The sequence below is a fragment of the Leucopleurus acutus genome (genome assembly GCF_964270905.1).
Source record: "Leucopleurus acutus genome assembly, chromosome: 3".
NCBI lineage: Eukaryota > Metazoa > Chordata > Mammalia > Artiodactyla > Delphinidae > Leucopleurus > Leucopleurus acutus.
In genome coordinates, this window is record NC_139145.1 from 139,444,807 (window position 1) to 139,733,164 (window position 288,358).

At 36.3% G+C, this 288,358-nt stretch overlaps 2 protein-coding genes across 2 annotated transcripts; one reads left to right on the forward strand and one right to left on the reverse strand.

Moving 5' to 3' along the window:
* Nucleotides 1-115,442: 115,442 nt before the first annotated feature.
* On the forward strand, nucleotides 115,443-194,333 carry FGF10 (fibroblast growth factor 10; the record flags this gene model as incomplete). Its single annotated transcript, XM_082836093.1, has 3 exons — nucleotides 115,443-115,764; nucleotides 189,826-189,929; nucleotides 194,136-194,333. 3 exons carry the CDS (start codon nucleotides 115,443-115,445, stop codon nucleotides 194,331-194,333), a joined length of 624 nt encoding a protein of 207 aa, XP_082692219.1.
* Nucleotides 194,334-279,833: 85,500 nt separating this feature from the next.
* LOC309959300 (AP-1 complex subunit mu-1-like) lies at nucleotides 279,834-282,696 on the reverse strand. The gene is made up of 2 exons (XM_082835522.1): nucleotides 282,198-282,696; nucleotides 279,834-281,442 (listed from the first exon to the last, which is right to left on the reverse strand). The coding sequence occupies exons 1-2, from the start codon at nucleotides 282,593-282,595 to the stop codon at nucleotides 280,569-280,571; spliced, it is 1,272 nt and encodes a 423-aa protein (XP_082691648.1). The 5' UTR covers nucleotides 282,596-282,696; the 3' UTR covers nucleotides 279,834-280,568.
* Nucleotides 282,697-288,358: the final 5,662 nt, after the last annotated feature.

Genomic DNA, 288,358 nt, shown 5'->3' on the forward strand with positions numbered 1-288,358 from the left:
AGAAAATATTTGCAAAAGACATTATTATCCAAAATGTGCAAAGAACCCTTGACATGCAACAATAAGAAAAAAGACAACCTGATTAAAAAATAGGCCCCAAACCTTAACAGATACCTCACCAAAGAAGATATACCACTACACACCTATGCAAATGGCCAAAATCCAGGACACTGACAACACCAAGTGCTGACAAATATGTGGAGTACAGGAACTCTCATTCACTGCTGGTGAAAATGCAAAACAGTACAGCCACTCTGGATGAGAATTTGGTGGTTTCTTACAAAACTAAACCTACTCTTACCATATGATCCAGCAGTCACACTCTTTGGTACTTACCCAAAGGAGCTGAAAAATTATGTCCACAGAAAAACTTGCACACAGATATTTTTAGCAGCTTTATTTATAACTGCCAAAACTTGTCCTTCCAAGGTGAATGGATAAATAAACTGTGGTACCCCCAGCCAATGTAATATTATTCAGCACTAAAATGAAATGGGTTATCAAGCTATGAAAAGACATGGAGAAACCTTAAATGCATATTACTAAGCAAAAGATGTTAATCTGAAAAGGCTGCATATGGTATGATTTCAAGTATATGATATTCTGTAAAAGGCAAAACTATAGAGACAGTAAAAATACCAGTGGTTGCCAGGAATTGTAGGGGACAAGGGATGAACAGGCAAAGCACAGAGTACTTTTAGGGCACTGAAAATAAATAAAGTTGGTATAGCTATTTACCCAGAGTTAGCCAAACAACAAGATTTGAGGATACAGTCCTCTGGAGTATGAAGTCTGCCCAAGATTTCTAAACACTGCAAGTTTGAGGGTTCCCAAAACCACACTCAGTTTCCATAATTTGCTAGAAGAACTCATATGATTCACTGAGAGCTTTCATGCTCACATGTATGGTTTATTACAGGGAAAGGATATATCATAACCAGTCATAGGACAGAATTTGGGCACGTTCCAAATGTAAAGCTTTCATTGTCATCAGGGCATGTTAGCCTGCAGTATTCCTGTGTGACAATACACATGGAGTATTGCCAACCCAAGTTCACCCCATCTTCAGTGTCCAGAGTTTTTACTGGGGTTTCATTACCTAGGCATGATTAGTTGATTGAATTCACAAGTGCCTGAATTAATCTTGTCACCCCTGCCCCACTCCTCAGATCCAGCTAATACCACATGGCCCAAGGGACCCACCATAACTCACCTCATAAGCATAAACTATGAAGTACTGCTCAAGGGGCCCTCATTAACAACAAAGACACTGTTACTATTAGGGAAATTCCAAGGTTTTAGAGGTTTCCTTACAGGAGCTGGTGACAAAGGCCAGACTTCTCCTTGACCACAGCCAAATTCTTTACTATACACTATTATTATCAGGTAAAGTATTAAAAAGCATTATTAGGAGTAGAGAGGAGGTTCTTTCCATGTAAGTAAAGAACCAATCACCAGGAAGATAAAATAATTTTAAATGTGGCCACATAATAATATACCATCCAAATATGAAACAAAATTGATAGAATTATAATGAAAAACAAATACATTCATCTTCATAGTGCTGGGTTAAAAAAACTTTTCTTAATCATTTATGTGTCAAATGGATAAAGTCAACAAAGATATAGAATATTTGAATAATAAATTTTAAAATGATCTGCTGGTCATATAGAAAGTTCTACATCTAACAACTATAAAATATACATTAATCTCAAGCATATATAGAAGAGTTATAAAAATTTATTTGACAATGGACATTAAAGAAAGTTTCAAAAAAATTTAATGGAGGTAGCCTACAGATACTTTCTTCTAGTCACAATTCAATGAGGCTGATAAACACTCTTCTATACACCTACAGTTCAAAGAAGAAATTATATAGACATTTCAAAATATTAGAACTAAATAGTAATAAAAACCTGCATATGAAAATTATGAGATGTCTTAAAGATAAGTGCTTCAAGAAAATCATATGGCTTCAAATACGTATATTTGAAAATAAATTAAACTCCTGAAAATTAATAGGCTATAACAATAGATTTGAAAACATAGGAAGTGGATAAAACTGATTTAAAAAAAAAGTAGAAACCCTGAGTAGTCCTATACCTATAAAAGTATATAGGTATAATTATAACAGACTCACAAACATAATTATAAGTCTGCTTACAGAGCAAACATCATTTCCAGATGGTTTTACAATTGAGTGCTAGCAAACTTTCAAAAACAGATTATTCTAATCTAACATAACTGTCTATGGAAAATAAGAAGGAATCATCTCTATTCAATTATATAAAGTCAATATAATTCTGATAACAAAATTAGAATCTAAACTAAAATATGAAAAGAAAATTATGGATCCATTTTACTCATGAATAAATGTCATCAATATACTATTATCCAAAAAATTGTGTGTAGGGCTTCCCTGGTGGCACAGTGGTTGAGAGTCCGCCTGCTGATGCAGGGGACACGGGTTTGTGCCCTGGTCCGGGAAGATCCCACATGTCACGGAGCAGCTGGGCCGTTGAGCCATGGCCACTGAGCCTGCGCGTCCGGATCCTGTGCTCCACAACGGGAGAGGCCACAACAGTGAGAGCCCCGCGTACCGCAAAAAAAAAAATTGGGTGTAATAAAGCAATATATTGTAATCAAGTTGTGTTTATCCTCGAAATGCAAGGAAGGTTTAATATTAGAAAAATCTATAAATGTTGATCACTGCCTTAACTGATTGGGGGAAAAAAGTCATCTCAATAAAATCAGAACAGAAAAAAGAAAAAAACACTTGACAAAATGCAACACATTCATGAAAAAAAAATTAGTAAACTGACAATACAAGGGAATGTCCTTAACCTAAAAAAGATAATCTATAATAATTGTCCAATGAGTTCCTCAAGACTAGGAATTTTGTTCACAGTTGTATCCCAAGCACCTAAAATAGGGGCTAGCAAATAATTGGTGTTCAATAAATATTTATTAAAAGAATAAACAAATAAATTGAGAATTAGAAGACTTCTGCTGTTAGAAGTACTCCCCAATAAGAAGCATTAAACTGAGGAATAAGATGAAAATACTCACTACTATTTCTTCAGTTGTACATCGTATAGGAGGAGGTCTTAGCAAGTGCAATCTGAAAAGGAAAAGAAATTAAAACCATAAAACTTAGAAGAAAGGAAATAAAGCTCTCTTTATTTGCAGGTTATATATTCTTTCACATAGAAAACTCATAAAATATATGGATTAATCCAAAATAATGAGGAATAAATTAATATTTAACAAATGGTATTTAGATATCAAAACAAATTCAAAATGAATTAGAAAATTAAATGTGAAAACTGCAAACAAAATAGAAATACAACTTTATGTGCATATGAAAAGAGAACTGCTTGCTAAACATAATATCACCAATAGCATAGAGGAAATTAATATTCCTTTGTTTCATAAAAATGCAATTCTTCTGTAAATGAAAAATAACATAAAAATTAAAATGGGAAAAAGAATATAAGTGATTTTTTCACAAATCTATTGCAGAAGAACTGTAAGAAAATGGGCAAAGAACAAACAGTTTTCACAGAAATGTAAATGGAAATAAACATAAGAAAAAGATTTAGCTTCATTAATGAGAAAAAACAGAAGTTAAAAAAATTTATGTTTCTATTTTTTGTGTCAAATTATCACTGTTGATACATATATAGAATATATAAACTGGTTGCACCTTTCTGCAGAGTAATTTGGTACTGACCTAAAAATATTTTGCACATTCTTTAACACATTAATTTTATCAAGATGAAGAACACAGGCTTTGGAAAAAAAACCAGTTCTGTGTTCTTATTCTGACTTTACCTCTTACTAGCTTTTTGACCCTGAGAATGTAAAATTGGAAGTTAATACCTACCTCACATCTATCTTGTGAGAGATAAATGATCTGACGTTTACAAGCTCAGGGTCAGACCTATAGAAAGTGCTTTAAGTCACTATTGTTACCAATTCTAAATTGAGTTCATCTTAGGATCATCAAGGATGTGCCTTAAAATGCACTTTAACAGTGAACAGAGAATATATTTAAAATAGTAAAACTGCAAAGAGACTTAGATGTATCAAAAACCGGGAACAGTTAAATAACTTAGATGAGCTATTGTGTAATCATTAAGATAAGGAATACTTATGAATGCAGGAAAATATCACTGTTGGATTAATTTTAAAATACATTTGTAATTATAAGTCCAGATTTTAGGATATTTTACAAATCTGTGGCCAAGACATGGAAGCAACCTAAATGTCCATTGACAGAGGAGAGGAATGGATAAAGAAAGATGGACTATTACTCAGCCATTAAAAAGAATGAAATAATGCCATTTGTAGCAACATGGGTGGACCTGGAGATCATCATACTAAGTGAAGTAAGTCAGAGAAAGACAAATATCATATGATATCTCTTATATGCGGAATCTAAAAAAAAAATGATACAAATGAACTTCTTTACAAAACAGGAACAGACTCACAAACATAGAAAACAAACTATGGTTACCAAAGGGGAAAGTTGAGGGGGAGGGATAAATTGGGAGTTTGGGATGGACATATACACACTAAAGTAGATAACCAACAAGGACCTACTGTATAGCACAGGGAACTCTGCTCAATATTCTGTAATAACCTAAATGGGAAATGAATTTGAAAAAGAATAGACATATGTATATGTATAACTGAATCACCTTGCTGTACACCTGAAACTAACACAACATTGTAAATAAACTATAGTCCAATATAAAATTAAAATAAATTAAAATGTGTGTGTGTGTGTGTGTGTGTGTGTGTGTATCTGTGTGTGTGCAGACATACAAATACATTTGATGTATTTGTACATCAAGGTAGTGTGATGGGGGGATAGTTATCAGACTGTTAGCATTTGTATTGATTCTGGGTTGTGAGAGGATTTCTTATTCATACATTGGGTTTTTTTTCCCCCCAAACATTAATAAACGTGACTCATTTTATAAACAGAGAAAAACATATCTGCAACTATTGTACCTAAAAATAATGCTTTTAATAATCACAGGTATTAAAATATTTTCTTGCCTGTCATTACATTTCTTTGTACCTTTTGGCATAAATATTTTAACTGGTTGTGATTCATCACTTATTTTTCTTTCATAGTATCACCTTACAGGGATAAACTTTCTGCTTGTTCCTGCGATACCAGATACAGACAGAGAGTCATTAAGCAAGTAACTTTGTAAAGATACTGTATCCTGGATTTAACATTTACTCCCTTGACAGAATTATTCATGAGATTTAGCAGAGGAGGATCAATTTAGGTGGATTGATATTACTCAGAGAAAAGCTACAATATGTTTTAAGCCATTTCTCTGTAATTCTGGTATATAAACAAAGCTACCTACACATTCTTGCATTTACATTTTAAGATCCAATAGTAAAAATAGAAAATAAAATGATGAATAGAGGAGTATTTAATAACTATCATGACCCTTCAGAATTATCTCAAAGTATATTCTTTCTTTCTTTAAATTTTTTTACTTTATTTATTTATTTTTGGCTGCATTGGGTCTTTGTTGTTGTACACGGGCTTTCTCTAGTTGCAGTGAGCAGGGGCTACTCTTCCTTGTGGTGCACGAGCTTCTCATTGCTCATGGGCTCTAGGCACGTGGGCTTCAGTAGTTGTGGCACGTGGGTTCAGTAGTTGTGGCTCGCGGGCTCTAGAGCGCAGGTTCAGTAGTTGTGGCACACGGGCTTAGTTGCTCCACAGCATGTGGGATCTTCCCAGACCAGGGCTCAAACCAATGTCCCCTGTATTGGCAGGCAATTCTTAACCACTGTGCCACTAGGGAAGCCCTCAAAGTATATTCTTGCATGCAAAAGTTTTAAAGAAAAAATTATACGTTTTGGTTCATTGAATTTATTAGGACACTTTTTTTTTTTCTACCTTATGACTGGCACTGTGTTGAGCGTGCAATGGTGAGTGTGAGTCGACAGTTCCTGCCCATGGGGATCTTTCAGTATAGAAATCAAACCAATGTGACACTCAAGTTAGCCACTCAGAAAATGATGGTACCCTTCCCTCATGAGACCTAGGAGTACCTGCCTCATGTATTACTGATGTGATTCTCAATGTTTGGAGGGCATATAAATCAGAGCTTGTAATAATATGGAGATGCCCAGCCCTGCCTCCAAAGCCTTTGATAGGGTGGATCTGAAAAAAGAACCAGGAGTCTACATTTTAAATAAAAACCTAGGTATTTCTGACACAACTGATCTATATTCCACAGTTTAGAAAACATTTGCATTTGTCATAACCAGGATTTCTGAGTTTTGAATAAGTAGGAAGATATTAGACATGGTTTTGAATTCCTGGAAGCTCTTTCTATTTTTCTGGAATGATTATACAATGATTTTAAGATTTAGAAATAAGTAGAACATTCTATAACTTAATTTATAATTAAAACTATTATACCTGAGTTGTTGGTGTACCCTCTTGCTTGTGTACCTTGTTGGTGTACCCTCCGTTCATATGTTAAATCCTACCGCCCAATGAGATGGCATTTGGCTGTGGGGCCTTTGGGGGTGATTAAGTCATGGGTGGAGCTGTCACAAATGGTATTAGTGCCCTTGTAAAAGAGACCCCAGAGGGCTTCCTTGCGCCTTCTGTCATGTGAGGACACAGCAAGAAAATGGCTGTCTATAAACGAGGAAGCAGGCCTTCACCAGACACCGAATCTTCTGACACTTGGATCTTGGATGTTCTAGCCTTTGGAACTGTGAGAAATAAATGTTTGCTGTTTATAAGCCACCCAGTCTATGGTATTTTGTTATAGAAACCAGAAGAGACTGAGGCAGTATCTGACTCACCTTTTGAATGGGGTAGATATCCACAGTATCTGAGGTCAGAGTTGGTTGGTACTACCAATGAAACGCTGAAGAATCCATCTGTGCCTTGGGTTTGTCAACTTGAAATTTTGTTCTTAATTATTTTAAGATGTATTTGTGCTTCATTGCTCATGCAACACATAATGCAATGTGTTTTACAAGGCCCTTAAAACTGATTATTAAATAATTTTAAAGCACTAATTTTCTTGAAAGCCTGCTAAGTTATCACCTTAGCAGGTATTTTCAAAACTTTTGGATTCAGTAAAACTAAAAACTCATCTTGCCAAGCACTTTCACTGTTAATTTTTCAACCCATGTGTATTTTAATAGAAATTTAATCCATATGTTTCTGATTCATTTACACTTAAATCATCAAAATGTTGTTTTGTAAGAACCATTTGATTCCCAAGGTTTTCTGAGCTTTGTAAACCTCTTTTCTTAGAAACAGAATGTTATGTTTTGCCAGAGGTTTGAGTCCTGGTTGAAACGCCAAAACCAGGAGGTTTCAGTGGGTTCCATATTTGCCACAGAAAGCTTCCTCTTTCTCTCAACCAACACAAAACCAACCCAAATCCCAGAGACCAGAGGACACTATTCTCACTTTATCATGACATGCTTTTTCTCTTCAATTTAGGTTGTAGGAATGTACTGAAGGGTTTGAAGTTTTGCTTTGTGTTTATGAAGTTTCTCCAATAGGTTGATTATACAAGGTTTCTATAACCTTGGGGATTGTTCACTTAAAAGCTGTTCAATTATAATGCAAATCTAAAAACACAGATTTTTGAAATTTAAAACATATATTCTGACAGAAAAATAAGCAGTTTATATTTCAAGAAAGATCCAATTGTTTTCAAAAGGTGTCATTCTATTTTTCCATTTTTAACTTCTTAATCAATAACAGAAATATATTTAGAAAAGGAAATTGTTAACTACAGACTTCTCTATAATTTTTATTTACAAAAGAAACACATACTATCAATACTTACAAAATATTACATGTAAGAATTCAATAAAAATTTATTTTCAAAATTATTTCCACTCAGTGATTTAGAGGTAATAACTTAGCAGGCTTTCAAGAAAATTAGTGCTTTAAAATTATTTAGTAATCAGTTTTAAGGGCCCTATAAAACACATTGCATTATGTGTTGCATGAGCAATGAAACACAAATACATCTTAAAATAATTAAGAACAAAATTTTCTTCCAGTCATTTATTAATTGTTTTTTTGTTTTAAGTACTTATAAAATACACCATAAAGTGTTACCCAGATTTTCAACTTTTGGTTTACAGAACATCCTGCTTCTTGTTTTTGAGACACTTGACAAGGAAAAACCAAGGTCACTTAATTGCGGTTTGGAGTCCTACAGGTTTTTCAATTTTCCTTCCCTCTTTGGCTGAACTTTTGATAAAAATGAGACACTGGAGATTGTGAAACCTGAATAGATTTTTGTCCTTAAATTTTGCATTTTAGTTACCCTTGTAACCTTGACTTTCAAAAAGCTTAATGGATACTGTCAAGGTTTGAACCAATTTTAAGTGTTTGGTTTTATGATTTTTCTTTAATTGCTATGTAACCTACAGCTTTCTACTATTCATTAAAATGGTTTTACAAATGACATAAGGCCTGTTGCTTTGACAAATAAAAACCAGGCTTATTATTCCGCCTATAATTGAACAATAATTACAATGTTGATTATCTTTTGTTGGCCTTGCTTAATAAAGCCCTAAGTAGTTTAGTGGGATTTATAGCTTCCAGGATTTGAACAAGAGGTCAGAGAGGTCTTTACTTTTTGCCAGCTGACCTTTTGTTTGAGTTTAAATTAACCCAGTTTGTGCTGCTTTTTATATCTGCTCTCAAAAGTCAGGCCTGCACAGTACGCTATGTAGATCTCTACAGCTAACTAATGAAGTCATCTTTTTAAATTTTATTTAAATATCTAGGTGATTTAAAGATGACACTAACTGCAAACACAGGAATGTAATCACTGCAAACACAGGAATGTAAATGACAGAACAGCTAGATTAACCATATACTTTAATGAATATCAAACTGCTTTCTGCAAAGTCTTAGAAATACTGTTTACTGAAGATGAGAAGGCATTTTTTTTTTCTATGCACCTTTCTGATACTCTTAAATAAAACTGTAATTAAGTTTGTTTGTTTGTTTCTACCAAGGATATTTTCATAATAATCATTAAATCTGATAATTACAAGCCAAGACTAAATTTTTTTTTAACCTTTGTCCATCTGATATACTTTTACCCAGTTATAACTTTACCCACTTAGCCTGTAGAACAGGAAGAGAGGACATAGAAACTTATATTATTATCTTTACCATTTTTACAATTAGTTTCAGATTCAGCCACCAACATGTTGAACATCTGTCATGTATCTGGTTTTATAGTGATAAAGGAAACTCGGTCCCTGCTGTCCAGGAGTTCAGGGTCAAGACAAGAATACCATTTTATCCTTTCAGCATTATATAATTCCTTAGACATTGACCTGAGTGTTTTTTGTTATATTATGTATCTTGGTCCTCCTAGGACGGGGCTTTATAAATATCTATGGCTTTTCATAAGGAAAAAACAATGTTTTATCTTGTTGCTGTCTTAAAAACTCTATGGCTCTTCCCTGACTGAACAGTACCACCTCCGAGTGAGGGGCAATACTTGTTTAGATGCTTAGGTCTAGGGTGTCTGTTCAAAAATCAGCTCTTAGTCTTGTTATCATCATCAAGTCACCTCCAGCTGAGACGTTCAGAACACTGCTTACATTGTAATGAATACTCAATAGTCTGATAAATGGTATGTTTGCTCAGACAGCTTCAGATACAAATGTTTTTAAGAGACAGTGTGAGAGAAAGAGAAGTATGGCTTAAAGAGCTCTAGACTTGGAATCAAGTGTTTTAGCATCAGTTTTACTAATTATAGGTTTTGGGAGAATTACCATTTCTAAACTTGTGTCCTCATTTGTAAAATGGGGATGATACTTATCTCGCAAGCTTTTTTTTTTTTTAATTTAAGTATAGTTGCTTTGCGATATTAGTTTCATGTATACAGGATAATGATTCAATATTTTTATAGATTATATTCCATTTACAGTTATTACAGAATAATGGCTATATTTCCCTGTGCTGGACATATATCCTTGTTGTTTATTTATTTTATACATAGTAGTTTGTATCTCTTAATCCCCTACTCCTATCTTGCCCCTCTCCCCTTCTCTCTGTTTTTGGTGAGGATTAAGTGAGATTAATATAGGTGAAAGCTCAAGGCACAATGTCTAACACACAGAAAGCAATCATTAAATATTAATTGGAGCAGAAGCAGAAGGAAAGCATCTACCATTCCTTTCAGCTACAAGTATTATGCATTCAGCTATTTCCTGGAAAGTCAAAACAGGCAAGATGGAATTCCTGGTCTTGAAGAGCTAAGTTATATTTATTAGAGTCTAGGAGCTAGACAGTTTCTGCATTATTTGATTATCTGCTACAAGCTTCATCTACAGTAATTTCTTCCATCCAGCTGGCTCAGATCAATATCGAGGACAACTGCTATCAATCAGGATAAGGAATTAGCTGTTGACAATTCATTTGCATTTGTTCTCTGTCAATCAGTAGATGAGATCCAAGCACTCTTATATAGGTTATTGAAATTTTAAAAATTTATTTTCTATGAAGAAAACAGCACTGGTTTTACTATTTTCTAGGTAGGATACAAGTGCATACATCCCTTCCTGGGTCTATATTCCTCATTTGCTAATGAATAGGTTAGACAGTTTCTAAAATCCCTTCTAATTCCAACATTCTATTTTTTATGACTCAAGCTGTTAGCTTTTGATGGAATGTATTAATCTTTCCATGATAGATAGCTGGAGAAGACAGAGCATTTTATTATTTAAAAAGTTGAGAATAGCTATAGTGTTGGTGTCAGTTCTCTGAATAAGAAATATTTATTAGTATCTACAGTTCTCTGAGATGGAAACTTGCAACACATGTATTTAAATTCTTTTCATGCTACTATTTGCTGAGTTGTGGATGATTACTCTCCTGGTTCGGAGCACTTTTATTTTTTTGGTTACATATTTCACACCCACGTTGATGCCTATTATGAGTGCTTTTAATATTAAAGTACATACCAGCTCTGCAACTTATAATGTACGTGACTAGGACAAAATATTTGCTTTGTAAAACCTCAAGGTTTTGGGTTTTTGTTTTTTGTTTTTTTTGCTTCTATAAAATAGAGCCAATAATACTCAACTAATAAGATTTTTAAGCACTTAACACAGTGCCTAGCAAGCACCCAACATAGTTTTTACATTTTAATTAAGAAATTAAATATCTAGTTATATTTTGGCATAGAGTTATTGACTTTGAACATACTCATCCAAATGTTTAATAAGTCTATCTTGTACATATTTCAATTAATTATTAGTCACTAGAAGAGACAAAGAGAAAAGTCTATCTATTCCTTTTCCTAAAAAAGCTTATAATGTATCTTGGGAAACAAGACATAAGATTCAAGAAAAGCTGAATGATAAAGTAGTTGTTATAAGAGATTCCATAAAATAGTATTTGCTAAATTACAGCTTAGTGATATAAATGTATCACTATGAAACATATGAAAATTTACATGAAAACATATGTAAATCAATTCAGAAATAGGAGATCACTGTTACAGAAGTCTGTGTGGAGCAGGTAAGAATTAAACCAGGTCATTGCAAATTGCTCAAATTGAAAAATAAGAATCATTGCCTAAGCCAAGGGAAGAGTTTTCAGGGAAATATATAGTAACATCCTACATGCATGGATGCATGGACGCATGGATACACACATACACACAAACAGAAAAGACATTTTTTAAGATAAGGTATGTAAACCACTGAGCACTGTACTTGACCTGTCATCAGACATAATAATTGTTACTTCTTATTGCAGAGGCCACAAGTTTGGAGCCCACTGGGCAAATTAAGGGCTTAGACATATTTTCTTTAGCCACATCTTTTTCTTTACATAACACATGAAACAGTTTTTAAAAAGTGGAGGATTTCATAATTTAAAAAAAAAAAATCTGCATCTCTGGTTCCTCCTGAAAAATCCCACAGATTTTCTATAACTGAGCCTGCATTTCCTTACCACAAATCTACTGGGACTGAATAGTTGCTGCCGCTTCCTTTAAACTTGACCTCAATCACTAAGGTCTCCACCAAACTCATTCAGTGCTTTCAGATGTACTTATACCCATGCATGCATGCTACCATCTTGCAGAGTATGGCATTTGCAACCCCAAAACCCTGAAAAAAGCCTCCATTTGCTCCAGTCTCCACGGGGAGGACAGGTGTCATTGGGGAGGACCCCTCAAGAGAACACCTGGGTCAGGCTGGGAGATGACTGATCAGGGGAAGATTTGCAGAAAAAAAATTTGTAAAAGGCAGCTTGCTTCCCTCATATCCTCCCCTCTAATCCCTTCTCTGAGTAGATAGATGAGACCCCTCAGGGTTTTTCTAAGTACTTTAAATTTAGATGGGCTACCTGTGTGGACTAGTGAAAAGATTAGCTGGTCTTAATCTAGGTTTTGAAGGAAAATGTTGCTTTCTGTTGCCATTTAGAATAGCTCACTAAAAGCAGTTAGAAATTTAGGACAGACATCCTAGTGAGAAAAAAAACGAGTGGACATTTAGAGGGAATGTACTCAGGTAGCTCTTTAAAATCAAATTGGAGTAATAAGCAGTTGAACAGCCTGCAAAGCCAGGATCAAGATAGCAGTTCCCATTCTCTTTCCTCTAGAGGATATACCTCAGGTGCACTGTAGGGATATTTATATATTTTTCCCAAATATCTAGAAAGTTCCATGGAACTTTCAAAACATCCAATGGCAGTCCAGAGCTGTCCTGTAAAAGATTCAACAGCAAGAGGAGAACCACAGTGAACTATGAAAAAGCACACTAGCAGCAGAATGAAACATTCAGATCTGGTATTAAGCCATTACGTAGTTGTTCATACATGTATTCTTGGGAGAAGGAAAAAAACCTAGCTACAGCAGATAATTAATGAACAGACAAGAATAGAGCTGGAATATTAGGCTGTCACAGCCTGCTGTGACGATATCTATGGAAGACAAAAGCTGTACATTTCTGATTTACCACTTATGTGACACAGTAAAACCCTCACTTAACCAAGACAAGTAAATGTTACGGCCCCTGTCTGGTTCAGCCAAGTTTCAGATATTTTCTATCTTATCCAAAAATGAGGCCACACAGTACATTTAGCATTAAGAATTGTCATAATAGTGTAATAGGAGGCATTTATGAGCACGTTCCTCAGCCTTTTATGTCCCAGTTCTGCCTCTAAAAAACAGAGATAATAGCCCCAATTCATGTGGTTAGTATCATGTGCTTAGTAGGGTATCTAATACATAATAAATGTGTAAATTGCAATTATTGTTGTTCATATACCATTCTACCCCGAAACAATATCTTTGAAATTTAAAAAAGAAGCTATGTAATTACATGCTAATTTATGGTATTACAGAGTGATCTCATTTTTTGCTTTCAAAAAGCAGAGCAAATGGTTTTATCTTTGTTTTTTATGTAGGAAATCTGAGACAGGAAAGTTTAAGTGACTTGTCCAAGGAAACCCCTACAGGAACATGGTGGAGTACAAATCAAAGCCCAATATTCCTCTCATAATCAGATTATGCCTTGTTTTTCACCCTTTTTAAAAATAAAGACCAAAAAGATAGTGTCCCAAGAAACTAACACAGAAAAATAAAACTCCCTGTGGTCATTTACATGCCATATTTATTCTTAGAAAGTGAACAGAAAACCGAAAAATTGCCTCTAAATGACTGAAATGCTCACTGACTAAAATTGCTAAATCTTAATAAAGCATTTGCTTATGTACAGGATGCTCTGAGGATCATCATATAAGTGACCAATTTTAGGCTGTGAATAATTTAATCACATTTCACAAATATCCTCTTTCCAGGCACCACAAGAGTTGAGATGAATTCCACCTTTGTGACAACTCATGAAGTTCAACTTTGTTTATTTGGTTTCTTTCTGGACATAATGAAAAAAATATTGGGGCCATTTTGGAATTTTCTGTGAAATGTGGCTGGATGAACGACTTCCCCTTCTCTAAGGAATATTCCCTTATATGGCCATCTATTAATAGGCATCAAATTCCATTCCTCTTTCCCCAACCTGTTTGACATGGAGCATATCCTTTCTAAATCTAGGCAAAGTTAATAACGTAGCTCCATTTAAAAAGTACTAAGAATGTTGAAATCCATGACATATGTTACTATAAAAAGGGCTTACATTTCCAAATTTCTCTTTTTAGCTACATAAAAAGCTCTTAAAATGTCCTACAGCTTAACATATTATCAAACACATTCTCAAATATTTCTATAAATACATTAAAAACCATTGCTTTAGAACAATGCACTGTAAATTAAAATGTTCAGTAAGCTCTTTGACATCGGTCTTAGAAATTATTTTTTTGGATGTCTCCTCAGGCAAGGGAAACAAAAGAAAAACTAAACAAATGGGACTACATCAAACTAAAAAGGTTCTTCACAGTGAAGGAAATCAACAAAACAAAATGGCCATCTACTGAATGGAAGAAGATATTTTCAAAGAATATATCTGACAAGGGATTAATATCCCAAATATACAAAGAATTCATACAACTCAACATCCAAAAAGCAAACAACCCAATTAAAAAATGGGCAGAGACACACAGATGGCCTACAGGCACATGAAAACATCCTCAACATCACTACTTATCAGGGAAATGAAAATCAAGACCACAATGAGATATAAATTCATACCTGTCAAAATGGCTATTATCAAAATGATAACAAAAAACAAGTGCTGGCGAAAATGTGGAGAAAAGGAAACCAACTGCACTATTGCTGAAAATGTAAAGTGGTGCATCTACTAAGGAAAACAGTACAGAGATTCCTCAAAAAATTAAAAATATAACTACTGGGCTTCCCTGGTGGCACAGTGGTTGAGAGTCCTCCTGCTGATGCAGGGGACGCGGGTTCATGACCCGGTCCGGGAAGATCCCATATGCCACGGAGCAGCTAGGCCCGTGAGCCATGGCTGCTTAGCCTGTGCGTCCAGAGCCTGTGCTCCACAATGGGACAGGCCACAACAGTGAGAGGCCTGCATGCCGCAAAAAATATATAACTACTGTATGATCCAGCAACTCCACTCCTGGGTATTTATTTGAAGAGAATAAAAACACTAATTCAAAAATATGTATGTTCATTGAAGCATTATTTACAATAGACAAGATATGGAAGCAACCTAAGTGCCCATTAATAAATGAATGAATAAAGATGTTGTATAAATGATAGAATACTACTCAGCCATCAAAAAGAATGAAATCTTGCCATTTGCAACAACATGGAAAGACCTAGAGGACATTATGCTAAGTGAAATTAGACATAAAAAGACAAATACTGTATGATTCCAATTATATGTGGAATCTAAACAACAAAAGGAACAAATAAACATAACAAAACAGTAACAGACTCATAGATATAGAAATCAAACCAGTAGTTGCTAAAGCAGAGGGATGTGAGGGAATGGGAGAAATAGGTGAATGGGGATTAAGAGGTACAAGCTTCCAGGTGCAAAATAAATGAGTCATAAGTATGCATAGTACAGTATGGGGAATATAGTCAATAACTATGTAATATCTTTGTATGGTGAAATATTGTAACTAGACTTACTGTGCTAATCATTTTGAAATATATAGAAATACCAAATCACTACGCTGAGTGATTATACTTCAAAAACAAACAAACAAACCCATAGAAAAAGTGGTCAGATTTGTCTTTACCAGAGACGGGGGATGGGGGGAGGGTGAATTGGATGAAGGCATCCAAAAGGTACAAACTCCCAGGTTTAAGATAAATAGGTACTAGGGATATGATGTACAACATGATAAATATAATTAACACTTCTGTATATTTTATGTGAAAGTTGTTAAGAGAGTAAATCTTGAGTTCTCATCACAAGGAAAAAATTGTTTTCTATTTCTTTAACTTTGTATCTATATAAGATGATGGATGTTCACTAAACATTGTGATAATCATTTCATGATGTAAGTCAAATCATTATGCTGTACACCTTAAACTTATACAGTACTGTGTGTCGATTATATCTTAATAAAACTAGAAGAAAAAAATATTCAGGTCCCCTAGATTTCTCCCTGCCTATTATTTCCAGACTGTTTTTTCTTTTATTTTCCTTAGAAACATGTGGTTTGGAGTTTTTACTGAAATCAATAATAATATCAGAAAGTAATTGCCACTGTTTTACAGCTACTGATTCTTGATTTTCTTTAAATTAGAATGAATTGGCTGAAAGTAGGTGCTAGTTTATTTTTTAAAGAAATTAAATATTCATTGTATCAGTTACTATATTATCAAAAGGAAATCCAGACTATAGTTTTTATATACCACTGTGAGTTAATTTTCAGTGGTGACTTGAAAAAACTTTGACTTCTTTTAGAAAATATGTTGAGGTTGTCCTAGAGCCTTAGGTAACATATAACTTCAGTTCCACTTAAATTCTTTTTTTTTCAGCTCTAGCTTAAATCATTTTATGACATTTTTATAACTTAGATTTAAAAAATAAATATATGAGAGATAATTTCAGACATTAAAATAAGTAAAATTCACTTTTTATATTTTAATTCAATTTGGTTGCAATTGCTACTTTTTTAAAAAAATAGTAGAGTGCTATACAGTTATATCTTCTTTAAAATACTTCTAAAATTACAAGCAGATCTATATTTCCTTTTCCATGCACTTGTTCTTTTTCCTGCCTCCGGCTCTTACCAGAATGTTTTTGTTATCCTCAATGATAGTCAACAGCTGTACTTTCTCACAGGACTTATTAGCAGCTGTGAAATGCTACTGTCTTAAGTAACAGCATTTGTTGGTGACTGTTGTGATGTGATTGCTGTGATAATGAAATTACTTCGCAGGCCTCAGCCAGTCTTCAGTCAACATTTATTGGAACCTACTGCTTGCAAAGTACTGGATTCACCACACAAACAAAACTTAATCTAACTGAAGAGAGAGAATCTAGGTGCTAAGTTACTTTTACTGCCTACCAATGGGAACAAATTAATGCCACATAAACTGAGTATTTAGGTCTGAAGTGTGGCCAAATAACAGAGTGAAATAATCCAAAGGAGGAAAATGAGACTCCCATTTGAGCCCAAGTGGAGGGAATGTTGGTAAACCAAGGGTATCTGGGGATGAATTAAGCTTGGGAAGGTAGTATAGGGAATATCAACAACAAGACAACAACAAGAGGAATAGCAATGAAGTGCACACAGTCGGATGCACTCACACCATATCTTGTTAGATATCTACTAACCGAGAGAGAATACATTCTAACAAGTCACCTTTTGAACAGAAGAATGTCTTAATGGAAATGAAAATACCACAGCATGATCTCATATTTGAAGGAAATTGAGCCATGAAATAATAATATTTAAAAATAACTAAAGGTTTCAGCTAACACTATAGTCAGCGGTGAAAGACTAAAAGCTTTTCCTCTAAGATCATGATCAAGGCAAGGATACCCACTTCTGTCATTTCCATTCAACATAGTATTAGAAGTCCTAGCAATTAGTCAAGATAAACAAGTAAAAGGCATCCAAATTGAAAAGGAAGAAGAGAAATTTTCACTGTTCCAGTGATATGTAGAAAACTCTCAAAATTCCACATGCAAAAAAACCATTAGAACTAAAATGAATTCAGCACAGTTGCAGCATACAAAATCCACACACAAAAATCATCTGCATTTCTATACACTAACAATGAACAACATAAAAATTAAGAAAACAATTCAATTTACAATAGCATCAAAAAGAATAAAGTATTAATACTTAGCAATAAACTTAACCAAGTAGGTACACTTTGTATACCTCAAGCGTAATTTGTGCACTTCAAACTACAAACCAATGGGTAAAGGACAATCTTTTCAAAAAATGATGTTGGGAAAACTGGATATCCATAGGTGAAAGAAAATAGTTGGACACTTACCTTATACCATATACAAAAATTAACTCAAAATGTATCAAAGACTTAAAACCAAGAACTAAAACTATACAAACTCTTAGAAGAAAACAAGGGGAAAACTTAATGGCTTCGGATATGGCAATGATTTCTTGGATATGACACCAAAAGCATGGGCAATAAAAGAAAAAAATTGATACATCTGACTTCATTAAAATTTAAAAAAACTTTGTGTATTAAAGAACACTACTGACAGAGTGAAAAGACAACCCATGGAATGGGAGAATATATTTGAAAATCATATACCTGATGAGGGGTTAATGTCCAGAATATATAAACTCCTACAACTCAACAACAAGAAGAAACAAGTAACCCAATTTAAAAATGGACAAAGGACTTGAATATACATTTCTTCATAAAAAGATATACAAATGGGCAATCAACGTGAAAAGATACTCAACATCACTAATAATTAGGAAAATATAAATCAAAACCATAAGAAGATACCACTTCCATTAGGATGGCTACAATAAAATTAACAAATATTGATGAAGTTGTGAAGAAACTGGAATATTTGTGGATTGCTAGTGGAATGCAAAATGGTGCAGCTGCTACAGAAACAGCATGGCAATTCCTGAAAAAATTTAAGAATAGAATTATCATAAGATCCAGCAATTCCACATTTGGGTATATATGTAAAAGAATTGAAAACAAGAATGTGAACAGGTATGTGTAAACCCATTTCATAGCAGCATCATTGACATTAGCCAAAAGATGCAAGCAACACAAGTGTCCATCAACTAATGAATGGAAAAACAAAATGTGGTATAGACCTCCAATGGAATATTATTCATCCTTTAAAAAGGAAGGAAATTCTGACACATGCTACAATATGGATGAACCTTAAAGATACTATGCTAGGGAATTCCCTGGTGGTCCAGTGGTTAAGACTCTGTGTGTCCACTGCAGGGAGTGCGGGATCCCCGGTCAGGGAACTGAGATCCCACGTGCCTCACAGCACAGCTAAAAAAAAAAAGAAAGATACTATGCTAAGTGAAATATCCATTCACAAAAAGACAAAAACTGTACAATTCCACTTATATCAGGTACCTAGAGAAGTCAAATTCATAGAAACAGAAAGAAGAATGGTGCTTGCCAGGGGCTGAAGGGAGGGCTGCATGGGAAGTTAGTGTTTAATCAGTACAGTGTTCCAGTTGGGAAGATAAAATAAGTTCTGGGGATGGATGGTGATGATGACTACACAACAAAGTGAATGCACTTAAATTCACTGAACTGTACCTTAAAATGTTAAAATGATTTATTTTATATAATGGGCTTACCTAAACTGAGTGAAAGAAATTAGGATTGTTTTGTTTTGATAACAGGAAGTGATGCTTGCCATCAAATAGAGTTTTTTTTTTAACATCTTTATTGAAGTATAATTGCTTTACAATGGTGTGTTAGTTTCTGCTTTATAACAAAGTGAAACAGCTATACATATTCATATATCCCCATATATTTTCCCTCTTGCATCTCCCTCCCACCCTCCCTATCCCACCCCTCTAGGAGGTCACAAAGCATCGAGCTGATCTCCCTGTGCTATGCGGCTGCTTCCCACTAGCTATCTATTTTACATTTGGTAGTGTATATATGTCCATGCCACTCTCTCACTTTGTCCCAGTTTACCCTTCCCCCTCCCCGTGTTCTCAAGTCCATTCTCTACTTCTGTGTCTTTATTCGTGTCCTGCCCATAGCTTCTACAGAACCTTTTTTATTTTTAAGATTCCATATATATGTGTCAGTATATGGCATTTGTTTTCCTCTTTCTGACTTACCTCACTCTATATGACAGACTCTAGGTCCATCCACCTCACTACAAATAACCCAATTTCATTTCTTTTTATGGATGAGTAATATTCCATTGTATATATGTGCCACATCTTCTTTATCCATTCATCTGTTGTTGGACACTTAGGTTGCTTTCATGTCCTGGCTACCGTAAATAGAGCTGCAATAAACATTGTGGTACATGTCTCTTTCTGAGATATTGTTTTCTCAGTATATATGCCCAGTAGTGGGATTGCTGGGTCATATTGTAGTTCTACTTTTAGTTTTTTAAGGAACATCCATACTGCCCTCCATAGTGGCTGTATCAATTTACATTCCCACCAACAGTGCAAGAGGGTTCCCTTTTCTCCACACTCTCTCCAGCATTTATTGTTTGTAGATTTTTTGATGATGGCCATTCTGACTGGTGTGAGGTGATACCTCATTGTAGTTTTGATTTGCAATTCTCTAATGATTAGTGATGTTGAGAACCCTTTCATGTGTTTGTTGCCAATCTGTATATCTTCTTTGGAGAAATGTCTATTTACATCTTCTGCCCATTTTTGGATTGGGTTGTTTGTTTTTTTGATGTTGAGCTGCATGAGCTGTTTGTAAATTTTGGAGATTAATCCTTTGTCAGTTACTTCATTTGCAAATATTTTCTCCCATTCTGAGGGTTGTCTTTTGGTCTTGTTTATGGTTTCCTTTGCTGTGCAAAAGCTTTTAAGATTCATTAGGTTCCATTTGTTTATTTTTGTTTTTATTTCCATTTCTGTAGGAGGTGGATCAAAAAGGATCTTGCTGTGATTTATGTCATAGAGTGTTCTGTCTATGTTTTCCTCTAAGAGTTTTGTAGTGTCTGGCCTTACATTTCGGTCTTTAATCCATTTTGAGTTTATTTTTGTGTATGGTGTTAAGGAGTGTTCTAATTTCATTCTTTTACATGTAGCTGCCCAGTATACCCAGCACCACTTATTGAAGAGGCTGTCTTTTCTCCATTGTATATTCTTGCCTCCTTTATCAAAAATAAGGTGACCATATGTGCGTGGGTTTATCTCTGGGCTTTCTATCCTGTTCCATTGATCTATATTTCTGTTTTTGTGCCAGTACCATACTGTCTCGATATTGTAACTTTGTAGTATAGCCTGAAGTCTGGGTGCCTGACTCCTCCAGTTCCATTTTTCTTTCTCAAGATTGCTTTGGTTGGGCTTCCCTGGTGGCACAGTGGTTGAGAGTCCACCTGCTGATGCAGGGGACACAGGCTCGTGCCCCGGTCCAGATCCCACATGCCACGGAGCAGCTAGGCCCATGAGCCATGGCCGCTGAGCCTGCGTGTCCGGAGCCTGTGCTCCACAATGGGAGAGGCCACAATAGTGAGAGGCCCGTGTACGGCAAAAAAAAAAAAAAAAGATTGCTTTGGCTATTTGGGGTCTTTTGTGTTTCTATACAAATTGTGAAATATTTTTGTTCTAGTTCTGTGACAAATTCCAGTGGTACTTTGATAAGGATTGCATTGAATCTGTAGATTGCTTTGGGTAGTAGAGTCATTTTCACAATGTTGATTCTTCCTATCCAAGACATTGTATATCTCTCCATCTGTTTTGATCATTCTTAATTTCTTTCATCAGTGTCTTATAATTTTCTGCATACAGGTCTTTTGTCTCCTTAGTAGGTTTATTCCTAGATATTTTATTCTTTTTGTTGCAACGGTAAATGGGAGTGTTTTCTTAATTTCACTTTCAGATTTTTCAGCATTAGTGTATAGGAATGCAAGAGATTTCTGTGCATTAATTTTGTATCCTGCTACTTTACCAAATTCATTGATTAGCTCTAGTAGTTTTCTGGTAGCATCTTTAGGATTCTCTATGTATAGTATCATGTCATCTGCAAACAGTGACAGCTTTACTTCTTTTCCAATTTGGATTCCTTTTATTTCTTCTTCTTCTCTGATCGCTGTGGCTAAAACTTCCAAAACTATGTTGAATAAGAGTGGTGAGAGTGGGCAACCTTGTCTTGTTCCTGATCTTGGAGGAAATGGTTTCAGTTTTTCACCATTTAGAATGACGTTGGCTGTGGGTTTGTCATATATGGCCTTTATTATGTTGAGGTAAGTTCCCTCTATGCCTACTTTCTGGAGGGTTTTTATCATAAATAGGTGTTGAATTTTGTCAAAAGATTTTGCTGCATCTATTGAGATGATCATATGGCTTTTCTCCTTCAGTTTGTTAATATGGTGTATCACATTTATTGATTTGCACATATTGAAAAATCCTTGCATTCCTGGGATAAACCCCACTTGATCATGGTGTACGATCACCTTCCTTTTACCGTGCTGTTGGATTCTGTTTGCTAGGATTTTGTTGAAGATTTTTGCATCTATATTCATCAGTGACACTGGCTTGTAGTTTTCTTTCTTTGTGACATCTTTGTCTGGTTTTGGTATCAGGGTGTTGGTGTCCTCGTAGAATGAGTTTGGGAGTATTCCTCCCTGTGCTCTATTTTGGAAGAGTTTGAGAAGGATAGGTGTTAGCTCTTCTCTGTTTGATAGAATTCGCCTGTGAAGCCATCTGGTCCTGGGCTTTTGTTTGTTGGAAGATTTTTAATCACAGTTTCAATTTCAGTGCTTGTGATTGGATGGTTCTTACTTTTTATTTCTTCCTGGTTCAGTATTGGCAGGCTGTGCTTTTCTAAGAATTTGTCCATTTCTCTAGTTTGTCCATTTTATTGGTATATAGTTGCTTGTAGTAACCTCTCATGATCCTTTGTATTTCTTCAGTGTTGGTTGTTACTTCTCCTTTTTTATTTCTAATTCTATTGAGTCTTCTCCCCCTTTTTTTTTTTTCTTGATGAGTCTGGCTAATGGTTTATCAATTTTGTTTATCTTCTCAAGGAACCAACTTTTAGTTTTATTGATCTTTGCTATTGTTTCCTGCATTTCTTTTTCATTTATTTCTGATCTGATGTTTATCATTTCTTTGCTTCTGCTAACTTTAGGGTTTTTTTGTTCTTCTTTCTCTAATTGCTTTAGGTGTAAGGTTAGGTTGTTTATTTGCGATATTTCTTGCTTCTTGAGGTAGGACTGTATTGTTATAAACTTCCCTCTTAGAACTGCTTTTGATGCATTCCATAGGTTTTGAGGCATGGTGTTTTCATTGTCATTTTTTTCTTGGTATTTTTTGATTTCCTCAGTGATCTCTTCATTATTAAGTAGTGTGTTGTTCAGCCTCCATGTGTTTGTATTTTTTACAGATTTCTTCCTGTAATTGATATCTAATCCCATAACATTGTGGTCGGAAAAGATACTTGATACAATTTCAATTTTCTTAAATTAACAAGGCTTGATTTGTGACCCAAGGTATGATCTATCCTGGAGAATGTTCCATGAGCACTTGAGAAGTGTATTCTGTTGTTTTTGGATGGAATGTCCTATAAATATCAATTAAGTCCATCTTGTTTAATGTATCATTTAAAGCTTGTGTTTCCTTATTTATTTTCATTTTGGATGATCTGTCCATTGGTCAAAGTGGGGTGTTAAAGTCCCCTACTATGAATGTGGTACTGTTGATTTCCCCTTTTATGGCTGTTAGCATTTGCCTTATGTATTGTGGTGCTTCTACGTTGGGTGCATAAATATTTACAAATGTTATATCTTCTTCTTAGATTGATCCCTTGATCATTATGTAGTGTCCTTCTTTGTGTCTTGTAATAGTCTTTATTTTAAAGTCTATTTTGTCTGATATGAGAATTGCTACTCAAGCTTTCTTTTGATTTCCATCTGCATGGAATATCTTTTTCCATCCCCTCCCTTTTAGTCTGTATGTGTCCCTAGGTCTGAAGTGGGTCTCCTGTAGACAGCATATGTATGGGTCTTGGTTTTGTATCCATTCAGCCAGTCTGTGTTTTTTGGTGCGAGCATTTAATCCATTTACATTTAAGGTAGTTATCAATAAGTATGTTCCTATTACCATTTTCTTAATTGTTTTGGGTTTATTATCATAGGTCTTTTCCTTCTCTTGTGTTTCTTGCCTAGGAAGGTTCCTTCAGCATTTGTTGTAGGCCTGGTTTGGTGGTGCTGAATTCTCTTAACTTTTGCTTGTCTGTAAAAGTTTTAATTTCTCTGTTGAATCTGAATGAGATCCTTGCTGGGTAGAGTAATCTTGGTTGTAGGTTTTTCCCTTATGTCCTACCTTTCCCTTTTGGCTTGCAGAGTTTCTGCTGAAAGATCAGCTGTTAACCTTATGGAGATTCCCTTGTGTGCTATTTGTTGTTTTTCCCTTGCTGCTTTTAATATTTTTTCTTTGCATTTAATTTTTGATAGTTTGATTAATATGTGTATTGGTATGTTTCTCCTTGGATTTATCCTGTATGGGACTCTCTGTGCTTCCTGGACTTGATTGACTATTTCCCTTCCCATATTAGGGAAGTTTTCAACTATAATCTCTTCAAATATTTTCTCAGTCCCTTTCTTTTTCTCTTCTTCTTCTGGGACCCCTATAATTAGAACGTTGGTATGATTAATGTTGTCCCGGATGTATCTAAGACTGTCCTCAATTCCTTTCATTCTTTTTTCTTTATTCTGCTCTACAGTAGTTATTTCCACTATTTTATCTTCCAGGTCACTTATTAGTTCTTCTGCCTCAGTTATTCTACTATTGACCCCTTCTAGAGAATTTTTAATTTCATTTATTGTGTTGTCCATCATTGTTTTCTTGCTCTTTAGTTCTTCTAGGTCCTTGTTAAATGTTTCTTGTATTTTCTCCATTCTATTTCCAAGATTTTGGATCATGTTTATTATCATTATTCTGAATTCTTTTTCAGGTAGACTGCTTATTTCTTCTTCATTTGTTTGGTCTTGTGGGTTTTTACCTTGCTCCTTCATCTGCTGTGTGTTCCTCCATCTTCTCATTTTGCTTAACTTACTCTGTTTGAGGTCTCCTTTTTGCTGGCTGCAGGTTCATAGTTCCTGTAGTTTTTGGTGTCTGCCCTCAGTGGCTACGGTCGGTTCAGTGGGTTGTGTAGCCTTCTTGGTGGAGGGGACTGGTGCCTGTGTTCTGGTGGATGAGGCTGGATCTTGTCTTTCTGGTGGGCAGGACCGCATCCGGTGGTGTGTTTTGGGGTGTATGTGACCTGATTATGATTTTAGGCAGCCTCTCTGCTAATGGGTGAGGTTGTCTTCCTGTCTTTGTAGTTATTTGGCATAGGGTATCCAGCACTGTAGCTTGCTGGTTGTTGAGTGGAGCTGGGTCTTAGCGTTGAGATGGAGATCACTGGGAGAGCTTTTGCCGTTTGATATTACATGGAGCCGGGAAGTCTCTGGTGGACCAGTGTCCTGAACTCAGCTCTCCCACCTCAGAGGCACAGGCCTGACACCTGGCTGGAGCACCAAGACCTTATCAGCTACATGGCTGCTGGCCTCTCCCAATTTGATGCTCCAGGAACATGAGGTACTCTATCCTCTTTTACATTTTGTGAATTTAGGGAGCCAACTCTTTTTTTATCAAGGATCATTTAAAAAGGGAGAAAGATAGATTGACCCTTCTTCCCTAAACTTATGTTTTTGTAGAGCCAACATTTTCACAAGACTGGATTAGGGCCAAATTGGCAAATAGCAAGGCAGATTTTTTTTCTTTAAGTCATTGTTATCAGTTGCAGTAACACACTAAAACAGTATGAACAATAATTCTCTAAGGTCCCAAATCTGCTATGGCAATGGAATTTCAGTAACAAACAGAGCATTTAATAATTTTTCTCTGCCTACACTTTGTTCTAGTTTCTCACTTAAAAGGATTGATTCAAATTGCTCATTTCCCATAAGTACTGCTTGAGATCATAATATATTGCATTCCATTGTGTGTGTGTGTGTGTGTGTGTGTATGTGTGTGTGTGTATACAAACCCAGTTTGGATGCTATTTCAGCTCTGGGCTATAAATGTAATTTAAATATAAATATATTGGGCTTCCCTGGTGGCTCAGTGGTTGTGAGTCCGCCTGCTGATGCAGGGGACACGGGTTCGTGCCCCGGTCCAGGAAGATCCCATGTGCCACGGAGTGGCTAGGCCCGTGAGCCATGGCTGCTGAGCTTGCACGTCTGGAGCCTGTGCTCCGCAATGGGATAGGCCACAACAGTGAGAGACCCGCGTACCGCAAAAAAAAAAAAAAGAAAAATAAGAAAAATAAATAAATAAACATAAAGTAAATAAAATGTAAAATATAATAGTAAATACTGCAGTACTACACAATTTGCATTGGTTGACTCTGAGGATGCAGAACCTCAGATACGGAGTAATCATGGAGACTGAGGGCGGACTATAAATTGTACAGGGATTTCCACAGCCTGGAGGGTCGGAACCCTAACTCCCAGGATATTTAAGGGTCAACTGTATTTTTATTAATACTCTAAATGCTTTATGAGAGAATAACTAAAAGTTCATTCCTCATATGCAATATTTAACATTCCTTCTATCTTTTTCTTCTGATTTATTTGTCCTTGGAATATATGGGGTATCAGCTATATTGCAGAAGCAGAAATTTGCTCTATTTCAGACTGCAAGGGAGAGCGCAATGCAGAAAATATATTCCTGCACATTCTCTTCCAGTGCTTTAAAAGCCGCACATTTTAAACTCCAAATTTAGGAAGGCAGATTATGGCTGAAAGAAGGGGCAGCCCAAATGACATGTTTTAGCACATGTCAGTTTGGGGATATCAGGCAACTGCATGGTGTTGTGATACCAACAATATCCTCTTCGCTAGTCTATTAAAGGAAGGAGGAAAGTTTCAGCAGCCCTGAGTTTATTTAGTTACAGAAAGTTTAGTGAACTTCAGTTCATGTTAAGGCCTGTTAACAGCAGGGAGAATCCAGATTTCTGCCACTGAGTATTGGGGAAGCCTGGTGACATTAATAAGATCCAGATCCCAGGCCAAACAACTGTGATCTTCCTTATCCACCATCCTACAGGGTGAATATGGTAAAGCTTTACATCTAGCAGTGTCTTCCCCTCCTCTTCCATCTCTGATTTGCAACAGGGGCAGGAGAAAGGGAAAATAAGAGTAGAAGCCACCAGAAATTACTGTTTTAATTTAGCATTAGCAGGAATTTGTAAACCACCACCAAGTAGATAAAGCTAAGAGCTACTAACTACAAACATAGCCAAACAATAACCTCTGTGACTGTTTAATGGAGGCCCTGATTAGAAACACAGAAGCTAGGAGCCTTAACTGGAAACCAGGGAGCAATAACGTATTCAGAGAGAAAGGCTAATAAGGGCCTGCACACAAAATAAGCATTCTGGAAAGAAAAGAGAGAGAAAAAAAAGAGAGGCAATCAAGTACAGGAGTTAGCATTAATACAGCAATTTGAAAACTGGCTGTAAAGTAATGACACTGAATTATTATTCTGAAGTTAGTGAATTAACACACCAGATTAAAGTCATAACACTTAGAAACACCTACTTTAATTTCACATGATTTTATACAGATATAAGTAGATTTCTGTTTTGTTTCTTCTTTTTCAAAACATAGTTTGTTGTTTAGAAGTGCATGAGTCACTGAATAATCTTCCTCTGGGTATCAGATTTCAAGTTACATAGTCAGCTCATAATAACCTATTTTGCATATTTATTTGTTTCCAAAGGCATTGCTCACATATTCAAAGTGCAAATTAAAGTGCACATGGCAATACCTTAGAGAAACACCATGGTAATTACAGATATCATTTTCTTCTTCAGGACTTACAATTTTGTCTTTGAGACAAAAAGACACAAAATGGCCAAAATAGTTGGTTGAAGAGTCTCTTACATTACCTAGACACAACTGTTTCCTCACACTTAATTTTTTGATTTCCAAAGGTTTCTTTGATTTGGAAAATAACTTAGAATCTCGCTTTTCCTGGTGATAATCAAAGTAAATGCTAAGGACATTATGCATTTCATTAAGCAAACACTTTATACTATAATGTCCAATAGGGTAGCCACTAGCCACATATCATTCAAATTTAAATTAATTAAAATAAAGAAATGAAAAATTCAGTTCCTCAGTTGAACTAGTCCTATTTGAAGTGCCCCAAAGCCACATGTGGCTAGTAGCTAATGTTTAGGGCCATGTAGACATGAAGCATTTCCATCACTGTAAAAAATTCTATTGGGCAATGCTGTATAGCAAGTCAAAACAGCTCAGAGAACTATATTTGTAGAAAAAAAATAATTCCAATAAATAGAAAAACACATTTCTTCTCTTTGTCATTATTTTCAAAGATTTTTTTTTAAACAATAAGTATTCTTTAAAGAGAGTATTCCCCAGATTAACATTGTATACTATGTTAATAATATTGTATACTATACTATCTGTGTAGCTTCTTCATTTTATATGCTTATGGTCCAAAGATTAAAATATAAAGTAATCAATTCATGTAAAATGACACATCCAGTACAGCTTTAAAGTAACATTTAAATTCAACAATGCAACAAAAGCTCAGACTCTTTAGCCAGACTATTCTAAAGTGTAATGTTTTTATAATAATAAGATTAAATTACCTATTCTATGTGTATAAAATAGAAGCAGCCACTTATTAATCACATGATTGATATTATGGAAAAATTGAATATGTACTAAAGTATTGTTTTGAGTATTTCAATTTTTTTAATATCAGTACTAAATTGAAGGCAGATGTCTCAAAAAACTAATTCTTACAATGTGTTCTTACATAGAAGAAGCCAAAGATAAACTAGTCAATTTGATCTCTAAGAATTAAGAGTTTTCAGTATCACTAACAAAAGTATTAGCAGTAATACATTTACTGAATCCTGGTTTCATGAATGATTTCAGTAAGCGCAACTTTTATTTGTCAAAGGCTAGTAGGTCTGATTTCTCTCTTAGGATAGCCTTATTAAAAGAAACTCTATGGAACTATATTCAATATCTTGTAATAATCTATAATGGAAAAGAATCTGTATATATATATATATATCTGAATCACTTTACTGTATACCTGAAACTAACACAATATAGTATAAATCAACTATATTTCAATTTAAAAAAGAGAAAATCTGTACATAAGTTTATATGCATACATATATACCTATACATAAAATCAGAGTTCTCATAAACACTGTTAAAAAAAACACTCTTTTTTTGAACATGTATGGTAGCATTTCAAGCAAAGCTTAACCTAAATGTATGAGGAGTTAATCTGATGCCTGTAATTTAGCACCTTTGTACTGTGATAGTGGAAAGGGACAGATCGCTTAGTGGTTTCAGATGTTACACTTTAATGAACCAGGATGGGTTTCCTTAGCATGACACCAGTTTATCTAGTTTATTAGCTTTGTAGTTTAAAAATTTATTATTCTTTTGTGCCTGCAAGCATTTTCATGACTTTTCTTCCCTTTGAAAAATGTTCCATTTGTTGTGCTATGTAGGAAATAGTCCATTAAATAACCACTTAATTGCTAGAATTAGCTCCTTCAATCATGATTCAATTTCTTTCAAATGTATTTCTTTAAGGAAATTAAAAGATCTAACCATGCAGGCCTATGTCAATATTCATTAGAAGCTCTTAGCAATTAATGAATAAGTACTTAACAGCACTCAGCTGATGAGAAGAGGCGGCTGACTATTTCAATTGCCTTTCAGTATGAAACCAGTTTAGCATTTCTTATATACTCTCATTTATTACATATCATTTCTCTTTCAAATAGCTCTTTTTTAAAGTTATCAGTTAATAAACTTATGTACTTTGAGCTACTCAAATAGTAAATTTTTAATAATATAAAACAAGCATTTCTTTTCTCTGGATACAAATGCATGGCCAGGCCACACCAATTATCTGCTAGTTATATAGCAGTCTTGCGAGAAGTCTCAGACTCACTGCCATGTTCATAACCCTAGTCTTATGTGTTTGTTATACTTGAATTGCTTTTTTTCTTTTTTTAATTTACCATGTGTGGCCTGCCTGGATGAGAGCTAATTGGAATGGACATGGGAAATAAAGCAATCATCCTGCAAGGAGGCTGTGAGGTAGACTCTGACCGATGTGTACCTACTCTGGAGGTGACTAGCCAGACCAACTGGAACCTTTTTTTTCCCATGTATAAAAGACAGAGAGAAAAAGAGAGACATATCAGTTAGTTGGCAATAGAGTGAACAGAATGAATAAAGATAGAAAAGTGACCCAGTGCTTGTGCAATAGCTACCAGAATTGCCACTGAGTCATTAGACCTGCTCCTAAGCTATGAAACCTAATTTTTTTAACTAAATGGCACAGAAAGATGTTTGTGATACCTCATTGAGATAGTTGAGACATTTTTCTCCATCTTCCCTTGCTAACTTTCCAACAAACCCTCCATTTCCTGAGGCAAATTGAATTTATTCTTACAACCTGAAAAACATCAAACAACACATAGGTTATTAACCCAAGCCCATTGGATATAAATATTTTCATCAATTAAAATTGCTTTTTTGTAACTCTGTGGTGATGGATGTTAACTAGACTTCTTGTGGTAATAATTTCATAATACATATATACAGATATCGAATCATTGTTATATTGTACACCTAAAACTAATAGCATAATGTTCTATGTCAATTATATCTCAATTAAATTTTTTAATTGTTTCAGTTAATGGTGAAGAAAATTGAGTAGAAGCAAAGGTGTAGTATAAAGTGTTGACTTCTTGAAAGTGTAATAATGGTACAACTTGGTTTATGAATTATCTTTCCCTTTTGGATTCAGACATAACTTGGTAAAGAGTAAAATGAAAGGTGGAGAGATTATAGTTGTCTCTAAATAAGTCCATTTCTCATTGTAATTATGTCTGTAGATTAACAATGCACACTGAGCCCATTACATATTTCATTTAATAAAAAGCAGCACCAAAATGTGCTCACCAAAACAGGAGTAAGATAAAAGCGAAGGGAATTTCCTTTTTTCACAACCTGTATAGTTGCTGGAAGAAAAAAATTATTACATTTTTAGGTTTTTCCTCGAACAACTTTGACAATTTTATCTAGTTGGTTGTTTTTCTATTTTCAATTCAGGTCATGGAGGAAATACCAGTAGTCATTGCAGATTAGCTCAAAATACACTCTTTATCACAATAGAAAAGGCATCAGTCCATGTGTCTCTATCTTCTATGTACAGTTGCCGATCTGACTCCCTGTCTGTCCTTGGAGAGCACAAAAATTGCTTCGAGCCCTCATTAGTACGTGGTTTTTTCCCCCCAATAAAAATAGTTGAACTCTTCACTTAGGCACACCTTAGAAAACAGTAATGACTTTAAACAAAATCATTCCTCACACTTTCATAATTAGTTTGAGGTCTAGGTGCAGAAAGGGACAAAAGTTTAGTGTTAAATATCGGAAGACTTCCGCAGTTTTATATGTAACATCAGAAAAAAAGGAACTCCTACACGAGGGCATTCTCATGGTTTTCATTATCACATACAGTTAATCAAAAACAGTGCAACCTCAGGCAAATATCACCCTGGGATGAAAGTATTAAAGAGGAATAAAATATTTTAGTCACTTGGATACTAATTAACCTTGAGAAAGCCCAAAGCAATACAAAATTAGACGTATTTATCTCTGAAATATTTTCCCCTAAATATCAATGAATGCAGAGCTGATAATACATGCATAATACATTATCAAAATTTTGATATATCAAAACCAAATTGGTAAGTACCTGTCCTCACTGTCCGTTGGTCACATGGGGAGTGTTAAATATATACCAGCATAATTTGAGGCACAGAACATTTATTTTATCATGAGACAACATGCTGAAATGCTACAGGGCTGTTGTTTAAAAATGTCTAGAGCTAAATCACTGAATACGGTATGCAATCCAGATGGCAAATTCTCAAGACACAGGACTGGAAAAGAAAATTTTTTAAAGAGTTGTTTGGGTTTCTCAGTCTTGCAGTTTCCTAGCTTGCTTTTACCTTTCAGCACTAGCAAGGATTTTAATGCAAAGAAAGCAATTAGTAGAGCTGAGAAACAGGATTTGTTACAGGACTGCTGCTCTTTTAAAAACATCTTTAATCTTGCTAAAATGGCCAGGGCTATTTAAGTTCTTGAGTTGCCCTGATTAATAATGAATAGAGCATATTAGTTTTATTTATTTGTTTGTTTGTTTGTTTGTTTATGGCTGCATTGGGTCTTTGTTCCTACGGGCAGGCTTTCTCTAGTTGCAGCAAGCGGGGGTTACCCTTAGTTGCAGTGGTGGGCTTCTCATTGCGGTGGCTTCCCCTGTTGTGAAACAGGGGCTCTAGGCGTGCAGGCTTCAGTAGTTGTGGCACACAGGCTCAGTAGTTGTGGCTCAAGGGCTCTAGAGTGCAGGCTCAGTAGTGGCACACGCTCTACGGAATGTGGGATCTTCCTGGACCAGGGCTCGAACCCGTGTCCCCTGCATTGGCAGGCGGATTCTTAACAACTGCGTCAACAGGGAAGCCCTAAAGTAGTTTTATTTACCTAACTTTCTATTGCATGCAAGCTAATACACACATATTATTTACATATTCTATATATCTTTCCACTATCTAAATTTCACAGGATATGGAATAACCAGTGAACTAATTTGCAAAATGTGTTTATATGTCATGTGTAACTGATAAAACAACTGGTTAGAGTACAGACAAATATCAAAAAAGCAAATGCAATTTCCTTAATTAAAATGTTAGATGTGTAACCATGCTAAATCACATGTTAATCAAATAAACCCAGACCTTATTATTAAAGACAAGTACCTCCATTGCAGAGTTTTAAATAACTTAATTGTATGTGGAAAATGTGGCTTGAAAATGTAAACACAAGACAATTTGTTTTAGTCTTTTGGTCAGCCTTAGGAAGATAAAAGCCTTGCATATATTGAGATTAGATATTAATTTGTGGCTCTTTGTCACAATATTCCATTAAGTGTGCTTGATTGTTCTTGCACAATAAACAACACTGTCTCCCTCCCAATGTTTTGGAAAGTTTTATTTATGTTAGTTCAAAATGCCTTTAGAAGTTGCCAAAATCTTCAGTATTTAATACAATATCACGCATTCCACCTATTTGTTCTAAACGCCTTAAATGAAGTAGCCGTTTTCCAGTAGCTTCCAGCACCAATTGACTCTCCTTGAACCAGGGTTTATATTAACAAAATGTAAATTGGATAACAGTTATTAGCGGTACAAAAACAACATTGGGGCAAGCTTCCTGACAGTGTTATGTCAGTGACATGAAAGATGCTGCATCGTTTTGGTTTGGAACTTATCTGCGTTTCAATCAGGCTCAGCAGATTTGACTAAGAAGTCCTTGTAGGCAGCTGTTATGGTTTTACTTGTTTGTTTGTTTGGCTTGCTTTTTTTTTTTCTTTTTTGATCACCAAGGCACATACAAACATTAGCCTCAAGCCTAAAGTCCTAAAAGAAGCCATTCTTTCGCTGGTGAAATTCTAATCTCATCTTATTACGTTGTCAATGAGCTGCAGAGATTTGCCTTGTCTTGTTAACATGATAGCAGACAGATGAGAAGAAATAAAAAGTACTGGCCTGTGAAAGCCAAATCAAAGAGCCAGATTGAAGGGATTCTCGAGTTACTCAGGTGAGGCCCTCAGCCCGTAACTAGTCACCCAGCTAATGGTCAGAATGCCGTAGGTTCCGTTTGGATGATCCAAACATTCAGACATGGTATTCAAATGTCTGCATAAATGGCTGAGAATTTGCCTTTTCTTTGTAAGCTTACTATACAATAAACAAAAGACTGGTATTTGATACTAACTAAACATAGAGAAGGAACAGACGATAACACTGGATGAATGTATTCAAGACACAAATCTTTATGTGGCATAGGAAAAACTTCAGGGTCCCACATTTCTTTAGCACAGATTTTTCATTGTCCTTGGTTGTAAACCTATCACCATTTACCAAAAATCATACTCATATACAGAAATATCTAACAATATAAGTTACCTGAAAACATGGTAATTCTTTCATACATGGAAATCTCAATAAAATAAGAGAAAGTTGCAGCTTTTATTACCAACTAAAGGATTTAGGAGAAAGGGTACTTGACAACACTCTTTTAAGAAATAATTTCAGTGTTGTTAAAATACTAGCAATACTAGCATTGTGTCTAAGAGCATTGAATTCTACAGACTAATAACTGCTTCCTGGACATTGAGGGTTTTTTTGTCAACTGCCAATCAAGTAAATGCACCTTAATTTTTAGATTGAATTATGAAACCCAAAATGTTTATTCTATTGCTCTTTTCCTCTTATTTTCTTTTACGTGTGACTTTGTGATTTCCTTCATTTGAAACACTTTTAACTTTAAAGGGAAATTTTACTCTGAAATTTTATCATAATATTTACTCATCAAATTTCAATATCATAATATTTACTCATTGAAATTTTATTTTGTATGCCTATTACAAGTTTTAGAATAAGAAAGTCAGCTTTCTTAAACAAAACAAAGTCTTGACTAGTAGTGCCATCTAGCATCACAAAGAAAAGTTGGTCAACTACTTTGCAAAATGTTGGGAAATTTATCAATTTCTAAATTGTAAATTTACTAAATTTCCAATTTAGTGTATCAGCTAATACACTATCTCCTTGATCCATTTTCCAAGGGAAAATAAGCAGACATGATCAACTGATAGAAATGTACACCTAACCTAGAGATAATATACCATATAATATGAATGACAGTGTTCTTCAGAAGATACAATAAAGAAGGCAACAGTGAGATATAATTTCTGGTTTGCTAGCTGTCACACCATCATTTTTTCCTCCAATTTAAGAAAACATATTGGAATTCAAATGAATAAAAATAATGTTGGTGTACTGAAATATTGACTATGTCCTAATTTATAAGATAAAAAGCAAGTTGTTCACAACCTTCAGTATCTTATTATGGGTAACAACTTGTGACACCTAAGAAATGATCAGGACCTGCTAGTGTTTTGGGTAATGATTTTAGAACTTTGGGATATATTATCATGGTAAGAAAGATGTCACAGATTCAGTCCAGGATAGAACTGAGGACAGTTATTCCAATCATCTCTGTTAAGATGCTTCTTACTGATGATAAGCTATATTAAGAAAGTACATGACTCATGGCAGATACATTTCTTTCACAATTAAGATGGACTCAGTTGTGAGATGTTATGAAACTTAAATGGTTATCTTAGAAAAGGGAAGAAACCATGGGACACAGGCCAGAATGTAGAGCTTGCTCCTATGGGAGTGGCATATGAGAAGAGGAGGCTAACTTGAGCTCCTTTCAGGCCAGTGCTCAGGAATGCAATGCCTACTGAGAGTGGGACTCCAAGGCAAATGGACAGTTAGTCTGGAATAGGTAGCTTTTCAGATCTCAAATATTAGTTTGAGGTTTAGAACAAAAAAGGAACTGTAAACACCTACCATGAAACTAAAGTGGGGATCCAGCTGTATGCACTGAGCAATAGTATATCTGAAGACAACCTATACTCTAGCAAAACTAATCTAAGACTCTTATCTCCTAGGAGGCAGGATAGTGTAATGGTTGGGAGCATGATTCTGAAAGCTCAGTGCCTCACCACCTGTTAGCTATGTGATGTTGAGCAAATTAGATCATTTATCTGAGATCCAATCTTCTCATCTGTAAAATGGACAATGGGCATAATGTCCAGGCCTAACCCAGGATGATAATGAAGACTGAATGAATGAAAAGCACTCAGCACAGTTCCTGTCACATAATAAACAAAATGTGTTGTTATTACTATTATTATTTTATTACTATTCCTTTCTTCTCTGGTTAGATTTATCTCAAGAACTGAATGGGGCTGGATCTTTAAGTACAGCATCTCAGCTCCATTTAAGCATGACTAGGGAAGTCAGTCACCCACTACTGATATGTAAACAAATAGTTCCTGACCTAATGAAATTGAGTAAGTAGCACTGCTATAATAAATACAGGAGTATTTTTCACGGATGGATAAAGTGAGGCTATTCTAACACATCTTTCTATGTAATATTCTTATCTATTAACAAGTTAAAATGCAATCAATCTATTTAATCTCTCCTCCAAACTATAGATTCCAGTTTAACACAAGAAAACATTAGATACCATGAATAATGTTTATCACTAATTTTAATTTTTCCCCTAAAATACAGGTTTAGATGTCAGAAAAATGAAATGCACCTCAAGTGTGTAATCCAAGCCTAAGCTAGTCTCAGGTAAGAACTACTACTGTTACTACAACTATTACTCTTCCTTCTTTTTATCTTTACTCAAAATATGAGTAATGGATAATTAGAAAGAATCTTGGTGAAGTTACATATAGAAAGAAGTTTTCAATTCTCAACTTCCAAGTAAAAATAAGCACTGAAGCATCATGAAAGGAAAAAGAATTCTGCCTTGGATGATAGTATAGAAGCTTAACTTCTTTTGCCTCTGTGGTTGCCTTTGTTTTCTCCTCCAGATGTTCAAGCATGTGATATATCAATAAAAACCCTTTATTTGCAAGCCAGATTAGTTCTGGTTTATTACACATATCCACAATTCTGATTTTCAGTGGCCAAAATAAGCAATTTTGGAGACTATGGGTGATTTTTTTCTGGGCTCCAGATTTAGACTGAACGAGTGACCGGTACAAGTTTTGGGGCCTTGAGAATGGGAGGAAGAGGCACCACCAGCAGATATTCCAGAATATGAGAAGAATCCTTGATCCCAGTTCTGCCCTTCTGTGATGGTAGTTACATGAATAGACCATAAACAGCAAGAGAATGCATTTTACCTTAATAACTGGCAGTTATTTGAAATATGAGATTTTTTTCTGGGCCCTTATAAAGGACAGGCCTGAGGGCAAGCACTTATAATTGGAAATAAGATCCTTAAAAGCTGATGTATTTAACTTTGTAAAGTTCTACTTGCCTACTACTCTTATTCTCCCTCTTCTTACTCCCCTGATGATAAGATATAAAGATAAGATACTCATTTCCAGATGAGTCCTCTGCTTGGATAAAATTTTGGAAAGTTTAGATACATTTCATCTAACAACAAGAAAGCTCAAGGATGTAAGTCTGCCATGGCAACCTACATAATCAAATATGACTTGGTCAGTTTACCTAATTCTCAGTAAATTTTTAAGAAATTTGTCTAGGATTAAGGGTTAGCTGAATTTGAACTCAGTTGCCCATGACGCTTTCTTCCCCAAGCTTTATAATCAGACTCCCAGTTAACATTTAATGGTAGATGAATTATTGGCCCCAATATTTCTGACCTCCCTAATTGACACACTTTGGCATGCAATTTTGCAGCTGCTCCCACTAAAGGCACAGTATTTTCATACTTTATGACTTTGAGCTCAGTCATATGACTTGCTTTGGCCAATGGAACGTGGGTAGAAGTGACAATTCTCTTTTACATGCTAAGCTTCTGGTGTCATCATGAGAACATACCTAAGCTAGGCAGCAAATCCAAAAAGTATGCGAAATACACAGAAGAGGAATGAACTTGCAATCAAGCCTCACTATAGCTTGCAATCAAGCCTCACTAACCCCAGACCAGATCAGCTCAACCTCAGCTGACTTACAAATACAGGAGTTAAAAAAATGGTTGCCATTTTATGTCATGGAGTTTTGGAGTTTGTTAAGTGGCACTAACTGATATACCTTTCTCATATTTACCATTTTCTTAACTTTTAACCTCTTTTTTTATGTCTCCTTTAACTCTTCTCCACTTTTCTCACGTTTAAGGTTCAACGTCAAAAAAAAAAAGATTCGTCATTATCTTACAGAGCTGAAACAATTCAAGCCAACAGTTCATTAAGGTTTCCTTTTTATTAGTTTGCTTCAGAGAACCACTAACATTATAAAAAATATTGCTCAGATAAATTAGACAATGTTTAAAATTATGGTATAATCATCTGTATCAATATTGACTATATGTATAAATTATACACTTTTCTAGTTTGATATACTTGTCTTTTTATATGATGCTCTCATCAATGAACACTACATGTTCATAAATGATATTACTAAGTTAAGAGATCTACTACAGTTTTTTTGGTGGTGGTGTGTTTGTTTGTTTGTTTGCCACACCATACAGCTTGTGGGATCTTAGTTCCCCAACCAGGAATTGAATCTGGGCCCTCCACAGTGAGAGTGTGGCATCTTAACCACTGGACTGCCAGAGAATTCCTTATTACAGTTTTTTAATTAATTAACTCAATCTTGGAATTATTCAATTTGAGTAATACTACACATTTTGATGATTGTAAAAAAGGTAATTAACTATCTGATAAAGAATTCATCCAAACACTTAATTTTTAAGGAAAAATAAGAAACTTAAAGCAAATAAGAAACCAAAGCAATTCTTAAGGAAAACCTATGATTACTGGTAATTCAGTTCTTTTTGATACAAGCCTTAAGTGATATAGTTTCACTATCTCATAAATTTTAAAAAAATTATAATCCTCATGAGTTTCCAAACTTCATTTATTCAATAAACTTTCACCGTAAGCTTACTATTTGTGCTAGATACTTTGTATTCCATATTTTAAATTTACTGATACTTTGCATAGATATTCATCTTTTTATATTATTTATTATATCATTGAACTCTAAACATATTTCTTACAGGATATTTTAATGGATAATTAGAAAGAAAACAGAGATATTACTGCTTGGTTCCAGTTCACGTGTACGCTTTTCTGAACTACTATTTTAAATCTACTAAATATTTTGTGAGCCTGCAGTCTTGTTATTTTCTGATACATGTTCCACATTACCAATAGAACTGTATTTCTAAAAAAAAATTTTCTAAACAATATTATTTTTCAAGTCATTTTCAGGCTTAAAATTTTAAAGGACTTCCCCCATTGTCTATGGGATAAAGTTAAAAAGTTTGACTTTTTAATTTAAAAAAAAGTTTTATTTCATTCCACTTAACTTTCCAACTTCATGCTTTTTCACTTTTCCCTCAGTGAAGCATTCAAATGACAGTTGAAAAAGTTTCAAAATGGAATGAAGTAGGCTTGAGGACAGTAGCTGAGTATCTTGTGATATTACATAATTAATGAAATGACCTACATCAGGTGAGAGGGAAATTTCTAGTTATATTCAGTAAGATTTCACTGCCAACTCTATTGCAAGTTACTTGAAAAATGATGTTGTTACAAAACAGGAGAATCTTAGTGACCATAATGAGTAATTAAAAGACAAATGTCAACTTAAAAACAAGGATATAATCTAATCTATATCAAACACCTATCAAGTATCAGCCTACCTATAGCTAGATTTTGAGGTAAAGTGTAGAATAAGTTATGACCCAGTGCTCAAGGAGCTTGAAGTCTTGAGAGCAAACAATTAGACAAAATGTGATATAATTTCTTAATAATCAAATGTATTCTTGGCTTACATTAAGGAATATATTAAAAATTTGAGAGGGTTATTTCATATGCCTCACACAAAGAATAATACAGATAAAGCAAAGTCAAATCAGAGAAGTACAATCAAGATTATAAGAATTAAAATTATACCATATGAAGAATTGGGCATGTCTAGTTTACAGAAGTGAAACTGGATGAGATTCTAAGAATTAATAATAATGATAATAATTTAATGAAATAAAATAATTGACACTGGGGCTTCCCTGGTGGTGCAGTGGTTAAGAATCCACCTGCCAACACAGGGTCATGGGTTCAAGCCCTGGTCCAGGAAGATCCCACATGCCATGGAGCAACTAAGCCCATGTGTCACAACTACTGAGCCTGCGCTCTAGAGCCCGTGAACCACAACTACTGAAGCCCATGTGCCACAACTACTGAAGCCCGCGCACCTGGAGCCAGTGCTTGGCAACAAGAGAAGCCACCGCAATGAGAAACCCGTGCACCACAATAAAGAGTAGCCCCCACTTGCCGCAACTAGAGAAAGCCCTCGTGCAGCAACGAAGACCCAACACAGCCAAAAATAAATTAATTAATTAATTTTAAAAAAATAATTGACTCTAACTGAACATTACCTATATACTAGGCATTCCTAGGCATTGTACTGTGTCAAAATTATGTAATTATACTTTAGAGATTTGTTCTATTTTTATTTCTATTTTATAGATGAAGAAACGAGGTTTAGCATATCTAGTAATTTGCCCAAGGTCACAAAGTTATGGATTGAAACTTTAAATCCAGGTCTGCTTACTCTAGGGCTTGAGTTACTAACCATGATACTGCCTGTGGATACTGATATGGATCAAGTGATATCAAAGGAAAATGTATGAAAGTATTTTGAAATGTACAAGGTACTTTAAACATGATTATTATTGTACTCATTAGGGCCAAGCAAGGATGAATGTGTAGAAGCCATAACTAATATTTTATGGAAAAACTTTTTAAAAGTTAGAAGTCTTCAATGCAAATGTGAGTTTCTGAACTTGTACCAGTGAAGGTATTCAAACATAGCATAAATGACCATTTGACTGGACTACTGCTGAAGATATGTAGGCATCAGGTGGGTGTCTACAAATTTTGAAAACATTTTACTTTTCATCTATCATCGTTTTTTGAAAACTCAATTTAAATGTATTTATATAGTATATGTTTTCTATTCTGTAAATAGATTTTTGTTTGGAGAAAGTCATTTTAGTTATCTTTATCTTTTTTTTTTTTTTTTTCTTTTTGCAGTAGGCGGGCCTCTCACTGTTGTGGCCTCTCCCGTTGCGGAGCACAGGCTCCGGACGCGCAGGCTCAGTGGCCATGGCTCACGGGCCTAGCCGCTCCACGGCATGTGGGATCTTCCCGGACCGGGGCACGAACCCGTGTCCCCTGCATCGGCAGGTGGACTCTCAACCACTGCGTCACCAGGGAAGCCCCTATCTTTATCTTTTTTAGAAGCAAAGAAGTTACATAAAAATCATTTCAGGGAAAAGAGCTCTAAGGAAGTTTTCTGGTTCTCCTTTCCCATTGTTGGATGCTCTTACAGATATAGTCTTAACACTAAAAATATTTTTTACCATACATCTCAGAATAAAATTATGCATATTTTATTTACAACCTTCATTATCTTTTTTCAAAAGATTGATTTTGAGCTCCATAATAAAGATGGCATCAATTTATATTCTCTGATGAGTTCTATTTTATTTTTTTGAAATGTTTGCTAGTTGTGTTTCACAGTACCAGAGAGTTTAGCATCTAATTCAACTTTTAAGCTACATATATTACTTTGGTCCTAAATAGTGAAAAACAGTCCATTGAGGGTATATTATTATGAACATTTTTGTTTTATCTTTCTTATTTCCCATATTTTTGGCCCACTGTAGAGAAACATTAGTCCACTAATGATAGATACAGATGGTGTCCATCTGGCATCCATCTCTAACTCTAAAAATGGAGGCAGAAGGATACTCTGAAACATTAGACTTTCAAAATCAGATGTGAGCTAACAGCTCAAAGAAAAAGTTATTTGATCCATTCTGATTTTTTTCCATAGTCCTCATCTTATATTACAACAAGATTAGAATAAATTTTTTTCTAAAAATAAGAGTTGTATCTTTAAGGTCACCACTTCGTCCTGTTCCAAGCCAGTTAACAAATATCAAAATCATTGATATCAACCAATCTTCCGGTTGGGGCTTATCTCAAAAACTTCTCAGTAATCACCAACATTTGAGACATCTTCCAAAGTTTTGTTCTTAGTGGATCAGTTCTTTGAATAAGAAAAATTCAAGTATCTCAGACAAGAATGAAACTAAATAAAATAGGATAATCACTGCTTCACAAAATCTCATCCTGCATTGGGTCCGAAAGGGGAAAAATGATCATGTTTCTCATCAGGGTCACCAGTAATCATAACTATCATTTAAATTCTATTTGGTTTATTTTCCCAAGATAGGATATACCATGACAATGCCCTTCAGGGATACTGTGAAGATATAAAAAAAGCTTCAAAAGAATTTTAGGTGTTCCCAGAGGAAGTGTTAACATAAATACAAAGATATGCCATGCATTTAACAAGAAAAACAGGCCTACACGTTTCAGAAAGAAAATAAAAAACAGGAACAAATTCTTGAAATAAACACTTTTGTGTAAACAATATGTAAGAAACAGAATATCAATAGCAATAATAACTTTAGTAAGCTTAATAGGGATGTTTTGAATAAATATCTAAAGGAAAAAAATAAATTATGCTGTTGCCAATGTAAAGTTTTTTTAATTGTCAGATTTTTATATATATTTTTCTCATGTATATGTGCTGGCTTCTATTAACAATTTTGCTACATTTAGAGATTTTATTGTATGTATGCATGTGTGCACTTTAGTTCTTCAACTTCAAAGAAGCTAAAAGTTATCTTTTTAACTAATATTCCCATATCTCAACAATATATAAAGGCATAATGTTTTCTAGGCCTGCATCATGTGTTTGTCACTGTGTATGACAGAAACAAATAAGCTAAGTCCAAACCATTTGCTAATGAATGAAAAGAAAGAAAGCAGAAACCCTGGATATTGTTCTCACCTTGGTCTAAAAGTCAATTTGGGGAGACATTGATTGGGTCCATCACATACCCTTTATAGATGAAGAAACTAAGATCCGAAGAGGTCATGTGACTTGCTCAATGCCACAGAAAAGGCATGCAGAACACTCTTTCACTCATGAACTTTGTATAACAGAAAAAAATGGAAATCTTGCAATATTCTGCTGAAAGAATTTTAAAAAACATGCACACAAATATTTCTTCATTAACTGGTATCCCTTGCATCTCTGTTGTGCTTAGGATAGTAACTGCCATGCATCACGGAGTTAGTAAATATTTACTGAAAACATAAAGAAAAATTTAAAAATAAGTACAGAAGCATTGGGTCCTTTAGTGAACACTTACCAATGAATCTTGAAAACCTCACTGTATGGTTGTTGTTAATATTGAAGAACTTGAATTACCAGGAAAAGATCTAGTTTTAGTCAGTATTTTTTTTTAAATTGGAGCATAACTTCTTTACAATGTTGTGTTAGTTTCTGCTGTACAATGAAATGAATCAGCTATATGTATACATATATCCCCTCCCTCTTGAACCTCCTTCCCACCCCCCACCCCATCCCACCCATCCAGGTCATCACAGAGCACTGAGCTGAGCTCCCTGTGCTATACAGCAGGTCCCCACTAGCTATCCATTTTACACATAGTAGTGTATTTATGTCAAACCTAATCTCCCAATTCATCCCACCCTCCTCCCCCCCACCATGCCCACACGTCCATTCTCTACATCTGCATCTCTATTCCTGCTCTGCAAATTGATTCATCTGTACTATTTTTCTAGATTCCACATATATGCATTAATATACAATATTTGTTTTTCTCTTTCTGACTTACTTCACTCTGTATGACAGACTCTAGGTCCATCCACATCTCCACAAATGACCCAATTTTGTGCCTTTTTATGGCTGAGTAATATTCCATTGTATATATGTGCCACATCTTCTTTATCCATTCATCTGTCAATGGACATTTCAGTTGTTTCCATGTCCTGACTATTGTACATAGTGCTGCAATGAACATTGGGGTATATGTGTCTTTTTGAATTATACTTTTCTCAGGGTATATGCCCAATAGTGGGATTGCTGGGTCATATGGTAATTCTATTTTTAGTTTTTTAAGGACCCTCCATACTGTTCTCCATAGTGGCTGTATCAATTTACATTCCCACCAACAGTGCAAGAGAGTTCCCATTTCTCCACACCCTCTCCAGCATTTATTCTTTGTAGATATTGTGATGATGGCCATTCTGACTGGTGTGATGTGATACCTCATTATAGTTTTGACTTGCATTTCTCTAATAATTAGTGATGTTGAGCAGCTTTTCATGTGTTTCTTGGCCATCTGTATGTCTTCTTTGGAAGGTCTTCCACCCATTTTTTGATTGGGTTGTTTGTTTTTTTAATATTGAGCTGCATGAGCTGCTTCTATATTTTGGATATTAATCCTTTGCCAGTTGGTTTGTTTGCAAATATTTTCTCCCATAATGAGGGTTTTCTTTTCATCTTGTTTATGGTTTCCTTTGCTATGGAAAAGCTTTTAAGTTTCATTAGGTCCCATTTGCTTATTTTTGTTTTTATTTCCATTTCTCTAGGAGGTGGTTCAAAAAGGATCTTGCTGTGATTTATGTCATACAGTGTTCTGCCTGCGTTTTCCTCTAAGAGTTTGATGGTGTCTGGCCTTACATTTATGTCTTTAATCCATTTTGAGTTTATTTTTGTGTATGGTATTAGGGAGTGTTCTAATTTCATTCTTTTACAGATAGCTGTCCAGTTTTCCCAGCACCACTTATTGAAGAGGCTGTCTTTCCTCCATTGTATACTCTTGCCTCCTTTGTCATAGATTAGATGACCATAGGGGCATGGGTTTATCTCTGGGTTTTCAATCCTGTACCATTAATCTATATTTCTGTTTTTGTGCCAGTACCATACTGTCTTGATTACTCTAGCTTTGTAGTATAGTCTGAAGTTGGGGAGCCTGATTCCTCTAGCTCCATTTTTCTTTCTCAAATTGCTTTGGCTATTCAGGGTCTTTTGTGTTTCTGTACAAATTTTTTGTTCTAATTCTGTGAAAAATGCCGTTGGTAATTTGATAGGGATTGCATTGAATCTGTAGATTGCTTTGGGTAGTAGAGTCACTTTCACAATATTGATTCTTCAAATCCAAGAACATGGTATATCTCTCCATCCATTTGTGTAATCTTTGATTTCTTTCATCAGGGTCTTATAGTTTTCTGAGTACAGGTCCTTTGCTTCATTATGTAGGTTTATTCCTAGGTATTTTATTCTTTTTGTTGCAATGGTAAATGGGATTATTTCCTCAATTTCTCTTTCTGATCTTTCGTTGTTAGTGTATAGGAATGCAAGAGATTTGTGTGCATTAATTTTGTATCCTACAACTTTTACTAAATTCATTGATTTGCTCTAGTAGTTTTCTGGTGACATCTTTAGGATTTTCTATGTATAGTATCATGTCATCTGCAAACAGTGACAGTGTTCCTTCTTCTTTGTCAATTTGGATTTCTTTTATTTCTTTTTCTTCTCTGCTTGTCATGGCTAGGACTTCCAAAACTATGTTTGAATAATACTGGTGAGAGTGGACATCCTTGTCTTGTTCCTGATCTTAGAGGAAATGGTTTCAATTTTTCACCATTGAGAATAATGTTTGCTGTGGTCTGTCATATATGGCCTTTATTATGTTGAGATAGGTTCCCTCCATGCCCACTTTCTGGAGAGTTTTTATTATAAATGGCTGTTGCATTTTGTCAAAAGGTTTTTCTGCATCTATTGAGATGATCATATGGTTTTTATTCTTTAATTTGTGAATATGGTGTATAACACTGATTGATTTACATATATTGAAGAATCCTTACCTCCCTGGGATAAATCCCATTTGATCATGATGTACGATCCTTTTAATGTGTTGCTCAATTCTGTTTGCTAGTATTTTGTTGAGGATTTTTGCGTCTATGTTTATCAGTGATATTGGCCTGTAGTTTTCTTTTTTTGCATTATCTTTGTCTGGTTTTGGTATCAGGGTGATGGTGGCCTCGTAGAATGAGTTTGGGAGTGTTCCTCCCTCTGCAATTTTTCAGAAGAATAGGTGTTAGCTCTTTTCTAAATGTTTGATAGAATTCGCTTGTGAAGCCACCTGGTCCTGGACTTTTGTTTGTTGGAAGATTTTTAATTACAGTTTCAATTTCATTACTTCTGATTGGTCTGTTTATATTTTCTAATTCTTCCTGGTTCAGTCTTGGAAAGTTGTACCTTTCTAAGAATTTGTCCATTTCTTCCAGGTTGTCCATTTTGTTGGCATGTAGCTGCTTGTAGTAGTCTCATGATCCTTTGTATTTGTGTGGTGTCAGTTGTAATTTCTCCTTTTTCATTTCTAATTGTATTTAATTGAGTTCTCTCCCTTTTTTTCTTGATGAATCTGGCTAAAGTTTTGTCAATTTTGTTTATCTTCTCAAAGGGCCAACTTTTAGTTTTATTGATCTTTGCTATTGCTTTCTTTGTTTCTATTTCATTTATTTCTGCTCCTTCTACTAACTTTGGGGTTTTGTTGTTGTTGTTGTTGTTCTTCTCCCTCTAGTTGCTTTAGGTGTAAGGTTAGATTGTTTATTTGAGATTTTTTCTTGTTTCTTGAGGTGCAATTGAATTGCTCTAAACTTCCCTCTTAGAACTGCTTTTGCTGCGTCCCATAGGTTTTGGGTCATTGTGTCTTTGTTGTCATTTGTTTCTATGTATTTTTTAATTTCTTCTTTGATTTCTTCAGTGACCTCTTGCTTATTTAGTAGCATACTGCTTAGCCTCCGTGTGTTTGTGTGTTTTCCAGTTTTTTCCTGTATTTGATTTCTAATCTCATAGTGTTGTGGTCAGAAAAGATGCCTTGATACAATTTCAATTTTCTTAAATTTTCCGAGGCTTGATTTGTGACCTGAGATGCAGTTTTATTTTTTTTAAATAGAGGAGATTTTATAGTATATTTTGGAAAGATTTTCATTTGAAAATGCTTGAAAACTTTATTTACTTAAATGTGTAAGAAAATTATCTTGGAAGCCTGTTACATTGTACATCTTCTGCAATGAAGCCAGAACAATGAAAAATTATGATAAATATGTTAAATAATATAAACAATAATTTAAGTAATTATTATGATAATGCAAACACTGAAAGTTTCTATTGACAACTGGCATTCTACATACCACAATGGGGCTGGAAAGTATTGTTTTGCTAATTCATTTTGTTTTTTTCGTTTGTTTGTTTTTGTTCCAATATACTACTGCACTTTATTTTTATTCAGTGACAGGAATGTCTACCTAGATAAGCATCATTTATTTTAAAATAAAGGAAGAAAGAAAGAGAGAAGAAAAACTAAAAGCATGAAAGTAAAAAGGATTTTTTTAAAAAAAAATATATGACCATAAGCACAAAATAAGCTAAAAAAAAAAAAAAAAAAGCAAGCTTTGTGCTGATGATTCCAGAAGTGTTTGAAAGCATGGGTCCTGGAGGGAGGCTGCCTAGTTCTATGTCCTGAAACTGGCTTCCTGGTTGCATGATGTTGACAAATGACAAGACCTCTCCATACTTGACTTTCCTTTGCCCTAAAATGGGTAATAACAATACCCAACTGTTAAGACAGATGTGAGGTTTAAATAAAGTGGTTAAAATACTTTGAAGATTAAATGTGTTTAAACAGAGCTTTAACAATGCCTAATAAATAATAAGCAGTGCATGTTGTCAGTATTACTATTATATAAATCTTTAGTCTCAAAGGAAGCATTACTACTATCACCATTTTGAGATAAAAGATTTTTAAAAAAAGTGTCACAAAGCAAAGATAGTGATTTTGCATCTTGTCCTCCTAACCCTAATATAATTCAGCCTGCCAGACACTGGAGAGAACAGAGGAGTTAACCCAGAGCTTGATAAAAGCAAAATGCCTACTTTATCCCTGATAAGTATTTGACAGATGTGATTGTGGATCTGACCAAATCCCTCTATATTTGGTACAATTTCTTTACTCCAATTATTATAGGATGACAGTGACATAACTTGAGTATAGATGTGTCAAAAATAAAGCTGATGATCTCCAAGTAGGATGAACCTCCTCTTGAGAAAAACCTTTATATGTAGACTGGACCACTATCTGCCAGGAATGCCTTAAGGAAGAGATATGTTGGGATGTTCTGAAAGATCCCTGGCAATTCTAAAATGTTCCAAAAATCCATTCAACTTGGGTTACATATAATCTCTGATTGAAAAAAAAAAAAAAGCAAATTAAATTAACACCATAAACAATATCGCAAAAGATTCCCCAGCTTTTAAAAGAGCCAACTCTTTTTAAAACTACAAACACATTAACTGTAAGAAAATATACAGGGAATTCCCTGGCAGTCCAGTTTTTAGGACTCTGCACTTTCACTATTGAGGGCCTGGGTTCAATCCCTGGTCTGAGAACTAAGATCCTACAAGCTGTGCGGCCAAAAAATATATATGTATACACAACTGCTTACAAGTTCATCTTATCTATTCCCTAAAGCATTTCTAATCTATGGTTGTGAAGAGTTAGCTAATAGGTCCTACACTGAGAACATAAAAATAAAATAAACAAGAACTAACTGTAGAGCTTTATGAAGACTTCTCAGACATTTTACAAATCCAGATGCCTTCTCCCTAAATTGAACTGAGTAAGATATTGCTGAAGAATCAAATCATTTTGATGGTGCATCTACTCAACAGACAGTTGTCTCTCTTCAGAAAATCACTTAATGATGTTTGGACTATTTCCACCTGTCAGCCCTGCTCCATGTGAGAGCTATTTCTCCTTGTCAGAGCTGAAAAATGCCAATATTTAAGGTCTATCATCCTGAAGTGGCTAAGTCCACAGTGAGAGAGTTTTACCATCTGCTGGCTCTCTTCCTTCCCTGATCACTGTGCTTAGGAAAAGAAAACATGTGTACATGTGTATGTTTTCCAAAGCAAATGAGAATGATCTTTCAAATTAAATGCCCTTCAGAAACAAATTTACCCACTTGAGCTTTGCTCACTGGCTGAGGCAACTGAAAACCAAAACAGGATGTTTTTCTGAAAGGAGTGGCTGGCTTACCTTACTTTCTCATTATAAAGAGCAACCACCCACATGTGTGTTACTGTTTTGCTCCAGAGGAAGGAGGGGATTGGGGGATATATGTATACATATAGCTGATTCACTTTGTTATACAGCAGAAACTAACACACCAATGTAAAGCAATTCTACGCCAATAAAGATGTAAAAAAAAAAAAAAATCAATGTAGGTCACTTAAATCTCAAAAATTAAAAGTCCTTCAAAAACCCTAACGTTTTTCAGGGATCTCTGACAACTGTTTGGTCCAATTTCTAATGTTTTTTCATGTCCTTCACAAGTGACTCCACCCCCAAAATTGTTTGTATTCTTTTGTCATCTTCTTAAGAATGAAGCTAGTGTTTCCCTTTAGTTCCAACAGTAATTCCAGAAATCTCTAACAAAAAATATCTACTGAACCTGTACAGTCTTCTCTGAGGTGGATGCTTTTATCTTCACTTTGTACAGTAAAAAAAAAAGGTAGCAAGCATTATTGGTTGGCTCCAAAACAAAGAAATTCAGGGAACCACATTTTCCTGGCATTTCTGAAAAAAATGCTGAAAAACTCAGAAGAAAAACGCCTTAAGATTTAGAATCTAGTTATAAGGCAGGATTCAGGATATACTCTGAGATAGAAAACTAGATGAATGTTCCATTCTTTCTAATTTTTATTTATAAGAATATTTTTATTATTATAAAAATATTCCAGCTATTGTAAGACTTAGGAGAGGGCCTTCAGGCTATGGCATGAAGAGGGTGGCAAACAAACCTGCTAGAGCTTTGGCTAAGAGGAGCAGAAGTCTGAATCCTTCTTGCCTGAGACACTGCCATCACCCCTCCCCCTCCCTCACCTCCCACCCCACTCCCACCCTCCCCATGCCCCGCTCCTGATCCAGCTCAGCTCAGTCTGCAAAACTGGTAGTTTTACCAGAGAGAGTCTGTCCATGGACACCAGCAGAAGGATTCAGGAGGGGATAGGCAAGGGATTGGGGTGGGAGTGTGAGTGGGGGGCAAGAGGGTGAATCCCACAGAAAACAAAAAGGGAAAATGTGTAGCTTTGCCAGTCTAAAGTTGAAATCTACTTAGGGATCAATACTGGATCAGCCAAAAGTTTAATCAGAGATCAGTTCGTGTATGTGAGAGAGCCATAGATGTACTAGATAAGACTTGGCTGACCAGAAAACTATGTACGTATGCAGAGAAAGCCAGAGTAGCCCTGCAGAAAGAAAAAGCCAAAGCAGACTTCAGAACTTGCTGAACATTGAATGTGCTCTTCAACCACACAGTTATATTAGTAGAGGGTAGAAGACTTATGGAATTGAAGCATTTGAACACAAGCTTAACCCAAAACACTAGGCTATGCAGACACAAGGGTGAGCCTTAGGAAGCCAAGCTAAAAAGAAAAATAAGAATAAAAAACTGACCAGACACATCAACAGTCATATACTAGAGGGGACACAAATTCTGCAACAACAAAAATTCAGAGACAAAGGTCAGGATCAATAGTTACTATATTATTTTAAATGTTCAGTTTTCAACAAAAATATTTTTAAAAAACATATAAGGTAATGGGAAAGTGTGACTCGGAAATAAAAGCAGTCAATAGACATTGACTTAGCGGGCCCAGATGTTGAATTTAGCAGATAAAGACTTCAACACAATTATTATAAATATGTTCAAATAATTAAAAGAAACTATGTTCAAAGAATGAAAGGAAAAAGTGATAACAATTATTCAACAGATAGGGTATCTCAGTAGATAAATAAAGGCTTTAAAACTGGAATTGCAGCATCCATTATTATTATTATTTTAAAACTTAAAATGCCATTGATAGTCTATTTATTTTATTTTCTTGCTTATCATACTTTTGTGAACGTAAAATAGTATTTACAAAAGGTCCCCTGAAACCTATTAACCTATTTTCCAAATAATTGGCTTGAATCAAACACAATTTCTTTTTTTGCCATGAAGACTTACAGGAACATATAATCCTTGTGGTTGAGGTGGGAAGGCAAGATTCCAAAATTTCATTTGAAAATTTAATCTCTTTTCCAAAGAAGCAATTTCAGGTTAACAAAAACTCTCAACTCATGATGTCACTAATATTGTATTAATAGTACATGCTATCAAAGACAGAAATGCATTCTGAAAACCACCCCAGTACACTAAGGAGACATCATCTACTACAGTCCCTTACTTTCTCATTATAAAATAAAACGTAAGTAGGTACCCACTCCTTCACTTTATAAATGATGCCAAGGTCCAGAAAGTTAAAAAAAAAAAGTGTTCAAGTTCACAAAAAGAATAGAAAAATCAAAACTAGAAGTTAGATTTCCTGATTTCTAATCTATTGCTTCTAAGGTTATTCTTGAAGTTCAAGATTTAAAATCTTTGGGATGCAGTAAACATATTTAAGTGATTTAAGAATAGCTTTAGATTACCAAGAACCCAGTTAGATTTTGATTAATATTATGATAAGCGTACAGGTCTCAATGTTTATTCGCTAACGTTTATTAAGCCAGGCATTATTCTGTAACATTTTATGTGTATTATCACACTTAATATTTTCATGAGGTACTTATCTCATTTACAAATGAGAAAACTAAAGTTCAGAGGTATTAAATAATTTATACAATGGTAGAAGTAAAAGAACTGAGTTTATAATAATAATCACAACTAATTATTTTGGGCATTTATTATGTGTTGGGCATTCTTCTAAGCACTTTATACACAGGAACACATTTAATTTCCATAATAAACCTGTAAGGTAGTTACTCTCAGTTTCCTCATTTTACAGATGAGAAAATGAATACACAGAGAGCTTGAGTAATTTTCCCAAGGTTATACAGGTAATAAGGAGTGATAGCAGGATTTGAACCCGTGCAGAATTTCAACCTAGCCAATATGGACTTGTGCTACATAGCCACGCTCTTACCTACTATCCTCATATTACTATTTGAAAGCCAGATTTTTAAATCACTACATTGAAAGGCCTATCATACCTCGGTATTTTTCTAGTAGTTGTTGGCTCTCTCATGGACCCTAAAAAGCAGTCTATGAATTAAATAGTTTAGGATAAAATTAACATGTTCTAACATTGGTTGCAATGATAAAAGATATTCTTGCTCTGAATTCCTCTAGCATCGGTGTCTATTGTAATCAGTGTCTTTTAAAACAGTTTTTACTGACTTGTTTACATAGACAAGTCTGGGATTCATTTCCATCTCTAATATGTCATGGTGCTGTGTTTAACATATATTTTTTTAGATAATTATTGAAGCATTAATTTTCAGTAGTTATATTAAAACAGAGAAAAAAATACTTTCATGGCTGATTTGATTATTTACAAATAGACATTAAGCACAAAAAAATGCAATTCTATTGTAAGGAATAACTCTATGTTTTCTATGGAGATAATAGTAAGATTGAAGTGTATTTGAATAAGATTTTTAAAGTTAAAATATGAAAGGAAACACGAGTCAGGGCAATATGAGTAATTTTGCTTATTATATTTCAGGCTACATTAACTAACACCCTTACCTCCAAAATTATTTTGGAGAATTAATAAAAACAACAACTGATATATAAAAGATGAATGACTTTTGGGCAATTAATTTAATTCTGAGGCAAGAGAATAGTTTTCAAATAGACTTAAGATACTATTTCTTACTAGTTTTGTGGATCTCAATCACTTACAACATATGTCAAACGGTCTTTTAAAGTATGCCATTCTTTTCTATTATAACTTTTCCATTCTAGTCTGTCAATATTTGTCATAAGAGTCCATATGTTTCCTACTCTACAGTTTTTCAATCCAAGAATTCTTCTCTTTTAATTTTTTATTTATGTTTTTATTCCTTTGTGTTTCTTTCCTTTGAAATTGCATCTTTCCCCCCTTCAATCTCCCTACTTACCAAAAATACTGCATCCTTCTTTATAAGATTTTTATCACCCCTTAGTTATTTAAAGTTTTCAGATAGCAACTAACATTGTCTACTGTGTTAATTTAAAAAAATGTTTGCACGTACATTATCTCATTCATTCTCATAACAACAATGTAAGGTATGTATTATTATTCCCAGTTAATAATAAGGGAAAAGATACTCTTTAAAGTTAATTGAACTGCCCAGAATCATTATGTTGAAGGTAACAGAAGTAGATTTTTAACCCAGATATATTAACTCCAAGCCACATTCTTTACTACACCAAGATGGCAGAGAAGAGGAGCTGATTATTTACTTGATTAAATATTAATCTACATGTTTAATGACAATCTGCTATATGCTCTGGACTTTAAACACAGTGAGAGAGCCAATTATTCAATCTAATAATTATTGAGAACCTACTAAACAAAGCTGTATATTGCACAGAGCTTGAAGCTGAAAGAGAAATTAAGAAATTAAAATCCATACTCCCTCTCTTAAAGAGATCACACACTAAATGATAAAGTTGGCTATGCATGCATGCAAAGAAAATAAATGCCTGATATTAAGTGCAGAATGATGCCTTTAGATAATTAAATGCCACAGGAATTTCACGAAAAAAATAAAAGATCACTTTGAGTTAGAAGGTAGGAGAAAATGTAACGCATGTGGATGGATCTAGGTGGACCCTAAATGATGGTGCTTTGCAGAAAAGTGGACAGCACAGAGAAAACATTCTAAGAAATGGAATGGGCCAGGATACAGAAGAAAGTACAAAGGCATGTCAAGGAAGTTTTAAAGATCCATGAAGACATAAGTAATGGCTACTACTAGGATGGGGACATAAAAATATTACCAAGTGCTAAGTTATCAGAAGAACTGTAGATCATATGGAAGACTGAAAATGTGAAACGCACCAACGGTTCCAAGCATATACAATAGCTAGCCAAAATGCAGCAAAATTATTTTTAATAAAGCTGAACTTTTAAACAGAAAAGAGCAAATTTTAGGTGTCAGAAATGAAGAGAAATTTCAAATCTGTAGCAAGTTGGTAATTGCATTATATTTGAGGCTTGGGACCTGGGATGGTTAGTAAAATCTTATAAAGTCTAGGCCACAATCATTGTGCAGGGCAGGGAGTTGGAACAGGTCTTCTGAATAACACTGAGAAGCAGAGAGCTGCTGTGCCATTAACAGGAGCCAGAAATACTGCATCACACAGTAATTTAGCCCAGAACTGAGTACTCCCCTCCCCACAACAGTAAGCTATGAGCAGGGATAGTGTCCCCCAGGAGAAATCAGATCCCCAAATCTGAGTGACACACAGATGTGTAGCCCAAATACATACCATATATATGATACAGAAACAACAGACTGAGAATATAACATAAAAACTGGTCCTGAGCTACTAAAACCCTTCCTGTCTGGGATAGGAAAGAGTTTGCTATAATTGAGAACAAGCAAGAAGGCAAAGGATGGAATAGAATCCATAAAACAAGAACAGGATATCATTAAAAAAAAAAAGGTCAACTGGGAAAAAATATGAAATGTCCAGGATTTAAGAAAGATGTGCTCCCTTATCTAGAAAAGGCATACAGGGAATTCCCTGGTCAGGACTCCTCTCTATCACTGCCGACGGCCTGGGTTCAATCCCTTCAATCCCTGGTGGGGGGAACTAAGATCCCACAAGCCATGTGGTGCGGCAAAAAAAAAAAAAAAAAAAAAAAAAAGGCACACAAAATCCAGTAGGGTAACATAAAGAAATTTACTCATAGATATATCAAGCCCGGAAAATACTTTGCCATTGTCTCTCTGTTCATTCTCAGTCTTCTCAGCTTCTGTAAAATTTTATTAGCAATACACAGGAGCTAATCCTATATGGAATGTGTTTTAAGTTTTCCTTAATAAACTGTATTCTGGGTGATAGCCTCAGTTTTATCTTCAAACTGACTATCTATTCAGATGTACTTAAGCTGATCCTTTAAACTATTTAGTATGTATTTTACAATTCAATTACTATATATATGTATATATACATATATATATATACACACATACATATATATTTCCCATTCACGAATAGTGTTAAAAAAAAGACATTGTAAGGTATAAAAGACTTTAAAAGTTTACTGGTAAAGACCCTTGCTGAAATAACTAGTAAAGGATGTATTTCAACAAAAAGAAAAAAAAAGAAATTAAACCCCCCAGAAAGGGAATAACAAGAAACAATAATGAACAACGGAATTAGTCAAATAAAAAGATAAATGGGACTGGGTGAGGGCATCACCAGAACCAAGAAGTGCTGTGAGGTACTGTAAATATTTGTTGTTAAATTAAACAAAATAAGTATTGAATTACATAAATAACTATATTTTTAGGATTTAAAAGCAAGGTGCAATAATGATAATACAATGGAAAAGATGGCAGGTTTGGAGGGAGATTAAAGCACTCAGGTTCTTATACTTGTTAAGGGACTGATCATCTTTAGACTTTTCTGAAAAATAGTAAAGTTGTGTGCATTTAGATATTTTAAATATTTTGGGAAGGCCATTAAAATGAATGTAATAGTATATATAACTTTGAAGCCAGAAGAAGAAATGAAGAAAACTCCATTAATCCAACACACTCAGAGAAAGAAAAAGCAGTCAATAAATAGATTAAAATAAAATGATCAAAGTAAGTCTAAATATATCAGTACTTATAAAAATAGAAGATGGGTGTGTGGGCAAGGAGGAGCATCCGAGGAAGATTTCCTTGGGAAAGTAGTGCTGAGATTCCCAATTCCTCCTTCCTAAGAGTGTATGTGTGCATGTAGTAGGAGGGTGGTGAAATGATGAATGATTACCCGCTTCCATCTAGAAGGGTTTGGCTTCAACAGGACACCAAGAGCGCTTCTTTTCCCAGGGACTGAGGCATGACTCCTGCTTGAGACAGTGCCAAGTTGCAATTAAGTCTAACTAACAGTGGTCCTGGAGGCAGGAATGTGCTGCTGCCCCAGGACTGGACCACCCTCCCAAGGGTCTGTACAGGTCTAGGTTTTATGGCTATTTCTCTCGGACCAGTTATAGACCACAAGGACAGAGAGCAGGGCTAGGGCCATTTTAAATACTACCCTAGAAAACTGCCTTGAGAGAGGAAGAATGAGGGGGATCAGTAGCATGAGCTGTGTGGTGCAGACCACCTGCAAAGTAAAGGCTGTAGGAGGACCCCTAAATGTGGGGAACAGAATGCTCTGCCTGATGCTTGACAGTTACAGGTGAAAGATCCAGAATCTCAGATCCCACAAGAGTATCAGCTTTAACCATCTGCCAGATGCAGAGAGCACAAAGCCACCCAACTAAGAAGGAACTGCCCTATCTCATCCTTCCTTCCTTCCTCACTGACAGCCCCCACGAAATGCTGGCAGACCAAGCAAGCAGCTATCAAAGAAAAAGTGGGTATCTTTTAATCAAAAGAAAATGCTTTTATTAGCATAAATACTGGGGAAAAACAGACTTTTGAATAAAAAGCATCAGTGGGGATTAAGGATATAACATAATGATAAATGGAACAAACCACTAAGAAGATATATTCATCGTGTAATTTTATGCACCTAACAATGTGATATTGAAATACTTCAAATAAAATTAACAGCATTATGGGCTTCCCTGGTGGCGCAGTGGTTGAGAGTCCGCCTGCCGATGCAGGGGACACGGGTTCGTGCCCCGGTCCGGGATGATCCCACATGACGCGGAGCGGCTGGGCCCGTGAGCCATGGCCGCTGAGCCTGCGCGTCCGGAGCCTGTGCTCCGCAACGGGAGAGGCCACAACAGTGAGAGGCCCGCGTACCGCAAAAAAAAAAAAAAAAAATTAATAGCGTTACAAGAACAATTCGAAAAAGAGTCTCACTAAATCTTTCTTAAAAAGTGATACATCAAAAAGCATAAAATAAGTACAAAAAATAATTGGATAATATATTCATCTATCAATCAAATAGTTGTATGAGGGAATTTTGTGTCTTAAACAATAAAGAATACACATTATTTTCAAGAATTGAATATTTATTTAAATTGCTGAAAGGCCAGAATAAGAAGGAAGTTTTAGCAAAATCCAGAGATAATATAATGTAGATCATATATTAATCTATGAAAGACAGCAAAAGAAAATTTTTTACTATATTACTCTTAAAAATTCTAATTGAGTTATGGATTAAAATGTATTTATGTTTTAAATATCTAGAGATATAAAATACTGGAAATGGTACAGATTAAAACTCATCTAAACTATTATTTAAAAGGAAATTTATAGCCTTCAATAAATACATTAGGGGAAAATGGAAAAATAACGAACCAACATTAAATTCAAGAAGCTAAAAAGGAAAACTGAGTAAATTCAGTGAAAATAGTAAGAAAATAATAGAATTGAAATTAGTGAAGTAGAAAGTAAAGTAACATTAGAGATCATTTTTTATGCTTAACCTTTGAAAAGATTAATAAAATGTATTTCTGGAAAAATTGATTAGAGGAAAAAAGGATAAGAGCAAATAAATATTACAAAGGAAAAAGAACATAACTACAGATAAGGCCATAATTTAAAAATATAAGGAAGTTCTACAAGCAATGTTATGCCAATAATTTTGAATTCTTAGATGAAAAAATAAGAAAGGCTATTCAATTTATTTTTAAGACTAGAACAAACTCAATATTTAGAGCAGAATTAAATGTCAGTTTTCCTTAAGCGCAAAAATCCTAAATAAAATGTTATCAAATCAAATTCAGAAATGTCCGTAAAAAAACATCATGACCAAGTGGGTTTTCCAAATAATGCAAGGATGATTCTGCTGGGGTTTAGGGAAGGCCACTCTGAGAGATGTACCACTCTGGCATGCAGATTATTTCAAGCTGAAAACAAGCAAGACCCAAAAGACTCAGGAAGAACCTTTGAACTTCCCCCTAACTGCTTAAAACAAACCTTAAGATAGAAGGCCCGTTCCAGGAAGGAGCTATCACCATAGATAACTGTCGTAAAGTATGAACTAGGTGTGGTAGATAGGAAGGAACCTAGCAAGGTCCTTTTAATCAAAGTTCTCTCTGTGTCCCATTGTCTCTAGATGGCCCAGCAAACATTCATTTAACAAACATTAATTCTTTCAGTCTTCCTGTAAATTATTTTACTTCCTTTTGAAGTTCCAGACCACTACCTCCTTATCCTTAGTCCCAAATGACATAGCTACCTCATCTTGCCTTACTATCTTTGGAATTCAAACTTACATGCATTCCCCATACATATGTAATAAATTTGATATTCTCCTGTTAATCTGTCTTACGTCATTTTAATTATTTGACCAGCCAAAAGAACTAAGAGAAGAGGGGGAGGGGTGGATATTCCCCTCCCCCACAAGTCTAAATGAGAAAATCCGTTATTCTAAGATCTTCATTGAATGGTTTAAGATGGAAAAATCCTATGACCTTGTAAATGTTTACCATATAGCATTCAATAAAATTACTCATTTGTGAGTAAAAAACAAAAAACAGTCTTAATCAACTAAGAACAGAAATACTTAGAGTAAACATTGCATTTAATAGTGAAACTTTAGAAGCATTCCCAATAAAGTCAGGAGGGATTCTTTGAGGTACTAATTAGACCAAAAAAAAAAAAAAAGTTAAGAAAACTGGCCTTAATGATGAAATAAAGGGGCATTTCCTTTTCTCAATAGCTCTGTGAATGGGCAGCCCACAAATTCCACACACAGACTTTCTATTGATAGCAATGGGATTAGTGTGAGGTTTAAGCACAAAACAAGCAATTAAGATCCACCCTTTGTTTAAAAGATTTCCTATGCAAGATGTTAAACAGAGGCAGGAGCTCTGTCATCCTGTTGGAGAGACAAGGCCTCACATTTAAAACCTTATGAACTCTTCAGGTGATCAAACTTGGTGCACTAATAAGTCAGGCGGAGTAACATAAGTCCCAAACATAAAAGTTTTTCAATTTTAAAAGCTTTCTTATGGTCATTAAACATTTCAGACAAATACTCATTATGAACTAATTGGTAGCAAATGTTCATTTGAAAATTTAAGCTGGTTTTGAGTTATAGTGGTTTGGTTTTGAGACTTGAAAACTAAAATAATGAGAAAAAAATTGTGTGAGCATCTTTCCACACTTCAAAATTTCAATCAGCAAAACCTATTGTTATTTAGATGCCAACTCTGAATAAAATGAGCCTTCTAATCCCAGAGTTAGGGAAGCTTCTCTAAATTCTTTATATCGTGAAGATAATTTCTTCTGCTGTGTCCCCTCCTTTTTCCCACTGTCATTCTCAAGATCTGTTGAGACACGTTTGTGAAATTCTCCTTAAATTTTGAAATCTTGAGGATTGGAAACGGGCATTTTCTGTAGAGATGCCTACCCATTCTTAGGATTCCTTTACCTTCTCCTGGTGTTCTATAGAAACAAAATTTCTGGAGCATCATGGTATGAACTAATCTAAGTATCTCAGTATCTCCACAAATAGTTTATCAGCATATTATTAAATCCCACTATAGCTTCTTTATCTCACTTATTTTATAAATATATATTTCATCTATTTCTCCAGTGAGTCTACTTTAAAGAGTAGCTGCTTTCATTGTGACCACAAAAGGTGATAAATGTTTATGCAGGATGGTTACAGAACATTAAGAAACTACCAGCATATATAAACTATCTGATTTTCTTTTCGTAATTACCTTTCCATGGTACTGGTCTGTGTTGAATTTAACTGCTATTGTATTATCAATTATTCTTTTTTATTTTCCTCTGGGATATTTTTCCTTTCCTCCTTGTTAGGCTAAATAGTTTGTCATCAACAAATTATTTCCCCTTGCTACTCCTATTGTTAATATATTTGACCCAATTATCCCCACAGAAACACACTTATAACACCTTTCTATATTCAGAATTAGCTATCCATTCTCATTCTTCATTCCTTATTTCATATCAAGTACAAAATTCGTAATTTGACCTCTATTTTTTGCTCCTGTGTACCAACCACCATTCAATTTCTCTTCTAAGGAAATTGAGTTAAAGTACCCTTTCTGCAACACAATAGATTCTATTCATGAATATTCAGAAGTCACCATTACTTATCCTTCTTGGAAAATTCTAACACCTCATAGAATCATGAAAGTGAAAAAAATTCCTCTGAGGTCAGCTAGTCCATGTTCTTACCTGTGAGATTAAACTATTCCAGAGTGATTAATTCTTAAATGATTTTAAAATAAAACAAAGAAACTAATTTTCAGTTCTTATTTTTGTCTTCAGATTCCAAGACTCTGGAAAGGTGTGGAAAAAGGTGTTTTTGGTGTTAGGGTGCTGAAATTGAACATTGGATACTATAAACATGATTCTGCCATAATATGAAACCCTTCTAAGTTTCCTAAAAAATGAGTGCTACTGGTGATGACAACACTTTCCTTCCATAAATAGCATTATCAGAAATAGTTGAAAGGCTAGGTTATTTTATTGAGTCAAGCAACCAACTCGATTTATATAAGCCAATTATTCTATTTGTTTCACTTCATTTTCACATTTTCCGTCTATTTTATTCCCATTTTTTTGCTCTCAGTGTCAGAGGTTGATTGGTTGTACCTCCTCTGACACTATCAATTAGTAAACATCACCATTTGTAAGTAAAATGGAGTTATAGAGAGAGATTAAGTTCTAAAATCATCACACAAGGTAAAAATCTCAGAGGCAAATTTTCTGCAAACCTGTTATGAGATCACCACATTGAAGACTGTTCTGCTGTCTCCATAAATCCATCTCATCCTGTTTTTCCCCCAATATTGAAAGAATTGGTAGTTTTGTTTTGTTTTAGCTGTTAAGTAGGTTACTTGTGGCTGAAGGCCAAGGGCCAAAGGAATTTAACAAAAGTGAAAATAACTCATGACCCTGGAATTATATAGCATGACAATGTTCTCAGGTTACAGAACCATATAAAACCCAAACTGATTGGGAGATCAGCAAAGTTATATATCTCCTGATGTTTATTCCTGGACGTTTATACATATTCTCATTGAGTGGGATGTCAGGCAGAATTGCCTACTGTATTTAAATAATAATAATAGTAATTGTTGTTATTATTATTGATAATAATGAGGGCATATAACTGAGTTAAAGTAGGTTAAAGGCACATGTGTTGTATCTTCACCATACTTCACTGAAATTGCCCATGCTAACCTCACCAATGGATTATTTTCAGTTGCTGGAACTCTGCTACAGTTAACATTACTACAAGTTTCCCTTTCTATTAACACTATCCTTTCTTGGTTTCTAGAATACTATTCTTTTCTGATTCTTCTGCTACCTCTATGGTACTTATACTGAGTCATTATGGGTTTCTTTTCCTGAAACCATGCTTAAATATTACCGTTTCTTTGATTCTTTTCTCTTACCTCCTCACAGTGTCAGTTACCATCTTGATTATCCCGATTTCCAAATGTATAATCTCTAACCCGAGCTTTTGACTCATATATCTTATTGTCCACTTAACATGTCCACCTGGATGTCCCATAGGCACCTTAAAACTAAGCTCATGATCTTTGCTCAAACCTTCTTTTACAACATTCCTTCACCTATTAATAATTCTACAGTTTGTTCAATTTCTAAGTCCAGGAAACTCAATCATTCCAGCTTTCTTTTATGCTATCAAATCCTATATAAAATTAGTCTCTGCATTCTGTCAATGCTAACTCTTGAATATTTCTAAAACCTGTTCCACTCTCTGTGGTTACCACCTTAGTTCAAGCCAATATTGTTTCTTTCTTGGATTATGACAAGAGGTTCCTCACTGATCTCCCTGATACCTATCTTGTTCCCAAAATGCCAGCTGCAATAATGCCACCAGGATAATCTTTTGAAAATGTTTAATAAAATATTATTGTTATGGTTTAAATTGTGTTTCCTCCAAAATCATATATTGACATTCTAACCCCCAGTACTTCAAATTGTGAATTTATTTGGAAATACAGTCATTGCAGATGTAATTACTTAAGGTGAGGTCATACTGGAGTAGGGTGGGCCATGATGCATTATGACTGGTGTTCTTATAAAAAGGGGAAATTTGGACTTAGACGTATGTCCACGGGGAGAACATTCTGTGAACTTATAGCGGTCGGGGTGACATATCTACAGCCAAGGAATGCCAAAAATTATTAGCAAACCATCAGAAACTAGGGGAAGGCATGGAATAGATTCTTCCTCATAGCTGTCAGAAGGAACCAGCCCTGCCAACACCTTGATCTCAGATTTCTAGCCCCCAGAACTGTAAGACAATAAATTCCCATTGCTTAATCCACCACCCAGTTTGTAGTACTTTGATAGAGCAGCTCTAACAAACTAATATAACAATCATATAATATTTCTACACTCTAGATCTTTACCCATTGTCTATGGTATCAAACACAAAGAGCATAATATGTAAGACCTAACATGCTTTCGGCTATTTACTCCTTCACTTTTGTTTCTCACTGCTTTCCTGTTTACTACAATTCATTTCTCTCATTGTGACATGCTAATATATTTTTGTGTTTGGTTGCCTTCTGCCTGATGCCTTTCCACCATCATTCACTGGGTAATTTCAACCTATCCATTATGACATGTGTATTGCATTCTCTGTGAAATATTTCAAGGCAGAGTTAGATTTCCATCCTCTGTTCTCCTGCCACCTCCTTTTTTGTGGTGCTTACCAGGACATTTTTCTACCTTCATTGAGTCTCCCTGCCCACCCATTCATCCCCTACAGATTGAATTCTTTAAGAGAAGAGATTTTGACATATTCATCTGGCACAGTGGAAACTAAACAAATATTTTGAATAGAGAAATGAGTCCAGACATTCTTCAACCCTTTCTCTACACATTAATCAACGCTTTCTCTTTCTCATCAGGGTGCCTAGATACTCCGTGCATCCGTTTTTAGTTATTCTACTTTATAGTTAAAAGGTTAAAATTATTCTTATTATTTTGTTTTAGGCAGATAATTTTTTTAAGTTGATAATTATTTACAAGCTAGAGAAAGAACATGTTATAAACATATTTTTAAAGTCCTATTGGCCAGGATTCATAAATTTTTTAACATTCAATGCAGAAAATCATTAGGCAGGGGAATAAAGTAAAATGGTTTTACCCTATCAAATGTCTTTCCAACTCAGACCTCTGGTTTAGATCCTAATACCAAACTGTACCTCACAGCAGTGGGCAATACTTGAAGTTTAAAATGAAATTCAATAATCACACAATGTTCTTGGCTAGAAGTGCATTGCTGTAGCAGCAATATCGTCAAATGGAAGGAGAAAGAGAGACAGATTATCCAATACAGCATTGCACTTAATACTTGTTTAGCAAATATTTGCTTTAGCAAATAGAAGTAAAACAGCTAATAGACACAATTCTGGACATAGGTAATAATATTTTTTCCTTAGAAAGAAATTTAATATAATCATAATATAATACGTATGCATTATTACTCTAGGGAGCCAAAGTGTGCAATCACTGGCAGAAAGATGTGTTAAAATTTTGCTCACTATGGTGCTTCACACTATGTCCTGCCAAATGATTCATCGCTCAAAGCTGAGTTTGCCTTTTGTTATTTGATTAATGTAATTCCCATAGACGATATCCTTTAAGAAATAAATTTTCAAAATAGTATTTTGGTTGGAGTTAGGATTTCTGGATTCTGGTCCCAACTCTGTCACCAACAAATTACATAAGCTATAACAAGCACATTGAACAATATACACCCTGTCGGGTACACTCAGTACAATTTTTTCCAACCTCTGCCTAGATCTTCATTCTGCATTGATTAATGAGATTTTGGTTGAGACCTCTTGGCTTCCTAGGTTTTTATGTGATATGAAGAGTCTCATCTTGGTCACTAAGACTCATTTTTCTACTATAAAACCTAGTCTAGTCCACTTTAAATGTCAATTCTCATCTAGTCTCCAAATAAAAGTCTCTATCTGCCTTGCAAGTTCAGGCTTGAACCATACTGCAGAGGAGAGAAGATGATCTTTTGCTCTTTTACTCTTTCTAGATCTTTTGTTATATTTTTCTGACTCACTCGCCTGCTTCTAGATATCCCATTTTTCACTGGTATTCTGGGGAAGAAAAAGAATATTGGAGGAAAAAGAACAAAAGTCTTATGTATATCCCTTCTTGACAGGTAGCCACAGATGACTCCAATGGGCTGGCACCCAAATTCATGCTCTTTTGTGGGATACCCATATGGTTTCTTTAGAAGCCTGCATAGAAAACATTCATATTATTCTCCCACTGATGCCCTTTCTGGGTGACTATATTTGTCATATTTTGCTAGGTTGTGCAGTGGCAACAAACAGGCTCATATCTTAGTGGCTTACAATAACAGAAGCTTATAACTAATTTACATTACATGTCCTCTGTTTGCTAGCATCATATTTTCTCCCAGCTTCTTTATTCTGGGACTCGGGGATTTGGAAAGAAGCAGCAGCCCTTATCTGCGACCTGCTGCTGCCATTACAGAAGAAACACAAGATGACCCTTAAGGTTTTAACTGAGAAGTATTACACGCCACTTCTGCTGGCACTCCTTTAGCAAAGCGAGTCAATGTAGAAGCATGGAGTCTATAGGGCAAGAAATATGACCCTTTTCCGAGGCAGGAGCACAAATAAAACAACCTTCCACCATGACCCCTTACACCCTGACCTCTTTCATTGTTAGTTCCAGAAAACACACTCCATAGCCTTCAACTATTGATTGCAGCAACTTCACTTTGTCATGTCATGCTCTTGCATGAAGTATTTTCAAGTTGGCTCCAAAATGACTACCTTTCACTACATCTACTTAATACCTGATATCTGTTCACAACATCTACTTGGCCCTGGATTCATACATTATTTTCATGCCAAATAATAGGAAGGCATGGTTTCTTTCTGCTACGATCTCTTCTCACCTTATTATTGGTAGCTGCTTTAACCTGACTCACACAGTTAAAATTAATCAGGAATAAGCAGGAACTAGAATATATGCTCATTCTGCCCCTGAACTCAAGATGTCAGTTTCTCCAAAGCACTTTCTTATCATGATCTACTCGGTGTACCAAGAAATAGGCCTAAAAGTTTCTGATGCATTGGATGCAAACATCCAATGAAATGCCAGTGTTCCCTTGTTTAGGAAACTCTCGGTTTACTATTTGGCATTTTTTTGAATCCTTTGTTTTGTGAGCAGGAGAGCAGCCCCTGTCCTTTCCTTAAAGAGAAGGTGAAATGCTTCCAGACTCCACACTAGGCAGAAAACTCATGAAATACATAAACCTATTCTTCAATAAGCTCCAGTCTTCTGTTCATATAGCCTGAGAGTCATCTTGAGGATAAGAGTTGAAGAACCCAGTTGGTCACCTCTTCTTTAGCTCTGGAGGTGGTGTCTGGCATCTCCTTGAAAGTCCTTAGAATATGGAGATTCTTAATGCCTATTATTCATAACTTTGGGAATTTAGCTAAAAACCAGACATACATGCACACATCCTTCAATATCCTTTTTACATATCTGTAAGCTAGAAAATTAACCTATTCAGGACTTAGTTTTCTCAAGTGGGAAAGAGTACTGTCAACTGTACAGCACTCTAAGTCATGTCAAAACCAATAAGAGAGCTGGGGACACACTTTGAACAGGAGATAAGACACTTTGATCCTGGACTTGTTTGCATGCTAGTAACTAAGGGTAGAATTCTTTTGCAAAGCAGTAAACACATTTTCTGAACTATTGCACTTTTTAGAATGGCAGTTTCTGACTAAATGAAACACGCTTCCAACTGTACCAATCAAACATGTTAAGTCCCTGTTAGGTCGATTTTAAAGCACTTCTAATTCTATGAAACCCATAATGCTTATGTACTTCAGAATTTTCCATCCTCAACTACTCCTTTCACATCATAAGAAATCTACTTCATTTAAAATAAATAAAAGATTTTAAATTAAGTCACAAAAGATTCAGAGACCTGGAAATTCAGTCCAGTTTTTTGAAACTACAACTGACGAAAAAAATAAAAAATTCTTTTGCCAACTTAAGTTGTGTTACATTCTTAATTTTATTTAAATGTAGGTATTTTGTAATTTCCTCTTCCTTTCATACGCAAAAAAGAGCTGTGTGATGGGGATTATGGACACAAAGCTTCCTGAATTAAATGTATCCTGCCAAAGTTGGTTTGTGCATCATGCTTACCATTTATGACCAGCACAAGGTACATCTAATCTGATGCAGACACCTTGGGCCTCTATCATCAGGTTGTGGGTATAGTATATAATTTAAAGGAATGCACAGCTTACATGTTACAAAGGCCATATAAAGAAAGAAGAATCAACTTCCCACTAGAAATGCATATAAAAATTTTCAGTTTATTTAATGCATTGGCAATCTTATTTCAGGTTTTATAGGGAATTATTTTCCTCTTTTGAAACAAAATATTACAGTAAAACTGGTCTCCCAGTAATTACACATTTGTTCATTTTAACATGCCCCCATGGTACCTTCAATACCATGTAAAATTCTCTTTAAAGTATCAGTCCTCAATTGAGAATATGTAATTTTCAACCACATAGTGGCTTAAGTGGTTCGTAAACAGCCACCATACATGAAAAATTAACACTTAAGAGTGGAAGGAATTTTAAGAGTCAAAGGAGCTCATGCAACAGGTACCAGCAAACTAGGAGAAATAAAACAGGAGGAAAAATTAGTATTTTTTAAAAAAGTTAATTAACTGCCTCTATTTGTTGACTGTATTTAACATTTGACAGTTTAAAAGCTGTCATACTAGTGATAGGTACTGATCAAAATCACACAGGAAGTTCAGAAAATGTGAAGGCACATAAAAAGACCAACTAAAAGAACTCCACATCCTATTTGTTTGCTCATATAGCTTTCCTAGGGGTGGGGGAGAGGAGAAATTGATATAAAGACTCTACTAGGCTTCTTTCTAGAAGAAATAAAAAATTATATTGGTAGCTGTAAGGAATTAAATTAATGAAATTTAAAAATTAATGAATTTTTATCCTTTGCTATATTGAAAGAAAAATGACTTCCTGGATAACATAAAGAAGCAGCCTAAGCATGAAATGGAAAGGGAAGAGGTTTTGAGAAGGCAGAGGGGAATTAAACTAGATCAAATACAATGGAAGAATTTTACACAAAGGAAGAAGAGAAGGAGAAGGAAATTTGATCCACTGGAGGGATCCTTTGGGAAGAGATGTATAATTTCTGGAAAGAAAGCAATATGCCTTACTTCTTTGAAATGACAAAAGGGTCTTCTAGAGTTCGAAGAACTTAGTTACTGGATCTACAAGGAAGAAACAGGAGAATGGAGATAGCAATTTGTATAACTTACATAGATAATCAGTAGTTGTTCTTGTTTCCTGAAATGAATACCATCATCTCCATGCAGAGTCCACTGGGACATACCAATTTACTGGCCTAGCACTGTACCTGGAACAATGATCACTCAATAACTGTAGTTTGAAGTAGAATAAATAAATGAATAAATCCTCTGACTCACCATCACTTACTTACAATGTTGAATAGGGATAAATGAAATTAACAGAAGAAATTTATGAAATAGTTCTAGGAATTAGAGCTCTAAGCAGAAAACTAAAGGATTTGTTGATAGGAAGGTCTCATCTATGTTCCCATTTTAGAAGAGTTGGGGATTTTGTAGCTAGAAAGAAGATTGGAAAAATAATGGTTAGCTAAATAAACAGAGGTACAGACAGGATCTGGTTGCTGCACCAGGGATTATTCTTCCAGATTGATGAACACCTGGCTATGGAATATATTGCACAGAATCATCTGCCAGGTTTACACTAACTTTAAAATCAAAGTCTAAGGGATTGGAGAATGTTGTCAAATAAAACTATAAAACTAGATATAATGAAGGGCATCAGCCATGACAAAAGAACAAGCTATGCCATTGGTACAGAAAAAAGAATTCATAATTAAAATGACTAAAAAGAGGGTCAGGAATTCTACTGGCTATTCAAAGCCCAGAGCATCAACAATATTTGGAGTATAATTCAAGATAGTAAACCACTAAGATTTAAAACATGATCATAACAAAGTTGTACTTTGTTCTAGTAAAGCCTTGGAAGAAGATGTAGATGAACTCCACATACGAAGATGTAAGCTTGTGTGGAACTCTTTAATTCTGCCTTTGAAAACATGAAAGAAAACATCTCAGTGAAGGTAAAAGAAGAGAGAGAACAAGGTAAAATGTTAGAGAGAGTGTTCTACAGCCTTTATTGAAAGAAGGTTTTGGTCCTACTCTCAGAACTAGAGTGAGCTTGGACCCTGGAATTGTGCCCAGGGATGGCCCCAAGGTAGGGGTCCAGGGCTAGTCATATCAGGAACAGTGTTTACCTAAGAAGTTAAAGGCCTTGTAACTGGAAGAAAAACTGGATCTTAGTTGAAAGGAAAAGAGTATTGAATGGCAGATTTAAAGATCAAGACAAGACAGAAAAGAGGAGCAGTCAGAAGCTGGAAGGATTAAGGGTGAGCTAGTATATTATGGAAAAGTTTGTGATAAGCAATTCACAATTAAAGCAACAGAGAGCAAGAGAGTGTTTGTATTACCATCACAGGGGATGTTTGGTGCATGAGAGGTGGGTGTGGGCAGGAATATTAACTGGTGGCAGAGGCAGCAGCTTGAAAGACTCAGAGAGCATGGGCCTGAAAAAGAAGACAAATAAAATTGTGTGGGGAATTTTCAGCTTCCCTGCAATCTGTTAAAAGTCTCATTCCATTATGAGAAAAGGCATTTTGACATCATCATGTGAAGCATACATTTTAGAATCAAATAGGCTTGATTGGAACCTGGCTCTGCAGGGCTCTGTGATGTTGGGTAAGAAATTAATCTCTACATTGGCCACAAATTTCTCATCTGTAAAACGGGAATTATAATAATGGTAAATATACCACTGTGATAACAGGAAGGTTAAATAAATCTTTAAATTTAAAGATTTCTACCATGTATATAGTAATCCCTCTATGAATATTAGTCTACTCTTATGATTAATATTCAGCTAAAAGGAAATGATCTGAAAAATTCTTTATTTGCCTTGAAGTAAATTTTTTTCTACCAGAAGTCCATCATTCTTAAGGAAGACTTGGTTAGAGGAGTGGAAATGTGAAGACCTTTGGAAAAAGTTATCTTGCCCTGTCATCTGAAAGCAGTGCTGTTCTAATTCCATGTACTTAGGAGGCACCTGAAGGTCTTTTTAACATGTCCATTGCGATTCAGCTGGCCTAGCATGGAGGCCTGGGAGTCTGCATTTCTAACAATCCCCACCATGATGCTAATGATGCTGGTCCATGTACCTCACTTTGAATAGAAAGACCATAGAATAACTTCAAATGAGTAAAGGAGACATGGCAGGATGTCAGACATGTAACATGGATTTCAGGAAAGCCAATGTCAGAGGCAGCAGAAACATTGGTAAGATTTCCTGGATCAGGGCCCGAAAAGAAGACAGCACAAGTTCAAAATCAATGGTATAAAATGTAGTTTTTAAGAATGAAATTCTGACTCTATAATCTCAATAATCCTGAAGGGGATTTCTATATAGCCACAAGCCTCAATTTCAAAAAATAACATACACAGAAAATCAAAGAAAGAAAAATAACTAAGGAATAAGAAGAGAGGTCTAGGCCTGAAAAAATAATATTGGTAAGCTGATGAATCCTAGAATTTACTGAGGTTTCTAAAGCCACCTAAAATTAATTTTTTTTGCAATACAATATTTTAATTTAGTAATGGATACATGCATAGAGGCACTACTCTATTTGAGACTTTATCATATATACTGCATTGTGCGACATGCTCTGGGGAATGTAGCTGATAGAGAGCAGCAACTATCAGGTGCCCCTTTTCTTTTTTCTTTGCAAAAAGAAAAATTGGAGTGGAAAGTCCAGTTCTGTCATAGAAAGGTAGCTTGTATTAGACTTAACCACTCATCCAAAAACAATAATAAAAATATGTAAACCATATAAAAGCAATTATTTTAAGGACTGGAGAGCAACCACAGGAAGAATCATGGCAAGAAAAGAAGCAGACTAGGAATAAAGGGCTGAATAATGTCCCCCCAAAATTCATATCCCCCTAGAATATCAGAATATGACCTTATTTGAAAATATTTTATAACCACACTAATCACCATAAAGATCTTCATATTGTTCTTTTATAGTCACACACATTCCTCTATACCCTATACCCTTCCTTAACCCTGGCAAACCCGAGATTTTTAATAATCTCTAAGTACACTTTAATATACCCCCAATCTAAATAACCAATGGTATGAAGATTTTGAAGATATCCATTGTAAGAGGAAAAGAGTAGCCTAGTCATACTATGTGTCTGTTCACAACTCGTATTTTAGACACGGTATATCATTCCTATAAAATTAATTTTTAGAGATATTTTTACAATAAGAAGAACACAATGAAATAGGCCCTCTATAAAAAGATTAACTTGTCAACACGTTATAGAAAGAATACCAAACTCCTCAGTTTTCAGCTTGCTTCTAACCATGATCTACACTCTAGAAAGTAAAGAATTAAAATTGGTACAATGGACAAGAAGCTAGTTAGTGGTGCGACTACTGCCTTATAGCACACAATTTCACTAAATGAGGTCAAGAGTTTCTGTTTCAACAGATTATATTTCATATTAATTAGAAATTGCTGAACAGAATCTTTGTGAAACCATGATGAACATAAAAGTTCTAGAAGACCCTAAATCACTAAAACTTGTGCTACTTGTTTTAATAGCAGTTTCCATGAAGCATTGTCTAAAAGACATAATGCTAATCCTTGGCTGGATTTAAGACATTTTTAAAAAGATAATTAATAAAGACAAAGTATTTTTTCCAATATTTTTCTTCTTTACTCAATGGACTCCTATTCATCCTTAAAGAACTTATCCAAATGTGACTTCCTAGAAGTAATTTCCCATTTTCTTAGAGTTGGTTATATTCTTTGTATTCTCATTAACCTTAGAATAAACTTCTTACTTTACTTAACAACTTAGCTGTATTTAACATTATATTTTAGTTTCTTATTCACATATCTATTTTCCAACCTGACAGAGAATGGCTTATTTTTATCCTTAAAATCCTTATGTTCTGCATAGTACACGATATATAGTAGATATTTAATAGAGGTTTCAAAATTGGAGTCTGAACACATAGAAACATACACATTTGATTCAATCGTAAATTGTACTCATCGAAATATAATGTCTAGAATAAGAGAGATGTTAAGTCCTAGTCAACCGAGTGTTGCACAAACTATATATCAAGTATAAGTTTTAGAAAACATAGTTTATCCCAGTAATTAAGAGCATGGACTCTGCTGCCCAGATTATTTGGATTCATGACATTACCAGCTACATCATGTACTTGGGCAAGTTGTTTAACCTCTCTTGTTCTCAGATTCCATGTGAACAATGATAGTACTGCTGCATAATTAAATGAGATAATATATATACGTATATTTAAAAACAGTGGCTAGCACATAACTACTAGGTATTAGTTATTGTTTACTACTATTATTATTACTATGATTCATTTTGGGTGCTGCATTTTAAGAGTGCCATTGATAAGTAGCCCAGTCCAGAGACAAATGATCAAGAGAGCAAAAGATTCAAAATCACTTCTTAAGGAAAATTAAAATATCTCAAGCTGTTAGGCTGGAACTGATATTTGAGAAGGGTGATGGGTACATGAGGCAGTATAGCTGTCTTCAAAAATAAGAAAATGAGTACCCTTGATCTAGGACACTCAAGAGAACAAAAATGGAACCAAAATTGGAAACGACAAAGAGAAAGATTTAGGTTCAAATTAAAAAACAAAATACAAGAACAAGAAAAACTCTTTCTCATACATACTGAGTAAGTAGAATGGGATGATGTCTCTAGAGGTATTTAAGCAGGATTTAGAGAACATACTGGTAGGGATGATAAACATGAGATTGAGTCACTGAATGGCCGGGAAGGCTAGGCTAGCTGTTTCATATGGTGCTTGAATTCTATCCCCTTCATTTTACAGCCGAGGAACTGAGGCCCAGAAAAATGAAGAAATTTGACCCTAGGTAGACACAGAATTAATTAACTGCCGATCCTGAGCTAGAATCCAGCTTGCCAAATTCCTCCTCTAGAGCTGTTTTTTTAAAGAAGTTCTCTCACTTACAAAAAGAAAGTATTTTCCAGAACGAGTAGGGGTGTGCTCACAAGTAGAAGTATAAAGTAGAGTACTTGAGAAAGAAGAAGTAGTGAAAACCATGTGGAGTAAAGTCACATCATCTTGAATATATAATGTCTGGGGCTTCTCGGTGACTTTTTTTATGCTATTCCCAGACAAGAGTTTATTTGCATATGTGTGTCTGCACAGAGCATTCTAAAATGTAAAGTTTAATGAGTATAGACTATATAAATCTGAGAATGTACTTGCCAATTTTGCACCATATGTCCCAAATTTTCATCTGAAATAAATGTATGCTAGGCTTCAGTTCAATGGTCCTATATCAGTAAATCGATTTATCTATCTATTTGCCTACATACATGTGATAGTTAAGCTTTTTGGGAAAATCATTTGGAAAAATACAAGCTTGTGGTACAAAGACCCTCACTAGGAGAGATGATAGGTCCTGGTGATTGATAGCCAGCACCTGTGGGTTCAGACCTCCTACATTCAGTTTCTGAATTTAGGAAAACTACTTAACTTCTAAAATCTCAGCTTTCACCTCTGTAAAATGGAGATAACAGTAATACCTATGGCACAAAAATGTGAGCATCACTTAAAATGATTCATGCTGGAGTACTATTTAATTTTCAGTTTTGTTTTATTCAGGGTTTTTTTTATGTTCAATTTTCATGTGGGAATTAATTGAAAGATTAGAACAAGCAACTAGAAAATGCGCACTTAACCTAGAATGAACACATAAATTTTATACCACCCTGATGAGGTTTTTTGGCATTGGGTTCAGGGGAATGCTGTGCAAATACGTTTTTCTCCTACAAAAGAGATTCATGGGCCATTCAGGACACTTGCCCATCTGATCGCTTCTATGACTCTTCCACCAGGGCATCAAAAAGCCTGTGCTTGAATATCTCAAGAGCTGTCACCCCACTTAAACCATACTGAGCAGTAATAACAACACTGGGCGAAGAAGAGAAATTTCCTTCACATAAAACCTAATTGGTTTATAGAAGAGTTTATTCTACTTTTTCAGGCATCGATTACATGAAGAATAAAATAAAATATTGATTAATGGGTTGATTGATAAAACATTAGATATTCCAAGTTTATTAGTAATTAACAAATCTTAAGTGAGCAATAAACTGTATATTCCAAGTAAGTTTTGTAATTAGAAGATATTTTGCTCACTGTGGGAAAGATAAGAATGTTTTAGAAATTATCCTTATCCTCTAATTTCTCAAAAGGTTCAGTATTATGAATCCTCTCTTTTGTCTTTCCTTTCATAAGAATATATGCCTCATGAGAGCGAAATCTCTATTGTTTTCACTGATATATCCCCACGTGCTTAGAGTACTTGATATGTAATTGATATTCAATAAATATTAGTTAAATACATGAATAAAAAAGAATGAATTGACAAGTGATAGTGGAAAGATAGCTTATGAAAGCCAATTTAAGTTTGCCAGATTTAACAAATTAAAAATCTTATAATAATAAAAATAAATCATAATTCGTCTGAAATTCAAATGTAACCAACCAACCTGTGTTATATCTGGCAACTCTACATTTAGAAAAAAAAACTAATGGCAAGAGTATGTGAAATCATCAATATTTACCTACGATAAAGGACGAAATAAACTTTTTCCAAGACTATATTACTACATATAAAGAAACTACAATATATATGTTTTAAAAATAAAATAAAACTTTAATCAAAAAGGGATAAAGGCAAAGTCTCTTTAAAAGCACAGTTTGGGATGAGCTTCAAGATGGCGGAAGAGTAAGACACGGAGATTGCCTTCCTCCCCACAAATACATCAGAAATACATCTACACGTGGAACAACTCCAACAGAACACCTACTGAATGATGGCAGAAGACCTCAGACCTCCCCAAAGGCAAGAAACTCCCCACGTACCTGGGTAGGGCAAAAGAAAAAAGAATAAACAGAGACAAAAGAATAGGGACAAAAAAAAAAAAAAAGAATAGGGACGGGCAATGCACCAGTGGGAGGGAGCTGTGAAGGAGGAAAGGTTTCCACACACTAGAAGCCCCTTTGCGGGCAGAGACTGCAGGTGGCGGAGGGGGGAAGCTTCGGAGCCGCCGAGGAGAGCACAGCAACAGGGTGCGGAGGGCAAAGCGGTGAGATTCCCGCACAGAGGATCGGTGCCAACCGGCACTCACCAGCCCGAGAGGCTGCTCACCTGCCGGGGCGGGCGGGGCTGGGAGCTGAGGCTCGGGCTTCAGTCGGATCGCAGGGAGAGGACTGGGGTTGGCGGCGTGAACACAGCCTGCAGGGGGTTAGTGCGCCACGGCTAGCCGGGAGGGAGTCCGTGAAAAGTCTAGAGCTGCCGAAGAGACAAGAGGCTTTTTCTCGCCTCTTTGTTATCTGGTGCGCGAGGAGAGGGGATTAAGAGCGCTGTTTAAAGGAGCTCCAGAGATGGGCGCGAGCCGCGTCTATCAGCGCGGACCCGAGACGGGCATGAGGCGCTAAGGCTACTGCTGCCACCACCAAGAAGCCTGTGTGCCAGCACAGGTCACTCTCCACACCGACCCTCCCGGAACCTGTGCAGTATGCCACTGCCATGGTCCCGTGATCCAGGGACAGCTTCCCTGGGAGAATGCACGGCATGCCTCAGGCTGGTGCAATGTCACGTTGGTCTCTGCTGCCGCAGGCTCGCCCCGCATCCGTACCCCTCCCTCCCCCCGGCCTGAGTGAGCCAGAGCCCCGGAATCAGCTGCTCCTTTAACCCCGTCCTGTCAGAGCAAAGAACAGACGCCCTCAGGCGACCTACACGCAGAGGCAGGGCCAAATCCAAAGCTAAAACCCGGGAGCTGTGCGAACAAAGTAGAGAAAGGGAAATCTATCCCAGCAGCCTCAGGAACAGCGGATTAAATCTCCACAGTCAACTTGATGAACCCTGCACCTGCGGAATACCTGAATAGACAATGAATCATCCCAAATTGAGGACGTGGACTTTGGGAGCAACAATATATATATTTCTTCCCCTTTTTCTCTTTTTGTGAGTGTGTATGTGTATGCTTCTGTGTGTGATTTTGTCTGTATAGCTTTGCATTTACCATTTGGCCTAGGGTTCTATCTGTCCGTTTTTTTGTTGTTGTTTAAAAAAATTTTTTTTTCCTAATAAATATTTTTAATAACTTTATTTTGTTTTATTTTACTTTATTTTATTTTATCTTCTTCTTTCACTCTTTCTTTTCTTTCTCTCTTTTATTCTGAGCCATGTGGAGGACAGGCTGTTGGTGCTCCAGCCAGGTGTCAGGGCTATGCCGCTGAGGTGGGAGAGCCAAGTTCACAACACTGGCCCACAAGAGACCTCCCAGCTCCACATAATATCAAGTGGCGAAAATCTCCCAGAGATCTCCATCTCAACGCCAAGACCTACCTCCACTCAACGACCAGCAAACCACAGTGCAGGAAACCCTATGCCAAACAAATAGCAAGACAGGAACACAACCCCATCCATTAGCATAGAGGCTGCCTAAAATCATAATAAGGCCACAGAAACCCCAAAACACACCACCAGACGTGGACCTGCCCACCAGAAAGAAAAAATCCAGCCTCATCCACCAGAACACAGGCACCAGTCACCTCCACCAGGAAGCCTACACAACTCACTGAACCAACCTTAGCCACTGGGGACAGACACCAAAAACAACAGAAACTACAAACTTGCAGCCTGGGAAAAGGAGACCCCAAACACAGTAAGTTAAGCAAAATGAGAAGACAGAAAAACACACAGCAGATGAAGGAGCAAGGCAAAACCCCACCAGACCTAACAAATGAAGAGGAAATAGGCAGTCTACCTGAAAAAGAATTCAGAATAATTATAGTAAAGATGATCCAAAATCTTGGAAACAGAATGGAGAAAATACAAGAAACGTTTCACAAGAACCTAGAAGAACTAAAGAGCAAACAAACAGAGATGAACAACACAATAAATGAAATAAAAAATTCTCTAGAAGGGATCAACAGCAGAATAACTGAGGCAGAAGAACGGATAGCGACCTGGAAGATAAAATAGTGGAAATAACAACTGCAGAGCATAATAAAGAAAAAAGAATGAAAAGAATTGAGGATAGTCTCAGCAACCTCTGGGACAATGTTAAAAACACCAACATTCGAATTATAGGGGTTCCAGAAGAAGAAGGGAAAAAGAAAGGGACTGAGAAAATATTTGAAGAGATTATAGTTGAGAATTTCCCTGGTATGGGAAAGGAAATAGTTAATCAAGTCCAGGAAGCACAGAGAGTCCCATACAGGATAAATCCAAGGAGAAATACACCAAGACACATATTAATCAAACTATCAAAAATTAAATACAAAGAACAGATATTAAAAGCAGCAAAGGAAAAACAACAAGTAACACAGAAGGGAATCCTCATAAGGTTAACAGCCAATCTTTCAGCACAAACTCTGTAAGCCAAAAGGGAGTGGCAGGACATATTAAAAGTGCAGGAAGAGAAAAACCTACAACCAAGATTACTCTATCCAGCAAGGATCTCATTCAGATTTGATGGAGAAATTAAAAGCTGTACAGACAAGCAAAAGCTAAGAGAATTCAGCACCACCAAACCAGCTTTACAACAAATGCTAAAGGAACTTCTCTAGGCAGGAGAGACAAGAGAAGGAAAAGACCTACAATAACAAACCCATAACAATTAAGAAAATGGTAATAGGAACATACATATCGATAATTACCTTAAATGTAAATGGACTAAATGCTCCCACCAAAAAGCACAGACTGGGTGAATGGATACAAAAACAAGACCTATATATTTGCTGTCTACAAGAGACCCACTTCAGACCTAGGGACACATACAGACTGAAAGTCAGGGAATGGAAAAAGATATTCCATGCAAATGGAAATCAAAAGAAAGCTGGAGTAGCAAGTCTCATATCAGACAAAATAGACTTTAAAACAGACTATTACAAGAGAAAAGAAGGACACTACATAATGATCAAGGGATCAACCCAAGAAGAAGATATAACAATTGTAAATATTTATGCACCCAACATAGGAGCACATAAGGCATATACTAACAGCCATACATAACAGCACATAAGGCAAATACTAACAGCCATAAAACGGGCAATGGATAGCAACACAATCATTGTAGGGGACTTCAACACCCCACTTTCACCAATGGACAGCTCATCCAAAATGAAAATAAATAAAGAAACACAAGCTTTAAATGATACATTAAACAAGATGGACTTAATTGATATTTATAGGACATTCCATCCAAAAGCAACAGGATAAACATTTTTCTCAAGTGCTCATGGAACATTCTCCAGGATAGATCATATCTTGGATCACAAATCAAGCCTTGGTAAATTTAAGAAAATTGAAATCGTACCAAGTATCTTTTCCAACCACAATGCTATGAGACTAGATATCAATTACAGGAAAATATCTGTAAGAAATACAAACACATGGAGGCAAAACAACACACTACTTAATAACCAAGAGATCACTGAAGAAATCAAAGAGGAAATCAAAAAGTACCTAGAAAAAAATGACAATGAAAACACGACGACCCAAAACCTACAGATGCAGCAAAAGCAGTTCTAAGAGGGAAGTTTATAGCTATACAAGCCTACCGTAAGAAACAAGAAACATCTCAAATAAACAACCTAACCTTAAACCTAAAGCAATGAGAGAAAGAAGAACAAAACCCCCCCAAATTAGCAGAAGGAAAGAAATCATAAAGATCAGATCAGAAATAAATGAAAAAGAAATGAAGGAAACAATAGCAAAAATCAATAAAACTAAAATATGGTTCTTTGAGAAGATAAACAAAATTGATAAACCATTAGCCAGACTTATCATGAAAAAAAGGGAGAAGACTCAATAGAGTTAGAAATGAAAACAGAGAAGTAACAACTGACACTGCAGAAATACAAAAGATCAGGAGAGATTACTACAAGCAACTCTATGCCAATAAAGTAGACAACCTGGAGGAAGTGGACAAATTCTTAGAAATGCACAACCTTCCGAGGCTAAACCAGGAAGAAATGGAAAATATGAACAGACCAATCACAAGCACTGAAATTGAAACTGTGATTAAAAATCTTCCAACAAACAAAAGCCCAGGACCAGATGGCTTCACAGGTGAATTCTATCAAACATTTAGAGAAGAGCTAACACCTATCCTTCTCAAACTCTTCCAAAATATAGCAGAGGGAGGAACACTCCCAAACTCATTCTACAAGGCCACCATCACCGTGATACCAAAACCAGACAAAGATGTCACAAAGGAAGAAAATTACAGGCCAATATCACTGATGAACATAGATGCAAAAATCCTTAGCAAAATACTAGCAAACAGAATCCAACAGCACATTAAAGGATCATAGAGCATGATCATGTGGGGTTTATCCCAGGAATGCAAGGATTCTTCAATATATGCAAATCAATCAATGTGATAAACCATATTAACAAATTGAAGGAGAAAAACCATATGATCGTCTCAATCAATGCAGAGAAAGCTTTCAACAAAATTCCACACCCATTTATGATAAAAACCCTGCAGAAAGTATACATAGAGGGAACTTTCCTCAATATAATAAAGGACATATATGACAAAGCCACAGCCAACATCGTCCTCAATGGTGAAAAACTGAAACCATTTCCACTAAGATCAGGAACAAGGCCAGGTTGCCCACTCTCACCACCATTATTCATCATAGTTTTGGAAGTGTTAGCCACAGCTATCAGAGAAGAAAAAGAAATAAAAGGAATCCAAGTCGGAAAAGAAGAAGTAAAGCTGTCATTGTTTTCAGATGACATGATACTATACATAGAGAATTGTAAAGATGTTGCCAGAAAACTACTAGAGCTAATCAATGAATTTGGTAAAGTAGCAGGATACAAAATTAATGCACAGAAATCTCTTGCATTCCTATACACTAATGATGAAAAATCTGAAAGTGAATTCAAGAAAACACTCCCATTTACCACTGCAACAAAAAGAATTAAATATCTAGGAATAAACCTACCTAAGGAGACAAAAGACCTGTATGCAGAAAATTATAAGACACTGATGAAAGAAATTAAAGATGATACAAACAGATGGAGAGATATACCATGTTCTTGGATTGGAAGAATCAACATTGTGAAAATGACTCTACTACCCAAAGCAATCTACAGATTCAGTGCAATCCTTATCAAAGTACCACTGGCATTTGTCACAGAACTGTAACAAAAAAATTTCACAATTTGTATAGAAACACAAAAGACCCCGAATAGCCAAAGCAATCTTGAGAAAGAAAAACGGAGCTGGAGGAGTCAGGCACCCAGACTTCAGGCTATACTACAAAGATGCAGTAATCAAGAGAGTATGTTACTGGCACAAAAACAGAAATATAGATCAATGGAACAGGATAGAAGGCCCAGAGATAAACCCATGCACATATGGTCATCTTATTTTTGATAAAGGAGGCAAGAATATACAATGGAGAAAAGAAAGCCGCTTCAATAAGTGGTGCTGGGAATACTGGGCAGCTACATTTAAAAGAATGAAATTAGAACACTCCCTAACACCATACACAAAAATAAACTCAAAATGGATTAAAGACATAAATGTAAGGCCAGACACCATCAACCTCTTAGACGAAAACACAGGCAGAACACTCTATGACATAAATCACAGCAAGATCCTCTTTGAACCACCTCCTAGAGAAATGGAAATAAAAACAAAAATAAACAAATGGGACCTAATGAAACTTAAAAGCTTTTGTACAGCAAAGGAAACCATAAACAAGATGAAAAGACAAGCCTTAGAATGGGAGAAAATATTTGTAAATGAAGCAACTGACCAATGTTTAATTTCCAAAACATACAAACAACTTATGCAGCTCAATATCAAAAAAACAAACAACCCAATCCAAAAATGGGCTGAAGACCTAAATAGACATTTCTCCAAAGAAGATATACAGATTGCCAACGAACACATGAGAGAATGCTCAACATCATTAATCATTAGAGAAATGCAAATCAAAATTACAATGCGATATCATCTCACACTCGTCAGAATTGCCATCGTCAAGAAATCTACAAACAATAAATGCTGGAGAGGGTGTGTAGAAAAGGGAACACTCTTGCACTTTTGGTGGCAATGTAAATTGGTACAGCCACTATGGAGAACAGTATGGAGGTTCCTTAAAAAACTAAAAATAGAACTACCATATGACCCAGCAATCCCACTACTGAGCATATACCCTGAGAAAACCATAATTCAAATACCAAAATGTTCCAAAATGTTCATTGCAGCCCTATTTACAATAGCCAGAAGATGGAAGCAACCTAAGTGTCCATCACCAGATGAATGGATAAAGAAGATGCGGCACATATATACAATAGAATATTAATCAGCCATAAAAAGGAATGAAACTGAGTTTTTCATAGTGAGGTGGATGGATCTAGAGACTGTCCTACAGAGTGAAGGAAGTCAGAAAGAGAAAAACAAATACTGTATGCTAACACATATATATGGAATTAAAAAAAGAAAAGAAAAGAAAATGGTCAGAAGAACCTAGGGGCAAGATGGGAATAAAGATGCAGACCTACTAGAGAATGGATTTGTGGATACGGGGAGGGTAAGTGTAAGCTGCAACGAAGTGAGAGAGTGGCATGGACATATATACACTACCAAACATAAAGCAGATAGCTAGTGGGAAGCAGCCGCATAGCACAGGGAGATCAGCTCGGTGGTTTGTGATCACCTAGAGGGGTGGGATAGGGAGGGTGGGAGGGAGGGAGATGCAAGAGGGAAGAGATATGGGGACATATGTATATGTATAACTGATTCACTTTGTTATAAAGCAGAAAATGACACACCATTGTAAAGCAGTTATACTCTAAAGATGTTAAGAAATTTAAAAAAAAAAAGCACAAATGAAAGTTTGTTTTTTTAAAATCTTGCTAGACTCAAAGATGTTATGACCGATCCTATCATGTGCCTATGTGTGTGTGTTTCGGGATAAACCCTAAAACAGCTTTTAAGTGTTTTCTATACTTTGCCCTTCTCTACTTCGAGGCCATTAGGGATGAGTTGTTGCTATTGGCTGCAAGCATGGCATTACACTTGGGTTTCATATGGAGTCTTAACAAATTATTACATTAAAAGTAAATATCGGGCTTCCCTGGTGGCGCAGTGGTTGGGAATCCACCTGCCAATGCAGTGGACACGGGTTTGAGCCCTGGTCCAGGAGGATCCCACATGCTGCGGAGCAACAGGGCCTGTGTGCCGCAACTACTGAGCCTGCGCTCTAGAGTCCGCGAGCTACAACTGCTGAGCCCACATGCCACCACTGCTGAAGCCCACGCGCCTGGAGCCCGTTCTGCACAACGGGAGAAGCCATCGCAGTGAGAGGCCCGTGCACCGCAACAAGGAGTGCCCCCGTTCGCCGCAACTAGAGAAAGCCCGCGCTCAGCAACAAAGGCCCAATGCAACCAAATATAAATAATAAATAAATATTTTAAAAATAATTTTAAAAAATCAATTCACAGTGTCAAAACATCAAACAGAATTCTTTAATTCACTGACACTAAGAACCATACACCTGACAATTTTCTAAATATTAAGCAAACCGCTGATCTCCTAGGCTGGCGACTCTTCCTGATCTTTTGAGGCTCAATTTAGCAATGAAAAAAGTGAACAAATATTAATTATTTGTGAAATTACATGTCTTCCTAAAAATATCATAAATTCCAGGAATTTTAGGAACCATATCTGAATCGTGTACCTCTTGCGTGATTGGGTTCTGGTATATATTAGCTACTCAATTATTCATTGAACGAATCAAATTTTAGGACAAAATGAAATGTAAATAGGAGTGTCACCATCTTTTCTATCTTTTTTAGTTAACTTCTCATCCGAATGTTTTTCTGTTCCCTCATACACTGTTGTTTTTGTTTTGTTTTGTTTTTTGCGATACGCGGGCCTCTCACTGCTGTGGCCTCTCCCGTTGCGGAGCACAGGCTCCGGACGCGCAGGCCCAGCGGCCATGGCTCACGGGCCCAGCCACTCCGTGGCATGTGGGATCTTCCCGGACCAGGGCACGAACCCATGTCCCCTGCATCGGCAGGCGGACTCTCAACCACTGCACCACCAGGGAAGCCCTCGCTTATACATTCTCAATATTCATTTAATGAATAAAATAATGAAATAATGTCTCAGGTTTTTTTTCTGTAAAACGGGGATAATAATGTGCCTAATGCCATAGTGCTGTTATGAAGGTTCAATGAGTTAATATAGGTAAAGAGCTTGGAATAGTGCCTAGCACAAAGTAAATGTTGTCCTCCATCATCATTATCATCATCATCATCATTAGCAGCAGGATTTTTTATAGCTGGGTCTTTTTCCAGTGAGCTTTTTGTCCTTCTGGTCACTCCTCTTGTTAGAAGCCTGGTCTTGTGCTGGATAGACTACTCTGGTTTTTAAAGAAACATCATCCCTTCTGGAAGAGCCCAGCCTAAGAAGTTTCCTTGAAAAGCAGTATCTCCTCTCTATGTTTGATTGTTTACTCCCCCGCCCAACCTGCTTCTTCAAAATCCTCTCCAGAATGTTGATTATAATAGTTTAACTCTGTTAAACTGTGCTGCCTCATCCCCCCAATTTTTCCCTTTTATTCTAAAAGACTATTGTGATATCACTGTCTCAGCTGCTTTTAATCAGACTATATCAATTGAAAATGGAGAATGATCCAGTCATTCTGGATCTGTTAAACAGTCCAGATCTGTTTAACACAGAATAGCATGTTTTATACAACATTGGCTGTTTAACAGTTATTTTAGAACTCCCTGTCATCAACTGCTTGAATAGATCCAGAGTAACAGACCCAGATTAAATGTTTAGTGTGTTATGGCTTAAAATATCTAGTATACTAAGCTAGTTAATATTCTTTCTATATATGCAATATTTCTCAAGTTCTCTTAGAACAGAGTTATGTTAATAAATATAATTAGCATAAAACTCTGCTTAGCAGCATTAATCTGATGTTGTTGTATACAGTTCTAAAATCTCTCTCCCAACATACTGCCAAAATCACCCTCCTGAATAGTCTTGCGTAACGGTTAAAGATATAAGACTATTTTTGTTGGGCTTTCTTGCCATAGAAATACACATTTCACATTTCTAATGAGATCATGTTCCAAATCTGCCAGAAACCAATGTTCAATTTCCTCCTTGCTGCTTCCTGGAATCCAGGGGTAGTGAGCGACCCTCACCTGGCCACCTTGGCTTACTTCACTTACACTTTAATTTGTTTCTCATAGTATTATCTCTTGAATATGTAAACATATGTAATCAACATTTAAAAGTATTTTTCAGCTAATAAAATTTTCATTTTTTATGTAACTCTATCTTCCCTCTTTTTCATTGTCCATACTCTAGATAATCTAATCCAATGGCTCTCAATCTTGGCTGTGAAAGATTTAAAAAATACAGATGGGACTTCCCTGGTGGCGCAGTGGTTGAGAGTCCGCCTGCCAATGCAAGGGACACAGGTTCGTGCCCCGGTGTGGGAAGATCCCACATGCCGCGGAGCGGCTGGGCCCGTGAGCCATGGCCGCTGCGTCTGTGCGTCCGGAGCCTGTGCTCCACAACGGGAGAGGCCACAGCAGTGAGAGGCCCGCGTACCGCAAAAAATTTAAAAAACTAAAAAAAATTAAAAAAAAAATACAGATGTTCTGTCGGATTCCCAGAAAAGTGAATGAAAATTCTTATGAGTTGAATACAGACAATATATTTTTATATAAATTTTATAAGACATTCTGATCAGCCTTGAGATTCTTCCCATTTCATCCTAATTGAGAAATAATTAAACAAATTAGTATTATTATTATAATTTACAGATGGAAATAATAAAGATAATAATATAATAAAAAGTAAAGCCAAAATCTAGAAATGAGAAAGAGTCATTACCAGCTTTATTCCTTTATATCTTAGCATATCATCTTATAATTGGGAACACCTCGTTCTTGGAAACTCTTGGTTTCTGGCAAAGGATGGCGACATTGGAAAATTGCTTGTCATACCTATTAAATATCCTCTACATGAATGATATTAGAGTTCTTTGCTCTTCAAATGCCTTTTTTTTTTTGGAATAAGTATTCTGCTTGATGAAAAAGGACAACCAATGTACAGTCACATTATGTAAATAAAGTTTTTTGAGCTAATTGTTAGTAATAATTTGCAACGTGATGAAAAGATGTATTCATTTGAATTTTAATGATCAGTTTTTATTTATATACTTTTAAAATAATTTGCAATTTAAAGGAAAGTAGAATATATAACTGTACTTTAGAATCTTTTTCTTAATCCCAAACATATTGCATACATTTTAAATAATGCTAGACAGAAGATACCATTTCATGATGCTTCAATTATCCATTTGAATCTTAATAAAAATTCAGAGAATTTGCTAATCAATATGCATCATGATTAAACAGATAAATTCCCAATTAGTTTTAAAGCCAAACTCAGAAGAATCTTAGTAGGGGGAAAATATCCTTTCTTGGAAAGGTTATACTTCTAAGTTTAAATAACTGTGTCTTGGTCTCTGAGTCATACAGTGTACATTAATATCTATGTACCATAATGAGACTTTAAAACAGAATGTGGTCTGTTGATTCCTACTATCTATTCAAATATGTTATGAACTCAATTATCCAGGGGCCTATTTTCCAGTTTATGAATTATTTATTTCCTTTGTTTTGAAAAGATTATTATAGCTGTCAGGGCCAAGACAATATTAAAGCTCCAGAACTTGATGATAATGCTCACGAGATATTTAAGCATGGAAGGGAGGCACTGATTACCAAAGCAAATAGCTATTAATTGAATGAAGAGACTAAACAAAATGATTCAGAATTTCAAAGATTCATTCTATATGGATAAACGAGCAACTGCATAAAATGAATTGTCCAGGAATCCCCCACATGCTTTTAGTTTGAAATGAAATGCAACAGATTAGTTTACCAACATTAGATCTAGGAAAAGAACTGATATCAAGAACTATAGCCTCGACTTTTATTTGATACCATTAGAAAATTAAACCAAAGCTCTGGCCATTGACTGGGGTCAGCTACACTGAGCCCACAAAAGTCTTAAGTTTTTCTAAACAAAGAGCATTTTATGTGGCCCTTCCCCATTAATTAAAATGCAGTATAAGTAATAGGATTTAACTCATTATACAATAGATAATTTTGAACTTGGTGTCAAAATAGGTTTTTAAAATTTGAGAAACTCTTTTCATATCATCAGAAATAATGACCAAACCACTAACTACAGCCCCTACTAACTATCATTATAATATAATTTGTTGCTTTATAGATATAAAGCAGTACTATGGGTAAATGTTGTTAATGACAGGTACCAACCTGATTTAGGGAAACGCTATATAACTAAAACTTCTGTGAACAATGTTCAGCTAAAAGCTATCTTTTTTTTTTTTTTTTTATCTGCACCGCACAGCATGTGGGATCTTAGTTCCCGGACCAGTGATCAACCCAACACCCCCTGCACTGGAAGGCGGAGTCTTAACCGCTGGACCGCCTGGGAAGTCCAGATAAAAGCTGTCATTAATTCAGTTTTGAATTTTGTCAGGTTTTTGGATAGATTTTATTGCCAAAATGGCAAAGAATGGTCAAATGACAAAGCTGTGAGATTTGTAACTACCCCAGATTTTACATCTTTTTGTTAAGCCATCTTATCAATGTCACCTCTGAGTCTCTTTAAACACTAAGAAAGATTTTTAACCACACATGCCTAACAAAAATGTATTTTTTATTAGACAATAGAATTGATACATTCTTTATTACAACTCCATCAGATTTAACTTATGTAATAAACAGGGAGTAAACTAATAGCCAACACAATCCTGTTTTAGAACAGTATTCATCCCCTCCTCCTGTATCATCATCGGAAAACCAAGATCTTTAGGGTATTAATGTAAGCATGCTAAACAATTACTTTAAATTATCTTGCAATCCTTTATATTTTAGTAAATTTCAACTGAGACATTTATTTGTGAATGATATAATTTTTGGTCTTGAGTACGAGGATCGTGAACTCAAAAGCCATCAGAGACATGGAAGGTAATGTTAATTTGTAAACCGGCAGGTGCAAGGTACAGAGAGGAGCAGGACCTATGGTGAATTGCAAAATAGATACATACTGCAAAGCATTCAAATTATTATTTTTTAAAAACGCAGAGCTAGCTCAGCAAGACAGGTTAACAGGCTTGGTTAAGCCTAATGACTACCATGTCACAACTTTTAGTCTAAATCCATGGTTCTAAAGACTGGCTGCACATTAGAGTCACTGCATGAGTGAAAGCAAAACAGAACTACATGTTCCTAGGCCCCTCCTCCAGAAATCTGGATCAATTCGTCCAGGGTAGGGATCAGAGAATGGTGTCTTCTAAAAGTTCCCTAGATGATGCTAATGTCTGCCAAAGTTGAGAACACTCTGGTCTCAGCGACAGATTTGAGATCTAATAAATAAATTTTATTGTATCACATGGAGAATATTTATGTTTTTCTGCTGAGATGTTAATTCTTACAGGAATGGGCTGGTAATTTACGTATTTACGATACAGCCAATTCACTGAGCTGTTTTTCAAATGCCAGTGGGAGTTTTCCCTACACCATCTGCAGTCGCACATTAATTTGTTAGATAGTTAGCTGAGGTTGGAGATACAGACAGCCACCTCACCTGTAGCTATGTATAGTAGTAAAGTTTCTCAAGGGGAACAGAATCAATTGTGTGTGTGTGTGTGTGTGTGTGTGTGTGTGTGTGTGTGTGTATTGCATCTATATTTCCTCTTGAGTTAAATGCGTGAACAAACTTAAATGGAGTTAATAGATACAGGCTATCATAAGGCTAAACCTTCGCTGTAAAGACAGCACAGGTGTGATGATAACATCATTGTGTTCTGCTGGGAGACAATTCGGAAAATACATGTCAAAGACAGCTTGATTTTCTGTCCTACACCTGATCCATCCCCAATCATCTGTCCACCCAGCTACAATGCAGGAAATTCAGAGGAATCCTAGACTTCCCCCTTTCCTTTAACCAGCATGATAAATCCTACTGAGTCTACCTCTAACACATTCCTCAAGTTCATCCACTTCTCAGCATCTCTACTACTACCATTTCAGGTCACCATCATTTCTTGTTTTATTTTTGGCAATAGACCCCTAACTGCTTACTTTACTCTCAGATCATTTCACTGCTTTGCTTAAAACTTTCATTTTCTTTAGAATAAAACTCAATATCCTCACCATGACTTACGGTCTTTACTGATCTGGTCCCAGCAACATTTGTGATTTTGTATTGACCAGCATTTATATACCATGTTCCACCCACACCAGCCTTTTCCAAGTTCCTTGGACATTCCAAACTTTTTCTGGTCACAGTGGTTTTGTGCTTGCTGTTGTCTAGAACATTCTTCTCATGTCTGATACCTTCTCATTTTCACATTTCCTGATATTCTCTATTAAAGAGTCATTTTTAGTTCCCTCATAATACCAATGTCAACATTTATCATCTCACTTAATAATTTTTATGCTATTTTCCCTACTAGCAAATAAGCTCCCCCCAGGCAGAGACAGAGATCTTGACTATGCCAATCCTCCTTGTATCACCAGTGCCTAGCACCATGTTGTACACAGAACAAATGTTCATTGAATATTTTTAAACACCTAAGTGAATGAATGAGTAGTTAGGTTCTGACATGTTACTACGTCTATAAATAATAGAATGATCTGAATGCCTAGGTTTTGCTAAGAGCATAGATTCTATTGCAGAGTGCAGGTCTATGTAACTAGAAAACTCTCAGTATATGTCTTCAGTTGTCATCAACACAGCACTCATTCATCTTTTGATTCAAGCACTTGTTGAATGCCTGCTTTGTGCCTGATTATAGGACAGCATGATACCAAGCTATGACAGATCTTAGGTCGCATTAATATTAGTGCTTGGATATTGCTATTTCCAACATCCCATCTGCTCATTCAGGAACTCAAATGCTTTGACCCTCTCCACTGCTATGGCAATAAGAAGGGTCTTCTATACGCTCCAACATAAGTTTGAGCTGTAACTCCCCACTGTTCACTGCTACTCCAAGCTCTACATTCACCATCACTGCTGATTATCTCAGATAAACGTCTAATCTCAGAAAGGTGCATATCCTTACCTTTTCATTTCCAACATTAACGCTCTCAACCCTAACAGTACTGCAATATGTCAACAGCCTTTGCAGTTCCATCCCACTATATTAAGGTCAATTGGAAGAGATGGGGTTCCACAGCAGGATGGGTTGGGCATTTGTAATAGTAAGAGTAAACTCACAATTATACCAAGTAGATTCAACATTGTAAAAGGCTCAAAACAATAGAAGCGTGTTTTCTGATCATGTGACAGTACGAGGTGGGACAACAGCTTCGCAGGGCATCCATCTCCCATACAGTCTTTCAGGGACCCGGACTGATGAAGGCTCTGCCACCTTCAGCACGTGGCTTGCAAAGTTTCCTGGGAAGCCCATTATAGGTGGCAGGAAAGAGAACAGAACACAGAGGAGCACCACAGGAAGTTTTATGAGCCAGGCCTGGAGGTAGCACTATCACTTCCTATCATATGCAGTGGGATAGAACTCAGTCACATGCTAATACCTAAAGACATGGAGAGCTGGGAAACGTTATGCTAGACGTCACTTTCCAGTAACAACTCATGAAATTTTGAAGGATAATTGACTATGCCTGCCACAGCTCATAGTGTTTCAGAAGGTGGTGGAATAGCTCTTCCAATTCACACAAGCAGCCCTTCATGTCCTCAGGCTCTACACATGCTTCTAGGGTAGTTAGATTGGGACTGGTTTTAGGACTGAGCACCACACCAAACTGAGAACCGCCATTCCATTCTTCTCTTCATTGCCTGCTGCTGAATCTAAAAACTTTTGCAAGGGTTCAAGGTTCTCCGTGTACCTTGGCTTTTGGAGCTTTCTATTGAACCATTAATTATACCTGTATGTTTAATATTTTGGATAAAGTACAGTTTTCCACTCCCCAAGGAAACTTCTCAACCCTCAAAAAAAACCAAAAATCACTTGGAGCAAATACATGTGTTCTGATAATCGTGTTGCTAAAAAATACCTGCCAGTTCTACCTTATACCTCAACTCCAACTTTTCTGGAATCTTTGCTAGAAATTTGAGATGAACCTGAATATTAACCGGAACTTATGTAGGCATAGGGGCTGAAGAAAGAATTCCAGGTGAGAGGTAAAATTTGAACAAGGACTGAGAAGAAATCATTTATTCATCAAATATGTATAGCTCTGAGGCTCAGAAAAAGAAAATGACTTGTCACTTTATAAACCAGATATAATATTCTTTATATAGACTGCAAACAACCTTACGGTAGGTGCTAACTATTGTCTTCTCGGTAATCTTCAGAGAATTGATTACAAAGCCTTTTTCACTAAAAATTTAAAAGTACATCTTAGAACTCAAAAATAACACTTGGGGGCTTTATAGATCTTAGATGTTAGATTTTCTCTTAAAATCAAGATCAGAAGATTAGAACAAATGTAAATAGATTATAGGTGTTTTCAAGATTCAGGAAACAAACAACTAAAAATAAGGCTGAAAATAAGGATAATATATTTTAGAATTATAACCATAGGCAACAGTCCAAGGTTCATGAAACTCAGTCTTCAGAACACTGGTTAAGCAATGACATTTGGGAAAGTCAACAAGCAACAACTCTCCAATCCTCCTCTTGAAGGACAGCGTAGACAGGCCTGGCCCAGCTGGCTGGAGTTTGAGGGGCCGCCTCAGAAGGTAGAAGTGCCTTTGCTTGCATCTGTGGTGCACGGCACCAGAGTCCAAATACCACTTGTGTTCCAAGAAGAGATGCCAAGGGTCAATTTGCAGAAATGTGTCCAAATGTGCTGTCAAACCAAAGAAGCCTGATAGTCAAAGCTAAGACAGCCAAGAATCCAGGCAAGGCTACACCAGGAGACAACAGGACAGAACTAGGAGCTGGGAGGTAATGACCAGGATTAATGCCTTTGGCTATCCTTGTTCTAGGTGGGGTATAAGGTGGACAAACCAGTATATTTAAAGGACCTAAGACATAGCAGACAGCAAGCAAATTGGCTTTAAAAATTATCTAGTATAGAAATTAATTCTACCAGAGAAGATTTCTAGGAATGTGAAATAAGTGGTAACAAATGTAACTTCATTTAAAAAAAAGCTGATAGACTTGGCTCTTCCTAAACATATGCTTTATTGCCTCCATTTTCAAATAGAGCTTTGAATTTTAAACACTGAAGTCACTGCTGGACAACAATCAATTATTAAAAGCAAATTTACATAAAATCTGAGAAACTTCAAAGAACCCGAAGTCATCAAGCCCTTTTTGGAACAGTTTAATTAGTTGTTGGCTATCAAGACAGAAGACTAAAGAGTGAAGATTTGATTATGACAGGGTGAGAATTTAAAAGCATATTTTTTGAGTATATCTTTCTTAGATCAAATTTCCTTGAAATAGACACAGCTACAAGAATACATGTTCAAGTGATTTATGAAGAAAGTACTCCCAGGAAAACGAGTAAGGGAGTGGGAGAAGCAGGACACGGAGGAGAAAAACCAAGCAAGAATGCAGTTCCAGGGCTTCCGTGGTGGCGCAGTTGTTGAGAGTCTGCCTGCCGATGCAGAAGACACGGGTTCGTGCCCTGGTCCGGGAAGATCCTACGTGCCGTGGAGCGGCTGGGCCCGTGAGCCATGGCCGCTGAGCCTGCGTGTCCAGAGCAAAAGGAATGCAGTTTCAGCAAAGACCCTGCCCCTGTAGGCTATATCTGAGTTATCCTGTTCCACGGCGAGAAAGCTGCCTTTCATACCCTTGCATTGCACCAGACCAAGAGAAAATATTCAGTAACGTGGATAACCCAGAATGTATTAAATTATTTTTCTATGAATGATTAACATTAAAGATGTTTCTATAAATAATACTACACTAAAATATTTTGTACATGTGTCGTTATAGGCCAGTGTTTTATTTCTGTAAATAGATAGCTAAAAGTGGGATTTCTGGGTCAAAGAGTATGTTGATTTCTTTTTTTTAAACAGTGTGGAGGTTTTGAGTTCTTTTAGTGTCACTGGTGGGTTTTCTTAATTATAAATTTATTTATTTTATTTATTTTTGGCTGCTTTGGGTCTTCGTTGCTGCGCGCAGACTTTCTCTAGTTGCGGTGAGCTGGGGCTACTCTTCGTTGCAATGCGCGGTCTTCTCATTGCAGTGGCTTCTCGTTGCGGAGCATGGGCTCTAGGCACGCAGGCTTCAGTAGTTGTGGCTCATGGGCTCTACAGCAGAGGCTCAGTACTTGTGGTGCACGGGCTTAGTTGCTCCACAGCATGTGGGATCTTCCCGGACCAGGGCTTGAACCTGTGTCCCCTTCATTGGCAGGCAGATTCTTAACCACTGTGCCACCAGTGAAGCCCATATGCTGATTTCTAATATTAAAAGTTAAAAAAAAATTCAGTTGATGACCTTTCCTCCCATTTTACTGAGAAAATAGAAGCAATCAGAGGTGAACCTTCACAAACTGCTTCAAAGAGATTTAAGATTTACAACTGGCCAGGATCTGTATCATATACCATGTCCTCCCTCCCATTATAAATGATGTATTCATTCTCCTCTCTAAATCTGATCTCTCTGTTCATGCACTGAATCTCATGTCCTACTCAAGGACATTGTTACTCTAGCAATGCTCCGCTCTTTCTCCCTCTCCTCAACTTTTGCATTTGCTCAAGACAAAAAACTTAGCGCCATCCTTGACTATTCTCTTTCTTTCATGCTACACATACAATAAATCAGCAAATCAGGTTGATTATAGTTTAATATGTACACAGGATATAACCACTTCTCACTCACTACCTTTAATATTACAACTTTTGGTCCAAGCTATTATTTATTTTTCCAGATCATGGCCCTATCTGCCAAAATGGTCTATTTTACCTTTGTTACCTTACAATCTATTCTCAACACATAGCAAGAGTAATTCTTTTTAACTTAAGACAGATAAAGTGTTCAGAATGAATTCTATAACAACCCTATTTAAAATTGTTAATCACCTTTCACATCCCAATCCCTATATTCTTTCCTGCTTTATTCTTTTATAGCACTTATCACATTTAATTAAAATGTATAATTTACGTATTCCAGATCACTTTGGATATCTTATAATTGAATGAAAATGATTTTTTATGTTCAATTCTTATCATTGCACTTTTTGGTCCTTACATTTTCCAAGGTTTCATTATGAAAAATTTTAACATACAACAAAGTGGCAAGAATTTTGCAGTAAACATTCAGTACTCATCACCTACATTTGACCATTAATATTTTACTTTACTTGCTTTATGACGTGTCTCCATCTCTTTCCTCATTCCATCCAGCCAATCAGCTATCCTATTTTTGATACATTTCACAGTAAATTTCAAAAATCAGGTTTAATTTTTATCTTACTGATGCCTGACGATGTTGAACACCTTTTCATGTGCTTACTGTCCTTTCGTATATCTTGTTTGGTAAAATGTGTATTAGAATATTTTGCTGATTTTTAATTGTGCTGTTTCCTTTTCTGCTTATTGAGTTACAGATTTTCTTTGTATATCCTAGACACCACTTCTTTGTCAGACATACGTTTGTGTATATTTTCTTCCCATCTGTGGTTTGACTATTCATTTCCTTAATTGTATTTCAATAAGCATAATTTTTAACTTTTGATAAAGTATAATGTGTCAATTTTATAGTTACTGCTTTCTTTAACCTTAGAAACTTTTGCCTTTTGCTTATACACACATAATGAGAAAATTCTTATATATTGTTTCTAAAAGTTTGATGATTTAAGCTTTTGCATTTAGGTCAATAATCCATCTTCAATTAATTATTGTGTGTAAGGTGAGGTAGAGATTAAGCTGCTTTTTTAAAGTAATACATTTTATTTTTTAGAGCAGTTTTAGGTTCACAGCAAAATTGAGCAGAAAGTACAGACAGTTCCTGTTGGTCAAAGTACTCTGTACCACCAATTACCAATCACAGGGCAAGACTGCAAACACTTCTGCCCATTGCATCTTTGTATCAGAGTCACCAAGGGAAACACGATACAGCCAAGCACTGGATAGAATGATACTTTATTTAAATAGAGAAGAGACAGAGCAAGATCAGTTTCAATATTTGGTGTGGGCATCCCATAGCCAACAGGTCTCTCCTGGTAGAACAATTTGCTTGCTCACATCCTTCTCTAGCCTTGGTGGAAGAAACCCTGACCCCTCCCTGTGGAATATGAAATACTGAAAGTTGGGGGAATACCTGAGGGCAACTGACTCCTATGCTTAAGCAGAATAAAGGAACGCTCATTGCTCTTGAAAGGGAAAGATAGTTCCACACAAAGCTATAAGCCCCGCACGGGCTGTGTGGGCCCTTTACCGGTTGGTAAGGAAGAATTCCAGGACCAAAGCCCATTTTTGGTGACTGAGTGAGGGGTCAAAAGACTGAATGCATGAGTCTGTATTTCTCAATAATTCCATTTTACAACCCCACATATGCATAACCTCCTCCTACTATCAATATCTTGCACCAGAGTACTTTTATTACAATCCATGAATCTACATTGACACATTATTATCACCCACACTTCACAGCTAACATTAGGGCTCCCTCTTGGTGTTGTACATTCTATGGCGTCTGACAAATGTATGACATATGCCCACCATTACAGTATTGTACAGTACTACCATAAATACCCTCTATGCTCTGCCTATTCATCTCTCCCTCCCCCTAAAGCCTGGTTACCACTAATTTTTTTTACTGTCTCCATAGTTTTGCCTTTTCCAAGGTGTCATATAGTTGGAATCATACAGTATGTAGCCATTTTGGATTGGCTTCTTTCACTTAGTAATATGCATTTAAGGTTCTTCCATGTTTTTTCATGGCTTGATTTAGATCATTTCTTTTTAGTGATGAATAATATTCCACTGTCTAGATGTACCACAGTATATTTATCCACTTACTACTGCAGCATATCTTGGTTGCTCCACAGTTTTGGTAGTTATGAACAAAGCTGCCATAAACAACCATGAGCAGGTTTTTGTGTGGACATGAGTTTTCAACTGATTTGAGTAAATACTAAGGAGCATGACTGCTGAATTATATGTTAAGAATATGGTCAGTTTTGTTAGACACTGCCAAACTGTCTCCCAAAGTGGCTGTATCATTTTGCGTGCCTATCAGCAATGAATGAGAGTTCCTATTGCTTCACATCCTCATCAGCATTTGGTATTGTTAGCATTCTGGATTTTAATTTGCAATGTAGTAGTAACATATGATATTGAACAACTCTTTATATTTTACTTGCTCTCTGTTATATCTTCTTTGGTGAGGTGTCTGTTAAAGTCTTTTGCCCATTTTTAAAACAGATTTTTTATGTTCTTATTGTTGAGTTTTAAGAGTTCTTTGTATATTTTGTATAACAGTACTTAATCATATGTCTTTTGCAAATATTTTTGCGAAGTCTGTACTTACCTACTCATTCTCTTGACATTGTCTTTTGCAGAGCAGAAGTTTATAATTTTCATGAAGTCCAGCTTATCTATAGTTTATTTTCATGGATCATGCCTTTGGTGTTTTTTCTAAAAAGTCATTGTGATACCCAAGGTCATCTGTTTCCTCCTATGTTATCTTCTAGGAGTTTTATAATTTTGTGTTTTACATTTATGTCTATGATTCATTTTGAGTTAATTTGGGGGAAGGTGTGAGGTCTATATCTAGATTAACTTTTTTGCATGTGGCTGTCCAGCTATTCCAGCACCATTTGTTAAAAAGACTATCTTTGCTCCATTTTACTGTCTTTGCTTATTTGTCAAAGATTAGTTGACTATACTTATTTTATGTGGGTCTATTTCTGGGTTGTTCCACTGATATATTATCTATTCACTCACCAATACTACACTGTCTTGATTACTGGTAGCTTTATAAAAATTCTTGAAGTCAGGTAGTGTCAGTCCTCCAACTTTGTTTTATCCTTCAATATTGTGTTGGCTCTTCTGGGTCTTTTGCCTCTTTATATAAACTTTACAACTACTTGTTAGTAAACAAAAAATAGCCTTGCTCAGATTTTGATTGAACTTGCATGGAATCTGTAGATCAAGTGGGGGAAACTGCCATCTTGACAACGTTGAGTCTTTCTATCCATGAACATGGAATATTTCTCCATTTATTGTTTTTCTTTGATTTCATTCACCATCATTTTGTAGATTTCCTCACATAGATGTTGTACATATTTTGTTAGACTTATAGCTAAGTATTTTATTTGGGGGATGCTTATATAAATTTGCTTTTAATTTCAAATTTCACTTGTTCATTACTGGTATATGGGAAAGCAATTGACTTTTGTATATTAATCTTTTATCCTGCAACCTTGCTATAAATGTTTATAATCTCCATGAGGTGTTTTTTGTTGTCGTTGATTTTTTTCTTCAGATTTTCTACATAGACAATTGTCATCTGCAAACAAAGACAGTTTTATTTCTTCCTTCCTAATCTGTATGTATTTTATTTTATTTTATTTGTTTTATTATACTAGCTAGGACTGATAGTACAATGTTGAAAAGCAGCAGGTAATAGGGGACATCCTTCCCTTGTTCCTGATCTTAATGAGAAAACTTCAAGTTTCTGATCATTAAGAATGATGTTAGCTATAGGTTTTTGGTAGTTGTTCTTTATCAAAATTTGGAAGTTCCCTCTGTGTGTGGAGGGGAGAAGAAGCATTCTATGATTATGTCTCAGTTTTTTGGTGAATCTATCTGCTGTACTGTGAGTTTCATCATTACTTCTAAATTCTACATCCCCCTGACCTTAGGTGGGACAGAATGGCTATAGGAAAATTGATTTGGGTATTTCCCTTCTCCTACCTGGAAGGCTAGAGCTGGCCAGAGTTGGATATTTCCTTTCCCCTGGGTAGATTAGGTTCTGATAAAACCCAGAAGGTTAGGCTCTGATAAAATAGTTTTTCCTGAGAAGTCCTCATTAAGAAGACCAGAATGCTCTGGCATATTTCAAAATGGTTCCTTTTTCCTCCCCTTGCAGAAGCATAAGATTTTTCTCCAAAATTTACTCTGAGGATCTGGTAGAGCTTCTGGAAGTAAAACTCCTTCCAGAAGTGTGGGAACACTCCTATGACTGGGTCCTCATGGAGTTTTTAACTCACAAAGTCATACACACTGATCATCCAGCAACTTGCCAATTACTGTTTACATTTTTCTACCCTAGCACTTCTTCCTGTGGAGATTTCTGCTGATGGATTTCTACTTCCATAAATTGTGACTCTCAATCTACCTGTCTGTCTCTTCAATATTTGGGGTAGTGGTTTGGACTGTGACCTCAGAATCTCTAACAGATCTAAGAAGAATTGTTGATTTTTCAGTTTGTTCAGCTTTCTACTTGTTGTTAGGATGGAGTGGTAACTTCTAAACAGCTTACATGCTGGTTTCCAAACCCTCAATCTCAACTAAGTTTCTTTTTATTTTTAATCTGGATACCCAGTTATTACATCCTTTGTTGAAAATATTTTCCTTTACCACTGGATTGCTTAAGTCACTTTGCTGAAAATCAAATCACCATACAAATATGGGTCTATTTCTGAGATTTCTATTCTGTTCCATTATCAGTCTTTTTCTCTGTCCCATGCTGTCTTGATATGCAGAATTATAGTAAGGCTTTAAATCATCCAATTTTGTTCTTCTTGAAGAGTGCCTTAAGTATTTTAAATTGTTTTGCATTGCTATATACATTTCAGAATCATTTGTAGATTTTACAAATAAATCTGCTAAGATTATGGTTGGGATTGCACTGAATCTATACATCAATTTTGGGAGAATTAACATCTTAAAAATACTGAGTCCTGGGCTTCCCTGGTGGCACAGTGGTTGAGAGTCCGCCTGCCGATGCAGCGGACACGGGTTCGTGCTCTGGTCCAGGAAGATCCCACATGCCACGGAGCAGCTAGGCCCGTGAGCCATGGCCACTGAGCCTGCACGTCTGGAGTCTGTGCTCCACAATGGGAGAGGCCACAGCAGTGAGAGGCCCGTGTACCGCAAAAAAAAACAAAAAAAACCCCTAAATCTTCCAATTCATGAACATGGGGTATCTCTTTATATAGCTCTTCTTAATTTCTCTCAAGAATGTTTTGTTGTTTTCAGTGCAGAGATCTCATACATTTACTGTTTAATTCATCCTTAAGTATTATGTGTATTGTGACATGATTGCAAATGCAGTTTTTTAATATTTTATTTTCCAACTATTTACTGCTAGTATGTAAAAATACAATAGGTTGTTTTTTCTGTTGTTTGTGTTTTTTTCCCTATCAGGCTTGTATCCTGCATCACTCTCAAATTTAACTATTATATCTGGTATTTTTTGTAGATTCCTTAGGATATTCTATACAAATAATCATATCATCTGTGAATTAAAGGCAATTTTATTTCTTCCTATCTGATCTTTACATCTTAACATTTTTATTTATTGTCTTATTCCAATGACTAGGACTTCCAATCAATGTTGAATACAAAGGGTGACTGTGAGTATTTTTGCCTTGTTTCCAATATTTGGGAGAAAATTGTTCAATATTTTGCCAATGTATATGATATTAGCTGTATATTTTTACATGTGTCCTCTATCAGATTAAGGAAATCCCCTTTTATTCTTAGTTTGCTGGGAATGTTTATCATAAATTGGTGATGAATTTTCTCTAATGCTTTCTCTGCATTTATTGAAATAATTTTTATTTTGTTAATATAGTAATTTGTTAACATAGTTAATAAAATAGATTTTAAATGTTAAAATGGACATTCCTAAGATAAACTGCTTAGTCAAGATTTAATGTGCTTTTTATGTTAATGTTTTGTTATGCTAATACTTCATTATTAGCATATATACTTCGTCTATATTCAAAAGGGATATTGTTCATTAGTTTCTTTCTTCTTTTTTTTCCCTTGGAGTGCCTTAGTCAGACTTTCTACTAGTCTCACCATAATTTGGGAGAAATTTTTCCCCTTTTTCATGAAATGTTTAGTGTAATATTGGGTTATTTCTTCATTAATGTTTCTTAGAATTTATCAGTGAAACCCTCTGGGCCTGCAGTTTATTGCATGATAAAATTTTCTATAATAAATCAATCTACTTAAGAGATCTAGGGATATTTTTCATATAAGTCACTGAGCTGCTGTGAATCTATAAATTTTTGTCTTTCACAATTTCAGCCACTATTTCTCCCTCCTCCTTTTCTGCCTCCTCTTTCTTCCTGCCATATTTTCTCTTTTCTCTCCTTAGGGGTACCAATTACACATATATTAGAACTAATAATATTATTCTAGAAGCCCCAGAGTCTCTTTTATGTTTCTAAAATCTTTTTCTCTATATTCTTTAGATAAATGCCTTCACCCAGTTGAGTCTCACTGATTATTTTCCTTGAAATATCCATTATATTATTAAGTGACATTTTTATTGAGGATGCTGTATTTTTCAGCTCCAGAATTTCTATTTGTTTTTCCTTTTGAATGTTTTTACCTCTATGATTTGATTTCTTACCTTTTTAGTCATTGTGAGCATATTTTTCTTTACCTTAATTTGCCTTATTGAGTAACTCCTTAAAGTCCTTCTATGCTAATTTCAACATTTGGGTTATCTTGGTATTGGTATCTGCTAATTGTCCTTTCTCTTGAGAAAGGGTCATATTTTCCTGATTTTTCATATGTTGAGTGATTTGGGGTTATATATTAGACATTGGAAATGATATGCTGTGGATCTATTATATTTCTCTGGCTGATTAATTTGATTGGATTCAAAGTACAAATTCTTCAGTAGCTCAGATCTCAGCTCAGTTATTTTATCTTTAGCTGGGGTCTGTTCCACACATGCATGTTTCAGTGGTTAGCCAGGTAATTATGCAGAGCTTGTAAAGAAAACTTGGGACTACAATTCTCTGACTCTTCACTTTCCAGAACTGCCTTCACTTTCCAATGGTTAAGGTCATCGCTCTGTATTTTGGTGTTTCAGACTAGAAAGCCTGTGGTTTCATCAGAGTTTCAGTCACTGCAGATGGCTGCTTACTGTAGTCTACACCTCCCTTCATAGACACAAACTGCCATTGTTCCAGAGACCTCATCTACATAAGACAATGGCTGGCATATGAAAAAAGGCATCTCTTTATTTATCAGTAAGGTTGCCAGAAGTCTTCCCTTATTCCAGAACTATGTTACATGCCCATCCTAAAACCAATCACCAACAAAAACAATAGTATATAGAGAGTTATATGGTCCTGAAGAGGAGGGTGGATTTACCAAATAAATTAGCAACTACGTCACAAAGAGAAAGGCTGGCAACAGTTCTTGGATTGGCAGCCGGTGGTGTCTGCTACATAAATCTTAGCATTGTGAATGCATTGCAAAATACCAGGAGACATTTTTCACATAGACTAACACAGGAATGATGGACCCCAGAATTGTGCACTGTGGTGCTGTTAAAATTAATTACTAGATAATTTTATGAAAATGGGATTGGGAAATTCATAAAGTGAAAATCAGTTTTATTTCCAGGTAATGGAAGAACCACTTAAATGGAAGTGAGATTAGTGTTGATTAAGAATTCAATGTATGAACCCCCTAAGCATGGATATATAAGAAATAAGGAGAGCATTCTAAGGGGAAAGTACATAGAGTAGTATAGAATCATACCGAGAAAATATATGGATAAAGAGAAATCATTAGATGAAAATTTTATAAAAAGTCTAAGTTTTCTCAAAATAAATAAAGCAAAACAAAAGCATATTAAAAACAAAACCCACAAAGTGATGATAAAAGCAAACTTCTGTGTTTAAAGAAGTATCCTAGAGGAGACAGGACCAAAATATGCAAGGTTGAAGTCCAGTTAGTGCAACAGTGAGATAGGTACTAAAACGTAAGTCACCTTTCCAAAGATGACAGGGAAGCCCAAGGACTACTTTCTTGGGGTAAATTCCTAGAAATCACCTGACGAAAGAGTTCATAAAAACCTATGGGATGCAGCAAAAGCAGTTCTAAGAGGGAAGTTTATAGCAATACAATCCTATCTTAAGAAACAGGAAACATCTCAAATAAACAACCTAACCTTGCACCTAAAGCAATTAGAGAAAGTAGAACAAAAAAACCCCAAAGTTAGCAGAAGGAAAGAAATCATAAAGATCAGATCAGAAATAAACGAAAAAGAAATGAAGGAAACGATAGCAAAGATCAATAAAACTAGAAGCTGGTTCTTTGAGAAGATAAACAAAATTGATAAACCATTAGCCAGACTCATCAAGAAAAAAAGGGAGAAGACTCAAATCAATAAATTAGAAACGAAAAAGAAGAAGTAACAACTGGCACTGCAGAAATACAAAAGATCATGAGAGATTACTACAAGCAACTCTATGCCAATAAAATGGACAACCTGGAAGAAGTGGACAAATCCTTAGAAATGCACAACCTGCAAAGACTGAACCAGGAAGAAATAGAAAATATGAACACACCAATCACAAGCACTGAAATTGAAACTGTGATTAAAAATCTTCCAAAAAAAAAAAAAAATCTTCCAACAAACAAAAACCCAGGACCAGATGGCTTCACAGGTGAATTCTATCAAACATTTAGAGAAGACCTAACACCTATCCTTCTCAAACTCTTCCAAAATATAGCAGAGGGAGGAACACTCCCCAACTCATTCTACGAGGCCACCATCACCCTGATACCAAAACCAGACAAAGATGTCACAAAGAAAGAAAACCACAGGCCAATATCACTGATGAACATAGGTGCAAAAATCCTCAACAAAATACTAGCAAATAGAATCCAACAGCACATTAAAAGGATCATACACCATGACCAGTTGGGGTTTATTCCAGGAATGCAAGGATTCTTCAATATATGCAAATCAAACAATGTGATACACCATATTAACAAATTGAAGGAGAAAAACGATATGGTCAACAGATGCAGAGAAAGCTTTTGACAAAATTCGACACCATTTATGATAAAAACCCTCCAGAAAGTAGGCATAGAGGGAACTTTCCTCAACATAATAAAGGCCATATATGACAAACCCACAGCCAACATCGTCCTCACTGGTGAAAAACTGAAAGCATTTCCACTAAGATCAGGAACAAGACAAGGTTGCCCACTCTCACCACTTTTATTCAACATAGTTTTGGAAGTTTTAGCCACAGCTATCAGAGAAGAAAAAGAAATAAAAGGAATACAAATCAGAAAAGAAGAAGTAAAGCTGTCACTGTTTGCAGATGACATGATACTATACATAGAGAATCCCAAAGATGCTACCAGAAAACTACTAGAGCTAATCAATGAATTTGGTAAAGTAGCAGGATACAAAATTAATGCACAGAAATCACTTCCGTTCCTATAGACTAATGACGAAAAGTCTGAAAGTGAAATTAAGAAAACACTCCCATTTACCATTGCAACAAAAAGAATAAAATATCTAGGAATAAACCTACCTAAGGAGACAAAAGACCTGTATGCAGAAAATTATAAGACACTGATGAAAGAAATTAAAGATGATACAAATAGATGGAGAGATATACCATGTTCTTGGATTGGAAGAATCAACATTGTGAAAATGACTCTACTACCCAAAGCAATCTACAGATTCAATGCAATCCCTATCAAAGTACCACTGGCATTTGTCACAGAACTAGAACAAAAAATTTCACAATTTGTATAGAAACACAAAAGACCCCGAATAGCCAAAGCAATCCTGAGAAAGAAAAACGGAGCTGGAGGAATCAGGCTCCCTGACTTCAGACTATACTACAAAGCTACAGTAATCAAGACAGTATGGTACTGGCACAAAAACAGAATGATAGATCAATGGAACAGGATAGAAAGCCCAGAGATAAACCCACGCACATATGGTCACCTTATCTTTGATAAAGCAGGCAGGGATATACAGTGGAGAAAGGACAACCTCTTCAATAAGTGGTGCTGGGAAAATTGGACAGGTACATTTAAAAGTATGAGATTAGAACACTCCCTAACACCATACACAAAAATTAGCTCAAAATGGAATAAAGACCTAAATGTAGGGCCAGAGACTATCAAACTCTTAGAGGAAAACAGAGGCAGAACATGCTGTGACATAAATCACAGCAAGATCCTTTTTGATCCACCTCCTAGACAAATGGAAATAAAAATAAACAAATGGGACCTAAAGAAACTTCAAAGCTTTTGCACAGCAAAGGAAACCATAAACCAGACCAAAGGACAACCCTCAGAATGGGAGAAAATATTTGCAAATGAAGCAACTGACAAAGGATTAATCTCCAAAATTTACAAGCAGCTCATGCAGCTCAGTAACAAAATAACAAACAACCCAATCCAAAAATGAGCAGAAGACCTAAATAGACATTTCTCCAAAGAAGATATACAGATTGGCAACAAACACATGAAAGAATGCTCAACATCATTAATAATTAGAGAAATGCAAATCAAAACTACAAAGAGATATCATCTCACACCAGTCAGAATGGCCATCATCAAAAAATCTAGAAACAACAAATGCTGGAGAGAATATGGAGAAAAGGGAACACTCTTGCACTGCTGGTGGGAATGTAAATTGATACAGCCACTATGGAGAACAGTATGGAGGTTCCTTAAAAAACTACAAATAGAACTACCATACGACCCAGCAATCCCACTACTGGGCATATACCCTGAGAAAACCAGAATTCAAAAAGAGTCATGTACCAAAATGTTCATTGCAGCTCTATTTACAATAGCCAGGAGATGGAAGCAACCTAAGTGTCCATCACCAGATGAATGGATAAAGGAGATGTGGCACATATATACAATAGAATATTACTCAGTCATAAAAGGAAACGAAATTGAGTTATCTGTAGTGAGGTGGATGGACCTAGAGTCTGTCATACAGAGTGAAGTAAGTCAGAAAGAGAAAAAGAAATATCGTATGCTAACACATATATACGGAATCTAAGAAAAAAAAAAAGGTCATGAAGAGCCTAGTGGTAAGACGGGAAGAAAGACACAGACCTGCTAGACAATGGACTTGAAGACATGGGGAGGGAGAAGGGTAAGCTGGGACAAAGTGTGGGAGTGGCATGGACATATATACACTACCAAATGTAAAATAGATAGCTAGTGGGAAGCAGCCGCATAGCACAGGCAGATCAGCTCGGTGCTTTGTGACCACCTAGAGGGGTGGGATCGGGAGGGGTGGGAGGGAGGGAGACGCAAGAGGGAAGAGATATGGGAACCTATGTTTATGTATAACTGATTCACTTTGTTATGAAGCAGAAACTAACACACCATTGTAAAGCAATTATACTCCAATAAAGATGTTAAAAAATAAAAAAAAATTAAAAATAATTCATCATTTTTCTGCTCATTCATGTAGTTTTTTGATAATTTCTTTTCAATTAATTCCTATTGGCTGAGAACGTTCAACTGCAGACTATTTCAGTATCATTGAGGACTCTAAAATATAATTATAAATAAGTAATCAAACATAATTGTCTTGTCCCATCAGGGTCACCTATGGTTACTCTTGATTTCTTATCTTTCATCAAGTACCATGGACTTGACTTCCAACCCCTTTCCATCCTAAGTAGCCAGATTTATGCCAAAGTCTTTTTTATAGTAACTTGCATAAGATTTTTTAAAAAAATCCATTTAGTCAGAGTTCCCCTTTATCACATTTGCATTTACTCACTACATTTCTCACTCTATTACTTATTATCTTGCTAAAAACAAAAATTTTACATTCCATTTGCTTCAAAAGATGGGTATAGAGAAAAGAATATTGGAAAGTTGGGGCACACAGCTTCTACAGGTTCTGTCACTAATTAGCTGGATAATCTTGGGCAAGTAATTTTTCCTTTCTGGACCGTAGTTGCCTCCTGTGCAACTGTAGGGAGAAAAATGAAAATAGAGTACGATAGTAAATGGGCATTCAGTTCTATCATTCCATTATTCCACAAATAATTCAAGTGACAAGATGAGACTCTCAATGTTAAGTGCTATTTGTTCCTACTAGTGCCATATGCAGTACTGGTAAAATACATCCTTCAATATTCTGGGTCTCACATGTCAGAGAATTTTAGAGCCAAAGGGTATCTACTCTTTTACCTAAATATTAATGCTAGGCCTCAAAATTATTAGTGTTAGAACTAGAAATATAATCTAGTTTCCTAACTTCCAGGGCTAGTGCCCTTCCCTCTTTTCCTATTCACCTGCAAATGTAATAATTACAATGATTACACTTATAGACATAATAATATACAAAAGCCTGACAAATATTCTGAGTTATTCTTTCCCCCCACATGAACAACTGTAGAAGATACTATTAGAAGAGATAATTAAAACACAGATTAACGAGCATTTGCCATTCTACATCTAACTTGCATCTGGACAGACTTGGGCAGTCTCCGGCAATGTGAAAGTATAGAAAGTGAAGGCTGAGAAACTGCATATTTTCCTATAAGAGACAGTTCCAAGAAATACACCTCTGTCAGAAAATAAACCCAAAATAATATTCAACAGCACGTAGCATACACAACATCTGCTGAGGCAAAGACTGATTTGAGTTTCCATGTATTGCCCAGTTTCAAACACATTACTTTCCCATTCTATAAAAGATTCTCTCCCATTTAAACAAAAGCATGTCACTATTACTAACTTTGATAATATCCATACAACAGTGCTGAAACTAAAACATTACAAGAGAAGAGTGATGACTTATGTTAGGGCTCTTAAAGTGGTTTTGCTTTTAAAAAATGTGCACCAAAGGAGCAACCACTCCCTCCTGTCATGCTCCTACCTAAGCTTCCAGCCTCCTCCACTGAACCTTACACACCCTTAGAATTGAGAACAGTGCCTCGTCTACTTCTCTCTACCAAAAGAGGAAAGTGCCAAGTCTCAGGCTCTTGGTCTTACAGCTGCTTTGATGAAAGGCAGGGATCTGGATCAGAACCCCCTCCATATGCATGCGAGCAGAGTGGCTGGGCTCTCTCCATCCCCCACCACTGGGCCCTAGGAGGGAACAGCCTGTGTGACAAAACATTTCACCTTCCCTTCATCCCTTCTTAATAGTAATTTACTTCCAGATTCTGCTCTTTCCTGATGGAAGTTAGAGGGTACAGAGCTTTTTCTTTCTCCACCTACCAACATAATGTCAGGCACAGATTTCCAATTTTCCCTAATAGTCACTCAGCAGAATAGCTTTGGAAAATCTACTTGGTGATAAAGACAATTCAAACAGGAAAAAATGGATTCCTTCCAAGTGACAGAAGCAAATATCTTCAAGACAAAAAATGATGTAAATGAAACTGGCTCCCAAAACTTCATACAGCAATTAATTTCTTCCTAAAACATCTATCTGCTGTCATGTGGATATAGCCTTGTGTATTTTCAGTAGGCCTAAAAGGGTAGTGTTTATCAATAAAATGTTCTTACGTACCAAAACTAATTATACTTTATGTTGCTAAATCTGAAAATTGCTTTATTAAAAAAAAATCTGAGGTTTCTGTCTTTACCAAATATGTGGCTTCCTTGCTGTCTGTATTTCATTTCCCTTGCTTATTTACCAAAAGATAAACTAGTCACTTTTTCTCACTGGCTTTGCTTAGTTATAAATTTTTTTAACATCACAGTCAATTTTATTTTGCATTTTGATAATGGGAGATCCTGTCCTTAGGTGTTCTATGTTTGTTCTAATTTAAAGTTTTACTTAATTTAAAAGTACATTAACAAAAATTCATCTGACAAACTCAAAATACAAAAGCAAAGTTGAAAATGACAGCAGTTTGTTACCTAAATTCTAATTCTTAAGCAGTGAGTAAATAGGGATTTTTTACCCCCATGGCCCCCTTTGTTCTCTGAAAAAATGATTTGGCATCATGCCTCAGGTTTTAATGGTCAGATTGGGGTCTTGTGTTAAGAATCCTCACCAAAGGAAGTTCCAGTTGCTCACTGGGAATGTCCTCAAATAGTTTGAAATTTTTTTTCTCCACTAATTATGTAGAGTCTATGTGCAGCCATCAGCCTTCAATTCCTAAGCAAGATAACCAAATTATTTTTTATCTTGGCACAAAATTAGCTCAGAAGTCAGGTCTCTGCCCCCAAGGGATAAAAGGAGAAGGGCAACTTAACACATAAAGCACATCCCCCAAGTTATGGGAAAAGGCTCTCTTTACCGTTACTGCTGCAATATCAATAATGAAGCAGAAGCAGCAGTTGTGCAGAACAAATGTCTGCATTTAGAAAAGGAATAAGAAGCAGAGGACATGTTTCATTTGAGCCTACATTCAGAACCCTGAACTTTCTGGAAGAAATAATAAAATGAGGTATCTAAAAAAGAAAACTACAAAAAGACATCATTACAAAGTACCACTGCTGTTACCCACTGGATCTTCCCAACAGATACCCCCAAACTTTGCTAACTGGCATTTCTGAGGTTCAAAGTACTCAATCTGTGTACCCAGTGTTTTTCTATTCACAGGATTGTGTGGGAATCCTGCCATTTGGGCAGGTTACTCCACCTCCCTGGACTTCAACGTGTACTTCTAAGGTCAATACTCCTTTCTACTTCCTCCGCTATCTTATTCATTGATGACAAAGAACTCACAGTTTGTCTACAGTTTCTATTACTGTAACATTTAACTTTCTTTGATAAACCAAATGTTCATAGTTGCCTTCCAATTACAATAGACTACTTTCTCTGTTCCACTAAGTAATTCTTTTGCTAGTTTTATTTCTGTCAATCTAGAAGTTGACCTCTAAAACAGAGAGCATCCAGTACTAATTTGTATAAGTAACAAAAATCTGTTATAGGTAAATATTGAACTAGTGCAAAAGTGGTTTATGTATCTGGAGGAAGGTGGTCAAAAGGTTTACAAAATAAATAAGTAGTAGGGATGTAATGCACAACATGATGACTATAGCTAACACTGTATAATATACAGGGAAGTTGATAAGAGAGTAGATCCTAAGAGTTCTCATCCCAAGGAGAAATTTTTTTTCTTTTTCTTTTCTTTTTGTTTTATCTGTATGATATGATGGATGTTAACTAAACCTGTTGTGGTAATCATTTCACAATATATGTAGATCAAATCATCATGCTGTATATCTTAAATTTATACAGAGATGCGTGTCAATTATTTCTCAATAAAACTGGAATAAAAGAGAAAATAATGAAAATGAGCCACTGTAATTTTTGGCCATCTTCCTAATTCAAGCTTTGGAGTTAAAAAAATTATTTTTCAATCAATTCTAAATGATCTGACAGGCTTTATTTTTCAATAATTCAAAACAAAACTAGATAGCTAACAAGAAGTGCTTAAAGGTGTGTGTGTGTGTGTGTGTGTGTGTGTGTGTGTGTGTGTGTAATGATAGGAATGAGGGAATGGGTAAGGTGATTTCCCACAATTAAGTTTCTAATTGCAGAAAATATGAGATTAAAATATTTCTCATATATATTTTCCTATTTTTTAACCATGGCAAATATAGGTAAAACCAATACGAGATAAATACATAAATCCAGAAAATGGAATGCTATAAAGTAGGAAGAGCATACCCTAATCCATGCACAAATGAGTATAATTTTGGTTAAAGACAAAATAATATTTCTTTCTCACAAGTTAGCCAAAGAAATATTTCTAAGTCCTTTTTCTCTCTGCCCATAAAATTTAAATATATCAAACCAAATTATCCAAACCTCCACTGATAACTGAAATGGGAACATAAAAGCCAGAATGGCAGGGACAAGAAGAAGCCCTTATAGATTCTTGATTAATTTAAAAATGACATATTTTGAACTATTATTCCAAGAGCAATCTCTTTACCCCTTAGCTAGGATTTATGTAGATGCTCTCCTAATTCGGGGGTAACTTCATATGTTAACCACAGGGACTTGCTCTTCTAAAGGCACGCACTGGAATAAACCCTGAGAATTCTCCAAACAGCATGCTAAATGCCCTGGAGATTCTGAAATGTTCCTTTTCTCCCTCCCTGTCCCACAGCCTCAGCAGGGGCCACTGTTGTTCTTGCAAGGAGATTACATCCATTAAGTATGTGAAAGCTGAAATTCTTGCAATTTGCTATTTTAGTGCATACGTACTGGCTCATCACTGTCATCCTGAACAGCTGGCTTCATCTTCCCAGGCCTTTTCTCTTCTTCTTTTTTCACCTATAAAGAACTAAGGAAGTTAAAACTCTTTTCCAGCTATAAGGCTTTATCATTGTTCAGGGTGATAAAGTGAGAGGATAGAAGTGAAATCCTTGATCTGCGCTCCATATATTCTAGGCTATATTGATTTCTATAACAAATTATACTGCTATCAAATTTGTGGAATTGTCTGAAAGGTGGTCAGCTCACAAAATTATCTGTATATGTATTTAATTTGGGGAGTTTTGGTACCATAACCGGTTTTATGCCCAACTGTATATTTCAAGCCTGCCTACATCTCTGTTCTTAAAGATTTGTTTTTATATAAAAACAAAGTAGGCCAGAAAATAATACTGTTAATTCCCCTCCTTCCTTTCTTCACTAAACTATAAGCAAAGGTCAGTTAGTACAACAAATTTACTCACAAAAAATTAATGATTTTTAAAGATTAGTAAAGATTTAAATTAGGAAACAGTTAAATTTTCATACCAGACTAAAAAGAAGAAAGCTAATTTTAATATAGAGCTTTTTATAGCTTTCCACAAATACATATCCTTTTTATGAACACAATTTCTACTTTACTGAATTCCTTTTCTAAATTTATTTATGTAAAAGTGTTCTATTGCACATTTGGTAGCCAAAATGTTCTACTCTTTAATTTTGTACTTCAAAATCATTCACCAAATCAAAAAACTTCCACGATAATCAATCAAAACTTAATACTAGATTGTACACTTCTTGAGGGCAAATGACATGTGTCGTTATCTTTCGTACAGCTCAAGGAATATAGCACGTCAAGCAAGCACTAGATGCTCCCCAAGGTACTTTGTATTAAATTACACTCCCCTGTGGAGTTTTGCATATATACAAAATGTATATTATTATACGCTGGTTATCAGAATATATATACCGTAGCTGGTGTCCTGACTAGGACACAAAATTTACCCTCATTGCTTCATGTGAAGAGACTTGAACAAAATTACTAGTTATAGAGGTGTATGTATGTGAAAGGAAAGAGCAAAGGATGATGCAGATTAGCAATAGAGAGGAACTGTTACCACTCCTTGCACTTCAGGGCTGAGGGGAGGAAATATTGTAGGAACTCCAGTGGTAGCTGGAGCCCTGGAGGAGAGGATCTGGAGGGACACAGCCACGCCTAGAAAAGTGACACTGAAACAAAGAGGAGGAGAGGAAGAAATACCCAGAAGTTCTCTAATCTTCTGAAGATCCCATTCTCCCACTGCCAAAACCAACTGCAAGTCATCCATCCGTCCAAGGGACACTGGTGATGCACAGATGTCAGAACAGAGCTGAGCAGAAAAGGGCAGAAAATCGGTCTGAGGACCAACCCAAGAAAAACCAGCACCGTGCATATTGCATTCCTCCAAAACAATAATATTTCTGTTAATACTAATTTGTAATATTCTATGAATACTAATTCATTGATAATAAATCTTTGTCAAAGTCTATTTATCAGAGAAAAATTCGTCAAATAGGGAGAACGGATGTTAGGTCAAATTATATTTGATGATACGTATGTTTTAATGGGAAGCACACAGCAGCAGATAGATTAGGGAACTCTTAGCGGGAAATAATTAACATAATGAGCTAGAAAACACAAAATGTGCATCCAGGAGTCTGAGAACAGAAGGAAAAGAAACCGAGTCAGGTTCAGTTAGCAGGAAGGACATAGCCAAAATCCCCAGAGTGCAGGAGAAACTGTAGGGGTTGTGCCAGGGCCATAAAGCCGCCAAAGATCGAGTCTTGCTCCTTCATGAAGCTGAGAATAGAGTTCAGGGTTTCCTTCAGCTCTTCCTGTAAGGAGTAGAACAACCAGAAAGAAATTTCAGGGGCTCTTCTTTCTCTTCTCAATCTCTCCATTTGCTGTCTGAGTCCTAAGATAACCCTGTTTTTTTCCATCAATAATAAAGTGCCTAAAATCATTCATTTGTTCATTCATTCATTCATTCATGCTCTTTGCAAGGTAAATTGCTCTCATTTATTGGTAAAATCCTGAAAAATGTACAATGCCCAGCTAGCACACAATAGGTATCAATAAACATTAGTTGAATAAAAACCAATCAGTGAATGGATGGAGAAATGAAGATACTACAAATGTCTGTTGTTATAAAGCATTGCAACTTTAAAGAAAACATTATTACCTGCCAATTAATTCACAAACATAAATGACTGAGATCAAAATGCTTAAAATTTTGATCTAGGATACATGACTAAGAAACCTAGAGAGCTTGAAGTGAAAGGAGGCACATTTCGACAAAGGGACAGCTGAGAACACAGAAAACAAACAGAACTCTTCAGAGACTTCACAGCTTTGTCAAGGGAAGGTTCTGTTTACCATCAGCTGGAAGGAGACAAACAGCAGCTTTGTGGAAATATGTTTGTTGTGTTTGGTGCCAAGATGCAGAGTTCAGTTTCCAGGAATTTTTGGTGATTTATTATATGATTTAAACATCCTTATATAGAATATATTTTCCTTCAAAAGGTCCTTTTCACCATCTTGACCATTTTTCCTTCTCAATAAGAGATCATTAAGTCTGTCTGAAAGCTAGGGAATAGGAAATTTACATTAGTTTCAAACTTTGAAAAACATTGTTTAAGCCAATACTTATGCTCTGAAATATCATACTGCTTTACGGAAACTTAATAGTAGAATACAGAAAGAAGAATCAAATTATAAATCTACTTTTCTAGAAGTTGCCATAAATTTTCTGGAGGATAACTTATAAATTCAGATAATATATTTTTAAAAATCCTTGACTATTCTGGAAATATGTATATACATTGCTTTCCAATTGTGTTCATTTCACAGGCTTTGATAAAATAGCCCCCTTTGCCAAATAAATCTCAATATTTATTTGGCTAGTCAACTGGTACTTAATAATTCAACACTAAACTATTTTATTACTTTTCTCTGGCTAATCTACTGTAACAAAGAAATATTGGTTTTCCATAAGTAAAGCCTCCTAACCCTTTTTATCATTTCCCCGCTGGCATCTCCGACATTAGAGTGATGAGTGGTCAATGATAAGGAGCAGAGAGGAGAAAAGAGAAAATAGACAAGACAGGTGTTACCAAAAAATTAGGACAATAGCCCATAACCTAGTACCTGAGTTCCAAACTCTGTTCTACCACTGAGTGACTTGGGCATCAGTTGTTCATTCACCTATGAAACGAATGAGTTAGATTCAATTATTGCTAAGAGTCCCATTGGCTCTGCAGTATTACACTACTCTCCATGAGGTAAGACCTCTTGTCCTTTCATTTGAAACCCCTAGTTAAAAACCAATAAGATATCACTATTTTATTTTCCCCCAGGTATTATGACTATTAGCATCACCTCTAGCGGCATCCTAGTAAGACCACAAGCCCCAACAAAGCCTTAAAACTGGCATCTTCCGTATCCCAAAGAAAAAACGAGCTGGAGTACGTACTCATAAAGGCTGCACTGCACACTTCAAAAATGAGGCCTGCACATGTCTACTTTGTAGAACAGCCTGGCTGACTTCTGACCTGACTTGGTATTATTTAAAGCAGCTTACTGACACTGCCAATAACATCGCACATAATAGAACACACATCTTGTAAGTGAACCACAGATAGTGCCAGGCAACATAAAGAATCCAACTGCTTCAACAGAATAGCTACTGAAAGATCTGGAAGCAAATACACAAACTGCTTCTCTGAGGTCAAATAACCACGTTTTAGGATTCTTCGATGGCTGCTGCCACAGTCTTGCTTTTAAAAGCCTCAATAATTTCTCAAGACATCGTGTTTAACAAAAGGCCACATCTATTTCCCCCAGTAAAGATTTAGCCTAACATTACTGGATATGTTTAGGGCATAGAAATAAAGCATGCCTTCCAGAGGTTGGAAAGAAGAGAAAAACTGCCTTTTAGAATTAGTAGGTACCATTCTAATCTGAAGCTTGTACTGTCCTTTTCAATCGTTGCAGAGAAACAATTAATAAAGGAATCCATTAAGACCTGATTATTGCTGCTAAAAAAGGAAGGTAGAATTTCAGTCCTTTGAAGTAACTGAGAATGATTCAGGCCTCATTACAGAGATATAATCTACATTCATACATTTATGTTAGTGATTCAAATCTATTGGGAGAGATTGAATTCCGTTAAATAGTGCATCTTTCCTGTGGAACTTTTCTCAGGCTTTCTCGGGCTAACCTAAGAGGTGACCTAACAATGCAAAGCAGTGGAGTATTTAGGGATTCAACTGTGCTATAAAAGAAAGGCTGTACAGAAAAGAGAAAGAAGAATGAGATATAATCTAAAAAGCTATGTCAGCTTTTCCTTTGGGCTGTTTTGTAAATGCCCTTCCTGTCATCACGCTGTACAGAAGAGAGGCGAAAGGGCTCTAGAACTTTTAAACACTGCACCTGCTGCAAGCAGATTTTAATATGGAAGTTTTAAAGATGTATTTTTTCCCATTTAGGACAGAATAAAAACACAAAACCTCTCACTTAAATGTCTGAACAGCTTCTTCTACTGGAGAAGAAAGTTGGTAGATGTGTGTGTGTGTGAAAGAGAGACAAGAGAGTGTGTATGTGTGAGAGAGAGAGACAGAGACAGAGAGAGACACAGAGACTACTTTCGAGGTTTGGGGTGGGGGGTTGTCTATTGTGAGTTAAAAGAATTGAAAGGATCTCAAGCTGGCACCAATACTGTTGGTGCCCAGTGCAGAGAAACCTCAAGATAATAACTTCATGTGTTTTGTAACTTTTCATGGCAGGATTTTTATTGTACGGTTTCATCAAACATATTTTTATTTTCAAAAAAATATATAGGTTTAATTATTTGTCAATTCAAACATTTGGATTCTGCTGAACAACTGGGCTGAAACTATTTCCTTAGAAACACTACACTCTTTTTTAGGCATTTTTCAGCTCAGGTATAAAACAGTGAACTAGAAAATTGAAATTAGCACTGTGAGTTTATTTTTAAATATCCATGCTTTAAGGAAAGAACCAGACTTGTTTGACATATGCTCTTTATTTGCTTAACTGTCCAATTAATAGCTACAGAAATCAGAGCTAATTACATTGAATATAAAAATCTACTGTGTGTACCACATTGTCAAAGTCTTCTGAATAAGCATTGCAATGGTTTATAAATAATGCAGTTAAAATCCTGATTCTAGTATTAAAATGTTCTGTTTCAAAGGCTCTGAATGCACAGGAAACTATAAGAGCACGGTGTAAAGTCATTTTTCAAGTCACCAAACAACATAATTAGGCAATATTCCTAAAGCCCATTTCCAAAGGTAGATTTTTTAATTTCTTTGTCTTTTCTCCTGTTCAATGAAGACTGAGACCAAATGCACATTGCAGGGACGCAGGTTTGTAGCATATACACAAGCTCGCCTGATTAGTTCCCTCCGAATTACAGTTGCAGAGGTCAAACTCCCAAGTTCACCTTGAAGTGATTCACCCTCTTAGGATAGCTGCCTAAAAATTAGGTTGAACCATATGAAACTGCCACTTTCGAAGGTCAAAAACCATAAAATATTGGCAATTTCACATGCTTCAACATAACACAAAGGTCCCACTGCCTTACAGAACATAAATACTTTATACCAATACATCTTCAGTCACTTCTTCCAGTCAGGCTGTCCCTAGTTTAGAGTAATTCTTAAAGAGACTCTCTAGGAATTCTTACTCAGATTGGAACGGCTTATCACAGTATCTCCTACTTTGTGCCTCTTAATCCTTGGCAAAGGCTGCCTAGCCAGGGACTTGATTCTGTCTGTACCTGAGACATGAGCAAGTTTATTAGCAATGAAGGAGTTTCAGGGTGGTGAATGTGAAAAAGAGAGGGAGGCTGGTGGTACAGTTATTTTATAAAATAGAGCCCTTTAAACATTAAAATTTGAAGACAGAAGAAAGAAAATACCTCTTGACGGCAAAGTGCAAAGGAAATTGCCTAGGAAACAGCAGAATATTCGGCAGAATCGTATGGTTAAATCTTCACAATCTCAGTAAAGTGAGTTCGCTTTGAAGTGCACGCGTTATTCTGTAAACGACCCTTGTTAGCTATCAGAAATCGGTCATTTCGGTCCCTGATTTCATTTGCGCCGAGAGAGGCGACTTTTAGGGGTGGTGATAAATCTCCCTGAGCTTAAAAGTCAGAGAGGGCCAAAGTGTGAACTTTTTACTTCAGCAAAGGAAGCGAGAAATCAGTGATTCATTAAAGCAGAGACCTCCTTGGAAGCTGGCAGAAGAGGAGGAAAGGAAGCTAATTATGTCTTCCTTTTCTTTGCTCGCTCCCACCAGTTTATAATCTACTGCCTTGGAGGGTTTATCCTCAGCATCTTCTGTTTTCTCCCTCAGCCCTCCCCTGCTTCTGCGAGCGAGGGGGGAAAAAAAGTCAGCCAAACCCCAGGCTCCAGGTGGCTCTCAAGTACTTCACTGCCAAAAGGAAAAAATAAATAAAAAATCCTATACTGGAAAACAAGTGAGAAAGGGGCACCCCAGAGGGGATTGGTTCAGACTGGAAGACAGCAAAACTCGGAAAGCGTGAGGATACTGCTCGCTCCGGTGACCAGCGCTGCGAGCACAAGGACGCTTTCGCAGCAATTAGCCCAAGCTGGAGGCGCTGGCGGAGGCTGCAGGCTGCGGCGGCCCGGGTGGCGAGGAAAGGACCCGCAGCCCCCGAGCTCCAGGCAGAGGCATCGCGCTCCCTTCTCCTGGCTCCCCTGCTCTCCCCACTCCCTGCCCCCTCCCCCTCCCTCTCCTCGGCGTTCCCAGCAGCCGAGGGTTTCAGATGTCCCACCGCCGTTTGACCCCCTTTCCCCCCGCCCGCCCCCCGCTTCTCCACCCCTGCAAATGAGGTTTGGCCAGCAGAGGCAGAGCCCACCTCTGGCTTAGAATCACTGACATTTAGACTCCAGGCTTCAACCTGTTTACAAGCGGGCTTTCCAAAGGAAGGGGGGCGGCGGGGGGAGGGAAATAGGGCCAAACAAAACACCAACCGCCATCCCCTCCAAACAAGAAGTGACTTTCTGGAGGCTTCAAATCAACAGGCACCACCAAAAGAGAAAGCAAGAGGGGGAAGAGAGCAACGGCGGCCGGGCGGCCGACTCCAGTTCTGGCAACTCGAAGGGACTCACGTTTAGAACTGGCCAGCAAGCTGGGGCTGTGCGGAGAGGGGCCAGAAGGTGCCAACCGCAGAAGGGCGCAGATACCTCCCCCCGCCTCCCACCCCAGCCCCTTTGGGTTTTGTTCACCGTGCTGTCATCTGTTTTTCAGACCTTTTTCTGCGTCTAACATGGTGAAGAAAGGAGTGAAGAAGAGAACAAAGTAACTCCCGGGGGAGCGAAGATCGAGGGTTACCCACACCACGACGGCCACCACCAGCTCCTGCTACTGCGGCCACCCACGTCCACATTCACCGGGAGACCGAGGGGCGCGCGGCAGCGGATCCGAGAAAGGAGCGAGAAGAGGCAGCCGGCCCTTCCGAGGAGTTATGGATGTTGGTGCTTTCACTTCTGGCCAGATCCGAGCCCAGAGGGAGCTAACCAGCGGCCGCCACCTCCAGCTGTCTCCTTGCCTCGCACCAGGTCTTACCGTTCCAGTATGTTCCTTCTGATGAGACAATTTCCAGTGCCGAGAGTTTCAGTACAATGTGGAAATGGATACTGACACATTGTGCCTCAGCCTTTCCCCACCTGCCCGGCTGCTGCTGCTGCTTCTTGTTGCTGTTCTTAGTGTCTTCCGTCCCTGTCACCTGCCAAGCCCTTGGTCAGGGCATGGTGTCAGCAGAGGCCACCAACTCCTCTTCTTCCTCGTCCTTCTCCTCTCCTTCCAGTGCGGGGAGGCATGTGCGGAGCTACAATCACCTCCAAGGAGATGTCCGCTGGAGAAAGCTCTTCTCTTTCACCAAGTACTTTCTCAAGATTGAGAACGGGAAGGTCAGCGGTACCAAGAAGGAGAACTGCCCGTACAGTAAGTAACAAATGCGCGCTCCCCTCCTTCCCAATTATCCACCCCACCCCACGGAGGGGGGGGGGGAATCTGTTCCAGATGTGGCCAGCTAAATATTTACGTCCCCAACTCCTGTAAAATGATTAAGTGGAATACTTTCACACTAAATCACCCCCCCCCCCGGGTGTATACATTGCGCCGCCTAACCCCCTCCCCGTAGCGCGCTCCCTCCCACCCCCCACCCAGGCTCTTTGCCACCCTGCCCGCCCCGTCTCTCTGGCTTGTCACTCGCGGGACCGCGCAGGGCGCCCAAGAGTTGCTGCAGTGCACAGATGCCCCTCTCTGTCTCCATCGCCTTTCCCCGCCTCACCCCAAGGTCTCCTTTCCCTCCCTTCTGGAAATGGCTCAAGTGAACACATTTTGTTCTTTTGGCTGGCAATCTTATTAAGAGTTTCAGGACAGTTTCCTCAAGCTGAAAATAATTATCCGCTGTCAATTATAGGGACTTTATGGGAACTTTATTTAAGAAAGAAAAGTCAGTTTCACTCTCCCCCAGCCCCATCCCTTTACCCTACCACCCCTCTAGATAGGAGCAAAAGCATTTTTCTGGTTTTGATTTTTTTTTTTTTTTTTTTGGTCCCTCATGTTGGTTTGAGTGATTGCAGTCCATGAAGTTAGCTTTTCAGGCACCACCGCTGCTATTTGTCTTCTGCCTGCCTTCTCTCTTGGTAACATGATGCTCATGTCTGCATTGTCAATAGCATATGCGCTGCTTTGTGGTGTCCTGTTGTACTCGTTTCTTCTCAAACCTCTCATATTGCAGAGCCATAGTACTACAGCACTGTAAACATCTGGGACTGGAGTCACACAGACCTCACACAAATTTCATTGTCATTCTTTTATTTTCAAAGTAAAAGTCATAAGTCTGTTTCCATGGTGTTGGTTTATCCCATAGGATGAGGTTTTCACCTCAGTACAAATTATGCCCCATCCTTGGATTTCTTGCCTTTTTCCTTTCTCCCTCCCTCTTTCCTTCTTTAGCTCTTTCTATTCTTTCTTTCTTGCAGGGATGTGGGTTGGGTAGGGGGAGGGAGAACCAGAAGAGGAGGAGTGAACATTGTGTCTCTTCCTGAATCAGTCCAGCAAAGCCAGATTACTCTGTTAGCTTCCTTTCCTGCTTACTTTCAAGTGGTGAGACTTATTCATCCTCTATTGATTGCAATTTGAAAGGATCCCTGAGGCTATGTAATGGCACACTGAAGACAATAACATTTAAACATCTTTAATGACCATTTAGCATTATCTTAATGGTGGTTCCAAGTCACCTTTTCAAAGGATTTTTTTGTGTCAGTTGTTTGGGAATTCCAAGCATATATTTGCTGGCTAACTTAAATACATGAGTCATATACTTCATGATTCCTTAGCCCAGAAAGTATCTGGTATTAATGGGAAAGACAGTTAAGAAGAACTTAGCATTATCTTTTTAAAATAAAGATTTACAAGAAATAAGACATATTTCTTATTTGGGGACTCACATACCTTCAACATTAACTTCTGTTCCTCCTCAGCTGCTATTTCCATTTACTAAAATTAACAATATGTTTACAAGTAATAAAAAAGATTTGTGTGTTTTAAAGTATTCCATTTGATGTTTACTACTAGAGATGTACCTATAGTCCATTACCTATATTTTTTCCATTCTTATTCATAAGAAGTGGCTGAAATAATGTCATTTTTTTTTTGCTCCAAAGTAACTTGTTACCTGAATTTATTAGATATGATGTATAGATGTTATGGTTATTAATTTAAAATTTTAATACTTTTATTCACTTCTAAAACAAAAGAGTTGTGATATCATCCAGGTAGGATGATGGGGAAGAAGTGGCCCAAACACTTACTGAAGAGTGAGCTTGGAGATAAAAAAAAAAAAAAATTCACAGGGACTGAAATTCTTTGTATTTTTAGTTCATGGAAATAACTCAAAGAAATATAATAAAATTTCAGAGTGTTAACCTTGAGCAAATTTTTTTTTACACTAACTTGACTTTGCTATTGCTGTATTTTAAGTGTCTTTATGATGTGATGTAAGGAGCAATCTATAGTAGTTTATTTATGCAACTTAAATTACCGTTTTCTAAAATAATGATCACTGTGTGATTAACCATTTGGTAAATGGTTTCCAGTGTACACATTAAAATATCTTTTTACAGTAAGAATTATCTGCAAAGAGAAAAGTATATGATATTTATCGTGTAAAAACAAGTGTGGAAAATTTTCGTCCTGTTTAAAATATACTAATACGTCTTCCATGTGATAAACGATAACTAATAGTCCCTGTTAAAATTATAATATCATATAGTAATGCAATCCTAATCAATGGTTGAAAATGAAAGGGGGTGGAGCTTGCTATGTTAAATAATGTCAAACCATAAATAATTTAGGTTTTCCAAGAACATCTGTATCAAGACATAGCAAGTGAATAGTAGAGGTTGAAACAGCTTTCATTTCACATGTGGCTGGGTAATCAGAATGCTGCTACAGTTTCCAGCTGGACTGATTCAGCTGAACTACATGGTATCATTAAGATATTGTCTAAATGTTGCATAATTACATGAGAACAAACTTTTGCTATGCCTACAGGGTAACCAGCCAGCCAGCCCACCAAATGGTAGCCTGTTAAATATTAGGGTATCTAACCTCTGAAGAGTGTCAGTTCCTTGTCCAAAAACCACATTTCAGTGACATTTTCCTAAACAAGTTATTAATTATTCTCAATACACAAAGCTGTTCTTTTAAGGTTTGCTTATTTGAAGCTTAATTTTCTTTGTTACTTTTGACCCTAGTATTACTGCTGCTAAAATACAGTAACAGCTTATCTAAGAGGTTACATGTTTGTGATGGTCCTGGGTAATTAAACAACTGTTTTACTGGCTTTTTGCCAGCAAAATGCTAACAAAAGAGAAGTAAGGAAATCACCCATGAGCACTGAAAAATCATTTTTAACTTCTACCTCCAAAGTTGGTTCCCAGAAATTGGATGGTTCTAAAAATATTACATGTGCTAGAGAAACTCTTCTCCATTTTGAGTGATTATTATAAATTTTTAGGGGTGGGGTATTTTTTGTTTGCTCCTTTGCCATTATATGAGAGTAGAATAAAGGGAGCAGTGATGAATTATGTTTCTCCTGCTAGAAGTCTGAGAAAGCTTGAATAATTTAGAATAGCTGTGGCGTATCTGTCACTAGATATGCTCGGGCTCATTTAGGTTTGTTATATCATTCTTTACATCTAGAGCTTTGCCCTTGAAACATTACCACTCGTCTCCAGTTCTGGCCTACTAGAAAGGCTGGATACAGCTGTTAGGTACCCGTGCAACTGGAACCAGTGGACTTATTTCTGGATGTGAGTAAAACAGCTGTGGGCTACTCCCCCGATTGTCACTTATAGAAAAGGGGAGTCTAGTGAAAAGAAAATGTATCCCTAAACTTGAGAGAGTCAAGGATAGATACTCTCAAGATGGAAAGCCACAGTGCTTATGAGTCTTTTCAGGAAAGGAGTATGTGAGACATTAGAGAAATCAGTGTGCACTGAGTATGCAGTATGTGCCCTATTTCTTTAAATATATATCTCGTTCAACACTCATAATAGTTCTGTGATTTAGATAGGACTATCCACATTTTTCAAATATGAAAACTAACCCTGAAAAAAAGTAAATTACCCAAGGTCATTCAACTAGAAATTGACAGCCAGATTAAAGCCCAAGTCGATTTGGTTTTGTTATTACTTATTTCTTCTACCTCGCTACTACTGACAACATTGCTGTCGATATATCAGAAGTAGACACCACAAAACTCTAAAAACCAAATTATCCAGATCCTTAATTGCTTTTTGCTATGCACACCAACTGTTCATCAGAAGGAAATTGGAAGAGCAGTAAAATGACAGTGGAACAGAGTGAGTATGTTAAAGTTATTATTGCAGGCGTCTGCATGTTATCAGACAATGTTAGTGCATTCTCTGGGTGAAATCTCTCTTTTGATATTACATTTGAGAATATAACTGCTCATGGACACACAATGTACACATACATCCATCTCACAGAAGGCATTAGGAATACATGACTAAGAAAAATCCATGAATATCATTGTATATAGTAATTGTTTACAGCTGAGGGCCAAATGTTTAATTGTTCCCACATGTAATAAAACAATTTGATTGTAAGTACAAGTGTGAAATTGGGCTGCTGAAGAAACTTCTGATGTATGACTCTAAAAGGAGCAAATCTTAGAGACCTGAAGCTTTAAAATGACTCCGCAAATCAAAAAGGTATTCCACCACATAGAAATGACTGATTATTGTCTTGTAAATAAGGTTTACATTATTACTTTTTAATCAGGACTAGAGTTTATTTTAGGAAGTTAAATAAGAAAATAATTTTTGAGGAAAATAAGGACTTGAATATTATCTCCTAATAAATATACAACAGTTTTCTGGGAAGAAAAACCTATATAAAACATATGGCTTCCACTGGTGTCTTATTTAAGTTGTGGTTGTTTCTAGAGTTTGGTTGCATAATTTATAACTGGCAGCATTTAATCATGAGGATAGAGGATTTATGAAGGTGGAAGGCACTATTTAATGTTTACATGACACTGTCCTGTTACCTTTACTGCATTCCTACCATATGGACCCTCCACTTTGATGGATTTATCATAAATCCATTAAAAATGCACAATTACAGAGAGTTTCCTCTTTATAAACCTGATTTATAACCATCTACTACAAGAAACTCAAGAAAACAGTTGGCAGAAATCACATGCCAATACTGGAGTATGAGAATTCAGAGACACCAATCTCTAGGTCTTGAGTATTTTAGTAATCTATTACCGAAAGGCATGCACCATTCTTTAAAAACAGGTGTTTTCAAAATGATGTTTAAGCACAGAGCTTAAAAGAAGAAGAACTGTGCCTTATACAATGAAGGAAACTCCACTGCATGCATTTTTCCTCTACAATTTTACTACCCAGTTTAGAGCAAAAAGCCTTACTCCAGTTCATTTCTTCATTTTTTAATGAACTTATGGTAGAACCTGAATGAGCACTTTAAATTCCTACACAATTACCTTAATGTTCAGAGGCAAACCCCATTTATTATCCAAACGTCTGACTTTCCACAAGCCAAAATGTTGGAAAAAAGTTGACGGCTCATTTGAAATGGAGCTAATGTTCCTCACATTTATGAGCTGCCTATGAATATCTCCATCTTTCCTAAGCCTTAAATGTCTGTACACTTATCCAAAATTGCAGTACAAATGATATTTCTTTATTATGCTTCAGAAGGAAGAATAATACGTGCGTATTAGTTCAAAGTGATTTTAATCTATCTTAACATTAATTCTGTGAACTTTGCAATGAAGAGTAATTCAGATGACGTTTTTAGTATTACTGTTCCAACATTTGTCAGCATTAATAGTTGATGTTTGCTTAGTGTAAGTAAAACATTAGCATTTCCCTCCCAGAAATTAAAGTTCTCCTTTAATTTTCCAGTAAAATTGGGCATAAGATTTATGATAATTTTAATACAGTTTTATTACAATCTAGCAGAGTAATGAAACTCATTTTGTCTCAAGCTTTTTATGCAGAAGTATCTTAATTTTTCATGTATTGATATATTGCAATGTTTTAAGATCATTTACCTTTGCCATTTGACAAATGGTGTTTGTTACTTGGCTTTGCAGATTAAAAATATTTACTTTTCATAATTGGGACTTGTTCTTTCAGTGCCTATTACCTCTACCTGTGCTGGTCAGTCGGTATAACAAGTGATAACCTAGAAACGTGCCTTTAAAATTAGTGTAAGAAAATATACCTGCACCTTGGGAAGCCACCAGTGACACTCTGGTACCGAATTAATGAATAAAATGTGTCAATGTTTTACAGAATTGTTTAAAACCAAGTATTTATTTAGTACAGATTTTGCACAAATAGAAAATTTCAAGATATCTAAAAGGGAGCTGGGTCACCCACAAAATAATGACCTTAAAGATTTCCTTGCTTTTAAATCAGGTCAGTTGTATTCTTTCTTTGAACGCTATGTCCTAATTGGAACAATAAATCAAAGGTGACACTCAGAGTAGATTCCCATGTAAGGTGGACAACTGGACAGTGACTTTTTACTGCTGCTAACACGTGCATCCAATTACCATTTGATAGATTCATGGTGCTGGCAGTAAAGTATTGCCTCATTTTATACTTCACCTAATAATTCTTCAGCCTAAACCTGTCTACCTTTACCTATATCTAATCTGTCAGTATGTGTGTTATCATTAATGAGGAAGTTTCAAATGTTTGGCATGCTTCCTACAATGAGCAATGACATTAAGATATTAATGAATCATTTAATTAACCATAACAGATGAGGTAAAATATTAAGTCAATATATCCCCAACTTCACGTAACTGTCAACTAAATATAACCTAATGATTTCACTACAGTGATAACTTAATTATGAATAGCAGGGGTTAACTGGAACTTAATTCTAAAGAGCGAAATTAAGAACTTTAAAAATATTATTAACTTTAATAATTCTAATTAATTAATCCTAATTGCAAAATTAAGAATTCCTTTAAACAGGCATTTTTCCATAATAATTACTAGTTCCTATCATCATTATTCTTTTCTTTCAAGGACCTTACATTAACATGTTTTACTGATAAACATATGTGTTAGCTCATCCTTAACCTTTTTTGAGGCACTGCCCCTGTTTGAGGATAACTTGACATATTCATAGAATCTACAATTCAAGACCCATCAGCTGCTTTCTAATAGTTCTATCTTGAGGCAGTTATACGTCTGAAATAGCAGCCATCTGAGGCATTGTGAATCCCTGATATTTTATCACCCCTTCACCACTTCATTATTTTCTCCTCCTTTTCTTTTCTTTTTTTTTTCTTTTTTCCTTTTCCCTCATGTCTAAACCCCTTACATACCACTTAAGCAAGAGAAAGTCATCCATTATCATTCCTTAGCATGCCATGTTCCATTTAGAACCAGTAGCCTAGCTGTTTTTGGATGTATCACTTGGGCACATCAACAACCAAAACATGTAGTTTATATTCTATGCAAAAAAGTCTTCAGCAATGCAAATTCAACATACTCCACCAGGTGCCCCTTCTCATTTTGAATCTCCAGTGAAGTCCCATTATCCCAGCACTCAGGCCAATTTCTTAAAGCTTTGCCTTTCATGAACTGGGCAAACCACGAATAAGCACCTTCTGAGAATGGATGCTGATTGTCTAGTTACTAAACCGTCAATCTGCATTTTCCCTTCAGGTTAAATATTCTGTTCCCAGTAACTCTCCCTACACATTCATTTCACCTTTCTTCTAAAAGTTGTTTCAGTATATGCAACACTTACTAATTACTTTGTCAATTTTCTGACCTTTTTGCATTTGTCTGGACTCCTATAAGAGAAAGAAAGTGAAGATGATTTAGGAAATCAAATAATTATTTTGCTTCTTTTTGAAGTCATCGTTTACTTCAAAAAGATGAACACTAATTTGGAGGTCTTTAATATTTCCAACTTCCAGAACCTCACTTAGATTATAAAGCTTCTCTGTACACCCCTGCCAACTGTAGCTCTTTAAAATGAAACGAATGTTCTCATTTTAATACTGGTTATCAAAGGGGAAAAATGTAAAACGTACATGCATGTGTATTTCAGGTTGACCAAATATAGAAATGCACATAGCTTTATTAGAAAACACTGAGACACTGACAGGAGTTAAAATTTAAATTCATAGCATATGTGTATTCACATACTTCTCTCAAGAAAGAACCTTTTGGCACTGATTGCTGAATTAGATTTATTTTTATTATATGCAGAATCTGACTATTTACGTATGTTAGATTGGTTTGTTACTGTAATAATAATTAAAAGCCAAGCTTCTTTTTACAGTTTGTTTCAAATTATATAGATAGATCGATACAGATATAGACAGATGGATTTCCATCTATCTATAGGGATAGCTTTGATTTATTGATAGAATTATTAAAAGAAAAATTAATATTCTGCAACATGAGGAAACATGACACTAATTTTTATACTATTTATGATCTGAAGTGAGATATATTTACAATGTTATTAATAACAGTAATTAGCAATGTAGCAAGCCAGATTTCTAGGGCATTTTTTGGAACGTCTCTATAGAAGGATGTGATTCCACAAAGATGAAGAGAAAAAGTGCGAGGGATATTAATCAGATTATGGTATAAAAAGTTGGCGAATGAAACTACATAAATGCTTTAAAGCTGAAGCAAGAGAGATGGTAAAGAACATATAATTAGAATGTTAGAAGCCAGAGGAAAAGCAGAAAAGGCCATAGAGCATTTAGACATAGACTGTGAAAGGAGGAGGAGATGCTTTGCTGGAGTGATGAAGACAAGGGTTTTGAACTCTCAGGAAGGAGATCAAGCTAATGAGTAGCGCTGCAAAAGGGCTGACATGACAAGAAAGGTGTGAGGGAAATATAACCCAATCCCTGGCATTCAACTGGATGTTAAATTAACTGAAATGAGAACCTGTGATCTAAAAGGAATCCCACAGAAGTAATCGCAGCCACGGTATCAGAGCAAGGAAGGCTAAATCTGAGTTCCTGCTAAAGAGGCAGAAGGGTAGAGGGGTTAAAAGTGTGGGCTTTGATTAAAAGTGATTACAATTATGGGCCTGGATCAAAAGTAAGCTTTGTAGACACAGAAGTGGGTGCATTTGAGGCTCCAAACTGCCAGACAATAGTGTATCACTTGGGCAAGTTGTCATCAGTAAAACAAGGATATTAACAATACCTATCTCTCTTTTCTACATGGTAGAGATTAAATGAGATCATTTATTCATTCAACAGAAATATACTAAGTGCCTGCTTTGTGTCAGATACTGTCTGACACTTAAATACATGCTGAACAAAGATGCTGGTTTTGCTCTCTCAGAGCTTCACTCTACAGACAATATCCAAAAAAACCAAACAAATAAAGAGATATGTGATGAAAAATTGGGGTAACTGTATGGAAAACAAGCAGGACACTCTAACAGAAAACAGTTGGGAAGTATTCTAGGCTAGAGAAGCCTTCTGAAGATGGGAGGTAGGAGGAAGGGAACAGCATGGGGAGAGTTTGGTACCTCCTCCAAGAAGTACAGAAAAGGCACACTGAGCCTGGGGTTCGGTGAGAAGTTTGGAGAAGTTGAAGTTAGTGTTTGTAGTAGCTTAACGGTGCTCTCATCAGATGGGTATTATATAAGGGAAAAGTAAATGTGATGCTTCTCTTATTTCAAGGGAAAGTATCAGGAAAGCAACCAGCAGATTACTTGATGAAGTGGAAACTAAAACTATTAGAAAAAAGAAGGAATGAGGAATGCACTTGGCATTGTTTAAAAAACAGAAATATTAGAACACCTGAAATAATTTAAGGTTTGGAATTGTAGTATCCATAATGTTCTGAAGTTTGGGGGGAGCATAGAAGTTCATTAAGAGACTAGTAGCAGACATTTGAAAATTGAAGATGAGGAGAGAGTGAAGAACTAAAAATACAGAATAGAAGGTAACAAATGTGTTCAAGGACAGAACAATAAAAAAGAACAAAAGAAAGAAAAACAACAACAACAAAATAAGGACAAAACAGGTAACCATGAAGACTAGAAGAAGACAGATTACTGCATTAAAGGAAAAAATAAAAGTGACTCAATTTTTAAATATTTCAAAATTATTATATTTCAAGTTATGATATGGTTTTGAACCAGGATTATCACAGATGCTCAGCTTTCAGGATATTCTGTAGTTAAACTTGTTTCTCATCCCATGACTGTGAGCTTTTTGGCCCATACCCTCAAAGGGTTTGCAATCTAGAGATAGAGACAGATCTTCCCAGGCGGCTGGAAGGTAATATAAGGCAGTTTATACTAAATTCCGAAGAAGCAGGGTGGAATTTAAGTAAACAGCAACCTGTAACTGAGGGAGGGATGAATGACAAGGGGAGTATCGCACTGAGGATAAGGGACTCCAGATAGAATTAGATAAGAAGAAAGGAGTAAGAATATTCTAAAAGAAGGCACAGAACCTTACATGAAGTTTTCAGGAAACAACAGGCAGGCCACTGGGGTGGAGCAGAATTTACAAATTGGTGGGTATCTTATGAAGTACAAAGCAAAATACACTAGAATGTGTCATCACGTGAGAGGGAAGTATGTAAATATACTTAGATTTGAGGACTTAAGTTCTCTGCTAAAATATTACACTTATATAGTTTGCATTTAAAATCGGCCTTCTCTATTTTATATTTGCTTTACTTTTTGAAGTAAAGAAAAAAGAGAAGGCAGAGAGATATTTGAAAAGGGTATAAATTACAGTATAATTGACATAACCTAAAAATATTAAAACTGTAGCTTGATCTGACAAAAAAACCCAGAACTACTTTCATACTAGGGACATGAAAAAGTAGTTCCTGTGATCTATACCAAATGGCTTCATCTTTAGCATTCCTGATTTGCTAAATGATCACTACTTAAAATTTTAAAATAGCTCCTCCTGCAGAAGTTCTTAACTTACACATATCCCTGGGAAGGGGTTTTACAACTTCACAGCAGATTCCCAGAGGGAACTACTGAGGCATCAATATTACTTGCTCCACCTGTATATTTTTTCTTGTCATTGCCATTCTAAATTGTCTCAGATTTACTTCGTTTAGGTGATTAGGGGAAAAAAAAATCGACTACAGCTCTTTTTCTTGTGAAAGAGTATACTTAAGTCTTTTAAGGGAGCAGGCTGCTGACAGCATACATGCAACTGCATCCACGATTAAGACCGTGAGCTTTGCAGACAAACTTCTTGATGTAGAATCTGGGTTCTAAAACTGCATAGTTGTGTGGCCTTGGACAAAGGACTCCCAGGGACTTGATCTGTGCAACTGTTAAGTGAGGATAATAATATCACCTACCTGATCACTGTTAGAAGGATGAGTTTGTAAATTTACAAATGAGACTATAAATGTAAATTTCTCAATATAGGGCCTGTCACATTTTAAGAGCTCAAAAACGTTAGCTCTTATTACTGTTTTATGCTGTGACTACTGTGTTGTTTTTAATAATCCCATTTTCTCAAAAGACCCCTAAGTCATCAGATAATAAAAAATTAAACAGAAAAGTGATATCATATACCACCTTACTTTATTTTATAGTTTATAAAGAATTCTAATGTTTTCATCAGTTGGATTGTAGAAAAATTCTGTGAAATGGGTAAAAGAGTCACTGTTACCCCCATACTATCTTTAGGTGAGAAGACTGAGTCTAAAAGTTATGGTGCCAGACTGAAGTTATATAGTTACCATACGTGAGGCAGAATTCAAACCTAGGACAGCCTTGGCTAGGGTGACCTTCCATCCCGGTTTGCCTGGAGCAGTCTCAGATGCGCCTCTTGTTCTGGCATGTTATCAGTAGCAGCCTATTCACTCTCAAAGTACCGCATTACAAAATCACCCTAGTCTTAGCCATTCTGATTTGTGTAAGGCACAAATCTACACAAGCCAGTTCTCTATGAAATACTTCAGTTTCTTCCCAGTACCCTCAAAATAGTAACTTCATCTCTTTGCATGTCATGTGAAGCCCTCACCCCCGCCTCCTTTCTTACTATACTCCCCATCACAGACATACTGAGCTGATTTTAGCTCCCGAACATACCTTGTTCCTTCACATGCAGCCTTTGCACACACGCCTAGGTCTGGCTGGAGTGATGTTCCTGCCCCTTGTCCCCTTTCTTTCAGGTCTCAGTTAGATGTCATCTCTAGGAAACCTTCCTGACCACTCTACTGTCTCCACCGAACCCAACACTCAGTATCTAGTATTTTAACACAATCTCACACTTGATTAATTTACCCACCTAGTTTCCTCATACACAGAGAGCTTGTTGAGGGTGAACACTGTATGCATCACACCGACCTTTGCCTGCCAGCCCTTAATATACTGTCTGGAATATAATGGGTCCTCTCTATATGTTTATTAGATAAATTTCTCTTTTTAACCACGTGTCCTTGAGCCAAGACACTTAAGACTTTCTTTGGTCTCGTCACCTGGTCTGGAAAGTGTGATTAACATATTACCCACCTGAAAAATGCGGTTGAAGTAAATTATCTTTTAAAATTCCATTGAGTTCTAAGTTCTACAATTCTGAGAACTTAGAAGATAAATCAGGCCTCATTACTTAACTAAATGCTAAATACTTGCATTCATACAAACTTCCGAATGAAAGTTTGTGTAATCCTTGAAATGGGTTGTTTCCCATATTTCTCCTATTTGCCTCAGGTTACTACTGACTGTTCAGTAGAGATACATGATGAATTTACTCTCTTTTAAAATTGATGCTGACTGTGGGATAGTTATTTATAGCTTCAGAGTTGTATTTGGGTTCTGGGGTAATTTGGTGACAATTAAGAAATGAGCAATTCTTGGTGATTCATTTAGAGAAGAACATACTGCAAAAGAGTGGGAGTAAAGAGATATGGTTCATGGCTTAGTTGTGTCAAAACATTTGCTATGCAATCAGGCACATCATTTACTTTATCTTGGCCTCAGAAACTTAATCTATGAAATGAGTATATTAAACCAAATACAGTTATTAAAATATTTTTGTTCAATCGTTTCCAAGGTTAAGGACTGGTTCCTAGGAGCATACCTATTTTAGGAGATAATAACTATAGTATGCTGAAAAACAGTCACCCAAAGATATCAGGTCCTAATCCCCAGAGTATGTGAATGTGACATTTATATGATAAAATTTTTGCAGATGTAATAAAGTTAAGGATCTTGAGATGAGGAAATCATCCTGCATTATCAAGGTCAGTCCTAAATGCTATCACTTGTTCTTATTATAAAAGAGAGACAGGGAGATTAGACCCACAGGGTGATTAGATAGCAGAAGGCACTTTGATGATGGAAGCAGACAAAGAGAGACATAAAGATGCAAAGCTCTGGCTGTGAAGACAAAGGAGCCAAGAGCCAAGGAATGTGGCTACAGAAGCTGCAAGAGGAGGAAACCAGATTTTCTCCCTAGAGCCTATGGAGGGAGCTTGGCCCTACTGATACCTTGAATTGGGCCCAGTGAAACTAATATTAGGCTTCCAGCCTCCAGAACTGTGAAGGAATAAATTTCTATTGTTTTAAGACACCAAATTTGTGATAATTTGTTACAGCAGACACAGGAAACCAGCACAGGTTTTGATACCTCAGAGTGGGGTGCTGCTATAGCATATACCTAAAACTGTGGAAATGACTTTGGAACTAGGTAATGAGTATGGGCTGGAAGTATTTTGAAGCACATGATAGAAAAAGCCTAGATTGCCTTAAATGTACTTTTGGGAGAAATATAGATATTAAAGGCCCTTTGGTGAGGCTCAGAAGGAAGTGAAGAGCACAGTGGAGAAAGCCTGTGTCATCTTAGAGAATACCTGTATCTTCATAGAGAGAATGTTGGTAGAAATAGAAATATTAAAAATGCTGCTGGTGAGAGATAGGGGAAATAGGGAGCACGTTATTAGAAACTGGAGGAAAGGAAATTCATGTTATACAGTGGCAGATACTTAGGTGAACTGTGTCTTATAATTGTGTGGAAAGCAGTAAGTGGTGAACTTGGAAATTTAAATGAGGAAGTTTCTAAGGAAAGTGTTGAAGGTGCAGTCTGGTTTCTTCTTGCTGCTTACAGTAAAACGTGAGAGGAAAGAGATAAAGTGAAGAAAGAACTGTTAAGTAAAATGGAACCAACACTTGACTGGGAACTTCTCAACTTATCCAGACTGCAAAAGATGCTAAATTAAAAGATTCATTATTCGGAAAGTATGCTCTAAAGAAAAGGCCAATGGCGTGATTGAACAGCTTATGCTAGTGCGTGTGACTGACGGGTTCCCTCAGCCATCTCAACAGAAGCAAGAAATAGAAATTATCAATGATCTGGGGAGCACCATCTTGTCTACTGATATGAATGCCTGTGATATACACAGGAGACCCACAAAGTTTTTGAGAACATTATATCAGCAGAAACACTTTCTGCTTGGACTGAAAGAAACTGAGATAGGACAAAATGAAGGAAAACTGTCAGACTCCCCAAATTCTACAAGCAGGAAACAGGCTGACAAAACCATTCAGCTGCAAACGCATACTAGCTTTCAAGTAAAGGAAGGGTCATGGTGAGGGCAGATCCTTGGGCAGAGAAGGCAGAACCACAGATGCAGAAGCAGGACCCTCCAGCCACAAAGGACTAATCCCAGGTCTTGAAACCTAATAGAATTTGTCCTGCTGGCTTTTGAAATTAGTTGGGACTGGGGACCCTTTTCTTCCTTTATTTTTCCCTTTCCCTTTTTTGTAATGGGGATATCTGTAACACTAGTACTATGCCTTTCCCACTGTTGTATTTTGGGAATAGATACTTTATTTTCAAGTTTTACAGATCCAGAGATATAGAGGACTTTTGCCCCAATATGGATCATACCTAGAGTTTCACCCATACTTAATTTAGGTTAGGTGATGAGACTCGGGATTTTTGAGCTCATGACATTTAAATGAGATTTTGGACTGAAATTCATACTATGATGTGTGGAAATTTGGGGGGATGTCGGGGTGGAGTGAACATACTTTATGTATGGAACGGATATAAATTTTGGCAGTCCAGAAGGTGGACTGTAGTATGCTGAATAATGACCATTCAAAGATATCAGGTCCTCTAGAGACTGTCATACTGAGTGAAGTAAGTCAGACAGAGAAAGAGAAATATCGTATGATATCACTTATATGCAGAATCTAAAAAACAAAAAAAATGATACAAATGAACTTATTTATAAAACAGAAACAGACTCACAGACTTAGAGAACAAATTTATGGTTACCAGGGGGAAGGGTGTGGGGGGGGAGGGATAGTTAGGGAGTTTGGGATTGACATGTACACACTGCTATATTTAAAATGGATAACCAACAAGGATCTACTGTATAGCACAGGGAACTCTGCTCAGTATTGTGTAACTACCTAATTGGGAAAAGAATCTGAAAAAGAATAGATACATGAAAATGTATAACTGAATCACTTTGTTGTACACGTGAAACTAACACATTGTTAATCAACTATACTCTAATATAAAATAAAAATTTAAAAAACAAACAAAAACAAAGATATCAGGTCCTAATCACTGAAATGTGTGAATGTTATCTTATGTAGTAAAGTTTTGCAGATATGATTAGATTAAAAATCTTGAAGAGATTGAGATTATCCTGGATTATCCAAGTGAACCCTAAATACCATCACAAATGTCTTCATAAGATAGAAGCAAAGGGAGATTTGACATACAGAAGGTAGAGGGTGATTTGATGATGGAAGCAGAGAGAGATCTGAAGATACTATACCGTTGCCTGTGAACATAGAGGAAAGGCCATGAGCCAAGGAATGTGCCTCAAGAAATGTGCCTTCCTTGAAGAGGCAAGGAAGAGTTTCTCTCTGAGCGAGCCTTCAGAGGGAATATGACTCCACAACATCTTGATTTCAGCCCGATGAAACTGATAATGGATTTCTGGCTCCCAGAACTGTGAGAGAATACCTTTCTGTTGTTTTAAGCCACCAACTTTGTGTTAATTTGTTACAGCAGCCCTAGGAAAATAATACAGTAACCTATGACAGATTTACGTGGCCCAAATTAATGGTGATTTGACAAAAACAGTATCTTATAATAGAAAGCACTAAGCTTTCTTAGTGCTTTCTTGATTTCTTAAATCAAATAGATTTAAGTTCTAACACTTTATCCACCACTTACTACTTGTGTGACTGAGATAGGTCTCAGAGCTTCTGATTCTTCATCTGACCAATGAAGATTAAAATAATTTATCTAAAAATATCTAGAAAAGTACTAGGCTCATAATGGAACCCCATATTTTAGTTGAATCTAAATTGATGACAAGTTTAAATGACTATATATCTGTAAAACATTGTTCTAAAAATATAGTTTATTTGCACCTAGTACTTTGACTGCTGGGCACTACAGGACCAAAGGAACAGCTCTGATTGTTTGACATAGAACCTAGCAATAAAGGTGGTCTGTTTTTCCATTGGGCTGTAAATTCAGTCTGGGTTAAAGAATATTTGTTCTCTTCCTCTTCACTTGTCCAAGAGCCACTGTCCTGAAGATGCATGCTAAACCATGGGAACCTTTCCAACTTACAGTTAAGGATGATAAAAGATCTATTTTATAAATGGATAATTAGTATAATTAAAATGTAAGCAAGTGGTACTTTCTGAAATATTTCATGTTTAAATATGTTGAAGTTACTATACTTGTGCTCTCATTGAAACAATACCCTGCATCACCTATCCTCTTTCACTATGGGTAGAATTCATGCAACATCCCATGTTTAAGCCTCTCACATCTCAAAATGTTTCCATACTAGTATAACCCTTCTAAAGTTTATTATCATGACTGTTTCTGTATCTTGAAATTTTAAGGTAAAGCCTGGAAAAGCAGGATTCTAAAACTGGCATTTCCTCTTCCAGAAAATTAATTTCTCTCACAGTAATAGAAGCTATGAAGTGGTAGACAATACATAAATATTTTAGTGTCATGTCTTAGGGTAATGGGGCTTTTTCTAAGCTGAGGCTGACAGTGGCACCTCCTAATTTAGAGTGTTATGGAGCGTACTCCTTTTTAATCCTTAACACCCATTGTTAACTGAGTGCTGGGGTTATAGTAATTCTGAGAAGAGAAGTAATGGTGGTGAGATGGGAAAGGTGAGTGCAATTAGGAATAGGGCTCTGGTACATGAAAACTGGGTATAAGATCTGATCCAGGACTTTCTCGAGCACAGTGAGCATGCTAACGGGGCGGATCAATCCTACCACCCCTGGTGGTACTTATAGTCTCTGAAACCTGGCAAATAATATAGGTACATACAGATCTACAGCAGGCTTCTGAAACTTTCTTAGCAGTAGAATGGAAAGAGAGACAGTTGCGAGTTATGGTTTGAGATCCAGCCCCTACCCATTTCTCTTTTTTTTCTTTAAAGATCTATTTATTTATTTATTTATTTTTTTGGCTGCGTCGAGTCTTAGTTGCGGCACATGGGATCTTCATTGAGGCATGTGGGATCTTTCATTGCGGCACGCGGGATGTTTCGTTGTGGCGCACGGGCTTCTCTCTAGTTGTGGCGTGTGGGTTTTCCCTCTCTAGTTGTGGCGTGCAGGCTCCAGGGGGCATGGGCTCTGTAGTTCACGGCACGCAGGCTCTCTTGTTGAGGTACTTGGGCTCAGTAGTTGTGGCGCACGGGCTTAGTTGCCCCGCTGCATGTGGGATCTTAGTTCCCTGACCAGGGATCGAACCCACAGCCCCTGCATTGTAAGGCAGATTCTTTACCACTGGACCACCAGGGAAGTCCCCTACCCATTTCTCTTAATTAAAATAAGATTCATTTTAATAAGTCATTAGAAAAGAGATTTGAAGCAAAAGGAGAGGCCAGATTTGAAACAGCTAATAATAATAGGTAATGCTAGGTAGATTTCAAAGTTGGGCCTATGGACCACATGATGAGAACGAACCAGGTGCTTGCTCAAAATGCACATTAGGGGCTTCCGTGGTGGCGCAGTGGTTGAGAGTCCACCTGCCGATGCAGGGGACACGGGTTCGTGCCCCGGTCCGGGAGGATCCCACATGCCGTGAAGCGGCTGGGCCCGTGAGCCACGGCCACTGAGCCTGTGCGTCCGGAGCCTGTGCTCCGCAACGGGAGAGGCCACAGCGGCGAGAGGCCCGCGTACCGCAAAAAAAAAAAAAAAAAAAAGCACATTAGGAGTCCTATTCCAGAAGTACTGCACAAGGGAAGAGGAGACAGATAAGAGGGGACACACAGGAATCTGAACTTTATTAAACACCCCAAGCAATTCTTAATGCCAATGAACCTCTAAGAAACAATAAAATTAAGGGTGACACTAAGTTAAGTGTAGTGGTGAGGAATGAAAGGCCAAAGGTGTTTTGAGTTTGGGATAATCTGAAAAATTTGGCAGAATGAATTTCATGGACATATTCCATTTTTGCACATATTCCGCAAAAGAAGAAAGCGACAGTATACTCTGTAAAGAGAAAGTAATTTTTAAAGTTAAGACATATGCTAAAGTTAAATACCCCTTGGTTGGTGGAAGATTTTCTGATAAATCTGAGATTAGTCAGTTTTCAGCTCACTACAGTAGGTGTATGAATTGTGTGTATGCTACATCTGGGGTGATGGGCAAGAAGAGACGGTACCTGTCTAAAACTGGCTGTGTTCTCACCATGTCAGTATACTCTGCCACTACTATATATGAGGAGGAGCTGGGGGTGCTACACCAAATGACAATTACGTAAAAAAACTTTTAGAGATTCAGGGATCCTTCTCGCTTGTTTTTTTTCTTAAGCCACAGGAATTTGTTCATAAGCGCCTCTAATCCTAAGCGTGTTGGCAGAAACCTAGCCTTCAAAGTAATCACTTGAGTTTGTAGTACAGCTTCCAAAGCTGAAAAAGTGAAAAAGGAATACTGGTGAGATTCTATAGTTTCCTCGGGAATGATCTTTCAAACTTACACAGCTCCTTAATGTCTTATGCGTTCTTGGGAGGAATTTCTCTTTATCGTGAGGAATTTTTTCTTTCAGCTGTGGAAAGTACCTTTGTTTCAGTTCCTGTGTATGACCCTCTCTTCATATGACTGAGACTGGCACTACAGTAAAAGCTGTGACTATGTCCACCTTGGATGTTCCAGAGTATGCAAACTATAGGTTTCCTCCAGGTGTCAGTGACATTTCTTTATACTTACAAAAGACACCTTGGACCAGATTTACAGTCCATATGGAATGTAAATGGAATGTCTACTGCTAACTCACAGGGAATATGGATCTGGAAATGTTAATAAAATTGAAAACACTTAGCACACACTTGGAGACATCTTTTTTTTCCTCTGTGTATTCTTTTTTCTTTTTATATATTTTTTCTTTGTACTGAAGGCTTCAAAATCATTTAATAAGATTAATCAGCATATGTTCAGCTGAGCTTAGCAGTGTGTAACCACTGACACCGGCCATAATTTATTAGTCTGAGATGATTATTGTACTGAGCAACCTAAACTAGTGTGGTTGGGCTTTTCACAATCCAAAAAGACTTCCTGGGGTTTGAAATTATTTGTTATATCCTGTCGTGCTATATGAAGCAATTGGCCCAAGGCGTTTTTGCCCTAATGTTTTGTGCTCCAAAGAAGGCATCAAATTATTTCAACTATTAAAGAATCTGAAACTGAACACTGCTGATTTTATTCACCATCAATTGCCATATTATTTTCTTTTCTGGTGACAATGATTATAGAATAAAAGCTCCTTGTTCTAGACCTTCTTACCGTCCCATGTCCTTATTCAGTGACTAACACTTTAATGGAACTAACAATGTTTTCAACTAGTAACAGTGAAATTGTTTGATGGAGCAGAGCCGGATACTAGAAAGAAAAATTAGAACTTGGAATAAATTTATTATTAATTTTATTCTTATTTTACATTAAAAATAAATGAAGTATTCAGTAATATTCTAAAATCTCTTAGACTGACTACATATACATTTTTTGTTTTTCTATGTTGATCATGGAAAATGTTGTGAGGTAGTTCAGTTTTAATTAACATATGGGTTCTTCATCCGACACTGTGCTTTTTTTAAAAAATCATTTTGGACATCAGCAGAATCCATTGAATAAACAGGTACAGCGGTTTTTGTTTTGTTTTGTTTTGTTTTTAAGGTAACAGGGATTTTATTAGTGAGCATTGAATGATGGATGCAAACTGGGTGAATATTCTCAACTACTGATATCAAGCTCCATGGTTTTAGACATTGTTTCAGCTGTTTTTAGAATGAGATAAAATAATAATAACAGCTAATGATACTGAATAGCCAGTCTTAAATACTTCACACGTGTACGCATTTAATCTTCAAGCTACCCTAGGGTATGGATACTAGTGTCACCCCAATTTACAGATGGGAAAATCTGAAGCCACTAAGAGACTGAGTAACTTCACTGAAGTATTGTACTTAATAAGTGGTAGAACTAGGATTTGAACCATAGTAGAGCTGCTCCAGTGCACATATACTTAAACACCATAATACTGCACCCTTCAATAAGACACAACCTGTAACTAGTCCAATTTGAAATCCTTTAGTCAAGCAGAGGCAAACGGCATTGTGGTACATCAGCAAATTAAGTTGTATAGCTGGAGGAGCCTTATATAGTATTCTATGCTTCTTGACTCAACTTTGTCTACACAAAGACCAAAGAATATCTCTTCTTGCCATCTACAGATTTGTACCTGCAGCTGAAAAAATCTGGCCCCGATCACTTTTGTCTTCACAATGACTAAAATAAGAAACAGATCAGAAAATATATGAACCTTTCCAGTAGTAACCTTTTTAAAGAATGACAAACTGGAAATGTTTCAAAAATAAATTTTATAGTATGAGTTCATTTTTCTATCAATTCTTTCAGCTTAAAATTCTTTATATCATTCATTTAATATCAAAGATGATACTTTTAATCTAATCACATATGAAAAGAAAATATTTATTCTGTTTTCTTGCAGTTAGGGAAATAGTTGTCTGGATGCCAAACTGCCCAAAGACATACTCTTTCACTAAGAAAGCAAAATATTAAGACAAGTTTACTTGGAATTGCTGATCTTTTCCCTTTTACTTAAGGTCTCAATAGTTTCCAAGTTCAAGACTTGAAGTATTCTCCTTATCAAAGAAAGTCATCCATATTAAACTCCTACATCTACATGTAGCCATTTTTTAAGCTCAGAGGAGAACTTAAAAACGATCCAAATATTGAATCAAATAAAATATTTATTTTCTCATCTTATCCTAATGAATTTCAACCAAACTAACCAAAAATCAGCTTCTGACATACCTCATGCTAATGGTAGATTTGCTTTCTGCTTTTGAAGGTGAATTGATATTCACAAATCATATGTCACAAGCCACTAAAAGTGTCAAAATCCCACAGCAGGCCCTTGGTGGCTTGTTAATCTCTCCTGTTTAAAGGAAACAGACTAATTCACTTAAATATAACGAAAGCCATGCCTGCTCCAGCTCGGTCCCTCAAAGAGTGTCAGCCCATGCAAGTCCTGCCTTCTTTCTTCACCTCTTTCTTTCCTGGCTCTGACAATTAAACATGAAACTAAGAAGCAATGATTTCCTTAATGTTGCCACGTCTGAGTTATTTCAGATGTCACATATGTACAAAATGTAGAATCCTTTTCTTGGGGGGGGGGCATTGAAAATATGTACAAGGAGGTGTTTCTGCCCACTTCTCTCTATTGTTCTCAACAAAGCATAAAAGATAAACCAAGATGTTAAATGGGGGAACCAGATGTATATATAACCTTTTGCCCTCATTATCCTAATTGGCTTCCATTAGGGGGAGGGAGGAAAAAAATAAAGTAGTACAAAATAGGAAACAATTGTTACAGAGGTGTGAGAGTGAACTTTTACGGTAGATTGGCTAAAATCTAGAAATATTATGGTCGGAGTGATAGAAGAGCAGTTTTCAAAAGGATCAAATCAAAGATGATTGCTATAATAGTAATAGGAGGGAGGGAAAGACTTTATATTGATTCTGTGCATCCAGAAATTGTCCAACTGTGGGCAATTATGCCCAAGCTATATTATTTTTAACATTTCTCATTTATTTCTGTACTTTGGAGGGACAGTCAAATGTTCTCTCTTATTGCCCAGATAGACACAACCCACACATTTTTGGCTAATTATATCTGTAGTTAATTTCCCCCTTCTAACCTTGTGTATTTTTCCGCTTTAATAGCATTATCTGTTTGTGGTTCTCCATGCTGAAATTATCTGCAAAGTTTAGAAAGTTTAGACCTTCCTATCAAGTACCTAGTGACAAAGGAAGGAACCTAGGAATGGGATGAAAACTTCCTAGGATGAAACAGAGTCTTACTTTTAACATATGTCTTAATCAAGGCTTAGAGTCATAAGAATAAAAATCTGGAGTTAGGACATTTAGGGGGAAAAAACAATTTTCATTGCAAGCATGCTGTACATGTTAGTCATGGCTCAGAGGAGTGGGAATTTCATGGAGCAAGAAGGGGGAGGTGCAAAAAGAAGGTTTTGAGTTTCCTTCCAAATGTATTTTTAAAATAACGTTACAGAATCATGATTTATGAAGAAAGGAAGACAATAACGAGAAGAGAGCTTTTTCTTTTGGCCAATTATTTGAGAACTGGATTGACCACCAGGAAGAGGCGAAAAGGAGGCAATTGATTGAAGAGCTCCTTAATGTGGCAATGTCTGGAATCCTACAGGACAATCTTCTCGAGCCTGCTGACAGCTAATCTTGGGATATAAAGTCTGAGTGGAGGTTGGAGGTATGGAAGGAGCTTTCAGAGGCCATTTACATCACCTCCACTCTCCCTCCACAGAACCCACTCTATGTCATTTTAGACATATCACGCCCATACTGGTATTTGACAATAATCATCATAATCGGAGAATCTACGACACTCATTAATAGCCAATTCTAGTGTTTGGCTATAATACCTGGATGTATATTAAAATTTTATCTTAAAGCTCTGGTTCTCTAATTTTAGCTCATTATGTCTTGGTTTCTCAGTGAGCACGAGAGATAACTGAGTAACCTACTTAATATCTTTATAATGACCTACTTAAAATCTTTACATTTTCCATTTATTTGTGTCTTCAATTCTTTCATTAATGTTTTATCATTGTCGGTGTACAGGTCTATCATCTCCTTGGTTAAATTTATTCTTAAGCATTTTATTGTTTTTGATACTATTGTTAATGGGATCATTTTATTTCTTTTTCAGATAGTTGGTTGATAGTGTATAGAAATGCAACTTATTTTTGTATGTTGGTTTTGTATCCTGCAACTTTACATTTTCAATGTAAAAACCATCCATAGAAAACCATCCACAAAGATTATTTTGCCACATTTCTATCTTGATTTCCTCGAATCAAAAGGAGTTATATTGTGGCTGAATTCACTCAGATACTTTACTTGTTTTACAGGACTCTTTCCTATATATGATCTTATTTGGTTTTCACAATAGCTCTTTGAATTAGGCAGGGTAGGTGGTAATATCTTCATTACATATGTGAAAAAACTAATCATATTGCACTTAATCTAGAATTCTCTTCCTTTGGTTACTAATTAATAATCTTTCCACTGTACTATTATATTTCTCCTGGAATAGGGTTTCCTAGCCACAGCACTTCTGACATTTTGGGTTGGATAATTCTTTGCTGTGCAAGGCTGCCCGATGAGTTGTAGGATGTTTAGCAATATATCCGCTACCTCTTCCCGTTGGATGCTAGTGATAGTCCTTTCCCACTTGTGACAACCAGAAATTGTCATCGTCATAGTCCGTGGGCTAGGAGACTGACAATCTGATCCTATTTGGAGAATAACTGTATTCAATTACTGTTAGATATCATGAAATTCCCCCAATATAAGATGTGTATCTTTCTATTAATATTTATAGGATTGTTGCGTTGTCATCTTTTAATAATGAGTGCCTGTCCACTCACAGAGGATATAATCTAGTATCTTCCCTTAATACTTCTAAAGCTTTTAGCCTCCCATCCTAATTTTCCATCTGTACTTTAGAGTCACAGTAAATTTTTTTTTTTTCTAAAAGTTTTTTTTTTGTTTTCTTAAACTACAAAAGAAGAAGATGTAACTCAGATGAGTTTGGAAGTCTCTTAGGCTCCAAAGCCAAGGTCTCAGTGTGTAGCCAAGATTTGAGCCCTGAAGTGTTCTTTCCTTTTTGCAGTACTCTCTGAAGCTATCAGTTTCTGACATGTAGAGTGAATTCTACAACTCAATTGAAATATAAAGAAGTTGTGTTTATTACCAGTTGATAATTTGTTGCCTCATTACTATGTGATCCAGGGCTATCTTACTTGTGTAAGTGGGGGCATATGAAAGAGCTGAAGAGACAAACTATGAAGGAAAAATTTATCCGGGGTGACCTAGAAAATAGCTAATGAAAGCAAAAAGAATAATTAAGATTTCCCATAGACCACAAGTGTATATAAATTATGAGTGATTTCAAGTGAATATGTAGTCAGTGACACTCTACCTTCTAAGTTAATAATAAGTTTTCTAATTACAAAGAACGAATACCAGGTTGCCAAAAATTACTTCCTTTATATTGTAAAGAGGGTCTCATTAATCAATGAAGAAAGATACTGTCAATAACCTCATTGGAAAGATATTGTCAGTAACCTCATTGGAAAGTCACAAACCCTTTATGTTCATTTTTCACTTTTCAACAAACATCTTTTTTTGGTGCTCCTTGGGAGTATAAGATCATTGGTGTGAAAGTCCAAGCTCTGTGAAATGTGCTTGGTCCAAGGTTCTCACAGAAAATTTAGAGTGGTCAAGCTTTATTTGAGATGTCTTTAAAAGCTTCCAATCTATATTTTTTAACTTGCTATTGATTTCAAAAATGCCTAATGGCTAAGCCTTGCTGGTTCACTGTAAGTAATAATTTACATCTTTATGAAAGGTTAAATACCCATTTCATTACTTCTACTTATCTAAGTGTCCTGATGACATTCACAATTAGCTATTAAATGAGAATTATGTTTAACTGAGATACACCAGTTATTTTAATGCAAGTTTTCACTTGAAGAGCCATTATCTTTTGTATTGCAAGTTAAAACTGTATTAATAGTGCATTAAATGATGGGCATTTAGAGATCTGAGGCAAGTGAAACAAAATTACATGTTTTTTTATAACATGTAATTTTTAGGTAAATTACATTCATCTGTTGTTTTTCCCCAAAATGAAGTCCAGGAAAATTGATATTGTCATGAACAATTGGAAAAGTCACAGAGCACACTTATTCAGGAGTACATTCATTATTCAACAAACATTTATTGACTACCTATTAAATTCCAAGTCCTGTGAAATATTTTGTGGACAACAAAATTAGTCACTTCTGTCTCCCACATGGAACTCAGTCTAGAACCAGGAATAGACACATAAACACATAATCGTATAATACTGTTAGTGCAAAAGAACAGTGCAGTGGGGGGCACAAAAAGAGGGAAGAGTTAACTTTGCCACAGAGCGTTTTGGGCGGGAACACTCAGAAATGAGTAATGTCAATTCAAGTTTCTCCAGGGAGAATCTCTTCAGCAGAGGATAAAGCATATATAGAATATCTCCAAGATATTAGAGGCATTGTAAATGGAGGGAGAATAGCACATATAAGGGAAGATAGGATTGAAATAATTTGTCATATTTAGGAAAATTTTAAATTCCTTTCTTATTATCAATATTTATCCTCTAGCACATAGCATCCATTGATACTCTGATATCTCTATGTAGGACAGAGGATATGACAAAATGTTTACAGGATCGGTTACTGTGAATAATATTAGTATTATCAAATATGAGGAAATATAAGAATAGCTGCTATGGGCTTCCCTGGTGGCGCAGTGGTTGAGAGTCCGCCTGCCGATGCAGGGGACGCGGGTTCGTGCCCCGGTCCGGGAGGATCCCACATGCCGCGGAGCGGCTGGGCCCGTGAGCCATGGCCACTGAGCCTGCGCGTCCGGAGCCTGTGCTCTGCAACGGGAGAGGCCACAACAGTGAGAGGCCCGCGTACCGCAAAAAAAAAACAAACAAAAAAACATGGAACAGTTGATATTTTCCCATTTTTCAGAAGAATTAAAGGATCACTTGTGAAAGCTGATGAGGACAGTGAGGAGCAGGGCCACGATGTCAAGCCGCATCTGCATGACCCCAACCACTATGGAATACTGTCCTTCTTCTGTGTGTGTTATCTGATTTAGTAAGATTTTTTAGAGATTATAGTGTTCTCAAGGGACCTAAAAGAAATGGAAGCAGAAGGTATAAAAGCATAGGATTTGTTTGGACAAAATAAATACAGATCACCTTTCTGGTAAAGGGAGCAACTGAGAGAGTGCTAGGAGGTGGCTTTGTGTGTAGGTATACTTGAGACACTTTTTGCAAATGCAGATGAAAGGGAATGAGAAATAGTATCTAGGTGCTTCGGAAATGGGAATTACAAAACTGCTGAGCAGACAAACCAAAATCGGTGAAAATTTTCAAGTAAACTTACAGAAAATATCAAATGCAGATTTATTAAGTGCTACATAATAATGAGTTTGTAAGGCACAAAGAATCTGTAGAAGCCCAACATTTCTAAGTCTTGCCAGACTGTGCAAGACAGACTTCTCTCTCCTCCCTGGCTCAGCTCCTAAACAGAGCTATTATCTGGAGAGATAATTCCAGATGCTTTGACCCCTTCCAAATTCTTATTTGATGAACAGTCATCTGGAGTGGAACTCTACTGTTCATTGGGTTTTCAGAGTGATGCACCAGGCTTCACTCTCCTCATTAACACTATGGGTCATCTCCATGCACCCAGTAGTTCTTGGAGACTGTCAGATTCTCAAATCTATGACACTGCCTCTGGGGAGGATGGGGTTGGGTGGACCCCTTGAGTGGCCTTCAAATGCCGCAGTATTAAAATAGAAGTCTCTTGTGAGTGTCTGAAAAATCTCAGCTGTTATTTCTCCAAATTAAAAAAAAATTTTGAACTCAGAAAGCAATAAACTACGAGCTAAGAAGGCCCATAGAGCTTCTGTGGGACAGCAGAAGCTGTTTTTAGCTGAACTAGCAAACTCTGATTGTCATCATTCCAGTCAAGATTTCAACACTGAAGAATAATCTTGACACAGAGTTGCCTCTGCAAGGCAAGTCTTTCCATTTAAAATTTTTATTATTGCTTGTAAGCCCATAGAATACCTTTTAATATAGATATTTCGGGGCACGTGGGTTTGTGTTCTATATTGGGCCACTGAGATAACTAGGAGGACATTTATTCAGAAAAAGTTGGAAGTTTAAACTAGACAAAAATTAGGAATTCACCTATGTTTTCATCAGCACCAGGCCTCCTTAGACGACCCAAATCTTGAAATATCATTAAGACAGTATATTTTCTAGAGAAAGTCATACCCTTAATATTCTTTGACAATCAGTCAATTGGTGATAGGGTTGCTAGAGGTGTCTTGCTACTTTTAATGGCAGTGATAATAATGATTGCAGGCATAACATAAACAGGCATAATATTCCAGCCCCCAAGCTTGAGTCTTCAATCTAGTTTATAAGATTGAATGTTGGTCATGTAATAAGTACCTATAAAAATTCCTAATTACTGAGTACAAAAGGGATAGTATATAAAATCAATAGAGAGGCAGGCATGAAGAAGCCATAGAGGCAGACACTTGAGAGATGCTCTTTGAAGGAAATATGCAATCTAGGCAAGTGTCTGAGATGGCAAGGAACACAAGGTGGTGGCCATGGCCTAAATGAGAAATGTGGCCAGTATGCGCAGGGTTCAAGGACAGACGCTTGTAGGAGAATGAATGGTTGCCACAGGGAAGAGAGTTTGGGAGATTGGCAGGCAAAGCTAAACGGGCATATCAAGAGCCATTAGAGAAACTCAAATGTAAGGTTAAGTAGGAAAGTTCAATCAACACACTAAATGTTTACCCTTCAAAACTTCTTGATGGAGTATTTTAAACAATTAAGTGGAATCAGTTTTAAAGATGATCCTTATGTGATTAAGATAATGTCATTTTATACTGGAACAATGAATTGTAACATTTGGACTTCAAAATTCTCCAAATGTGTCTTGACAAACATCATCCCGTGAAGTTTTACCTGTCACTATGAGCCAAAGCATCAAATGAACACTTGTCAGTGCAAAGCCTTTTTGTGGTTTTCTGGACTGTGAGGATTGGGATGATTTGAAAGGGGAAACTCTTAGGGTTCCTAAAAGGGTACAGGTATCCCAAGAAGGGGGTTCAGTCCAGGAATGTGGCACTTTCTAAACAACCACAGGTTTAAACATAGATCACAAATTTTCAAGATGGACTTAGGTTTTCCAGTCTAGTCAAATTAGACCACCATTACTTAGCCAGCACAAGCTACCTTGGGAACCAAGGGGCAAAGTAACCCACCATTAAAGAGTATCTGTCATATGCAAATGATTCCATGTGCTGTTGGATAGGTCTCTACCGAAAAGTCCAATGAACAACACCCTCGCTTTGATTCAGTCTGCAGGACTGCCCCAAAAGAGGCTTATCTACTATGGAATTCCCCTCTCCCAGGTAATGTGGAAGGTTTTGTGATTTCCTTGGAAAGCTGCACAATGCCACGTAGAATAATTAAGGATTATTTTCCCTAGGAGATCCAGAATATCATATGTCATTGAATATGCATCTGATTTTTGATACTATCTTGCCAATGCATTTCAATATAATTTTTCCTTGCAAGATCCTTTATGTAAAAATGTGCAGGTTCAGAGCATACCTAATAGCAGGGAGAAAAATCGCAAGACTACTAGCACATAAACTAGATATAAGCACTCTGCAAGGTACTGTGGATGGTTCAAAAGCAGTGTAAGATGGTACCCTGCCCCCAACCCCCGACCTTTACAAGATTTCAAATCTTAGTAGGAGGCTCTCATTGGGGTATAATAAGACTGCATATAATCAACTGGTGAAAGGCTTGAGCCTTTGTGCGCACTGAGGTTTGGACGTTTGGGGTTGTGTGTATTGCATCACACGAAAAACAAATGTATGCAAAAACAGAGTTGTTCTTAGAGAATATCATTCTGAAATTTTCTATTTTGGGGAGCTAAATCTATTCATTATATAATTTCCATTTTTCATGGCTTTAAAAATAGATACATCAATTTAAGATACAATGTACTAACTTTTAGTGTTGTCATGGGTAGAGCATGTACCATTAAAATTGATGTGTGGAGATAATATGCACCACATGGTTTCTTACTGTCTATATGTCTGGCTTTAATCACAAATTCTTCATGAAATGTTGCAATCCTGGGGTGAGTTAGCTGTGAGATTCTTCTGGGGTACAGACTGGGCTGTGGATTATAGGTGAAACTGCATTATGAGGCTACTGAGGTTAATTACATCTGAAAGTTTCCAGGACAATTCACATCAGTTGACACTCTGTGCTCACTAAATAAACAATCTGGAGGGAGTCCTTTATTAGCAGAGCAAGAAAGCAGCTAGCTGTCTGTGTTCTATAATGTCCTTTTGTTTTTCAGAGCTTCTGACTCCAATAGCCTTTCTGTTTGCTTAATGTATGCTTTATTAAGCCAAATAATGAAGAGCCAAGAGGATCAAAACCTTGAATATAAATTCTCTATCTCAAGGGATAGTTGTTAATTTAAGATCATGTGCCCCAGGACAGCAGTTCAATGCACCACAGGGAAAGAATTCCAGTATTGACCCAAAACTTGAAAGTACATAGTGCAGTGCTAAGAGCCTTCCTTACCTGCAGGAGTTTTATAAAGAAGTTAGCCAACAAGCATATGTTAAAGATCTTCTCCCTTGAGTATGTTCTGCCTTATCTATCGGAATTTCTGCATGTAGAAGCCTCCTAATTCTCAATGAGTCACAATCCTCTTATCTGTAACACTCTTTCAGTTCTTAAACAAAGGAAGGGTAAAAAAACAAAAAAACAAAAAACAAAAAAAACCTGGGGACCCAATAGTCTAATTTGACCTGGAAATACAATTGTCTTCCATCAAGCCTCCTGTTTTTGAAGTCACTCAGCCTCTGGGGTACACCAGTTCCACTTTTCCTCACATGGCCTCTGTTTCATTATCTTATAATTTGGTGGGTATGATAAGTTCTGAAGGCAATAGAGGGAAATATATAATTCCTACAGGTCTTCCTAGGAACCTCCATGGCAGAAAAAAAAAAAAAAAATTGGGTAGCTTGTGAGGAAAAAGAGACTGTACTTAGCTATAAACAGAAACCTATATTCCCCAAGACGTTGAGAAAGCAGGAGAATTTTGCCCCCAGTTGGCATCTTTGTCATTAAGCTACTTAAGCACCGTATAAAGAGAGGTGAAATACCATAAGATTAAGAGCAAGGGCACTGGATTTGATGTTGAGTTTGAATCCTGGCTTCACCTTAATGAGGTACGTGACCTCAGGCACGTTACTGAACCTCAGGTGCATGTTATCTTTCAGTAAAATAGGATACTAATAGTATCTCTCTCATAGGGCTGTTAGACGGTTAAATGACTTGATCTGTGTTACCTGGTACGCTTTAAACAAAATTGCAACTGGAAATTTTTAATTTCATCCACTTCTCTGATATCAAGTTCACTTTTAGAATTCACATATAGATCAATTTTTACATCTGTAAACTAGTGAGAAAAGAAACACACACAGATGACAAGATGTAGAAGTTTTTGCCCTATCCCAGCACTGGCGAGCTGTGTGACTATGCAATTACTTGGTCTTTTGAGGTTCAGGTTTCCTCAGCTGTAAAATGAGGAGGTTGAAGTAGATTACGTCTATGGCCCCTTTCAGGTCTAACATCCAATTACTCCAACTCAAGAGATTTGTTGTTGTCCAGCCAAAATAACTCATCATGTTTCCAAATTGCATCAGAATGTTTGTTTTTTCATAAAATCTTAGGAAATTACAGATAAGTGTTAGTGATCTAAATGCCATCCCTCACCTACACGCACATACAGTTTTTTCTTTGTAACAATCCTTTTTCTAAAAGTTTTGGCAGTTGGAGCAGGAAGAAGTGAAACATTAGATTTTTGAAAGCAAAGTATATTGCAGGGAAAGGGTTATAAGGTCACCCGGTTAGTCTGAAGTGTGTAATTCTTTTCTCTCTCACCTCATTCTTGCTTCTTCAGAGTAGCAGTTGAGTAATATTGCATCAGTTTGATAAGGCTCTCTTGCCCTTCCTAACAACTAAAACCATCCTGGACACCTTTTCATGGACACTCCCTCCATTAAAGTATCAGAGAACTTTAGAACTGCTTTTAAAAATAGCAGATATATTAATGATTTTCTTGAGAAATTCTTTTCACTAGAAGAGTCTGCCTGAGAAACAGTTGATAATGCCATATAAGATCCCCTTACTGAATAAAGACATGGAACATTTCTGTCTCCAGAAACATGCTCCGAAAATATCCCTGAGACATTGATATTAGAAAAGGAACAGACACAAGCTCCACTGCATTTGGCTGCCAGTGAAGATCTCATTTTGTTTACATTATTACTCTCCAAAGAAGACAAGATGAGATTGTCATTATCCAAATGTTGTCCAGTGTTTTCCAACTCAGTTCTTGAGCTAAAGTAAGAGATTGCCAAAAAATCATGTTTACAACACTGAATGCATAGTGTAATAAAGTGTTTGGTAGATCAGCTAATAAAATTACTTTAGACTTAAATCTGAGTTGAATTTGGGTCTAATTCTCTCCCCCAAAGGGGACAAAGAGAGTTGATTTTTCAATAAACTGAAACATACTCAACTTTTTATTGATAATAGACGGTGAGATCTCTTACCTAGATGTTGCCCATGAGAAGCACTCCTTTTCAGTGGGAGAAATTAGCCAATCTCAACTGAATTGCTGATGCTCATCTATCTAATTGATTTTGATTCTCAAATTTGTTAAAATGAAGTCGGCAAAAAATATTCTTTATTGTCCCTGTTGGCTGACCTATGGACTCTGAGTCAGAAAGGCGTTGGAAAAGTTAGGGAATGGAGATGAAATTAAATCCTTAGATTCCGATCATTGATTTCCTAAGGGAGATTGTAACAGCTTCACCTCCCACCCTTTCTGACACTGAGAGTTGTATGATCAGCATTTCCTTGTTAAAGCATTAGTGGTTCAAGCCTCTTGGGAAAAGCAGTGATGTGCTTTGCATATTTGGCCCAAAGTACCATTAAGATAATTTATCTCAATTTATCCTACTTATAAAATTCAGATTAGGAAAACAGAATCATGATGCCTTAAATATAAACACACCCTAATCTCAAAATAGCCACACGGAGTCATATATAAGAAGTTTTCTCTTCTATGCTATGTTGTACTTACTGTTATCATTTTAGTGTTGCTAAAGTATTGCAGAAAAATATGGGCCATTGCACTCTCCTTGTTTTTATGATACCTTTGTGCACTAATACCTAATAAGTCATTCTTTGTTTTGAGCTCAGGAATCTGAGATGCTTGTTAGTTCTCTCTTTCTTAGTAAATGGTACCATTTTAATGTAGATTGTAAATATATACCAGAATATCCCACACTTTTGAGTCCTCAGCAAGTTTCCTGTTCTACTTGATTCTGTTCATGTCAGATCCTTGTAAGTTGTTTCCTCTTTCTGTTCAATCTTTTATTATGTCTACAACAAATACATTATTATCCCATGTAGAAAGCGAATATACTTTGACTTTTCTATAAATGTCCCCATAGAAGATCATTTGTAATATTAGGTTGGGGCCACATACATGAGAGTGTTTTGGTAGGATGAGGCTTTACACATGCTGAAGAGTCCAGGAGACAATGGCTGTTCTTCTTGAATCAACTGTCTCCTTCCCTACACCATTTTTCCAACTCTAAATACAAGTGAAATAAATGTTCTTGTAAGTCCTATTTTCCTTTTCATGCCATTGAGACCATAGTTCCACACTATATGGACACATAATTTGGAGACTGGGTACGTGCAAAGAAGATGAAGTCATTGCCTTTTTAAGACCTGAGTTTACATCAACACTGCCTAGCCAGATAGAAAGCCTAATGAATGGAAAAGGGAACCAGTATTACAACAGTAGTGAATCATGAAAGCTAATAAAAACAAGATCCGACCAAAGCTGCATCTGGGAGTGAGGTTTTAAGGAGCAGGCAGGAATGTGCACTAATTATCAGATTGTTAATGTGTTACATGTGTTTTGGAGAGAAGATAGTGTGACTCAGGGCAGGCAGTAGCCAAACCAGTAGCCCTGGGTTTTATCCATCACAGATTTAGTATTAAAACACCAGCTGCATATAACTTTTCTAATGCCACAGATTCCCATACACAACCTGGTGCTATAACCAAACATACTACCACTGTTAGAGATTTTAATATTATATGAAGACTGGGGTCTACTTGGATACCTTCTGAAAGGAATGAAAAGTTTAGATACATCCACCCATTAGGTGATGTTTACCGCTCTGCAAGGACAATGAACAAAATTTGAGGGCTCTTAAGGTCTTCAGATACAATTAGACTTAAGAGCAAATGAATTATTTGACTTATAAAAGTCAATGTCATTGCCCTTTAGCATGAGGTAGTTGGGGTCAAGGAATTAAATATAATATAGTACAGATTATATTAAATTTATATTTAATAAGCACTTCTAATTAAAAGTGTACCTTCCTCAGCCATTCTGAGAAATGCCATTCATTACAATATTAAGGTAATATGCATGCTAGACAAAAACATGTAAGAACTGAGAACACAGACATCTTAACATGTCACCCATTACGAGTTTTACTTGAAAAGATTTAAATGTTGCTAGAGATGCAATTTAAGAATCTTGTATGTTCTTTGTTAAGCAGTCTGTTTCTTTCTTTCTTTTTTTTTTTTGTATTCCCCTAAGAAAAGGGAACTTTCTAACATTTAATAAATAATGTAATCCAACATACTCTAATCGACCTAAACTAAGAATCCCAGAGAGTTATAGCTTGTTATTCACCATCTTATTTTATTCTTTATTTTATTACTTAGCTGTACTGCTCTAGTATGAGAGTCAAAGATAGAGGGAAAAATCCTCAAATTATTTATGGAATAAGTGCATTTGTTACAATTTCATTTCATTTTAGAAATGGCAACATATGAGCTAGCTGGATAAACTACAAGCACCCTTTCAAGCTCAGCTGCATTCTAGCAAGGAAAATAAGAGCCTTTTCCTTCATGATAAATTACTGAGTTTCCTCCCCCAATGATGACTTAGAAGACAGTTCACTTAATCCTAAAGCTAATAGGATGAGATTGTAGAGCCTCCACAAATTCCTTACCCCACAGCTTCTTCTGCCAAAGAAAACTTTTCCAGATACATCCAATTTTATGAACAGAGTCTTCCAATTTCGAAGGTATCTGAGAAGCTCTCATTTTGATATTTGAAAAGTACCCTCAGGATTTCTTTTATTATTTCTACCTAATTACCAAAGGATTTGAGGCAATTTAAAATAAAATACAAATGTAAACAAAACCATTAAAATAAGGAAATAAGAATATATAGGAATTATATAATAAGGGCTTTAGTTGCAATAGTTTTAATAGAAACTATGTTTGGGCTTGCTACTGAGCATAACATTTAGCTCTAAACTTATTAAAATGTAAAGAAAAAAGAAAACACAGAACAAAGCATATAGTTCTCAACAAAAAGCCAAAGTAAAACGAACAGAGCAAAAACAAACAACCACTACCACAACAACAATAACAGAGAGGTTATCTGGACAATAAAAATATTTCTTGGCATTGGATTCTTTTGTGGATACTGAAGAGGGAGGATGGATTACAGATATGGAAACTAATGTTAACCGAGAAAAGACTATTGACCAGACACTGTTCTAGATACTTTATCCACATAATCTAATTTATAATCGTCACAAGATCTCTATGAGGTGAGTTAGTATTATCTCCATGAGAAAAATGAAAACACTGAGGTTATGTGGTTTCATTCTACCGACACATGGCACTACGTCATATTAAGGGAAATTTTTTTTAACTCCAAAACATTTTTGCTAAGAAAGTTTCTCATATCCATTCTTGTAACAAGTCTAAGTAAGAAGTCTGAGAATTTATTTTTAATAGTAACAAAACAACTTACGCAAGCATTTATTGAGCACATACTATACATTAACTCATTTGAACCTGAGAAAAATTCTTGTGTTAGATACTATTAACATCCCTATTTTACGGATGAGGAAAAGTAGTCACAGAGGGATCAACTGGCCTAGGTTCCCAAAATTACAGAACCTAGAGCTTTCCTGGGTAATGTCCAAATCATATGCTCCTGGTGATCTGAATTAATGCAGGGATGGGTCTTAGAATACCTTGACAGATACTCTTGGATTTCAGACTACCGATTTCAAAACTCAGTTATCTCAATCAGAGTTCTGATAGGAGCTTGGTAGGAGTCAGGTAGAGTTCCTACAGTTGATACTTTGTTTCCAAAACCGAAGAGCCTGGCTTGTACCCTGGCCCAGGTAAGGGCCATGCCACCTCTGCATTGTTGCTGCATGGGGGCATGGAGTGTCAGGCATGAGTTTCCTCTGTGGCAGGTTCTGCATTGTACACAAGTAGTTCTTTTACTGAACCCTTGAGTTCTGACAGGGTTCAGTAAATTCCAACACATCCTGCACTTGTGCATCAGAAACTTCAGAAAAGCTCCTAAAAGCCAAAGCCCTCACCTGCTAAGTGGGTCAGTAGCATGGTGTTCTTTTTGTTCATCAAGCCCAATGTTGTGGCCAGGGCTGAATGACAGTTACCCTCCCACATGTCAGTGTACCCCAAATGTGCTCTTCTTACATGGACTGTAAGTTTTGGCCCTCCTTAGCCTGAGATGGAATCAGTAATAAAATAATTGATTGATTCTACAAATATCCACTAGCTTCTAAATTTTTACCGCTGAATTAATATTAAAACACAGTATCCTAGTTGTTGGAAAATTCACACCTTAAAGAAAAAAAAAGACATAAATCAATAAATATTTAACTCTAGATTATGTATATGTGTGAATGGTGTGTGTATTTTAATTTGAAGAAAGGAATACACCCATTGTGCATCTTTTGGCACAGATTGTTAGGTTGAATCATGTATTATTGACTACATTCCTCCAAATCTTATGTATAAAAATGGAAATTTACACGAGTCAGTCTAGTATCTGCAAAATACCAAACTATTGGTAGTAGCAAAATGTCAATAGAAATGGTATAGAAATTTAGCCAGTGGTAACCTGGAAGCCGTCTTTCCTCGAGAAGATGAGATTCCAGTGATGAGCTGGCCTGTAAATTACATACTTCTGGTTTTCACAAGGGAAGCACACACTGTAGCATGTATATCTGTTTAATTAAGTGCACACGGTATTTGTGATTCTCTAATTCAAATTTTAATTATAGTTCTCAATTCTTCAAAGATTTTTGTTTTTTAAACATTTGGAAAACCACTTAACTTTAAAAACAAGTTAGATCATATCAAATGGAATAAATCAGAGACTATCTTTCATTGAGCATAGCCTCTAAGCATTACAAATATAAGAACAAATCCCTAACTCATTTTATCTGTTATCCATCTCTCTGTCTCTCTATCTAATCTGTCTATCATTGGATGATAATTGAAGCCAGTCTTTTATGTAAGGATATTCATAGACACTGTCATGTCTTTAAAGCATGCCTTGTGCAGCTGATTAGTGTATTTGGAGTCAGTAAATAAGAAACTCATATCATGGATTATCTTCTCTCAAGATAGAGAGAATAGGAGTACTTAAAATCCAAGAGAATTCAAATTTCAACATGGGCTAAATTGAATTAGCTTATTTTTTATTAATTTAACAACCAGAGTAAGCAATCTGACCTGAGAAGATTAATTTTCAATATTTACTTGAGTACTTTTGAAATTCTTAGGGGCAATGTAATTCATATAACAGTGTTCATTTAGCATTATTTTCTAAGCTACCTAATGATGCAAATATAAACAAGTTTTCTCAACATGTAAGCTACTAAAAACATTCTCCTAAAAATATATATATATACATAACTGCACTGCCATCTAAAACATGAATCAAAACCAAGAATTACTATAGTTATTTAATAAACTATTTGCTAAACATAGATACTGATTTTTTTTCAAGTAATGAACCATGGATAGAATAAAAATAATCTTTCAAAAATTATTATTGATGATTTTAAACTGAATATATTTCTTATATAAAATTTAAGAGCATATATATTATATATACTCATGTTACATATGTATGTGTTATGCTTGTGTTTATATATACACATATATGATTTTCTTATTGCTATTATTATTGCATGTCCATTGTTAGAAATATATAAGATAAGGAGGTATTAAAATAATAATTCCTCATAATTTCACTACCCAGAGGTGACTGCTGTTTTATTTTGGTCAATTTCCTTTCATTCCTTTCTCTGTGTCTGTGATTATATAATTCTATATTATGCAGCTATTCCTAGTGGATATCATACTGTACATACTATATTTTATCCTGGTTATAACTTTGTTTCTTCTTGGACACTTTTTCATATTATTAAAAATATTCATAAATATTAGTTTAAGACTCCTATAAGATCCTGACATATCTATATCAGTTTACCCATTTACATACAATATATATTTATTAGATATATATTTAGGAAATATATACGTCAATAGTTAAAATATTCAAAATAATCTTATTAGTTTAATATTCTTGTTTTCCCAATCTCTCTAAACATGACTTAGATTTCCCATAGCTAGTAGATGACAAAACAAGGATTGTCCGTATGATTCAAAACACAATGCTCTTAGCCACAGCTTCACTGTCTTCAAATGATTTCGTAGAAGCCAACTTTTTAGGTCAAAGAGTATTCAAATTTTTAAAGTTACCAACACATATTCCCAAACAGCTTTTCAGTTTTTTCTCAAGATATTTAACCAGAGTAAAATTAGAATATTAAACTATTTTCAAAACCTAGTATGAGTCAAACTGGTATGACATATACACCTAGGCCAAGTCTAATTTGATTTCAAACTAAAGAGACTACATTCCAGCAAGGGAAATAAAGTGATTTTTGCCAAAGTTGCGTGCGTGCGTGCGTGTGTGTGTGTGTGTGCATGATATCTCTTAGGGAAGAACTGCTATTTGTTAAAAAATTAAGGCCATGAAGACGTGATCTATAAAGTGATGGTGAAGAAGATAAGATGGCAAAATTGCATTGCATGTGAACTTAGAAATCGCTACTGGGCTGAGTAGCAAGACAGGAGAGAAGGTTGAAGAAACTAAAGAGGAGGTGAAACAAAATAGGAGACAAAGGACTGTGGAGACAAGTGGGTAGTGAGCAACTGGTCATAGTGAAAAGTAGGAAGGGGGTAGGGAGTGTGATTAAAGTATGCTAGAAAATAAACACATCTTTTATTTAATCTTAAATTATTTAAACCGCTATGACCTGTATCCTCTCCCTAGTTTCAAATGTAAATGTTAAGTGAAGCCCACTATATACACAAATGCCTTGAATGAGTTAGAGGAACATTACAGAAAAGAAGCCCTGTTTCACAGTGTGAAACAGCTCACACAGGCAGTGTGAGCATAAAGAAGAGAAGATTCATGGAAAGTGTGGTTGAACTTTTAGTGGGCACATAAGATTGAGAGTTTAGTGCAGACAAGAATTTAGAGCCATAGGTAATGTGTCTTAAATATTGCATGGGATATGTTTACACTAAAAACGTCATTCATTGTTTATCTGAAATTCAAATTTAATTAAGCATTCTGTATTTTTATTTACTAAATCTGCAACCTACTCCTAATAACCTCCAGAGATAACAGGAAGGATGACAGGTTCCGCCTTATCTGGGACAGGAGTGAGAGAAATTTGTGCTGAATTTTCTTTACAATTTAGAGGATAGGGCAAAAACAAATATGCATAGTTAGTGTCAGAATTATTATGAAGTACAGATCCCATGTTAAGTGCTTGCTATGGTCTGAATGTATCTCCTCAAAATTCATATGTTGAAATCCTAAGCCCCTAAGGTGATGGTATTAGTAGGTGGGGTCTTTGGGAGGTGATTGGGTCATGAGGGTGGCACCCTCATAAACGTGATTAGTGCTCTTATAGAAGAGATCCTAAGAAACTCCCTAGCTCCTTGTGCGCTGTTAGGACATGAGAAGTTTGTGACCTGGAAAGAGGGCCCTCATCCGACCACACTAGCACCCTGATCTCAGATATCCAGCTTCCAGAACTGTGAGCAACAAATTTCTGCTGTTTATATGCCATCTGGTCTGTAGTGTTTTGTTAGCTGCGCGGCTAGAATAAAACAGTGTCCTTTTTTCTGTCTCTAGTTCTGCTCCCGTTGTGGTAGCATTATTCCATTAGTACATTTTATTAGCATTAGCTTTGTTTAATACTTACAGAGTATTTCATCCTACTATCATCAGTGGTTTCATATAAGAAAATTAATAGCTCACTTCTGGCCCACCTTTAAATGCACAACTCTTTGGAATAGTTCACACATTTCCTTAAAGAAATGTTGCAAGACTAGCTATGACTTACTAACCACCTCATCCATGGTACAGCTAGAAGGCAAGTAGAATCCTTGAAATCTTCTAACTATCCTCATAGTTGTAAAATATTTTCACTTTGACAGGATCTATACACATTTTACACCAAAATCTGACAGTCTTAAGAAAAATGACATATTGTAGAATGGTTGTATGGAAGACTCCTACATTTACCTTCTAAATTCAATAAAAATATAATGTGGCCCCAACATAAATAAAAATCATATTACTCAGACACTAAAAAAAATTGTTCTATGTAGTAAAAATGGAAGAAAATAATTACTTTTCTGTAGGAAAAATAAAAGCCTTGAGCCAGACCCACTGAGTCCCATCCATCAGTACAATGGAACCCTGCTATAAGGACATGAGCTGAATTTAATTAACAACTATCAATGGAGCACTTACTAAGTGCTACAGCTAGAATTTTGCTCTGTGCTAAGGTTATAAAAGTAAACCAAAGTCCCTGAAACCAAGTACAATATATTCATGTAGCCATCAAAGTATGAATAAGGTATTAAATGTACACATACACACAAAGGGCCTATTCTCAGCAAGAGAAGGAAGATTTGCCGTGGGTGAATCATCATACAAAACATTTCTTTGGGTTTTTGAAGGATACGTGAGGATTTGCCAAACATGAAGAAGAAGGGTTGTTCCCACCAGCCTAAGATGTGTGAAAACTGCTAGTACCTCAGTATTGCTTGAGTGTAAGATGAGAGGTGGGGAGAGCCATCTATGCAGAAGTCACCATATCATTAAGAGATGCTCATGATAGTGACCTACACCAAAGTGTTTTAAGCAGGAGTGTGTCACTTGATCACAGAAGTAACTCAAAATCATCACTTAGTGACATGAAGGAGAGATTTGAGTGAGGCAGAGGTAGGATGAGGTCATCCAGGGAGGAAACTATTATCAATAGTCTGAACTAAAGATACTACAACACAGGCCTGACTTCAGCCAGAAACAGAGGGGATGGGTTCATCCATTCTTTCATTTATCTATTTTTTCTGCAAGTATTTATTGAGTACCTACTATGTGCAGGGCCCTCTTCTGGGTTCTGAGCACATAGAAACAAACAGACAAAAATGTTCCTGTTCTATGAAGCTTATACTGTAGAGAAGAAAAATGTTTTTTCAAAAGTATATCAAGAAATTTTAAAATAATACTATGATTTTAAATTATATTTTTTAAAACTAGAATGAAGTGCTCTGCTAGAACTGCACTAATCAATATGGTGGCTGCTAACCACAAGTAGCTATTTTAATTTAGATTAATTTAATTAATGAAAATTAAATTATTCAGTTTCTGATTAGCACTAGCCCCATGTTAAGTGCTCAATAATTACATATTGGACAACACAGATTATCAAACATTTCTTTCACTGCAGAAATTCAGGATGGAGCTACTTTAAGATAGACTCTTTATATAAACGTATTTATCTATGAGGAAATGATACTTGTACTGAAACCCGAATGATGGGATAGAGTCAGCCATGTCAAAATCAGGGGAAATAAAGCTCAGGCAGAGAACACAAGTGCAAGAGTCCTGAAGAATGAAATCAATATTTTCAAGAAAGAGAGAGAAAGCCAGAGGGGCTGGAGAATGGTGTGTGAAGGAGAGAATGGTGGGTGAAGTTTAAAAAGTAGATTGTGGTTCCTGAGGCCCATACTAGGGAGTCTGACAATTATTCTAACTTAATAGGAAGCCAATGAATGAATTAATATATATGAATGACATCATGGGATTTACGTTTTGTTCTTTTTTATAATCACTTTATTTGTGGACAAGAGATAGTTGGAGGGAAAATGAAAACATTATGGTGGTAGAAAAAAATGTTAGTGCTTTGGATTGCACTGACAACAGCACTGTAGAGAAGTAGTAGGGTCCAGACACAATTTGGAGGCAGAACAAACAAATCTTTGTGTTTGACAGTAAATGGGGGTGGGAGGTAAAGAGATGAGAGAAAGAGTGAATGATACTGCTTTGTACTGAGATGAAGAAATCTGCGGGGGCAAGGAACAGCTTTGGGAGGAAAAATCAGTTGTTTAATTTTTGAGATATTAAGATCACTATTAAAATTTAAGAGCAGCTGGCAAGTAGTTAGAGGTTTATGAGCTTAGGAAAGAAGTCAGGGCTGGAGATGTATGTTTGGGCATCATCATCATATGTACGGAATTTAAAGTCATGAAACTGAGAGATACTTGTGGAGACAGCATAGAATACCTGGCTGGGTCTGAGTCCAAAGTCAACCCAATTATCTCCATATTCAGTAGAGTAAGGGGAGAAGATAGAAGAATGACTTAGAAAGAGTACCAAAGAGATAGGAGAAAAATCCAAAGAGCGAATTCTCAGAAGGCAAGTGTGAAAATTGTTTCTAGAAGTGTGGAAGAACAGTGATTTCAAATGCCACGGGAGTTGGGGTAAGACTAGAAGAGACCACTGGAACTTAGCAGCATGGAATTTGTTGGTGCCTGATGAAAGGGTGCCAAGATGAAGCCCAGTTTCACTGAGCTGAGGAAGAGAATGAAAAGTGAAAAATGGGTATATGTAGACAACTTATGCTTTGCTGAGAAGGGGAGAAAAAAATGGAGAAAAATTGGAGAAAAGCTTGAGGTCAAAGGAATGTTTGAAGATTAGCAATACCCAGACAAACTGTAGAGAATGACCCTGTACTGGGGCAGACATTGATGATGGTAATGGTCATTTGCTTGAGCTAAGATGAACAGATGTTCAAAGATAATGCAAAATTTATGATAATGCAAAATTTTAATGTATTAATATTCTTATAAACAGAAGACTAAAAAAAATCTGGTTGAAATCTGATATTCTCAGGCACTATAATCTTAGTTCAGTTTAACTTTGCTTATTTTTCCCCAGAGTATTCTCAAATCAAATTTTCTCATTCTATCATTTAATATTTTTCTATAATCAAATAATATACTGTAATTCACAACCTTTTAACATTTGCAGACTCTGTTTAAGGTTAATATATTTTTAGACTCCCATATGAAATCTTATAACTACCTAATGATGGAAGGCTAGTAGGTATGCTGTAAAATAAATTTCATCACTACCAAATGCTTTAAAATCAATTGTATCACTACAAAATTTCCACAATTATTGAGAAATAGTGTATACTCATTAGATACGATGCTTATTCAGGTTACAGACAATGAGCAAAGGGACCATTGATCATAATAACTGAGATCCTTTAGGCACGCAGATTGGAGGGAGGTCTATATACAATATGAAAAGAAGCCAACAAATGATTGTATATACTACTGTAGCCTGAATCCGGAAAGTTACTGGGAATATATGAGTGCTTTTATCCAAATTCAAAAAGTTACTTTTCAAATGAAAGCCTTTGAAAGTCCAAACACTTCCTTTCCTCTACTGACCCCTAAAAACCACTGACCCAGCACATACCATACAATTAGAACAATGCTGAAACTTACTGTTATTATTAGCAAATGTTTCAAAGAAAGTCATCTTAAAAGAAAATTTGTAATCTCTCAATCCTAAGTATTGAAAATACAAAATATTTGTTCCAGGAAGAAATCAGTCAGGGAGTTGCTTAAAAAACAAAACAAAACTATAAAACCCTAATTTTGTTAAAAGGAAAGAAATGAACTTTTACCCAAGATATCACTCAGCTTAAATCTGTCATTTTTACGGTGTTTTAAATTTAGGAAACAAAAACCATTCATTTAATATTTTAAAAAATTTCAAATCATATATCCTTTGGTTTTATAGCAAACCTAGTGTGAAGTACAATTTTTCCAAATGCTATTCTGCTAATGGTTAGTCTTTAATTGGACGTGGTGTCATTATCTACCTGAATTTATCACCATGCAAGGATGAAGTTTGGTTACGCCTCAAAACTGGACTATGGCAATGGAATGCATTGAAGTACTTAGGCTGAGAAAGCAGCTTGCCTCATCCTCGGACGTGATACCTGTTCTGTGTTGTCATGCTCACCTCACTCATTGTTCTCTTTAGATGTCCCTTTGCTCTCTGTCCAGATTTCTGACCATCCAACTTAGCTTGTCCTCTTGGTCCTACGTCTGGATTTATATCTTTCCACCTCTATGATTCCTTGGTCATAGCCTTGCCTTGATCTGTCTGCACGCAGCAGCATTTTTACTCTTGGAGAGTAAAAAGTGATGTCATTCAGTCTGCAGACATCACTGAACTCCTCTAAGGAGAAACATTCCCCAACCTAAAATTCGTGAAATATCTCAAAGTATGTAATTGATTTGTTTAAAATGTAGATGAACTTTAACATGGGCGAGGTTATAAAGAATTTCATCATATTTTCATTTCCTTTACCGTAAGGGTCCCGTGCCTCCCTCCTTCTGCCTGTGTTTTACTAGAGTGCTTGACCTAAAGCTGGCAGTCAGTAAATACTCTGATTCTGTTTTTCCCATAAAACCTTCCATAACCTTCCTAATCCAAAATCCTTGTTCTCTTGAACTCCTGTTGAAGTTCTTCTTTATGCAATTTACTTGGCATCATATATATTACATATGGACATCTGTATCTAATATTTATTAACTTTTCAAACATTCTTTTGCCCCTTGATAGAATGTGCCTAATACAGGGTCCAGTGAATTTGAGTGGCTTAATTAAAAGTAAGATCTAGATGCTAGAGTGTGACTTCCACTTCCTTGTATCCTGTAGTAAATAATATATATGTGGTACTTCACAAGTGGTCATTGATTTGTCTGTGATGCTTATGAATATCAAATTTAAGACTAAAATAATATAACTTTATAGAGGAGACAGCTAACTAAGGAATAGCTAACAAGAGGTGGTATCCACTGAAAGTATAAGTTCACTAACTTCCAAATGGGATTAAATTCACAAATATTAAAGGTATAATGGGGTTATTAAGGAATACATGCCTAGTTTTTTTTTTTTTTTTTCCGGTACACGGGCCTCTCACTGTTGTGGCCTCTCCCGTTGCGGAGCACAGGCTCCGGACGCGCAGGCTCAGCAGCCATCGCTCACAGGCCCAGCCGCTCCGCGGCATGTGGGATCTTCCCGGACTGGGGCACGAACCCGTGTCCCCTGCATCGGCAGGCAGACTCTCAACCACTGCGCCATCAGGGAAGCCCAACATGCCTAGTTTTTAAAGCTTATGTTAGACAATGCTGCCTTCCCAGCTCTGCCTTCGTCACCACCAAAGGTATTTTTGCAAAGCCTTTTGGATCAGTTAGAATATAGAAATAAGAATATCCATTATTTGTTGAACATTTTCCATGCATTAAAAAATTTATTCTCTTATATAAACCTTATGAAGTAGGGTTGTTTAATATCACCCAAAATAATAATAGAAGGCAGACAGGTCTATCTGGTTTTAAATTCTGTGCTCAATCCACTGTCTCATGATTTCACCCCAGTCCCTACAGCTCATATTCACATATGTTTCTGTTCTTACATTTGGGCCCTATAATAGCAGGACAGTCAGTTCCAGCCAACTGTCAGGGCCAACTATGGGACTTGATCATCCACAGATTCCAGTATCTACAACAGTTCCTGGAACCGATCCACCATGATGCTGACTGTACTGAGCAACACTAACGGTTCCCTAGTTGATTTAGGTCTTCAAATAATGGCGTAAAATCCCTTCCAAGATGACTCCCTTAGAGTGGGGGTGGTCTATAATGTGGACATTATAGGACTTTCATTGTTTCGTCCAATGTCTTGAGTTTTAAAATAACTCACTTACTCGTAAACTCTGATAAATGTTGTGTCATTGTTTTCTAATGATGAGTAGCTGAGACTATCTATCTATAACTCATATACCTACCTGGATATGTAAAATAATGGACTATGTTGTTGGTCTTTCACTTATTCAGTAAATCAGATCCCTAACCTAATGAAGTAGAATTGAGTGATGTAGTTCTATTTTTTTAATTCTTCTTTCTAAAAATTCCTTAAAAGCTAAATCCAACCAATTTTTATCTAGCCCAGTATTTATTACATATATTAAATTTCCAAGAACACATGTTCAATGAATCTGTATAATATAAATAGCAAAAAAGTAAATTCCATTATAAAACATTATATTATAATAGTTATTATATTAACAAACATTTACTGCCATTTATTTCACCTAGAACTCATGTGCAAACTTTTACTCTGGAACCTTATATATCAGACAGACCCCAGAGATGCTGAAAGATAAGAACAAAGGAAGAACTGATTAGAATAAATTTTTCTCGTATTACATAGATGATATATTTCAGATCATCGTATAAACCCATTTGGATGGTTCTCATGTTAACTTCTAGGATATATATAGAGAAGTGCATTTTCTTCTTCCTGGGCTGATTCTACCTTTGACTTCCATGTCTTTTTTTTTTTCCTTTTTGGGTAAGGGAGAATACATAAAATCCTACTTCTATTTTCTTTTTTGTATTTCTGAATTTATTCAAGGTGGTATATCCAAAATCCTAGAAATAGGACAGCTATTCCATTGGAGCCCAAATGAATTTCATGTTTGGTAACACTCTCCAGTTATAAAGTGAACACTACAGGCTAGCAATCTATATATTACTATTGTTGGAATAACGAAAAGAAAAACTATCTCTTTGACAAAAGATAATACCTATAGCCATCATGATAAAGAAACAAACATTTAACTGTGTCCTGGGGTTAACGCTCCTTGTCTTAATGCCTGTATATGCCATGTTCTTAAACTTTCAATATTTTACTGTTTCATAATATTTTAATATTATGTCAGTGGGGTGTGTTTTTTAAAGAGTTAAAGGGGATTACCAAAAACCTAAAAGATGAGAACTGTATGCGTAGAGGGTAGATTTCAAAGGTTAATGACTCTCACTCAAGTTGATAACTCTCAGGCAATCCTTGAGGAAATTGGAAAAGAGGCAAATCTAAGGCATGTCATTCCTGTTCTTTGGGCCACTCTCATTTCACCTTCCAGTTCTGTGTTGGTGCATAGTTCTGCTTTCTCCCTGCACCTACTCTTTTGGTCTCAACTGCTCATGTCATTTTTAATATATCCTTCTCATCTTTATTGCCACTCCTCCTTAACTGTCCAAAGTGGTAGGTGTGTGTGAAGTGGAAAATTTCATGGTCACTTTGGCAAGACCAGCAGTTGGTGAGTGGGGCAAAGATATGACTGCATTCTAAAATCTCTCACTCCCAGTCTCCCATGAATTCTGGTTTCTTACCATTTTCTGTCCTCTTAACCAAATAGTAGAGAAAGACCTGTAAAGTTAAGGGAAATGAGCAAGGTTGTACCTTATTTTAAAGAGGTGTGTAAGAGTGGAGACCTGAGTCTTCAGAAGCAAAATGTGGGTGTTGATAGGAGAGTAAAAAGAATGGGGGCAGATGGCCTGAAGTGGTGTCCTTTGTTCAAAATAATAAGGAGTCTGTAAGAGGGGGAGAATGCAGTCAAAAGTGAGAAAGTGAGGCGCTGAAGAACAAAGAGCAGAAAGCAAGATATTAAAGATAGGGGTCAAATGGCCAGAGGAGACCTTTCAGATAAGAGGACACCTTTCAAAGAATTTCAAAAGTGAAAAAGGAAGAAATAAGTGGAATTTCTCAGCATGGGCCGAATAGGTTACAGTTTCACATATAGAGTGTTGATAGGAGGTTATCACTGCATTTTAGATAATTTGCAAATACACGACATGGAAAATTCTCTTGCTAGAGCACAGCACAAGCCATTTGTATAAAAAAAAGATAATTTCCATAATAGAAGGCTTTATACTAAATTTTTATTCTGTGTTTTGTTTTTCTATTTTCCCCAACCTCACATTTCTTTAATATATTTTAAGGGCAGAATCATTTGTACATTTAAAAGTTAAACCCTACTTAAATTATGTGTAACATATTTGAGGGGTGGGTTAATCTACATTTACTTGGATTACTGAATTCTAAAATGATTTATCTATTCTGACCATCACTTTATGACATTTAGAACCTTAGATATACAGCCTTCAAATAAAAATAATCAGATTTTTTAAATGTTCTTCGTGCCTGGATTTTAATCTGTTTTGAGACTTTAGATATTTTGGGAATTTTCAAAAATACCATATTTAAATCATATTCATTGTTTTCTTTGGTCACTTTTAGAAAAGAAAATAGTAAACAGAAAGGGGCTTTTTAAAATTAAATATACTTGGCCCTAAAAGAACAGAAAATTAGATTCATTGATTTGGCTTTACGTGAACAGCTATCCAAATTCTAATTGACATTCTTAACATGCTTTAAATTTATTATTAAGTAGATGGTTAGACAATCTCAACCTAAATATAGCTTGCTTTTCTACATTAATTCTCTGTTATCTTCTTGCATTCCTCACTGAAGAACAATAAAATGTCTCTATTATTTGTCTTTGATACTTGAAACAGAACATATAAATCAGAAACCACTAATGAAAATTAATAGAGTACTTTAACTCAGCTGTTGGGGCATTTCTGATATAAAGTTATAGATAAACTTTATATTGTAATTCAAAGCTAGAGAGAAGCTTCTGTTACAATTCAGCCTCTTCATAATAAATGTTTCTTTGAACTTGTGCTGTAGTGAGGGAAGGGGCATTTCTGATATAAAGTTATAGATAAACTTTACATTGTAATTCAAAGCTAGAGAGAAGCTTCTGTTACAATTCAGCCTCTTCATAATAAATGTTTCTTTGAACTTGTGCTGTAGTGAGGGAAGGCAAAGGGAAAGCTTTGCTGATCTTTTAAACACATCAAAGCCTTAGGAAGCTAAGTATGCTGGACAGATGCTTTTGTCAATCTGAATTATCTGTGCCCCATCTTCCTATGGAGATATAGCATTTATCTCCTCTAAATGGCAGACAGGAGCTCCTGTCACTGCAGGGACTCTGTGAGGTCTACATGGAACTTCATCATTTCTGTTTCTTTTAGTATCGCTCAACTTTGTTAAGTCATCTTTTCCGAAAGTCAATTCTATGCTTGGGAAAAAGGTTCTAAACACTGGTTGTAGAAAATACAGAAGATTATAAAGAAAAATAAAAATCACCAATAAAGCCAACACTCAGAAATAATCACTGTTATTTTAGACTGTCTTCCTCCTTTCTGATATATAACTATATATGTCGAATTGTCATTTTTATGGAATTGTGATCATACAGTGCCATGTTTAAAGCTTACATTATTAGCAATTCCTCAAATCATTAAATAATGTTATTTCTAACATTTTCTATGATTGCTAGTGGAAATAAAATATGTAATCATAAGTTAGAAGAATGATTTATCTAACACTTTTAGTTGGACATTTAGATTGTTTTCTGTTTGTCAGTATTATGTAATAATTTCAATGTACATTTAATACATAAATTTGGTTTTGGCAATTGTAACCATTTCTTCGGCATAGATTTCTAAAACTGAAATTATTTGGTTAAGGGCATAACAGTTTGAAGGCTATTCTAGCAAGTGCTTAATTGCTATAAAAATGTTCCAGGGCTTCCCTGGTGGCGCAGTGGTTGAGAGTCCGTCTGCCGATGCAGCGGACACGGGTTCGTGCCCCGGTCCGGGAAGATCCCACATGCCGCGGAGCAGCTGGGCCCGTGAGCCATGGCCGCTGAGCCTGCGTGTCCGGAGCCTGTGCTCCACAACGAGAGAGGCCACAACAGTGAGAGGCCCGCATACCGCAAAAAAAAAAAAAAAAAGTTCCAGTTTACAGGCCTATCGGCAATTCACCAAACCAATACCAACACTGGCTATTATATTTTTTTCATCTTAGCTAATTTGATAAGCAAAATATTTTACCTTGTTTTAATCTGGATTTATTTTACTAACTAGAGGACTAAATATTTTATATGCTTAAAACCTGTATTTTTCTTCTTTTGAATTATATATTTATGTTATTTGCTCAATTTTCTCTTGAGTTTTAGTTTATCTTTTTTTAATCAATTTTTGTGAGCTCTTAAAGACTTAGGTTAGTTCCCTTGTCAAATTTGTGGTAGAGAATATTCTCTCTTTTTAAATCTTTTCTTTTTATTATGTATTTTGATGTACAGAATCATTAACTTTTTAAATATTCAAATCCATAATTTTCACTTTGAGAGTTTGTCAATGTGTTTTATGTTTTTCATACCCTGAGATTAGACTACTTCCCTATATTTTTACTTCTGATCATATTATGGTATTGTTTTTCATAGGTAATGTTTTCATTAACTAGGAGTTTATTATTGATTTGAGAAAAGGATCCAATAACTCCCCTTTTTGCCCAAATAGGTAATTATCCAGCACTCTATAATGACTCTATTTCTAATTTTTATGCTATGTTAATTGTAAACTATATTTGACATACTGTTATTATTTATCATTTATTTACACTGTGTCTAGTTCCAAATTAAGAAAATGTATAAAGGATAAAACAAAGGTAAAATAAGTAAAATGAAGCAAAGAAAAAATAATAATTGAAATTGTAGATAGAGTCAAGAAGGAGTTAACACAAATTTTCTGCCTTCAGTTGTTATACCTATGCAAAGAATAGGCCATAAATAGTGCCCCTTAGGTTTTCAAAAAGTTAGGGAGAAAAGGCAAGTTTAGTGTGTTATGGGATTCAGAATTCACAGATATAAAAAACTAATGCTCTTAAAAATCACGAATTTTCTGCCCAGTGAAATCATAAAGAAGAATACTATGTACTATGGTGAAATATATTTTTTACTATATCTTTATAACAAACAGAACAACACTAAAAATTCCGTTGTATTAACCTGCTATTTTCCAGCCCATGGCTTTAGTTTTCTGATGAATTTAATTCAAGTATAGTTTTAAAAATATTCCTAAGAATGTATTGCATATCCCTCATAATTACTGACACTCTTATACAAGCTTTTGAAAGATATTGAGTAGGCATAAATTCAAGAATATTCAACCTCAGGGGGGCCACTAATGAATGCAGCCAGCTGAGGGCAGAACAAGGATTAACAATTTGAAAAGTTAGGATAGAACTGACATCTTCTTGAGCAAATAGAAGAGTGTCAAAAGGTCATGTCAAGTTTCTGAATGGAAGTCCACTCATCCTCTGCTTGGAGGAAATTTTTATACATCGGATAATTAGTGTCTGAGCCATTTATTCCATCCATCAATCTCACTGTACTTTTCTCACATTGATTAAATTATTGTATCTATAAAATATATTTTATTACCTGAGAGTAAAATGTTCTCAAAATTACATATTTTAAAGGAAAATTTGACTATTTTTAACTATTTATTTTTCCCAATGAAGTATAAGACCACTTTGCCAAATTAAAATGTTGAAATTGTGATTGAAATTGTATTAAGCACATAATAAATGAAAAACTGAAATGTTTACAATATTTTATCTCTTTATACTCATCTTTCTTCTATATTTCTCAAAATTTTATGTTTCTTCTTATAAGTGCTGCATATTTCTCTTATGATTATTTATTGCTTTTTTTCTCATGATTTTACAAGGGGATTATTTTCATTTTCTTTTCTAATACTGGTTGGCATATTTTTAAAAAGTTATTAATTTTAAATATCCTATAATAATCCAAAGTAAAGAACTATTAAGGTTTCCAGTAGATTATTTTGCCATTTAAGTTAGCTAATCCTATCACTCAAAGGTAATAACAGTGTTGCTTACTCTTTTCGATACATATTCTTCTAATCTTTGTCTAATTTTGCTGTATTGCATTGACCTGAACTTCTTGGTTAATGTTAAATACTAGTTCTGTCAATGGGTGTCGTTTACCTAATATCAAACTATATTTGAATTGCTGGATAAATCTCACTTGATCATAAAGGCATCTTCCTATATTGTGCTATTGAAATCAACTAATTAGTAGTTTATTTAGGATTCAATGGTAGCTTTCTTTGTACTATCTTTAGCATATTTCAGTGTCAGAGGTATACTTTTTGGCAAAATAAATTGGAATTATTAATACAGCGTGGGTTTACCTGTTTTAGAATATTTAATAACTTTCACAAGTATAACCACTGGTTCCTAGAGCCATTTTTAGGATTGGAGAAATTGTTTTACAATAGTAGTGGTAGTAATGGTGGTATTTAATCTCATTAAAAGTAGACCCTTTTCTCAGTTTGAATCAGGTAATGAAGAATATAGGTTCTAAGGATGTTTGAGGGTCACCTTTGCAATTGAAGTCATTATCATTATTAACATTTATTAATTATATTCTGATGCTTTTAATATTCAAGAATATGAATAGTTATATGAGTTCTTAAAATGGGTATGCATATGTAATATAGAATATTCTCTAGAGTTTGTTTACAGAATTTTTTTTTCCATTTTCACAACTTGTACTCTTCTGATATGTATAGTCAATAGGGAAGAAAACAGTAAATTAAAGCTAAACATACAAGAAAAGTCTAAGCATATAACTTAACTACTATGTGAATTTGTATAGAGGACTTGTTTTCTATGATTAGCTTGTATAACAAAATGAATTAAAATAGTGACCTAAATAGAACTTCATTGATCTCCATTAAGGATGTTCAAGATGTAAATCACTGAATAAATTTAGTTGCATGTGGCCTGTAGCTTTGGGATCATAAAATCTAAATTTTTCTTCCCAGTAGAATTCCCAAGAAGACTTTGGTTTAAATTTTCTTTTATTTTGAGGAAGTGTCCTTAATATAAAAAGAAAGTTTTTATTATATGCTAAGATATGTACCAAGTAGAACACTAGATATGAACAGGATTGGAGATACAGCCAAAATGGAAGCTTTTCAATTATCAAAACTATCAAAATTTCTTGATACAAAAAAGAAATCTGGAGATTTTTCCAATCAAATAGCACTTGCTTAAGAGAAAGTGGAGTAGGCCATTTCCTCTCATCATTAAGATGCATGAGTGTCTCCTGGTGAGTGACCATTGTTATGAATATCCTTGTCATGTTGTGATCTACATATTCCCACCTGTAGGCATAAGTTCTTGTAACTTATGGTTAGAAAAATACAAGCTATTTAGATTTTTAACTTATCCCCATGCTATTATTCACCATTCTTTACGTTGAAGTTAAATTCTGAGTCTGGCACTATGTAGAAGGGATTAAATTAAACCAAATACAATATTATATTATTAAAAATCTTACAGCATTAACAGGGGGAATGTGCAAGTAAGAATGATTAGGAGAGAGAAAGAAAAGGTCTTGTTATGGGGATTTTTCTCATGGTCACTTATGATTTACTCCCCAGCGTTTATGATCAATTTCCACTGAGCTTTCCCTGGGTTTGTTTATTTTCCAACCAACTAAGCAATACCAGGCATCAGCACTCCTGTTTGCCAGGCATTACCACCTCAGATGGTAACTACCTTGCAGAGTACCTTTTTTCTAGAGCTAGTGGAAAGAACATTTGGCTGGGATTGAAAAACTTGCATTGGAATTTCAGCTGGGCTAACCACCAGTTGTATAAAGCCAAGTAATTCATTTAACCATTCTGTCATTCTGCCTAATCCAAATTATTGACATTCTTTAATATGACCTCTAATAACATGTGTATTGATAAGCTTCTAAAGCATTTCTGAATTCAGTTCTTCTTGTATGAAGTGGCCATATTCCCCTTCGTAGTTGGGGTGAGGCAGTGACAGGCATTTCTTTTTAGTGAATTGGGAGAAAACTTATGTTCTTTCTGGGTTTCAAGAAACTTTTGTAGAGGTGGCCTAGAAATATTCCAAACACACTTGAGGAAAGCGCCAGTGGAAGTAGTATTTTTCAATTAGATTCTCCCTCTAGAATGCAGGGATAATAAGGTAAAATGGGAGAAGATGCAAAGACTAAAGTGATAAGGCATTTATATCCTCATTCAGAAAAATGATTTAGGGCATCACAAAGTTTCAAGCAACTGAGGTTTACTGAAAGCGGAATACTGGTAAGAAAAATTGGAAGTAACATTTACTATTATTGAATGGAAGTGTTGCCCTTCCTAGTTGTAGGAGCAAGAGAGATGAGAATCACCTTTGCACCAGGTGACCATTTGTTTCTGAAAAAAAAAAAAAGCGAGGCCCAGAAGACTTGGTGTAAGAGAAGGAAAGCTCTGATGGAGTGGGAGACCAGATCTAAAATACAGATGAGAGTGTCAGGCTCTGCCTTCCCTCCTCCTGCCAGCTCCTCCCTCTTCCTACAATAACATGCCCAACACATAGAATACAAACACAGAGATAGTGGGATCCAACACACGTCCTTTATTATTCAAACTGGCAGCCTCAGCATTATCTCCTTCCATTGCTAACAGACTAAAGAGGCAGCTGTTGAGAATATGGAAATCAAATCACACAGAGGGAGTTTGTTAGTTAACATTTTGAAAACCAATGAAATGCAACATCATTTAGTGCTTAAGAGCCTGCACATTTGATGTCATATAAGAGTTTGGACCTTAACGCTGAGCTCTTTCAATTTTAGTTTCCTTATGTATATAATGGGACATATAATGCAGCCATCAATGTTAATGATCACAGTGTTCTAAGCATAGGGTCAAGTACATAGGGATACCTATAAACTGGAGCTATAAGTTTTAACTTTTTTTTTTTTTTTTTTGGTGGTACGCGGGCCTCTCACTGTTGTGGCCTCTCCCGTTGCGGAGCACAGCCTCCGGACGCGCAGGCTCAGCGGCCATGGCTCACGGGCCCAGCCGCTCCGCGGCATGTGGGATCTTCCCGGACCGGGGCACGAACCCGTGTCCGCTGCCTCGGCAGGCGGACTCTCAACCACTGCGCCACCAGGGAAGCCCAAGTTTTAACTTTTATCACAGTTATATGTTCATTTTCTCTCTTCCCTTCTGTGAAATGAACTCATGACCACTATTGTCCTCCTTGTTCAGCTCTATACCCTGAGTACCTAGGATAGTGCTTTGAACATAGATAGATAGTTTTTTGCTGCTAAACTTAGACCACTGCTTTCTGGAAAGAAATCCCACTATGCAAGAGTTCAGTGCATCTGGCCGTATATACTCATTGTTCCATCAATACAGCCTACTTATGTAATAAGTTACACAAATATGGTGAATATTTTCTATCTAGACTGGCTTTAATGTGTGTTTTTACATAATTATAGAGTTGTAAAATCCTGACAGGTTCAACTAGTTCTAATTTTTTTGCAGGCCTATCTGTTAATTAACTAAAATATAATAAAATATTAGAAGGAGACTATGTAAGTCCAAACACATATACTGTCATGTTAAGACTTAGAAACTTCCTAGAGATGGCTAGTGATCAAGAGGAACGTGGCTTTGCCACAAGAGCCCTTTCAGTCTGGTGGATTGATTTCCTCCTCCTCTTTTCGTCTTCTCCTCCTGTCCTTCTCTTTCCTCCTCCTTTTTCTCCTCCTCCTTCCTCTTCTACTAGCTAGAAACATACTTCTTAGCCCATGCTGAATATGCTTCCTTCCTTACTTCAACCAAGTATGTGCCAAAGAACACTAATCACTTAAATTCTTGCTACTCAAAGTGTAGTCCTAGGACCCGCAGCAGTGAAATTACTTGGGAGTTGCAGAAACTGGGACCCCACCTCAGGTGATTTGAATAAAGCTTGAGCAGCTCTATCTTAGCCAGTCTTGTAGGTAATCTAGGGAAGATATGGTTTCACCCACTAGAGGGCAGTAGGACATGTGAGCCACTAGGCACTGCATGTATTTCCCAAGTATGATTAAAAATTCTTGTAACTACCCACAGTTGCCAAAGGGATAGTACGCTTAGTTCCTTTAAAGGAAAAACAACAAAGTCAAACCAGGTTACATAGAGAAATTCAACATGTGAGATTCATGAAATAAGCAGTTCCATGGCACTAGCATAGTATAAAATCAGGTGCCAAATCCTAAATTGTAATGTTGGCTCTTGTTCATAGATCATAGAATTGTAAAGCTGGAAAAGGCTTTGATAATCACCTCTGGGGCAACCTCCTTATTTTACAGATGAGGAAGGAGACTCTGAGAGGTTAACTGCCCCTTTCAAATTCATACAGCTCACAGTTTGCCAAGCCAAAGCTGGAACTACTACCAACAGACTCCCTACCAAGAGTAAAAAGATTTTAACAAGATGCTAAACAAATCTCTGTAGTATTCATGGTAAAATGGAGTTCATACTTGTGCTTTACACAGATGATGGGTTTAATATTGTTAGCTGTTTCCTTAGAGGGAGGAGATAGCAACGGAGGCGTTTGTCTTTTTTTTTCCTTCACTTATTTATACTCAGTTGTATTACTGTCAGAACACAGCATAGGGACATCCCTGGCAGTCCAGTGGTTAAGATTTCACCTTCCAATGCAGGGGGTGTGGGTTCGATCCCTGGTCGGGGAGCTAGGCTCCCACATGCCTCAGGGCCAAAAGGGTCAAAACGTAAAACAGAAGCAATATGGTAACATATTCAATAAAGACTTTAAAAATGGCCCACATCAAACAAACAAACAAACAAAAGACAGCATAGATGTCTCTAGCTCCAGTCCCATAAGTCTCCACATGTAAATATCAACCAATCACTAAGTATTAAGTAATCATAATATTCATGGTACTGTTTCATATTCCTCTCAGCATGATGCTAGCATGATTTCTGCTCTTGGTGGTCTTTAGTTATGTCTGTTATAATAGCTTGGCTGGTAACTGCTTTTAATTCTCAATCCCCGTATGTTTTTTGCATGCAAAATGGAATCAACATTATGTCAGACCAAAAGATACAGAAGGCAATGAAAACTGAGCTGGTGGATCCTTATTCATCTAAGAATCTGGAAAGGCTTTACAGAAAAAGGAACCCTAATTGCACATACAACACCCTCAGTACAACTTGCTCACATGTCTTCAAAATGACCTTTTAAAGAATGCTTTAAATATCAATGCATTTTTAGAAAACATTGAGCCAAACATGGAAATTGCATGAGAAGAATTTCTGAATCTCCAATTAAAGGCACAAAGAGCCACATTTTCAATTTCCTCTTCCTTTTCTCTTTCTCTAACTTGTCAATGCAATTATTTAATAAAAACTAAAATCACATAAAATTAGTTAGGCATAAACATTTGAATGTTGATGGATATAATACAAGCAGTTTCTTAGACAGAGCTCCAGTTTTTGAGCAAAGTTCCAGGATAAAAATTGTGAAGCAAAGTTTTGGTGGAGTGACCCCAGCAACAAAAATGCTCCAACAATAAGAGCATACATTTTTTAAGGAGTATCTTTTTTTTTTTAACATCTGTACTGGAGTATAATTGCTTCACAATGGTGTGTTAATTTCTGCTTTATAACCAAGTGAATCAGCTATACATATACATATATCTCCATATCTCCTCCCTCTTGCATCTCCCTCCTACCCTCCCTATCCCACCCCTCTAGGTGGTCACAAAGCATGGAGCTGATCTCCCTGAAGGAATATCTAACCTTGCTCAATTTCTAGCTTCACAAAGAAATTTAAATCTAGCTCCTGAAGAAATTTTTCAGAGTTCTGATTTACCCATCTCTCCTCTTACCTTTAGCTGCAGTGTATAAATGATGTCCTAATCAACTGTCATAATTTTACATCAAAATTGTTTATAATGAGTTACCCACAAGCTCACTTTAATTATCAAGAATATAAATGCAAAACACAGCTGCTAAGATTGGAGCAGAGTCTAAAGTAAAAGGTCTAAGTAGGTTTTGATTTTCCCATTTTAAACTAAAAAGGAAATAATCTTAGCAAAAGAATGATGATGTCTGATCAACTGAGCTAGTAATCCATAATCTATAATTTAAACAACTTAAATTGTAATTTTGATTTTCCTAAGGGATACACCAATTATATACTATTTGTATAGGATATGTGTTTTCTCTACCATTAACAGTACAACAACAATAAAGAAAAACAGTAGCATTTAAAAAACTTTTTTAGCATTCATATAAAAGTATATATGCAGTTATTTTAGGAGGTTAATATTACCATTTGGACTTAATTTACCTATTTTATCTGAGAACATTCTTTTTTCCCATTATAATAAAAGAACAGCTCTCAATTATTGCCAGTAATATTAGTGGCATACTCATGTTTATATCTCAAATATGCTTTTAATTTTCTGATGCAGAGGCAAATTGCTGGTGATATCTTAATGTTTTGAGGTAGTTAATGCCAAAAGGCTTGGACCTGATCTTAAACTGAATATTTCCCAGATGTGTGGTAGGGTGAAAGGTGGAACAAGTAACAGAAACCAACTTCCTATCCATGTTAGACTTACTTAGGTGAATTTTAAGTAAGGATTAATTAGACAATGAGACCTTATAAGCAGTCAACTTCACAGCTCCCAGAGATAAAAGCTGGGAACCTGCTCAGTTGTAACATAAGCCATATGTTGAGAAAGAGAAGTATCAACTACCAGTGTCTCCTTGCACCTTGTTTATAATGCTCTTTTAGCCAACTTTCTTTTGAAAATCCAATACTTTGGGAAATGTTGAAATGCTATTTACTAAAGGATGAAAAAACTTAGTTTTTGAAAAAGTATCAGATAAATATTGAAGTAGCAAAAAAAAATGTGAAACATTTAACTCATATGGATGGGCTCATAAATATAAAAAGACAGCTTAAGAATGACAAGAGGAAACTGCTATTAATGTGGCTTATCCTAGACCAGCTTTGTACTGACAGATACTCTGGGGACACTAATGCTCTGAAACGCTATGTCTCCGTGGGAAGCCAGGCTGCCCATTTTAGGAAGAGGAATTTGGCGCGAATTTACAGTCATTTGTCCAGATTCAGTAGAGACGAAAGATGAATTGGAACAAGATCTTGCCAATTATTCATTATTAAGGGTTGGGTGCTTTAACTTGACAAGATTTTGCCACCTAAACCAGCTGTTTTGTGTTGGAAGCTAGATGGTCTAGTTTAGACCATGCCAGAACTACTTAGAAGGTCTGAGCCATAAATGTCAAAGCAAATGTTTCTGATATTGGGTACATGCTCATTTTGTGATATTTTTCATTTGGATTATCATGTGGAATGGGTGCTGGCTTAGATCAGTGGTGTCGAAGTAGAAGACAGTGATGTCAAGCTAAAAGCCTAGGATCAAAATATGTCAGCCAATTAGGAAAAGATCTGCTTCAACAAACAATGAAAACTAGACTTGGTCCAAGTCATAAGAAATCAATCTGGTGCACTTATTTGCCAACAGTAAGAGCAAAATCTTCATCAATAATATCAGTTCTTCAAATAAGTCAAGTTATTCTGGGTAGAAATCTACTTGAAATAATTTTTCTTATATGGCTTTTTCCTTAGATTTTTAAAATTATGTATTAACATAGTGAGATTTTCAGGTTATAGTAAGGAATAAGGGAAATGTAAAGAATCTGAAAAAGTATCTTGCAAAGCAAGTAATTGATTATATATTTTTTCTGCCTGTAATAAATGTGCCAGAAAACCTTGTCTACCAAAAAAGTCAGTGTGTTGATATTTTGCTTCAATTTAAAGGTCAAAAATATCTGACTTTTCACGTGATTACCTTACAAAGTAGTTAGCTAGCAAGGGCAATTAAAAAAGAAAACTATCAGATTCCAAAGAGTAGTACGCTGCTCACTCTACAGAAATGTCAGTATTTTTGGAGGGGTTGAATGAAGGTGAAAGAAAAAAAACATGAAAACAGTTTTCAAGTACAGCCATTTAACAGTATAGTGTGCACATCCCTTGAAGTTTGTGAGTGGGAAGACAGCTAAGAAAGTGTCTCTGAAGCTGTCTTTCTGGAAATCAAGCTTGTGTAACTGGACAAGACATGTGGCACAAGTCTGTGCAATTAGATCACATAGCCTAGTACTGCAAACATAATTATTAGCGGCTGTTTTTGTCAACTGGCATGTGAGAGAAACAATAAAAAGAGGAGCTGATGATGATGAAAGAGGAAGGGCGTGAAATGGTTGTACTCTCCTCAGTAGCTTTTAACTTTCAACATAAAGACTTTGTCAAACTCTCCAGACTTAAAGTGTTGACTGAGAAGGCAAAGAGGGATGAGAAGGCTTTTTGTTGGCTAGAAGAATAAAGATAGGATCTCCCACCACGTCAGAAAGCTGTTAAGCACTCAAAATGAAAACACTCAGGGTTTTAGAGTCAGCAAGCAATTGTTTATATTTGGACATTTGCAGCAGACCTCATTACCTTAACATCCTTGACTAAGTTTCTGAGGCAAAAAACCATCCAGGTTGTGGACTGAGATACTGGACTTTGTGGCTAGGAGACTTCTTTTTTTAACCTTTTAAAACAGGTTGCCATGATTGTACACCTATGAAAGGAAAGGGAACAGAGTGGTTCTTGGCTTTTGCTGTGGTTGAAGTGAGCAGAATTTAGTAGGAAAAGACTGAGCAGAAAAATTTAGGCTTGGGACTCCATTTTATTCTTTCTCTTCCTATTACACACATGTCACAGTGGTTCTTTCTATGCTCAGTAGCTGGCTTTCATACACAGAAAGCACCAAATATTTGTCAATGTGATTTTCATAGGGTTGCATTTGATAATCAGTCCTTTAAGGTACCTGTGCTTTACTCTGAGTTGAATGTACATCCATAAAATAATGCGAGGAATCAGTCTCAGGATAGAGCCCATGCTGAGGTTAGAAGACAAATTGGGACAGGATGGGGGGTGCAGAGGGTGGTATGTTCCTCTGTATTCCTGCCATGGAAGGTGAAGATGAACCGGCTTTTGACTTTACCCCACTGAGTACCCTGGGTAGAGTTGGCACACTCAAATACCTGCCAATGGAGAAGAGCTTTCCTTTCCTCTTTCCAGAGGAAAATAAGTTGAAACTGGTACTTTGCACATGAGTTCCTTCAGATAAATGACTAATTTGTTCCATGATTATACGTTTGGTACCTGCTATGGGCTAGGTGCTGACAGCACAGATGTGGCCCATTTGGAGAAATAGAAGAGTCGTGCTTTCAATAAACTAATGGCAACTTGAGGCTCTTCCTACCTCCAGCCAAAGGCACTCTCCTCTTTCTTCACTATAGTTCTCATCTGCATACTGAACTTCTCCTTGACATAAAAATATGCCTAGTCCTTGTATCAAAATGCATAAAGAAATAAGTTCAGCTACATGACAGCTGTAACTAATCCATAAGTAAAAATTTCTTAAGAGAGTTCTAACCCTGAGTTCCATTTCCATGTTCTGCCATAGCTTAATCAAACTTTTCAAGCTTTTTAAGAGCATGTCTATTTTTATTTTAGTTTTCCGAAATTTAAAAAATTGTTTTTCTCACCGGTTTTCTTATGTAAGATAGATGTACATGTTTCTATTCATCTATCTATTTAATAACAGTAACTATGAAATGTATGTCGTCTCATGGGTCTTGAATTTCTGAGTCTGTTTTGGTAAAATATGGAGGCATCAAATATATACCCTTCTTAAATTATGACGCTATATTTGACATCTATTTGTAAAGATTCTTACATGAAAACAAATAAAAAAGGTTTACTTTGAATTTTACCCAAGAATAATATACACTGATACACTGAAATATTTCAACGTTTGTACTAAATCCAATTTATTACAATCAATTTTTTTCTGACCTACTAGAATTAGTGGGAGAAGAAACATTTACAATAGAAATTGAATGGTATGAAACTGTTGAATGTTGCTCATTCTTCTTTATAGATGTTTCCAGTAATTTATTAACCTGACTTGCTAAAAAACCAACCAACCACTTTACTTAAATGTGTTTTGCCAATCCGATGACAATTTGACAAATTATTTTCAAATTTGTATTGTCCTTTTCAACTTATGTTTTTCTCTACCTTACATCCATGCACTAAAATTTTACTCACCATAAATTTTATAAATTAGTTATTTTATTTCAGTTGACTTTAATAATTATTTGACAAAACAAGCAAGTCAGAATTGAGCAAATCAATTCAAATACTTTCTTGCAATTGAGTGTATGAATTAAATAATATTGAGAGTTTTTCTTTTGGGGGGAAATGCTTTCAGATTTTGACAAATAAACGTAAGTGGAAACAGTTCTTCAAAATATAATATACGGAGTTTTATCCAGCTGAACTGAAGTATACTACAAAGAAGTTTAAGATAACTTTTCTTTGAATACTTTTTCCAAATTTTTAAAGATTTTTAACAATTTTGAATAAAATTTAATTGAATGCAGTGAGCCATTTGCAATTAGCATGGTTTGGATATGTATTTTAATGCAAGATATACAAAATCAAGTCGGTAGAATAATTTTAATTCTGTGGTTCTTCTCTGTTAACTTTTAGTTTTTGGTTTCCTCTCTCTGTTTTTTCCCCTGTAATCTGGATACCAGAAAGCATGTCTTGTATGCATGAGAACTCAAGTACATAGTAGTTATAATCTATTTTCTACTCTCAAATGCTGAATGTTCAGCATGTTTTATTCATAAGTTTACTAAGACTTGCATCAAGATGAGTATGAAATAACACTTGTCTGAAATACATATATATTATACACACACACATTATATATTACTCTACTTATTTGCCTCTCGGCAGTTTTTAAAGCTCTCCTATATGGTCCTGTTGATTATTTGGAACCAGCACCTACATATAACGTTCTCTGACCCATCAGTTTTCACTTTCAAACTTGGGTCAAATAGATTGTGTTTTTTCTTAAAGGGTGTGTGTTCTTTCTCAAAAGTATACTATTTTAAACCAATTTAAGCATTGATTTTTTTTTTTCGGTACGCGGGCCTCGGCCTCTCCCGTTGCGGAGCACAGTCTCCAGACGTGCAGGCTCAGCAGCCATGGCCCACGAGCCCAGCCGCTCCGCGGCATGTGGGACCCTCCCGGACCAGGTCACGAACCCGCGTCCCCGGCATCGGCAGGCGGACTCTCAACCACTGCGCCACCAGGAAAGCCCTACACTAATTTTTAATTTTAATTTTATGCTGTCTCAAAATACTCTTTTTAAGTACCAGGAAAGTCCCTTATATTAATTTCTAAGAAAGTATTCCCTCCAGTGTACTCTGCAAAATACTGACTGTGTGCTTTACTAGTGACTAGAAATGAATGTGTGATGCTGTCTTCTATCTCCAACCTAAGAGATCTGTTTTCTTTGCCAGTTGTGTGGCAAATGACAGGGCATTTTTCATGAACTTTGGAGACAAAATCACTTCTACCTTGGTGTTTGACCAAAAAAGGACATCCTTTTGGTCAACGTCCAGAGAGCTATGACGTTCCCTGAGTATCTTGATTAAACTTCCCCTTTTCAGCAGAAGTCAGAATTCCTTATTGCAATATATAATTCTATATATGGCAAATGAATAAATGTTTCAATTTGACAAGTATATATAAATAAGTTATCTTTTTGCATAATCAAATAAAAATACACTTACTAAATAGTCGTGTTTACATATCTTAGTTATTATAATTATCCACTACCCAAGTAACTATGGGAAGAATCTTTGAAAGAGTAAAGAAACTAATTATATACCATTCCACATTGTGCTAAAAGCTTTATAAATTTACAAAATACATGTTCAAAGTGAGCCTTGAGTTTGAACTCTAATATATGTTCTACATTAAGTATTTTAAACTACTCAGGGCTGTTCATGCTTAGCTAACATTGTGAACACTTCAATGCATCAAGTAAGACTTTTTCTTACTAGAAGTCCGACATCAAGATGTGCTCTACTGTGGGATGAATTGGGAGATTGGGATGACTGACATATATACACTAATATGTATAAAATAGATAACTAATAAGAACCTGCTGTATAATAAATAAAATAAAATTCAAAAATTCCAAAAAAAAAAAAAAGATGTGCTCTACTGACCCATCTTATGCTTTTTGTTAAACTGAGGAGAAAAGATATTCTATATTACATTTAGTTGTATTCAAGAAATTCATTAAAACTTTAGTAAATGTGATAGACATTTTATAAGAATAACTTTAGAGTAAATATATTGACTTGGTGATCATTTAGCAAAATATGTCATGAAATAATTCCTCTAACCCTTTATGTTGGCTTTTCAATTTTTTCTTCCTTTATAAATAAAATATACAGTGGTCAAGCTCAACTAGAATGAATTGTTTCTGTGTAATGAGCAAGATAAATTAGGCTATAAAACATTAAGTAGATAGAAAACTTTTGCCTGGCTGCCAACAGTTTTTAAATGTTTATAGGAGGCTCATGTGGTAGTAGAAAGAACATGTACTAACTATTTATTTCAGGCTCTAAGTAATCTTTTAGAGGTGCTTGGATAAGTCCCTGGATATCCCTAGGTCCCCTGGTGTCATCTATTACAGAAGGGAAAGAGATAAACCAGACAATCTCTAGATTTCAACAAGCTCTTCTCTGACTCTACAATTTGTAAGACCTAGCTTTTTCTTAAGCCTTAAATGACCTGAACTTTTCTCACTAAAATAAATGACACGAAGTTTTCTTATTTTGTAATTTTAGTTGATTTTGAGGCTTTAAAATCTGTGCTTTAAATTAGACTGATCAGAAGTTTTGTTTGAACCGAGAATATTTCTCAAAATAATCTATGATGACTCATTTTGGGGGGTGGGGAACAGGAATATCACAATTGATATGCTTACCAAAGCCTCCTTATCTTGATAGATCTAATTTAGAGAGTTGTTTGGCTTTTTCTAGTACATAACACATCTCTAGTATTATTTTGCATTGTCTGTAGATTTTTCCAGCAGCAATAAGATTGCAGTAATTGTCCCTTATTTTCACATGGTTGATATTTAGACCAACCTTTCTACACAGAATAGCAGAAAGAAAGAAAAAAAGAAAATTTCCTTCCCTCCAATGCTCAGTGAGGAGACATAAACCACATAAGGATTCCCTCAGGCCTTTTCCCCAAATGTTAAATACTGGAGACATAATAAGAGTAGGGCCGAAGCGGGGTGTGGCTGGATGCCCAGGCAAGAAATCAGGAATTCTAACATTTTAGAATTTTTTGAAGAATTTGCTTACTAAAGGAAATGGGGGGAAAAATAGCTTTATAACTTTATATATATAAATATATTTTCTGACACAAAAATAACTTTACCTTTCAAGAAGAAATACTTTCCGTATTTACTTTCTGCCTTATTATGGCCTTATTACCTACCATTCAGATGCATTGTGCTGGGGATTTCTGAGTATATCTTCAGCCTCTCTTTTTGTTTTATGCTAGTTCCCACCATTTATTCCACTGTACAATGGGATCCAATGTCAATTATCTTGGGTCACAGCAAACGATTCAAACATGTAAGTATTTCCAGTGTTCTTTTTCTAGGATTACTGTTAGTTGGAAGTAGGGCAAGGGTTCCTATCTCCAGAGGCACACAAGCTTTTCTAGGCCTTTATTTCATGCAAAATTAGGCTTACAATTTTTTCTCATTTTTCAAATTAAAGTTACATCAGTACTTACTATGGAAAATTCTCAAGAATTTCAAATAAATTCTTATTCTTAGAAACATGTAATTTATGTCTTATTGTGAGTCTACCCTGAGAACACAAAAGTAATGTCTGAAAACACAGCACTGTTACAATATTAGTAATTGTCTATGTCCTGACACAGTGCAATAAAGTTAAATGAACAACCAAAAAAACTCTGCTAGTGAGGAAAAATACTTAGAAAATATTACGTTTACTAAATCTATTGATCTAGTACAGTGTCATGAAGAGCCACGTTAGATGGCCATCTGCAAATATTTATTGACTAATGATCATCGTGGAAGACCTCAGAGTCACATTTCATTTGTAATAAAAATACAATAGTGAGGGCTTCCCTAGTGGTGCAGTGGTTGAGAGTCCGCCTGCCGATGCAGGGGACACGGGTTCGTGTCCCGGTCCGGGAAGATCCCACATGCCGCGGAGCGGCTGGGCCCGTGAGCCATGGCCGCTGAGCCTGCGCGTCCGGAGACTGTGCTCCGCAACGGGAGAGGCCACAACAGTGAGAGGCCCGCGTAGGGCAAAAAAAAAAAAAAAAAAAATACAATAATGAGATGAATCTCTAACACACTTTAAAATTTATTTATAACTAGGGAATAAAGTCTCTAGATTGTGTTGCTTCTGACACTTTTAATGTTAGGTCAATGACAATGGTTAAATTACAGTACTGGTCAATTAAAATACAGCCTTAAATTGAGAAATGCTTTAGAATTTGCCACCATATTCATCAATAAGACCAGGCTAGTCACTGAGCTTATACTATGACTTGAAGTACCAGGTGAGAATTTAAAAGGTCATTCTGTACTGTAGCAAATTGGCAAAGATATATCTCCTTATATAGGGATGGTAAAGATTATCTGCTAATGTAGGTCCTGTTTCTGTCTACAATTCTAAATGAATGTCAAGGATATCTGAAAGAACTGTGGTTGATAGAAAAACTAAGTAGCTCTATTGCATTATGCTGAAAAGGCAGCCAGAGTCTATAATAGTAGTACAAGGTGAACCAGATGTAGATCAATGATTAGCCCACTCTGGCATCTTCCCTTTAAAGGTAGTGAGATTATTCTAGAGGGTAGGAGATCAAGTGAATCCTTATAGATCTGTAGCAGTTTCTTGGCCATTGGCGTAATTTTAAGGGAGCCATACAGTCATTTAATTCTTAGAGTGTCAACACAATTAGCCCTATGAGAATGCCTATAAAATACTTCTTTAGGGGTAGATGAAGGCACTTACATTTCCACCAGCATGTCACACTCTTACTGAGGAGAAGAAAATAAAGATTCTGATAATAATCTTATTGCAAGTCTTCAAAAAACTGACTATAGACAACAATGTACTATACTTGTACACGAATTCCAAATCCACATTATCTCAGTTATGCAGATGTTGAATCCCACGCCTATCAAAAACAAGCAAAAGAAAAACCCAGTACTTCTTTCCACATTCTTTAACAATTTTACTTTGATGTTAAGTTGCTACCATTATTTGCATCTATTCCTGTTTGTGGTTTTGCTTCTCTGCACATGTTTCTGTCAATGCTTTTTTATATCAAAGGCCTGCTCTGTCTCTGAATGTAGTGTATAAAACACTGTGTGGTCCTTGGACCAGCAGAATCAGCACTGCCTAGGAAATTGCTAGAAATTTAAATTCTCTGGCCCTACCCCAGGTCTACCAAATCAAAAATCCAAGCAATCTGTTTAAACAAGCCTTCCAAATGATTCTGGTGCATGATCAAGTTTTAGAACCACTGGTGTAGAAGACTGGTTAACTTGACACCATTCTGACTCAGCAGACAGTAAATATCTATTCAATATCCACTGTCTGAGACTCTATGCAATCCTATGAGCTGTAGGCAGTTAGCCCCAACTTGCAAATGAGGAAACCAAGACTCTGAGTCTTGACTTATCCAAGGTCACACAGCTAGTTAAGAAAGAGAGCTATTAAGCCAAGTTCTTCTGCTTTTTAGAGCTTCCACTAATTTCCCTGTCATTTACACCTAAGTGCCTCCTCTATTAATTTCATCACATGAAATGTGACTTTGCTATTTCCTTTAAAAAATGTGTGTGTGTTTGTGTGTGTGGTTATTAGCTGCCTATCGTATTTGTTTGTGTGTGTGTGTATGCGTGTGTGTGTGTGTGTGTGTGTGTGTGTGTAAGAGAGACAGAGACAGAGATAGGATAGGATGGAGAGGGAGAAGGGGGTGTAGATGGAGAGAAATGAGATGGGAAAATAAGTAGCTGATACAAAATTAAAATTAATATCACAAATGTTGCTGTTGTTCCAGTTACTCTCAATACACAGCAATTACTCAGGTACATTTTGACATTCTTTCAATACAGTTAAGCTAGGGTCTCCAAGCAAATATGCAATCCCAAACAAGTGTAAAGCATGTGGACCCTTAAGCTAAGAGATACTAACATAGTTCTGTTACCTTTCAGCTAGGGGCTTTCCTCTCCCAGTTTTCAAAAAGCCATACTTTTCTTCACTTATCAGTTGTGAACTATTTTGCTTGCACATGATACCCCTGACTTTGGTGACAGTTTTCTACTCTATAATCCTCGTGAGATTTTTTTTAATCTCACGTAACTGTCAAACCAACCAACAAACAAAAAAAATCCAGCACCAGATGCTTGTTAAAGGTTACAAGACAGATTTTATTTAGACTACTGCAGTAAGGGAGAGAGACTAGAGTATTAATTGAGCTCAACTCCAACTAAGACAAAGGTGACTGAAGTTTTTAAGGGAGAACAGAGAGGGAATAAAAAGGGATTATGGGGAAGTGATAAAGGGGGGACAAAAAAGAGGCTAGTGGAAATGGAACATTAAGAAGGGAGTGGAATGGAGAATTACTGAAAATAGTTTGGCAAGGGGGGCTGGAACAATTCAGTTTGGCAGTGTTGTGTTTTCTTAAGCATGGTGGCTAGAGTCACCTTTAGGGACACAGCCTAGTGAGGCTGGAAGCCAGGGTAAAGTTTGACTGAGTCTCTTAGCACGGTGTTCAGGAAAGTCCTTTGTGCTGTGCGGGAGTTCAACAGTTCACATAATGTGTTGAGGCCTCACTGAATTTAGCTCTGTTTCACATTAAAGAGAGGTGAAAACATTATTTGAAATATTTCTAATTAATATGATGACAATTATTTAGCTATTGAAAACCTCTGTGTATTTTTTCTGGACATGATCATGCAGACCTAGAATCTGTCGCACTTTCTAGGTGTAAAGTAGCATTTTATGCTCAAGAACCATGAATGGAATCAAGTTGTCAACAAATTCAAGGGTGTAAATGGACTACCAGCTGAAATAATTTCTGTATAATTCTTTCAACACTAGTGTTTATAAAGCAAAATTATGCCCCATTAAGTTATTTGCGAATTCGCTGTTATAATTTTTACTACATAAGAAAAATTACATGTGTTTCATCATAGACATAAAAATATCTAATTTTATGTCTATAATGAAACAAATGCAGTTTGTTCTAGACTTAAAGCTATATATTTTATGTTTACCCCAGAATTTTAACATTACACTTGTGTAGATATCCACTCTCCAGAATATAACTGAGAGCCTATCAGAAAGAAATACTAAGGTTTCTGCATAAAGCCTCATGTCCTGTACTCAGAAAAGAAAATCTCCAAACCTTGCTCATATTTTTCACTCAATTTTAACAAAATCACATATTAATTTGGCAGTTTAATGTAGAAGCTCATGAGAGCAATGTACTTTCACAGCAGAGAAAGCCATCAGTGCTAATGTCATCAAGAAAAAAAAACTTGTAACTAGTAATCTCCATATATGAACAAGGAAATGAGTGAACTTGAAGATTTAGGAGCCAAGTTATTATTTTTTTTAATAAATAAAGTCTGAGAGCTGAAAAACTTTAGCTACCCAGAAAATTAGTCTATACGGAAGTGAATCCCTTTGTGTGGACTAAAAAGTATGCTTCTCTAAAATACTTTTGAAATCTAAAAATCAAGTGTTTGCTAGAATAGTATAGTACTTTGAGAATAGAATAGTACTTTGGAGAAAAGTATTTAAATAGGTAAAACAATCCTTATCATTGCCTTTGTTATAATTTACCTAAAAGGAATAATAAGCATTTATATTTTATAATTCATCAACTTTTGTTTGAAGCACACATTTTGGCATTTCCTCTAACTTTAATTTGGATGTGGAATTACTAATTAATCTCAAGATTTTACAAAGATGATTACTGTCAAAAGAAAAAAAAATTATTTAATGAACACCCAGTTTTTCTTTCCTCAGCCAGTCATTGGACTGACCACTTATGATTCATTTGTTCATTCAATAAATACATATTGAGCACATATTATGAACTCTGCACTGTTCTAATAATTTTCTTAAAAAGACCACTATGATTACTACAGTTCTTTGAGAAAGATACACAATTAATGAGATAGACCCACAGTGATTCTAAACTGAATACCATATTTGGAGCCATTTAGCCCCTCACTATTGGGTATGGTCACATAATCTCGGAGGTATACGGTGTAAATATGACAAGCCAAGGCACTCCATAGGTCTTTCTATATTAGTATATAACTATTCGGGCCACTGAACAATTCATGGGGAAGAAAGAGACTTAGAGAGGATAGGATTTGTGTATCATCTTATACTAGTCATGATATGTTTCAGCACATTGACTAAAACTAACAAACTATATATAGCATTAATATCTATTTTGAGTTAAAATGTTTAGACAAAAGTAAGATGTGACTGATTCTGAATTCATAAGGCTCTGACATTTATTGAGCTGCTTCCAAGTTTCACAATAAATTTTTTGAAAGGTATATTCCTCAGGACTTCCCTCGTGGCACAGTGGTTAAGGATCTGCCTGCCAATGCAGGGGACACGGGTTCCAGCCCTGCTCCAGGAAGATCCCACATGCCACGGATCAACTAAGCCCGTGCGCCACAACTATTGAGCCTGAGCTCTAGAGCCCACGAGCCACAACTACTGAAGCCCGTATGCCTGGACCCCACACTTCGCAACAAGAGAAGCCACCGCAACGAGAAGCCCGCGCACCGCAACGAAGAGTAGCCCCCGCTCACCACAACTAGAGAAAGCCCGTGCACAGCAACGAAGACCCAATGCAGCCAAATAAATAAAATTTAAAAATTAAAAAAAAAAAAAGTACATTCCTCACCCGGGAGAGCATCACTGCTACTCAATGAAGCAGAACCCTTACTTTTACTGAGTGTCCCCCACAAAGTGCAATCGGTGGGGAGAGCCAACGGTGGCTCAGGCACACACTGAGCTCTTTCCCCTCCTCCATGCCTTTCATTACTCTTTCACTTTTCTCTACCTAAAATGTTCCCCTCGACTTTTCAATTCCCACCTATTAAAATCCTACCCCCTGAAAGGTTCACCTCAAATACCAACCACCTTCTTCAGGATGACTTCTTTACTACTTAAAGCCATGGCAACATATTTTATTTCTAATAGAGCACTTAATATATTTTTCTGTGCTGTAATTACTTAAATTATTCCTGTCTTTATCCTACCCAGTTTTAAAACTCCTTGAAGGTAAAGATGGTGTCTCGTTTGTTTTTTCATCCTCCATCGTGAGAGCTAACACAAGCCCTGCACATTGGTGCTAGGTACATGCTAGCAGAATTAATTTACTCAAATAATCTCCAGGATTTATTTATATATTCATGTTCTGCTTATCTAGGAGAGCAGAATGGGATTTTGCATTTATTTTTTACATCTAACTTCCCCCCTGTATATATCCATTTTCTTAAATGACTTTTACTTTCTTTCTCCTGTTATATCCATGAAAAGGTATTTAAGGAGAAAGTTACTATCTAGGCCAATAGCTTGTTTATTATCATAGCCCAAAAAGAGTAGTCTTGGTCAAATGTAATTGCTGGAGAGAAAACAGTTCAGATGCTTCTCTTCTGGAGAAGGATGAGAGGCATAAGCTGAGAAAAATGCTTTTGAATGGCTACGTCCTCAGACTGACAACTCAGTGGTTCATCAAAACATAACTCTTGCCCTAAAGTTAAAAGAATAACGGATTTACATGAAAATTGTGATGTCTACGTTATTTCCATTTGGAGTTCATCAGTTTGCAAAATCCTCCCTATTACTGTGGTGATGCTGCCTCATTCGGTAGAATTTGCCAATTAACAGGAGCTGATTTTTGTCACAATCACTTTTGTTTTATTGATTATCAAACTTTATTATTTAAGATTTCAAATACAGTTCAAAATAAAGTTAATATATTGCTATTATTAAAGGAATTTGCTTTAAAAATTGGCTTTTTCTAATATGTTCTTTTAAAAGTTATATATTTTTAGATAAAATATTTCATATTTGCCAAAATCCTTAGAGTCTGTAGAAGATGGCTGATAACTTGAGACTGACAACTCCCCAGCCTTCTAACAACTTCCTGCCTTGTTCCTCACTTTCCCCTGGCAGGCTTTCCTTCAGTTGGCATTCAATTTTGCATCAAATTATACACCCATAGAACTATAACTTATTAATCCAACAACAAACATGCTTTCCAAAAATGCTTTTATAGGCAAACTTGATCATCCTCACCAAAGAACAGAGAATATGGGAGAGATTCTTCATGAAAAAATAGGCAAGTCCTTTAGACTTGAGTTCCTTAGAAAGTCACACATTCACAGATATTTACAATAAAGACATGTCATTGTCCATTACCCACGAGATTATCAATTATGACTTAATGACATATGGTGTATCCAAAAGTTTATCTTCAGGACTCAAAATGACTTAAATCATCCAGGTCTTCCTCTTTCTATTTTGAAGCATACTGAACCTTTTCAAGCTAGCTTTAACTGATTGCAGAGTAAGAAAAATGGTTAATTGATTGATGAATTCTTTGAATATTGTGTTCCTATTTTGTGCAAAGCAGAAAGAAACCCAAGGGCTTCTGAGCATAAATATGATCTACCATGTCCCGTGCACTCTCAGAAATAATCAAAGATTCGGTAATATTTATTACACCAGAACATTTTTGCTTCTGCCAACTCAGTCTGTTACTATAGCTTAATCCCACTACTTCTTGTTCACATTCAAAAATCTTTAATTCTTTGCTGAAATCAACCTTTTTCATTCTAACAATTTCCAGTTACAAAAGCATACATAGGGAACACCTTATAATTTACTGATAGTACTTACTTGCCTTTTTGGCAGGCAAAGCAAATAGCAGTCTAAATATTTTGCCCCAGATTCTTATCACTATCTTGTTCTATATCTTCTGCTTGTGACATAAATAAAGTATATTAGATTTCCTTCTCTGAGACTCAGGCATCATCCTCTGTGGCCTGCCAGATCCTTGGGAGGAAAAGCATATTAGTTCGTTAAAGACTATTATCTCGATGAGTCATTACGTCAGTTGGTTTTCTAGCAGAATTCCCTTGTGTAAATGCGAAAGAAGCGGGAGATATGAGGGAGAGGCAAAATAGTCAGAGATGGAGAGCAAAATAGTCTGAAAGTGAGAGGCTTAGGTGTTGGGTCCCTCATTATAGACCTATGTCACTTTATCACCTTGTGAGTTACAAAACCTCAGTATCATCCATTTTTTCATCTGTAATTGAGAATAATCATACCTCCTTAGATGACTGTTAGGAGAATTAAAGAAATAAAGTACAAGAAAGTACTTTTTAAAATGCGCAAATAAATGTGTGTATGTGTTTGTACCTTGAGGGCAACTACCAGTATAAGGAAAAGGGATGTTTAAAATACAGATACTGATTCAATATCTTGTAATAACCTATAACTGAAAAGAATCTGAAAAAGAACATATACACAGACACAGACACACAGACATACACATAACTGAATCACTTTGCTGTATACCTGAAACTAACACAACATTGTAAACCAACTATACTCCAATAAAACAAAACAAAAAAATACAGCTACTGTCTCCCTCACTCTTCACAATCTTTCCTTGTTTAAGCTTGCCAAATGAGATCTCTTTCAATCTATTAATGAGGAGGTATGCTGTGTTAGGTCACAGGCTTCCTGTAGAATATAAGAACAGAATGTTCTATGGCATGTAGTTCTGGCACAAGTCTCTCTAGTGATGTCAGCTTTGCTTTGGGGGCATGAAAGCATTTCTATTGACCATGACATGGCTTGTTAACCTGTGAAGAAAGGAAAGAAGGTGTCCATGTCTTAAGAACAAGACACTCTTTCCCTCTAGGAAGAGTATAAACATAATTTGTGGACCACATTTAGGATGGTGTTTTTTATGATAGTAAGTACAGGATAAATGATAACATATATTGGCTTTCAGATTTTATAGGCTAAGCCAGTGGGAATTTGTATGTTCTGTTCAGGATTTACACAGCTTGTTGAAGAAGAAGCTTCAAACTCTATAACTGTTAGAGGAAAACTTTCCTCTCATAATAATTAAGGAGGCAGTAAGCTCTAGGCAATTTCTAATTATTTTATATGTACTATCTCATTTAATCATCACAAAACTAGAAGGGAGATACTAATATGCTGCTCATTTTGCAAATGAAATTGAGACATAAGCAGTTCAGTGACTTCTCCTGTGTTCATTCACTACTAAATGCAAAGCCAGGATTCAAATTCAGTCTGGATTCAGAACTTTGCTAATCACAGTGCTGCTTCTCTGCCCTGAGAAAGCTTTCCCAAGGGTTTAAAACTAAGAAGTAGGTTTAGGACCTGAGGTCTCCTTAACCTAAACTAGGTGGGCATTTTAAGTAGATAGTTCACCTACCAACTTTTCAGAGAAAATTATCTTTAGATGCACCAACCAAAACTTGTCTATTAGGGGAAAAGATCTCTTGTCTATCAGTTCCTAATTCCCTTAGTTTTTCATTCTTTCTAGGAAACAAGAAACTAAAACTTCAAAAAATACTAATGGATTTTCTCCCAACCCAGAGTAGTGATTCTGCTATTTTAAAGACAATGTGTATATTGGGATTAGTCTCTCAGTATTTCAGAATGTCAACACATTTGCCAAAAATAAATTTATCAGTTAAATGTAGCCAAGAGATTTAGTTTATCTAAAAGTCCTACAAAGAAGAAACAGTTTACCACTGTTTTTACAGGTTGAAGTAAATCTGACATATTATTGACATATGCTATAGGTTTAATTTAATACCATAGTACAGATGTGTGCTCTGATAAGTTTTTGTGAAACCTAGGCTAAGATGAGCAGAGCTGTTTCAATATTTATGGAGTTGAAAATGCAGAGTTAGCAAAGGAAGCATTTTAATTAAAACAATATTTTCCCCTATATGCGCAGAGTAAAATGCAAGGGAATTCATTTAAAGACTTACTATTTTTTTCCATATTGTTGCTATGTTTTTAGGCACAGTGGAAAAGGTTGGGGTTTTTTTCCCACAATTATTTTAATTTTTGATTTTGGAGGCATCAAAAAATAAACCATAATTTCTTCTGATTTTTCTTTCTTTCAACTAAATTTATGTGACTCTTTAAGTTTAGCCTTTTTGAATTGTATATTTTAGGTATCTTGGAGATAACTTCAGTGGAAATTGGAGTTGTTGCCGTCAAAGCCATTAACAGCAACTATTATTTAGCCATGAACAAGAAGGGAAAACTCTATGGCTCAGTAAGTATTCTACTTTTATTTGAAAAATCCACTTCAGTAAATTATTACCACAGTTTTGCAATGTTTCCCCCAGACATTAAATAGTTTTGTTATCATTCTATTGCTAGTAAATAGAACCACAAAGGGCTGGTCACCAGCGTTTCAAGGGCTGGCAAGGCAGCTCTTCCAACTCTGTAATCTCCTCTGTTGTTCACCCATTAGTCTACCGTGCAGACTGTTGCTGGCATTCATCAGTCAGTGCTCTGAATGCTAATATTCTGAATGCTCTGAGCTAACCAGTCAGACTCTCATGGAAGCATCTGGTCAGATTGTCATGGTTACTGCAGACAACTTGGAGAAGAATCATTGAAAACAAAGATCTTGGATTGAGTAGAAAACCACATACTCTGTGTGTATGTGTTATAGCTGAAGATAAAACGAGGGCATGGGTGTTTTGTATTCCGTTAAAATCTGAAATGGGGAGACACATCAGGAAATTCAACATTTTCTGTGCTGTTCAATCAACTCCAGAATTTTATTTACCTAAACAATAATGATTAATTCAGTTACGGAGCTGGTACCCAGCCAGCGCTTTGAGTACATACATCCCTGTGTTCCATAGCAAGTATCAGGGAATATCACTTTAAAAATGTGTAAATAAACTTATTGTGTTGATTAGTATAAGGATGATTGCAGTGCCTGCCTCGGGCCAGCAGCTTTCAAACTTAAGTAAGTGTCAGAATCACTCAGTGGATTTGTTAAAACACACTCCCAGATTTTCTGATTCAGTTAAATCTGTAAGACTTTGCATTTCTAACGAGGTCCCAGGTTTCCCTAATGCTCCTGGTATGGTACCCACAATGTGAGAGTCACTGGAAATTGATTCCATCATTGGTCTGGACATACAATAGCCTTGTATTTCATTCATATCAGATCCACTTATAACTGGGGAGTCAGGCATACCTTGGGTGAGCCTCTTTGACTAGGATAAATGCTTTTTGGGTGAAGGGGTTAGAAAATTTTTAGTTAAATTTTTCCATTATAGGTAGCTCTACTAATGAGCCTAGAAGAGTAATGGACCATTTAAAAAAGTGGTTCCATTTGGGAGTTCACAGCATAACCACTCTGGAGACATTTTTTGTTTTTCTTTTCAATCAACATGCCGAGGTCCCTTCCCTCCCTAATTCTTATATAAGAATTACTGAGTAAGAGGTCCGGGCACATATTCTTTGAAGAGATACTAATGCATAGTCAAAACCAATGCTTTAAAGTAAAACCTAATAAAAATTTAGATTGAGAGAGAAAATATAAAAGTTTTAATTGCAATAAAAGATTGAAATATTTTTTAATTGATAAAGTATATTTCTTTAAAAAGGTGACATCAAAGAAAAATGGATAGCTCTCAAATGAGCTGTCATAAAAATATTTAATACTTTTCCTTCCATTCCCCCACTTTTTTCTTCTATCCCAACACAGCTCACACACTGTGCCTACGCTTCTTCTTGAGCTCTAAGGCCTATGGATTATTTCATTCTCTATTGCTTATGTAGATGCTCATTTGCTTTCTATCACATCATACCATTTTAATGATCTACAGTGGCATTTATCAGATATTTCTCTCAATAATGTGTCTGTTGTTGACTGTCTTCTCCCAGTAGATTGTGGACTTCAAGAGGACAGGGTTTGCCTTGTCCCACATGATTTCTTCAGCATGGAATAGCACAATGCATTAACCTAACTACCTTTCCAAGTAGCTCAGCCCATCATAGCCGATGCATTCCACTTTCAGCCTGTCTCAGAAAGAAGCTCATTCTTTAACCATAGTGTACTGTTATTGTAATTTTGCATTACCACCAGGAAGAGTAAAGAAGTATGGCTTGTTCAAAATTAAATTAAAAATCTACTCAAATTCAGTACCCTATTCAGGGCAGAATAGGACTAGGAACTTTGCATTTAAAGGGTATACCAAAAAAAAAAAATTCATGAGTACACATCCTATATATTCTGTATATCAGGTGACATACTCTTGTAATTCCTATCTTTTTTTTTTCAGACAATTTCCATTGATTCCATAGCCTTCTTGAAAATAGCAATTAGGCAAAAACCCAGAGGGGTTGATTAAACTAACACTATATATTCTAGTCTCTTGAATATTTTCCTCGATTCCCTTTTGGGAAACTTATCTCTCTTAGATTTTCATTATTCACCCTCTGAGCAATGTGTCTATTGTATACTATTGTATACTGAGTTTTCTCCTGACAGATGGAATTAAGTAAATAGATTATAAAACTGAAGTATAGAGGACAAGCCCTTGTAGGGCATGGTTTAAAAACCAAAGAAATTTCCCTGGTATTCTGAGGAAATCCAAAACCTTTTTCTAAACTACCAAAACCCTACTTTTGAGATCTTGCTCTAGCCTAGATTTTTTTTAGACTTTAATATTTATGATTCACCTAAATGCTGTAAACAATAGATTCCTAGGTCTCCTCCAGAGATTCTGATACAAAAATTTGACCAATGGTCTAAGTATTCAAAATACCTGAGATGAGGAGTCTGATACAGGTGTAATTCACTTTCAGAGACATTGTTCTATAAATTAATTTTTGGGAGGAAAAATAATTTAGCATCCATTCCTACTTTTTTATACATAGCTCCATTTCAAATATAAAATCAGCTAAAATAACCTCAATCCTTCTGTAGTCTCTAAATTATGCCTTCTTTATTGAAAAAATACAATTATTCATGTAAAAAATCACTCTCTCCTTTAAAACCATAGTTTTAGACAGACTAGGATGAATAAATAGAAAAAAAACTCAAATTAAGGATTCAAATCTTCTCTAATGCATAATTTTTATTTTAAAATCATTACCTTAAATAATTTACCTTTTCTTCTTACTTTCAACCAAATAAGTTGTTACTTGAACACTACATTTAAATATTCTTTATAGAAGAGAAGCACAGAGGATAAATAAATTCCAGAAAACAAAGCTCAAACTGGCAACATTAACATAAAATATACCTGCTCATTACAGTTGTGATAATGTTCAAAATTAGGATCTAGCCTGCAGAAACCTGGATATTTAAATATACACACATTCAGGAACTGGGAATTTAGTCAAAATTTCCAAAAGTGCAGAGGTGAGAAAAACTGAACTGCCTAGTAGAAGTTTCAGCTGAAAGATGCCTACAATGCCCTTGATTTGCATAGAGAAGACCCCGAAGAGCAAAAGCCCCAATTCCTTAGCTTTTTAACTGCTTTAGTTTGGGTATAAGGGGAAAGGGATATTTCTGAAGTCAGAGTTTTGAGATTAGTGAGGTATCTCCTCTTTGTTATTAACTCCAGAGTGAGAATCTGGATTTCTAAGATGAATGAGTGATCAATCTTTGTCACAAAAGATCCCCTTAAAAAACTTGGCCACTTGAAACAAAGCCAAAGGACTGTGTCTGTAAAGTGGAATTTCCCAGGACCCAAGTCTTCAGGCTTATACAATATAAGCAGTGCTAGTCACCAGATTTATAGTTTCTTTGACATGGAAATTCACAAAGCAAGGTTGTCTCATGTCCTACTGTTCAACTATTCCTAAACCTCAGAGTAAAACTGGTCAAAATTCCAAGTTACGGAAAATTGTAAATAATTTACAAAATTGAGAAATCTGGTATTTGGAAGAGAGGGACATCCCTCACTCCCAGGGCCTCTTGGTTATCTAGAACTATTATGGTTTTGCTTTAAAATCTGCTTTCTTATCATTGTGTGTGTATTTATTGTGGATTTATAGGTAGATAACATTTGCAAACTTGATAAGCCCACTTTTTTCCTGTAATTCTGTTTATCCCGTGGAACCCCAGTTATTACTCTGAAAAATAGGATTATAACAACATTCTTTATCCTTGGCTCATCACGAATATTGTTACTGGAATGCTTGCTTCTTAACAATCATTCTAGGCACTTAAACATGTCATGTTCAAAGCACATCAGCTTTTTAAAAGGGGCCCAATATGTGGTTATGATGATAGATTAAAATAAATCACATGCCTTCTAATGTAGAATCTGTTTTGTCTCTATGAGTTTTACTCTTCTGTTGTTGATGTTTTGTATTAAGTGCACAACTTATGTACAAATGGCAACAGTAAATAAAACCCAGGAACTGGAGTTCTCTGGATGGTTTGTGTGAAATAGAATCAAGTATCATCACCGTAGGAATAAAAGATTTTGCTTTTCCCTTGCAGAAAGAATTTAACAATGACTGTAAGCTGAAGGAGAGGATTGAGGAAAACGGATACAATACCTATGCATCCTTTAACTGGCAGCACAATGGGAGGCAAATGTATGTGGCATTGAATGGAAAAGGAGCTCCCAGGAGAGGACAGAAAACACGAAGGAAAAACACCTCAGCTCATTTTCTTCCAATGGTGGTACACTCATAGAGGAAGGCAATGTTTGTGGATGCAGGATAACCAAAGGCTCTTTTACCAGTTGGTAAAAGTTGGTGTTCTTCGTGAAGATAGTAGCTCAAAAGGAAAAGACACATTGCAAGTATCTGCTTGGTTGAAAGAAAGGAAGCCTTTGAAGGTTTTTGTACTCTCTGCTGACATATGATGTTCTCTTAATTAGTTCTGTGTCCTGCTTTGTAATTGAGATATAAGCAGATCAGATGGGATGGAAGTTATTCCTAAGTGAACAATATTGTGGCTGAGTTTTTGGGTTAAGTTTTTGTTTATGTTTTTGTTTTTAACCTCTGAGATAGAACTTAAAGGACAAGGAACAGTCTGTTGAATGATCTTCGGGAAAGTTATTTATGGAATACGAACTCATATCAAAGACTTTCATTGCTCATTCAAGCCTAATGATTCAATGAGCAGTAAGACACGCAAGCATTTACTGGAAAGCACTTGGGTCATATCATATGCACAACCAAAGGAGCTTTGGGCGTGGCATCATGGAAGAATTGGATAGGATTAAAAAATATAAACACAGTAGTGTAAAACTGTTCTAACAAAACAAATAGTATGGTATGCTTGTGCATTCTGCCTTCACCCCTTTCTATTTCTTTCTAAGTTATTTATTTAATAGGATGTTAAATATCTTTTGGGGTTTTAAAGAGTATCCTCATCAGCTGCCCTCTGATTTACCTTTTCTTTTTCTTTAGCACACCACATGCGTGTTCATGACAAAGTGTTTTTAAAACTTGGCAAACACTTCAAGAGTAGGAGATAAAATCGGGGAAAGAGTGTGAGTGCCCCATGTGCTATCAGTTGACTTAATCTGCACTTCTGCCATCAGAACCATCAACAATAAATATGACAGTGCTATGGCATGGCTCGAGTGAGATGTTTGCCATCATTTAAAACCATACATCACTCCTAAAGCTTCCTTTCCTAAGAAATAGACCAGAAGGCCAAATTCTTCTCTTTCAATACATCAGTGTGTCTCCAAGATATTAAAAGAAGGAAAATTAATTGTTACATACATTTTAGTAGCCTAGCCTCATTATTCACTAATGATTTTTTGGCCATATATCACAGTGGTGAGTGATGAAGAGGCTGTCTGCATATATAAGAACACTCTATAAGTCTCACATAGTGAATCTCCCCCAAAGGAACTATCAAAGAATTTGGTATGAAGTGCAACCCTCCAAGGGGCTTAAACTGAGCAAATATATTCTGGTATATGTGTAACCATATACTGCAACCTGTTCAAGCTGTTCAAGCTATATGATCTAGTCTTTACAAAACCCAATAAAACTTATTTTCTGTAAATTTAAAGAGCTTTGGAAGGTTCCATAACGTAACCTTATTGAAATTCATTTTGTTAGAGCAGGTATAGAAAACAGTACATAAGAGCGTACCAGTCATCATCACATAGTATTCCACTAAATAAATACATAAGCCTTATTTGCAGTGTCTGTAGTGATTTTTTAAAGTGTAGAAAAATACTATTTGCTCTAAATACTTTAAGTGATAACTATAAGATTATATTGATGCTGCAGTTTTACCTTCATATTTCTTGTTTTGAAAAGGTCTGTTTATTTTTATTGTTTGGACACAGTATTTTGGTACAAAGGAAAGACTCACTAAATGTGTCTTTTTACTAAAGTTTAACCTCTAGAAAGGCTGGTGTTTTGTGATCCTCTCTAATAACTTAATTGTGTCAATGCTTAACCAGCACTTCCAGTTAATCTGTTATTTAAGAATTAGCTTTATTAAGAAACTTTCCCATAAAGTAATCCCATAAAAGGTCATATTTTTCTCATTCCTTAAAAAGTTGGGATTTCAAAGGAAATGCATTTGAGGCAGAGTGTTTTGCCTTATGGCTAAAGTTGCATTTTATGGTACTTGGCTTTCAACTTGCTTTTTGACAAATGGGATTCTAAAAATGTTTAATTTTGTGGTTGGAATCTGTTAAAATTTAATTGGTAACTGAGTCTGAGAGCTATAATGTAATGCATTCCTATGAGAACTAGATTATCTTTAATGTTTTATTTTAAAATAATAATTGCACCTGACACATGAACATTGACCACCCACAACCAAAATTAAATGTTTGGTGAGACAAATACAGTATTAGATGACCATGGTAACAGCAAATAGGGCACAAACTGGATTCGTATTTCACATAGCCATTTAGATTACCAAGAGACTATGTGTAAACAGTCATCATTATAGTACTCAGAACAGTAAAACAGCTTCTAGCAAAATGTATCAAAGCTTGCAGAAGCCAAAAATAGAAAACATTTCCTTCACCTCTCCCCTGACTCACCCCCAAAACACACACATTGACAGAGAGAAAGACAGAAACCATTTGGTAAGGAGTAATGAGATTCTCCACTTTTAAAAATGGCATCTTTGCTTGGTATTGGGATAGAATTCTGGTCCTCTTTGCAGCTGGATTGTGCTACTGAAGGAAAAGCAGCTCCAGTCCTAAATGTCATATGTTTAAAAAGAAAATCATGATTTTGGGAGTTCTGTCTCTGTAGGAAGTGTGACCCCTGGCTACAATGTCAAGGTGCGTCAGCCACAAATGTTTGTCCATCTGAGTGTTGATTTCGAGGAGACTCCTCATAAAGATATAGATTCCCTCCCTCCTCCTACCTCCCAAAAGGCTGAACAGTGTATAGTATGTTACATTTAAATGAATCAATAAAAATGCTGGGAAAAGAAAATGAAAATATTGGCCTTGTTTGTTTTATTAACCTAAAACTATACCTGGTAATAAAGAGAGAAGCTCATGTGTTGTGTGTTTGGCAGGATGTGGTTAAATGCCCCACAGGCCCAAACAACAACAACAGAAAAAAAAATCACTCAAACATTTGTAAGGTTTCTTTAATGTTTTACATGTGTGAGTCAGCTATCCCTACTCTAATAACAACCAAATGCTTTCAATTTTTCCTAAGTATTCAGGTCCACCTAGTTTGCACAGTGGATAAAGAAGGATGAATTAAAAACAAGGATGGCTTGTGAAACAATGAAAGACTTTTGGAGGAAAGCCAGGAGGCTGCAAAATCTGATTTCAAGGGGATAGAGTAAGCCAATGAGTTTGATTTGAAAAGTAGAGAGAAAAAAATACATAATAATGCAAGTTGGGTCCAGGGTCCAAGCAAGGTTGTGGACACTATTTAAATAGATCATCATTAATATGCACAGTTCTAATAATTTGGATGTTTCTTAATTCAGGTTTTATAATTATTCAGCAAAAATAAAAATTACCTTTGCCTTATCAGGGAATGTTTTAGCTGTTCCAAACTTTCTTTAAATAAAGATATTTGTAGGAAGCCATGAAATATTTAAGAGAAGATATCTAGAGCATTAGAAGTAACACATTCACATGCAAACAAGTATCCTGCTGATTAAGGATTCTTGTCTATTTCACCAGACAGGACTTTTTAAACTTAAATTAAGCTGTAAGAAAAAAAGAGGCGTATTTTGGAAAGATCTTGGAAGGAAAAGGGCAATTCTGAATTCCACCAGAACTGAGACATGAAGCAACTAAAATCCTCTTCCTCTCCGGTACTCTTACCTCTGATTGGCTTTATCTGCTTGGCTACCGCTTGCCTCCAATTCATTTCTTCCAACTCCAAAGCCCAAAACCCCATACCTCCTTTTCTCAAGATTCCAAAACGGAAACATCCAAGGTATGCCTCTTATTGGCCAAGTTTGGATAAGATACCAACTTGCAGAGGAAACAGCAGGACAAGGCATATGGGCACTATGGTTGGCCAAGCTTCAGTTACATGATCCAGAGCTACACCGTGGGGATTTTGGCAGCCCACACCACTGGAACTGGTGAATAACAGTGTACCAAGGAAAGGGCGGTGCGGGGCAGGTGTAAAAACAACAACAGTTCTTAGCTACATCTATATAAATGAGACTACCGACAATCTTGCATTTTTTGCTAATTCTAATTAAGCGTCATCTTTTTCTTCAGATCAGGGAGATCAAGATTTTTAAAGGCATTTTTTAAAAGGGAGAGATTGTATTCATTTTGTTTTGTAGTAAAGCCAAGAATAGGGCCCTGAATATAGGCACGCTCACTATAATTCTGCAAACTGGTCACTGAGATGAATGCAAGTTTGCACTGAATCAAAAGGTGGTTCTCATACTAAATATCAGTCTATATCACAACATGACATTATAAGTATTTCTTTACATTTATCCCAAGAGTATGTACTAGTCGTTTCAAATATACCAACGTGAAGAGAAAAATCTGAAACTCAAATGCCATTTGTTTCTTTTTTAATCGTAAAATAAAAAAGTGAAAATGTGCTCTATGTCTCTCACTATGTCTTGTATATATTCAATATGAGAGAAAAAAAGCTTTATAACATCAATATCTCTTTTCTTCGGATGATTAGAAAATAATAAAACACAAAATGCCCTTGCAAGTGAATAATCTACTGAAAACACCTTTACAAAACACCATGTTAAAATGGAATAATCATGATCAAACTAATGAGATCAAAGGAACTGGTCTCATTCCTAAGTGACTAATAATGAACATTTCCATGTGGCTGTTCCACGATAGCAGCTAAGGGCAACAATTCCATACTCAAAGAGAAAAGCCATATGCCAACCATCTATGCATGTGGCATGTATTACCTTACATGTTTTTATTATCCTCCACAAAAGAGCCTATGTTCATGTTTTAATATAGGCAATTGCATCCTCTAAAGATGAGAACAGCAAATGAAGAATCAAGACATCCCATGTTCCTCATTACAACTGTAAATTGAGCATAGGCCTTCGTACAACTTAGGCAGTGACCCCAGTTGCAGAATAACCAACTATGGTAAGGCCTTAACCCTCCTAAAGTTTGGTTTTAATTACTTTATACACATCTTAAATGCCTAAATAATCTCACGATGTTTGAAATTATTTAGTGATAATTTCTGTGGTCAATTTAAGCTGCTGACAATACAAATATTCTCAGGTCTTTCGAGGAGCAGTAAATTAAAATCAGTGTTTCGTGAGGTATTATAAATCCAAAAAAGACTACTTCTTATGGTTACAGGAGGCATTTGGGTTAAGGGTTATCAATTCAACATTAAAAATATTTTAACATCTGGTATTTAAACACCAGACTTTTCAATTGCCATTTTTTCCATGACACTATCAATATGCTAAACAATAATATTTAAGCCAATATCTACAAAAATGATATTAAAAATATCTGTTTATTAGGGAGCTTTCCAACTGAGAAAAATGAAAGAGAAACACTGACATGGTATTGCAAATAAGTAAAGATACAAACAACATCTTACTTGTTTTCCTGATAAATTGAAAATTGGATGTAAAATTCATTTTACAATGCAAGCTTACCCTCATGTAGGAAACAAATGAAACTAAGTAGTATTTTTTTTTTTAAATACTAGTATTTTGGGGACTTCCCTGGTGGCGCAGTGGTTAGGAATCCGCCTGCCAGTGCAGGGGACATGGGTTCGAGCCCTGGTCCGGGAAGATCCCACATGCCGCGGAGCAACCAGGCCCGTGTGCCACAGCTACTGAGGCTGAGCTCCAGAGCCCGCGAGCCACAACTACGGAAGCCCCCACGCCTGGAGCCCGTGTTCTGCAGCAAGAGAGGCCACCGCAATGAGAGGCCCGCGCACTGCAGCGAGGAGTAGCCCTCGCTCGCCGCAACCAGAGAAAGCAACAAAGACCCAACGCAGCCAAAAATAATAAATAAACTAAATAAAATTTTTAAAAAATACTGGTATTTTAAAGTCAGTATCTGCAATCCTTCCTCCTCATCTTACTCTAGGAAAGTTCTGCATTCCATCCTCCAAGATCTCCTAAGAAATAGTCAAATCACCATATTTCAACTGCAAGAATTTATCTTTCTTTCTAATTTTTGACTCCAGGTGACATTAAATAGCTATGTCAAATCTATTTCCTTATTAGAGTCACAAGAAAAATATAGGCTTTATTTAAACTAATACCTACTTCAGCTGTATCAAATGAGTATAGACTCCACAGTAATATTAGTAGAGATTGTTTCAGACAATATTGAGTACCTGAAATTATTGTTGCACACTCCTATGGGTTTTTTTAAGTTATATTTTCTCCATGCTTATGAATATTCCCTAGTGATAAAATTAATGGTTCCAAATCATTTAAGTTATTCATTCCTACTACTGGGAAAAAATTAAAACAAAATTTAAACATAGGCCCTAGTAAGGTTTGACGTCTCAGTATCTTAGAATGTGGCCTTATTAAGAAATAGGGTCCTTGCAGATGTGATTAGTTGAGATGAGGTCAAACTAGACTAGGGTGAACATCTAACCCAATATGACCAATGTCCTAATAAAAACAGGAAACTTGAACACAGTCATGCACACAGGGAGAACACCATATGAACATGAAAGCAGAGATTGGGGTGATGAGTCCACAAGCCAAGAAACACCAATGATTGCCAGCAAGTCACTAGAAGCTATTCTCCCTCATAGTGCTCAGAACGAATCAACTCTGCCAGTATCTTGATTTCAGACTTCTAGCGTTCAGCACAGTGAGACAATGAAATTCTGTTGCTTAATACAACCAGATGGTGGTACTTTGTTACGGTAGCCCGAGAAAACTAATACAGAGTCTGTAACTTAAGACCCTTAGAACTCAAGTTTAGGAGGTGCTCTGGCACATCTGGAACCATAAGTCTTTCTTGTCAATACAACAGAATTGTTTGACACTAACCTTCATATCAGTCAATCTCAACAAACTCCTAAGCCATGTCACCACAAAATCCAATATACAGTTTTGCTTAATAAATCTTTACTTAATAAACCCACAGATTTTTGTAATATACCCAGAATGTCACACTTTTCTACAAAAATTTATTTTATAGTTTTCTCAATGACCCCACATATGACAGAAATCAAATAAATACGTCTGACTTAAGTCTCAGTATGCAATTTAGATGAGTTCTATGTAGGCCAGAAAATTTAGTGATGAATAGATATTCTATTGGGGGTTCTTATAATTTTAAATGTTGACCTTCTCTGTTAACTAGAGAAACAACAAACAAAATCAAACTAGTACATACAAATATAAACCTATTTCTGGTAGCCCCCATTAATTCCTGGTAATTTATAATGATTTTATGAGTTAACGTCTAAATAATTATATTTATTTCAAAAATATTTGGAATTAGACTATAAAGGAGACATGACTATTAAATAGAATTGGCTAATATATCAAAATTTATATATAAAAATAAATATTGCTCCCTTCAGAGTAGAACATTAGGAGACTATATTTTTATTAATAATATTCGTTACCTTAGAAATCAGCTGTTCTCTTACCCAGATCCTACCTCCTTCCAAGCATGTTTTGATCCAAGTGACTTTCCATTTCATCCCATATATGGCTGTTTACACCAGAGGTAGTTACCTGGACACACACTAATTTATAACCCTAGCTTCCATTTTTTAAATCTTAATCTTCCCAGGAGAACTGCACAGTCAACTTGTGAATCCAAATACATGATTGAATAGGTTCCTGTCATCCTACTGTGTGCAACTACAAGATGGGTGGGTAAAACGGGTGCCCTCTCCAAAAATTTTAGTAAATCCATCCAGAACCAATGTTGTATAAAACAATGGAATGCTTGTGTTATGTACCAAAAAACTACAAGGACATTTTGTAACTATAGTCACATTTGCCAACCCTTCTTTCCTCATTTATTTCTCCTTCTCTGATCATTTACTGGAGAAGCCAATAATATGCAGGATTTCTACAGTGTTCAGTGTTTTATCCTCCTTTCTTTACCATCTGAACTTCCATCTTCTTTTGTACAATAAACAAGCAAAAAGCTAACAGGCCTTCAACAAAATAGATGTCTGCTACAGAGATAAAAATCACTCTGGGATAACCCAATGCTAAACCAATGTTTCATGTAACCACAGGAGTACCTGACATTCAAAATATCACAGATTGGTTCTGGGACACAACATAGTTCTGATTTGTTCAGATTTGTCTCCAGTATGAAATGCAGTAAATTAGTTGAAATTCTACTTTTACATCCTACTTTTACACCCTAATTTTGTAAGTGATAAAGTTGAAGTTCATTTTCTTTCCCAGAGCTCACTGCCAGGAAATGAATGCAGATCTCCTGATTCCAAAATTACTCTTCTCTCTATTATATGGGCACTCTACCAAAATAAAAAATAAACATTAATTTTTAAAATCAGATCCACACCATTTACAACCCAATTTTTTTTCAATTCTTTTCAGAAATGTAATTCTAAGGATAGTGAAGGTGTTTTATTTTAAATGACACGTTTCTCTTTATAAGATACTCTTTTGGGAGGAATGGCATGTACTTTTCAATCAGAGAGACTATTTTTTAAACCTGGCTCTGCCACTTTCTAGCAGTGTAAACATAGAAAAGTTACCTCTTTTAAGATAAAAATGAATGAACAAAAAGCTTGGATAATAATTCATAACACTTGGGACAGTAGTAAGGATTGAATGTTACTATATTAGCTAACAGTCTTGTATAATGACCGGCAAGCAGTAAGTACTCAGTACATGTTGGTTTTCTGCCCTCTTGCTGGTCGATGGTAAATATTTATAAAAAATTTCCTAATGTGTTAAAATCATGTCTGAGTCACTTTGAAAATCTCCACATTCACTCAAGAGATTACTTCATTACACAGGTCTCAGGCTCAGTTTGTGTATTATTTCTTTCTTCCCAGGAAACATTTTTCTGACCATTGACTACACCATCAATGTATGTTAAAATCATGCTTCTCTCAGCACTGTGGATTACTGGGTCCTAGGCAAGCTCATGAGGAGGTACTTTGATTTTGAATCTCAATTTTCTCCCCTGGAGAGATGGGCTTTCTGAGGCATCAGAACAAAGGAGGCCAAGATAACTTACAAACGGACATAGCTTTCTTACTTCAGTTATGGAGATGACACTGTCTGTGGGAAGTTTGGTTTAAGAACCAAGAGGGACTGATGTTTTAAAATATTCACTTGAAACTAAGGGGACGCACTATAAGCATGATAGTTTCTAGAAAAGTTATATATGTCTTAATATAGCAATGGTTTAGCAATATTTCAGCTTTCTTCCCCCCAACAAAACCTCATTTTCATAGAAAGTGAAAGTGATAGCTATTAAACACACAGGGAACAGGGAGCGCACACACACACACAAAAAAACAGATAAAAATATCTTGCGTATTCTGCACTGTGCAGCCACCTACCTCCTGCTAAATTCTTAATATGTTTGTAAATAACTTGGGAAATGAGGGGAAATATGCCTATCATCTTTGTTTCCAAGACAACAATTCAGCTTTTAGAATCCTGCCTAGTTATCAGGTGGTGCACCGCCCATATACCCTTCTCAGGACCTGGGCACTCATTCCCCAGATGCTGAAAGTAAGTTGCATGCCCCTCCTCTATGGCAGCCACATCCAATGACAGCTCACTGTCACGTATAAAACCCTTGTCCTCTTGCTCAATTACCAGTAATTCAATGGGGGTCAGCCCTGTGGGACCAGCTGAAACATTTGTTGAGATTTCATCCTAGATCAACTTTTTTTACTCTGCCTAACCCTGCTTCCTTCACCCCTCAAAGATGTCCCAAGAGCACTCTGCAATAAACTTCCTACATGCAAATCTCCATCACAGAGTCTGTTTCCTCTGGAACTAGATCTAAAACATCCTATAAGTGCAGCTTGTTTGTTTTTAAGGTGGAGACTATTCAACAATACTGTAGCAAACTAGCTACCCCTTCTTCTGAATGATGGTTGCATCAGTTTTAACTTAAATAACATGTGAGTTTAATAAGTCCAACGGAGAAACCTAAGGACACACAACACTTCCTAGGAAAAAATTGATGAGGGAAGCAGCAGTTGTTAGGACTAGCTTGACCCAACAGCATAGGAAAGAATGGGTTTCCCATCTAGTCCAGGATATGAACTAGAGGCACATGGGCACTAAGCTAATGGCCAAAATCAAGCAAGGGCAAAATGGAAATTTGTCTAAAATCTTTCCTTTCCATTTTATGAAAGAACCAGCAGAGAGAATGCCTGATAGACACAATTCTGTTGTGGAAAACCTAAGTTAGAAAAGTATACTCAAACATTTCAAATTGAATATTCCTAAATGTTTCCTTACAGGAATAAAAAATGTCCATGTAAAGGGTAAATGAGAGATACATAGGTATATGAACTTCACATTAAGAGAGTTTGTTTCTATTTATCATGAGTCTAAAAAGCAAAGGATAATATTCTCAAGACTAAGAAAAGTTCCAGAGTAGCCCCTCCAAACAGTTTCTGGGACCTGTCTAAGTATTTGTATTTTTGTAAAGAAAATCACGGATAAAAATTTACTATTATTTTTCCAATGTGCTATGTTGAAATTCCATTACTGGGAACCTCAAACATCATTAACCAGGACAATTCCCTATTATTATGTTGGAAATGAAACTTAATTTTAGGTTTCCAGTTCCAAGTCCCAAGTGGGAACTAAATGTCACAGAACAAAATGTCATGCAATGAGATCGGATACTAAAATATGTGACAGTAACCAGATGTTTCCCTGACAATTACCACACAGCAAAAGCCAGTCAAAGAAATGAGGTACAGCGCTTCTCACAAGTCAAAGGGCACTCCACACTGTTATTTAGCATGTTGGTATTTGTCAGTTTATATTCTGATGAGCACACCCTGAATGCCTCTGAAGAAATACAGAATAAAATGCAAAGTACGGTATTTCTATGAAAGACATGTTTAAATAAATTATTCAAATAGGTCTCAAATAGGACAACTCATAGTATCAGCAATATAACCCAATTCTCACTGAAATATGAAGTAGGAGGGAAGAGGTCCTTAAATATTCTACTAAAAACCTCATTGCCATCATACCTGCCCCAACGCCCTGCCATTAAGTACTCTATCATCTGTGAGGCATGAAAAGAGGCAAAAGGAGGAATAAGGGGACATATGAGACAGATCTTCTGCTCAGGGATGAAGAAGCAAAATTAGAGCTGACAAAGAACAAGACCACCATTCCCCTTCACCTTAGATACTATTTATGACCCAGACCTTGAAGTTCCTTGCATTGGTTCCTCAACAACAAATTGCCAATTTCAGGAAGCAAATGATTTGCTTCAGGACAGAAATTCCTTTAGCCAGTTTTAACACAGAGGTAAAGTTACAGTGGCCAGTAGTGAAACCAAAGGTGAAAAATAGAAACACTCCTCAAGCCCAGTGGAAACACTCAACCCTCCATGAGACAAGGGTAAATATTATTTTAATGGATTTATTCATGTAATGGATTAGAGGAAATATTTCAATAACCAAAAGTCAGAAATAGATACAGGGATTACAAGACTTTTGATGTAAAAATAAACTTAGATTAAAACAAGTCTTACACGTAGTCATGGGGTACAACTAACAGTTTGATCCAAGAAAACTTAGTACATATTTAAATCACCTTATATGTGCAATGTTTCTTTTATGGAGGCTCTAAAATATTATACGAACTACTATATTTTTATATTACTTAATGAGTTTAACATAGGATAGGCTAAAAATTTTGGAAGTGTTTTAAGTTCTAATATACACCCTTGAATTTTTTTGAAGATCTTGTTCTTTGTTATATCTAAGATATAATTGGGTGGCTAAAATACAACATGCTATACACAGGTTTTATTTTAAATTCTGAGTTTGCTAATAAATCTTAAAATATAAAAGTATACAATGTCCCTCTTTTCTCACTTTCACAAAAATAATCTTTGATGAGATGTGCACATTTGTCTTCAGCAACCTTGGGAGGCAGATGTAGAAAACAAGTGACCGAGTCAATTAGGAGAGGAAAGGAAAAGATACTCCTCCTATACAATTCTGTGCAAATTTTTACTTGGTACATTTGTTTTAATTGTCACATGGCATTCCATTTTATGAAAATACCACAATTTATTTATCCATCCTCAAACTGTTGCACATACATGTTGTTTCTAAATTTTTATGACCACTGACGCAGTAAATGTCTCACACACATCCCTTGGTGTACAAGGTCAAAAGGTCTCTTCATTGTGTATCTAGAGATGGGTTTGTGCATCTTTGAATTTCTGCACACATTGTCAAGTTGCTCTCCAAAGTTTCTCCAAAAGATAATTTTTTTTAATATGGTTTGTAATTTCATGTCATTTTAAAGAAATTCTTCCCCATCTTAACGTTGTAAAGCTTTTCTCTTATAATTATTTCTAAAAGTTATGAAGATTTTTCATATTTATATTTTCAATTCATATGGAATGTATTTTTGTTAGTGTTGAATAGGGATAAAATTTTATTCTCTTCAGTATGGATAGCCAATGATATCTCTATTTACTTCTAGGTCCACCTCTCTCATATATATGGGATGACTGTATATATTTTCCATCTAAACCAAAAGGTGTTTGAAACTGAAAAGTGCATTATTAATAATTATGCTTGGACAACAGGCATAAGTCCAAGGAATAGTCCCATGAAAACTGGGACATACAGCCATTTTAATCATAAATCAAACTCAATGTGTGGGTATATTTATTGATTAGTTTTCTCTGTTAAAATTTTTGTCTATTCCTACAGCTGCAACACACAGTTGTAATAATTAAAGGTTTATAATGCCAGATAGTTTCAGGCAAGTTTTAACAAAATTTTAAACAAGATAAAATCTATAGTATAGAAACTATTTCACATAATCTCAACTTTTCAGATTGAGAAACATGTGCAGCACATAATATTGAGAAGGATTAGTATGCAGAATATATCAAGAACTCCTAAAATTTTCTAGAAAATAAAACAAAAAGAGACCACTTCACACCCATCAAATCAGGAAAAATTTGAAATTCTGATAGCACTAAGTATTGAAGAAGAGTTGGTGAAATGGAAAAATCTCATGTTCTGCTCATCTCTTGGCAAACAGGGGAAAAGAGAGATCTATTTAACTTCTTCTTCATCAAAAATGTTCCAAGGTACCTTGTGGCCCTTTTCTATTCTATATGAACTTTCAGATTATCTTGCTCCTCTGAAAACTATTTTGGCTCTTCTGAGTGATTTTCCTGCTCTGATCTGGGTACATCACAACTTGCTTGCCTAAGAGAGTACCAGTGAATTTAAATTATGGATACTGTTGCTTTACTGCACCAAGGGATAAACACGCCATAGAAGATTTGGTGTCAGAACAGCCTTAACAGAAAGATGCTAGGGGAAGAGTGTCGGTTGTCCTCCAGCATCACGATGCTCATTATTTTAAATTTGTAAACTTGTATTTTCAGATACTTGTAGATTCACATGCTGTTGTAAAAAAAATAATACACACAGATCCTGTGTCCCTTTACCTAATTTTCCCAAATAGTAGTATCTTGTAAAACTATAGGACAAATATCACAACCAGGATACTGGAATTAAAAGAGTCAATATGAGAGAACATTTTTATTGCCATATACATCCCTCATCTTGCCCTTTTATAGCCACGCCCACTTTTTCTCACCTACACCCCTTCCTTAACAACTGGCAACCACTGATCTGTTCTTTATTTCTATAATTCTGTTATTTCAAGAATGCTATATAATGTAATCATACAGCATGTAACCTTTTGGAAGGGGAGGAAATAGAAAGTGAGGAAGGGCAAGGGATGGAGGTTAGGGAAGGGAAGAGAAGAAAAAGAGGGATTGCAAGCATCATTTTGGGATTTTGATTCAATTGTTGAAAATTCATAGCTTAATTAGGGGGGAATTAATTTTTTCCAATTGTCTCCTCCTCTTGTTTAAACAAGCTTTCTACCTCTTCTTATATATTTAGGTTTCCTCTTTTTAAATTACATTCCTGCCAATTGTCCTGACAAATTTGGTGAAGGGAAGACTGAAATTCTAAACTCAAGTAGCAGAGCACTTTCAATTGTGCATCTAAGTCACAGGAGAACAGCATCAATTTCAGTGACTGTGCTGGTTACTGTTTCTTTTCTGTATAAGCATGTACTCTAGACTCAAAGTTGAGTATCTCTTTCCTGCTCATACCCTGAACATGTCATTTACCATTCTCCTCCATGTTCACTCCTCCCCAGCACATTGTTTTCACAGCTTCTCAAACCCATAAACACATAGGACTTTCAGACTTTCTAGTCCTACTTTGTGGGACGCTTCCCCTAGGGTATCTACATGGCTCACTCACTCATTTCCATCAGGTCTCTGCTTAAAGGTCACTTTTCAGAAAGGCCTTTCCCAACCACTGTATATAAAATATTTTTGTACATAGATTCATTTTTCTGCATGGCACTTAATACAATCTAACATATATTTATTTGTTTAATCCCCACTGGAATTTAAGGTACACAGGTCAGATTCTTTTTTTTCCACTGTTATATACCCAGAACTTAGACTAGCTCCTGGCACGTAGATGGCAAGCAAATATTTGCTGAGTGAATGAAAAAAAAGTATTTGCACACCCTTAGAAGGCTTGTATATCCCTAATGATTGGGCATGAAGAGATCTTACTGCTGCATATATTTAAGGTAGGGACACTTAGAGGAAAAGTTTGAAAACAATAACTGAATTAATGGTAAAACAAAGGGGAGAGTCCAAGCTTCAAGATCTAAAGCTTAAACTCCACCCCTCAACCCCATGAAGTGTCTGATAATTCCTTACTTTTGCATTATTATCTAAATTTTCTTTTATTATCTGCAATTTTTGCATTTGTTCAACCCACTGGAAATTTCAGAGTTTTTTAACATAAAATTTATAGCAAAAGTTGACTTCCTCAAGTTAGGTCTAAATTACCCTAAGAACAAGCCTTCCCCATAGAATTTTGGCATTTCCCCTCCTGGCTCCAGTCAGATCCCAGAAGCCAAAAGGTGTTTCAAAGTGAAAAGTAACAGGAAGGAAAAATTAACCAAACTTCTGAAGCCTCCAAAACAATTGGTTTCAAGTTACATTTGCATTTTGGTGTGGATTAGTCATGAGAGGTGAAGGGGAAGGGCTATAATTTTATTCAGTCTAAGCATTCAGGTTTGAGATGTTTCTCTGTTAAGCTTTCCTTGGAATTTCTTTGTTTAAATCTCTCCTGTTTCTTGCTGACAATTCATTTTAACAAGGTTCTTTTTCATGTATGTTTAGAGAATTTTCTTAACGGGAGCTAGAACACATTTAACATAACCAGGATGGACCTAATTAAATAGGGGACAGATGTCGATCTGTTACCATATACATGTACACAATACATGGAAATCTTGTAAGATTTCTTTTTAAATGAGCATGAAATATGCAACAGACTTGTTGCCACCTATGTGGAATTACATTCAAGAATAAATATATATGATAGTGTACACACACATACACAATAGTTTACAAAGATACAGGAAAATAAAAAACACCTGTAGAAAATATTTTTCATGTTACTTGTTATGCAGGTCAGCCTAAAACCAAAGTTAGTGGCCAAGTTTGAGAAAGAACGATCTTCCATTCCTTTCAGTAATATAGGAGTATACTGTACAATGATGAAAATCATTATCATTTTTTGCCTCTTCTCATTATTGCCCCCCCCCCCCGCAACACACACACCCAAGATAAAGTAAGAGAATACATAGGTTTTCATAATCTATTTCACAGGTCTATTAAAGAACTAGCCTCAACAATCTCAATGTAGTAGAGAGAATACAAACATTAGAGTCTGCCATACATACATTCAAATCCCAGCTCAGTCATTTATTAGCTGAATTCAGTGTCAGCTATGAATTATTATAAAAGAGGGATTGTAATTTTTTTCTTGAATATTGCTATAAAGATTGGAAACAATACATGTAAAGCTCCTAGCACAGATTCTGGATTATGGAAAATGCTCAATAAACACAAAATCATTTGAACTCTGAGAAGAACACCTAAAAGGTTTTTTTTTACCAGTATTTGTTTCAAGTGAAAAAGTAGTTTGCCCCCTAAATTTTTCAGACACATACAACTTACATAATGTTAACATTGGATTACTTTAAAGTTCAACATTTGTTTTAGAGATAGTGAAACAGAGGCCCTGAGAAATTAAGTGATGGAGGGGATCAGACCTTGGCAGCCTGGCTTTAAAGTAATAACAAAAAGTTCATAAAAAATGAAATTCATAATTCTATGACCTAGCACTTTCACTTTTCTGGTATTATTTCTCCCAACTCTTTTCATATGGATATTTCTTCTCATGTATTGGAATTATAGCCTACACATAATTTTTTTGAAAGCCTATGATTTAAGAAGTGGGAGAAGAAAAAAACGGAATTGAAGAAACACACAAAAAGAATACTCTTCTGGGGGAATTACTGTTGTTTATAACCTTCAATTCTGGACAGCCAGTTGTCTTTACATTTATGGAACTTTCTTTTTCTTTATATATGGGTAAAAGGCCATTAGAATCTAATATCACGATCCTCACCAGGGGTAGTGGAGAAGTAGTATGTACATGTTGATTGTGAAAAAGTTTCTTTGGTGATTCTTCATCTCCCTACCCTCCACTGACAATCACTAGATTAATTCATAGGCTCTAGAAAGTGGGCATACAAGCCACAAAATGATCTGTGTGTTGCATATTATATCTTTAAATGAAAAAGTAAAACGGAAACAAAGCTTTGCTAATACCTAACATACACAGACCCTGTTGACTTCCCATAGGCCCTTTGTCCAATGGTCATGAGCACTTACTTACAAGGTGAGGTGCCCTCAGAGAAAGAAGGTGGACAGTGATGTATTTGCTTTTAAAATATTAACATACTGTGGAATTTGCATGTGGCCAATTAATTAGATTTACAGGTTATATTATCTAGTTTTAATTAAACTAACTCTAACAAGATGGACAAATGGTTTTAAAAGATTTCTATAAAAATTTCAGAATAAAGATAACATTACTAATAGAATCACAAACAACTAGAAAATAGAACTTGCACTTCTCTTGAACAAGCTTTAGCTTCCTTACAAGGTTAAGAACAATGACAGTGCAATCCAATCTGACATGGTAAACTAGCATGTAGTTTCTGAAAAAATTTAAAAAAAAATCTCTTCAAAGTAAGGTTTTATCAATGAGCTTGAAAAGTAAAGCTTTTTAAGTAAATATATTTCTTATGTGGTAAGAATAATTTGAAAATAGAGGCTTGGAGATATTTCTATTGTCACATGATTTTATGTTGAAACATATATATTTATTACTTATAAAATTTCAAATTTCTGTGCTTAACTCTAACAAGTTGTGCCCGTATGCATAGACACACACACACTGTGAATCCTTTTCCTAAATTCCATTTTCACTATTTTAATTTTCATACCTTTGCCTCTAAAACAATCCTCCTCTTTATATTTTAAAATTTGAAGATACACATCAAAGAGTTCTTTCGTCCTAGAAATTCATTATGAGGCTTTCTTTAAGGGTTTTATAATAAAGTGACTTTTAGTCAAAATATAATTCAGTAAAACATGTGTGAGAATTTGTATTTATTCTCAATTCTTTGCTAAAGGCTGTGAGGCTGTAAAAATTAAGGCCTTATGACCTTTGTCTTTGAGATGGTAGCAATATAAAAAAGAAATCATAGACAAGAAGATAAACTTATAAAAGGTATCATGTGACAAATAATTTAATAAAGACATATTACAGAAAAGACTGGGTAAATTCTGGAAGAGGATCATGGTGAAAGAATATTACAAACAGGTAAGATTTGAACAGGTGAATATTAGAGGAGAAGAAAGAGGAGAGGCAAAATGAATAAATAGTGCCATCAAAGGAAGGAGGAGCAAGATACTAAGGGAAGGGAATGTTGGGATAATCAAGGCCTCATTTTTCACAATAGTTTTACCACATATGGATGTATGCCCAAGCAACTTATTGTTTAGTTAAGCTTACTTTTGAACTCTCTATGAAAGGAACCAAACTGTATGTACTTTGTTACATTTTTTCCCAAATTGGGGTTTGAAACTCATCTATGTTGATAAGTTGGCTGCAGTTAATTCATATCCATTGTTGCATAGTTTTATGAAGGTATCACTATTTATTTATTCCAGTAGTAAAGGATTTGGTTTTGTTTGTTTGCTTGTTTCTGTCTTTTGCTCCTGTAATCACATCTTCTAGTATACACACACCTAAAAGCAGAACTGCTGGGGTATGAACATTTACTATTTAAATGGTTTTTCACAGTATGGTAATAGTTATACTCCCACAGTGTTCCCATCACAACACATCCTCACCAACACTTTGAACTTTGAGAACTTTAAAAAATATTTTTAGTAACCTGGTCCTGTGACATGGTATCTCATTGTTACCATTTATTAATAATCATGGAAAATAATTTCCATGATTATTAATAAAGATGAGCACTTTATATGTCTATAGGTCATACTTGGCATAAGGTCTGTCCTCAACAACTATTTCTTAAATTAGTGAATAAATGAAGAATCAAACAGCATTATGTGAATTCTATCAAATCGTGAATAGTGTTATAGCAAGATCTATTTTTCCTAGGGAGCCAAGAATTTTGAAAACCAAACTAATGTTTGGAGAATGTTGCTATGTATCTTTTAGGGTTGTAGCTGATTCAGTAGAAACAAAGTAGAACGGTATGTTTCTTATTTAACTCTGATTTTTCCTTGTCATTTATACTGGCTCTATAAGAATATTTACTTCTAACTATAGAAATGCCCAGATAACATTACCTTGCCCTTAAATTTCTTAAACTTTGATAGGCAATGTAAGATTAGATTTACTAATTATTTAAGAAATATGTAGTTACAGATCACATGTTTATAAATCATGAATATAGATCAGTCATAATATCCTGCTCTATATCCACATGGAATCACCCCTGATGTTCTATTAAATCCAACATAGGTTCTAGCCATAGTGAACTTATTTCAGGTTTCTGAAGGTGCCATGAACTTTGTCACCTCCAGATCTTTAAATACACAGTACTTTCTGTTATTAATTCCTCCACCCCAACCCATCTTACAGGTTCTGGGTCCATTTAGACTCTACATAACAAAAAAATATTTTTTAAATATTGACATTAAACCACTGTGGTAGATCCTTGCAATCACTTCCTCCTTCGCTTTTTCATGCAGTCATATTCTAGTTTATCACCTTTCCTCACTACTCCTCGATCACATAAAAATTATGTAGGATGCTGTTATTTTGAATTTATATTTAAAAAATAATCTTCAGATGTTTTAACATCCACAGAGTCCAAGAAGCCAGTAGATATTTTTATTATTAAAGACATATTTTAAAATAAAATTAATGGTGTAGTCATCAGAATCTTTTGTTTGTTCTTTACAACTTTAACATTTGGGAACAGTTATATTCTTACCACTACAAATTTTATATATATAGTCTAGAAGACTGTTTTCATAAATATATATTCACTATTTGAATAAATCCCATTTGTGTTTTTTCACCATATTTAATATACATGGTTTAAATAAAGAAGAAAATGTGTTTAATTCACCATTTCAATGAAAGTAGTGAAAATAAATAGTAATTTCCAGAAAAAAAAATAAAAGAATTGAGTTAGTAGAAATGCTAACACCAGTTTAAATATTTTTACTTATCCAGATATGACCATATCATTCCTTACATACAAATAAGACTGCCCTTATGAAACCAAAGCAATTTACTTGGTGAGCCATTTGTTTTGGTTTTCATTTGCCTCCCCCTCAAAATACAGTTAGGCACTAATACACATCTGCATCTATAGAATTTAATGTTAGAAATATGCAATTTGAAAGTGTTATTTGTATATAATATTTCAACCTTATTCTCTAAACATTTTTCTAGACATAAAGGAAGCATCATTTCTGTACACCGGAGGCAGAAATGTGTTTCACTTCCATCCTCCTACTCCCCAAATTCAAATTTTTCCCCTAGACCATGAGGTGGGCTGGGAAACCTCTTGGTACTTCATCACCTGCCTACTCTTGGAGAGGACGTTTCCTGTTACTTCAAGTAATTATTGGGGTTGCCTTGCAGACACTAGCCATTCTATGCAAAGAGTCAAAACTAGGGTTTCAATCCTGTTCCAGGAACACCAAGGTTCACCCTTAACCTCTAGAGTTTCTTCCATGGTGAATAACTTATTTTGGAAACACTGTATTATCCCATGAGTAAAGGGGCATTGAAAGGAAACAGAGACAAAAGATACAGCTCTCTCTTGCCCTGAGTACTTAATGTGAGGTGCTGATGTGTTTATTCAAACTGACTATCCTTATATACTCTTTTCAAAATACTAACCCATTTAATATCTTCATTATATTTAATCTAGCGAAGCAATCTTTTTAGTCTGATTCTAGCATCCTATAAGAAATGCCTTTTTTTCAAAATTTTGAATATTTTTTATTTCAACCAAAATTATTGAACATTACCAATTAAAGCTAGATATGGAATTAGTTATTGATTTTATTTCATATCTGAAAATAGGGATAGTTATTGAAGAAGGAACAATATTCTTTGTACTTTTACATATTATATTAATACATCTTGTTATAGAAAGTGTTTCATTACTTCATTTGATATTCCTTGTATGTGTAAATTATAGCAATTTACACACAATTTACACACACATATACACATAAGGAAGCAAATCTTATTGGTTGAACAAAATCTAATCTTCTGTGTGTTATATAATATTATAATTTCCATTGAAGTACCTTAATTATTTTTAAATATTTCTTGGATTTTTAAGATTTTTAAAATTATGCTTCCGTGTTTTAATTCTGTCAAGAATTTCATGAATTTTATTATTTCAAGTTACCAAGTAACTTTGGTGATTAGCAAATAATTTTGTGTTTTTGGTTTTGTTTTTGTATTGGATAACATTCTTACCATAGATGAGTAGCCTGTAAAATGAATTCGAAAATCTCTCAGCTGTGAGTCACTCCATCATAACTTGGACCTATGGATCCCAGAGAAAAAAGAAGTTAGCTATATAGCTAAATTCAATAGCTTGTAGCTTGTAGAATAATTAGAACACTTTAGGTTTTGGAATTTCACTGGATCAATTCCATTCACTAGTTAGAATTTTAAAATGCCATCTTTCTTGTAACCTCTCTCACATTGTGATATGAGGTGAATACAGTCCACCTATGACCAATAATTAAGACAACCCACTATTGTGGGAGAACTATCAATTGAACACCTACTGTGGACTTGACACTAATTAATTTTGTCTGATTTTTAACCATTTCTCTCTTAAGAGTTTCTCCAACCACTCCTATTTAAGAATATGCCTAAATAACCCATTTCTATTTCCTGAACTTGATCTACCCAGGTGACACAAAGATAGAGTGACGGGACTGAGAACAGCAAATTTAGAACCTACTCTGTTATCCCAGCTACTAGTTTTCATTTTTGTTCTGCTTTTACACATGTTCCTAGCAAGTATTAATGCTATGGAAGAAGTATATGACAATTTTCTAGTTTCATGGAACTATTAGTCTTATTGGGAAGAGAATGAATGGAAACAAGATTTATACATGTGAAACAGAGAACAAAATGTGAATTTCAACCTTAGAGTGATGGTGAGAGTAAGCATACTTTCCTCTTTCCCAATCTTAAAGGGAAAGAATTCAGTCCTTCACAATTAGTGTTATGTTAGCCCTATTTTCTTGGTTGATTCTCTACTGGGTTGAAAACAATAAATTATTCCTATTTTATCAAGGGTTTTAACACAAATGGATGTTAAATTTTGTCAAATACTTCTTCTGTATAAACACAGTTATATGGATTTTCTTCTTTAATAAACTGATATATTGATAACAATGATTTTGAATGTTGAACTAACCTTGCATTCCCAGGATAAATCCCACTCAATCTTGGTGTCATAATATTTTTTTAAGTTGTTGAATTTAATTTGATATGTTGTTGAGGATTTTTGCATCTATGTTCATGAGAAATATCAGTCTATGGTCTTCTTTTCTTACAGGGTCTTTGGTTTTATTGAAAAGGTAATTCTGACTTCATAAAATGAATCAAGAAGTGTTCACACTACTCTTCTGTGTTCTAGAAGAGCTTGTGTAGAATTGACATTATTTCTTCCTTGAATGTTTGGTATAGGTTTTTTGTTTGTTTGTTTGTTTGCTTTGCGGTATGCGGGCCTCTCACTTTTGTGGCCTCTCCCGTTGCGGAGCACAGGTTCCGGACACGCAGGTTCAGCGGCCATGGCTCACGGGCCCAGCCGCTCCGCGGCATGTGGGATCTTCCCGGACTGGGGTACAAACCCATGTCCCCTGCATCGGCAGGCGGACTCTCAACCACTGCGCCACCAGGGAAGCCTTGGTATAGGCTTTTAATATCTAAATCAATTCCACTCCACTATACATAATTTGAAGTCAACAATTTCATGTAAACCAATACCATCTGTATCAGAAATGCTATGTGACAACCAGCTTTTGGGGTAAGAATCCTCAGTGTTTTAAAGATGTCACTTCTTAAACTGACTTCTGGAGTTATTTGTCTAAATTGTAATAGGACTTTACAAGGAATTTGACAAGTTGATTCTAAGTTTATGTGCACAAAAAAAGAATAATCAAAGCATTGCTAAAGAAGGATAAAAATATATGTTGTACCCCATGAAATATCAATGTTTATTGCAAAACTGTAATAATTAAGTCAGTGTGGTATTGGCATAGGATAGACAAATTGACTAGCATAAATAGAGAGGAGAGAAACAAACTCCTACGTATAAGGATATGGGAATATGAGACAAATGACAGAAATGGATTATAACTCCCTGAGGAAATGTTGAACCCTTAAAAATGTAAGTTCTATGACCACTGATGATAAGACCATATGGGAAAACCAAAATTTATTTCTTACTTGTGCTATTTATAAAAATTAATTTCTAATGGGTTAAAAACTAATATGAAAGGAAAACTTTAAAATTTAAAGAAACCATAGTAGAATACCCATGACCTTGAGTAGGAAAGAATGCATTAAATTAGATACAAGGAAAAAAATTCTAACAAAGAAAGTAGGCCGATTAATAAGATAACATTGAAATTAAGAATTTCTGTTAGTCAAAAGACATAAAGTAAAAAAAAGATACAGGTAAAATTGAGACATGTTACTTGCACCACAAAACTAACAAAGAAACAGTACAGCCATAATATATAAAAGACTATAAAATGATAAGATAAAATGGCCAATAAGAAAATCATCAAAAATAAAACAGACATTCCCCACAATAGTGAATATAAATGTAAATATACAAAAAAAGAAAATGTACATTCTCAGTAATAATCACATAAATTTAAAATAAGACTATGAGACACCATTTTATATCCACTACATTGGCGAGACCTAAGAAGTCGAATATTATCCAGTACTAGAGTGCAATGAGGATGGATCAATAGGAACTCATACATACTATCCATGGGAAAGCAAATTTGTTATGGCATTTTGGGAAAATAATTAGGCACTACCTTGTAAAGTGGAACTTTTTATGTCTTAAAACAGTGATTTCACTCCCAGAGAAATGTTTGCACATGAGCACCAGAATACATACATATATTCCAGAAAATATGTACAGGAATCTTCAGAGAAGCAATATTATTTATAATTGCAAAACAACAGAAACTGAAATGCCCTTCAGCATCCACAGGTAAATGAATAAATTATGCTATACTCACTCGGTAGAATATAGAATGACTTTATAGCTACACACAAAGCCACAAATAAATTGTAGAAATACAATATTGATAGAATAAACAAGCCCTAGAAGACAATATATAACACTGATTTTTATAAAACTCAACTGGCTTAGGGATTCATACGGGGTAGAAAAACTACTTTTTATAGCAAGGTAGTGATAATATTCAGGATAGTGGTTGTAGGAAGAGTAAGGGATTGTGATAGGAGAGGAATACATGAGCCTTCATTGATTTTGATTTCATACCTGAGTACTTTTTATTACGCTACATAATTAACCTACTTAACATATATATTCTTTGGTTTATATCAAATATATAATTTTAAAGATTAAATAAGGCTATGTATGTATGTGTGTCTATGCACTTTTAGAAGGTTTACTTGTTATCTCAATAACATGATTTAATCCTATGCAGAGGAAATGAGCAAATGACCAAATTTCCCAGATTCCTCCAACCCCTTACACTGAGTGATGAGAAAAAGAATTTCCATCTGGATTAAGGGCTCAATGACGACAATATGATTCACTCCAGCACTGTACCACTCCTGCTAAGAGACCCAACTCCTCAGCCTGCTCTAGCTTAAAGCTTTGGCTTCCTGTTTAGGGCTTCTGTTTCTATGGTCAAAGCAATGAAAAAGTCAAAAAAGCAGCTTAATCACCAGGAATGAGCTCAGTCTTTTTGTCTCTCCAACCCCTCCCACAAAAGAGAAGCAAAGAGAAGACCACATAAGTTTAAAACTCTGAGGGTAAACAAGGCCAACGCATTCCATAATACTACAAGCCATCCATTAAATAAGTAAAATCAAAACAAACAAATGAGGGAAAGAAAAGAAACAAGGCTTGACTAGTTGCTGAAATTCTTCTATTTTTGACCCTTTGAAGTTCAAGGCACATTTTTAGCTTTTAGATAAACTTGTACAACAACTGGATGCAGATAAAATGACAATATAATCCATCTTATGAGATAAATATTTTTTCAAAACTGTTCAATTTTCTAGAAGTACTTTGAGCAATCTATTGACATTCCTGTGGTCAAATTATTATGGCAATAAATATGATGCAGATGATATGTTAAGTGGTGTGAAGCAGCCCCTTCCAAGAGATGTTTTTGCCATGGCCTTGCCAAACCAAGGAGAGGCAGCCCTGAATCTATCACAATTCACACTCAAAACTTTCATCCATATCAACTGCATGATTATGGCAATCTTCATGAGCATGTGGTGGTCTCAACAAACTAGGAAAAATCTTGTGAGAATTACTGTGAGATATATCTTTACTATAAAATTACTGAGCCATAACCCACTGGTCCAGTGTTACAGCAGAGATAGAACACAGAGCAATAAGTAAAAGGTAACTCAACTTATGTCTTAAATCATTTGAACACCATTAAGTGGATATACAGTAAGTCCCCTTCATATAAATGAGTTCCATTCCAAGAGCATGTTCATAAGTCCAATTTGTTCGTAAGCCTAACAAAGTTAGCCTAGGTACCCAACAAACACAATCACCTATATAGTACTGCACTGTAATAGGTTTATAATACTTTTCACACAAATAATACATAAAAAACAAACACAAAAATAAAACGTTTTTAATCTTACAGTACACTACTGTGAAAAGTACGGCAGTACAGTACAACAGCTGGCATACAGGGGGTGGCATCGAGTGAACAGGCAAGAAGAGTTACTGACTGGAGGAGGGAGAGGAGGTGGGAGATGGTAGAGCTGAAGGATCATCAGCAATAGGAGACAGAGGGCAAGCTGCAATTTCACTCCTTCCTGACGTTGATGGCACAGGTTCTGGTTCCTTATTGTATTCAATTCTATCTACCCTCTTGAAAAAATGATCCAGTGATGTCTGGGTAGTAGCTCTTTTTTTCTCATCGTAGATGACATGGTAGCACTGGATTGCATTCTGAACACGTGCTGCTCCAACCTTTGTGTACCATTCTATATTCGGGTCTTGTGCCTCAAAAACTAACAGCGCCTCCTAAAACAGAACTAACTTATGTGACTGGACACATGAACACATGTTAACACCTTTGAAAGTTTGCAGCTTGAAGGTTCGTATGTAGGGGACTTACTGTACTTCACAGCAACACTTATTTGAAAACTCCTGTTCTTGCCCATAAGTTTTCCTCATATACAGCTACTACTTTCATGCTAGCTTCTAAGAAAGAAAGAAAGGAAGGAAGGAAGGAAGGAAGAAAAGGAGGGAGGAAGGAAGGAAGGAAGGAAGGGAGGCAGGGAGGGAGGGAGGGAGGGAGGGAGAGAGGGAGAGAGAGAGAGAGAGAAGAGAGAGAAAGAAAGAAAGAAAGAAAGAAAGAAAGAAAGAAAGAAAGAAAGAAAGAAAGAAAGAAGGAAGGAAGGAAGGAAAGAAAGAACAAAAGGAGGAAAGAAAGAAGGAGGTAGAGAGGGAAGGAGGGAGGGGGGGAAGAGGAAGGAAGGAAGGAAGGAAGGAAGGAAGCAAATGTGAGAGAAAGAGAAAAGTAAAGAGAAATTCTCTAAGTCTTGATCAGCCTTCTTTTCTACCTTCTCTTTCTCTTTCTGCTATGTAGGTAGCTCCTAAAAGGGAGGGGAAGGGAAAAAACTGAGTTCACAAGGCCAGAATCTTCTTTAGTTGTCAGCAGTAAAGAGGACTGTGGACAAATTTAAGTTAAACATTGTTGACTAAGGCTTTTTATAAGAATCCTTCCATATATTCTTGCCATCTAAGCAAATTTTACCTAAACCACTTGTTCTCAAACTTGGCTGTGAATTTGAGACACTAAAGGGGTTTTCATTTTTCCCTCACTACTGAAGGATAATATTTTTTATATTATATATTCATATTAATTTAAGAACGTAATATATAGTCACACAAATATACACACACATTAGTTTTTTTGAGGTATATTTGATACACACTATTATGTAAGTTACAGGTGTATAAAATAGTGATTCACAATTTGTAAAGGTTATATTCCATTTATAATTATTATAAAATATTGGTTATATTCCATGTGTTCTACAGTACATTCTTGTAGCTTATTTTATTTATTTATTTTATACACAATAGTATAAAATTAAAAAAATTTTTTAACATCTTTATTGGAGTATAATTGCTTTACAATGGTGTTAGTTTCTGCTTTATAACAAAGTGAATCAGCTATACATATACATATATCCCCATATCTCCTCGCTCTTGCGTCTCCCTCCCACCATCCCTATCCCACCCCTCTAGGTGGTCACAAAGCACCGAGCTGATCTCCCTGTGCTATGCGGCTGCTTCCCACTAGCTATCTCTTTTACATTTGGTAGTACATATAAGTCCATGCCACTCTCTCACTTCACCCCAGCTTACACTGCCCATTCCCCATGTCCTTAAGTCCATTCTCTACATCTGCGTCTTTATTCCTGTCCTGCCCCTAGGTTCTTCAGAACCACTTTGTTTTCTTTTTAAATTCCATATATATGTGTTAGCATACAGTATTTTTCTCTTTCTAACTTACTTCACTCTATATGACACACTCTAGGTCCATCCACCTCACTACACATAACTCAATTTCATTTATTTTTATGGCTGAGTAATATTCCACTGTATATATGTGTCACATCTTCTTTATCCATTCATCTGTCCATGGACACTTAGGATGCTTCCATGTCCTGGCTATTGTAAAAACAGAGCTGCAATGAACATTGTGGTACATGACACTTTTTTTTTTTTTTTCTCTTTGCGGTACGTGGGCCTTCTCACTGTTGTGGCCTCTCCCATTGCGGAGCACAGGCTCCGGATACGCAGGCTCAGCAGCCATGGCTCACGGGCCTACCCACTCCATGGCATGTGGTATCTTCCCAGACCGGGGCACGAACCCGTGTCCCCTGCATCGGCAGGCAGAATCTCAACCACTGTGCCACCAGGGAAGCCCCCATGACTCTTTTTGAATTATGGTTTTCTCAGGGTACAGCCCATAGTGGGACTGCTGGGTCATATGACAGTTCTATTTTTAGTTTCTTAAAGAACCTCCATACTGTTCTCCGTAGTGGCTGTACCAATTTACATTCCCATCAACAGTGGAAGAGGGTTCCCTTTCCTCCACACCCTCTCCAGCATTTATTGTTTGTAGATTTTTTGATGATGGCCATTCTGACTGATGTGAGGTGATACCTCACTGTAGTTTTGATTTGCATTTCTCTAATGATTAGTGATGTTGAACATCCTTTCATGTGTTTTTTGCAAATCTGTATATCTTCTTTGGAGAAATGTCTATTTAGGTCTTCTGTCCATTTTTGGATTATTTTATTTTTTTTGATATTGAGCTGCATGCACTGCTTGTAAATTTTGGAGATTATTCCTTTGTCAGTTGCTTCATTTGCAAATATTTTCTCCCATTCTGAGGATTGTCTTTTCATCTTGTTTAGGGTCTCCTTTGCTGTTTAAAAGCTTTTAAGTTTCATTAGGTCCCATTTGTTTATTTTTGGGTTTATTTCCATTTCTCTAAGAGGTGGGTCAAAAGGATCTTGGTGTGATTTATGTCAAAGAGTGTTCTGCCTATGTTTTCCTTTAAGAGTTTGATAGTGCCTGGTCTTACATTTAGGTCTTTAATCCATTTTGAATTTATTTTTGTGTACGGTGTTAGGGAGTGTTCTAATTTCATTTTTTCAAATGTAGATGTCCTGTTTTCCCAGCACGACTTACTGAAGAGGCTGTTTTTCTCCATTGTATATTTTGCCTCCTTTATCAAAAATAAGGTGACCATATGTGCGTGGGTTTACCTCTGGGCTTTCTATCCTGTTCCATTGATCTATACTTCTGTTTTTGTGACAGTACCATACTGTCTTGGTTAGTGTAGCTTTGTAGTATAGTCAGAATTCTGGGAGCCTGATTCCTCCAGCTCTGTTTTTCTTTCTCAAGATTGCTTTGGCTGTTCGGGGTCTTTTGTGTTTCCATATAAACTGTGAAATTTTTTGTTCTGGTTCTGTGAAAAATTGCATTGCTAGTTTGATAGGGATTGCATTGAATTTGTAGATTGCTTTGGGTATTAGGGTCATTTTCACAACATTGATTCTTCCAATCCAAGAACATGGTATATCTCTCCATCTGTTTGTATCATCTTTAATTTCTTTCATCAGTGTCTTATAATTTTCTGTATACAGGTCTTTTGTCTCCTTAGGTAGGTTTATTCCTAGGTATTTTATTCTTTTTGTTGCAATGGCAAATGGGAGTATTTCCTTAATTTCTCTTTCAGATTTTTCATTTTTAATGCATAGGAATGCAAGAGATTTCTGTTCATTAATTTTGTATCCTGCTACTTTACCAAATTCATTAATTAGCTCTAGTAATTTTCTGGTAGAGTCTTTAGGATTCTCTAGGTATAGTTTCATGTCATCTGCAAACAGTGACAGCTTTACTTCTTCTTTTCCAGTTTATATTCCTTTTATTTCTTTTTCTTCTCTGATTGCTTCCAAAACTATGTTGAATAATAGTGGTGAGAGTGGACAACCTTGTCTTGTTCCTGATCTTAGTGGACATGGTTTCAGTTTTTCACCATTGAGGACGATGTTGGCTGTGGGTTTGTCATATATGGCCTTTATTATGTTGAGGTAAGTTCCCTCTATGCCTACTTTCTGGAGGGCTTTCTTCATAAATGAGTGTTGAACTTTGTCGAAAGTTTTTCTGCATCTATTGAGATGACCATATGGTTTTTCTCCTTCAGTTTGTTAATATGGTATATCACATTGATTGATTTGCGTATACTGAAGAATCCTTGCATTCCTGGGATAAACCCACTTGATCATGGTGTATGATCCTTTTAATGTGCTGTCAGATTCTCTTTGCTAGTATTTTGTTGAGGATTTTTGCATCTAGGTTAATCAGTGATACTGGCTTGTAGTTTTCTTTCTTTGTGACATCTTTGTCTGGTTTTGGCATCAGGGTGATGGTGGCCTCGTAGAATGAGTTTGAGAGTGTTCCTCCCTCTGCTATATTTTGGAAGAGTTTGAGAAGGATAGGTGTTAGCTCTTCTCTAAATGTTTGATAGAATTTGCCTGTGAATCCATCTGATCTTGGGCTTTTGTTTGTTGGAAGATTTTTAATCACAGTCTCAATTTCAGTGCTTGTGATCGGTCTTTATATTTTCTATTTCTTCCTGGTTCAGTCTAGGAAGCTTGTGCTATTCTAAGAATTTGTCCATTTCCTCCAGTTTGTCCATTTTGTTGGCATGTAGTTGCTTGTAGTTATCTCTCATGATCCTTTGTATTTCTGCATTGTCAGTTGTCACTTCTCCTTTTTCATTTTTAATTTTATTGATTTGAGCCCTCTCCCGCTTTTCCTTCATGAGTCTGGCTAATGGTTTATCAATTTCGTTTATCTCCTCAAAGAACCAGCTTTTAGCTTTATTGATCTTTGCAATTGTTTTCTTTATTTCTATTTCATTCTTTCTGTTCTGATCTTTATGATTTCTTTCCTTCTGCTAACTTTGGGGGTTTTTTTGTTCTTTCTCTAACTGCTTTAGGTGTAAGGTCAGTTTGTTTATTTGAGATGTTTCTTGTTTCTTGAGGTAGGATTGTATTGCTACAAACTTCCCTCTTAGAACTGCTTTTGCTGCACCACATAGGTTTTGAATCGTCGTGTTTTCATTGTCATTTGTTTCTAGGTAATTTTGGATTTCTTCAGTGATCTCTTGGTTATTTAGTAGTGTATTGTTTAGCTTCCATGTGCTTATATGTTTTACAGATCTTTTCCTGCAATTGACATCTAGTCTCATAGCACTGTGGTCAGAAAAGATACTTGATACAATTTCAATTTTCTTAAATTTACCAAGGCTTGATTTGTGACCCAAGATATGATCTATCCTGGAGAATGTTCCATGACCACTTGAAAAAAATGTGTATTCTGTTGCTTTTGGATGGAATGTCCTATAAATATCAATTAAGTCCATCTTGTTTAATGTATCATTTAAAGCTTGTGTTTCCTTATTTATTTTCATTTTGGATGATCTGTCCATTGGTGAAAGTGGGGTGTTAAAGTCCACTACTATGATTGTGTTACTGTTGATTTCCGCTTTTATGGCTGTCAGCATTTGCCTTATGTATTGAGCTGCTCCTATGTTGGGTGCATAAATATTTACAATTGTTATATCTTCTTCTTAGATTGATCCCTTGATCATTTTGTAGTGTCCTTCTTTGCCTCTTGTAACAGTCTTTATTTTAATGTCTATTTTGTCTGATATGAGAATTGCTACTCCAGCTTTCCTTTGATTTCCATTTGCATGGAATATCTTTTTCCATCCCCTCCCTTTCAGTCTGTATGTGTCCCTAGGTCTCACGTGCGTCTCCTGTAGACAGCATATATATGGGTCTTGCTTTTGTATCGATTCAGACAGTCTATGTCTTTTGGTTGGAGCATTTAATCCATTTACATTTAAGGTAATTATCGATATGTATGTTCCTATTACCATTTTCTTAATTGTTTGGGGTTTGTTATTGTAGGTCTTTTCCTTCTCTTGTGTTTCCTGCCTAGAGAAGTTCCTTTAGCATTTGTTGCAAAGCTGGCTTGGTGGTGCTGAACTCTCTTAGCTTTTGCTTGTCTGTATAGGATTTAATTTCTCCGTCAAGTATGAATGAGACCCTTGCTGGGTAGAGTAATCTTGATTGTAGTTTCTTCCCTTTCATCACTTTAAATATGCCCTGCCTCTCCCTTCTGGCTTGCAGCGTTTCTCCTGATCGATTAGCTGTTAACCTTATGGGAGTTCCCTTGTATGTTATTTGTTGTTTTTCCCTTGTTGCTTTTAGTATTGTTTTCTTTGTATTTAATTTTTGATAGTTTGATTAATATGTGTCTTGGCAAGTTTCTCCTTGGATTTATCCTGTATGGGACTCTCTGTGCTTCCTGGACTTGATTGACTATTTCCTTTCCCATATTAGGGAAGTTTTCAACTTTAGTCTCTTCAAATATTTTCTCAGACCCTTTCTTTTTCTCTTCTTATTCTGGGACCCCTATAATTTAAATGTTGGTGTGCTTAATGTCCCACATGTCTCTTGAGACTGTCCTCAATTCTTTTCATTCTTTTTTTTTATTCTGCTCTGCAGTAGTTATTTCCACTATTTTATCTTCCAGGTCACTTATCCATTCTTCTGCCTTAGTTATTCTGCTATTGATTCCTTCTAGAGAATTTTTAATTTCACTTATTGTGTTGTTTATCAGTGTTTGTTTGCTCTTTAGTTCTTCTAGGTCCTTGTTAAATGCTTCTTGTATTTTCTCCATTCTATTTCCAAGATTTTGGATCTTCTTTACTATTATTACTCTGAATTCTTTTTCAGGTATACTGCTTATTTCTTCTTCATTTATTTGGTCTGGTGGGTTTTTACCTTGCTCCTTCATCTGCTGTGTGTTTCTCTGTCTCCTCATTTTGCTTAACTTACTGTGTTTGGGCTCTCCTTTTCACAGGCTGAAGGTTCGTAGCTCCCGTTGTTTTTGGTGTCTGCCCCAGTGGCTAAGGTTGGTTCAGTGGGTTGCGTAGGCTTCCTGGTGGAGGGGACTGGTGCCTGTGTTCTGATGGATGAGGCTGGCTCTTGTCTTTCTGGTGGCAGGACTGTGTCCGGTGGTGTTTTTGGGGTGTCTGTGACCTTATTATGATTTTAGGCAGCCTCTCTGCTAATGAATGTGGTTGTTTTCTTGTCTTGCTAGTTGTTTGGCATAGGGTGTCCAGCACTGTAACTTGCTGGTCGTTGAATGGAGCTGGGTCTTAGCATTGAGATGGACATCTCTGGGAGAGCTTTCACCATCTGATATTACGTGGAGCTGGGAGGTCTCTGGTGGACCAGTGTCCTGAACTCAGCTCTCCCACCTCAGAGGCACAGGCCTGACACCCGACTGGCATACCAAGACCCTGCAAGCCACATGGCTCAGAAGAAAAGTGAGAAAAAAGAAAGAAAGAGAAAAAAAAAGAAATAAAATAAAGTTATTGAAATAAAAAAATATTAAAAATACAAAAACAAGTAAAAAGTAATAAAAAATAGAAAAGAAGAAAAAAAAAGAAAGAAAGAGAGCAACCAAGCCAAAAAACAAATCCACCAATGATAACAAGTTCTAAGAACTATACTAAAAAAACAAAACAAAACAAAAAAATGGACAGACAGACCCTAGGACAAATGGTAAAAGCAAATCTGTACAGAAAAAAATCACAAAAAGCATACACATACACACTCACAAAAAGAGAAAAAGGAAAAAAATATATATATCATTACTCCCAAAGTCCAACATCTCAATTTTTGGATGATTCACTGTCTATCCAGGTATTCCACAGATGCAGGGTACATCATGTTGATTGTGGAGATTGAATCTGCTTCTCCTGAGGCTGCTAGGAGAGATTTCCCTTTCTCTTCTTTGTCCACACAGCTCCTGGGGTTCAGCTTTGGATTTGGCCCCGCCTCTGTGTGTAGGTCGCCTGAGGGTGTCTGTTCTTCGCTCAGACAGGACGGGGTTAAAGGAGGAGCTAATTAGGGCTCTGGCTCACTCAGGGCAGGGGAAGGAGGGATACGGAATGCGGGGCAAGCCTGTGGTGGCAGCAGCCAGCATGACATTGCACCAGTCTGAAGCACACTGTGTGTTCTCCCAGGGAAGTTGTCCCTGGCTCATGGGACCCTGGCAGTGGCGGGCTGCACAGGCTCTCAGGAGGGGATGTTTAGATAGTGACCTGTGCTTGCACACAGGCTTCTTGGTGGCTGCAGCAGCAGCCTTAGCGTCTCATGCCCGTCTCTGGTGTCCACGCTGACAGCCACAGCTCACGCCCATCCCTGGAGCTTGTTTAGGCGGTGCTCTGAATCCCCTCTCCTCATGCACCCCAAAACAATAGTCTCTTGCCTCTTAGGCAGGTCCATACTTTTTCCTGGACTGCCTCCCATCTAGCCATGTTGCACTAGCCCCCTTCAGGCTGTGTTCACGCAGCCAACCCCAGTCTTCTCCCTGGGATCTGACCTCCGAAGCCTGAGCCTCAGCTCCCAGCCCCAACCCGCGCCAGCAGGAGAGCAGAGAAGCCTCTCAGGCTGGTGAGTGCTGGTCGGCACTGATCCTGTGCGGGAATCTCTCCACTTTGACCTCTGCACCCCTGTCGCTGCACTCTCCTCCATCGCTCCAAAGCTTCTCCCCTGCCACCCCTTGTCTCCACGTGAAGGGGCTTCCTAGTGTGTGGAAACTTTCCTTCTTCATATCTCCCTCCCAGTGGTGCAGGTCCTATCCCTATTCTTTTGTCTCTGTTTTTTCTTTTTTTAATTTTGCTCTACCCAGATACGTGGGGAGTTTCTTGCCTTTTGGAAGTCCGAGGTCTTTTGCCAGCATTCAGAAGGTGTTCTGTAGGAGTTGTTCCACATGTAGATGTATTTCTGATGTATTTGTAGGGAGGAAGATGATCTCCACGTCTTACTCTTCCACCATCTTGAAGGTCTCTTTGAAGGATAATTTTGCTGGTTGTAGAATTCTAGGTTGATGAGTTTTTTCTTTTAACACTTTAAATATTTCATCCCACTTTCTTCTTGCTGGCATGGTTTCTGATAAAAAGTCTGCTGTAATTCTTATCCTGCCAATCTATATTTAAGGTGCTTTATTCCCTCTGACTTCTCTCAAGATGTTCTCTTTTCTTTTGGTTTTCTGCATTTTGAATAGTATATGCCTACATGTATATTGTTTAGTTCACTCTGTTTGACTAACTCTCTCTCCACATTTGGGCAAGGTGATTTTCTCTGTGACTTCATTCTTCTGATACTTTCAACAAAAGTCACTGACTTTTAGTTCATTCAGATTTTTTCTGATTGTAAGTTCAGGAATAATGAATTCCAACCTATTTATGTGTCAGGGCTGAAACCAGAAGAGGCTTTTAAAAGTTCAGCTGGACTGAGTTGTTGCCAGGAATTTGGTTTTTACTACCCCAAGTGATTGTATGTGCAGCCAGTATTAACAGCCACTTCCTTAGATTTTTAGATCTTAAAACATTTCTAAATGATGTCACTACTCAAGATCACCTGATAACAGATAACATGACTCTAAATATTTATTCTTATTTTCCATAACATATTCTTTTAGCAGCATTTTTTAAATGATGAGCGTCCTTAAATCTGAGACCATGGTTGTGGCACCTCAGGCCTTGAACCTGAATATCAGAACCAACCTACCACCACTCAGAATCTCACTCACACGGGACAAAGAGCTTCTGGATCAGTCACCTATTCCAGACTAAGCCCTGTTATTATCCCAGAGAACTTCAAAATCCATATAAAATCACAAGCTGTAGTCTCATAGATCCATTACCTCAAGTCCTGAGGACTTCACTCCTGTTCCTCTTAAACTACATGGTTGCCTTCTTTATCTTACCTGACCTCAACAGCACTTAGCAATATTGTTCACTCTGTCCTCAACAATATACCCTTCCATCACTCTCATAATACTCTTCTGGCATCTCTCCTTTCTCTTTGGCTATTGCTTCTTACTTGCCTTCATGGGCTCCTATTCCTCCATTCCCTCCTAATTGTGCCTTTCAGTGTTCCTTTTCTTCCTCCCTCTTCTTGTTCTAAATACTTCCCAATGATGATTTCATCCATATTTCTGGTTTCAATTATCATCCATCAATGAAACCAAAGAACTATTCTTCCACTTTCACTAAGAAGACATGTGTACAAGTAGGTATTTCTATTATTTTGGTTATATGTATCATAATTTGAAGGTGTATAGTTTGATTAATTTTTTAATTATATAATACAATAAGTTAAAATATATTACTTTTGCAAAAGTTTTAAATATCCATCAGATTCAAAAGGGGCCTACCACCAAGAAAAAAGTAAACATCACTGGTCTAGGTAAGTGATATAACATTTCTTACTGATTGACTAAATTTAAACATCCACTTACTGCTCCAATGCAAAAAATTGGAGATAACATTAATAGTTAGAGGAAAACTACAAGTTGTCATCAATAACTTGTTGTTTTTCTTTTCTTTTTTTTTTTGTACAAATATCCAGTCTCCTATACTATACAGTAATCTCCTTCCCCTCTGCAGAAAGACTCAGGTGTCTGCTTTAGGATAACTCCCCCAGAACAATGAACCTCAAACTGGGTTAGCAACAAGATTATGGTGACCTACCACCATCCACAATTACAAACTGCCCAGATGATTCTGTTACAAAGTATAGTAGCCTAGTCTGGTTCAGTGTTGAAGACCTAGTAGTTACTGATAAGAGCTTGTTAACTGATTAAATGATTCTTCTCTAAACAGCTATAAATTTGACTCCACATTAGTTTTCTAATAGGTAAGAAAATTTTCTTATTGCTTTTGTTTTGCCTTGCTTTGGCTTTTATTTCCTGTTTAGCAATTTGACTTTGGATGCAAATAGGATAACTTCCTTGCATTAATGGGATCATTATCCCTCTATTTTCTTTGACACATCTATTATAAAAAAAAAGGCTTTAGAAAGCCTGTATAAACATATGCTTTATAAATCCTCCAAAATTCTCATTAATTTATAGCATATTTACCTTTTTATGAAAGAAAAAATGATATACTCATGGTTATTCAGCATAAATCATAAGATTATCTATAATCTATTACTCCCAATGCTTCTTTCCATTTTTTCCGAGTAAGCAGTTACAACTCCATCATTAAACATCATTCAAATCATGACTGTACTCATATAAAATAATGTCAAATATGGGAGAAGATAAAGTCTAGATTCCAGCACCAATCATGAGTTAAGCTTATCCAGGGGGTACACATTTTTGAGAGGGGAAATGTGACATAGCCTTAAATTTAGCCCTTAAGCACAGTACAATATTTAGTGAGCCATTATTTTTCACAGTTCATCAAAATAAGTAGCTTTGCCTTATTTGCTTTATAGGGAACATATTATATAAAAATCTTTTTTCCCTCCCCTCTTCTTTAAGCAAGAGTTGATGATTAAATATTGAATTTTAATTAGTATCAGAATATCCTCGTTCACTGAGATTAGAAGCTGTCATTTGCTGTCATTTTGCTAGCTTCACGAAAACTTTTCTAACCCTCTCTAGCAAAATATATTGCTACTGCTTTGAATTTCATTCACCACATAACTTCCATTAACTACCAGCAACCAGACTTCTTTGTGATGTTTTGTGCACCTGGTTTGCAGACGGGATGTAGTAACAGAAGCCAACAGAGCACACCCAGACTGCAGTACAGGCCAGAATGTTGGCTACTCTCAACTAATTTTATGTGTCTGTGGAAAACAGAGCTTTGAATTTCAAGCAGCTGAAGTTACTGTTTGCTGTTTCTCTATTCAACATTAACGTTGTTCTGTGCAAAGTCAGAAAAAGAAAAGTGAATTTTCAAGATGTTGATAAAGACATCATTTAATTTCAGTCCTATTCCGATAACTATGAATTCATATGTTGAAATTAAAACTACACGGATCGGGCTTCCCTGGTGGCGCAGTGGTTGGGAGTCCGCCTGCCGATGCAGGGGACACGGGTTCGTGCCCTGGTCCGGGAAGATCCCACGTGCCGCGGAGCGGCTGGGCCCGTGAGCCATGGCCGCTGAGCCTGCGCGTCCGGAGCCTGTGCTCCACAACGGGAGAGGCCACAACAGTGAGAGGCCCACGTACCGCAAAACAAACAAACAAACAAACAAACAAACAAAAAAAAACTACATGGATCAAAGCCTCCCAATGATTTGGAGCTTTGTCATTGACTTTGCATATGAACAGCATAATATCTGTCTAGTAATTTCACAGTAAAGGCTGAGGGCTCCTCTGGAAAAAAAACAAACAAAAAATGCCTTAATATTCTGCATTCTTATTTACCATTACTGTCTGTATTAGCTCAGAGAGTTGAAACATCTCCTTAAAGTAAGTCTTAAAGTTTCTTCCCTGCATGTGGCATGAGCTGCACATCTGTAACATGGCCAATAAATATTTGGGGAGAAAGAATGATGCCTTGTTTTTATTGTGAAATAAGACTCTCTTCATTCTTATTTCTCTCACATTAACATGTTTTGCCACATTCAGGATAGGTTTTCTGACAAGGAACTAGCCACAGAAGCTCGTCCTTGGGTCTTGCTTCTCTGGGATCTCTCTAGTAAGCCCTCCAGATGAAAGTGTGGACAACCTTTTTGCGCACTGTTCCAAGATAGGTCTTGTAGGATGAGTGGTGCAAGTTCTGCACAAGAGTGTGGGAAGAGTACTTTCTCAGCTTTGACTGGGGGGTAACACTGGACTCAAGATACAGATGGAGCAAAGAGCATGGCATAATTCCTCAAAGATCTCCAGCACAGCTGAGTTAAAATTGGTGACTACAGGCCCCTTTCAGGTACATTACAAAAATCCTCACAACTTCAGCACTCCAAAATAAAATGCAAAAGGATATAGGAATTCTTGGACTTTATATGCTATCTCTTGACCCCCATGGACCTCAATTTAGAGAGGTCTAGGATCATGAAAACCATTCCAAAACTGATTTTATAGCCACTATGTGGCACTCCAAGGAACTATCAGAATCTTCCCATAATAACAACAGACAATTTGGTCCAGAGTTTTGTTACTTCCCATAATGTCATCAAGAAGAATGAAATAAGGTTATTCAGGGAGACTGATTTCATGAGAGGGCTGGGGGACATGTAGAAATATTTAAAACTTAAGAAAACCAAACATTTTAAATGTTTTCTGTCATAGTTATGACTACTTCATTTTGTGTGTGTGTGTGTGTATTTTGGTTTTTGGGGGTTTCTTGTTTGTTTTTGGTTTTTTTAGATCTTAATTGTAGTATAACTGCTTTACAATGTTGTGTTAGTTTCTGCTGTATAACAAAGGGAATTAGCTATATGTATACATATATCCCCATATCTCCTCCCTCTTAAGCCTCCCTCCCACCCTCCCTATCCCAGCCCTCTAGGTGGTCACAAAGCACCGAGCTGAGCTCCCTGTGCTATGCGGCTGCTTCCCACTAGCTATTGATTTTACATTTGGTAGTGTATATATGTCCATGCCACTCTCTCACTTCGTCCCAGCTTCCTCTTCCCCCGCTGTGTCCTCAAGTCCATTCTCTTCGTCTGCGTCTTTATTCCTGCCCTGCCACTAGGTTCATCAGTACCGTTTTTTTAGATTCCATATATATATATATATATATATGCATTAGCATATGGTATTTGTGGCTACTTAGTTTTAAAATTAAATAGTTTAGCTGAAAAAAGATTTAATACTCTTTTTAATTTTTTTCTACCTAAAGAACAGATATAGAAGTAGAAAAGTTGCTTGACTATACAACAAAATGAAATGTATAGCATTTCCTCTAACATTGATTTTATCATTTAAGAAATAATTAGAATTTTTCTTCTAGAGAACAGACTTTGATAGAAATGTCAAAAGATTTTTGCTAACTTTATCTTTTAATCTTAGTTTTTGTGGCAATTATTCCCAGACCTTATTGTGGTTTCCTGCACAAAATGATACCCTTAAGCATAGCAGACTTACATTTACTACAGGCTCAAGACAATAAAAAGTCAACAGCAGGAGAAAATATGCTTTATATGTTCAGTTAACTTTACACACAACTGGAAAATATTGGCAAGTGGCACTTAATTATGTTACTATAGTTTCTTTAATAGATTTCAAAAATTGCCAACCTTAAGAGATTATTAATTTCTAGTTATTTAGAGATAGAATAACTATTTCTATTGTTAAAGCCTTCAAATAAGTCTCTGTATTTATGATTTGAAAATTTCTTCCCTATTCAATGTTGTAGCATTGTCACTCTATTTTTTAACTTACAGTAACTTCAAATATAAAATGAAGGAATATTTATTTTATTTGAGATACATAAAAATATAAATAAACTAGACATGAGTAATTCTAATTTCTTTAGCAGGTTGATTTGGGCATTGTATTTGTTTAATATCATTCAGATCTGAGATCTTTCCATTGATGACAGAATATTTACACACTAGTTATATATTGCAATCTATCAAATTACTTTAAAACTTGGCTGCTTAAAACAACAGACACTTATTTTCTTACACTTCTGTGGGTTAGAAATTTAGAGGTGGCTTCACTAAGTGATTCTGGCTCAGGTTCTCCTGTGAGACTACAGGTAATAAGTCAGCCAGGGCTGCGGTCACCTGAACACTCAGCTGGAGCTAGCGTTCCAAGATGGCTCACTCCTTTGCCTACTGGCAAGAGGTCTCAGTTCCTCACTGGTTACTGGCAGAAAGCCTCAGGTTTTTGACACATGGGTTTTTCCATAGGGCTTCTTGAGCGTACTTATGACATGGCGGCTGGCTTTCCCCAAAGCAAGTCATATAAGAAAGCAAAAGGAAGCCCCAATGTCTTTTATCACTTAGCTTCAGAAGTTACATTCCATCATTTCCACAATATTCTATAGCTTACAAAAATTACCTCTATTTAACATGGGAGCGGACTATACCAGAGTGTGAATACAGGAGATAAAGATTATTGAGATGAGCTACAACAATCTAGTCCAGCAAAGAAATAAAAAAAAACACACAAGAAAGAATTTCCATACACATGAAAGTTGGACTGCAAGGTCATAAACAGTAAAAATTTCACATCATGACTAGTTGGCACATTTTAGTATTTAAATGTTTCTGGGAATACTACACAAAAACTACTCATTCTTTAAATAAAGCCCAAATGCAAGTGACCAAAACCATGTGGAATTCTAGGACATGTACCTGCCTTTTATTCATTTATCTTAATTTCATTTCTCTTAAATCTTTCAATAATTGAAATTTATCATAATTGCTGCTTGGATTTCTTAATTCCTCTAAACACTCTAATCCCCCTCTAAACACTAAGAAGACACAGAATAGCATGTATAAGAGGAACCTCATGACATTTTGCAAAACAGAAATTAAATTCAAATGATAGAAACAATCAGTTGTTACCATTTGAATTGTAAGCTGACAGTGCTGTGGCTAGACAACTAAAAGTAAGATTTGTAAACCACAATCTGAGTTTGTACATATATAAACGAAACCTCTGCTAGAAATGCCATATGTGTACCCTACGTGTAATAGAGACCATAAGGAGGTATAAACAAAAAGCATTTTTGCAGTTTCTCAGTCCTCTTAGATAACTGACTCATTGGTCCTACTTCTTTTTTGACAAGAAATCTTCAAAGAAAATATCATGATTGGTTTTATTCTCCCAGGACTGACTTTCTGGTTACACTGAAGGATGTTTACTGCCAGAATGACTGTGTCCCTTGATGAAATTAAATAGTGACTCCCAGCGCCCAAGAAATGAGAGTGAGAAACATATGAATGGTGAGGTCAAATACTTTATTAGCCTATGGTCTGCCCTTTGTGACAAAGGCCAGAAGGCAGCACATAGCCTTAAATTAGGCATAGACATCAAACTGAAGGGAAGCACAGTGAATCTAAGTGCAAAAATGGTAATTGAGCCCAGTAGAATGAAAAAAGACTTAGAAGGGAATGAGCTGAAAGTGAGGAGAAACAGCAACTTGGATAAGCTGAAGTTACATGGGACCATGAACATACTATAAAACTTCAGGTGGGGAAAATGAAAAAAATAAAAAACAACAAGAGTGTAGGAGAAGAGGCAAAAAGAATTTCATTGGCGTTTACATCCAGCACAGCAGCTACTGAGAAATATACTGCAGCACAGCAAGTACATGAAGAGAGATACTCTCATCCACACACAGGCAGAGCTGAGGCAGAAGAAAGTCTTGGGGTTATAGCTGGCTAGAGAGTCAGAACTGAGGATTGGAGTTAGAGATAAATCCTGGCTTGTATTTAGGTAGTGCTCAGCCTCATCTAGAAGGACATCTTTCAGGTATGTGTTGGGGGCATGGGTAGGAGGAGGTTGGGGTGTGGGAGGCAGTTGGCAGGTAGAGAAGGAGCTGGGGGTAAAGTTTGGCCCCCAAGGAGCATCAGGCATCACAAGTGGAATAAAAGAAGTTGGAGAAGAGAGCCCAGGCAAGTTTTAAAAATCACACTCTTCTAGTTTTTATTCACATAGACACAATGACAGAGCTCCATTACCAAATTCACCTAATGGCACAGAGCAGCTTATCACAAAATGACCCATGAATCAAGAAACCATGAATTAAACGTTAATTATCCATGACAAGAGAGACTATAGGATTCATAATGCCAAGGTGGCTTTACTGAGATCCTGAATTTGCAAAGTCCCAGATATGAAGTTACATGAATGAATATAGCATATTACCAGGCACTCTACAGATTCTACTGAGCTATCTTTTTACTTGTATTTCTTACTTTCCTATGACTTAAAAATTATGAGAGGGTTTCCCTGGTGGCGCAGTGGTTGGGAGTCCGCCTGCCGACGCAGGGGACACGGGTTTGTGCCCCGGTCTAGGAGGATCCCACATGCCGCAGAGCGGCTGGGCCCGTGAGCCATGGCCGCTGAGCCTGTGCGTCCGGAGCCTGTGCTCCGCAACGGGAGAGGCCACAACAGTGAGAGGCCCGCGTACCGCAAAAAAAAAAAAAAAAAAAAAAAAAAAAAAAAAAAAAGAGAAAAACGTTAACGCTACCCTTGGGCAGTTTTAGTAGGTGGCTGAAAAAAATGTGAGTGGGGCTTAACCATGTAGTAATCAAGGATGTGGCTCAAAATATAGAGGTGGAATAAACTGAAGAGCCAAGTAGCTCTATAAATCTGTGGTTCTACTGACCACATGAGAGCACCAGTTGATATAAACAGTGCACTTCTAATCTTTTGAAGTACTACCACATATTTTCCATATTCCATTTCATAGCCTTACAACAGTCCTGGTGTAAGTCGGGTAGGTATATCTGTTCCTTTAGCTGGAGAAATAGACTCACAGAGGATAAATGATTTATATAAGCTGGTACGTGACAGAGCCATGGTATACAAGTCCCCTGATCCCAGTCTGATATTTGTCTCCCATAGACCAGAGCTTTAGGAACTTTAATATTTACAAATCACTGGGAATCTTGAACTCTAGATTCTGATGTAGTAGGTCCAGAGTGGGTCCTAATACTGTGCACTTCTAATAAGTTCCCAGGTGATATCGATGCTGCTAGTCTGTAGTTCTACACCAGAGTGCATCTAATTCAATAATCTCTTAATTAAATGGCTGCACATCAATTGTTTTTTTTTTTAAAACAGGGATTCACTCAGGCTTCAGTTCCCTGCCAGCCCACAGAATTATTCAGACAAGCCAGTAATATCCTCCTGTGGGAAATGAGCCTTCCACCCTTTGGATCCGACACAGCCTGCCTCCCACAGCTCCTGCTTGTACACGGTTCCCGAGTGCAACTCCTCACTGGCAGTGCCTGGTATGTGGTGTCTTCCTCTGGGCTGTGAGTACAGGTGACTAATAAACTGCTGTCAATCACTGAATCGATCAGTCAGTCAGGGATTCAAGAGCCCTAGCCCAGAGGATTTAGCAGGTCTGACACAGAGCCCTGACATTGGCATTTTTTGTAAAGTTCCACATGTGACTTTGATTCATAACCATGGCTTAGAACTTTTGCACTCTAAGAAGTCACAGCACCTGTAATGTACATTTTTAAAATTTAAAATGAGTATTTTCGTTGCTTTATACTGACTCTAGTTCCATCCTAATAAGCAGGAGAACTGTTTAATATGTTTATAGAATATTGAACTTTATTTCTTTCTGATTTCTCCCTCCCATCTTTTGATCTTTTGTTTCTCTAGTTCCCAAAGTACAAAATATCATAGCACTCTATAATGTCACAAGATGTCAGTTTCACTCATTTTTGTTTAAAATAACATCACTTACAAATTTCAATCCCCATTTTCTTTGATCTTTTAAGATGTCTACGCTTCTTGGAGAATTTATTGTCAGGTGTAATCTTCATTATAAGGCACATTTTAGAGGTCTTTACAGAGATAAGGTGGAAGTGTTCAAGAAATAAAAATTGTTTCAAGAATTACATTTTGGAAGAGGAAAAAAAACTAACATCTGAATGACAAAGAGTTGGCAACCTTACTGCCACAATTAAGCTTCCCAAGTGAGCACATGGCAAAGACAGGTTGAGATAAGAGCAGGAACTGATAGAAGGCGTGAGGGATGATGTGCCACGCTGGTCTTGCATGTGGTCTTTGGAACTTTGATAATCCAGCAAGTGATCTTCCAGGTTTTACACTCTGAGGGGCAGGTTAAGAGCAGTCTAAAGATGCAGTTTTCTTTGTAAGGATGACCTTGGCTTTCAAATCGCTAAACTCAACTGTAGCCCATGTTTACTCCTCAGATTAAAGCAAACAAAGGTGGTGGCCACAGGGTGTAGGATTCTAGAATAACAGCCCAAGGTTCTTCTCACCCCAAAACCCCCCAACCACAATCTCAATATCTTCATGTTATTGCTTTTGGGTCCTTATGAGATAATGTCCCTAGAGCAGAAATCAGTTCTCAGTTTACACTATTCTTAATGTCTGTAAGTTTTTCACAGCACAGCCTAACAAAAAGAAACATTAATAGTTCTATTTATTAAGCAGTTAGGTCCAAACAGTTTTTAAGTACTTATATCCCAACAATTCAGTGACTGCTGAGCACAGCACAACTTCTCAAACCTTAGAATCAGTGGGACACTGCAACCTTCATTTTGTGTTCTGAAATGATTTTTACATGGTCCTTGCTTTTTATCACATAAAACCTAGCTTCACAAAAATATGACATGAACCAATGGAACACAGCAATCTAATGTTCAAACTGTTAATTCATGTAGGGTCCAAAATAGATTACTGTATTTCCCTTGACATTTTAAAATATTTACTTATGTCCCTACACATCTTCTACAGCACCTCGCAATGCCTTAGCACAAAATTTGGGAATAATGGCACCCAAATTTGAAGTCCAAGACTCATATTTCTGGTCATAGCTGTTGAGACTTTTGGCCATGACTTATGGGTGAAGTCTCTTAATTACTGTAAGCTAAGCTTTAGTTTCTTCATGTTAAAATAGAAACAATTTTCAGTGTTCTAAGAGGGAACACAACCAAAAGTACTTTGTATGTAGAAATGCTAAAGATGTAGAGTGTTCTCTTAAAAGTGAGTTGGTCAAAGGTAGTGAATTTTAAACTCTTACTTTCTTGAATATAGAATCCCTTCTTCAAATAAAACATCCCTAAGATGCAAAACACACATTTTAAAAACATAGATATCACATTGAAAAAGGCATGCTGATCATTTTCCTCAGACCCATTCCTCATCCTCTTCATGCACTGCTCTGTTTTCCAAGGGGGATAGACACGCATTATGTTTCCTAGACCTTCCTGCAAATTGGCTTCCCACTGAGCTCATCTTATAGGCTACTGGAGGGAGAATCCAAGGTATTCCTCCAACTCTGTCTCGCAGGAGCATCTTCAGTAGTCCTGTTTTCAGGGCCCCATGAAAGGGCCCCTCTTGCGAAGTTCTCATTCCTATCACATGGCCTCAGCTCTCCTTCCAAATCCCCTCCAGCCCTGTGAGTAACGGTGGATTCCTGAAGTTGCCTACCTTGGAGTTGTCTCAAATTTCCTGAGTTGCTCTTCTTGCTTGTAGATAATTTTCTGTATTACATTTTCTACATCAAATTTCTTGCTGTTGGTCTTTTTTTCATGACTGGTCTCTGGCTGATACTAAGGTATGAATAGCCCAGAGACGATGTGCCTCTTGGCCTTAGATTTCCTGACATGGTCTTTTTCTTTTTTTACAAATTTTATTGGAGTATAGTTGCTTTACAATGTTGTGTTAGTTTCTACTGTACAGCAAACTGAATCAGCTATACATATACATATAACCCCTCTTTTCTGGATTTCTTCCCATTAGATCACACAGAGCATTAAGTATAGTTCCCTGTGCTATACAGTAGGTTCTCATTAGCTACCTATTTCAAACATAGTATCAATAGTGTATATGTGTCAACCCCAATCTCCCAATTCATTCCACACTCCCTTACCCATTGGTAACCATATGTTTGTTCTCTACGTCTGTGTCCCTAATTCTGCTTTGCAAATAAGATCCTCTATACCAATATTTTTAGATTCCACATGTATGCTTTAAAATATGATATTTGTTTTCCTCTTTCTGACTTACTTCACTCTGTATGATAGTCTCTAGGCCCATCCATGTCTCTACAAATGACCCAATTTTGTTCCTTTTTAAGGCTGAGTAATATTCCATTGTATATATATACCACATCTTCTTTATCCATTCATCTGTCGATGGGCATTTAGGTTGTTTCCATGTCCTGGCTACTGTAAATAGTGCTGCAATGATCATTGTGGTACATGACTCATTTTGAATTATGGTTTTCTCTGGGTATATGCCCATAGTGGAATTGCTGGGTCATATGGTAGTTCTTACTTTTTAAGGAACCTCCATACTGTTCTCCATAGTGGCTGTATCAATTTACATTCCCACCAACAGTGCAAGAGGGTTCCCTTTTCTCCACACTCTCTCCAGCATTTATTGTTTGTAGATTTTTTGATGATGGCCATTCTGACTGGTGTGAGATGATATCTCATTGTAGTTTTGATTTGCATTTCTCTAATGATTAGTGATGCTGAGCATCCGTTCATGTGTTTGTTGACAATCTGTATATCTTCTTTGGAGAAATGTCTATTTAGCTCTTCTGCCCATTTTTGGATTGGGTTGTTTGCTTTTTTTGATTTTGAGCTGCATGTGCTGTTTGTGTATCTTGGAGATTAATCCTTTGTCAGTTGCTTCGTTTGCAAATATTTTCTCCCATTCTGAGGGTTGTCTTTTCGTCTTGTTTATGGTTTCCTTTGCTGTGCAGAAGCTTTTAAGTTTCATTAGGTCACATTGGTTTATTTTTGTTTTTATTCTCATTACTCTAGGACGTGGGTTAAAAAAGATCTTGGTGTGATTTATGTCAAAGAGTGTTCTGCCTATGTTTTCCTCTAAGAGTTTTATGGTGTCTGGCCTTACATTTATGTCTTTAATCCATTTTGAGTTTATTTTTTGTATGGCGTTAGGGAGTGTTCTAATTTCATTGTTTTATATGTAGCTGTCCAGTTTTCCCAGCACCACTTGAAGAGGCTGTCTTTACTCCATTATATATTCTGGCCTCCTTTGTCATAGATTAGGTGACCATACGTGCGTGGGTTTATCTCCAGGCTTTCCATCCTGTTCCATTGATCTATATTTCTGTTTTTGTGCCTGTACCATACTGTCTTAATTACTGTAACTCTGTAGTATAGTCTCAAGTCAGGGATTCCTCCCTGCTGATTCCTCCAGCTCCATTTTTTTTTTTTTTGTCAAGACTGCTTTTGCTATTTGAGGTCTTTTGTGTTTCCATACAAATTGTAAAATTTTTTGTTCTAGTCCTGTGAAAATGCCATTCATAATTTGATTGGCATTGAATCTGTAGATTGCTTTGGGTAGTACAGTCATTTTCACAATATTGATTCTTCCAATCCAAGGACATGGTATATCTCTCCATCTGTCTGTGTCATCTTTGATGTCTTTCATCAGTATCTTATAGTTTTCTTCGTACAGGTCTTTTGCTTCCTTAAAAGGACCAAACACCACGATCAACTGGGATTTATCCCAGGGAGGCAAGGATTCTTCAATATATGCAAATCAAACAATGTGATACACCATATTAACAAATTGAAAAATAAAAACCATATGATCATCTCAATAAATGCAGAAAAAACTTCTGACCAAATCCAACACCCATTTATGATAAAAACTCTCTAGAAAGTGGGCATAGAGGGAACCTACCTCAACATAATAAAGGCTATATATGACAAACCCACAGCAAACATTATTCTCAATGGTGAAAAACCAAAAGCATTTCCTCTAAAATCAAGAAGACAAGAGTGCCCAGTCTTGCCACTATTATTCAACATAGTTTTGGAAGTCCTAGCCATGGCAATCAGAGAAGAAAAAGAAATAAAAGGAATCCAAACAGGCAAAAAAGAAGTAAAACTGTCACTGTTTGCAGATGACATGATACTATACATAGAAAATCCTAAAGATGCCACCAGAAAACTGCTAAAGCTAATAAATGAATTTAGTAAAGTCGCAGGATACAAAATTAATACACAGAAATCTCTTGCATTCCTGTACACTAACAACAAAAGATCAGAAAGAGAAATTAAGGAAACAAGCCCATTTACCACTGCAAAAAATAAAATAAAATAAGATAACTAAGAATAAACCTACCTAAGGAGGCAACTGACATGGTCTTCTTCAGGCACATCTGAAAAACATCTTAAGGCTCATTCCTTACTCTATCACTAAACAGCTGTGTAATCTTGGCCAAGTCATGGAACATCTCTGAGCCCCACTCCTCACTCTGTAAGGATCATACTATCTTGACTTTTTATAGTAAATGAAAAATATTTGGGGATGATTTAAAATGTGAGACTGACCTTTTATTACATCCCTAGACTTTGTGTATTTGGATGAAGGGTTTATATTTAAATATAAAAATGGTGTTGATTTCCCAGGAACCCCCCAAATATACCTTGTCTTCTCCCCTATAACCTAAACCTAGCTTTGAAGGAAATTCTGAACTATTCTTTTAAACAGTAAGATTGAATAAGGATTAATGGACTTCCATCAACTGTAGCAAATTATAACAGATCTTGGCTACAGCTACTGATTCATGTTACTATTCTGATCTTAGTGTTTATGCCCAAAAACCCACACTGGTATTGTGCTCATTCCTTCTTGTACTGTGGTTTCAGCACTTCCAGAGTGCTTTTAGGCATTCCTAATGCAAATTTTAGGTTCATGTACTTAGACATAATTACCTTTGGTTGCAAGGAGGATGCATACATGACAGAGGATAGAATTAGACAATTACGGTTTGAGAATTGCTGCTCCAAATAGAAGAGTTGAATTGTATATGTTTGTAAATAATTGTGGCTTAGTGTGTATTGTAGGCTTTGTTTTTCCTCAAAAAAAATTTTTTTTCTTAAGTTTTACATTCTGGGGGTTTCCCTGGTGGTGCAGTGGTTCAGAATCTGCCTGCCAATGCAGGGGACACGGGTTCGAGCCCTGGTCCGGGAAGATCCCATATGCCTCAGAGCAGCTAAGCCCATGTGCCACAACTCCTGAGCCTGCGCTCTAGAGCCCATGAGCCATAACTGCTGAGCCCACATGCCACAACTATTGAAGCCTGCACACCTAGAGCCCATGCTCTGCAACAAGAGAAGCCACCTCAATAAGAAGCCCGTGCACTGCAACCAAGAGTAGTCCCCGCTCGCCACAACTAGAGAAAGCCTGCACACAGCAACGAAGACCCAATGCAGCCAAAAATAAATAAATTTAATAAATTTAAAAAACAAAGTTTCACTTTCTGGTTTGCTGTAACATCAACTCTGTCTGGTAGAAAGAAGACATTTGGATCAGTGTCACTACCGCACAGTCTGATTTATGACTGAGAGTAGTGACTAAGCAATCTATAGCAATATTGAATATATTGTGTTGTGATTGCCTCTTTACTTATCAGCCTGGCCCATAGGCTATTATAAACTTGAAAGGCAGCAGGACTGAGTCTTTTTCAACATGCATTTCCGATGCCAGAACAGTTGCCTGGTACACGGTAGTTTTCAAGACAAATGAGATGAATTAATGAATGAAAGGCTGGATTAAGACCAACTGATGCCCTCAGCCTAGTCCAACAATGGTGCCCTCTCAGTCCTTCCACTGCTCAAAATAAAGAGCTTAAAGATCATTTACACAAATCAGCTGGTGAGTTGAATGCTAGCCAGACTCACCAGCTATGTTTATATTGGATATAAGTGAAAGTCTCAAGCTATGAGATGGAAAAAACTGTGATATCTGACAACAGCTTCAAACCAAACTTTTAAACTTAAGTCACTCATCATGACAAAGAAAATGTTTAATAATACAGATTAAAGCAAAACATGGCAATAACCCCCCAAAATTGGACTAAAGTCAAGGAAGGCAGTGAAATAGTTAAAGAAAAGATAGCTGGGGTGGAGAGAAAGGTGTAGTGCTCACCTTTCCTTGCTACACCTCCTTACTTTGCTGAATGGTTAATCCAGGGTTGAATGAATGGCAGAAAATGCAGACCTGACTAATGTTTAAAGAAGTCTCCTTTACATGTTCCCCCATCTGATTCTCCTAAAATTCCTTAAGCCTCAGTTCACATTTCCATTTCATGACTCTTCTTTCTTCATATGTCTAGCCCCCTTTCCCAATCCTATGACATCGCTCCTGACTAGGACTTTTCCTATTCTAGCCTTCTGCACTCTGCACTCCCACCACCCAAGACTTTGTCTCTCAGAATTGGTCCTCTAGTTGTCTAGTCAACCACTTTGCTGCTTGATGTGCACAGCACTTTGTGAAAAGCATGGTAAACCTACAATATATTTAAAAATAGCAATTTCCCTATTTTGAAAAAAAGTTATCTAGTTTGGTGACCAAGCATACATGCATAAATATATTCTAGGTCTCAGTCTCCTCATTATTATAACAACAGTAAAGAGTAGGTCTTTCTTGCTCTGTTATTCTTTGAATAAAAGACTTAGAAATAAACAAATCACCAAGTCCCAATTGATATAGTACTTGCAAATTGATATATAGATGGAAAGTTTTAAGGGATACAAAGTCTAGCCAGAGTCATAGTTAAATGGGTTAGACAGACTTCTGAGAAGAAGGTACATTTTGAATAATACTGGATGACTACGATTTTAGGAATGGAAAGCCTTTATGAAGTCTTTCCTCCCAAATCCCCATTATCCAGTTCTATCAGATCTTAATATTATTGCATACTTTTCTCAAATATTTTATTTTTAAGAAACAATGGTGGTTCCTAGGATCTTGATTCTATTCTCCTTCCTCCTTCTCCACTGGATAAATTAACTGGAAAAAGAATTAATTAACTGAGGTATAGGCATACTGTGGAATACTCTACAATAGTTACAAGAAATAAACTAAATATCAACCTGAATAAATTTTTTAAATATAATGAAGTTAGGTTGATTCCAGTTGTTCACCACTACAAGCACTGTTCAATAAACAGTCACGTGCACATTTCCTTATACACAGGTGCAAGAGTTTCTCAAGAGCATATGTTCAGAAGGGAAATTTGTGCATTTTAAAGGATATGCACATTTTCAGCTTACTAAATATGTTAAAATCTCTCCAAGTGGTTTTTGGCCAATTAGTAGCATAGGAAACTTTTCATTTCTCCACATCCTAAGTGACATTTGGTAATATAAGAATTTCAATTTTCGACAATCTAATAGTTGTAGAATGGTATCTCTCTTTTATTTTTATATACATTCTCTGATTATTTGTGAAGTAGTACATTAGTTTCTAAGTTTATTGGTTGTTCTATAGATTGCCTATTATATCCTTTTCATATTTTTCAGTTGTTTTTTATGTTGATTTGTAGGACGTAGTTATATATCATAAGTAATAATATTTTGCTGGCTATATGTATTTAAAATAACTTGGTTTATTACGTCTATGGTTGTTTAGAATTTGTTCTTTTGGGTATAGTCAAATTTGACTATTTTTACATTATGGTTTGGGAGTTTTGTATCTTCTATAAGAAATCCTCTCCTGTATTTGGTTTTAATTAAAAGTTAAAAAAATAGATCTTTAATCTATCTATAGCTTCCTTTATATGGTGTGACATAGGAATCTACTTTGTTTTTCTATATGAAAAAACAATTTTCACAACACTGTATTTATTGACACTGCTTTATATTCTGCCTCTAATCTACTCCTAAAAGTGATCTTTCCAGAAAACTGCAGCACATTCTAAAGGAGATATCCTCTCTTTTCAGCTACGTTTTAAACAGAAGTAGCTAGAGGAATTTAATGTATTACTGCCTGTGTGTATATTCCAGAGGCAATGAACTACCTGAAATCTTATTTTAAAAATATTCATGATGAGATAGTACTGGACTGGAGAGCAAAGGGGGAAGAAAAAGTATTAAAGATGCTGGGGTCCCTTAGGCATAACTCAGCTACAGAGGTCATCCCCAGCCACATCCTAGGACCTAGGACCACCATACTGGGGCATAACCAGAGTCTCTCACTTGTGCCATGAGTAGACCTTGGGTTTCTAGTGACTCTCTGAAATGCGTCCCTAGGACCTCATCTTTACCCTGCACTTATCTTTGGCCCACAATCCAGCAGTCCATGACAATCTCCAGATCAGCACTTTTCTGGAAGCAACACCACAGAGACATGTTCAAGGTGTTTCAGTGTGCAGCCATCTTCAGGGGGACATAGCCTGCTATCAGCTCACTGCCCTCAGGTTGGCAGCTCACTGTGATGTTTCACTGAAGGAAGCAGAACACATACTGAATGGAGTGCTTTCTTCTGGGAAACATTGGATCATCTATCAGGGAAAGAGAAATGACAGTACAAACTAATCACCAAACTGTCTCCAGCGAGCATCTCTGAGGAAGCCAGTGGACAGGAAACAGATGGGCATTACTGAATTATCTCAGATAATAAAGGAGGGGCTGTTAATATAATCAGAGGAGCCTGCAAAATTGCTGTTTAAAAAAACAAAAATTCTGAGCTCAGGTAGTAAAGAGACATATGAAAGCAGTAATCCCTAGGTTCCTTTTTTCACTTTAACACTCCTATAATTTAAAAAAATTTTAATGGATTTTTATATTCAAGACCTGGAAAAACAAAGGTCCTCCTAAGCTGAGAGCAAATGCTTCCAGTGTTTGCCTGAAGCCATTCCTTTTATTGGAGGAGTTACAGCCCCTCAAGAAGAAGGGGTTTATAATGGAAAAAGTGAGACATCGTCAACCATAATGAAGCTTAGAAAATAAATAATAAAAACCCTGTTAATGCCTAACACTTTATGTTTCTAAGGAAAACCCCTGTCTTTTATCTAAAATGAGATAGTTGCTTAGGAAATGGATAAACCCCAGGCTGACCTGCTCACAGTGGTCTGTTCCCTTCAGAATATTCCTCCAAGACAAAGCTTTTTATGAGAAAGACAAGCATATATTTAACATGATTCTTTTACTTTACCTTATTACCCTTCCGGGAAAATAGTTCCTTGATGTATGTTAGATTTCCCTTACTTTCAATCTCCCAGATAAATGCAGCAGAAACCCTTTCAGCAAAGTCTCCAGTGAAGAGAGGAATGTGTTTTTTTCAGCTGAATCCTACAATGTTTTAATGCAGGAACAGGAAACAACATAATTCCCAGGGCCCAGTTCTTCCTGGAGTAAATGGAGTTTCTGTGTGTAGATTCCTCCGTAAGTGAGTGTATGAGTTCTTGGGGCAACGGTACTCTTTAGAACAGTATATGGAAATAAGTACTCAATTCAAATCCTCATGGAGCTGGGTACAGTAGACATGGCAGTATATGTGAAACTATCCCTGTCCTCAAGGGACTCCTATTCCAGTGAGCAGAGTCAGGCATTAAACACTATTGCTGACAATTATTAAACACTTTATGTATGCTTTCCACTAGGTTTAACTCTTGACACAGATTTTATTCTGTAACCTGCACATCAGTCCCAACGAGGTAGGAACTATTATTATGACTACGTTTTAAGATGCTGAATCAGTCTCCAAAGGATTAATGAGCCTCCCCAGAGGCACTGGGCAGGACCAGGAACCAAGGGTTATGTCATTTCCCTGCTGGGCATACAGCAGGCAAAAATTTATACATCTGCCCAGTTCTACAAGCTGGAATTTGTACTGGTGGAAATAGACCCTTGTTGTTTTTAATTTAAATGTGATAATACCAACAACTGCAGTCGGTTCAGAAAACTTCACGCCCCATCAGTAAGCTGTGGTGAGTAGTATAAATGTAGTGAAATCCCCTGCAGTATTGGTATCGGGGCTCATGCCAGGGCACCCTCTCCATAGAACCTGTATAGTACTAGTTTCCCTTAGTGAGATCCAAGACAAGCCAACATTAATTTTTACTCAAATAAATTCATACTAAGATAGTGGTGATTTGTGTATTGAAAATAAGGTGATGCCAATCCACCCTATCACTCATGAAGTGAATTCCTATTATTTCTCATGCTCTCTTACACCCCAGTTGTTTCTCTGCCTTCATACTGTTATAGCACAATAAGCTTTCTGCATAAACTACATTGGTTTTTATTTAAAGTAGAGTTTGGTCCCCCACCACATTCTAAATCCTGATGTTGCTGTGTTTGTAAATTGTTTTAGGATATACTTCACATTCTAGCCTGCGCTTAAGTTATGTTTTGTACTTATTCTTCTATTAAATTTTAGGCTTGAAGGTGAGCACAATGTGTTATTCATTGCTGAGTTTTGAAAAGTTTCTGGGTACCAGGCAAGGTGCCCAACTAAAAAGTTTAATTATTTAGGAAAATTTTTATAATGAGGATACTTAGCAGTATTAAAATTACTGCATGTAGTTCTACAAAATTTTCATCATTGTGACTAAGTACATAGAATTAAAAGAATAAGTCTTCTCTTTCTTCTCTCTCTACTCCTACTCCTTCCTTCCGAGGTAACTGGTGCTCCAAGTTTAGAGTAAATCCTTCAGCCCTTTATCAGTGTATTCACATGCACATATTTATGATAATATATCAATTAAAAATAAAAAGTGCTGAGTGGTTAATATGTGCCTTACACTATGCTAATCATTTTACATATTTTAATTCATAATTCCTATAACAACCCTATTAGGTACACACTAACACTCATTTTACAGATAAGTAAATTGAGGCACTGAAAGTTTAGAGAACTTGTGCAAGGTCTCTCAGGTAAGTGAAGGAAACAGAATTCAAGCCTAGGCAGTCTGATGCACAGCTCAAACTCTCAATCATGAGCAGGCCATTTTTAACTGTTGCAGATTCCTACACCTTTGGGAGATATTATAATGGAATAGTTTTGTTTTGTTTTGTTTTTGCGGTACGCGGGCCTCTCACTGTTGTGGCCTCTCCCGTTGCGGAGCACAGGCCCCGGACGCACAGGCTCAGCGGCCATGGCTCACGGGCCCCCCCGTTCCGCGGCATGTGGGATCTTCCCGGACCGGGGCACGAACCCGTGTCCCCTGCATTGGCAGGTGGACTCTCAACCACTGCGTCACCAGGGAAGCCCCTGGAATAGGTTTTTAAAAAATATTTTCATAAGGAAAAATTTAAATGTATAACAAGCATCAAAAAATAGTATAATGAACCCCTACGTATCCATTGCACAAATTCAACAGTTGTCATCTCACAGCCAATCATGTTCAAACCACATCCTGTATCATTCCCCCAATGCTGGATTATTGTGAAGGAAATTCTTTGACATATCATTCTATACAGTATGTATCTCTAAAACATAAGGTCTTAAAAAAAAATAACCATGATACAATTACCCCACTTTAAAAAATTGACAATAATCCCTTCAAATCAGCAAGTATCTCATAGGTGTTCAAATTTCTGATTTTCTCATAATTTTTTATAGGTTATTCAAATCTGGTTCTCAATAAGGTCCATAGAGTTTAACTGGTGGATATGTCTCTTAAATCTCTTTAACTTAGATGTTCTTTCTTTCTCTTGCTTCTGTTTTCCTTCTAATGTATTTGTTGAAGAAAACACCTTCTTGGTCCTGTAGTATCTCCAGGGTAGATTTTACTGATTGCACTCCTGTGGTGCTTTCTCATATTCTTCTCTGTCCTTTTATTTCCTATAAATCGGCAGTTAAGTCTAGACTCTTTTTTTTTTTTTAATATTTATTTATTTATTTGGCTGCACCGGCTCTTAGTTGCAGCACACAGGATCTTCACTGCCGCGTGCAGGATCTTTAGCTGCGGCATGCAGGATCTAGTTCCCCCACCAGGGATTGAACCCCAGCCCCCTTCATTGGGAGCATGGAGTCTTAACCACTGGGCCACCAGGGAAGTCCCAAGTCTAGAGTCTTGATCGCATTTAGGTTTGATTTGTGGGGGGGGGGGGTCAAGAATACTTAATGGGTTTTGTTTTGTACTTCTATCAGGTGGCACATAATTTCTGTTTGTCACTCTTTGCATTAGCAGCCACCGATGTTCATTCCCTAGACATCATTTCATTAGAGGTTACAAAATGTTGATACTGTAATTTGATGTTCCTTTCTTCACTTATTGCTTCAAAATATTCTGGAAACTTTTCCTCATTAACTAGTTAGTTCCCTCATTTTATTTACCAGTTTTTAAAATAACGAATTGGTTTCCTGGCATGATATTAAATTGAAGACTGAAATATATTTCGGTATTAATGTGAGCTTATGGATTTAAGCATATTCGATGTTTGGAATCATTATTATTCAGCCTCAAATATTTCCAGCTTTGACCAGGACACATCTTCAAATGGTCTCCTTTTGATGTGAGCTTAGCAGTCTTTGATAACTTTCTTGCTGTTTGACATAACAAGATGCTCCAGGCTTAACTTACACATTTCCTGGAAATCAGCCATCTATCCAAGGAATCCTGTTTTATTTTACTGGGAAATGTTATTTAGAGACCAGTGTATGGATGATAGTATTGCTTATTGCTACAGAGTTGGTCATTCTTTCTAGATTTTTTTCAGTTGGTGGAGCTAGGTTTCATATTTGTTTTCAAGCTAAAATACAACTTTATAGTGATACTTTTAATTCAAACTCAAGATAATAGAGTTTTAGGGCTTCCCTGGTGGCGCAGTGGTTGAGAGTACGCCTGCCGATGCAGGGGACGTGGGTTAGTGCCCCGGTCCGGGAGGATCCCACATGCCGCAGAGCAGCTGGGCCTGTGAGCCATGGCCGTTGAGCCTGCGCCTCCGGAGCCTGTGCTCCGCAACCGGAGAGGCCACAGCAGTGAGAGGCCCGCATACCGCAAAAAAAAAAAAAAAAAAAAAAAAGATAATAGAGTTTTAATTAATCTCTTTGTTATTATAGCTATTTCTTCTTTCTCACATGCTAAAACCCCTAGATTCCATAAACATCAACATAATAACTCCTTTATTTTATTCTAGATCACATACACAACAATCTCAGAACAATACTACAGTAGATGGCTGTCACTGATAGCCCCAATTCGTCACCAACCTCTTATATCTACACATTTTGCTGTTTAAACTTTTTTCATTCTTACTCTGGACCCACCTAATGATTTTCAGGGGCCAAGAGAATTTCAGCAACCATGAAACAAAGAGAGGCTAGAAAAAATTCTTGTGTGTGTCTGCTTTCCTCCTTGCACTTCTGTGATGCCTCAAGAACGTGCCTGGGCTAGCCTGCAGGAGCTACCAGGGGCCAATGGACCCACATCGACTCTGTTATCTGCCTCTGCCAAGCCACTCTAGATTAGTCAACAGCCAGCTAACCCTCACCTTGAGCTCACCAAGGATAGCAGAACCATCTATCCAACCGAAAAGTGATTACATATTCATAAGGCCAGAACATATAAGCTCAACTTTGCAGACTTGTGAGATAAATAAATATTACTTTGTCTTGTATTTGTTACTAAACATTTTGTGGTGAGGCATAATTTCTACAAATAACACAATGTGATTACTGAAAAAAGTATTTTGCAATTCTTTTTGTTCACATTATACTAGATATGTACAATCAAATTATATGCTTTTAAGACCCATGAAGAAGTTCCACTCTATGCAGTTATGCCCAACTTGATACAGAGTAAAATTCATTAATTTTATTATGCCTTCAATTTTCAAGAATTAATTTTCATTTAATTTTGTTTGATAATAATGTAATATTTACATGGTTCCAAGAAATCTATGAAACATGATGTATTCAGGAGAAAAACATAAATCGAAAAGATAGATGCACCCCAATGTTCATAGCAGCACTATTTAGAATAGCCAAGACATGGAAGCAACCTAAATGTCCATCAACAGATAAATGGATAAAGAAGATGCAGCATATATATACAACAGAATATTACTCAACCGTAAAAAAAAAAAAGAAATAATGCCATATGCAGCAACACGGATGGACCTAGAGATTATCGTACTAAGTGAAGTAAGTCAGACAGAGAAAAACAAATATCATATGATATCACTTATATATGGAATCTAAAAACATGATAGAAATGAACTTATGTACAAAACAGAAACAGACTCACAGACTTCGAAAACAAACTTATGGTTACCAAAGGGGAAAGGTTGCAGGGGGATAAATTAGGAGTTTGGGATTAACACATACACATTACTATATATAAAACAGATAATCAACAAGGACCTACTGTATAGCACAGGGAACTCTACTCAATATTCTGTATAACCTATATGGGAAAAGAATCTGAAAAAGAATAGATATATGTATATGTATAACTAAGTCACTTTGCTGTACACTTGAAACTAACACAACATTGTAAATCAACTATACTCGAATATAAAAAAAATTTTTTAGAAGATGTATTCAGAAAAGTATAGCTTATATTTCTGTCCCTCCACACTTTTCTCCCACATCTATAGATAGCGATTATTTTAGGTTTAGTTTATCTTGCCATTTAATAAATAAATAAATAGATTCAGATTTATGTATGTTCCTCCTCTTCTAGTTAAAGTAGCAGAATATAGAGAAAGCCCAAGTTGACATGTTTTATGCCTTGTGTTCAAAGCAAGGGTGTTAGTAGCTAGCTAGCTATGCTCCTGGACAATAATAGTAACATTTTCATCAAAAACATTAATAATAATAATATTAGTAGTATTGTTAAAATAGTAGTGGTAATAGTAAGCATTAAATAGTAACATTAAATGTTAAAATTTCACATTTCTAAAGGAACAAAACCAATGATATCACATTTAATATCAACTATAAGCCAGACATCTTCAGAACAATAGTTAAAGAAACTTACAAGAGTTTAAGTAATTTGTTCAAGACTACCCTGCTAACAAGTAACAAAGTGGGTGTGCATTGGATATATACTCTTCCTGTTCTGCTGTATAGCCTCTCATTACACTCCAATACTTTCTAAGCAGCAGCAGGCTGCCATATAATATGAAAGGGTTAGATGAAACAACTCTGAAGTTTTCCCAAGCTTGAAAATTCTATGATTCTGTAATAATCTATATTTTAAATTCAAAACAAAATGGAGAGATTGATCATGAAGATGACACTCTCCAGCACCCACACATTACAGATTTTAGAAAGTTTTGAACTACATCACAGATAAGCATTATATTGGTATTTTGTTTATATGACACTAAACACTAGTGCTTTTGGAATGTAATGCGGAGAAGAATTATTTTGCTCCTAATGACAGCAGCTCAATTCAAAGTGAATTAAGATAAATAAAATGATTGAAGGGAACTGTTTACAACTAAAAAGTCCAGCACTAGTTATCTTCAGGCAGAGTTGGATACAAGTATTCAAATGATATTATCAGCAAATGTCCCTCTACATGTAGCTCTACTTTCCTGTGGGTTGCCCTCGTTGTCTGGTAATTTTTCCTTTTGCAAGAGCATCTTCCTAACAGCTCAGCAAATCTGACTGAAAGAACTTTTTTAAAAAAATCAGTGCCTCCCACAGGAGTCCCAGGACTGAGTATGGGTAACCTGATTTGGATATCATTGTGGTCAGAGGAATAGAACGTTCTTATGAGCAAATCTGGGTCATGTAGCCACCTTTGGCTCCAACTGAAGAAACTAATCCCACCTAAACCACACGGACTAAGGATGGGAGAAAGGTGATCCCTCAAATGAAAGTGAGAGGCGTTACCAAAAGGAAGTGGCTAGATTCTGTACAAGCAAATACAACTGATGTCCTTCACAAAGAGGATAAAGAAGAAAAGTGCTGACATCCTCAGGATTGCTGAGTAGGTACAGTGATATAGAACAACCTAATCCTTTTTCCGTAATTGATGTTCCGTAAAAGTTGTGTGGAAAAGGTAGAAAGGAAATAGAAAGAATCATGAAATTATCCAAACCAGTTAAATTGTCAATCACCTCATGCTCCTAGCCTCCCTCAAAGGCACAGGAAGTACTCACTGAGTCACTGAATGGAAGTAAAAGAATCCATCTCAATTTAGTGCCAAGGTAGAACAGCTTTTCTTTTTTTAAAATTTATTTATTTTATTTATTTATTTTTGGTTGTGTTGGGTCTTCCTTGCTGTGCGCGGGCTCCCTCTAGCTACTGCGAGCGGGGTTGGGGGGCCCACTTCTCATTGCGGTGGCTTCTCTTGTTGCGGAGCACAGGCTCTAGGTGCACGAGCTTCAGTAGTCGAAGTTTGCTGGCTCAGTAGTTGTGGTGCACGGGCTCTAGAGCACAGGCTCAATAGTTGTGGCGCATGGGCTTAGTTGCTCTGCGGCATGTGGGATCCTCCCAGACCAGGGATCGAACCTGTGTCCCCTGCACTGGCAAGCGGACCCTCAACCACTGCACCACCAGGGAAGCCCCAAGGTGGAACAGTTATTAATCAAAGAAAACACTTTTCCTACTTTTTTTATCTCCAGAAAGCACAGAGATGATCACTATTAATATTGGGAAAGAAGAAAAGTGAGAGTAAGGCATTGATTTTAAAAGATTCCATTTTTCTAACAAATATCGCATGCTAACACATATATATGGAATCTAAAAAAAAAAAAAAAAGTGGTTCTGAAGAACCTAGGGGCAGGACGGGAATAAAGACGCAGACTTACTAGAGAATGGACTTGAGGACATGGAGAGGGGGAAGGGTAAGCTGGGATGAAGTGAGAGAGTGGCATGGACATATATACACTACGAAATGTCAAATAGATAGCTAGTGGGAAGCAGCCACATAGCACAGGGAGATCAGCTTGGTGCTTTGTGACCACCTAGAGGAGTGGGATAGGGAGGGTGGGAGGGAGGGAGATGCAAGAGGGAAGAGATATGGGGATATACGTATATGTATAGCTGATTCACTTTGTTATAAAGTGGAAACTAACACACCATTGTAAAGCAATTATACTCCAATAAAGATGTTAAAAAAAAAAGATTCCGTTTTTCTTAAAGGAGAATTCACTTGGCTTATCCTCCTGTATTTTTTAAATTTTTTTGGAGTATAGTTTATTTACAATGTTGAGTTCGTTTCAGGTGTACAGCAAAGTGAATCAGCTATACATATACATATATCCACTCTTTTTTAGATTCTTTTCTCATATAGGCCATTACGGAGTACTGAGTAGAGTTCCCTGTGCTATACAGTAGGTCCTTATTAGTTATCTATTTTATATATAGTAGTGTGTATATGTCAATCCTAATCTCCCAATTTATCCCTCCACCCCCCTTTACCCCCTGGTAACCATAAGTTTGTCTTCTACATCTGTAACTCTATTTCTGTTTTGTAGATAAGTTCATTTGTACCCTTTTTTTTAGATTCCACATGTAAGCAATATCATATGATATTTGTCTTTCTCTGTCTAGAATAATCTGACCTAGAGATTATTCCATATGTTTTCTCTTGAAATTCCCTGCCTTACAAATTGTTGAATTAGATGCTAATCAAAGATCTTTGAATTCTTCAGAGAAAAATCTCTAAATATGAAAAATCAATGTTAAAAATATTAAAACTTGAAAATACAAAGCTTTTTGGGAATTGTACAACAAAAAGAAAAAGAATTTTTCAGTCACATTTAACAGATTAAACTCATTGATGATTTTAAAATCAACAACAACTTTGTGACTGGCATTTTCTCAAATTAAAATGTATTCTAGTTTATAACTCAGTTTTGTACACACTCTGAACATCAGAGCACAAATAACATACATACCAAATACTGACTTCAGAGCTGTGTGTAGGCAGAAAAATTTTCCTCAAAAATGGATATGTAACTGAGGCAGAATGTTTCAAAATCTTATATGAAACTATCTTAAGAGTCTGCCAAAGATTCTGGTAGAAATTTAGATTGTTGTTTTGTTCTTTTCAGAGTATCTTAAAGTAGGAGGCAGCTGAAAAAACATTGTCTGAAGGTTTATTTTCTGTAAAACTTTATGCATGATCAATCTTTATGAATCATACCTTGAGCAAACATTTTGGACCCTTTGGACCTTTCATCCTGATCAATTATAAAAATCAATCCCACTGAAGGTGGCTTCAGAAGAGCAATTTTATTCACTGAGGTTGAATAATGGATATTCAATACCATTGATTCACCTCTTATCAACTTTCAGATCCAAGGTTAGCACATCAATTCATGCTCCCCAACTTTTCTTACTGTTATAACACCCTTATTCTTTAAACATGCTACAAGACACAAAACAGTGGTAGAATCTGAAATTTGTGCCAGATGAATAATAGAACTAATTATTCCCATATAGCTCCAATTCATAAGAGCTCCCACATGTGTGTCCTACTTTATGTTCATCAATCTCACTTCCAGCTCCAGAATGTGAGGAAGTCAGAGTTCCAATTCCTAGAAAAAGAAATTTGTCTTTTATGGAACAAAAGCTACTCTTCTTTTGTACACATCAAAATAATATTCTTTGGCAAATGCTTGGAAAGATATGCATTTGCAGGTATGATATATAAACATATATGTGAAGAATTACATGTATGAATATATACATATTATATACGAATATACTATATTACATATATGAAGAACATGATGGATAAAGAATTATTACTTTTTGAATCTAGATGTCACACCACTCATATAAGAAGTTTAGAATGGAAAATATCTGTAATTCAACTTTTCCAAAGGAGACCAGTAATAAGATTAATCATGATGAAAGCTCATTCAAAACTTTTTAATATCAAAATAATAGACCTGGGGCTTCCCTGGTGGCACAGTGGTTGAGAGTCCGCCTGCCGATGCAGGGGACAGGGGTTCGTGCCCCAGTCTAGGAAGATCCTACATGCCGCGGAGCAGCTGGGCCCGTGAACAATGGCCGCTGAGCCTGCGCGTCTGGAGCCTGTGCTCCGCAACGGGAGAGGCCCCAACAGTGAGAGGCCCGCGTGCCGCAAAAAAAAAAAATAATAATAATAATAATAGACTTTTTGCTACTGTCATCTAGCCTTCTTCCCAAGATATTTAGTGAATTGGATATTTCTGCTAGATATTTTCTCTAGATATTAAATCTAAACTTAGGTTTTCCCCATCTGCCCCCCCATTTTTTTAGATTTATGCCCATCACATTCTTGGTCTTCCATGGGTGATTATACTCTAGCCAACAAGTATTTTGCATCTCATTCAATTGGACTTAACTTAGTTACTAAAGAAACCCAGTGTCAAATTCTACCACAGATACGTTCTTCTCACACTGAAGTCAAAACAGTTCTGTGCAGGCAACAGAGAAAATCACAGGGGCAGGAGTGCTTTTCATGTCTCTTCAGAAGATAATAGCTCCAGGCCTCTTGTTGCTTAGCTCCCCTCTTCTGAAATTCCTGGATTGTTTTCCACTTAAAGGCCAAGCTACTGCTCCCCTAGCTAATGTCAAAGGCAAGAACACCACCTGCCAAAAAACAAACCAGAGAATCATAAACTAGCCGACGGAGTTCCAACAGTGTCCATGAGCTTGCTGATTCACATGTTACTTATTCCCACTTTAAAATACAAAAAGTTATGCAACGGGAAACCACAGCACATTTAACCTGAAGCTTTGAAATGTGCACCGATGATAGCAATACCTGAAGTCAACACAGGAAATATAAGTTTAGAGTTATGGCAAGCTTGGAGAGTTTTTGGAACCACAGATCTTACTTTGATGTTCATAGCTATTTCAATCAGCAGAAATAGCAGTTGTAGAGGAGAGAAATTTAGACTGGCATTTCTCAAGAGAGTTCTTTCCTTTGAGGAATTCTTTTCAATTTATTAAATTATCTATCTCTTTTTCAGCAAAGTGTTTTAGAATGTAAGAATTTACCAAAGTGACAAGTAATCTACTGGGAACTAAACCAAAATGCAAACTGTTGTCTTTAAAACCACATGTCTTTAAATCCCTTGATTGTTAAGTTTTATCCCAAAAGAAGAGGTCTTAACTTTCATTGACTTTCACTAGGTAATAACTGGACTATTTTGAGTTATATTTCCCCCTACCTTGACAACTTAATTGACCTGTTAGAAGTATAATTTACTATATAAGAAAAGCTCCAAAAGCATTAAATAACTTTTATGAAAAATCACAACAGTATATGTCTAAAAACAGAGGATGGAATAAAAATTAGATAAAAATAATTTTAAGAACCCAGATGTAATATTACAATGCTATCATTTCTATCCCAAAACGTATTTATTCCACAAGCCTTAGCCTAATTGTCTACCTCAGATGTATCATGGTCATCCACACAGCGACTTTCTTTGGAATTAAACTTTGGTATTACTTGTTTACATAAGAAAACTCATCTCAGATGTAGCATCTGTTTCTCACTAAGGCTCAGCTTTTACCTAATTCTCCAAATGGGTTGACTGAGGTTCAAAAATATGAGGTGACTTGCTCAAGATCATACAGTGAATCCAGGGCAAGCAGCAGCACTCCCTAGAGTAGTAGGTGGATATCTTGGCACAAAACTCCACTGATGCTACTCTCAGGCCTGTGACATACTCACATTCACTTGATAACTTTAGTTCAATGAGTGAATTAATTGACATCTTTATATTTTTTAAGTGTACCAGAAGAAAGAGAAAAGTGTCATGGAACTTGAATGTGTTCACCAAGTCTTCTTCATTAAATTATGTCTTGACTCCAGAAGCAGCCTAACGTAAAATATTTAAGTATTAGGTTCACAGGTAATACTATGCCTTGTATAATACAGCAAGAATGTAGCAAGGGGAAATATATATATATGGCATACATTAAAAGGTTAAAAAAAACAGCGAAAGCCTGTTTACATAGCCTTATGTATTTATTCCATATCAAACATATTTTACTGTCTTTACATACTATGAAAGACTACTTATAAGTACTAATTCTTGCTTGGATAATTTATTGTTTTTCCATTACTCATTGCAGAGAACCCCAAGTAATAGTTAAGTTTACAATAAATCCAAACAATTATATTTCAAGGAAATTAACTTTGCCATAATATAAGTATAAATTTACATATACTCAGCTGAAATAAAGTGAATACTCTTACAATTTGCCACTATGTGAACTTATAGAGTTTCCTATAATATGGCCATATATTTCAACATTTTTATTTTAATCATGATCTTCTTTAATTTTATGTATATAGAATTGTTTCAACCCTTTCCTAATCTACAATGAATAGAATTATGCAAATTCATTTTTTCCAGAGAGTAATGTCTTTTGTGTCCATTTTTATAAGAATACTTCAAATCAATTAACATATCTACAGAGGTAACGTTCAGACTTATGTTATTTTTCTACAGAGCCAAAGTTCTAAGTTCAGTTGTTTCTACATGACTGTAATTATCTGTGACTGACTCAGTGATTCCTAATTCTGGCACTGCAACTAAAATGTTCTCTTCTATAATCTCCAATGAGTATCACATAATTCTTCAGACAGTCCCACCAAACAGTTGCTCAAATTACATTCTACTCCATTTTAAATGAAAAATAAATGGTCATGATAGCACAGGGGACTCTATTCATTATCCTGAAATGGCCTATATGGGAAAAGAATCTAAAAAAGAGTGGATATATATATATACGTATAACTGATTCACTTAGCCGTACACCTGAAACTAACACAGCATTGCAAATCATCTATACTCCAATAAAAGTTTTAAAAAAAGAAAAATAAAAAATAAATGGGTTATGTCACATGGTAACATTAAGGGAAGTGTGATATAGAGTGAAAGATACATGAAAGCCCTCTGTATTATCTCTGCAACTTTTCTGTAAATATAAAATTTTCCCCAAATAAAAAGTTTAATTAAAAAGAAGAATGCTCCACATCATTTTTAGGAGGAATAAAGTCAAAGTTAAAATAAAAAATCAGGTTCTGAAGGTAGAAAAAGGTAGGGATTCTTTGCAATAACTTTATGGTTCTTTCACAAATGTCACTAACCTGTAACTGTTATTTCTCTTCCTCCTCTTACAGTTCTCTGAAATGTTGTTAATTTATTAAAACGGTCAAAATGTCTGTAATAATACCAAATATCAAAAGCATGCCCCAATACTAAAAGTATGCCCAAGTCTATCTATAAAAATGACTTATCATGAATGTTCTTCAATCACCTCACAGTAAAGAACACGGGTTACCAACAACCTTTTGATAAAGCAATCAGCAAATATATATGGAACAATTGCTATATCCCAGATATTATACTGGGCACTGGAGATACAAAGTTATAAGGCATGGCCCTATGCTTGGAGAATTAACACTGTAGCAGGGAGAGATGTAGGCAACACATAATGAGAAACTCTAACCCAGTGATGCTGTGCTCCTGATGGGTGTTCAGAAAGGCTCCACAAAGTGGATTATCTTTTACTGCAATGGTCTTAAATCTTATATTTGATAGCATTATGTACTTTACAAAATGGTCTCATATAGTTTTTCTCATCCAAGCCTCTTCACAGGATGGGCAGCCATTTCATTCCTATGTTACTGATGAGAATTACACCCAGCTTCACATGAGGCCCGAGGGTTTAATTCATGTCATATGAACTGCTTTTGCCCCCTTTCTACTACTTCATACTTTCCTAGGGGTATTGCCAGACTCATTCTATAAACATTCCATTCTTTCTTGATATTAAAGTGAATGTCCAATATATTTCTTTTTCCTTGGCCTTTATTCTGTTCTCACCTATTTCTCAAAACAAGGTAAACGATGGTAGTTTTTCTCATTTTATATCAAATCTCCTTTCCTAGAATAGGAGATTCACTTTTGAAAATAAGTGATCTTCCTAGAGCCAAAAGTCCTATAAGTAAATCAGGTACATTTTGGAAGTCAACTTATAAGCATTTATTACTTTGTAGTGTACTGAAGGAAGCTTGCTCACAAAAAATATTCCGTATTAAAGTGCTTCACAACAACACATTGGTTTTCTTTTTTTATGTGCCAGGAATTATTCTGAATCCTGGAGATACAAAAATAAATAAGACATAGGATCTTCACTAAAGGAGCTCCTGGTCTTATGCAGGTGGGAAGATGGATCACTATAATGCATATGAGAATTAAAAAGGAACATAATAATTGTTCACTATCTTTCAAAAATGCTCAAAGCAAATCTTCTCTTAAACTAACATATTTTATAAAGGATTTTTTTAAATACGGGAAACACTCTAACAGGGCCTGGGACATAGTAAGTCACTCAAAAATATTGCTGAATTGAAATGTGAATTGCAAGGTCATTTTAAAATGGGAATTCATGGTCATATGAGATGGATTAGAAATTAACAGAAAGGTGGAGAAGGAGGGCGAAAGAGATACTCAGAAAGAGAGATATGGAGGAGTGTCTCCTGAGGAAGCTTCCAATATAGCCACATAAAATGAGGTAGGGAGCATTCCCTGCTTTTCCAGTTTCCAGAATGGAGTTGGGAACCATCTGACCTGTATATGTCTAAAACACTTTGTGTTAAAACTCCCTGGGTGTGATATTTTTTGATGACAGATTTAAAAACTACTGCTTTGATCACTCTAATGGTCTTATAGGTAAATTGTATTTGTTAAATTATACTTGTCTAGAAAATTTTCCATTTTAGTAAAATTTTCACTAAGGTTTTCAACAGAATTCACTTATTATTTGTTCAGTCTCTCTGTGTCTGTGGAACTTTCCCCTTTTCACTCTTAACAATGCTTATTTAGGGTTTTTTTTTTTCCTTCAACATTCTTGCTATAGCAAGTATAATTTATCAATATATGTAAAGCACTATCTCTTGATTATTCTATTATTTTGGTACTTTTCATTTCACTAAAATTGTCTATAGTTTTCTTATTTTGATATATTTGGGCTGACTCAGATTTTTCTCTTAGTTCTTAAATTCAAGAACAGCTATTAAATTTTGAAATGTTTTCTTCTTAACAAGTGCTTTTTGAGGCTATAAATCACTCTGTAAGCACTTTTACTTGCAACCTGTAAGTTTTGATATTGTTCCCTTCTAAGTATCCACTGAAAGATGAACTGTTTACAACAGTGCTTACTGGATATTATATATTATTGGTTCGGTTATTGATTCCATTTTATATATAGCATTGGTAGAAAACATGATTTTTTATAATATTTTTGTGTTTGAGCCCATTTTGCAGCCTAAAAGGGTCAATTTTTGTAAAGTTTCCATGGAATAATGTATATCCTCTAATTTGAAAGTTCAGACTTCTGTAAATATCTATTATTTAAAATTAGCTAATTGTGTAGTTCAAATCTTCTATATCTTTACTAATTGTCTTTTTATCTATCAAACACTGAGAAGTGTGTGTTAAAAAATTCACTATAAGTGGGGAAGTATAAGTTTCTCATTGTAATACAATTAACTTGTACTTGATAGTTATGTTGTTAGGCATCTATACCTTCAGAATTATTATGCATTCTTTGTGAATGTTGCTTTTTACCATTACATTATGGTCTACGTTACCCCTAATAAGATTTTCCCCCAAGTCTATTTTATATAACAAATATAGCTATATCAGATTTTTTATTAGCAGTTTCCCTGTAAAATTTTCTCTATCCCATTACATGCATTACATGCATTCATTCATTACGTTTTAAGCATGTCTCCTGTAAACAGCATATGCCTGGAGTGGGTTTTTTATTTTTTGAAATATTTTAAAATTTTAACAGAAAATTTGTAGCTACAGTGGATTAATTTTTTTTCTGAATGATTTGAGCATCAGTTGGAGACATCATTCTGCACAACCCCAGAATACTTTCTGTGCAATTCCTACAAACAGAGCATTTGCCTATATGAACACAATACAACCATTAAAATCAGGAAATTAGCATTGATACATTGCTATTATACAATCCACATACCCCATTAAGATCTTAGCAGTTATCCCAGTAATGTTCTTTGTAGCAAAATTATACAACCCAGGGCCACAATTACATTTGCAATGTCTTTCTCTTTTAATCTGAAATAGTTCCTCAGACTCTCCTAAACACTCATGAACTTGATACTTTCAAAAATTAAAACCAATTATTTTGTAGAATGTCCCTAAAGTTAGGTGTTTGATGTTTCCTACTAATTAGATTCAGGTTACACATTTTGGGCAGGAAAATCACAGAAGTGGCACTGTATTCTTATATTCTACCATATGGTACACAATTTCAATTTGTTCTATTACTTGTGGTGTTAACTTTTATCACTGGATAAAGTTTCAAGTTTCTCCACTCTAAATTTTTTTTTCCCCTCTGTAATTAACAAATCTTTGAGACTAGGTCAATATTACGTTCCTCTTCAACTTTTCACTCACTAGTTTTAGCATCCATTGATGTTTTGTGACTGAATTATTAGTATGATGGTTACCAAAAGATTTGTAATTCTATCATTCCATCTACATATATTAGTTTGCATTCTACTGTAACAAACAGCTTCCTCTTCTCTCCATTTAGTTATGCATTTGTTTATATCCATATGAACAAATGGCTTTCTATTTTATTCAATGGATCATAATCCATTACTTTCATTATTTTGATGCTCAAATCATTCCAATATTTGGCTAATGGGGCCTCTTCAAGCTGCTTCTGTCTACATCAATTTCTGAGCACTTCCTCATTTTCTAGAATAATATTGGGTTGGACAAAAAGTTCGTTTGTTTTTTTCTGTAAGATGGCTCCAGTAGCACTTAGTTGTCTTTAACTTCATTAGAAACAATTTTGTTAGATTGTATTGTGACAGTTGTCATATCAGCATGTATTTAAAAAAAACACATCAAAACTGGTGAATTTTTGTGTAGCCATTTTGATATTGAAGATGGAAGAAAAAAGCAACATTATCGGCATAGTATGCTTTATTATTTCAGGAAAGGTAAAAACGCAATTGAAAGACACAAAAAAGATGTGTACAGTGTATGGAGAAGGTGCTGTGACTGATCAAACGTGTCAAAAGTGGTTTGCGAAGTTTCGTGCTGGAGATTTCTCGCTGGATGGTGCTCCAGGGTTGGGTAGACCAGGTGAAGTTGACAGTGATCAAATCGAGACATTAATTGAAAACAATCAACATTATATCACGTGGGAGACAGCCGACATGCTCAAAATATCCAAATCAAGCACTGAAAATCATTTGCACCAGCTTGGTTATGTTAATCACTTTGGTGTTTGGGTTCCACATAAGTTAAGCAAAAAAAAAACCCTCTTGACCGTATTTCCGCATGTGATTCTCTAGTTAAACGTAACAAAAACCTTATATTTTTAAAACAAATTGTGACAGGCGATGAAAAGTGGATACTGTACAATAATATAGAATGGAAGAGATACGGCACAAGCGAAATGAACCGCCACCAACGGCACCAAAAGCCAGTATTCATCCAAAGTAGGTGATGTTGTGTATATGGTGGGATTGGAAGGGAGTCCCCTATTATGAGCTTTTTCTGGAAAACCAAATGATTAATTCCAACAAGTACCATTCCCATTTAGATCAACTGCAAGCAGCACTTGAAGAAAAGCGTCTGGAATTAGTCAACAGAAAATGCATAACCTTCCATCAGCATAATGCAAGACTTCATGTTTCTTTGATGACCAGGCAAAAACTATTACATCTTGGCTGGGAAGTTCTGATTCATCAGCTGTATTTGCCAGACATTGCACCTTCAGATTTCCATTTATTTTGATCTTTACAAAACTCTATTAATGGAAAAAATTTCAATTCCCTGGAAGACTGTAAAAGGCACCTAGAACAGTTCTTTGCTCAAAAAGATAAAAAATTTTGGGAAGATGGAATTATGAAGCTGCCTGAAAAATGGTAGAAAGTTGGGGAACAAAATGTTGAATACATTCTTCAATAAAGTTCTTGGTGAAAATGAAAAACGTGTCTTTTATTTTTACTTTAAAAACTGAAGGAATGGAGAGATATACCATGTTCTTGGATTGGAAGAATCAACATTGTGAAAATGACTCTACTACCCAAAGCAATCTATGGATTCAATGCAATCCCTATTAAACTATCACTGGCATTTTTCACAGAACTAGAACAAAAAATTTCACAATTTGTATGGAAACACAAAAGACCCCGAATAGCCAAAGCAATCTTGAGAACGAAAAACAGAGCTGGAGGAATCAGGCTCCCTGACTTCAGACTATACTACAAAGCTACAGTAATCAAGACAGTATGGTATCGGCACAAAAACAGAAAGATAGATCAATGGAACAGGATAGAAAGCCCAGAGATAAACCCACGCACATATGGTCACCTTGTCTTTGATAAAGGAGGCAGGAATGTACAGTGGAGAAAGGACGGCCTCTTCAATAAGTGGTGCTGGGAAAACTGGACAGGTGCATGTAAAAGTATGAGATTAGATCACTCCCTAACACCATATACAAAAATAAGCTCAAAATGAATTAAAGACCTAAATGTAAGTCCAGATACTATCAAACTCTTAGAGGAAAATATAGGTAGAACCCTCTATGACATAAATCACAGCAAGATCCTTTTTGACCCACCTCCTAGAGAAATGGAAATAAAAACAAAAATAAACAAATGGGACCTAAGGAAACTTCAAAGCTTTTGCACAGCAAAGGAAACCATAACAAGACCAAAAGACAACCCTCAGAATGGGAGAAAATATTTGCAAATGAAGCAACTGACAAAGGATTAATTTCCAAAATTTACAAGCAGCTCATGCAGCTCAATATCAAAAAAACAAACAACCGAATCCAAAAATGGGCAGAAGACCTAAATAGACATTTCTCCAAAGAAGATATACAGACTGCCAACAAACACATGAAAGAATGCTCAACATCATTAATAATTAGAGAAATGCAAATCAAAACTACAATGAGATATCATCTCACACCAGTCAGAATGGCCATCATCAAAAAATATATAAACAATAAATGCTGGAGAGGGTGTGGAGAAAAGGGAACACTCTTGCACTGCTGGTCGGAATGTGAATTGGTACAGCCACTATGGAGAAGAGTATGGAGGTTCCTTAAAAAACTACAAATAGAACTACCATATGACCCAGCAATCCCACTACTGGGCATATACCCTGAGAAAACCATAATTCAAAAAGAGTCATGTACCAAAATGTTCATTGCAGCTCTATTTACAATAGCCCGGAGATGGAAACAACCTAAGTGCCCATCATAGGATGAATGGATAAAGAAGATGTGGCACATATATACAATGAAATATTACTCAGACATAAAAGGAAACGAAATTGAGCTATTTGTAATGAGGTGGATAGACCTAGAGTCTGTCATACAGAGTGAAGTAAGTCAGAAAGAGAAAAACAAATACCGTATGCTAACACATATATATGGAATTTAAGAAAAAAAAATGTCATGAAGAACCTAGGGGTAAGACAGGAATAAAGACACAGACCTACTAGAGAACGGACTTGAGGATATGGGGAGGGGGAAGGGTGAGCATTGACAAAGCGAGAGAGAGGCATGGACATATATACCCTACCAAACGTAAGGTAGATAGCTAGTGGGAAGCAGCCGCATAGCACAGGGAGATCAGCTTGGTGCTTTTTGACCACTTAGAGGGGTGGGATAAGGAGGGGTGGGAGGGAGGGAGACGCAAGAGGGAAGAGATATGGGAACATATGCATATGTATAACTGATTCACTTTGTTATAAAGCAGAAACTAACAGACCATTGTAAAGCAATTATACTCCAATAAAGATGTAAAAAAAAAAAACAAAAAAAAACCCGAAGGAAACTTTTGGCCAACCCAATAAGATTTTCTATGCTCTTCTTGTACTTTGCTTGCTCCAGCCCTGAAACCAGGTGCTCTCCAAGAAGCCCTAGTTCCTTATAGTTGAGAATTATATTTAGAAACTAAGATCTGTGTGCTAGGTATGTACATTACTGTTGGGATTTCACTTCTCAGTAGACATAACTAAGGGATATATGTAAAAATGTCCATATAAATTTACATCTGTGTTTCTCTTCACCTATTATATAGATATATAGATACAGTAAAAACATGAGTTCATACCAATATTTCCAATTCCCAGTCTAACAACATAGGATTAATTCCAGGTTTTTTTTTTCCTTTTCATATTTATGACCCACTTCTCCATAGTGAGAAATCAGACTCCCATTCTATTAGTCTGTTTGGGTTACCAAAACAAAGACTAGGTGGCTTAAATAACAGAAACCTATTTTCTCAGTTCTGAAGGCTGGGAAATCCAAGGTCAAAGTACAGGCTGATCTGGTTTCTGCTGAGAGCCCTCTTCCTCATTTGTGGTAACTGTTACACAGCAATAGAAAACTAATAAACTTCCCTAAAACATTTACCACAGGATTCATTTCAAAGCAATTTCCATCTCCTCAGCTCTAAATTCTATCTGTATATTTTTGCCCTCTGGATGGACTTGCCTCCCACTTTCTGATAAGCTGTCTATATGAATATCTTCAAATCTCTTCCCTTTCACATTTTTTTAAATCATTATCTTGTCTTCATTTACTGTGTTTTCTTCCTTCTTCCTGTCAGAGAATAAAACGTCTCTCCAATGGCAATGCTTACACTTATGTCTCTGTTCTCTTTTCTTCCTGTCTCCTCTGGACATTTTTCCCAGAAAAAAAAGTGCTTCCTCTATTTTCAATACAATCTCACTCATGGGCACTCACTCTTTCTCTCTTCTCTCTCTCCTGACTCAATCTACAAATATTGTCATGCCTTAACATTCTAAGCTCAGTTCTGCTACTCTTTCAAGCTATTATCACATCTCCCTCTTTACTTTTATTTTTACCATCTAACTTTTTCCAAATAAACTATACTTGCAGTGTTTAGTTTCCACTCCTAAACCACTGTTAATCCCTTGGAATCTGATCCCAACCTCCATCACTCTGCTTAAACTGCTCTTTCAACAGTCATTAAAGTATAGGCAAACTGCTAATCTAATTTTTTTTTTTTTTTTTAAGTTTTCATCTTTCTCAATCACTCAGTGGTATCAGGATTGTTGGCCAACAATCCCTTCTGGACAGTAACCATCCTGGTTCTTCTTCTATCCATGTGATCACTCCTTATATCTCTGTTTCTCTGGCTCCTACCATTCCCTAAGTCTAAATTCTACACAAGGATGTGTGTAGTTTTTTGCTCTTCCCTCTGTGGACCAAAAAAAAAAGACAAGTAATCCACAATGGCTCTCATCATGGCTAAAGTAAAATCCAAATGCTCACCCTGCTTTCCAAAGCTCTCCGTTTGTTGTACCCATACTACCTTTCTAACATTACTGAAACCTAGTCTCTTCTAGTCAAAATGAATTATTTTCCAATTCCTAAATATTTCTTGAATTCCAAGCTCAGTGTTCACTCCATAAACCTTATGAACAGTTTAAAATATTTGTCATGGGAAAACATTTAAAATGTTTTTCCTCAGTGTAAATATTCAAGTCCTATATATATATTTCAATAATAATAATACATGATTATTACCAACACTTACAACATGTCAGGTTCCATCCTAAGCACTGTGTATTTATTAATTCATTTAATCTCTAAAACAACACCATGACCCAGCTCAAATGCTACCTCCCCCATAAAGTCCTCCATATACACACCTGTGTACTGTGGGAGATATTTTTTTCCATCCTGAAATCTCAAATTCTCAAAAGTTTATATCTTTGTCTCTACTGTAGATATGTACATTTATCTCATTTTGCTTACTCATCAATAAGGTTTTGTGGGCAGGAGTCTTGATAACCTCTTGTTGCCCACTTAAATCTTCTTACTTATTCTTCTCGTCAAAGCACTGAAATCACCTATTATAGGAAATCTCCTGATTCTAAACTCTGCATTAGGTGTTCTTTGTCTGTGCCCTCAGTTCTTTGCATGCCTTATCATCTTTAAATAGAGATTGCTCTATTACAATTGCCTATTTACTTATATGTGTCCTCACTAAACATTTTCCTCTCGAGGCAAGCACAGGGTCTTATTCCTTTTCCTATTTATAGCAATTGTCACAATACATTGCAGTGTGTATACTCAATAAATGTTTGTGGGATGAATAAATAATTATCCCAAGCATGACCATCTGATCTCCCAAATCACAGGAGGTCACAACCCATAAATTGAAAGGAGATATTTACTGTTGGAGAAAACACATTATAGCACTGAGGAAGAAACAGTAGACAACGAGAATGTTACCACACAATATAGTATAAGATAATAAATTATGAGCCTGAGTCAATAGGAACATGTTAAATATAATGGGTGCCCCACCTCACCCCACGCAAAGATTAATTTAATGTGGATCCTAGACCCAAACATAAAAGCTAAAACCATAAAGCTTTTAGAAAGAAACATAAGAGACTCTCTTTGTGAGAGGGGCTTGGTCCACAAGTTTCCTAGACAGGTCACAGAAAATAATAATCATTTTAAAAAACAAGAAATTTCATTTTATCATATTCAAAAATCACTACTCATCAGAAGATACTGTTAAGGAAATAAATGGGTAAGCCATGGAGTGGGAGAACATACTTGCAAAACATATATCTGACAAAACACTGATATACAGCATAAATAACTCTTCCAACTCAATAATAAATAACCCAAAATAACATGAAAGAGTGGCAAAGAAGTCCATGAAAAACTGCTCAAAATCATTAGCTATTAGGTAAATGTCAATTAAAATCAAAATACCACTATACACTTACCAGAAAGACTAAAACTAAAGGATGTAACATCAGATGTTGTCATCAGAGCACCTGGAAATCTCATATATATTTTTGGTGCCATTGTAAAATGTACAACCATTTTGGAAAAGCTATGACAATTTCTTACAAAACTAAACATATAGACACTCTATGACCTAACAATAACAGTCCTAGGTATTTATCCAAGAGAAGTGAAAACGTAAGTCCCCCAAAATATTAAAATATAGAAGCTTTATTGATGATGACTAAAAACATGAAAATGCTAAGTGTTTACCAGTAAGTAAATGGATAAATGAACTGTAATATACCAAGCACTCAGATCAGTAAAAGGAAACAAGTGATGTCCCAGACATGGCTCAAATTAAATATATTATGCTGACAGAAGGAGAAGAAAAGCCAAACATAAATGACAACATTCTGTGTGATTCCATTTACATGAAATTCTAGAATGACAAAACTATAATGACAAAAGGAGGGTCAGCGTTTGCCTCTATGAAGCAAGTAAGACTGGAAAGTATCATGAAGACATTTTCTGGCTGATGATAATGTTCTGCGGCTGGAAATGAATTTGTATTACATATGTACATGCATTTGTCAAAATCCAGCACATATACATTAATAACTATATTTCACTGTATATAAATTATTCATCAAAGGTAAAAAGTAGTCAAGTACAATGCTAATAATCTGATACTAGTGAGTATCAAAATTAGTTAAGTATGCTGAAATATTTAAGAGGAAATATATCTGAAATTTACTTTGAAATGCATCCAAATTAAGTTAGATTAATAGGAGAGATGGATATATAAGTGCTTCAGAAAGTATAGTAAAATGGAGAACAGTATGGAGGTTCCTTAAAAAACTAAAAATAGAACTACCATACGACCCAGCAATCCCACTACTGGGCATATACCCTGAGAAAACCATAATTCAAAAAGAGTCATTGAACCACAATGTTCATTGCAGCTCTATTTACAATAGCCAGGACATGGAAGCAACCTAAGTGTCTGTCAACAGATGAATGGATAAAGAAGACGTGGCACATATATACAATGGAATATTACTCAGCCGTAAAAAGAAACGAAGTTGAGCTATTTGTAGTGAGGTGCATGGACCTAGGGTCTGTCATACAGAGTGAAGTAAGTCAGAAAGAGAAAAACAAATACCATATGCTAACACATATATATGGAATCTAAAAAAAAAAAAAAAGGTTCTGAAGAACCTAGGGGCAGGACAGGAATAAAGACGCAGACGTAGAGAATGGACTTGAGGACACGGGAAGGGGGAAGGGTAAGCTGGGACGAACTGAGAGAGTGGCATGGACTTAAATATACTACCAAATGTAAAACAGATAGCTAGAGGGAAACAGCCTCATAGCACAGGGATATCAGCTGGGTGCTTTGTGACCACCTAGAGGGGTGGGATAGGGAGGGTGGGAGGGAAATGCAAGAGGGAAGAGATATAGGGATATATGTATATGTATAGCTGATTCACTTTGTTATAAAACAGAAACTAACACACCATTGTAAAGCAATTATACTCCAATAAAGATGTTAAAAAAAAAGATGTGGCACATATATACAATGGAATATTACTCAGCCATAAAAAGAAATGAAATTGAGTTATTTGTAGTGAGGTGGATGGACCTAGAGCCAGCCATACAGAGTAAGTCAGAAAGAGAAAAGCAAATATTGTACGCTGACCCATATATATGGAATCTAAAAAGAAAAATAATGGTCATGAAGAACCTAGGGGCAGGACAGGAATAAACATGCAGACGTAGAGAATGGACTTGAGGACACGGGGAGGGGAAAGGGTAAGCTGGGACGAAGTGAGAGAGTGGCATGGACATATATACACTACCAAATGTAAAATACCTAGCTAGTGGGAAGCAGCCGTATAGCACAGGGATATCAGCTCGGTGCTTTGTGTCCACCTAGAGGGGTGGGATAGGGAGGATGGGAGGGAGACGCAAGAGGGAGGAGATATGGGGATGTATGTATACGTAGGGCTGATTCACTTTGTTATAAAGCAGAAACTAACACACCATTGTAAAGCAATTATACTCCAATAAAGATGTTTAAAAAAAAAAAAAGAGGGCTTCCCTGGTGGCACAGTGCTTGGGAGTCCGCCTGCTGATTCAGGGGACACGGGTTCGTGCCCCAGTCCGGAAGGATCCCACATGCTGCGGAGCGGCTGGGCCCGTGAGCCATGGCCGCTGGGCCTGCGCGTCCGGAGCCTGTAATCTGCAACGGGAGAGGCCGCAACAGTGAGAGGCCCGCGTATCGCAAAAAAAAAAAAAAAGTATAGTAAAATGTTAATTGTAGACTATGTTTTAAGTACATAAGTGTTCAATGTAAAATTCTTTCAATTCTACTGTTGGGAAAAACAAAAATACAATGGGGGCTACAGTACTGTTGGGGGAGACTCTTTCATTATACTTCCTTAAGAATTGTTTGAAATTTTTGCCAGAGGCAAAAAAATAAAAAGAAAATTTAAAACTGATGGTGAAGCATTGTCATATTTACATAACTAATTTATCTGTGAAATTGAATAGTACTGAAAATTATATTCAGAAAATCATAGTTGACTAAGCTGTCTAATTATTCATTTAGACCCAATGAAATGCAAGTACTACAAACTGAACTTAGACTTGTTCAATAGTTAGGGATAGGGACTATAGGAGAAGGGGTAAAAAGTAGAGAAAAAGGACATTCACAAGTTCTCAGTTGTTTTCTTTTTTAACATTTTTAATCTCTTACTAAACTTCTTGGGTGCTACTACACGCATTAATACTTGAATTTTTCTAAAGTTCCACTTAAACAGCAAGTACATCCCCCTAAGTAATTTATTTCTTAGAATTATTCCTTCTTCCATCTGTCTCCACTCCTATCATTTCCTTACGCTTTCTCTGTAGCCTATTCAATTTCATTCAGTTGTCTCTTGCTTTTGAAACATTTTATTTGTGTGAAGACTAAATCCCCATTTCCTCCTTTTTGATCTCCATTTAGTCTTGATTACAAAGCTAACTGAATTATGGTCAGTATTATTTAGCTCCTTCCTCCACCCACTCACCTTTATGAGACCAGTCACATCATCTGCTTTGAAAAAACAGTTTTTATGATGGCTCACTTTTCATGATTGCTTTAACATGGATCAAAAAGAAAAGCCATCCTATAAAATCTACGTTCCCAGAGTAAGCAAATGCTAAGAAAGAAGCACAGAGACCCCTAAAACATTTTGGTAGTTTGGGGTTTAGTTAAATATAAAAAATGTGCTAGAATAACATTCAAGAAGAGTTCTAAGATAAGTTAAAACTCCTTTGTTCTCTTCTTCCATAAGAAGACCAACCACTGGTTGTTTAAACCAGGTAATGGTAAGTTTTAATTCCTCTCATTTGAAAGCAATTCTCTAATTGGCAGTAATATTATTTAACATCTTTAAGATTCAGGACACAGAGCTAGATAAATGGAAGGATACCAACTCTTCCCATCTTTGCTAGCCAAAGTTCCATTCCTGAAATCCCTTTTCCTACATCCATTTAGAAAAGATCTATAATCAGTGAAGGCACCTAAACTGAAACAATACAGTTGCTGACCTTAGCTGTTATAGAAAATCATGGAATAATAAATGTTAAAGATAAACAGAGTGACCATCTATTGTAGCATTTTCTAAATAGCTTTGTGAAGATCTCTTGTTCTATAGGATGTTATTTGGTGTGGTTCCCTGATTAAATAAGGTGAGAGCTGCTAGATTCAGTCAAGTTCAAGTCTGCAATAAACCAGGGTAGATTTTAGTAATCTCTTTGGGAGAGTAACTCATCTTTTCTGCTGTCATTTTAATTTGCAAAGAGGCAAGATGATTAGCCTAGGTTATGCGTAGCAAAACTAGGACCACAACACAGGTCTTCTGGATTTCAAGTCCAGGGCTATTTGTACTACATCCCAATACATCCTAATAATTTAATAACATGGCATTAAAGATAATACCCACAAAATTTATAGAATATATTCTAACACATCTGACATTTCCTTCTTTTTTTTTCCTTTCTGTGAGAGCACAAACCAGATATGTTATCTTTTAGAGTATTCTGGGGTTCATCTATCAAAACATGGACATTGTCAGGAAAAAGTTAACACAGAGATGATCATATTTCCCCTCTTCTTATTCTCTCTTCTAATCAAAAAACAAACCAAATCAAACAAAAAGTCCAAGTAGAGAAGCTCAATAAGTCCCTGCAAATAGAAAAGATTCTTCTTTTAACAAAAATAAAGACTTTAGTTAGAATTAAGACATCAGAATAAAGGACCAACTAAAAGGTAACAGTACAATTTCTCCTATTCCACATTGTGTGAAAAATAATCTGGTTATTTTCTTAATAAGCAGTGAAGAAAAAGATCACACTTCAGCAATGTCTCCAATGAAGATATGAACAGGAAAGTTTAAAAAGAGTTGTTAGTACTGAGCTGGCAGAGGTTACTCCTAAGGAGTCCAAGGAGATAAAGCCAATCCAGTAAGAGTAGGAGGAAGAAGTGGTATACAGTAGAGTAATTCCTCTAAAAGTTTCTCTATTCCATGTCTTCCAACTGTAAAATGAATAGCATTTCTCTAATTATTTTGTTAAAAGACATTTTCATAATCTAGACTATCATTTCAACTCTTTGGCAAATAGATGTTAGTAGAAAAGATTTTCTCCCAAAGATATCAATAACATGAACTCCAATTTATTCAAGTCCCCTTTTTAATCTCTGAAAGATGCCTTCCAATGCCCCAGCCAAGGATAAAAATTACAAACCCTCTTCCAAAATGGGTGCCTAAAGTAGCTAGGAGTGAATAGAACATGACTCAAAGGAATTAAGATTCATTTTGACCTCCAAAATAATTTAGGAGCAGTCTCTACCACTGGATCAAAAATGTATGCTGTGTCATTATAAAGCTAATTTAAAAAATAGAAAAGAAGATGTAGCTATGTCCCTGTGATTGTTATTCTTTTTTTAAAAAAAAAAAACAATGTTCAAGTCCATACTGACTCCTGTGATATACAGTCTTCCAGGTAACCAAAAAAAAAAAAACTAGACTTTTGCTTAATCAACCAGGCTAATTAAGGCTTCTGTTCTGATCTTTGGATGACAAGGCAGAGTGTGGCTTCAATCAAATTGCTGGTTGACTCTTCCATGGGCCTAAATCATACCCAGCAATGTAATCAAACCAGTTTGGCTAAATTACATACAATATATCAGTAAATGGCTTTTCTGGGTCACTAGGCTACACACAATCTGGCATTAAAGTATAGTAGATAAAAAGAAATGTTTTAACATTTCCAAGAAACTCACATGCATTAGTTAAAGTTTTAACTAATAAGAAACTATTAGAAGAAAAAAAAGAGACATGAAAGCATAACAACATCATGTCCATCCCAAACGTCATTAGCTGCAATCTTTAATCAGGCACTCATTCCAGTTACTGGGCGGTATCGCCAGCCTCCCAAAGGGAAGTCAGCCGCAGACCAAGAATGAGAAAACCAATTTGAAAAAAAAAAAGAAAAAAAATGAACCTGGATGATAACTGAGCCCAGATGGGGAGAAGAAATGTTAACTGTGGAACTGGTCTTTTTTAAAGGCCACCAGTAAATTCAAGCCGCGAGAGAAATTTGCCCAAAGAGGGAAAATACTGCTTTTCCCCTATAGTAAAAAGGGAAATGAACATACTCAACTGGACCCACCAACACAGTTTTTTCCCGAGTTTTAGTGTGGAACACAAGGTCCATGAGCAGGAGTTATGGGCTAAATTTGTCACTGCCCCAGTGTAGGAAAGCAGCAGCTGTTTCTTATTATTTGTGTATATTTTTCTTATGGGTAAAAACGTGGGTGGAGTGCCACGGCGTACTGCTGTGCAGACCTCCCAAAATGGCAAGGGCAGCGGACTGGCTTTCCTCTGCTACCATTAAAGGTATGATCAAGAAGATATCTAACCAAAGAAACTTCAGCAGAAATAGGACCTGTCCCATGGCCACTGGCATGCAGCTTTATAAAAGAAGAAATGGATTGAGGGGCAGCTTTTTTTTTTTGGTTTTTTTTTTTTTGCGGTACACAGGCCTCTCACTGTTGTGGCCTCTCCCGTTGCGGAGCACAGGCTCCGGACGCGCAGGCTCAGCGGCCATGGCTCACGGGCCCAGCCGCTCCGCGGCATGTGGGATCTTCCCAGACCGGGGCACGAACCCGCGTCCCCTGTAACGGCAGGCGGACTCTCAACCACCGCGCCACCAGGGAAGCCCCTGAGGGGCAGCTTTTAAAAAGTGCACTTAAAATTTTGATTACAAGTAATACCAAGAGATACTGGACCTACATATAACCGAACATTAAACATCATTAAATCTTTACAAACCTATGATAGTTACTTAATATTTTAAATCACATGAGCAGTGGCTAAAATAGATACTACCAAAAACCATTACTTGGCAGGGAGGGCAGCCAAAGAGAAAAATACCCAAACCTCTCTCACCCTCTCACAGATCTACTGCAAACACCTCCCTCTGCACACATACATTTGGAAGCTGAAGGCAAGGCAGCCCTAGGGACACAGGGCAGGGAAGGGCAGAGAATGGATATGGAGGGGCAAGGAAAGGTGACCGGCATGCTTCTGTAAACTCTGTTCTTCACAGGGCAGTATGAGTGAGCCTTTTCAAACCTTAGTCAGAGGTGTCAACTACTATTCTGCTTAAAATCCTCCAGTGACTTCCTGTGGCATCAAGAGGAAAGCTAGAATCTTCACAAAGCTCCGCCCTTGCTGTTCTCCAGTATCGCTCTTCCTGCAGATTCAGAATAACTCATTCCCTTACTTCTGTGAAGGTTTTGTACAAAGGCCCCTTTTCAGTGTGATAGACCAGGACTGCCCTGTTTAACAGTTCAACCCCAGCCCCATCCCTGAACAGCTTGCCCTCCTAGGATTTATTTTTCCTGAGAGCACTATCACCATTAGCCTGACTATATGTTTTACTCTTTTGTTTATTGTCTGTCTTTCCCCTACTAGAATATAGGCTGCAGGAGTACATAATATCCACAACACCTGGAACATAGCAGCTATTTAATATTTGTTGAATGAATACATGAAGGAATGCATTAGTGCATTTTACGATATTTTACGTAATATTTTACGTAAAATATTTACGTATTTTACGATATTTTACGTAATATTTTACGTAATATTTTACGATATTTAATTTTAATTAATTTTATGATTTTTAATTTAATTTTACGATATTTTACATATTTTAATTAATTTTACGATATTTAATTTTAATTTAATTTTACGATATTTTACGTAATATTTTACGTAAAATATTTACGTATTTTACGATATTTTACGTAATATTTTACGTAATATTTTACGATATTTAATTTTAACATGCTTTGTGATCATTATTACTAATTTATGGACAATATTTCCTATAAAATGACTGCATATAATAAATGCTTTCAAAGTTTGATTAGATGCTTCTTACATATAATTTAGGCTAACCGACATAAACAATTCCCAGCACCTTTTCTTCACGTTGTCAAGCAACATGAAAACTGAACAAGTTTCTTTGGACAAGGGCAAAATGACATCTCTTTGATTTTATAAACGAAACAAATCCCCCCTTTTTAATGCAGAGTTGTAAGGGTCATAATGAATGACCTGCTAATGACCAAATCCTACAAACACTCCTCAGTAGTTATCTTTCCTGACTTCTCTGGGTTATTTGATACTATTGAGCACCCCTTTCCTCAAAAAATTTCTTAGTGGTTTGATTTATTATGGCTTACTAAATAGGTGGGAGACTCATTCTTCAGTAAAATCAAATCTATTTCGTTAAATCTATATTCTATTAAATTAACAAAACTTGTGATTTAAAAATAAAATGTAAAGTGTTAGCGTTTGACTATACGGAGAATATGTGCTCCCTGTAAGACATAAATCAGAAAAATCAAATCTCACCACTAGAGAAAAGCAATTTAAAAGCTCAATGTGTATTCTATTTTTAAAGAATTTTACTTTAAAATGTTATATTTATTCCTTTTGAAATATATGCACACACATCTATATTTTAATGTAGCAAATCTCATGTAGGAACGTGCCAAATTTGTTCAACCCACAAATCATGGTTATATACTTAGATTGTTTCTACTTTTTCTAGTTAAATATAGCTGAATTAACACACTTTTTTGCAAATTACCCACTATATCCTCAAGAATAACTCTTAAAACTGGAATTGCTGGGTTGCAACATCTGTAAAAACTAAGAATACTCTCAATATTTATTGCTTATCTATGTTTCTCTTTACTTATTGCTTTAGTTTTGGATATTACTTTTCTAGAATCTTCAGAACAGTAGAGTGAACAGACATGCTGGCCTTATTTCTGATTTTAGGAGAACTCCCTCCTGATACCTATTTTAACCAGATTTCTCAAACTTGAACAAATAGTAAGCATAATGAACACACAACTAGGGAAGTGAACATTTTTCTAAACAGAAATTGCAAACTATTGACCTCTGATGAATTTAGCATACCATTTGGATTTGTTTGCCAAAAATCTCTTATTTTTAAATTGAGCTAATAACTTAAATTTAGAAATTTTCACATTTAAAATTAAGAAATTTTCATTTCTTGGAAAACCAAAAGATCAGGCAATAGTCAGTCTGCATCCTTGGTAGGCAAAAACGGCTGGAACTGAATAGTCACTTGCCCTCTAGATAAGGACATGAACATTCTAGCTGACCATGGTCCCCACAGCTCACTGAATATATGCATATATGCTTGTACTAAAATTATTCCATTCATATATATATCCTGCCTGATCCACAGAGGCATTGGAGTTTTGGTCCCTATTCCAAAATAGGGGTTTTAAAGACTCCATAGAATTCTATTATATCATAATCATATACCATAATTTTTTTAACAAATGACCTATTTTTAAACATTTAAGGTAATTTTTCATTACTTCCATTTTAAACATATTCTAATGTATAACACTGATTACTTATTGAAGCTCTATTCTGAAACTATTTTGAAAGTTTTAGGTAAGCACTTCTAAATATCCTAAATGTAAATTAGTGGATGAAGGACCTTGATCAGTTTAGATAGATACCCACCCATCACTGGTCCAGTTGACTATACATTGTTCAAACACTGCTGCAAGGGCATTTGGGAGGGAACTCTTAGGAGAGTTCAATGAAAGGAATGAAGACAACCAAAACAGATTCTACCATGTGCAATTGAACAGGTTTCTGTGTGATCATTGGTCACTTGAATTTCTACTTTTTAGAATTGTCAGTTTATATTCTTTGCCCATTTTCCTAATGATGAGTTCATTTACTTCTCACTAACTTGAAAGTGCTGTTTATTTATTAAAGATATTATCCCTTTTCCACATATACTACAAATTATCCACTGGTTGTCATGTAAAGTTTCATTTTGTTTACAGTACTAATATTACAACTACTACTATTATTCTGTAGGATTCTTGTGAGGATTAAATAAGTTTTACATGTGGATAACTTGACACAATGTTTGGAACAAAAAAATTGCTAAATAAACAATAGCTGTTATTTTTTGCTTTTATGCCTAGAAGGGCCTTCTACCTCCAATATTTTTAAGAATTTAGATTATCTTCCCATCATTTTATTGTTTTGTGTTTTATATTCAGTCTTAAATTCATGTCCAATTATTTTGGTATATGCTCTGAAGGAAAGATTTCACCTAATTTTATTTGGTGTCCAAACTACCCCAACACTATCTAGAGAATAATTATCCCTGCTCCACTAATTTGGAATTCCACCACCTTAACATTATAATCCATTAAGTATATCTGAGTCTGTTTGAGAGCACTTTATTATATTCCATTTTTTGACAAATACTACCCTGTTGTAAAACAATAAGTAATTCTCTAAGTATTCTTTGTGATCTCATACAGTGAGTTTTCTCTCATTTTTCTTCTTATTCTTTGTTGACTAATTTTACCAAATTATTTTTCCACATTAGCTTCACTTTATAAAATTATCTTTCCCTCACCCCCAAATATACCTAAGAAATTTTTTTACATAAGTTCTATTCTGAAGATTTTATGTCTTTATGATATTGTCTTTTTTTTTTTTGTAACTGATGGAATTTAATGTACTCATGACACAAACACAGACAGGGTTGAAGGGGGTGGTGTCCAAGCACGGATGTGGATGACCTGTGCGCCCCACCCTCTGAGGCCAGGGGTCCTTCCTGGACCCCACCTCCCCGGGGGGACAAACACTGATGTGGCTGAGTGACAGCATCGTGTGGCACAGGCTGGCCCTCAGAAGGCGCCTCTGTTGAAGCCTATGCGTCCAGGCCAAGGAGCCTCCAAGGAACAGCCATCAGCTGCAGCCTCCGATCAAAGTGCCAGGTTCTGGCCCGATGTGGGAAGGCGACCCAGCGTCAGCCTCGCTGGGGAGGAGGGCGAGGAACGGGGAGGTCCTGTCCTCGCTAAGTGCTGCCTGAGCGCTTCAGGATGAGGGGCAGGAGGCGTGGACAGTGAAGTTCACGTAAACACAACGGACCAAGACAAAAATCCAGGAACACTCAATACACCTACAACGTTCAACAGAATGGCAACAAAACGGTGGCCCTGCCAGCCCGGCCAGACAGTGGTCTGGCGAGCGTTTCCCAATCTTTTCGTGACTAGGAGCTAAACAGCACAGAAGGCTGTATTTGATCTCTGGAGGGAAAGATTTCTTTCCTTCCCTTCAAACTGACTCGGGGGCAAAGAGACGAGACTTCTTGAAGATAAGCCTCTTCTGGGAAAAGGGATTTGGGGGATGAGAGTGGCGACGGCACAGCAGGTGCGCCTGGAGGAGGAGGGGCCCCTGGGTGGAGCCGGGAGGGTGGCTGGTGTCCAGGGGAGCCCTTCCTTCCGGCAGGCTTGGCAGGTGCTTCCTCCCGGTGCTTCCACCAGGAGCCCCAGTGCCGGGCCGGGAGCGTTGGCCACCGTGGCCCCTCACTGGGTCCGGAGCTGGTAATCTCCGTTCTGAGTGATGTAACGAACCCACGGTAGGGCCTGGTAGCCGCTCTTCTCGATGATCTTCAGGTAGCGCACCTGGATGCCGGAGGTAGTGAAGTAGGGGATCTCAAACTTGACACTGATCGGAGGCTTGCCCTCCTTGTCCTCCGCCTCCACGCTGGGCAGGCCGAAGTGGGCCCGCATCAGGTACTCCTTGCCGCCCGGGAAGGACTTGATGGACCACACAATCTCACTGTTCTCGGGGACCCACTTGACGCTCCCCACTGTCGTCTTGAACTTGGGTGAGTCGGCATCGTTGGGCACAGGGATGTGTATCTCCACGTTGTTGGCTGTTGACCGCCGCTTGAACTGGCTCTTGGCCTTGATCATGTACTCGATGCGGCTGTGGGAATGCTTTTCAATCACAGACTCGATCCAGATCAAGGGCTTGACATGGGTGTTGAGGCGGTAGGACATGAGCTCAAACTCGCCATCGGGTGGGATGAAGGAGATGGTGCGGTCGTTCTCAAAGCGAGAGAGCCGCACACACTGGTGGAACTTCACGTCCTGCAGCTCCACGGACTTGCTTTTGCCACGGCCCGTGTTGTCGAAGAGAACCTTGTCGTTGAGGCCCAGGCGCAGCTCAGGCATGCCCGACAGGAAGACCCGCATCTTGATGGAGCCCACAATCTCACTGCGTAGGACGTTACCGTTGGCACTGACCAGGAGATTGACGGACTCAATGACGTCCAAGAACACCTCGTTCTTCCGGTACTTGATGCCCTCAGAGCGCCAGGACACTGCGTTGGTGACGGTGGCTGGGGGCCGTGGGGCCCCTGTTTCCAACTTGTGGCCTTCCTGAGTTATGTACCTGTGGGCCCGGGCTCACAGTTAAGCAGCTCAGGCACAGACATTCTTCAAAACAGCCCCTCCCTGTAGCAGGCGCCAGGAAAGGCAGGCTCTGGTTTCACCTGAGGCTGTTTAACACAAGAATATCTTACGATTTCCAAAGCCTCCAACAAACTCTTCAGTTACAGTGAGCGCAGAGTGGTCACTTTTAGGGAGCCAAGGAGACAGCGTTGGTGAGGAAAACAAGAAGTGGGCATGAAGTGCTCCCCTGCTGGGGATGCAGAAGGGACCAATCTCCTAGGGGTGTAACCTGGTGACCCTGATTCCACTTGGGGAACAACAGATGTGAGATGTGCTGAAGTTCATGTGGCTTCTCTGAGTGTCCCTCTGCTCCCCTGTAAAATGGGAAGACAGCACCCCTGATTGTGAATGGAGTGAAAAAAGTGCTTGCACAGGGCCTGGTTCACAGGAAGTGCTTAATCCACGGTGACTGTTACTTGATGGGCAGGATTCCAAAGGAGGGAGATTTTTCATCATAGCTTCATTTATGACAATAAAAACAAAGGCAGGTGACTCCCTAATAACAAGCCATTTAGCACACTTCTGTGGATGGAAATGAAGACCTCACAACAGGAAAAATGCTCATGCTACGCACGGATGCTGCGTGGGAAAAGGACCCACAACTGTCCCAGTGACTTAGTAAACTTCTGGTGCGGCTGGAGACAGGGCAGGGGGACCAACAACATGAACATACGTTTGCTTCCTCCACCTCCAAACTCCTGCAGGATCTTGCTGTCTGTGGTCTGGGGGTAGCCGAAGTCCATGAGCTCATCCAACAGCTCGTAGATGATGACGAAGTTGTCACGGATACTCTCCTCTTCCAGCTCCTTGAAATATTCCGAAAATACCTGCACCACCTTGTAGAGGAAGGAGAACACCAGTGACACGCACGCGTTCTTCTTAGAGGTGGCGACCAGATACAGGTTGTTGTGCTTGATCCACATGAAGCGGACTCCCCCATGGGCCAGGATAGGTGACAGCATCCCCTCCTCCTCTTTCTCCATCAGGATGGGCATGAAGTGCTCCACCTCCGACATGTCCACGTCACCGCGGTAGTTCCGGCAGATGAGCACCTTGCCCTTCAGGTCCAGCACGTAGACGGCACTGGCGGACATGGTGGCTGCGGAAAGCCTCGGCACTGGCCGAGGGCGGCGGCGACAGCGGGGACTGCCAGGCGGTGAGCCAGGCCGGGTACGCCCCGCGACGGTTCGTTTCCACTTCCGGTCCCATGATATTGTCTTTTCATCCAAAAACATTTATTGACATTTTTTTCTTTTTATATGTCTGTGATTGCAATTTCCTCCAAGGAAAAACAGTCTTTCCTTACTTTCTACCCTCCAAATCTCACCTGAGTGCTTCCCATTTGCATTTTCTAATGCAGACCCATGTGGAAAAGGTGTTCAGGGATTTGTAGTTCCTGACTTCTTGGCAACATGCAAAAGTGACCTAAGAAGGGAGTTGGGGTAGCTGCCAAGTTGTTTTTAGATAATTCAGCACATGAGGCACCTTCCTATGATTAATGATTTAGAGGATTAACTCAAATATTTTCTTGAGCATGAATTTTGGTCACTCTTGGTTTGATACAGATATCATTATTACGTTACAAAAGCTTCATTCTAATCTTTACTTCCAAGTTTGCTAAAACATTTTTTTTTACCAGAAATAAATGTTGAATTGTACCAAATGTCTCCCTTCTTGAAACTCTCTCCTCCTGTGGTTACAATGACTCCACTCTCTCCTTTTTCCTTCCTATTTCTTAATCCATTCTTTCTCAGTACCTTTTTTTTGCTCTTCATTCTTCATTTTCCTTTTTGCTATCTGTGTTAGCAAGGATTCCACGCTTGGTTTGCTTTTTATGTATTTGCTCACCATTATTATAGTTTCTGTATCCCCAGCCCAGGTTTACTGAATTCTAAACATATTTCCAACTCTTTATTAAGCTTCTCTTCAAACTCTGTCACAGAATGAAGACCTTATTTTTTTGCTACAAATCACTTACTCTTTGTTTATTTCCTGGCTTTGCTAACACCAAGAATTCACCTTTTTCGTAGCTCAGTTAAGGACAAAACCACCTACCCAATGGCTGGAAACATCAGCATAACTTTCATTCTCTTCTGTATCCATAAATCACAATTTTACGTTACAAATGTAGTCTAAATATGCTTTCCCTACTATATGTTCAAAATCTCATTGTCTCTGCTTAGGGTTTATTGCAGCAATCTCCTAAGAGCTCTGTCTTCTCTCCACATCACTCTCACCCACCCAATATGTAACTCATACCATGGTTATCTTTCACACATGCAAAAGAGATCCTGTGTTTTCCTTATTCAAAAACTTTCTTGACTTGCTATCAGTATCAGGATAAAATTCAAGCTTATTAACTACATATAAAAGGCCTGAAGAATTTGAATCCTTCCATAATTGACAATAGCTCTCCCTGGTCTATAGCCATTTCTGCACACTGACTCACAATCTATTTCACATTTCAATAATGTGCCTCTCCCTTTTTTCTCCATATGGAAACTTCTTATTGCTCCTTCAAGACTGTGTTAAAAGTCAACTCCTCTCTGAAGTCTTTCTGAGTCTCTAGGTATAGTCTTTCCCAAATTTCTTTTTCCACTTACCTAATTTTACTATAATCATTTCTTTACATGTTTGACTTCTTCATTAGACTATGCGTTCTAAGGCCATTAGAAGTCTAATGCTTCTCTATGCCTCTAGGACATGGCAAAATTTAAGGGCTCGATAAGCGTTTGACAACTAAATATACCTGATATACGTATGCCTTAAAGATCTGTAACCTATTTCAAACATTAAGTTTACTTAACAAAATGTATAGAAGGAACATTGATTAAGGATTGATAAAAGACTGCAATTTTTCTAAGGGCTATCACCTGTGGCCACATGACTTCAGCCACGTGATGGAATAATTAAATTGGAATTGAAATGTCCAAATAAGTTATACAGTCTTTTTCCATCGCTAACCTCCCTGAACTTGAGTTTTCATCTATGTAATAAACATAATATTCTTCCTATTCGTCAGAATTGTTCTGGTAATTAAGTGAGGCTGTGTGTAGGAACGCTCCTTTAAATTTGGAAAAGATGTGTAGATGCAAAATGTTTTTATTATCCATACTGAGTCATATAAGTAAATCTTTTATTTAAAAAAAATTCTTAAGTCAAAGTTTTTATATAAAAAAATTATTGGCCCTCATCTGTTGGTACTCCCTCAGTTCACAGCCTAATAAATAAGAAATAATCACATATTCACATGAGATATGGAAAGAACGTATCCTCAGTTTCAGTTTAATCAAATCATATTTAATTAGAAACAGAATATCTGTATTCTAGACCCTTTCCAGATAACATAACAAACTCCCTAATGCCAGATCCTTGAAAAAATTTTTAAGAAATAATTTATTTACTATTGGTCTGGGATATATGGCCAATGTAATAAAACACTAGACACACATGAGGTGTAAATATTAAAATAAAGGATAAATGTTTATCATTATCTGAAATTAATGTATTTTTATCCTAGAAAGGCAAGAAAATCTGCTCAAAATCTATTACAATCAGTAACAGACTCAACAAAATGGCTGAATGTAACATAAATACCTTGAAAAAAATGCAAGTATATTTATCAGCAATGACAACAGATAATATATGGGAAAGGACTCATTTTATACTTTAAGCCAAACGGTTAGCATACACTTGGTCCATACCAAAAGGTCCTTGATATTCGGTCCTATACAAAACAACCATAAGAAATTTGGTCCCTAAGACAATTCGTCCACACCAAAAGGTCCTTGATATTTGCAGGACCATTTGGTCCTGCCCAGAACATCCATGAAGACATTTGGCCCACACCATAAGGTCCTTGATATTTGGTCCTGTCTAAAACCATTTGGCATGGACAAAATATGCTCATGGACATCTTAGAAAGAACCAAATTTCAAGGACCTTTTGGTGTGGACCACATGTCTTTTGGACCAAATGTCTTATAGACGTTTTGAACAGGACCAAACGGGCTATGGGAAACCAAGTGTATAAAATAGTTAGAAATAGGCCTACTTAGTGAGAGAAACAAAAAAATTCTACAAAACTTTTAAGAAGGGAAATATGCAGTGTTCCTAAATGGAGTACTGAATAAAAGAGGCGACTTTTTTAAATAAACAAAATTATAACAGTCTATTCTAAACAAAATCTCAATATTCAGGGAATGGGAAGAGGCTGAACTTGACAAAATAACTCTAAAATTCTTCTGAAAGAATATTAAACAAGACTAACCATGAATCTTTTATTTTAAAAAGAGATTTGATGAATTTTCTTTAGCAGGTTTAAAACATAAAAGTACAATTAATAGAGTAAACTGGTACTTCTATAAGAACAGACTAACCTTAGTTGAGAACAGTGGAAAAAGTGTCACACAGATAACTGCTTGAATAATACATTCTCTCAGGAACAAGACAAGGTTGTCCACTCTTACCACTATTATTCAACATAGTTTTGGAAATTTTAGCCAGATCAATCAGAGAAGAAAAAGAAATAAAAGGAATCCAAATCAGAAAAGAAGTAAAGCTGTCACTGTTTGCAGATGACATGATACTATACACAGAGAATCCCAAAGATGCTACCAGAAAACTACTAGAGCTAATCAATGAATTTGGTAAAGTACCAGGATACAAAATTAATGCACAGAAATCTCTTGCATTCCTATACACTAATGATGAAAAATCTGAAAGAGAAATCAAGGAAACACTCCCATTTACCACTGCAACAAAAAGAATAAAATACCTAGGTATAAACCTGCCTAAGGAGACAAAAGACCTGTATGCAGAAAACTATAAGACATTGATGAAAGAAATTAAAGAAGATGCAAACAGATGGAAAGATATACCATGATCTCGGATTGGAAGAATCAACAGTGTGAAAATGACTATACTACCCAAAGCAATCTACAGATTCAATGCAATCCCTATCAAACTACCAATGGCATTTTTCACAAAACTAGAACAAAAAATTTCACAATTTGTATGGAAACACAAAAGACCCCGAATAGCCAAAGCAATCTTGAGGAAGAAAAACGGAGCTGGAGGAATCAGGCTCCTGGACTTCATACTATTACTACAAAGCTACAGTAATCAAGATAATATGGTACTGGCACAAAAACAGAAATATAGGTCAATGGAACAGGATAGAAAGGCCAGAGATAAACCCATGCACATATGGTCACCTTATTTTTGATAAAGGAGGCAAGAATATACAATGGAGAAAAGACAGCCTCTTCAATAAGTGTTGATGGGAAAACTGGACAGCTACATGTAAAAGAATGAAATTAGCACACTCCCTAACATCATACACAAAAAAAAACTCAAAATGGATTAAAGACCTAAATGTAAGGCCAGACACTATCGAACTCTAAGAGGAAAACATAGGCAGAACATTCTATGACATAAATCACAGCAAGACCCTTTCTGACCCACCTCCAAGAGAAATGGAAATAAAAACAAAAATAAACAAATGGGACCTAATGAAACTTAAAAGCTTTTGCACAGCAAAGGAAAACATAAACAAGACCAAAAGACAACCCTCAGAATGGGAGAAAATATTTGCAAATGAAGCAACTGACAAAAGATTAATCTCCAAAATTCCCAAGCAGCTCTTGCAGCTCAATATTAAAAAACCAAACAACCCAATCCAAAAGTGGGCAGAAGACCTAAAGAGACATTTCTCCAAAGGAGATATACAGATTGCCAACAAACACATGAAAGGATGCTCAACGTTACTAATCATTAGAAGAATGCAAATCAAACTACAATGGAGTATCACCTAATACCAGTCAGAATGGCCATCATCAAAAAATCTACAAACAATAAATGCCGAAGCGGGTGTGGAGAAAAGGGACCCCTCTTGCACTGTTGGTGGGAACGTAAATTGATACAGCCACTATGGAGAACAGTATGAAGGTTCCTTAAAAAACTAAAAATAGAACTACCATACGACCCAGCAATCGCTCTACTGGGCATATACCCCAAGAAAACCATAATTCAAAAAGAGTCATGTACCAAAATGTTCATTGCAGCTCTATTTACAATAGCCAGGACATGGAAGCCACCTAAGTGTCCATCAGCAGATGAATGGATAAAGATGTGGCACATATATACAACGGAATATTACTCAGCCATAAAAGGAAATGAAACTGAGTTATTTGTAGTGAGGTGGATGGACCTAGAGTCTGTCATACAGAGTGAAGTAAGTCAGAAAGAGAAAAACAAATACCATATGCTAACACATATATATGGAATCTAAAAAAAAAAAAAAAAAAGGTTCTGAAGAACCTAGGAGCAGGACAGGAATAAAGACACAGACATAGAGAATGGACTTGAGGACATTGGGAGGGGGAAGGGTAAGCTGGGACGAACTGAGAGAGTGGCATGGACTTATATATACTATCAAATGTAAAATAGATAGCTAGTGGGAAGCAGCCACATAGCACAGGGAGGTCAGCTCAGTGCTTTGTGATCACCTAGAGTGGTGGGATAGAGAGGATGGGAAGGAGACGCAAGAGGGAGGAGATATGGGGATATATGTATATGTATAGCTGATTCACTTTGTTATAAAGCAGAAACTAACACACCATTATAAAGCAATTATACTCCAATAAAGACGTTAAAAATAATAATCATAATAGTAATACATTCTCTCTGAAACTTCATCAATTTCCTCATGCTACTTTCTCTCACCTTCTTCTGTGTTGTTCCATTATTTTGTACTTGGCTGGCTCACATAATATTATCAATATCCAATCAGTTTTACCACAAAAAAAGGTAAATTTATGTATCTATTGCATCCCTTCATGCTTGGGTATTGCAATT

Coding starts and splice junctions, on each gene's coding strand:
- LOC309959300 (XM_082835522.1), bottom strand. CDS start 282,595: ATGTCCGCCAGTGCCGTCTACGTGCTGGACCTGAAGGGCAAGGTGCTC. Junction 281,443..282,197: donor GACAGCAAGATCCTGCAGGA/GTTTGGAGGTGG, acceptor CCGGGCCCACAG/GTACATAACTCAGGAAGGCC.